This window comes from Schistocerca serialis, chromosome 7, assembly GCF_023864345.2.
Source record: "Schistocerca serialis cubense isolate TAMUIC-IGC-003099 chromosome 7, iqSchSeri2.2, whole genome shotgun sequence".
Lineage (NCBI taxonomy): Eukaryota > Metazoa > Arthropoda > Insecta > Orthoptera > Acrididae > Schistocerca > Schistocerca serialis.
The window spans coordinates 211316262-211604619 of record NC_064644.1 but is presented as its reverse complement, the minus strand read 5'-3'; the positions used below and the strand labels follow the sequence as shown (position 1 = coordinate 211604619).

The following is a 288358-nucleotide window of genomic DNA, read 5'->3' as shown; positions in this document are numbered from 1 at the left end:
CAATGGGATTATGATAGGTTCATATATCTATGGTCTGGGTTCGATTCCAGCTTCGGTCAATAATTTTAGATAGGGAGAGACAGATTCCTTTCTCTTCTGGCTACACCAAGTGAAGAAGATATAATGGCATTGTGGTCTGAAATTCACATTAAAAATGATATTCCTTCTCTACCAAATAGACCTTAGGATGAGCCACAATAAAGTCTTGAGTGGCGACGTGTAGAAACTCTATTTCCCGTAACTTTTCTTATACTAGTTATTTATTTCTAGTGACGAAACAAACACTATGTAGGCTCACAGGACACTTATTCCATCATTTATCTGACCTTCTGTATGCCGATAAAATTGGTTCTGAACTGGGAACGCAACTCAGACCGCCCATATCGCGGAATTTGATCCCTTCATGACAATACAGCTCGGCTACAATTTGTTGTTTGTTCAAAACTGCAGATTCCTCAACGTCTCCACATAATGCGCGTGAATGGGTTCGAATCCTGGCCCGGCACTAAAGATTTTATTATGTATTATCAAGCTCTAGCATGAGAACACCTATCTGCTGGTGGATAATAATTTCGATTTTTAATGTATTTTCATTCGTTGTCAACACTAATGATATTTGACGTTTTTGACTCCCAGTGAGACACAAAACTATTTGCGAGATCACTGTAAGTTCAAGATGTTATTCCGAGCTGCTGGTGTAGAAAAATTCGGTAGCTGACGTCTCTTTGTGTGTAGTCAACAACGATATATGTGGAGCTCTATTCCCAGCCAGCTCTGAACTCTTCGTCATATTATTTCTAGTTCAAACATGCTCACATGTCGCTGCTGGGCCAACAAACCCATATTTAACGTTCGTTTTCTCTCGAATATAACAGCAATCGGTTTTTTTCGAAATAACTTACATGTTTCTGTATAATGGTTGCTGTACTACATCACTTCGTAATTGAAATAATTTGGTATGTGGTATCATTGAAAAAAAATATAAATCGGCAACTGTAACATTGATATTCCTTTTCAGTGTTTCACCGAAAGTTCTGATTTTATTGTTGCTACACAATTATTTAATATATTTCAAATCATCAAGACAGAATATAATGATGTAACAATGGCATTACCTGTTATTAGAAAGGTTCTTTGAAGTAACTGTTACACTTAAACATGTAAACCAGAACCATCTTCTTAACAATCACAAGCGATTTCCTATACCTCTGTGTTGAACCACATGGGTGTATCGTCAGTGACGGATGTATATCAACTAAAGTCCTTTTGATTTATTCCCCGAAAATAGGTTGCAATAAACCATCAACACTCTTCTTCTTGTGTTCTGAGTCTGAGAACTATTTCAGCTCGTGATTCAGAAAAAGTTTCTTAATAGCCCATCGACGTTTCAGAAGAGAAGAACAGGAGCACAAAATGATGCTAAAAGATGCTATACGTGGGTGCGTCTGGCTGCTACTGGAATGGAAATCACGTGACTGGAGAAGCTTCTCCTATTGGCCGTACTGGACTAGCTATTCTTTGCAGGAAATATATATATTGCCAGCGTCGTGTTTGCAAAAAATGGTTCAAATGGCTCTGAGCACTATGGGACTCAACTGCTGTGGTCATAAGTCCCCTAGAACTTAGAACTACTTAAACCTAACTAACCTAAGGACATCACACACATCCATGCCCGAGGCAGGATTCGAACCTGCGACCGTAGCGGTCGTGCGGTTCCAGACTGTAGCGCCTTTAACCGCTCGGCCACTTCGGCCGGCGTCGTGTTTGCACTGAACCACAAATTTTCGCAGGTTTCTATCATGGAAAATGTTCGAATTCTTTTAAAGTGGGCGATGTATTTAGTTTCTGCTTACCCTATGTGTACCGTTCCATTTCTTACCTCATTTGTTTCAAATTGTGGACATGTTCGCCTTTGATTGTCACCTCCTCAATTAAATTCAGGAGTACTGCCTCACTGTCACATCTTCCGTGAGAAACCTTCAGAAAGTTTCTCTGAGATGACATTGTCAACTGTGCGGATAATTCAGCGCCATGCACGGATATAAATTTACGATAAGAAAAACTGCCATATATTTTCAAAGTTTGAACTACGCTAAAAGCAGCAAAAATACTTTTCCATAACCGATTGCTTCTAAAGGAGATACAAACGATCAGCTCTGATAAGTACAGATCACATTGTCCGGGTTTCAGACGTTACTGTGAGCTGAAGGAGCACCTAAAGAAATATTCCACAGCGTTAATTGAAATTTTTGTAATTAGTGTTAGAATTTAAAACATAGCTTACAATAATGTTTAATTACAATGATGTCAGCTTACTCCATAAATAGGACTTTGTTTATCTAGCCGAATAGTCGCAGGGATTCTATACATAGCCCCGCAGTTTATTCGCAATTTTGTACCTCTTAATTTAATGACGCCTTTTAGGATATATAGCATTTATACGATAATATTGTTCAGGCAGAATTAGGCTCTGATGGCACGTGATCTGCATGCACGTATGGTCTGTTGATCCCAGAGTCCGAAATTCAGAAGTATTCACATCTTGTTTCATACTGCTCTGATCGTAGTTCTGTCGAGTTTTAGCGCTTTTCGTTTGTATCGTCAGTTGATGGTGATATCCTGACATGATAGTCTACCATTAGTAGGGTTGGTGAAGGTTCTTTTCTTCGACGTCGGTATTCAGGCGTGGATGTAAGAGCGTTTGGATTCGTGAACTCAGACGATCTCGTTCCGATCTAACGGACTAGAAACCCAATTACTTGGAAAAGGTTATAGTAGACACAATGTCCTCAAATTTCTGTCCGGAATAGCACTAAACTGTACACGGATCCCTGGCAGAGAAATTATAGAAGTGGTTTCGTATTTACTACTTTAATTTTGTTTATTTGTAGATAAATCCCCAGATAAACAAAATTAGGATTTTGAAACGCGTACTGTATTCGAAAATTATGAATTACCTCGAAGAAAACGAATTATTGACACATGGTCAGCATGGATTGAAGAGACATCGTTCTTGTGAAACAAAATCGGCTTTTCTTTATTCACTACCCGTAATGAGTGCTATCGATTGTTGTTGTTGTGGTCTTCAGTCCTGAGACTGGTTTGATGCAGCTCACCATGCTACTCTATCCTGTGCAAGCTTCTTCATCTCCCAGTACCTACTGCAACCTACGTCCTTCTGAACCTGCTTAATGTATTCATCTCTTGGTCTCCCTCTATGATTTTTACCTTCCACACTGCCCTCCAATGCTAAATTTGTGATTCCTTGATGCCTCAGAACATGTCCCACCAACCGGTCCCTTCTTCTTGTCATGTTGTGCCACAAACTCCTCTTCTCCCCAATTCTATTCAATACCTCCTCATTAGTTATGTGATCTACCCATCTGATCTTCAGCGTTCTTCTGTAGCATCACATTTCCAAAGCTTCTATTCTCTTCTTGTCCAAACGATTTATCGTCCATGTTTCACTTCCATACATGGTTACACTCCATACAAATACTTACAGAAACGACTTCCTGACACTTAAATCTATACTCGATGTTAACAAATTTCTCTTCTTCAGAAACGCTTTTCTTGCCATTGCCAGTCTACATTTTATATCCTCTCTACTTCGATCATCATCAGTTATTTTGCTCCCCAAATAGCAAAACTCCTTTACTACTTTAAGTGTCTCATTTCCTAATCTAATTCCCTCAGCATCACCCGACTTAATTCGACTACATTCCATTATCCTCGTTTTGCTTTTGTTGATGTTCATCTTATATCCTCCTTTCAAGATACTGTCCATTCCATTCAACTGCTCTTCCAAGTATTTTGCTGTCTCTTGACAGAATTAAAATGTCATCGGCGAACCTCCAAGTTTTTATTTCTTCTCCATGGATTTTAATACCTACTCCGAATTTTTCCTTTGTTTCCTTTACTGCTTGCTCAATATACAGATTGAATAACATCGGGGAGAGGCTACAACCCTGTCTCACTCCCTTCACAACCGCTGCTTCCCTTTCATGTCCCCCGACTCTTATAACTGCCATCTGCTTTCTGTACAAATTGTTAATACCCTTTCGCTCCCTGTATTTTACCCCTGCCACCTTTAGAATTTGAAAGAGAGTATTCCGGTCAACATTGTCAAAAGCTTTCTCTAAGTCTACAAATGCTAGAAACGTAGGTAGATAGAAGACTTAAAACGGATTCCACATATCTAGATTTCCAGAAGGCTTTTGGCACCGTTCCTCACAAGCAGCTTCTAATCAAATTGTTTGGCTACGGAGTGTTGTCGTGGTTGTGTGATTTCCTGTTAGAAAGATCACAACCAGTAACTGACGGGAAGCCATCGAGTAAAACAGTACTGATATGTGGCGTTTACCAAAGAGATGTCATAAGTCCTCTGCTGTTCCTGATCAACACAGAAGATTTAGGAGACAATCTGAGTAACCTCCTTAGATTATTTGCAGATGATGGTGTCGTTTACTGTCTTACAAAGTCATCAGAAGATCAAAAGCATTTCCGAAATGATTTAGAGAAGATATCTGCATGGCGCGAAAAATGACAATTGATTCTAAATAATAAAATGTGTAAGATCATCTAAATGAGTTCTAAGAGGGATCTGTTAAACTTCGGATACGCGATAAATCACAGAAATTTGAACGCTGTCGAGTCAGCTAAATACCTAAGGATTAAAAAATGAACAACGTAAATCGGAACGATAACAAAACGAAAGACTGCGGTTTATTGGCGGAACACTTAGAAGATGCAACGGCTCTGCTGAAGAAGCTGCGTTCACAAATTTTGATCGTACTCTTCTGGCGTATTGCTGTGCCGTATAGGATACTTACCAGATAGGATCAGTGGAGGAAATCAGAAACGGTCAAAGAAGAGAATGGGAATAGAAAATAACGCATATGATACTCAATTTGGAGTCCCAATCACTGAGGCGAAGGCTCCCTCGTTGCGGCGAGATCTTTTCACGAAGTATCTATCACTAACTTTCTCCTCCGATCGCCAAAATATTTTGTTGAGTCCCGTGGCTATGTAATGAAATAAGAGAAATAAGAGCTTGCATGGAAAAATTTAAATGTCCGTCTTTCCCATGTGCAATTCCAGAGTGAAACGGTAGAAAATAGCGATGAACCCTCTGCCAAGCACTTAAAGGTGAATTACAGAGTAGTGACGTAGATGTAAGTGAAGATATATCTGTAATATATTGCATCACAATAAACCGAATGAGAAGGTAGTCTCTGAAGGTGGACAGTGAGCTTAGATTCGATTGGAAAATCCTAAAACTGCAACTCAGTCATACAGTTATCCAGCGTATTTTAAAACATAACTGTTAAGATGATTTGTTGCTCTAATTTTAACTGGACGACAAAAGAACCCACGAATAAAGTGAAAGTTACATTCCACTAAAAAAAAAAAAAATTGTTGGCGATATAAATAACCCTGAATACCGACAAGTATGAAGGCCAGGTCAAATTAATAAGCATTATTAATTACTTCATTAATTTATGTTGTAAGAAGGTTAAGTCCGAAAGTAAGATTACAGCAAAAAATTGACAACGCCGTCTCTGCTATGTCCCATTGTACACTACATGAACAGTCCAAATTGTAACATTATTAGACAGCTGAATGATACTCGTACAATCAGTAAAGCATGTAATTAATAAAATAATTTCCCTTGAGGACATCTGTGAGTTCGTCAACAGTGTAAAAGACATCCTGTCTTATCCATCATTCAGAATGACGGAGTGTTTAAATCATTGACAAATATTTCGTGCTAATTGGTTGAACTGCGGTGAATTATAGTCCGCTGCCCTGTTTTCATGTCTGTACGTTTTTGGATAATCTGAGGAATGTTTTTAGGATTTTGATATGCTTTTAAATAGTAGACTGGTTCAGAGGAAACTTTGTTTACATAATTTATTACTGCTGCACCAGACAAGTTATCCAGCCGTAGATAGCGTCACCTACACTATGTGATCAAAGGTATCCGGACACATGGCTGAAAATGATTTACAAGTTCGTGCTGCCCTCCATTGGTAATGCTAGAATTCAATATGGTGTTGGCCCCCCTTTAGCCTTGATGACAGGTTCCACTGTCGCAGGAATACGTTCAATCAGGTGCTGGAAGGTTTCTTGGGGAATAGCAGCTCATTCTTCATGGACTGCTGCACTGATGTCGATGATATCGATGTCGGCAGGTGAGGCCTGGCAAGAAGTCAGCATTCCAAAACATCCCAAAGTTGTTCTATAAGATTCAGGTCAGGACTCTGTGCAGGCCAGTCCAGTACAGGGATGTTATTGTCGTGTAACCAATCCGCCACAGGCCGTGAATTATGAACAGGAGCTCGATCGTGTTGAAAAATGGAATCGCCATCCCCGAATTGCTTTCCAACGGCGGGAAGCAAGAAAATTCTTAAAACATCAATGTAGGCCTGTGCTGTGGTAGTGCCACGCAAAACAACAAGGGGTGCAAGCCCCCTACATAAAAAACACGACCACACCATAACGCCACCGGCTCCGAATTTTACTGTTGGCACTGCACAAGCTGGCACATGACGTCCACCGGGTATTCGCCATATCCACACCCTGCCCTCGGAGTGCTACATTGTGTACCATGATTCGTCACTCCACACAACGTTTTTCAACTGTTCAATCGTCCAATATTTACGTTCCTTACACCAAGAGTGTAGTCGTTTGGCATTTACCGGCGTGATGTGTGGCTTACGAGCAGCCGCTCGACGATGAAATCCAAGTTTTCCCACCTCCCGCCTAACTTTCATAGTACTTGCATTGGGGCCTGATACAGTTTGGAATTCCTGTGTGACGATCTGGATAGATATCTGCCTATTAAATATTACGACCCTCTTCAACTGTCGGCGGTCTCTGTCAGTCAACAGCTGTGGTTGGCCTGTACGCATTTGCACTGTACGTGTCCCTTCTCATTTCTACTTCACTGTCACATCGGAAACAGTGGACCTAGGGATGTTTAGGAGTGTGGAAATCTCGCGTACAGACGTATGACACAAGTGACACCCAATCACCTGACCACGTGCGAAGTCCGTGAATTCCGCGGAGCGCCCAATTCTGCTCTCTCACGATGTCTAATGACTACTGATGTCGCTGATATGAAATAGCTGGCAGTAGGTGGCAGCACAACGCACCTAAATGAATAACGTACGTTCTTGGCGGTGTCCAGATACTTTTGATCACATAGTGTATGTGAAGCTGTATTGGGTCGTTAGTTAACTTATGCACGTAAATACATATCTACATCAGCAGCTACCCTCTTGTTTACATACATACTGCGCTAGCTACTGGACAGAATGTGGCGCAGGGTATTTTGCAATTTAAGTTCCCCGAGCATCTATTTCGCCCTTTCATGTAAACTACAGAGACCTGTTACTATCATAGCACCAGGTCTCTCAATTCGTCCGATGTCTGTCTTCGTGCCGGACTAATAAGGACGCAGAAACGCTTGAACAATAGTTTAGATATGGTCACACTAATGCCCGGCATACGATTTCTTTAGCAGGCGCACTTCACCTTTCTAGAACTGCTTTAAGTCTTCCATCTGTATTCTCTACGACTGACTTCACGTGAGTGCCTCATTTCATATCGCTTGTTAGTATTACCCCTAAATACTAACACTACACTTCTTTCTCAAAATATTTGCTACTAGTCTTGCATCTTCACTGTAGACGATATATTATATTTATCTACTATTCAGTAAAGTAAATGTAAATAACATCAAAGTATTTCTGCATTTTCTGGCGGTCATTCAATGACGACATTTCTCTGTACGCAACATAATCGTCAGAGAACAGTCTCATAATGCTACTTATCCCATTAGACAAATTACGTATATTGAGAACACGAGAAGTTCGATTGCCTTTCCTCGATGGACACCTTAAGTTCTTTCGTTTCAGTAGAACAATTACTGTGCAGTGTAACGTATTAGGCTCTATCAGTGAAATAATCGTAAAGCTATACCCTCAGCTGCTTCTGTGTGAAGATACTCAGAATGATCGTATCTTGCAGAACGAAACGCCGTTCTGAAATCGAGGAAGACAGAATCTATTACAAAATATAGCAGTTCTGCAGAAAGTAAAACAGTTGAACAAAAACCTATTCAAACACAACTTGCAAAATCATGAACAGAATGTTTCTGAGAGCAGGGGAACTTCCCAGCGATACCATTATACTAGTTATACTTACAAGGAAACGGGACGGACAAAGCACATAACGAACTTTTTGACTCCTGGCCGCAACGAACAAGTTACTAACTAAAATTATCACTAACAATATAGAACAACTTTTCATTTTAGGAAAAGGAACATTACTTACTTAGAAGGGGATGTAGCACAATAACCTAACTGCACGTCATGAAAAAACTATTCTGCCTTCCTCGATTCCAGAAAACCGTTCTACGCTGTAGCACATCGTCCACTGTTAACTAAGACACAGTCATACGGAGTGTCTTCACAGACAACCAGTTGACTCCTTGAATATTTGAGGAATATAACCTAGTAAAGCTACTGTTCTACTGAAACAAAACAACGTAGAGTACCCACAACGAAGCACAGCAGAAGCTCGGCTCTGTTGGACTCACTGTACGTAACTCGTCGTATAGGATCAGCAGCACTGTGAGACTGCCCGCTGACGGTTATGTTGTCTACAGAAAAGTGTCGTTATTTGATAACCAGAAGGAAATGCAGGAAGCTATGAACCAAATTTCCACAGGTTGTGGTCTTCAATCCGAAGACCGGTTGATGGAGCTCTCCATGCCACACCATTCATCTCTGATAACTACTGCAGCCGACATTCTTCTGAATCTGCTTACTGTATTCATCTCTTGGTCTCCCTCTAAGATTTTTATCCCACTTTCTTCCCTCCAGTACTAAATTAGTGATCCCTAGACGTTTCAGAATGTGACCTATCAACCGTCCTCTTCTTCTACATCTACATCTACATCTACATTTATACTCCGCAAGCCACCCAACGGTGTGTGGCGGAGGGCACTTTACGTGCCACTGTCATTACCTCCCTTCCCTGTTCCAGTCGCGTATGGTTCGCGGGAAGAACGACTGTCTGAAAGCCTCCGTGCGCGTTCTAATCCCTCTAATTTTACATTCGTCATCTTCTCGGGAGGTATAAGTAGGGGGAAGCAATATATTCGATACCTTATCCAGAAACGCACATGTTCGAAACCTGGCGAGCAAGCTACACCGCGATGCAGAGCGCCTCTCTTGCAGAGTCTGCCACTTGAGTTTGTTAAACATCTCCGTAACGCTATGACGGTTACCAAATAACCCTGTGACGAAACGCGCCGCTCTTCTTTGGATCTTCTCTATCTCCTCCGTCAACCCGATCTGGTATGGATCCCACACTGATGAGCAATACGCAAGTATAGGTCGAACGAGTGTTTTGTAAGCCACCTCCTTTCTTGATGGACTACATTTTCTAAGGACTCTCCCAATTAATCTCAACCTGGTACCCGACTTACCAACAATTAATTTGATATGATCATTCCACTTCAAAACGTTCCGCACGCATACTCCCAGATATTTTGCAGAAGTAACTGCTACCAGTGTTTGTTCCGCTATCATATAATCATACAATAAAGGATCCTTCTTTCAATGTATTCGCAATACATTACATTTGTCTATGTTAAGGGTCAGTTGCCACTCCCTGCACCAAGTGCCTACCCGCTGCAGATCTTCCTGCATTTCGCTACAATATTCTAATGCTGCAACTTCTCTGTATACTACAGCATCATCCGCGAAAAGCCGCATGGAACTTCCGACACTATCTACTAGGTCATTTATATATATTGTGAAAAGCAATGGTCCCATAACACTCCCCTGTGGCACGCCAGAGGTTACTTTAACGTCTGTAGACGTCTCTCCATTGATAACAACATGCTGTGTTCTGTATGCTAAAAACTCTTCAATCCAGTCACACAGCTGGTCTGATATTCCGTAGGCTCTTACTTTGTTTATCAGGCGACAGTGCGGAACTGTATCGAACGCCTTCCGGAAGTCAAGAAAAATAGCATCTACCTGGGAGCCTGTATCTAATATTTTCTGGGTCTCATGAACAAATAAAGCGAGTTGGGTCCCAGACGATCGCTGTTTCCGGAATCCATGTTGATTCCTACATAGTAGATTCTGGGTTTCCAAAAACGACATGATACTCGAGCAAAAAACATGTTCTAAAATTCTACAATAGATCGACGTCAGAGATATAGGTCTATAGTTTTACGCATCTGCTCGACGACCCTTCTTGAAGACTGGGACTACCTGTGCTCTTTTACAATCATTTGGAACCTTCCTTTCCTCTAGAGACTTGCGGTACACGGCTGTTAGAAGGGGGGCAAGTTCTTTCGCGTACTCTGTGTAGAATCGAATTGGTATCCCGTCAGGTCCAGTGGACTTTTCTCTGTTGAGTGATTCCAGTTGCTTTTCTATTCCTTGGACACTTATTTCGATGTCAGCCATTTTTTCGTTTGTGCGAGGATTTAGAGAAGGAACTGCAGTGCGGTCTTCCTCTGTGAAACAGCTTTGGAAAAAGGTGTTTAGTATTTCAGCTTTACGCGCGTCATCCCCTGTTTCAATGCCATCATCATCCCGGAGTGTCTGGATATGCTGTTTCGAGCCACTTACTGATTTAACGTAAGACCAGAACTTCCTAGGATTTTCTGTCAAGTCGGTACATAGAATTTTACTTTCGAATTCACTGAACGCTTCACGCATAGCCCTCCTTACGCTAACTTTGACATCGTTTAACTTCTGTTTGTCTGAGAGGTTTTGGCTGCATTTAAACTTGGAGTGAAGCTCTCTTTGCTTTCGCAGTAGTTTCCTAACTTTGTTGTTGAACCACGGTGGGCTTTTCCCGTCCCTCACAGTTTTACTCGGCACGTACCTGTCTAAAACGCATTTTACGATTGCCTTAAACTTTTTCCATAAACACTCAACATTGTCAGTGTCGGAACAGAAATTTTCGTTTTGATCTTCTAGGTAGTCTGAAATCTGCCTTCTATTACTCTTGCTAAACAGATAAACCTTCCTCCCTTTTTTTATATTCCTATTAACTTCCATATTCAGGGATGCTGCAACGGCCTTCTGAGTCCCTGTTCTGCACATACAGAGTCGAAAAGTTCGGGTCCAAGATGTTATCTCCACGAGTCGGTTCTCTGTTTAATTGCTCGAGGTAATTTTCGGATAGTGCACTCAGTATCTGATCTCTCACCTGTGGTAGAGTGGGAGGTCGTCACGAGGTGTGGCAGGGGGCGAAAGACATTCCGGAGGGCTGAACGGAAGGCCTCTCCAGTTCGTCTGACGAACTGGTTTCAGGCTCTGTCTCAGGCTGATACTGATCTTCAGCCGGACATGGCTGCTTGTCCTGTTCCAGAGGTTGCCCCTCAATCTGCAAGATCCGGGCAGTCGCAGAGGTTGGGCTTACTGGTAGTTGGGAGCTCCAACGTCAGGTGCGTAATGGGGCCCCTTAGGGATATGGCAGCAAGAGAGGGGAAAAAAACCAATGTGCACTCCGTGTGCATACCGGGGGGAGTCATTCCAGATGTGGAAAGGGTCCTTCCGGATGTCATGAAGGGTAGACGGTGCACCCATCTGCAGGTGGTCGCTCATGTCGGCACCAATGATGTGTGTCGCTATGGATTGGAGGAAATCCTCTCTGGCTTCCGGCGGCTATCTGATTTGGTGAAGACTGCCAGTATCGCTAGCGGGATGAAAGCAGAGCTCACCATCTGCAGCATCGTCGACAGGACTGACTGCGGACCTTTGGTACAGAGCCGAGTGGAGGGTCTGAATCAGAGGCTGAGACGGTTCTGCGACCGTGTGGGCTGCAGATTCCTCGACTTGCGCCATAGGGTGGTGGGGTTTCGGGTTCCGCTGGATAGGTCAGGAGTCCACTACACGCAGCAAGCGGCTACACGGGTAGCAGGGGTTGTGTGGCGTGGACTGGGCGGTTTTTTAGGTTAGATGGCCTCGGTCAAGTACAGAAAGGGCAACAGCCTCAAAGGGTGCGGGGCAAAGTCAGGACATGCGGGGACCAAGCAGCGATCGGTATTGTAATTGTAAACTGTCGAAGCTGCATTGGTAAAGTACCGGAACTTCAAGCGCTGATAGAAAGCACCGAAGCTGAAATCGTTATAGATACGGAAAGCTGGCTGAAGCAAGAGATACATTCTGCCGACATTTTTACAAAGGCACATACGGTGTTTAGAAAGGATAGACTGCATGCAATCGGTGGTGGCGTGTTTGTCGCTGATAGTAGTAGTTTATCCTGTAGTGAAGTAGAAGTGGATAGTTCCTGTGAATTATTATGGGTGGAGGTTACACTCAGCAACCGAGCTAGGTTAATAATTGGCTCCTTTTACCGACCTCCCGACTCAGCAGCATTAGTGGCAGAACAACTGAGAGAATATTTGGAATACATTTCACATAAATTTTCTCGGCATGTTATAGTCTTAGGTGGAGATTTCAATTTACCAGATATAGACTGGGACACTCAGATTGGTTCAAATGGCTCTGAGCACTATGGGACTCAACTGCTGAGGTAATTAGTCCCCTAGAACTTAGAACTAGTTAAACCTAACTAACCTAAGGACATCACGAACATCCATGCCCGAGGCAGGATTCGAACCTGCGACCGTAGCGGTCTTACGGTTCCAGACTGCAGCGCCTTTAACCGCACGGCCACTTAGGCCGGCGGACACTCAGATGTTTAGGACGGGTGGTATGGACAGAGCATCGAGTGACATTATACTGAGTGCACTACCCGAAAATTACCTCGAGCAATTAAACAGAGAACCGACTCGTGGAGATAACATCTTGGACCTATTGATAACAAACAGACCCGAACTTTTGGACTCTGTAAGTGCAGAACAGGGAATCAGTGATCATAAGGCCGTTGCAGCATCCCTGAATATGGAAGTTAATAGGAATATAAAAAAAGGGAGGAAGGTTTATATGTTTAGCAAGAGTAATGGAAGGCAGATTTCAGACTACCTAGAAGATCAATGTTGAGTGTTTATGGAAAAAGTTTAAGGCAATCGTAAAATGCGTTTTAGACAGGTACGTGCCGAGTAAAACTGTGAGGGACGGGAAAAGCCCACCGTGGTTCAACAACAAAGTTAGGAAACTACTGCGAAAGCAAAGAGAGCTTCACTCCAAGTTTAAATGCAGCCAAAACCTCTCAGACAAACAGAAGTTAAACGATGTCAAAGTTAGCGTAAGGAGGGCTATGCGTGAAGCGTTCAGTGAATTCGAAAGTAAAATTCTATGTACCGACTTGACAGAAAATCCTAGGAAGTTCTGGTCTTACGTTAAATCAGTAAGTCGCTCGAAACAGCATATCCAGACACTCCGGGATGATGATGGCATTGAAACAGAGGATGACACGCGTAAAGCTGAAATACTAAGCACCTTTTTCCAAAGCTGTTTCACAGAGGAAGACCGCACTGCAGTTGCCTCTCTAAATCCTCGCACAAACGAAAAAATGGCTGACATCGAAATAAGTGTCCAAGGAATAGAAAAGCAACTGGAATCACTCAACAGAGGAAAGTCCACTGGACCTGACGGGATACCAATTCGATTCTACACAGAGTACGCGAAAGAACTTGCCCCCCTTCTAACAGCCGTGTTCCGCAAGTCTCTAGAGGAACGGAAGGTTCCAAATGATTGGAAAAGAGCACAGGTAGTCCCCGTCTTCAAGAAGGGTCGTCGAGCAGATGCGCAAAACTATAGACCTATATCTCTGACGTCGATCTATTGTAGAATTTTAGAACATGTTTTTTGCTCGAGTATCATGTCGTTTTTGGAAACCCAGAATCCACTATGTAGGAATCAACATGGATTCCGGAAACAGCGATCGTGTGAGACCCAACTCGCTTTATTTGTTCATGAGACCCAGAAAATATTAGATACAGGCTCCCAGGTAGATGCTATTTTTCTTGACTTCCGGAAGGCGTTCGATACAGTTCCGCACTGTCGCCTGATAAACAAAGTAAGAGCCTACGGAATATCAGACCAGCTGTGTGGCTGGATTGAAGAGTTTTTAGCAAACAGAACACAGCATGTTGTTATCAATGGAGAGTCGTTCTTCCCTCGAGCCATACGCGACTGGAACAGAAAAGGGAGCTAATGACAGTGGCACGTAAAGTGCCCTCTGCCACACACCGTTGGGTGGCTTGCGGAGTATAAATATAGATGTAGATTGTCAAAAGCTCTCTCCAAGTCTACATGTGCTATAAACGTAGGTTTGCCTATCCTTAAACTACCTTGTGATATAAATCGTAGGGTCACTATTACCTCTCATTTCTCCGGAATCCAATTTGATCTCCGAGGTCGGCTTCTACCAGATTTTTTATTCTTGTGTAATGAACTCGTGTTAGTATTTTGCTACCATGGTTTATTACACTTATAGTTCGGTAATTTTCGCACCTGTCAGCAACTGCTTTCTTTGAAATTTCTACATTCTTCTTGAATTCACCTGTCTTATTATCTTGCTCACCAGATGGAAGAGTTTTTTTATGGCTTGCTCTTCCGAGGCCATCAGTAGTTCTGACGGAATGTTGTCTACTCCTGGGGCCTTGTCTTTCAGTGCACTGTTAAATCCTTCTCGCAGTATCGTATCTCCCATCTCATCTTCGTTGTCTTCCATTATCATAATACTATCCTAAAGTACATCTTCTTTGTATAGATCTCTCTATTTACTCTTTCCACCTTTCCCTTCTTTGCTTGTGACTTGTTTTCCATCTCAGCTTTTGCTATTCATACAACTGCTTCTTTTTTCTCACTTTAATTTTCGTGTAGGTGGTATCTATGTTTCCCTTATTGCCATGTGCTTCTAAATCCCTACGTTTGTCCTTTAGCCATTCCTGCTTAGCCATTTTGCACTTCCTGTCAATCTCATTTTTAGACGTTCGTATTCCCTTTCGCCTGCTTCATTTACAGTATTTTTACATTTTCTCCCTTCATCAATTAAATTCAATGTCTCCTATTATCAAAGGATTTCTACTACGCCTTGTCTTTCCACCTATTCGATACTCTGCTGCCTTCACTATTTCATTTCTCAAAGCTACCCATTCGTCTTCTGTTGTATTCCTTCCCCCTTGTTCTTGTCAACCTTTGCGTAATGCTTCCTTTGAAACTGTCAACAACTTAAAGTTCTTTCAACTTATACAGGTCCCATCTCCTTAATTCCCTACCGTTTTGCAATTTCTTCAGTTTTAATCTACAGTTTATATCTACTTAGTGTAATGAATAGCAGCTGTCTTTAAATCTTGAGAAATGTAAGATAACCCTTACAGTGAAGATACAAGATTAGCAACGAATGTTTTGAGCACGATACGTTGAATACGTATTTAGGGGCAATACTAACAGAGTGCAATGGGCATTCCAGCCTTCAACACAGAGGAGAGAGCGGATGGGTTAAAGACAACACTGAAAGAGTCTGGGAGGAGGAAGAATTATCTGATGATGTGACAGAAGGAGAAACTGTAGATATGGAAGAGACAGAGTCGAAATTTAAAAGAGCTTTGGGAGACTTGAGCAGAAGGGATACAGATAAGTGCGAGTCTAGTGCATAATCACTTTAACATCTCATGCATCCAAGCCGCTGACAAGAATAATATAAAGAAGAATGGAAAAGAAAATCGAGGAACTCTTAGATGAGAATCAGTTTGGATTTTGGAAAGATAGACACCAGAGAGGGGGTTCTGACTCTGTGCTTGATAACGAAAGCAACAATGAAGAAGAATCAAGGTACGCTCATAGAATTTGTCGATCTAGGAAAAATGTTCGCCAATGTGAAATGGTGCAAGTTGTTCGAAATTCTGAGAAAAATAGGGGTAAGGTATAAGGAAAGACGGTTAAGGTGAAAAAGAATTACAAGATCCTGTAATTGCATCTTGTATAAATGGACGAATGAAACTACAGGTGGTCGATGACTTGCAGGAAAGAAATATTCAATAGCCATAAATTTTATTACTCTAGCAGTTTCGGTGTCTCATTGGCACAATCTTCAGGTCCATATGCAACATACGAGATAAGCCATCAGGTCGTTTGGGCTTGCTAAAGGAACCACTACATCAAACTGGGTTCAGTAGACATCTTCACAACGGAAGTGGACGCTTTGCACATCTAATGGCAACGCATAGGGGCATGAATATTGTCCCAATGGCTCACCGGAACTGATGGCGTAATATAATTGTTCCATAAATTTACGGCTTTTGTTGTCTTGGCCTGCTCGATCACCAGATCTGTCTACAGGCCAGCAGATGTCGGACGTCGTCGGACAACAACTTCAGTCTCAACCACAAATAGCATTAACAATCCCTACATTGTCCGACCAACAGGCATGAACTCCATCCCGCAAACTGACATCCGGCACTTGTGCAACGCAATGAATGCACATTTGCATGCCTAGATTAAACTTTCTGGTTGTTACAGCGATTATTAATATACCAGCATTTCAAATTTGCAATGACTTATCTCACGCTTACATTAACCTGTGATCTTCCAATGTCAGTTCTTAAATATGTATTCCCGAAATTTTGAATTATTTTTTGGTATTGCGATTTTTTTCCTTCAGTGTATGTGCTGTTTACTGAAAACATTGTTCCCCATTCGTGGTAGACGAATCTGCAATCGGCAGATATGAAGTGTGCCTGTTTTTGCAAGTAAGAACCGAAGCATTTGATTCTATATTTCATTTACGACATAAATGTAAACATTTGTGTTCTAGCGTTTCATATGTTCAAATGCGATTATACTGTACAGATAATGTGGCCAGATCTTGATATTTCTGACAGATGTGCTACTTGTATGGTAGCGCAGTTTTTTGTTTCCTACGGGAATCATTGTGGTGGGTCCCCAAATGCTTGATTCCGGTGGCCACAATCGAAGACCACAATCTTGTTACTTTTTTGGTAATTTGTTTATGCTAGTAGAAGTTTTAAGAAATCTTATGTGTTAGGGTTAGAGCTTGTAAGCAACACTGTGATACCCTTCATGATCAGGGTACGAAATAGCTTTTTCTATGAGGGATATACAAGTCAACACACTGTAGTTAACACAGCAAACGTCTTGAAGAGTATATGAATCCCGACTGGACTACTCAGTTGCCTGATTAGTCATCCATAAAGCATGTCTGAGACACGATGAGTAGGTGTATACTTTCACAACAGCTGAAGCTAGCAACCTTCATGAATTTATACAACATGTATTTCACGTGTGGCGAGAAATTTCTCAACTGGGCATTTGGTGACTGCTTCCATGCCACAGAGAATACAAGAATATATTTGTGTTTGTGGGGATAGAACCTCATACTGATGTCGATACTGGACATAATTTTCGAATGGAATGAAAGTTTCATAATTTAATACTGGTTATATGAGGAATATCAATGCAAAGTTAGGTAAATGACGAACTGTTGCTTCGTGGGGTTCCACTTTCCATTTCGTCAATGTATTTTCGAGTGGCTGAATGTCAGAGCCCGAAACGTTACGCGACCTCGCTCAGAACAAAGGCGTCACTCCTCTTTATGAGGCCACGTGCCCCTTTGTCGGATGTCGTCTGCCGCTCGGCCCTGCGAGATCTTCTTAGCGGAAGATCCTCTTCCCCCGTTCTTTAGTGCAGGCTTAGCTCTCTAGGCTGTCCCATCAGACGATCGACTGGTTGTCATAACTGCTGTCCTACGTTACTGTGTTGTAAGGAACAAGTCATTTCTTCAGCTGTTGTGGCCAGGGGCTGCATCCTGGAGCACAGGTTGCAGAAATGCGTGGCACTCTGAAAGCTAGAGTATAGATGGACGAACTCTTTCACCTTTGGGAACTAGTTCATTGGAGATCGTCCCATTTTGAAAAACGTTCATTTTTACTCATTCACCTTCCTTTTTTTGTAACTGTGCATGCTGTATGGACTGCCGGTTGTAGACTGTTAACGAATGAACTAGCTTATTGCATATGTTCCCAGATATGTGAGTGGCTCGGAAAGTTCTTAAATAACAGAACCAGTATGTTGTCCTCGACTGCGAGTGTCGCAGGGATGTATGATACCGCTGTTGTTGTTCTCTAGACACATAAATGATTTCGCGATCAGTGTGGGCAGTAATTTGCGGTGGTTTCTGCTGATGATACCTTGGTGTACGGTAAGGTGTCTAAGTAGGGTGGCTTTAGGAAGATACAAGACAGACAACATTTCTAGTTGATGTGATGAATGGCAACTAGCTTTAAACGTGGAAAAATGTAAGTTAACGAGGATAAGTAAGATGAATAAACCTGTAATTTTCGGATACAGTATTACTAGTGTCCTGCTTGATACAGTCAAGTCGTTTGAATATCTGGGTCGTACATACATACATACATACATTAATACTTGTTCCATAGATCATGAATACGACATTTCGTAACGATGTGGAATGTGTCACTTTAACATAAGTTTTCTTTAGACAAAATATTTCATTAATTTTTTTTCAGTTACCACTTCATATCTAAAAATTCATCTAAAGAGTAGAAGGAGTCGTCATTCAGAAATTTTTTAAATTTGTTTTAAATGCTAGTTAGCTGTCTGTCAGACTTTTAATGCTATTTGGCAAATGACCAAAGATTTTTGTGGCTACATAATTCACCCCTTTCTGTGCCAAAGTGAGATTTGATGCAGAATAGTGAAGATCATCCTTTCTTCTAGTGCTATAGCTATGCACTTCGCTCTTATTTTTAACTGGGATGGGTTATTAATAACAAATTTCATAAGTGAATGTATGTATCGCGAATTTACTGTGAATATCCCGACTTCCTTAAATAAATGTCTGCAAGGTCATATTGCGTGGGATCCAGCTGTTATTTAGTTACACGCTTTTGTGCAATGAATACTTTCTCCCTTAATGACGAATTACCCCAAAATATGATGCCACATGAAAGCAGTAAACGAAAATAGGCATAGAAGGCTAATTCACTGATACGTTTATCATCAAAATTTCCAATAACACTACTAGCATAAGTAGCTGGACCTAACCGTTTCAGCAGATCATCGATATGTTTCTTCCAGTTCAATTTCTCATCTATGCACACCGCCGCGAGGGATTATCTGAGCGGTCTAAGGCACTGCTGTCACGGACTGTGCGGCTAGTCCCGGCGGAGCTTCGAGTCCTCCCTCGGACATGGGTGTGTGTGTTCGTCCTTAGGATAATTTAGGCTAAGTAGTGTTTAAGTTAGGGACTGGCGACCTTAGCAGCTAAGTCCCATAGGATTTCACTCACATTTGACATTTTGACAATGCACACCCCCAGAAATTTTGAGTATTCTGCCTTAGTGGCAGACTTCCGTTCATAGTTTATGTTTAACAATGGTGTTACGCCATTTACTGTACAGAATTGTATAAACAGTGTTTTCTCAAAATTTAGTGAGAGTCCATTTGCACGGAACCACTTAATAATTTTCTGAAATACATTATTTGCAATATCCTCAGCTGATTCTTGCTTCTTGGCTGTAATTACTATACTTCTATCATTAGCAAAAAGAACTAGCTTTGCATCTTCATGAATACAGAGTGGAAAGTCGTTATATTAAAACAGTAAGCGACCCAAGACTGAACCCTGTGGTATACCATTCTTGATACCTCCCCAGTTAGAGGACTCTTCTGGTATTTTGCTGACTATATGTACTGCCAATTTCAACCTTATACATTCTTCCAGTTAAATATGAATTAAACCATTTGTGCACTGTCCCGCTCATATCACAATACATAAGCTTATCTAGAAGAATTTCATAATTCACACCATCAAAAGCTTTTCAGAGATCACAAAATGTGGCAATGGGTGATGTTAGATTATTCAGTGCATTTTATATTTGATCAGTGACAGCATATACAGCATTTTCTGTTGAAAAAATTTCTGAAAACCAAACTGACATTTTGTTAGTACTTCGTTTTAACAAATATGTGATGCTACTCTTGAATACATTACTTTTTCAAGAATTTTGGATAAAGCTGTTAGAAGTGATACTGAGCGGTAGTTGTTAGCATCAGACCTATCTAGTTTTGGATGCAATGTTAACAATAATATATTTCGGTCTATCTGGGAAAAATGCCCTCTTTCAGTGAGCTACTACATCTGTGGCTGAGAATCCTACTCATTCGTTGGGAACAAGCTATTAGTACTCTGTTGGAAATGCCATCAATTCCTACTTTCAGTAGGAGAGGTGTGTTGAATTTCAATTTTATCAAATTGCATGTGTATTGTCTCTTCCATATACTGTCTTGCATTTTCTAATGAAAAGCTGGATCCTGTTTTCTCAAAACACTTAAAAAGATTATTAAAATGTTTTCTGGTTCTGACTTCTTGTTAACAAACTTCTCATTGAGTTTGATAGAAATACACTCTTCCTGTGGTTTCGGTTTCCCTGTTTCCCTTTTAACAATATTCCAAATTGTTTAAATTTTAGTATCAGATGTGCTAATCTCAGACTTAATGCACATACTTCTGGAATTTTTAATAACTTTTCTTAATACATAGCTGTAGTTTTTATAAAGTTTCGCTGTTTCGGGATCATTACTCCTCCTAGCTATAAGATACATTTCCCATTTCTGTTTACAAGATATTTTTATTCCTTTAATAAATCATGGCTTTTTACATGTTTTCGTACAATTATTACCATCAGGTTCATTGTACACCTCAACCTAGTCTAACTGTTGCAAGCTTTCCCAAAAATTTTCAGTTCTTAAATCGTTAATTGATCGCATTATTTTGGAGGACTGTTTAGCAAAGCAAAATAAAATGGAACAAACATATGAGAACTGTGGTAGGGAAGGCGAATTGCCAACTTCGGTTTATTGGGAGAATTTTAGGAGAGAGGAGACTGCATATAGGACGCTGGTGAGATCTGTTCTTGAGTACTGCTCGAGTGTTTGGAATTCGCACCAGGCCGGATTAAAGGAAGACATCAAAGTAATTCAGAACCGGGCTGTTAGATTTGTTACCGGTAGGTTCGAACAACAGGTAAGCGTTACGGAGATGCTTCGGGAACTCAAATGGGAATCCCTGGTGGGATGATGAATCACCATTGAGAAAATTCAGAAAGGTGGCATTTGAAGCTGTCTGTCGAACGGTTCTACTGCCAAAGGACAAAGAAGTTACAAGAAATTAGGGCTCATACGGAGGCATATAGATAGCCGTTTTTCTCTTGCTCTACTTGCGAGTGGAACAGAAAATGAAATGACTAGCACGGTGGCTTGCGGAGTATCTTTGTAGATGCAGATGTAGACTTTGCACAACTCGTTTCTACTGGTACGTGATATGGAACCCAATTGGGGGGGGGGGTGCAGTGGGGGGGGATGTGGTAGCCGGGCGGGGGGGGGGGGGGTTGTGTGACAGGACTTCTCAGAAAGCATCACTTTCGGCGGTTGATATGAGTGGATGAGTGGTACAGTGACTGCAAGCCAGGCACAGAGAGGCCAGATCTATGTTGTATGGAAGCATGGATCACTAAACCTGTTTTCTACCCAGTCGACATTCATTTTTCAGGGAAGCTTGTAGTCGCAGCAAGAACAATGCCTTCGTTTTCAGTTCGTTTACAGAAAAAGGTACATATTTGCGCGGGCCCTAGTAGAGTGAAGTAACGGGAAGTAGACCATCATCCACCAAACCAACATTAATAATTTTATTTTGTAACTCGCTGGCGTGTAATTAATTAGACCTCTAAGTGCCTACTAGCTGCGTGGGAAGTGAAGATCTATTTGGAAAAATCACGACTTGCGATAAAATGGCTGAAAAACCTCATCCTAAAATTAGAATTTTGTGTCAGTAGCCAACTGCACAAATATGCTGTAAAAGAAAGTCTTTTTTTCAAAATCTTGATGACATAGAGCATGACATTGGTTTAAATACCTTTACAGTCGTAAAAGACAATCAATTATTGATCACTCATTAGCTGCAAAGGGGACCAAGGGTCATACATGAAATCAACCATTAGTTATCTGAGCAACAGAAAGTCTGAACGAGCAAAGGCAGCCATTTACGATAGTGAAACTAATATGGAATTCAATGAATTAGCTATTAGTGTACTTAAAATATAAATTTCACGTAAATCTTCTTGAAAACAAGATTGTTACTTCAGTGCTGATAATTTTACGCATATTTAGGTAGTTTAACTCATCACGGAAAAAGGCAGGAAAAAGGTGTCCATGAAACTCACACTGAATGAATTTTTAGTTAAATCATCAGCTTCTGTTACAACAGCATAAAATACGACGACTTTTAGAAGTACATGTATTTTGATTGAAAAATTTTTGGAAAGAGAGCTCTTGTATTTCCTTTGCAGGAATAGGGTATGTGAGAGGACAGTTTTTTTAAATCAACAATTAACTCTTTTCTCGAAGAACCATCTCATGGAGTATCTGATTGGATCGGTCATGCAAAGTGGAAGGCGAAAGTCATTCGTGTATTCAAAAAGTTTATGTTCCATGATGAAATTGAATTACAACCACAAGAACACACATCAGATTGTTACACTTGTGCTTTCGTTACCATTATATGTGCGAAGTACGGTCCTCTGGGTCTTCAGAAGCCAAAGCACCGTATTTTGATTTCAGAATTCTTTCAAATCCAGTCGTCTGTAGTGATATCCCGAATATGGCTTTACAAAAACTGAAATATCATTCTTATGGTCTCTGTTCTATCGCCTTAATCCTCTGAATAAAAAATGAAAACTGCACTGAATCGTGAAGCAGAACTAAGAGACGGACTTATGTGAGAACTCAAACAGAAATCGAGCGAAGTCTCAAACACTATGAGTAATGAACTTGAACAGTTCATTTCTAAAAAATGAGAGTACAGATTTGATTTGAATGACAGGTTACGCAAGACAGATTCTACACAGTGACATGAAAATGAAGATGTCAGCACTCTACGCACCAACACTCTACACCTAGTTACTAAACTAACAGTTGTAAATTACCCAGTTCAATTGTCAGGTTAACCGAACACTAGCATAAATAATTTAAAAAATGAGGAACAGAAGCTGTATATACATCAGGTTGTGCCTGAGTATCATCGTAAGATTCCAATGCAGAAAAAGAGACTACAAACAAAAATATTTTTAAAAGAAAATTTGGTTTTCTCGTCATATTTACCTCACACTTTTAGTGAATATTAGTCTTATAGGTGGTTTCATTAAAGTTAATGCAACAATACACTATTAAAAAGAAGCTGAAAGTGACAAATGTTTTTTTTAACAAACTACTTCTGAGCAGTATTTTTGAGGTAAAGTGAATATGATTTTTGAAAAAGAGAGGCATCTCTTCCTCTTTTCCTGCTGAACCGATATCACTGAAAAAATACCTTTTTTGTGGAACCAAACCAAACTAGAGTGTATCACAAAGAAATAGCCAAACTTATAAAAATAAGAGCCTTCCCTTGTGTGATGCTGTATTTTCGGAAGAAATGCAAGAATAGCAAGTTTGATCCGAAATTTATTCCACTATAATTTTTAAAAAATGACCAAAAGTTATCTTAAAAATTAGTCATTCAATCAAGAAGACGAAAACTAAAAAGAATAAAAATGAAAAAAACTTGTTTGTGTTAGATATGTGTTCTACAATTAATCAAAATGACGAAAATAGTGGCTATTTCTCTGTTTGTTCCTAAAAAAATTAATGTATGATATTAAACATAATGTTTATGTAAGTTATATAGTTGCGAAAAGTTGTAATTACCAGTCATGGAACCTGAATAAAATACTCAAAGAACAAGAAGTCGAGATTTCGAGAACAGTTTTAAACAGAACCCGAACAGCTAAACGCAACGAAAAAACTGATGACAACTGAATGCTGAACTAGGAGAGTTGGAACCGAATAGAGGAGAAAGAATGAGACCAGCCGAAAGAGACCGGTGCGATAACGACGAACGGTGGAACTATAATAAGGAACGGGACCAGCAGGGTGAACTACTATTCCGGGAACGAGACCGATCACAATAGAAATGAATGATGTTCGATCGTTCCTTAAAAGTCGTTCCTTGGTTCTTCGGTTCACTTTTGTGAACCGTTCCTTTGGACCCGTACCTTTTGCAACGACTCACCTCTAATCTAGGCTAGGTATGTGGCTCTGCAACATTTAAGTGTCGACCAAGTACATATCATTTCGTAGCGTACTGAGTCGCACAGGGAAAAGCTCGATAAATCGTGCGGAAGAAAAAAGAAGCCTTTATGTGTGTTCCTGGACTAAATCAACTGTTACTCAACTTCTGCACCACTGCTACGCACGTATGGCAAGCAGTCATGAGGATTTCCCGAATATGTAGTCTACAGGTAGTCGACTACTTGTTGCAACTCTATGGAAAACTGGACATCTCAACACAATTATTGGTAAAACGCCCGCATAAAGACAGAGAAATGGGCTTAGACTTCCGTTACTGGCAGCTTGAATCCGGTACACCACCGCCTCCAAGCGACAATGGTGAGGAACTGACTGGATTTAATCTACTACAGCATAGCACTAACCTGCAACTGTGTCTCCGCCAGACCAGAGAAGGATTCAACATTGCTTGAGATTCATTATACTGCGAAAGGTCATGAACATGGCCACGACAGTATCTTATGACTATTCAGAAGTGAAGGAAAAAAGGATATCCTCCAAAACATCTTTAGGAAAATATGACACACAGGAGACTTATCTATCTTGTAGAAAGAAGAGAGTTGGTGTCCCTTTCTAAAACTTCCATGCCGCAGGAGATACACAAATTTCGCCTATTTTTCTACAATCCGCTGACGTTTAACGTTTGAGCTATCACTATGACCGAGCTTTACAGCCTTGCTAACAGGTCATGGAAATCCTGTTGTAAACGGTTCAGAATTATCTAATGGAGAAAACAGAACTACTGACTACATGTTTTTAGTCTGCAACAATTCAACGAAAGAGAAGAACATTCACAGGAGGATAATAACTGCAAAAAAGAATGACAGCCCATCGAGAAACCAGACTTGGTTCACAAACTCGCAGCTTTTAACAACTTCTGCAATTCAATAAGATTGAAAATTCTGCAACATTTCTGTGGTTTCAGTTTTAATTTCATACACTCCTCGAATGAACTGGATGTTTGCTGCTAAGGTTAACAGAATTGTAGTCATAACTCAGTTTCTGAAACAGTTCTTAGACTGCATCACACGTCCACGGTGACGATGTGCAAAATTGTGGAGAAATATGATGCTAATGTGAAATAATTAACCCACTTTACACCTCACACGACCTTCTGAGCTGTGGCCTTTTTTTCGTCTGTCCTGACATGTTGCTGTTTGAAGCGTCGCAGGCCGCCACGCTTTATCATCATTACGGAGGAATTTTGTAGGCAAATGAGAGGTAAATTTCATACTTATATGTCACAATGGGTAATAATTACGGGGTTTCAAAATAGTGAGCCTTTAATTCTGTTGCACGGAATAGTTCCACCTAAAAGACAGTTATAAAGATGAAAAGTTAGTTGAGAACGTTGGAAAATTTGCCGCCTTGTTCGTTACAACTTAAAGAAAGTAATACCTCGATATTAAACGCTCTAGATCTATTTGGGGTGACGTGTCTTAGTTCGACTCATCCGTTATAGAACGCAATGCCTGTGCATCTGAACAGGGTCCTAATATGAGCAAGCATCATGTTAGACATAGCTTTCACGAATAGTAGCAAGAATAATATTAACGTCGAGACATACACAGGTACACGTTCTACCCGTGCCAGTTTTCTTTGATGTAGCTGGTCCATTATTAATCGTTATAATATCCATTCACCTACTCGGGTGGTTTAATACCTCGCAGATGGTTACAATAGTGACATCGCCTGGTGAGCAAGGTATCAGAATATAACTCCTACTACATGGAATACATCAGTGGCGCTATTTCCAGGCCATCTCTGAGGTCTCCACCATTTGTCGCCCCAGGAAAGAGAACAGTAATTCCGGCAAAACTTGGTTACATGTAACACACATGTCACATCATTATGAGGCAGTATAGTATTCTGCAACAATTCATGCAGTGTAAATGTTTATACTGTGCATTGTCTACATTTGGCACACAGCAGAGCGGTACAGTAAACAGTGGGAGTGGAAAGTGGCAGGCAATTGTATGGGCTTAAGCCTTTAACAATTTTTAAATACATTTATCAATGAAATTCAATAATTCTGAGTGCACGCACAAGGTGAACGTATGTAAATCATTCAGTACTCCACTTAACAAAATGCAAAACTTAATAGGTAAAACAGAAGGGTGCACAGTAAACTCTACATTACTTTAGAATTTTTTCAACTTTGCAATAAGGGGACACAAACTAAAATACTACAGATAATAATTCAACAGTAGAAGGATGACAAGAAAGACACTCAATGATCAAATCTTATATAAGCTGCGACATAATCACAAATGGAACATTGATCCAGGGGGTGTAAAATACTCGTATGTTATCACTGTAACAACTTATACAATTGATAGGCTCATTATAGACTTTACCTATTGTATTTGTTATTGTATTGCGCTTTATACAATCATGTAATTGACGAATATTTGTAGGTTTTCAGTATCGGCTTCTAACAACCTTATCACACAAACATATTTTGTGTTTACTGTTCTATAATTTGATATGAACAGTAGCGCTGTTAAGGTGAGGCGGAAGGCAAGTGGGCTTCAAAAATTCGGTTTTTAGGTTTAAGCATAGTTGAAATGCTTGGTCTTTCCTGCGTGAAACAGTTTTGTTTTATATAAATACGACAATTTTTTCGTGAGATATGATGGTTTTCCTGAGACTCTGTGCAAGGCTTATGATTGGGTATGTACAGAACAACCCTATAGTCCTAATGTCACAATTTCTAAATTAGAGTGCGTTGGGCATGTCCAGAAGGGAATGGGGCCAGGTTGAGTTCAAAATAGTATTGGAAGATGGTAAGAAGATAGGTGGTAAAGGTCGCCTGACAATTATTGAGGTAGACAGAGTACAGAATTATTATGACTTGGCCATAAGAAGAAATGTAGGGAATTTAGAAAACATAAAAAAAGCTGTATGGGCTATCTCTTTCCATAAGCTTTCCACAAGTGAAAATCCAGTGCATGGTCTTTGCCTGAATAATCCTGACACTTGGTGCATGTACCGGAGAAGTACCAGATATGACCACAAACATTCTTTACCTGCATCAGTAATGAATGAAATTAAACCCATATTTAGAGACCTTCGTAAAGGTATCTTGTTGAAGAAATGTCTTAATGGAAAAACCCAAAATTTAAATGAATGTGTGAATTCTATCATTTGGAACCGATTACCGAAAACTGTATTTGTTCAGCTTAAAACCCTCAAATTTGGTGTTTATGATGCTATTTTATGCTTCAGTGATGGTGTAATTAGAAAACTGGATGTTTTGGAATTATTGGGCATAAAATATATGGGAAACATTGCAGAATCCTTGGTGCAAATAGATAAAGAGAGAATCTGCAAAGCAGATATTGCTAATTTAAAATGCACAAAAGAAGCCAGACAGAAAAGAAGAGGGACCAAGAGAAGAAAAGAAGATCAGTACGATTCAGATTATGCTCAGTATGGTGCAGCAAAATATTAGTGGTAAGTAATTCTCATCAATAACTATACTAGAATTCAATATTAAACTTAAATGGATTTTTCTCAAAACTACATTTTTTCACTATCAGGTACCATTATTTGATGAACTAATGGGGTTAGAAACATGAAAATTTGTACTGCAGATGGTAATAAGTAATTAAATAAAAAACAACCAAACAATCAGAAACTGTTTCATAATAATTAATCTACAAAAAGAGTTAAATTTTACTAGCGATGAATAAATTTTTTTCTTCAAAAACATAAGAGGTATTATGTTCATTTTACTTGTAACTCGAGACATATATATATGTATATATATATGCATTTATGCATAATTTTTACTGCATATATATATATATATATATATATATATATATATATATATATGCAGTAAAAATTTCATTGTTTTATCCAGTCCCGATACATTGGGTACGCCTGTACCACCTCGTACAATTGCGACGGTTAGCCAACCATTACCATGGGAGAATGTATCGTTCAGATCAATACTGAAGTTAAGTCTACATCCACAAAAGACAGCAGGTCATCTAGTAGAGAGTGTGCAGCGACAGATTTTATGGTATTTTTCTTCTTGTCAGCGGCAGATGTTGTCATTTCGACGTCTTCAATAGTTTTATATATTGTCTGTCTTGCACGGCGACGATATCTTCTGTATGGCATCTAGTTCTTTTGAAAAGCGTACCTATTCAAAGGATAAAATAGCATTCGCAGAATAGGGATAAAAATTGCCTTCCATCTCCCCTTAATAGTCTGACTGTCTCAGCACTGTGGCCTAGTGTGCACCATATCTATACTACTATACACATCTTTGTTATGAAACTTTCTTGACTGATTTACATCAAAATTTTACATATTACTCTGATAAACATTCAGATGGATGTGACATACAAACACACACACACACACACACACACACACACACATATATGGTAAATTATTAACTATTGCCACCTAGAATAACTCCGAAAGTTTGACAGGAGCTGAAAAGTTTGTGGGACAGAAGTTGATTGGTACAATGGGGGACATAATATGACGTTGGCATTTTGTTGCTAGGTGGGGTTGCTTTAGAGATATGAAGGTCAACTTTGTTTTTTTTTTTAAAGGGGATGCGATAGTTTGGGAAATGATGACCACTGGTATCAGTGCAGTGCTTCAATCTTCTTAACATGGACCGAGTGACATTCCTTATCACATCGACACTTATATAAGCACATGCTCTGACAATTCTCTCTCGCATATCTTCAAGTGTAATTGGAACGTCTTTATAAACTCTGTCTTTTACGAATCTCCAAAAGAAAACACCCAGAGGCGACAAGTCTGGCGAACGAGCCGGCCACGATACATCTCCTCCGCGTCCAATCCAAAGATTTCGGAATTGTCTCTGCAACTCATTTCTTCTTCAACCCTTCGTGTTGATACCACATTTTGTTCCTTGTTCCTAAAGATATTTCTTTCACTAACAGACCTAGAGTTTCTTGCAGGAATGTGGTTTACTTCCTACCATTAAGATTTCCTTCGATGAAATAGGAACCTATAATTCTGTCCTCCAGAATCCCACATCATACAACCACCGATCACGGTTTTTGGTGTGCAACTTGCTGCAGCCAACATGGACTTTCAGTTGCCCAAAAATGCATGTTATGCAAATTAACATTTCCATGGTTTGTGAATGTAGCCTTGTCTGTAAATAAAAACAAATTAATGAATATGTCATCCTTCTGAATCTGAAGTTGAGCTCATCTGCAGAATTCAATGCGACGCGTACAATCCGCACCAGTTAATTCTTACTGGAGACTGGTGTGGTAAGGATTATATTTATGGCGATGCAGAACACAAACAACACTACTCTGGCTCATGACAGATTCCCTTGCGATTTGACACGAACTAAAACAAGGATCTCGAACTATAGTGGACCACAGTGGCCAATTTCCGTTTCCTCGTTAGTAACTTTCCTTTATTGGATATGTTTCCGATGCCTTAAAGATCCAGTTGTTCTCAATTTATCATACACATATTTAAATGTACGATGTGCAGGGTGAATACGTTGAGGATATCTTTCAGCGTATAAGTCTCTAGCTCTCACTAAATTTCGTTGGCATTCTCCGTAAATGAGAAGCATATCGATTTGTTCTTCGAAGGAATACATAATTCACATTCGCTTGATTTGACGATACTAATCTCACTGTTCCTATTGGTGTTGTATTGCGAAACCGTCGAATGGTGTCCATATGTCAATGGCATGTTAGATGGATACGCCGTGTTCGGCGAATATTTACTATTTGCGATATACGAGAGAGAATTGTCATAGCATGTGCTTCGATAAGTGCCGAAGTGATAAGGAGTACCACTCAATCCGTTAGAAGAAGATTGCAGCACTGCATTGATACCAGTGGCCATCACCTTCTGTAAATGGACGTTCATGCCACCTTTTTGACCTTCGTTGACCTTCAAGTTGCAGTTTAACGTTACATACCAAAAATCTCGAAAAGTTCGAAACCGATTTAGTTCACATTTTTCACGGCACTGTAATAAACGTTCAGACAGACATAGGCTACACGTATTTTCAATACACACTGTATATAAGTACGGTATTTATACAGGATACAGAGGGGAAGAGCTGTAAACAAAAGTCTCGAAAAGTTCTTGACGGAAGTACGTCAAATTTTTACACCATATGTAAAAGGAAAAGAATTTTAGCAAAAATCTCGGGAAGTTCTTGACCAGTTTATTTCAAACTTTTACATGATACTCCAATAAACGTTTGAACAGACGTAGACTACATATTTTTAATGTCTATTACACATAAATATGCATGTACTACAGGAAGAGGAAACGTGAGTAAATACCTCGAAAAGTTCTTGAGCGATTTTTTCCCTAATTTTACACTGTACTCCAATAAACTTTCGGACGGACATAGGCTACATATTTTTCAATTATGTGGTATGCAAATACAAATGTAACGCATAAAGGGGAAACGTTGTTGGCAAAATCTTCGATAAGTTCTTGATCATTTTAACTCGGTTTGTTTCACGATTCCAGACGATCATAGACTAAATATTTTGTTACGCAACAACTAACAGTTTTTTTTGTTAAAACGAACTGTGAGAAAGAAAACGCTGAGTTGTGAATATGTGCAGTTTCGTTTTCATTCTCGTTGACAGTTTTAACTACAATAGCAGGGCTTGAAGACATTACACAAAGTCTTTTTACCTGTATATTCTTTCTCCTTAAGTATAATTTTAAGCAGAAAATGTGAACACGATAAGGTGTTTTTCATTTTCTTCTTCATAGTAAGTTTTAATAGAGAACTGGAAAGTTTTACTTATGGCTTACCTCCGTCTGAGTAGAATACTACCACAGAAATAACAAAACTTTGTAAACCTGGCCATTTTCAGATTAAAACTATGAGAAATAATGTCTTTGAAACTACGAGGGTAATCCCAAAAGTAAGATCTCCTATTTTTTATGAGTACATGGACCTGTTTATTTCTACAATGGTTTACATCAGTTTACAGCTTCAACATATAGCTATTTTTCGACATAATTACCATTTCTGTCGATGCATTTTGTAGACGCTGTGGATATTTTTGTATGTCCATGTCATAGCAGTTCGCTGCCATGCTGATCAGAAAGTTATGAACTTCTTCTTTCACCTCATCGTCGGAGCTGAATCGATGAACCACAATTAACTCTGACAGGTACTGTGAGATTCTGAAAAAAATCCAACTGTCAGCTCAGAACCGGAGACGAGGAATGTTGAGCAAGGGTGTACGCATTCTCCACGGCAACGCTCGCGCACACATCGATCGGCAAATCGTTGCTCTCCTGCAACAGTTTCAGTGGAACATAATCACCCAGCCACCCTATAGTCCAGATTTGACGCCCAATGACTATCACCTGTGATTTTAATTTTAACTGTCACATGTTCCCTAGGTTAAAAGAACATTTGGCCGGAAAGCGCTTCAGCTCCGACGACGAGGTGAAAGAAGAGGTTCATAACTTTCTGAACAGCATGGCGGCGAGCTGGTATGACATGGGCATACAAAAACTGCCACAGCGTCTACAAAAATGCATCGACAGAAATGGTGATGATGTCGAAAAATAGCCAAATGCTCAAGCTGTAAACTGATGTAAACCACAGTAGAAATAGACAGGCCTATGTACTTATACAAAAATTGGAGACCTTACTTTTGGGATTACCCTCACACTATCCTCACAGACCCAGCAGCTGGATAGGGCTCTCGTGTAACCCTTATATTAATGTTGCCCATTCATTTTCACGGACTTCGTTTCCCAATCGAGGTTTGTTTACAATACCAATAAACAAGGCACCATATCAGAGAGAGAGGAGGGAGGAGGAGAAGGAGGAGGCGGTGGACAAAGAGAGGGGGAGGAAGAGAGGGACAGAGAGAGGGGGGAGGACGAAAAGGAGGAGGAGGAGGTGGACAAAGAGAGGGGGAGGAAGAGATGGACAGAGAGAGGGGTAAAAGGATATTAGTGCATGTTTTCCACATATTTTCATTATGAGACATTATACTGTTTTAAGATGTAGAATGTTCACCAGTTGTATATGGTTTTCACATATTTTGCTGCAGATCTGAAGACGATCATCACTGACGAAAACTTGTAGTCTAAGGACCAAACAATTTTGTGACCATGGACGGAAATAAAAGAGATTAACTCATAGTCCAGAATACAATATCCTCAAATTCCCCCCCCCCCCCCCCCAAAAAAAAATAACCTTTTCCATAAATTAATACTATACAATAAATTAAGAAACGAAGAGAATATAATTAATAGAACACATGAACCCAGGCTACCAGCAGCTGACCACAGCAACAAGAAACGGGAAAAGCAAATCAGTGGTCACCAGTAATAAGGACATACCAAAGACGCATTGAAAAAAGTAAACATTACGTTACAGAGTCTCACTAGGCACCGCATCAGGGGCAGCACAGTTTCATTGTCACTTTTTGCACGTTTAAAATTGACCAAACAAGACATTGCAGTCTGCACTACACAGATTTGCACTGATCACAATCTCCTTTAACCATTGCAGCGGAACACACATCGCAGCTAATAACAATGCTGTGTTTCCTGTATACGCGAATCCAAGCAACATCCGTTCCTCAAAAACGGCACCAATGCCAGTGTTGACAATAAGCCACCGCAAGCCGGAACCGCAGAGTCTGTAAGTAGGCTGTTTAGGTTTTTATGTTGGTAACGCCACGTAGCACTCTATATGAAAATCACTGCCTGTGCTGTGTGAAGGCTGTGGTTGATTTACATTGTTGGAAATTGCTATTGTAGTGTTGGGCAATTGGCTGTTAACAGCGTGTAGCGTTGCGCAGTTGGAGGTGAGCCGCCAGTAGTGGTGGATGTGGGGAGAGAGATGCCGGAATTTTGAGAACGGACGATCCACCAGAAAGAGTAAATTTGTAATATTGGATATCATGGACTTTTGAACACTATTAAGGTAAATACATTGTTTGTTCTCTATCAAAATCTTTCATTTGCTAACTATGCCTGTCAGTAGTTAGTGCCTTCAGTAGTTAGAATCTTTTATTTAGCTAGCAATATTGGCGCTAACTGTATTGCAGCAGTTCGAATACGAAGATTTTTGTGAGGTAAGTGATTTGTGAAAGGTATAGGTTAATGTTAGTCAGTGCCATTCTTTTGTAGGGATTATTAAAAGTCAGTTTGCGTTGCGTAAAAAATATTGTGTCTCAGTTTAGTGATGATCAGAATAAGTAAAGAGAGAAATGTCTGAGTACGTTCAGTTTTGCTCAGCTGTTGGAAAATCAAATAATGTAAGAGGTTTATCAGCACAGTAATTTATTAATTTTTCTAAGGGGACGTTTCAAGTCCACCAGGCTACATCAGTACTTCACTGCCCTACTTCCTGCTTTGCCTCGACCAGCCAGCTGCCCACTTCGAAAGTTGTTAATTGTGTTGTCTTCTTGCTGATCGTTTTGATAATGCCACGTCTCCACAGAAACATTCCCTGATGGATGATATCGACCAACCATTCTCCAACTACACGGTGCTGCTATTACCAGTCACCTACCTGGTTCAGCTGTGCCTAGACATAAACCACAGCAGTCAGTGCACCATGCATTGTCTTGGTGCCGTACATAAGGTCTTGTCCACCGGCGTTGTGGTTCCCGTTTGATGGCACTTACTTCACTGAGGCGCCAATCGCCCTCTGCTGCCATACATGGCCACCCCTAGCATCGGCATGGTGCTGTGTTCGCAAACTAGCTGACACGCGTGCCGCCGGCCATGGCAGGACATCTTGACCAATACTGGTGCTGACTGCAAGGCGTGGCGGGAATTCAGCTGTGCAGGCAATTATTAGTTTACATCACAAATTCTCGTCAGCAAAACTGCTAGCCACCCCCAACATCCAAGAGAATGAAATAATTACTGCAATACAACTACATTTAGAATAGTAGAATTTACAACACGACTAACACAACAAGAAGATAGTGAATGCATGAAGTACATATGTAGACTGATGCGACGAATGAAAATGAATATAGACCGTGAAACACTTATGTTGTGTGGCGGCAATGGCGAGGCATTGCAGAGTCTCTGACCAGAGAGCCATTTATCGTGGCTAGTCTGCGCTTGACCGCGCGAGAGTTGCGAGCGGTACTCTGTCAGTAGTAGTCTGTCAGTAGCAGTAGGGCAGTGCAGTCTGTCGGTAGTAGCAGCCCAGTGCAGTTGTGTGATGTAGTCGGTCCGCAGTAGTAGTCGAGTACAGTTGTGTGTGAGGAGTCGGCGGGCGTCGACATGGCACTCTGGTCAAGATTCAGGATGAGGTATGTTATTTTCAAATGCGCTCAGCTAATAATGTAAATTAACTGTAACTAATTTGTGCAACAATCGCCCCAATAATAATTTTGGTTTTCAAAGCAATTTTTTAACAAAGAATTCTTTAATGAAAGAAATATTCCCTTGATATTCCTTAAAGAAAAGCTTCCCTTAAATTCAAAATTTTTGCAATCAATTTCCTCCAAGCTATGGCAAAAATAATAAGAGCAGATGCAGCTTTGCTAAGGTAAGAATTTCAGTTTAATTAATGAACAGGGCCTAAGATCGACATTTCGATGTGTTTTGTCACTGAGATTTTATTATCACTGAATTGACTTTCATTTTTTTTGTGAGGAACTTATACTTGGGTCAGGTTGCTAATATTTGTTTAATTGTCATTGTCAGTAGATTTCATTGTGGGAGGTTACACTTGGCTCCCATATATCATTTTTTTTGTTTAAATATTTCTGTGGGGACGATATTGCTTCGTGGCTCCATTATTATTTAACTTTGTCATACATAATTTTCGGTGGGGAGGTTACACTTGGCGACACCCAGTCCAGGATCGTATTTCGTTGAGAGTCTTTTGAAAAACAGTCAGATATCTGCTCTTATTTGCTTAGATATAATTAGGATTTGGCGCAACGCTTTTACTAATCTTGTGACTTTCTTTCTACAGGTCAACGGCAATTCGTTGCTCTGTTGTATTTGTATGTTGTTTTTGTATTGTGCTTATTTCTTTTGTGAATAATTGTGACTATTGCAAAAATGCCGCGAAAGACTGTGAATAGTGTATCGCGAGGTATTATGAATGAAATTACCGACTCAAACAACTTTACCGATAGGACATGTGACACGCAGTGTAATGATGTCAATCCTGCGTTCACTAACAATCAGTGCATTCCAACCACTAATGATGACTTTTATCTTAATGATGAACAAACGAACTCAATTGTCTCCTCTGTTAATTTGACGACAATTGATGACACGGGACGCTCTATTGTAATGAGCGCTGCCCAGCTTAACACAACCGGTTTACTTAATTCATGTGACGAACAGACAAATTTGTCTAATGAAAATGGACAGTGTTCTGAAAGTACGACGGATCCATTTAATTCAGAAATAATGACCGACAGTGTACATTCGACTGACAAACCTTTTTGTAAATCTCAAAATAACCAAATGGTTACAGAAAGCGAAACAATTCCAGATCCACCATTAAACAGCACAGAGAATAGAAATGCTGACTTTGAGTCGAATCCGATTATGGCATTGTTGCTACAAATGACTAAGCAGTTTAATGAAAGATTTGATAACAATTCCAAACAACAGAGTGAACAGGCCAAACATCTAAATGAAAAACTTGACAATAATAACGAAAAACTCAAACAACACTTAAATGAAAAATTAGACGACAATTCCAGACAGCTTAGTGAACAAATTAGAGCCGTTGCCGCGCAGTGCCATGACACTAAGGAACAGTTGCGCGTGGAAATTCAGGCTTGTTCAAAAAAAGTAGCGAAGAAATTAGGTCTGTTGCTCAGGAATTAAGGGAAATGCAAACAGCCGCAACAGAAACACTTAGAGACGAAATTAACGGAGTCGCTAAACAATGCTCTGAAAAAGCTACACAATTACGCGACGAGTTTAAAGCAATGACGGCAGAACTTTCGCGCACAATGGATGAAAAGATTGACGCGAAATTCGACCAACAGAACTCTCAAATTGACGAACGCTTTAATCTTCACATACAAAACAGTGATACGCGTTTCCGCAAATTTATTCAGGATCAAAATAAAGTCAAACGTCAAGTCATGGAAACAATCACTGCTCAGAGACAAGAAGACAAACGTAAAATGTTTGCGAAGGCAAAAACGTATGTAGACAATAATATTGCTACAGTGTCCGACGAAATTAATTCCATCAAACAGTCGAACACAGAATTACGTGACGAAATTTCTGACCTTAAATCGAAAACAGACACATACACAACCGATTTTCAAACAGTGACCGACAGACTCGAACAATTAGAACTAACACAGGATTCCGATGTAATTCAAGCTGACGTTAAAAAACTGAACAAAACTACACGTAAGTTGCAAAAACAGATTAATGCCTCTGATTCTAAAACCGATGATCAGGTAAAAATACTGACTGAAAAATGTGATGAATTGGCCAGTCGTATTGATGTTATTGAAAGTAGTAATGACAACAAATCAGACGATACTTCACCGGTTTCATTTAATCAAACACCTGAATTTCAAAATTTACAGCAGACAATTAATGAGATCGATTCGTCTAATAACACGTTGCGTAGAAAGTTCTCGAGTTTACAACAAGAAGTAACAGAGATGAAAAGTATTTCAGTTAATAACACATCACAGCAGACGCCACTTTGCGAACATCTGTCAGACTCGCGCAACGCATATAATTTCGGTAATCTACAGAGAGTACGGGACTTAGATTCCGAACAACCACAGTTCAATAGATTCTCTTACAATCCTGAAACTGTTCCATCATACAGAGACGATAATTTCGATTACAAACATTTTCTGTCAGTGAGAAAGTTTAAAGTATTTAAAAACGATAGAACGCAGATTCACCCACTGGATTGGATTCAACAATTTAGCTTTGCTCTTCCACCGACTTGGCCCGTTACGCATAAACTTGAATTTATTTGCAGCTTTTTGGAAGGCGAACCGGCAACTCGTATGAGACCGATCGCGAGGCAATGCTACTCAGTAGAGGAATTTCAGAATGCCTTTCTGTCTGCGTATTGGTCGAAAACGGCACAGCGCGGAATTAAAGATCAGTTAATTAGTTTGCCGAGTTACGAGAACTCAAATTTTCCCAGTGTGACGCAATTTTTTGAGCACATGGTGCAACAAAACCAATACCTGAGTGAACCGTACAGTGAATCTGCACTTATACAATTATGCATTTCCAAATTACCACGGTCATTACGAGTGTCACTTTTAACGGGCCAGCAAAAAGAAAACATTTCAGCATTTAGAGATCTTTTACAGCTCTTGGAAGTACAGCAATCTGATTATTCTTTTGTAAACAAAAACTTTTCGTATAATAACCAAGGTCAACAAACTTACAGTAGTTATGATCAGGGACGTAATTTCAATAGGAAAAGTAACAGACGGTTTAGGAACGACAACTACCAGAACTTAAATCACAGACAAAATTCTGATTATCAATATCGTCAAAATTTTCAGCAACAGGAAGCACATTTTGGTAACAATAGACGTTTTCCACCACAACAGCATGAAAGTCAGCCGGTTAGCATACCTAACCAACAATGTAGTGCACAAGGTCAACCTAACTTCAATGTTTCGCCGCGTGGACGTATAGTCTCTGGTCCAACAAATAGTAACGCACGGCAGCAAGGAAACAACTACGTACAAAGAAGACAGTATTTCAATTCCTATCGCAATGCACCGTATAGGAATGACTTTCACGACAGACGTAAAAACAATGAGCATAATTACCAACATACGTTTAATAACAGTCGGTCCTACCAGCAGCAAAACGATCAGCAACAACATATTCTGGTGAATGAACCAGACAGTAGGTATCATCCAGAGCGTAACACGTCTGGAAGAAGTAATAGGACAGTTCAAATAGTCGCAATGCCACAACATCCTCCTAATAATAATAACACGTCAGATAGAATCTGATTAGATACTGTACAGGACGCATCTTCCAATAACACAAGCACTACTTTAGACACGCAAAATGTTGTTCACGAAAATGTCATTACTTTTGACGATATCAGAGACACTCTCTTGCAGGAAAGACCATTTGTTCAGAAAACTATTTCACATCCTGTTATCGAAATTAAAATTGGTTCATCGAAATTTTCAGCAGTAATCGATTCCGGATCACCTATATCAGTAATATATGAAGAAACTTTTAACGAGTGTAACAAAGAGAATACCTATCCGACATTACCTTTAGGCAAAACAAAAGTAAAAGGAGCAGTACCGAGTAAAGGAGTAGACGTTAAATTACAGACGCATTTATCATTTTGTATTGGAGGTCATACTTTCCACTCAAATTCTTGGATTGTTCCTTTATTGACAACAGACGTTATTTTAGGTACGAATTTTCTGGTACAACACGACGCAGTCATTGATTTTCAGAATTCTTATTTAATGTTAAAGGATGAAAATATACAATTTGCTTTAGAATTTCAGCACTCACTATCTGCGGAAGAACAAACAATTAACCGCACAGAGGTCATTTCCGTATCACGTGACATAGACTGTAATCCCACATTGTTCACGGATACGTATGTACGTAACTATAATACTCCAGACGAAGCTGACTACGACGTAAAGTTAAACAAAGCAGTGCAACTGCAGACGACGAACGAACGCAATTACACGAAATTCTTTTACAGCAAGCTCCAGTTTTCGACAACATTCCTGGTACTATGACCGGCTTTATGTATGAATTTCAAGTGAAACAGCACGACACATTTAAAGCAAAGCATTATCCCATTCCATATATCCACAGAGAACAAGTTAAAAAAGAATTGCAGGATATGCTTGGCCAAGGAATTATAGAACCGGCAGTTAGTCCGTACATAAACCCGCTACATATTGTTAAGAAAAGAGATGGCTCACTTCGCCTTGTACTTGATTCACGTCACATTAATGACATTATTATTAATGAAACTGATCGACCACAGACATTAGAGGAACTTCTACAGAAATTTCACGGTACAGCTAGTTATTCCACATTAGATTTGAAATCGGGATTTTGGCAAATTCAACTTCATCCGAATTGCAGAAAATACACAGCATTTCTTTGTTTTGGCGACTGTTATCAATTTTGCAAATTACCATTCGGGTTAACTATTCCTTCTGCTGCTTTTATTCGCGGTTTGAACACAATACTTCCGACAGAACTTAAGGACAGAATTACGACGTACGTAGACGACATTCTTATTGCAGAAGCTAACTGGTCTGAACACAATATGATTCTTGAACGACTGTTAAAAACTTTTAATGCACAAGGACTCACAGTTAACCTTAGTAAATCGCACTTTGGCAAAACTTCTATAAAATTTCTTGGACACGTAATTTCAGCAGAAGGCATTGCACCTGATCCGGAAAAACTTCAAGCTCTACGTGACATTACTATTCCTACGACAAAAAAACTATTACGCAGTTTTTTGGGCTTAATTAACTTTTTTCGTAAATTTGATCATCACTCCGCTTTAGACACGCCTAGATTATGCCAATTAACAGGTAAAAACAGTATTTGGTCTTGGGATAAGCAAGCACATTCTGAATTCATGAACCTGAAACATGCTTTGTTGAATGCACCACTTTTATCGTACCCAGACCTTACCAGAAATGTTTCCATTGCCACCGACAGTTCTGATACCGCCTTAGGCGTACATATTTTTCAGGAAATAGAAGAAGATGGGTCTACAGTAATTAAAAACATCGCATTTGCAAGCCGCATTCTGTCACCTGCTGAACGAAATTATTCCGTTACAGAATTGGAAACATTATGTGTTGTATGGGCTTTCACGAGATTTAGGCACTTTCTTTATGGCAGACATACCACCGTCTACACAGACCACAGAGCGATACAATTTTTACTTTCGGCTAAATTCACTCACGACAGATTAAGCAGATGGAAACTTTATTTACAGGAATTTAATTGTACAATAGTTCACATTCCCGGCACACAAAATGTTATAGCAGACGCACTATCGCGTTCTCTGAGCAACAATCAGCAAGACGTAGCAACCAACTTCCGCAAAGCAAATTTCAGTGTCATGTACATTCAACAAGTTGCATTTGAAAATTTTATTTCGTCGTCATTACAGGACATAGCACTAGAACAAAATAAAGACAACGTGTGGAAAGAAATTAAACACCTTTGGCAAGATAGGAATAATGTTACGATTAGAAACCATTACACTGTACGCAATGACATTCTGTTTCGCCGCTCTCATCCTGACAGCAACAGTTGGTTATTATGCATTCCTGACGAACTGGTTAACAAATTAATCTGGTACACTCATTTAAGTTACGCACATTACGGACCCAGAAAGTGTTTTCTTATACTGAGACAGAACTGTTATTTTACCAACATGGAGAAACGTATACGACGAGTTTTAGCGTCTTGTAAAATTTGCCAGAAAGCTAAATCAGACACCACTACACATATTCCTCCATTATATCCCATTATACCTGTTAAATTAAGACACATGGCCACTGTAGACATTTTTGGTCCAATTCCGAGAACTAACAGAGGTTTTTGCTACATATTTGTCGCTGTTGAGCTCACTTCAAAATTTGTTACTTTCACTCCGTTACGCAAAGCTACTGTTAAAACTGTTTCGAAAGCATTTGTAAAACATTTTCTATTTCATGTAGGGCGTGTGATGAAAGTATTTTCTGACAATGGATCACAATTTCGTTCTGCTACATGGACACGTATGTTACGAGCTAGGAACATTTCTCCGATTTGTATATCCAAGTACCATGCTTCTTCGAACCCCTGTGAAAGATTAATGAAAGAAATTGGTAAACTGTGTAGAATATACTGCCACAAAAGACATATTGATTGGGATACACACATACTCTCATTCCAAGATGTAATTAATTCCATTCCAAATGAATCCACTATGCTATCTCCGTCTGTTATACTGAAAAACGTTGAACCACCAAACAAAATTAAAGAGTTAGTAAACTTCCCTACTTGTCGTCGACTAAGACACTATGAAATAATTAACATTGCGCTGAACAACATCAAACGTGCCGCAGAGCGCCGAAGAAGACAACAAAAACAGGTTTGTAGACGTCGAGACTTTCACATTGGACAGAAAATATTAGTACGTACACACTATTTATCCAGCAGAATAAAAGGTAAGTGCAGTAAATTTGAACTTCTATACGCAGGACCATATCGGATTCGCAGCATCCCTCATCCCAATGTGGTACACGTCGAAACTTTGAGAACCAGAAAATCGAAAGGCAACCACCATTTGTCAAATATTAAACCGTTTATTGAATGAAACCACTTTATGATGTCATATGCTATGATGCCATTTACTAATCTTTATGACCACTTATGCAATTATATTCACATGACTAATTACTGATGATTATCGTATTTTTTCTTGGCAAGTGCCCGGCAAGGTAAGGTTAGCAGGTCGCTTTTCTTGTCGTTACACATCAGACCGTGCACATTTTCCATTTTTTGGTGTGTGTATGATTGTATTCCAGTTTTGTTTATATGCACTGTGAAATAGTTAAGGTATAACACACCAGTTGATTTTGACATTCTTTTTGCCATATGATATCTCAACATCGTGACTGTTTTACATTTTTCTTTTTGCTGCTGCATTGTGATATTCTCTGTACATTTTGCCTTTGAACACTGTCTATGCTTTTGACATATTACGTTTTCTGTCATGTTATGCTGTATACTTAATTATGTTACCATAAACCAGTCATTATGTAATGGGTATATGATTTAAATGTAAGACATTAATCTCTGTTCATCAATTTCAGAAAAAAAATGATGCGTGTAAGAAATAAATTCAACAGAAATGGGAATTTCACCTACGGAATAAACGAAAGAAGATGCAATAACTTTATGAGGAAGAGTAAATGGATCAGGATTAACAAGCATTAACAAGCATATACTATACTCATCATAGAATAGCAGTCTTAACTAATTTTTCTTTCAGAATACAAGGTGATTGATGCAGGCTGTCAGATAGAACTACACATCATAGTTTTTGTGATGAAATATGCTAGAGATAAGGAATAGTTGTGTAATGAGTAATGAAGTGATTTTTTGCAGATGATAATGAATGCTGATGAATAATGATGAAGAATATGCTACTATGAATAATGAAGTTTTTCTTTATAGGTGATGATGATAATGGAGTTTTTTGATGATGAGATGTATAATGAAGTTTTTTCTTTGCAGATGAGGATAATGTTGAAGTTATATTTAGGCTATGTAGTTATTTAAGTATTTGTTGCAGTTCGTTTTGACAGCAAGTGTTATATTGCACAGTATAATGACTGAAGGTTTTGGAAAGGACAGCTATGGAACACATTTTTTATACACATTTCACTACCTGTTAATTCGAAGTTCACTACTTTTCAGCATAAAATGCATTTCTCTTTTCAGCTTAATAATCCATTTTTATATATTTTTTGCAGGAGAAATTATTTATGAGATTAATGTGCTATAAGCAGTTGTTCATTAAATCTATGAATGTGGTTACATATACTCTACTTGTTTCATAATCTTGCCACAGCTGACTTATGACGAATGACGTTACACATTTTTCATTTATACCAATAACCCAGAAGCAAATTCTTCTCTCTTGCTTTCCCCTATAATTACCCTAAGCAATGCATTGCTAACAAAAAATGTATTACCAGTCCCAAATAATGTTACTAGTTTAAGAGAATTCTGAATAATACTGATCAGCTCTGAATAGTATGTCACTTCAGTAATGACTTCTTAATGATACAAAAAAAAAAATATAAAAAACAATAATAATGCTTTGTAACGGGCTAATAACTGCCACTGTTTATTGTAATGAGACTACTTATAATGCCCATGATTGTTAATGCTGTGACTGTAATTAACTTATTTTTAATAATGACTTCTTAATGATCTGAATAATACTGAATGATGAACAATGTTTTATACTATTCAGTACTAACTGGCCACTGAGTGCCAATAATTAATGTCACTAAAAGAATTATGTTATTAATTATGCCATTAATTAGCTCCTGTTTTCAATGATGTTTTTTTTATGTTTTGGTACCTGGCCAATGAGTGCCAATGATTTGTATAACTCAATGTATTATGTTAATGCTAGGCCAATAATTGACATTTTTTTTCTTTCAATGAAGACTTCTGATGAACATTATTCTGTCATACTAAATATGCTTTGTAACTGGCCAAGGACTGCCACTGTTTATTGTAATACGATTACCCATGATGCTAATAATTTTATGAACATTATTCTGTAATACTACATACTTGGTACAGAAATGTTCAATAACTGGGCTATGAATGCCGCAAACTACTACTGTAATTCTCAATGAAGCCTATTATGTGACTTAATGTCCTTCACCTTATGAGCTAACTACCCTGAATTACTGCAATGTCCATTTGTCCTGTCCATCCTCATGATCATGGAGCACTATATTTGGTTTTTGCACTAATTCTACGTTGGTGTGCCTTGTAAGAGCGTGGTGTTGACACGACATGCTGTCCACCACCGTGAGCGATGAAGACGTTATTATGGTCCCACTGTTTCGTGTACCTAATGTACTGCCAAAATGAAAACATGGAATATTACTACGACAGTTCAGTGTCTTGGCTACGCTGATTAATACTTCTGGGAAAAGAACTTCGAATTGTGTCACTTGGTGTTGTACTTCTGTGGAAAGATATGGACTTTCAGAACAGCTGTGTGCAATCTAAAGTGCTACAACCATGATGCAATCCTTCCCTTTCCTATCCTAATAGTGAAAATCTTTTTTTTTTGCTAACATCATTTATGTTCATGGGCTATACATTTTTTTTCGATTTGCTGAACTCCAGTGCGAGTAGACTTATGTCACTTGTCGACATGATTTTTTTGCCATTATGTTTATTTGTTGTGAAAATGCTAAAGACATTTTTTCGATTTGTTCTGAAGTACAGTATATGTGCACTCTTGTCTTTTATATTGTATATACATTTTTATTTTGATGATATGTTCTGAACTACAGTGCATGTGCGCTTATGTTATGTGTTAATATGTTTTCTACTGAACTTCAGTGCCTGTGCACTTTTCTCATTTTTCAATATGATTTGTACTCATTCTGTATGTTCAATACTTAAGTGTGTTTGCACTTATGTCACTTGTTACTCATTGTATATACATTTCGTCATTTGCTGATATGTTCTGAACTGCAGTGCATGTGCACTCATGTCACTTGTCAACATGATTTTCTGCCATTCTGTTTATTTGTTCTGAAAATGCTACAGAATTTTTTCAGTGCATGTGCACTTTGTTATCTGTCAAATAATTTGTATATACAGTTTTCTGATTTGCTACTATGTTTTGTACTCACATTTTGTCTTTGTTTGAAATGTTTTGTACTCGGTGCATGTGCACAACATTTAATTCATGTACTACATCTAAATATTCTGTAAATTGTAGAAGTTTATTAATTAAAGAAAAAATTTTGCCGCGCTTGGCAAGTCCAAATGACTCACCATCGCTGCCAAATTTTTGCCCCCCCAGTGGAGGGTTATGAAACACTTATGTTGTGTGGCGGCAATGGCGAGGCATTGCAGAGTCTCTGACCAGAGAGTCATTTATCGTGGCTAGTCCGCGTTTGACCGCGCGAGAGTTGCGAGCGGTACTCTGTCGGTAGTAGTCTGTCAGTAGCAGTAGGGCAGTGCAGTCTGTCGGTAGTTGCAGCCCAGTGCAGTTGTGTGATGTAGTCGGTCCGCAGTAGTAGTCGAGTACAGTTGTGTGTGTGAGTCGGCGGGCGTCGACATGGCACTCTGGTCAAGATTCAGGATGAGGTATATTATTTTCAAATGCGCTCAGCTAATAATGTAAATTAACTGTAACTAATTTGTGCAACAATCGCCCCAATAATAATTTTGGTTTTCAAAGCAATTTTTTAACAAAGAATTCTTTAATGAAAGAAATATTCCCTTGATATTCCTTAAAGAAAAGCTTCCTTTAAATTCAAAATTTTTGCAATCAATTTCCTCCATGCTATGGCAAAAATAATAAGAGCAGATGCAGCTTTACTAAGGTAAGAATTTCAGTTTAATTAATGAACAGGGCCTAAGATCGACATTTCGATGTGTTTTGTCACTGAGATTTTATTATCACTGAATTGACTTTCATTTTTTTTGTGAGGAACTTATACTTGGGTCAGATTGCTAATATTTGTTTAATTGTCATTGTCAGTAGATTTCATTGCGGTAGGTTACACTTGGCTCCCATTTATTATTTTTTTTATTTAAATATTTCTGTGGGGACGATATTGCTTCGTGGCTCCATTATTATTTAACTTTGTCATACATAATTTTCGGTGGGGAGGTTACAACCGAAGAAATGAAGTAAAATTTGTATCAACGCTGGGATTCGAATGTAGGTCTCCTAGCCGGCCGGAGTGGCCGTGCGGTTCTAGGCGCTACAGTCTGGAGTCGAGCGACCGCTACGGTCGCAGGCTCGAATCCTGCCTCGGGCATGGATGTGTGTGATGTCCTTAGGTTAGTTAGGTTTAATTAGTTCTAAGTTCTAGGCGACTGATGACCTCAGAAGTTAAGTCGCATTGTGCTCAGGGCCATTTGAACCATTTTGTAGGTCTCCTGCTGGCTATGCAGGTACGCTAACCACTGCGTCATCATGGCACTGAAGCTAACACACCCGCACAGACTATCCTAGTACATCTCCCTTCATAATACAAATTCCAATTCATACCTCAGCCTATCTTAATGTTCCCCTTTTTAAATCATACTGCCTAGGCTCTCCAATGTTGGAAAAGCACCTTAGTATTGAAGTAAATGGGGATAGTCATGCTTGTACCCCACGTGTAGCTGATATACACTGAAGAGGCAAAGAAAGTGGTACACCTGCCTAATATTGTGTGGAGCCCCCGCGAGCACGCAGAAGTGCCGAACACAACGTGGCATGGACTCGACTAATGTCTTAACCCTAGGACGCCTGGGGGGGGGGGGGGGGGTTCGTTGAACCCAGAATTTTTTATGTCCCCTGCTTTTGCCCAAGTAACTTTCATACTACATATTCCCTTTGAGTTATTGTTTGTTGGCCATTTTATGAAACGTTAGTGTCAGTATATTTTGTAGAAAATTCCTGCTTTGAAAGAAAAAATAAACTTATTACGGATCCAACAACCCCCCCCCCCCCCCCCTTAGGCTTCCATGCTATAGAAAATTTTACTTAGTACGATTTCGTATTTCTCATCTCTACAACAATGCAAGTTAGTTTCTTGTTGGTTGGTATTCTTGATATTCCAAACAATCCGTTTAGTTTCAGAGGAAGTGATTGTTGATGTCAGTCAGCTGTTATTTATCTTTTAAACTTGCAGTGAGTTAGTGCAGTTCCCTACTGTTCACACCCAGGCTTAGAAATGACTAAAAGAATATGTGACTCGTCTTTAGAAAGAGTTACGAATGAAATTTTAGATGAAGATTCTGACTCGGGGAATGAAAGTGAATATGAGGATGGTGTTATGGAGTATGATTCAGATCGGGAAAGTGAAGTGGATGTTTGAGAAGATGAAGATAGCGCAGATTGAGGCAGTGACCATCAGGATGTTATTGTGGCCAAATCTGGAAGAAGGTACGTAACCACACAGCCTAGAATTTCTCGGAGGTCTGTTGCTAACATAGTAAGAGAGCAGACAGGAGAAACTCCAGCTGGTGCTTGCCATTCATCTGGAGAAGCCTTGAAGTAACTTCCTACGACTGACATCATGGATGCTACAGAAAAATATTCAAATGAAGAGGCAGATAGGCGAAATGTTACTTTGACTAATGAGAAAGAATTGTATGCCTTTATAGGAATCCTGATACTTTTTTTTTTTTATTTTTATTTTGGTCATCAGTCTACTGACTGGTTTGATGCGGCCCGCCACAAATTCCTTTCCTGTGCTAACCTCTTCATCTCAGAGTAGCACTTGCAACCTACGTCCTGAATAATTTGCTTGACGTATTCCAATCTCTGTCTTCCTCTACAGTTTTTGCCCTCTACAGCTCCCTCTAGTACCATGGAAGTCATTCCCTCATGTATTAGCAGATGTCCTATCATCCTGTCCCTTCTCCTTATCAGTGTTTTCCACATATTCCTTTCCTCTCCGATTCTGCGTAGAACCTCCTCATTCCTTACGTTATCAGTCCACCTAATTTTCAACATTCGTCTATAGCACCACATCTCATATGCTTCGATTCTCTTCTCTTCCGGTTTTCCCACAGTCCATGTTTCACTACCATACAATGCTGTACTCCAGACGTACATCCTCAGAAATTTCTTCCTAAAATTAAGACCGATATTTGATATTAGTAGACTTCTCTTGGCCAGAAATGCCTTTTTTGCCATAGGGAGTCTGCTTTTGATGTCCTCCTTGCTCCGTCCGTCATTGGTTATTTTACTGCCTAGGTAGCAGAATTCCTTAACTTCATTGACTTCGTGACCATCAATCCTGATGTTAAGTTTCTCGCTGTTCTCATTTCTACTACTTCTCATTACCTTCGTCTTTCTCCAATTTACTCTCAAACCATGCTGTGTACTCATTAGACTGTTCATTCCGTTCAGCAGATCATTTAATTCTTCTTCACTTCCACTCAGGATAGTAATGTCATCAGCGAATCGTATCATTGATATCCCTTCACCTTGTATTTTAATTCCACTCCTGAACCTTTCTTTTATTTCCGTCATTGCTTCCTCGATGTGCAGATTGAAGAGTAGAGGCGAAAGGCTACAGCCTTGTCTTACACCCTTCTTAATACGAGCACTTCGTTCTTGATCGTTCACTCTTATTATTCCCTCTTGGTTGTTGTACATATTGTATATGACCCGTCTCTCCCTATAGCTTACCCCTACTTTTTTCAGAATCTCGAACAGCTTGCACCATTTTATATTGTCGAACGCTTTTTCCAGGTCGACAAATCCTATGAAAGCGTCTTGATTTTTCTTTAGCCTTGCTTTCATTATTAGCCGTAGCGTCAGAATTGCCTCTCTCGTCCCTTTACTTTTCCTAAAGCCAAACTGATCGTCACCTAGCACATTCTCAATTTTCTTTTCCATTCTTCTGTATATTATTCTTGTAAGCAGCTTGGATGCATGAGCTGTTAAGCTGATTGTGCGATAATTCTCGCACTTGTCAGCTCTTGCCGTCTTCGGAATTGTGTGGATGATGCTTTTCCGAAAGTCAGATGATATGTCGCCAGACTCATATATTCTACACACCAACGTGAATAGTCGTTTTGTTGCCACTTCCCCCAATGATTTTAGAAATTCTGATGGAATGTTATGTATCCCTTCTGCCTTATTTGACCGTAAGTCCTCCAAAGCTCTTTTAAATTCCGATTCTAATACTGGATCCCCTATCTCTTCTAAATCCACTCCTGTTTCTTCGTCTATCACATCAGACAAATCTTCACGCTCATAGAGGCTTTCAATGTATTCTTTCCACCTACCTGCTCTCTCCTCTGCATTTAACAGTGGAATTCCCGTTGCACCCTTAATGTTACCACCGTTGCTTTTAATGTCACCAAAGGTTGTTTTGACTTTCCTGTATGCTGAGTCTGTCCTTCCGACAATCATATCTTTTTCGATGTCTTCACATTTTTCCTGCAGCAATTTCGTCTTAGCTTCCCTGCACTTCCTATTTATTTCATTCCTCAGCGACTTGTGTTTCTGTATTCCTGATTTTCCCGGAACATGTTTGTACTTCCTCCTTTCATCAATCAGCTGAAGTATTTCTTCTGTTACCCATGGTTTCTTCACAGCTACCTTCTTTGTACCTATGTTTTCCTTCCGAACTTCTGTGATGGCCCTTTTTAGAGATGTCCATTCCTCTTCAACTGCACTGCCTACTGCGCTATTCCTTATTGCTGTATCTATAGCGTTAGAGAACTTCAAACGTATCTCGTCATTCCTTAGTACTTCTGTATCCTACTTCTTTGCGTATTGATTCTTCCTGACTAATGTCTTGAACTTCAGCCTACTCTTCATCACTACTATATTGTGATCTGAGTCTATATCTGCTCCTGGGTACGCCTTACAATCCAATATCTGATTTCGGAATCTCTGTCTGACCATGATGTAATCTAATTGAAATCTTCCCGTATCTCCCGGCCTTTTCCAAGTATACCTCCTCCTCTTGTGATTCTTGAACAGGGTATTCGCTATTACTAGCTGAAACTTGTTACAGAACTCAATTAGTCTTTCTCCTCTTTCATTCCTAGTCCCAAGCCCATAGTCTCCTGTAACCTTTTCTTCTATTCCTTCCCCTACAACTGCATTCCAGTCGCCCATGACTATTAGATTTTCGTCCCCCTTTACATACTGCATTACCCTTTCAATATCCTCATACACTTTCTCTATCTGTTCATCTTCAGCTTGCGACGTTGGCATGTATACCTGAACTATCGTTGTCGGTGTTGGTCTGCTGTCGATTCTAATTAGAACAACCCAGTCACCGAACGGTTCACAGTAACACACCTTCTGCCCTACCATCCTATTCATAACGAACCCTACACCTGGTATACCATTTTCTGCTGGTGTTGATATTACCCGATACTCATGTGACCAGAAATCCTTGTCTTCCTTCCACTTCACTTCACTGACCCCTACTATATCTAGATTGAGCCTTTGCATTTCCCTTTTCAGATTTTCTAGTTTCCCTACCACGTTCAAGCTTCTGACATTCCACGCCCCGACTCGTAGAACGTTATCCTTTCGTTGATTAATCAATCTTTTTCTCATGGTAACCTCCCCCTTGGCAGTCCCCTCCCGGAGATCCGAATGGGGGACTATTCCGGAATCTTTTGCCAATGGAGAGATCATCATGACACTTCTACAATTACAGGCCACATTTCCTGTGGATACACATTACGTGTCTTTAATGCAGTGGTTTCCATTGCCTTCTGCATCCTCATGTCGTTGATCATTGCTGATTCTTCCTCCTTTAGGGGCAATTTCCCACCCTTAGGACAAGAGAGTGCCCTGAATCTATATCCGCTCCTCCACCCTCTTTGACAAGGCCGTTGGCAGAATGAGGCTGACTTCTTATGCCGGAAGTCTTCGGCCGCCAATGCTGATTATTTATCAAAATTTAGGCAGTGGCGGGTATCGAACCCGGGACCGCAGACGTTTTGATTATGAATCAAAGACACTACCCCTAGACCACTGGTACTTACGGGGGCAAATAAGGACAATTCTGTCAGTGTACACGATCTTTGGTCAGACCTAATGGGTCGGCCAGTTTACAAGGGTATTATGGCAAGAGAACGTTCTAAAGAACTTATTGCAATCATAAGGTTTGATGATAAAAGTACCTGCCAGCTAAGAAGGGAAGCAGACAAGTTCACAGCAATCCGTGATGCTTTCAACAAAGTGAATGATAGGTTTCCACTACTGTATAAACCAGGGGTCAACCTCACCATTGATGAGATGCTCAGCTTGTTTAGAGGGCGCTGCCCCTTCAAAGTATTTATGACGGATAAACCGGGCAAATATGGCATCCTTACACGCATGATGTCCGATGCAGTTGACAGTCTTGAACATGGAACCCTATGCAGGTAATGTTCAGAATTTGCCGAAAGAGGAATGAGATTCAGCAGCTGTCGTCAAACGTCTGGTAGTACCTGTGAAAAATACTGGTCGAAATATTACTACAGACCGATACTACACATCGGTGGATTTGGCGGAAGAGTTATACCAAGACTACAAAGTTACTACAGTAGGAACTCTCCAGTCAAACAGGAAGCATATTCCAGACATAATGAAGAACACGTCAAATTGAGAGCTATATTCGTCAATGTTCTTGTTCACAGACCCACCAACAGGTAGGCCTCCAGTAACTTTGGTGTCCTACATAGCAAAAACGAAACTAAGTAAAAACTTACTGATATTGTCAACAATACACAAAGATAAAGGCACTGTTGGAGAAGAGAAGAATAAAACCGAGATAAATGCATATTATAATTCTACTAAAGGTGGAATTGATACCATTGATCAAATGGCGCATATGTTCACCTGCAAGAGGGGGACAAAGAGATGGCCTCTGTCTGTATTTTACTCTCTCATCGACATTTGTGCTATCAATGCAACCACCATATTCATCCAGCAACATCCAAGATGGGATGAAAAGAAACACAACAAACGGAAACTTTATCTTCTGCAAGCTGGGAGGGAACTAGTGAAATTGCAGGTAGAAGAAAGAAGTGCCAGTGCAAGAGGGTTATCGAACCAAATTGTTCAATCAATGGAGACTATTCTACAAAAGAAAATCAAAGAAGAGACAACAAAAGTACGTCAGCCTCCAGCAGGGAAAGGTCGGTGCCATATTTGTGTAAGAGAAGCTAAAAGAAAGAAGCAGAAGTACAACAATCTAAGCAAATCAAAACAGTATTGTGGACAGCGTCATAAACATGTATGTAACACACATTCAGAAAAAAATGTGAAGTGTGTCTCTTGCCTTGAAGTTGAGGACTCAGAGTAGTTTATTGTACATGAATACATCTGTATTTTGTATTGTAATGCCTTAGTTAAAATACATCAACCATTTTGAAAGTTGTAATTTTTCGTCAGTAAACTTATTTAATACCTGTGGGCTCCCCGAACCCCCCCCCCCCCCCCCCACCTTAGGTATCCAAGTTAGAAAAAAAGGCTTGGGCGTCCTAGGGTTAAGTAGTGCTGGAAGGAATTGACACCATGAAGCCTGCAGGCTGTCTATAGATCCGAAAGAGCACGAGGGAGTGGATCTCTTCTGAACAGCACCTTGCAAGGCATCCCAGATACGCTCAATAATGTTCATATCTGGGGATATTGGTGGCCAGCGGAAGTGTTTAAACTCAGAAGAGTGTTGCTGGTGCCACTCTGTAAAGATTCTCGACGTGTGCGGCGTCTCATTGTCCTCCTGGAATTTCACAAATCCGTCGGAAAGTACAACGGACATGAATGAATGCAGGTGATCAGACAGGATGCTTACGTACGTGTCAGAGTCGTATCCAAACCTACGCTACGGTCACTTCCAGTACAGCACTCATGGCTGCTGCATCGCGGAAGCGAAGTGGGGCAGAGGCAGTTCCAGATAAGCTTTATAGTCTGACGATAATCTGTGGATTTGTAGTTTCAGCTTGACAATGTCCACTATGGACAAACGGTAGTCACTGTTATTCTGAAGAAGGTTGGGTTATCCCGACTGAAACCTAGGTAAATTCTAGGCAAATGGTGCAACTGAGGCTGTCAATTATTAAAATTAAAATTAACTCCCTGTGGTTCCCTGAAGTAAGTTAGTGACGTTGATAAATCTTAATTTTCTATATGTCAGTGGCTTAGGTGGTCGTTATTTTTTGTTCCTTAACGTGCGATAGTTGTCCGGCCACCGGAAACTAAACTATGCTGCACGCTGCATGCGCCAGAACTATCAGAATTTTCCTCTATCGCTGTCTCAATTGGAGTTCACACATTTTTCGACGCAGTTCTAAAGAGAAATAAATTCTCTAGCTTGGTGCGGAAAATCTCGCGTGCCGTAATACCACTGCAATTAGTAATATTTGTTTTGTTTTATGTCGACGGTTGTTGACGGTGTTTTGCTGTATGTTCTTAAAGTCCATTCTGTTCTATAATCGCTTTAAAACATTTCAGCATGTACGAAATGAAATTTCGATTTCAGTGTTTATCCAGACGTTCACAAGTCGATTAACACTCTCTGTGATTAGCTAATGTGGTTTAAAAGCTGTCCTGAATGCGGTGAGGTAATCAGGCTTTCTCCTCCATGGAGTTGCTTCTAAAAGAAGAGCCTAGTCCCTGTCTTTTAATGACATGTCTTTCTTGCAGGATCTTGGCAATCACTTGATTGATCGCTTATCCCATTAGCGCGTGAGAGTATTTCACTTGAAACAACCCAGGTTGCACGTCAAATAAAAATTGCTACACATCACAAACCATTAACTGAGCATTCTTGAACTTTGTATAATTGGATCGGCAATTCCTAAAAGGTCCCATATTCACACAGGTTAATTTTCGACAATAACATCCAAATGGGTTCAGAACCACTATTTTTTGTTACGAATATCACAGCATATAATCAACGGAATTAGTGTTCCACATCTACAAGGTTACTCTGCAATTCACACTTAAGTGGTTGGCAGAGGATTCATCGAACCAATTTCATACTACTTCTCTGCCATTCCACTCTCGCATGGCGTGTGGGAAAAAGGAACACCTAAATCTTTCCGTTCGAGCTCTGATTTCGATCATTTCATTATGATGATCATTTCTCCCTGTCTAGGTGGGTGCCAACAAAATATTTTCGCATTCGGAGGAGAAAGTTGGTGATTGAAATTTCGTAAATACGAGGGCCATTCAGAAAGTAACCTCCGGTTGATTTAAAAAAATACACCAAGTTAAATAAAATTATTTTAATATATACATCTTACAACTACATCTTTGCACTATTTTTCTACATAGTTTCCATAGCGATTGAGGCACTTATCGTATCTCTTCACAAGCTTTGAAATTCCTTCTGCATAAAAATCACCCGCCTGTGCCTGGAGCCAGCCTGTGACCGCATCTTTGAGCTCTTCGTCGTCATGAAACCGCTGTGACCCGAGCCATTTCTTCAAATGCATGAAAATGTGATAATCACTTGGCGCCAGATCTGGGCTGTAAGGTGGATGGTTGACAAACGTCCCACTTGAAGGACTCAAGAAGGGCCGTTGTTCTGCGAGCAGAGTGAGGACGGGCGTTATCGTGCAAAAAAAACGATACCAGAAGTCAGCATACCACGGCGTTTGTTCTGTATAGCCCGTCGTAACTTTTTTATTGTTTCACAGTACACGTCTTGATTAATGGTCGTACCACGTTCCATGAATTCAACCAATAACACCCCTTTGGCATCCCAAAACACCGTTGCCATCAGTTTTCTGGCAGAAAAATCTTGCGAGGCTTTTCTTGGTTTGGTAGGCGAATTTGAATGTGCCCACATCTTTGATTGTTCTTTTGTCTCAGGGTTCACGTACTTAATCCAGATTTCGTCACCGGTCACGATTCTGTTTAACAATGGTTCTCCTTCGTCCTCATAACGTGACAGAAAGTCTAATGCAGAGGCCATTCTTTGAGTTTTGTGGTGGTCGGTAAGAATTTTGGGCACCCATCGTGCACAGAACTTACGGTAACCCAATCTTGCTGTCACTATCTCGTACAAGAGAGGCTTAGAAGTATGTGTAAAACCAGTAGACAACTCCGACATTGAGAAACGTCGATTTTCATGAACATTTGCATCAACTGTCTGAACGAGTTCGTCAGTCACCAATGATGGTCTACCACTCCTCTCTTCATCATGAACGTTTTCTCGTCCACTTTTAAATAAACGTACCCATTCACGGACAACTCCTTCACTCATAACTCTTGGTCCATACACGGCACAAAGCTCACGATGAATAGCTGCTGCAGAATATCCTTTGGCTGTAAAAAACCTTATGACCGCACGCACTTCACATTTGGCGGGGTTTTCTATTGCAGCACACATTTCAAACTGCCACAAAAACTAAACTAGCGCAGGTACGACGTTCACTCGACCACGGCTTGATGCCGACTGACCTGTTGAGTGCGTGAACGCACAGATGGCGTCGCTACTCCCCCCACAACCCGCACTGTGACCCATCGGAGGTTACTTTCTGAACCGCCCTCGTAGATCTCACCGCAGAGAAAACCGCCTTTGTTTCAGTGACTTCCACTCCAACTCGCATATCATGTCAGTGGCACTCTCACCCCTATTGCTCGATAACACGAAACGAGGCGTCCTTCCTTGCACTTTTTCGATGTTCTCCGTCAATCTTACCTGGTAAGGATACCACTACGCGCAGCAATATTCTAGCAGAGGACGGACAAGTGTAATTAGTCTGTCTCTTTAGTGGGTTTGTCGTATCTTCTAAGTGTTCTGCAAACAAAGCGCAGTCTTTGTTCCCCTTCCCCGCAATATTATCTATGTGGTCTTTCCAGTTTAAGTTGCTCGTAATTGTAATTCCTAGGTATTTAGTCGAATTGACAGCCCTTAGATTTGTGCGATTTATCGTATACCCAAAATTTATCGGATTACTTTTAGTAGCCATGTGGATGATCTCCCACTTTTCTTTGTTTAGTGCCAATTGCCACTTTTCGCACCATACAGAAAGTCTCTCTAGATCATTTTGGTATTGGAATTGATTGTCTTATGATTTTACTAAACGGTAAATTACAGCTTCATCTGCAAACAGTCTAAGGGGGTTGCTCAGATTATCACCTAGATTATTTATGTAAATCAGGAACAGCAGAGGGCCTATGACACTATCTTGCGGATCGCCAGATATCACTTCTGTTCTCCACTATGGTTTACCGTCTATAGCTACGAACTGGGACCTCTCTGAGAGGAAATCGCGAATCCAGTCACACAACTGAGACGATACTCCATATGCATGCAATTTGATTAATAGTCGCTTGTGAGAAAACGTATCAAAAGCCTTCTGGAAATCTAGGTATATGGAAACGATCTGAGATCTCTTGTCGACAGCACTTATTACTTCATGGGAATAAAGAGTTAGCTGTGTTGCACAGGAATGATATTTTCTGAATCCGAGTTGGTTATGTATCAATATGCCATTTTCTTCAAGGTGATTCATAATGTTCGAGTACAGTGTATGCTCCAAAATCCTCCTGCAAATTAAGGTCAGTGATATGGGTTTTAAATTCAATGGGTTACTCCTATTTCCTTTCTTGAATATTGGTGTGACCTGTGCTACTTTCCAGTCTTCAGGAACACACCTTTCGTCAAGTGAGCGGTTGTATATAATTGCTAAGAAAGGCGCTATTGTGTCTGCATACTCTGAAAGGAACCTGATTGGCATACCATCTGGACCGAAAGACTTGCCTTTCTTAAGTGATTTGAGTCGTTTCGCAACACTTAAGATATCTACTTTTATGCGATATGAAGAAAGCTTTAGGATTCGAAAATCGGTGAAATATGGTCATTTTAGCAGTGACTTCAGATATCTGCTTTCTTGAGTATCAAATATATAAATCTCTGTTTAATAAGAGATATAGGCACTAAGGTGTTACAAGCGCATTGCATTGGTTATACAAGCAACAAATGTATCTTCAGCTGTGACGTACAACGCATCTGTTAATGTTTTAGTCTCTGACACTAGTCCTCTTCTACAGAGACTGTCAGTATACAATATCTTGAGGGGGACGTATTCCATAATCTTCTTACTGTCTTCTATTTCCTGATGTTTGTCTGAAACATATCCGCTGTACAGCTGCACACTGAAACTGTCACTGGGGAAATGTGCTGTAGAGTTCATCAAGTACAATAAATGATGGTCACCACGTGTGGATTGTTCAATCTGAATTCTTGGTGACAGCTAGACTGAATACTACCTTCGATTAACGATCCATATCTCTTCCTCGACGTTCCGTAGAGTATGTATGCCCGTTGCAGAAACTCGACCATTATTTGTGTAACAGGGCCATTGAGGTTTAGTTACTTGCATTTCTGGAATTTGTACATACTTTGGATGTCTTAAACGCTAAGCGACTGTTTTGAATCGCTTATTATTCACGCGCAGTCTTTGGTCAGATTAGTCGAGCCGCTGGAAGATGTGTTCGTTTTGTCATCGCTGCTTGGCAGCGAGCAACGCGAAATTTCTGTCGTTAGAAATAGTAGAAGAAAGACGCCGAGCAGACGACTCGTGGCAATGTAGACGTAAAGTTAAATGCACCTATGTTTTACTAAAATGATTTGTGTTTGAATATTGTGAAACAGACGAGAAAGATTTGCCTAGTGATTTAGAATGAAAAGAGAATGAAGAGGAATGAAGGTAATACTTTTATTGTCAAAGCAGTCGCGAGTAGTTAGACTCATTGTTGAATGAGACATCCATATCAGGAAACTTAAGATTTTTCATTAAAGATCGTGTAATTTTCAGTGTAAGCTGTTTTTTATGTCTGTCAATTATTTGCTACCTTTCGTGAGAGTGATCTTTTTATCAGTGTTGCCCTTTGTCAGTGTTATTGTGTGTTGTAACATGAATTTAGTTCTAGTAATAATATAGCAGATAATTGAAAAACAGTTTTTAATGAAATTTCACCTAAGAGCGTTGTCCACATCCTCGATCCAAGTCATTTTTATTTAAAAGAGTGTTTCACTCAGTGATGTGTATAAAATAGTTTACTTGTTGTCTGGAGCATTGCACTAAGGTCTCAGCAACTGTAGTTAGGAATTTACAGCTGGCGCACAGAGGGCAGGAAGCACCGTGTTTACAGGCGATTACATTACGAGATAAGATATTTTCATTTTAGGATCACTTAGCTACGAAAGGGTCCGTTTCATAAACAGCATTATTAGGCAGATCGTTAACGCATAGGGACCACTTTGTTTAATTAAAGCGATTGATAGTAAAATTTGAGATTTAATTCTTCTGCGCATATCTTTTAAGAAATGTTATAAAGCAGGGCCAAATTCACGTCGTATTTCGCAGACAGATATATTCGGTTTCTCTCGCAGTTGAAAATGCACACAGTCACCCAAAGCTAAACAATAGCAAAGCTACATCCAAGCCAGATGCATAAATCAAATCAAACGAAAATAATCAGTAAAGGAAACATTCACTTGTTAAAACGTGAAATTCCCTCTGTATTGACTATAAAGACGGGAAATGTCTTCTCTTTTCAGCCACGGCTTACGATGACGTGTACCCTTCAGGAATGAAGTGTCATTTGATCATAAATCAAATCAAACGAAAATAATCAGTAAAGGAAACATTCACTTGTTAAACGTAAAATTCCCTCTGTATTGACTATAAAGACGGGAAATGTCTTCTCTTTTTAGCCACGGCTTACGATGACGTGTACCCTTCAGGAATGAAGTGTTATTTGGTTCTAATGACATCATCAAGTGCCAGTGAGATGCCTCTTTATTATAATATGTCGTGTCTACCCATAGAGAATCACAAACTGCAATAAAACACTTATCAAAAAATGATGGGAGAAATGGTAGTTTAGGAAGTTTCCAAAGTCATTTGGAAACATTATAAAATTCACTTGTCCATAGTGTGGGGAGGCATCGGTATGACTTCAAGTCACTGCTGGTAGTAATTGATGGAACTCTGAATGCACGACGGTACATTATGAACACCCTGCGTCCTCATGTGTCACCTGCCATGTGACAGTACTCAGGTACCATTTTTCAGTAGGATACTGCTCATCCTCATATGGCACGTCTCTTTATGAACGTGATGCTGAGATTCTTCTGTGGCTACCAAAATGACAGATCTGTCTTTATAGTACAAGTGCGACACCAGCTCGAGGCAGTATCCGATATGTTAGGGACCAGTTACAACAGTTGTGCGCCAACTTACCTCAGAACGGATACAATAGCCTTATAACGATTCTACCAACTGAATCAGTATCCGGGCGAGAGGGGTGCGACGCCATATTGATAAGTGGTCTCATACTTTCAAGTTCTTTGTCAATTTCACAAGCTATTGTAATCACTGAAATAACATCACATATCTTCTCAATCCGTGAATTTTCATTTCGTTTCCTCAATCCTTTGTGAGTGCTCGTCTTTCTTTGTCAGACAGTTTACATTCCGATTTAAAAAAGGGATACTGATGTTTGAATTTACATTATTATTAATTCGTAAGAGCTATTTATGCTAAAGAAGTTTCATCGACTCGTTAACTCATTTAGAAGATGCTACAGTGTGCATACAGTCCTGAAATAGAAATGGTAGCATATGTTACGTAGAAATAAGGGTTATCAGGCAATGAAATGGGAAAAATCATCAACTGAATGACTGAGAAAAACAAATACTAACTTACTGTTCACAGAGTAAAATTCCCCACGAGCGTTCTGCCCGGGTAACGCAGAAACACTTGTTATACGGTATTACAAGTTCTTGACCACAGTGGGACGATGCTTAACAAAATGCTGTGGATTACCAACTTAAGGAAAAAGCCGACAGCACCCTCCAGGTAGTGGCCAGAGTGGAATATCGGCGCTACTCTTATATTTCGTGTCGTAGACTGGATGAGGTGAATCTCGTGTTATCATGATGCCACCCAGTCAGCAGCAGAGTTTAGAATAGGTACAGTGGCGCATATTGTCAAAACTTCTATCTCAAAGCAGCAGCAGCTTTTGAGGCTTCTCGACTCTTCCAAGACACTGTGCCAAATATTCTTTTGCAAGGTCCGAAGCGAACAGGATCGTGTGACCAAAGTGTTCTCCTACCTTGTTCTTCGGCCCGAACTTTATACTCATTGGTTCATCTGTGACACCGTCTGCAGCTAATGGGATGTGGTAATACAAACTTGTTCCTTGCACTGCTAGGTCGCCTTGATGCTACTTTGTCCCTTCGCCATACATTTTCCCAATAAATACACTGGGGTGACAAAAGACGTGGGATACCTCTTAATATCGTGCCGGACCTCCTTTTTCCCGGCCTAGTGCAGCAACTAGACGTGACGTGAACTTAACAGGTTGTTGGAAGTCGCTGCAGAAACATTGAGCCATGCTGCCGATTAGATGTCCATAATTGCGAAAGTGTTGCCGATGTAGGATTTTTTGCACGAACTAACCTCTCGATTACGTCCCATAAACATTCCATGGGATGCATATCGGACAATGTGGCGGGCTAAGTCATTCGCTCGAGCTGTCGTGAATGTTCTTCAAACCAATCGCGAACAACTGTGGCCCGGTGACATGGCGTATTGTCATCAACAAAAATTCCATTATTGTTTGGGAACATAAAGTTCACGAATAGCTGCAAATGGTCTCCAAGTATCCGAACACAACCGTTTCTAATCAATGGTCGATTCAGTTGGACCAGAGGACCTAGTCCAATTGAATGTAAATAGAGCCCAGACCATTATGGAGCCACAACCAGCTCGCACAGTGCCTTATTGACAACTGGGGTCTACGGTTTTGTGAGACCTGCGCCACATTTTAAACCTACCACCAGCTCTTAGCAACTGAAATCGAGGCTTATCTGATCAGGCTACGGTTTTCCATTGGCCTAGTGTCCAACCGATATGGTCACACTCACAGGAGGGGCACTGCAGGCGATGTCGTTCTCGTAACAAAGATTCTCGCGCCGTTCGTCTGCTGCCATAGTCCACTAACGCCGAGTTTCGCTGCACTGTCCTAAAGGATTCGTTCGTCGTACTTCCCACATTGATTTCTCCGGTTATTTCACGCAGTGTTGCTTGTCTGTTAGCACTGTTAACTCTACGCAAACGCCGCTGCTCTCGGTCGTTAACTGAAGTCAGTCGACCGCTGCGTTATCTATGGAGAGAAGTATTGCCTGAAATTTGGTATTCTCGGCACACTTTTGATACTGTGGACCTCAGAATATTGAATTCCTTAATGATTTGCGAAATGGAATGTCCCATGGGTCTAGTTCCAACTACCATTCGGCTTTCAGAGTCTATTAATTCCCTTCGTGCGACCATAATAACATCGGAAAGCTTTTCACATGAATCGCTTGAGTACAAATGACAGCTCCGTCAATGTACTACCCTTTTATGCTTTATGTATGCGATACTGTCGCCATCAATATGTGTGCATATCTATCCCGTGACTTTTGTCACCTCATTGAATTCCTAATAGTGATTGACATCCTAACTAGTCTCACACACGTTCTATCAGGGACGTAAATGGGAATCTTGCTAGCCACGGGAGTAGCTTAACATCACGCTTACAGTTCATAGAGACACGTACCATTTGTAGACGTGCGTTGTCCTGTTGAAAAATGGCACTACGATACTGTCACCTGAGATGTAACACACGAGGAAGCGGGATGTCCATGACTTACCACTGTACCGTTTGCTCAGTAGCTACCGGACATGACCCGAAGCTACATCCGATGGCTCCCCACATCATGACACCTCGACTAACACAGTAGTGCCTCTCCAAAACACTGGAAGAATGGGGCCCCTCTCTAGGTCAGGAAGTCGTTTCTGAAAGTATTTGTATGGAGTTTAGCCATGTATGGAAGTGAAACATGGACGATAAATAGTTTGGACAAGAAGAGAATAGAATCTTTTGAAATGTAGTGCTACAGAAGAATGCTGAAGATTAGGTGGGTAGATCACGTAACTATTGAGGAGGTATTGAATAGAATTGGGGAGAAGAGGAGTTTGTGGCACAACTTGACAAGAAGAAGGGATCGGTTGGTAGGACATGTTCTGAGGCATCAAGGGATCACAAATTTAGCATTGGAGGGCAACGTGGAGGGTAAAAATCGTAGAGGGAGACCAAGAGATGAATACACTAAGCTGATTCAGAAGGATGTAGGTTGCAGTAGCTACTGGGATATGAAGAAGCTTGCACAGGATAGGGTAGCATGGAGAGCTGCATCAAGCCAGTCTCAGGACTGAAGACAACAACAACAACAACACTCTAGGTCACCGAAAGTCTCCGACGAAGGAGTTCTGTGTTAGCGCAGAACGGCGGTTCAACGATGTACACAATGCGACGCCATTCACCATCATTCCTGATATTAAGAAAATTATACATTCATTCAAAAATAAAATCTCAGCTGGTTTTGATGGTGTTTGCAATACACTACTAAAAATTTATTCTCACATAATAAGCTCGATATTAACCAAAATATGTTATGGATCATTAATTCAAGGCATTTTTACAGAGAGAATGAAATATGCCCGTGTTAAACCCCTCTATAAGAAAGGTTATAAGAGAGATGTCATCAACTGACGACCTGTTTCACTGCTGAGATCATTCTCCAAAATTTTTGAGAAAATTATGGATTCTACATAGAATCTCACCTTAGCAAAAACAGTGTCCTCAGCAAATGACAGTTTGGCTTTCATAAGGGTTGTTCTACTGAGAATGCCATTTACATGTTCACTCAACTGATGTTACAAATATTAAATAATAAAATAGCTCTGGTTGGTATTTTCTATGACGTATCTAAGCAATTTTACGGTATGAATCACAGTATTCTCCCAGATAAATTGATGTTTTATGGGATTGATGGGATAGTCAACAATTGGATAATTTCATATCTAACCAAAGGAATACAGAATGTTGTAGTTAATAATTCAACCAATATTGCAACACAAGATGAACTTCGAAAACCCCTTTACCGCTATCCGAAGGATGAGTTGAAATGGAATGGAAATGAAGTCCCATGATTCTTGACAGAGCGTAGGTGAACGATGCGGGAGACCCGCACAGCCGTACTAGGCAAGGTCCTAACGGAGGTGGTTTGCCATTGCTTTCCTCCGACCGTAATTGGGATGAATGATGATGAAGAAGACGACACAACAACACTCAGTCGTCTCGGGGCAGGTGAAAATCCCTGACCCCACCGGGAATCGAACTCGGGACCCCGAGTTCGGGAAGCGAGAACGCTACCGTGAGACAACGTGCTGCGGACATGAGTAGAAATACTTTAATAATTATTATAATAACGTAAAGCTAAACAAACGCACCTGCGATAGGTAAAGCAACATTAGTATGCCTCTCTTTGACCCGTTTCTATGCAGCAAGTGCAATGTCGCTGTCTGAAACGTCACTCATTTCATAGATCGGAGGGATGTATTCCTCATTACCAACAGCGTTTGTAATGTTATCTTCTTGCAATTATTATTTCACGAATGTTACTGCGATCTTCAGCTTCGGATTCTTCATCCGACATTGAAATCAAGTATTTTAAAATTTCTGCATTATTCAAACGACGTCTTGGAAGAGCCATTGTGAAGCAACTGAAATGTGGTCAACACAAACTGCGCTACTTGAGCAATAAAACTTCCATACTGACAAAGGATCTGCAGAATGCTATAAACCAGTCAGGAAGGAAAACAACAATAGCTTTGGACATGGCACAACGCTATTGTTCAAGTATCCGTACCCGTAAAAATAACAGTTGGTGGTCCTTGTGATAGGAATTCATTGTTCCACTTTTCAGAATTGTCCAACACGATTTATTCTTTGCAGAGGTGTACTTGAAAATGCTTGTTAAAAGTCATAGGAAATCTGAGCTGTAGAATAACCTTTTACAAGAAATAAGTCCGCTAAAGCAGAGCACCCGCCAAAATGACGGATGCGGTTCACCTAGTGTTAACGCACAGTGCATCCAGCACAGCACGGTCGTTTTGTAAATAACATATTGCATTCAGCCTTACACACACACACGCTACGTGGTCAATGTTCACACATAATGGATGTTGTATGACTTAAAAATGTGGATGATTTGAATATGGACTGAAAAGATCCGAAACTAGTCATCAGTTAATAAAGACAAACTTCTGTACAACTTTAAACTTTTTTACAGTTTTATTACATAATTTCAAGTTGCTATCCTTATGCTGGAATTAAGTGAACCATTTCTTGTCGTAGCTGCATGGCCTCTTTCCCATGATCTGATGTTGCGGCCTCAACCGTAGAAGGTGACTACACTAGCGACCGGAATCGAATAAAATGCAAACAGAATCACCCATACATCACAGGAGTATCGAACTGCTACGCACTGTAACACAGAAAGTAGGGAAATTTCAGAGAATGAAAAAGAAACTCTTCATTCCTGAAATAGAAAAGATCTTTTCATATTTTCCAGCAAACTAATAAACAAGCATTACATAAATGCAAATGAAATATTTTTTGATGAATTACTCAGTCACAAACGGAAGTCCGCATATGTGGACCCCAAGTCTCACTTATCGTGAAAACGCGCTAATCTTTTCTTCGTATTTTCCCTTTCTGCAATAAAATATTCTACTTAGCAATACACCAATACACTACTGGCCATTAAAATTGCTACACCAAGAAGAAATGCAGATTATAAACGGGTATTCACTGGACAAATATATTATACTAGAACTGACATGTGATTACATTTTCACGCGATTTGGGAGCATACATCCTGAGAAATCAGTACCCAGAACAACCTCCTCTGGCCGTAATAACGGCTTTGATACGCCTGAGCATTGAGTCAAACACAGTTTGGATGGCGTGTACAGGTACAGCTGCTCAAGCAGCTTCAACACGATACCACAGTTCATTAAGAGTAGTGACTGGCGTATTGTGACGAGCCAGTTGCTCTGCCACCATTGGCGAGACGTTTTCAATTGGTGAGAGATCTGGAGAATGTGCTGGTCAGGGCAGCAGTCGAACACTTTCTGTATCGAGAAAGGCCCGTACAGGCCCTGCAACATGCGGTCGTGCATTATCCTGCTGAAATGTGGGGTTTCGCAGGGGTCGAATGAAGGCTAGAGCCACGGGTCGTAACACATCTGAAATGTAACGTCCACTGTTCAAAGTGCCGTCAGTGCGAACTAGAGGTGACCGAAACGCGTAACCAATGGCACCCCATACCATCACGCAGGGTGATACGCCAGTATGGCGATGACGAATACACGCTTCCAATGTGGGTTCACCTCGATGTCGCCAAACACGGATACGACCATCATGATGCTGTAAACAGAACCTGGATTCATCCGAAAAAATGACGTTTTGCCATTCGTGCACTCAGGTTCGTCGTTGAGTACACCATGGCCGGTGCTCCTGTCTGTGATGCAGCGTCAAGGGTAACCGCAGCCATGGTCTCCGAGTTGATAGTCCATACTGCTGCAAACGTCGTCGAACTGTCCGTGCAGATGGTTGTTGTCTTGCAAACGGCCCCGTCTGTTGACTCAGGGATCGAGACGTGGCAGCACGATCCGTTACAGCCATGCGGATAAGATGCCAATCATCTCGACTGCTAGTGATACGAGGCCGTTGGGATCCAGCACGGCGTTCCGTATTAACCTCCTGAACCCACCCATTCCATATTCTGCTAACAGTCATTGGATCTCGACCAACGCGAGCAGCAATGTCGCGATACGATAAACCGCAATCGCGATAGGTTACAATCCGACCTTTAACAAAGTCGGAAACGTGATGGTACGCATTTCTCCTCGTTACACGAGGCATCACAACTACGCTCCACCAGGCTACGCCGGTTAACTGCTGTTTGTGTATGAGAAATCGGTTGGAAACTTTCAAAAAATGGTTCAAATGGCTCTGAGCACCATGGGACTCAACATCTGTGGTCATCAGTCCCCTAGAACTTAGAACTAATTAAACCTAACTAACCTAAGGACATCACACACATCCATGCCCGAGGCAGGATTCGAACCTGCGACCGTAGCAGTCGCGCGGGTTGGAAACTTTCCTTATGTCAGCACGTTGTAGGTGTCGCCACCGGCGCCAACCTTGTGTGAATACTCTGGAAAGCTAATCATTCGCATGTCACAGTATCTTCTTCCTTTCGGTTAAATTTCACGTCTGTAGCACGCCATCTTCGTGGTTTAGCAATTTTAATGGCCAGTAGTGTATTTTATTTGAAGTAGTGAACTACATATGCTAATTCCCCCAGAAAATAGATTTCTTAATGTTAATTTCTTTGAAATATATGATCTTCAATACACGTTTTGGTTGATGCCATAAAACAACTTCATAAAAATAAGAAGATGATAATCATACAATAATTTCTCGCAAGGATTTGTTTGCTACGCCAGTAAATAAATCTTTACGGCATGTTTTACGACAAGCTTCAAAACAATTATTTTTCACAATTCAGAAATACATTCCACATTTGACGCACTTGTCGGTTATCTTTGATTTGCAGTCAGGTTTCCGTATTTTCAGGCATTCCTTGTCTCAACAAATTTTGGTAGATGGCCGACGTTTTGAAATGTAGCTTCGGAAACCTGTTGCAACACAGCTTTTCTTGGCTTTTTATTCACATTTTCTACATCAAACATATCTTCACTGTCAGAGCAATTCACTGTACAAGGATGTCCTCTTCTCCCAGCTACTGGCACTACATGTTAACGTTCTTATTGTTTAGCAGTGAGTTTCATCAAGCTCAGAAGGATAATCTTCAGGTAAAAACAAGAGTTCATCTGTCCAACCAGATAATTCCGCATTGCTGTCGTTAACAAGAGCTTCTCATTGCTCACCGTTTAATGTTTCATGTGTTGCTGTAGAACGGAGAAATAACTGATATTTCCGTATTTCATTATCGAAGACAAAATTGAAATTAGCAAATATGTGTTGTGACCTGAGGTCCACGTAAACTTAGGAAGAAAAATTACGTATTCTCTGTCAAAAATTTAAGCACAATAACTATTCGTATATCTTTTAGATCTGTAGAAGTAACCATTTTCGATCTACGACCAGCTGTAAACTAACACACGAATCATACGTTTTAAGATGTTGAGACCTAGTTTGAAGCTAAGAACTATAGGGTCCTCACTCGCGGACCACAGATCTATAGGTGGAAATATACACCTATTTTTCTTAGAAGAAAAAATGTGTCTGAACCGAGGGAACGAAGAGGGTAAGAGGGGTAACGCATGCACTGAGGTTAGCGGTCGTCACTGTGAACAACTGCTGTGAGCTTAAGTTGTTAGTACAAAGCGTAAATTGTTTGTATGAGCAAAACATTAAATATTCGTTTCATCTCAAAGTACCCAGTGTAGGTTCTTTCTGCCACCTGTATAATTTTGATTCTAAATGTTTGGGACGTTATTAGGCTAGTGTGCCTCGTTACAAATAGAATACACGGGTGAGAGGCAGATTCTGCCACTTGCGCCGAGACTAGCTTTCAGCGTGTTGGCACCGTGACGTTGCTGGCCAGCCAGAGGCTGGCTTTGTCCGGCGCAGGGAGTGTTCCCATTCTGCACAGAGCGGCACGCCACACGACTCGTACCGTGCCTAATGAGGAACGGGCCTCATGTGTGTATGTGTGTGTCCGCCCTACCCCCTTTCCGGTAAGCACACAGCGGATGAAAAACGCAGCTGCGCGGCGGCAGAGTGGCTGCAGCATCCAACATCAGCTGGGGCCGAGATCCGTGAAGCAGGCGAGCGACTCAACTAATTGCCCGGCCTGAATGAAACAGCACTGTGGGCAAGAGGTCTGTGTTTGCGGCTGCATAGCCGCGAATTATGCTTCGCTATACAGTACACTTCTGCCTAATTGATGTAGGCTGGAACATCTAAACTTTTCTGATCTTCATAAGTGCTAAGGCAGACAAGCAACCAAACAGTTAAATGCAGTTTCACATATACTGAAGAGCCAAGGAAACTGGTATGCCTGCCTGATATCGTGTAGGGCCTCCGCGAGGACACAGAAGCACCGCAACACGACGTGGTATGGACTCCAGTAATGTCTGAAGTAGTACTGGACGGAACTGAGACCATGAATCCTACAGGGTTGTCCACAAATCCGTAAGATGGACATCTCTTATGTACATCACTTTGCAAGGTATCCCAGATATACTTAATAATGTTCTTGTCTGGAGAATTTAGTGGGCAGCAGAAGTGTTTGAACTCAAAATAGTGTTCCTGGAGTCGCTCTGTAACAATTCCGGACGTGTGGGGTGTCGCACTGTCCTGCTGGAATTGCCCACGTCCGTCGGAATGCACAGTGGACATGAATGGATGCAGGTGATCAGACAGGATGCTTACGTACGTGTCACCTGTCAGAGTCGTATCTAGACGTATCAGGGGTTCCATATCACTCCAACTGCACACGGCCAAAACCCTTACAGAGCCTCCCCATCTTGAACAGCCCCCCAGTGACATGCAGGGTCCATAGATTTGTGAGGTTGTCTCCATATCCGTAAACGTTCATCCGCTCGATACAATTTGAAGCGAGACTCGGCCGACCAGCCAACATGTTTTCCAGTCATCAACAATCCAATGTCGGTGTTGACGGGCCCAGGCTTCGTGTCTTGCAGTCAGTACAGGAGTGGGCCTTCGGCTCCGAAAGCCCATATCGATGATGTTTCGTTGACACTTGTTGATGGCCCAGAACTGAAATCTGCAGCAATTTGCAGAAGGGTTTCACTTGTCTCCCGTTGAAAGGTTCTGTTCAGTCGTTGTTGATCCCTTTCTTGCAGAATGTTTTTCCGGCCCTAGCGATGTCGAAGATTTAATGTTTTGTCAGTTCCTGATAACCACGGCACACTCGTGAAATGGTCGTACGGGAAAATCTCCACTTCATCACTACCTCGGAGATCTTGTGTGCCATCGCTCGTCCTCCAGCTATAACACCACGTTGAACCTCACTTAAACCTTGATAACGTGCCATTGTAGCCGCAGTAACCGTTCTAACAACTGCGCCCTATTCTACCCGTTTACAAATCTCTGTGTGAATACATACCTACACCAGTTTCTTAGGCGTTTCAGTGTAGCATACGTATTAGATCGCAAACATAGATTAAGATATTTAGAACTATTGTAAAATTGTAGCTGCGAATGGAGCAGGAACATCGGAAATAACTGAACAGATTAAGAGGAACTTAACTGTAAATGGGAATCGGACTTTATAGGTGTTGCTGTAGATTGACAGTAGCGGATAAAACTAAGAAAAAATTGGCCAGGTGTGTTTAAGACTCGCCCACGTATGGTTCCATAGAAGCTTAATTATGTGTATAGATAGCTCATCTATCCAGAGAATCGTGGACTTCGACCTTTTTTTGCCTGTTATTGACACTGGTACTGGCAAGATATCAGGGATTCCACGACTTTAGATAATGTTTTAATTTCAAGTTCGAAGTCGGATAGCAGATGACATAAGAACATTTTTTTCGTGACCCAGAATTACAAATTAACAACTTTCGGATATTTTTCTTTGGTCGTACTGTGAAACCTTACTTCTAGCGAAGTTTCATGATTATGGGTCAACGGAAAGTATCCTACAGGTTTTGATGACTGAGTTTGCGAGTGTCAAAATATCTGACGTAGATGGTCGCTCTTTTAACTGCGCTGACTTAGAAGCTAACGTTTATTATACCGCCAAGGGGCTATGGACCTCAGTACGCAACATAAATTTCAACTTCGTAAGTCTACCCGTTTTAAAGAAAATATGCTCGTTACAGACTGACGGACATACAGACCGATTGATGACAAATGACAAAAAAATTATTTTTCTCGTGTGATATAATTACAAATTAACAGTTTTCGCTTTTTTCCTTTGGTTTTAGTGTGAAAGCTTGTTTCTTGTCAAATTCCGTAATTCTAGGTCAACAGGAAGCATCCCGTAGTTTTTGATGAGTGAGTTTGTTTCAAAATATGTGACATAAATGGCAGTATATTTTGATTGTATTGAGTTAGAAGGTTCAGTTCTTTACATCGCCAAGAGACTGTAGACGTTAGTACGTGACACAAATTTCAACTTGATACGTCTACGATTTCCTGTGAAAAAGGGTTTTGAACTGTCGGACAGACAGACTGACAACATAGTGATATTACAAGCGTTCCGTTCTTACTGACTGAGATAAGGAACCATAAAAACACATACCTAGAGAATGGGCACTGCCATAATGGATACAACTGAAGCAAAACGATTGAGACAGTACGGACATCTATGTCTTTTGAGAGAGGACAGATGGTCTAAGAAGGTGATGGAATGGCTTACAACTAACAGAAGAAGAAAAGGACGCAACTCTGGAGGAGGGAGTCAGAAGAACTGTGTCTGCTGGCGGAGGATTGGAAAGGCAGGAGACACCAAAGCTAAGGTGTGAGAAACAGCTATAATGTCGTAAATAAATCGCAATAAAAAATCAGCGCTATGAAATATTCTCTTTACTACAAGAAGCGCTTGGTTCATCAATACTGAAAGAATTCCTGGAGCATTATTGAAATCTCTCGGAGAAACAGCTAAACGTGTTAGTTAAAGGGCATATAGATGAAGGATGCGGACATGTTTGACATACATTCTGACGACTAACCAAGCAAAGAAATAGAAACCGTACGAAACACTCAGCCTCTTATCACATTCCTCCAAAATTATTATCAAAATTATCTACTATAGAATGGAGCAGAGAGTAGAAGACTTCTTACAAGATGGCTACTCTGCATTTCTAATAAACACGAGAGGCTATACTAATATCATGATTAATCATAGAGAAATCCTCCAGGCTCAACACACTACTGTTATTCCGTTTGATAGATGTAGAGAAACTGTTCGATAACACGAAATTGAACTAATTCTTCAAAGAGGTGAAGGAAATAGGGACAGCTCTGTAAGAATCAGAACTCTCTGTTAGAGGAGGATGAATCACAGGCTCAGATATGAAAGGGAGTAAGATAGGGGTTTCGCTTGTCTCCACAATTATTTAATTTGTACATAGAAAACGCAAAAAGGGGTTCTCAGAAACCAGTAGCTGTGGAATAACAAGCTTCAAATCGATCCATTTCTCAGACAAAATTGTCGTATTTGGCAGAGAAATGATGACGGGCTACAGGAGGCATTTCACCAGGCAAATCACATCTTAACAGACAAATGTAACATGGAGATCAGAAGATCAGCAGAGGCCCAAGATTTCTTACGGTTGTTGGCTGTGCCAAGTGGAAGTTGTCTGTTACAGTCACAACTTTCATAACCGATTTTTCTTCAGCGTAATCTACAGTGGCATCACAAAGTACTGGCAAACCTACCATTATACAAGATGAGTCAGGAGGAAAGGTACATGCTTTGAGGGATGATAGTATTACTGATTCTGAACTGATGTTTGTTCAGCGTAATCTACAGTGGCATCACAAAGTACTGGCAAACCTACCACTATACAAGATGAGTCAGGAGGAAAGGTACATGCTTTGAGGGATGATAGTATGTGATTCTGAACAAAAAACTTCATATGGACGTATGCCCTATTCCGAATGGTTTCGGTGATAGAACACATCTAATATCACTTTTGTACGATTTCGGAAACCATTCGGATAGGGAATACGTCCATATGAAGTTTATTATTCAGAATCATTATCACCCCTAAAAGCATGTTCCTTTCCTCCTGACTCACCCTGTATACGTGTTACAAACAAATAAAGGTGATACCAAGACACTGTCATGTTTATTTAAAGGTACAGTAGTAAAAAATCATCTGGTATAATTGATTTCTCACAACAAAAATATTAGTTTGTAAAAAGAAATCAGTTGCTCTGCTTATCAACAAAGGGTTGTGGCTCACCTATACAGAAATGAAGTTAAAGTCACTGTAATTCACCTAACTCTGTTCTAGTAGCCTTTCTGCTTTTCGTTGGCATTGATGACAGCTTGTAGACGTCTTGGCATGGAGTGAACCGACTTGTGAGATCTTCGACCATTCCTCTCACAACACCGTCTAAAACTCCCAGTTCTCTGTAGAACGACGTTTTCGAACTTCTGTATCCAAGTGTGCCCAAAAATGCTATATCAAGTTAAGACCAGGGCTCTGTGGTAGAGTAAAACCCTTCTTGGAGCACTATGTAATAGCCACTCGCAAGTTCTCAGAGCCATATATTTAGGGTCATTGTGTTGTTGAAAATACCGGTCCCCGTCAGATCACTGAAATTAAGGGCTATCGGGCTTGGCTAGAACTTGGATGGGTCACCGTCCTGGGCTTCCGACTGCTGTTGGCAAAGCGGGGTACACTCAGCCCTTGTGAGACTAATTGTGGAGCTACTTGATTCAGAAGTTGCGGCACCGACCCCAGCAACTGAAAACGTCCGGGAGAGCGGTGTGCTGACCACATGCCTCTCCGTATCCGCACCCGGTGACGCCTAAGGGGTGAGGATGGCACGATGTCCGGTCGGTACCGTTGGGCCGTCATGATCTGTTCGGATGGTTTTTTTTCTTGTTGAAACTAATAAACGTCGTCGAGACCCAGTTTCTGTGTGCTGCTACGTAAGTGGCCTCGCAATACATCGATATGTTTACAGTGATCCATGACACCATCAATAACTGCCAAGTCACCAACGCCAGAACGTACCATTCATCCTTCCTTTCCCAGTTTTACTGTAGGTGAAACATGTGATTGGAGCTCTATATTTGGTTCGCGCCAGACTTTTCCCTTTTTTTGTTTGAATCATCAGTCTTCTGACTGGTTTGATGTGGCCCGCCACGAATTCCTCTCATGTGCCAACCTCTTCATCTCAGAGTAGCAGTTTCAACTAGCGTCCTACATTATTTGTTGGACTTATTCCAATCTCTGTCTTCGTCTATAGTTTTCACCTTCTACAGACAGTTTCCATGATGTCTTAACAGATGTGCTACCATCCCGTCCCTTCTTCTTTTTAGTTTTTCCATATGTTCCTTTCCTCGCCCATTTTCCGGAGAACCTCCTCATTCCTTACCTTATCAGTCCACATAATTTTCAACATTCTTCTGTAGCACCACATCTTAAACGCTTCGAGTCTCTTCTTTCGGGTTATCTCTGAGTCCATGTTTCACTGCCATACAATGCTGTGCTCCGAACGTACAGGGATAGGCAAAATAATGTAAACAGTGGTAGTAAAGGGATGGTTGTGTTTGACGGTCAACAATGCATGTAGGGCAGTGCCGATCTGGACTGTGTGTGTTCAGTACGGACCAGGCATTAGTGCAGGTTGTTAACGTGTAGTATACACTTCGTATTTTCATTCAGAGGCTGATGTCGACATGCAATGAAAACCCTAACAGAGTTCCAAAGAGAGCAGATTATGGGAGCCCGATTAGCTGGAGCATCGGTAACCAAGATAACCAACTTACTGAATGTTTCAAGAGCAACTGTTTCAACAGTCACGACAGCCTACATCAAACATGGAAAGACATTATTGTGTAAACGTAATAGTGGGCGCAAATCAAAAGTAAATGACAGAGATCGTTGTACGCTACAACGAATTGTGTCAAAATAAAAGAAAACTACAGCGGCTAAAGTGACTACAAAGCTCAATAGTCATCTTCGGGAGCCCGTATCTATCTACATTGTTCGTCGAGAACTCCATAAAGCGAATATTCATGGACGAGCTGCTATACCAAAACCATTAGTGACTACAATTAACGAAGCGTAAAAAATGGTGACAGGAGCATAAATACTGGACGGCTGATTAGTGGAAAGACGTCTTTTGGTCCGACGAGTCAACGTTTCTTTATTTCCATCATCTGGCCGGGATTACATCTGGAGAACGCCAAAAGAAGCCTGCAATGCTGATTCCTTGATTCCAACGGTTAAGCGTGGAGGCGGAAGTGTGATGGTGTGGGCAGCCATATCACAGTATTCTGCTGGTCCAAACATTACTCTCAAAGGCCGTGTTACAGCCAACGATTATATAAACATTTTAGCTGATCAGATGCACCCCATGATTCAAATGTTGTTGATGCCATATTTCAGGACGATAACGCACCCTTGCACACAGCCAAGACAGTATAATCGTGGTAAGAGGAGCATGCAACTGAACTGCAGCGTCTTCGCAGGCCATCACAGTCCCTGGACTTGAACATTATCGAACACTTATGGGCGCTATTGGAGCACAGATTCCAGAGCAGATTTCCGTCTCCCTCGTCACTACAGGTGTTCTGATCGAAGAGTGGCATAACATTCTGTTATGACTTGGCAAGACAGCCAAGCCACTGTGGGGTAGCCGAAAGGCACGCGTTTAAGCTCACGCAGGCTGGCGTGAGGTCTGGAACAGTTAAAGGAGTTGACTCTAGCAAAAAAGGTACGTAGCTTCTGGAATACTTAACTTTAATCCTAATTGGTAAACATCGGTCTGACGGTACATGCATCACAAGATAAATAGCAATTGATAATGGCGCCTTGCTAGGTCGTAGCAAATGACGTAGCTGAAGGCTATGCTAACTATCGTCTCGGCAAATGAGAGCGTAATTTGTCAGTGAACCATCGCTAGCAAAGTCGGCTGTACAACTGGGGCGAGTGCTAGGAAGTCTCTCTAGACCTGCCGCGTGGCGGCGCTCGGTCTGCAATCACTGATAGTGGCGACACGCGGGTCCGACGTATACTACCGGACCGCGGCCGATTTAAAGGCTACCACCTAGCAAGTGTGGTGTCTGGCGGTGACACCACACATTCCACTATGCGATTGTTATACGCCAGTATACCAAGAAGAACTGCAACTGTATTACGTGCTAATGTGGGTCCAGCCCCTTATTAATAAACCATTCCCAAGTAACCAATTGAATCTCAATGTAGACAAGTGTAATGTGCTGCGAATATATAGAAAGAAAGATCCTTTATCATTTAGCTACAATATAGCAGGGCAGCAACTGGAAGCAGTTAATTCTATAAATTATCTGGGAGTAGGCATTAGGAGTGAATTGAAATGTAATGACCACATAAAATTAATCGTCGGTAAAGCAGATGCCCGACCGAGATTCATTGGAAGAATCCTAAGGAAATGCAATCCGAAAACAAAGGAAGTAAGTTACAGTACACTTGTTCGCCCACTGCTTGAATACTGCTCACCGGTGTGGGATCCGTACCAGATAGGGTTGATAGAAGAGATAGAGAAGATCCAACGGAGAGCAGCGCGCTTCGTTACAGGATCATTTAGTAATCGCGAAAGCGTTACGGAGATGATAGATAAACTCCAGTGGAAGACTCTGCAAGAGAGACGCCAGTAGCTCGGTACAGGCTTTTGTTGAAGTTTTGAGAACATACCTTCACCGAGGAGTCAAGCAGTATATTGCTCCCTCCTACGTATATCTCGCGAAGAGACCATGAGGATAAAATCAGAGCGATTAGAGCCCACACAGAGGCATACCGACAATCTTTCCTTGCATGAACAATACGAGACTAGAATAGAAGGGAGGACTGATAGAGGTACTCAAAGTACCCTCCGCCACACACCGTCAGGTGGCTTGCGGAGTATGGATGTAGATGTAGATGTAAGTACAGGTATTCACATTATATTGCCTATCCCCAGTATATTCTTTGAAATTTCTTCCGAAAATTAAAGATGCTGGATACTAGTAGATTTCTCTTGGTCAGGAATGCCTCTATTGGCAGTGCTGATATGCTTTTGATGTCCTTCTTGCTCCGACCGTCGTGGGTTATTTTGCTGCCTAGGTAGCAGAATTCCTTAACTTCATCTACTTTGTGATCACAAATACTGATGCTAAGTTTCTCGCTGTTCTCGTTTTTGGTACTTCTCATTACCTTCATCTTTCTTTGATTTACTCTCAGCCCGCATTCTGTACTCCATAGGCTGTTCATTCCACTCAACAGATCCTGTAATTCTTCATCACTTTCACTGAGGACTGCAATGTCATTAGTGAATCTTATCTTTGATATCCTTTCATCTTGAATTTTAATTTCACTCTTGAACTCTTCTTTTATTTCCAAATTGCTTCTTCGATGTATGGATTAAACAGCAGCGCTGAAAGTCTACATCTCTGTCTTACACCCTTTTTAATCCGAGCCGCTCTTATTACTTCCACTTGGTTCTTGTACATATTGTATATTACCGTTCTTTCGCTACAGCTTACCCCAACATTTCTGAGAATTTCCAACGTCTTGCACCATTTTACATTGTCGAACGCTTTTTCCAGGTCGACAAATCCTATAAACGTTCTTGATTTTTCTCTAGTCTTGCCTCCATTATCAACCACAATTTCAGAACTGCCTCTCTGGAGTCTTTACCTTTCCTAAGGCCAAACTCATCGTCATCTAACACATCCTGAATTTTCTTTTCCATTCTTCTATATATTATTCTGGTCAGCAACTTGTATGGATGAACTGTTAAGCTGATTGTGTGATAATTCTCGCACTTTTCAGTTCTTCCTGTTTACGGAATTGTGTAAATGCTGTTTCGTCGAAAGTCAGATGGTATATCGCCAGATTCATCCATTCTACACACCAGCGTGAATAGTCATTTTGTTGCCATTTCCCCCAATGATTTTAGAAATTCTGTTGGAATGTGGTATATCCCTTCTGCCTTATTCGATCGTAGATCTTACAAAGCTCTATTAGATGCTGATTCTAATAAATGATCCCCTACCTTTTCTATATCGGCTCTTGATTCTTCTTCTATCACGTCATCAGACAAATCTTCCCCCTCACAGAAGCCTTCAACGTATTCCTTCCAGCTACCTGCTCTCTCCTCTGCATTTAACAGTGGAATTTCCATTGCACTCTCAATGTTATCAACGTTGCTTTTAATTTCACCGAAGGTTTTTTTTTAATTTGCTGCATGCTGAGTCAGTCCTTCTGTCAATCATTTCATTTTCGATTTCTTCACATTTTTCCTGCAGTCATTTCCCCTTGGCTTCCTTCCGTTTCCACTTTCTTACATTTCTAAGTGACTTGTATTTCTGTACTCCAGAAGTTCCCTTAACGTTTGTTTACTTCCTTCTTTCATTGATCAACTGAAATATTTCTTGTAATACACATGCTCCATTTGCAGTGCCCCTTCGATAGACCGGTCACAAATTATTCCATTGGGACATTCATTTAGTCGATATACAGGGAGTAAATTTTAATTGAGTCAGAGGAATTAGAGTTTTACAAAAGTTGACCCAAATCTGCGGAAAAAAAATAATATTTGGGTCAACGTTTGTAAACTCTATTTCCTCTCTCTGAAACCCTGCCCTATGAGGAGAGAGGGAGAGTTTTAGTTTTAGCGAATCAAAATTTACGAAGTAAATGAGTGTGGTGTCACCGCCAGACACCACACTTGCTAGGTGGTAGCTTTAAATCGGCCGCGGTCCATTAGTATTCGCCGGATCCGCGTGTCGCCACTGTCAGTGATAGCAGACCGAGCGCCACCACACGGCAGGTCTAGAGAGACTTACTAGCACTCGGCCCGCTTGTACAGCCGACGTTCATAGCAATGGTTCACTGACAAATACGCTCTCATTTGCCGAGACGATAGTTAGCATAGCCTTCAGCTACATTTGCTACGACCTAGCAAGGCGCCGTATTCAATTGATAATTAATATTATGAAGCATGTACCTTAACGAGAGATGTTCTACAATTGTGGATTAAAGTTTAGTATTATATCAACTACGTACTTTATTTGCAATTCTCAAGACATTGTCCTGTTCCAGACCTCACGCCAGTCTGCGTGTATGTAAACGCGTGCATTTCGGCCTCCTCTAGAAATACAGCAATAAGTATTTTTTATTTATTCGTAACCATTTTCCACGTAAAAATGAGAACATGTATTTTCTCGAATTACAGCGCCAACTACCAAGAATCAAAACAAATGTTTAAGACAAAATGTACATAGTTTTTTTATGTAGAATCTGATTCTGCAATAAAAAATGGGGGCTCCCATTTGAAATTTTAACGTTGCCTCCCGCCCCACCCCCAGGGGACTCGGGTGGCGGGCTAATTTTTGCACCAGCAGACGTCCCCCTCGAAAATAATCAACTTTGGATTGTACACATTTTTTTGTGTGAAGCTTATTTTTCGAGTTATTCTGGTTCGTCAACTTAAAATGTACACCCTGTTTATTAAAAGCGACAATAACACGACGAATAGCCAATGCTCCAGCAGTCACTAATTTGCTTCCTTCTTAGCTGCTTGTAGTGTGTAGTGCGATCTGCATTATACATGCACTATCTGAGCAGAAAGTAACTAGACAGCTACTAATAGACATTAATACGTGTTGTATGTAACGGTCGAAATGTCTGTTGTATTTGGGTCCCCTAGCACTTCTTCTTGTAGGTGATATCAATTGTTTAGGTCTCTTGTGGAAAAGAAGTTACACTGGAATAAATTATCCAAAGATTCTGCAATGTTAGGAATATACATATATCACTGTACTACTAGTTTTATAACGATAATTATTTCCTTTCACAGACGATGCTACTGTAATACCCGTTTCAGCTGTTCCCAATCGAAACGTAAGGTATTCTGCTTCTTAGAGCGCTATACTAGATGCTCCTTTACTTGCTCAGATGTGTGTTCCTTAACCGGCTCGTGATGCTTAACAAGTGCTATTGCTTACCCCCCTCTCTTGTGACGATGATTTTCAATACATTTTTGTTTTTTGTATATAGTTATATCACTTTAGCTCACTTTGGATGATTACTTCCAGCTATTTTATGAGTGTTACTGTTTCTAGTGATTTGTCGTCAATAGTGTAATCCCGAGGACATGCAGCTTTACTGTATGATTAAATGATGATGGCGTCCTCTTGGGTAAAATATTCCGGCGGTAAAATAGTCCCCCATTCGGATCTCCGGGCGGGGACTACTCAAGAGGACGTCGTTATCAGGAGAAAGAAAACTGGCGTTCTACGGATCGGAGCGTGGAATGTCAGATCACTTAATCGGGCAGGTAGGTTAGAAAATTTAAAAAGGGAAATGTATAGGTTAAAGTTAGATATAGTGGGAATTAGTGAAGTTCGGTGGCAGGAGGAACAAGACTTTTGGTCAGGCGATTACAGGGTTATAAATACAAAATCAAATAGGGGTAATGCAGGAGTAGGTTTAATAATGAATAAAAAAATAGCAGTGCGGGTTAGCTACTACAAACAGCACAGTGAACGCATTATTGTGGCCAAGATAGACACAAAGCCCATGCCTACTACAGTAGTACAAGTTTATATGCCAACTAGCTCTGCAGATGATGAAGAAATAGATGAAATGTATGACGAGATAAAAGAAATTATTCAGGTAGTGAAGGGAGACGAAAATTTAATAGTCATGGGTGACTGGAATTCGTCAGTAGTAAAAGGGAGAGAAGGAAACATAGTAGGTGAACATGGATTGGGGGAAAGAAATGAAAGAGGAAGCCGTCTGGTAGAATTTTGTACAGAGCATAACTTAATCATAGCTAACACTTGGTTCAAGAATCATAAAAGAAGGTTGTATACATGGAAGAATCCTGGAGATACTAAAAGGTATCAGATAGATTATACAATGGTAAGACAGAGATTTAGGAACCAGGTTTTAAATTGTAGGACATTTCCAGGGGCAGATGTGGATTCTGACCACAATGTATTGGTTATGAACTGTAGATTGAAACTGAAGAAGCTGCAAAAAGGTGGGAATTTAAGGAGATGGGACCTGGATAAACTGAAAGAACCAGAAGTTGTACAGAGTTTCAGGGAGAGCATAAGGGAACAATTGACAGGAATGGGGGAAAGAAATACAGTAGAAGAAGAATGGGTAGCTCTGAGGGATGAAGTAGTGAAGGCAGCAGAGGATCAAGTAGGTAAAAAGACGAGGGCTAGTAGAAATCCTTGGGTAACAGAAGAAATATTGAATTTAATTGATGAAAGGAGAAAATATAAAAATGCAGTAAATGAAGCAGGCAAAAAGGAATACAAACGTCTCAAAAACGAGATCGACAGGAAGTGCAAAATGGCTAAGCAGGGATGGCTAGAGGACGAATGTAAGGATGTAGAGGCTTGTCTCTCTAGGGGTAAGATAGATACTGCCTACAGGAAAATTAAAGAGACCTTTGGAGAGAAGAGAACCACTTGTATGAATATCAAGAGTTCAGATGGCAACCCAGTTCTAAGCAAAGAAGGGAAGGCAGAAAGGTGGAAGTAGTATTTAGAGGGTTTATACAAGGGCGATGTACTTGAGGACAATATTCTGGAAATGGAAGAGCATGTAGATGAAGACGAAATGGGAGATAAGATACTGCGTGAAGAGTTTGACAGAGCACTGAAAGACCTGAGTCGAAACAAGGCCCCGGGAATAGACAACAAAGTCACAGCTGCAAAATACTAACGCGAATTCTTTACAGACGAATGGAAAAACTGGTAGAAGAGGACCTCGGGGAAGATCAGTTTGGATTCCGTAGAAATGTTGGAACACGTGAGGCAATACTAACCTTACGACTTATCTTAGAAGAAAGATTAAGAAAGGGCAAACCTACGTTCCTAGCATTTGTAGACTTAGAGAAAGCTTTTGACGGTGTTAACTGGAATACTCTCTTTCAAATTCTGAAGGTGGCAAGGGTAAAATACAGGGAGCGAAAGGCTATTTACAATTTTTACAGAAACCAGATGGCAGTTATAAGAGTCGAGGGGCATGAAAGGGAAGCAGTGGTTGGGAAAGGAGTGAGACAGGGTTGTAGCCTCTCCCAGATGTTATTCAATCTGTATATTGAGCAAGCAGTAAAGGAAACAAAAGAAAAATTCGGAGTAGGTATTAAAATTCATGGAGAAGAAGTAAAAACTTTGAGGTTCGCCGATGACATTGTAATTCTGTCAGAGACAGCAAAGGACTTGAAAGAGCAGTTGAACGGCATGGACAGTGTCTTGAAAGGAGGATATAAGATGAACATCAACAAAAGCAAAACGAGGATAATGGAATGTAGTCAAATTAAATCGGGTGATGCTGAAGGAATTAGATTAGGAAATGAGACACTTAAAGTAGTAAGGGAGTTTTGCTATTTATGGAGTAAAATAACTGATGATGGACGAAGTAGAGAGGATATAAAATGTAGACTGGCAATGGCAAGGGAATCGTTTCTGAAGAAGAGAAATTTGTTAACATCGAGTATAGATTTGAGTGTCAGGAAGTCGTTTCTGAAAGTATTTGTATGGAGTGTAGCCATGTATGGAAGTGAAACATGGACGGTAACTAGTTTGGACAAGAAGAGAATAGAAGCCTTCGAAATGTGGTGCTACAGAAGAATGCTGAAGATAAGGTGGGTAGATCACGTAACTAATGAGGAGGTATTGAATAGGATTGGGGAGAAGAGAAGTTTGTGGCACAGCTTGACTAGAAGAAGGGATCGGTTGGTAGGACACGTTTTGAGGCATCAAGGGATCACAAATTTAGCATTGGAGGGCAGCGTGGAGGGTAAAAATCGTAGAGGGAGACCAAGAGATGAATACAGTAAGCAGATTCGAAGGATGTAGGTTGCAGTAGGTACTGGGAGATGAAGAAGCTTGCACAGGATAGAGTAGCATGGAGAGCTGCATCAAACCAGTCTCAGGACTGAAGACGACAACAACAGTGTAATCGAACGGTACTGCATCTCTCCTCCTATTTATTTGCAACATGTTAGATTTACCTGCATCCAGGTCCAACTCTCAGTCTCTTGTCCATTCATCAAGCCTGTGCAAGTCTTCCTGAAATTCGTTGCAGTCTTCTGTTAATCTTTGTTCCTGCTCCATTCATGAATGACGCCTGGAAAGAATGACTGTCAGTAAACAACGATAGATTTATAGACCTACCTCCGCCACGCCAAGTGGTTCACGTCAGTAGCTTGACTGCTATATTGCAGTGTGGCACAGTAATTCCATTTGAGACGTAATTCCATTTGAGACGTTTTTGATTATTATGATCCCTGAACAGAAATCTGTAATCATAGTTGTGTATTACGACAAGCAACATGCTAATGTATAAATTACATCTGAGGAGAGAGTGTCATGGGATAACAAACAGGAAAACAATGTGAAAATACTATTTTGGGTCACTCCTATGTAGGGCGGAATGGCTGTCGTTGTAGAATAAGATATATCAGGCCTCTCAACGAGAAATAAAGATATTTAGTAAGTGCTTCGCTTGTTTTTTACCACATGCTATTCGAGAAACACTCCGAGAATCAGATGTCAATCACATGGAACTGAAGAGTGGTTTGCTACAATTGTATTCCTGGAACGTAGCGATGTATGGAGTAAATTCTCACAGTTTTGTTTGCTTATCTGTTACTGGTAATACTATCAGCAATCCTAAAACGATTTTGACCCAAATATCAGTGCTTTCGGTAAAAAGTCAGAGATTTCAACACAGAATTTACTGATTTTTTCCTTGGAATTTCACACCTATGGCTTTAGAAACGCTTTTGTGTTCTCAAAGGACTTAGACCTAAACTGAGCGAATCAGAAACAGCGCCGCTTTGTAATAGCTATGCGTTCCACCCGATGTGCAGAAGTAGGAGTGTTTGGTGTCGTGCGGCGTCCGCTCCTGAGGCCTTGTGTAGGAGCATTTACATGATGCCTCCAGTTCATGGAGAATACCCCACATCACGGCTCTGCGTGGCGTCTCTGCTGGCGTGGCCCTTGATATACAAGATACTGCAAGCGTTTGCGTAATTGAAATGAAAAATAAGAATAAATCAATCAATACCTCAGTCCTAAAAAAAACGTTGGATTACATCCTTATCGTCCTACTCACACAGTAATGAGATAATGTGGTAGCTAAATATTTACCTAGAAACGAGGTGATATCGACATTTACGTTAGGTAACCATCTTAATGTTCTTGCAAAGAAATGCTCTGATATGTGTTTTATAATTCCGTGGTGGTGCTAGGTATTGTTCCTAATAACAATCAGCATTTCTTGCTGTATTCTGTAATGTGTACAAGTATAGTACAGTACGCATCTAAAAGCTGGAAAACAGTATGTCAAGTTTTAAATACGGTGGAATTACTGTGTTTAACGACCATTAGTTTTTGCTATAGTTGTTAACTTGCATGTAAACTAAGTGGAAAACCAATTACAAAGACTCCGTACTAGTGACCATTAATCATCTTACCGACCTAGAACGATGAATCACGCTAAACAAAAGCAAGTCTAACAACGAATTATTGCAAAACATGTCTCCCCTACATAAATCGTTGACTGGTGGATGTAGCATCCTCAGATAGAGCAGTCATTACAAGAAACATGTAGCGACTAGATTTGGTTCAGAGACCAGTGTTATGGACTATGTAATGAATTGAAACGCGTTTTGCAGAATTTCTTTCGCGTGGTAATTAAATGAATCGAAGTAAAATGTTGTTGTTGTTGTGGTCTTCACTCCTGAGACTGGTTTGATGCAGCTCTCCATGCTACTCTATCCTGTGCAAGCTTCTTCATCTCCCAGTAGCTACTGCAACCTACGTCCTTCTGAATCCGCTTGGTGTATTCATCTCTTGGTCCCCCTCTACGATTCTTACACTCCACGCTGCCCTCCAATACTAAATTGGTGATCCCTCGATGTCTCAGAACATAACCTACCATCCGATCCCTTCTTCTAGTCAAGTTGTGCCACAAGCTCCTCTTCTCCCCAATTCTATTCAATACCTCCTCATTAGTTATGTGATCTACCCATCTAATCTTCAGCATTCTTCTGTAGCACCACATTTCGAAAGCTTCTATTCCCTTCTTGTCTTAACTATTTATCGTCCACGTTTCACTTCCATACATGGCTACACTCCATACAAATACTTCTAGAAACGACTTCCTGACACTTAAATTTATACTCGATGTTAACAAATTTCTCTTCTTCAGAAACGCTTTCCTCCCCATTGCCAGTCTACATTTTATATCCTCTCTACTTTGACCATCATCAGTTATTTTGCTCCCCAAATAGCAAACTCCTTTACTACTTTAAGTGTCTCATTTCCTAACCTAATTCCCTCAGCATCACCCGACTTAATTCGACTACATTGCATTATCCTCGTTTTGCTTTTGTTGATGTTCATCTTATACCCTCCTTTCAAGACACTGTCCATTCCGTTCAACTGCACTTCCAAGTCCTTTGCTGTCTCTGACAGAATTACAATGTCATCGGCGAACCTCAAAGTTTTTATTTCTTCTCCATAGATTTTAATACCTACTCCGAACTTTTCTTTTGTTTCCTTTACTGCTTGCTCAATATACAGATCGAATAACATCGGGGATAGGCTACAACCCTGTCTCACTCCCTTCCCAACCACTGCTTCCCTTTCATACCCATCGACTCTTATAACTGCCATCTGGTTTCTGTAAAAATTGTAAATAGCCTTTCGCTCCCTGTATTTTACCCCTTCCACCTTCAGAATTTGAAAGAAAGTATTCCAGTCAACATTGTCAAAAGCTTTCTCTAAGTCTACAAATGCCAGAAACGTAGGTTTACCTTTCCTTAATCTATTTTCTAAGGTAAGGCGTAGGGTCAGTATTGCCTCACGTGTTCCAACATTTCTACGGAATCCAAACTGATCTTCCCTGAGGTCGGCTTCTATCAGTTTTTCCATTCGTCTGTAAAGAATTCGCTTTAGTATTTTGCAACTGTGACTTATTAAACTGATAGTTCGGTAATTTTCACATCTGTCAACACCTGCTTTCTTTGGGATTGGAATTATTATATTCTTCTTGAAGTCTGAGGGTATTTCGCCTGTCTCATACATCTTCCTAACCACATGGTAGAGTTTTGTCAGGACTGGCTCTCCTAAGGTTGTCAGTGGTTGTAATGGAATGTTGTCTAATCCCGGGCTCCTTGTTTCGACTCAGGTCTTTCAGTGCTCTGTCAAACTCTTCACACAGTATCATATCTCCCTTTTCATCTTCATCTACATCCTCTTCCATTTCCATAATTTTGTCCTTAAGTACATCGCCCTGGTATAGACCCTGAAGTAAATGGCTCCCATTTAAATATTTAGGGAGCATTGTCACCATGTCATCGACACCATTGCTTCTAACAGCGGGAATGACTACATTTTTTAAACATACAGTGATGCAATTGAAACTGCGAATCACCATCACAAAAACGTATTAAAATATTTCTACGTTAGTGATCATTAGCTGCTCTGTTTTTAATACATAATCTGATAGCTTAATGGGTTGTCACTATCACTTTCTATCGTGCTCTTTTACAGAATACGGAGGAACTTTTTTGTATATATATTTATCGAAGTATAAATACGCGATTCCATCTTCCTCTTATAATCCTGCGTAATCTTATTTGACCGCATGTGATTACATTTTTTATTCGATCTATGCATTATGTAATTTAATGTCTAACTTAGAATGTTTCATCTTTCCTCTTTCCACAATCAAGTGTCTTCTCCCTCTCATACGTAGAGAATATGTTATGGCAGAAATTTGTAGTAAAAAGCAGGAACGCATTCAGATGATCGATGCTTGGTGCAGGATTGGCGGTCGACAATCTTCATAAAAAATTTGCAACGTGGTACAGGGAGCGAACATTTAGGAGTTGCAGCTGTAACGGATATGGTTTACGCTTCTGATAATATGCAGGTAATTAATGCTTATATAGATATTTTGCCATTTGATGTAGTGAATTTGGAGGACATGCATATGTTGTCACAGTGTACTAGCCTCATACCCACATCCTCAGATGTATTAGGTTAACATGTATTAGTTCATTTACAAAAGGAATTCATGTTTTGAGGTGACTGAATGTTCACAATAACTGAATGTTCACAATCACATACGGGGTGACTGGGTGAACGAATTATTCGGAGCTGAATCAAAGACCACTACAGCGCAGTAAGATTTAGATTTCTAATCACTTAACAAATAATATATCAATACTAGCGGACTCGACAGACGTTATCCTGCACGATATTTCAAGCGATTAAAATATTAAACAAAGTGTGAAATGAAAGACAAATAATATAATAATTTCATTATTCTTTATTTTGAAATAACATCAAGTATTCTAAAAACAATTCGTTATAATCTATAATGTTTATTTAATTTTATCTTAATGCGAGTTGATGAACAATATTTTTAGTCAATTCTTGAGGAGTATAAATGAATAAACTTGACTGTTTTCCAACGCGAGAAGACGCGCATATAATTGGCCATGTGAAAAGACCTGATTTTCTAGATCCAACCCACAAATCGACATTGTTTGAACTTGTGACTTATTAATAGTCATTGCAATTGCCAAGCGAATTGGAAATTGCAGACGTATGAATGGAATGGGTGAGCCTGAAGGGATCATTGGGATTCGTGGCAGGAGAACAACTTCACCTTCAAATTTGCCGTTCAAAATTCTAGCTTCAAGAACATTGCCCACAATTTTTTTATGACTAATCTTGTACCGTTGCATAGCTTAGGTGCATTTAAATTCCGAAGCACAATGATAGGTGAGCCAATTTTTAATCGCAAGTTATGTGGTGACATTCCTGGTAAATCCAGCGAATCCAAAAATTCAACAAGATAATTGACTGCTTCGTCAGGATCGGTAACAGTGTCGATCGATCTGAACAATATCTCATCGCCGGGCAACAACTGTTGTATTTTGAAATTAATAGCGTCAACATCGATATTTTTTGCTCCTAAAATAGCTCGTTCACAAGCCACGCGTGATTAATATAATTAACTTGTAAATCTGGAAATATGCTTTCAATCAAAGCGTCTTTCGAATTGTATGTCTCCATGCAATGGTATGTTCCATTTCCAATGTTGAGCAATTTCTCGGAGAATGACAGTGGCCGGCCGGAGTGGCCGAGCGGTTCTAGGCGCTATAGTCTGGAACCGCGTGACCGCTACGGTCGTAGGTTCGAATCCTGCCTCGGGCATGGATGTGTGTGATGTCCTTAGGTTGGTTAGGTTTAAGTAGTTCTAAGTTCTAGGCGACTGATGACCACAGCAGTTAAGTCTCATACTGCTCAGAGCCATTTTTTGAATGATAGTGCCAATGGATCGTTTTGCAGTTGAACACGTATATTTGTGTTAAGACGTAATGTACTGACATTTCGCCAAAGATAAGATTGTTTTATGCATGCGTTAATTTCATCCGCATATGTAGCGCGTGGAATGACTGGCAGTGTCTGTATAAAATCACCGTATAGCAGCAGTAAGGCACCACCGAAAAGCCTGGTGTTATTATTTAGATCTTTCATCATTCTATCGAGAGCTTCAAGTGAATGCTTGTGGGCCATACTGCATTCATCCCAGATAATAATTTTGCATTTTTGCAAAACTTTAGTCATACCGGAATGCTTTTTTATGTTGCACACTGCATCTGGATATGTGTGAATGTTCAACGGCAACTTGAGTGCTGAATTTGCAATCCGTCTGCCATCAAGCAAAGTGACTGCAATACCTGATGAAGCAATTGCTAGCGCAATATGATTTTGTGACCGAATGCGCACTAGTATTAGTGAGATGAGAGACGTTTTTCCAGTGCGACCTGGTGCGTCCAAAAAAAGAAACCACCTTGTTCTGCTTCAATTGACAAATTAATTCGATCGTATACATTCTTTTGTTCATCAGTGAGTAGTTGCTCATTATTTTCAACGAAAGTAGTTAAATAGATAGTACTGAACTGTTGTTCGCGCTGAATCTCGCTGTTAATGATGTCTGTTGCTGAGCGGTTAGGTGAGGGCATACCAAAATGAATGAATGGCATATTCGAAATCAGAATGCAAATATCTTCAATCTTTATTAGCGCCTCGTTATATATTTCCGTCGAAAAATCGATATTGGGATCGTGATCAGCTATCCGAATGCGATGTAGAATTTCGTCGCTCATGGAATCTTTATATTTGTCCCAGAGGACAGAAGCTTGAGATGGAAAACATGTTGTCAATAATATGGCGAATAATTGGCGAATTTGATGAGAGGAACTCAATGCTGCATCTGCAAGTGTAATATCCCAATGGTTGTCATCTTCCAGCAAATGTAATTCGCGACACGCATCGTGATATGTGACGTACAAAATGCCATTGACTGTTCGCTAGTATTGGAAGGACGTCGGTCCAGGAACATTAACCAAGAATAAACGCAAGAAGAAACATTCGCTTTGCTTTGGATGGACTGCGTATAATCGGCCTAATGTATTTCCCATAAATATGCCGCTGTATCCTTCAACCGGAACACCTCCTTTTCGTGTTTCCCACTTTCTTGACTGTTTCTTCCATGTGAAATATCGTGGCACATCGTATACATTAATGTCTTTCCGAATTGACCGGGAATACTTGGTCGGTTGCATAGTTCGAAAACCTCAGTTAATGTGGTTTTTGGGGCAATTGATGCACGTTGTAGACCAGTCTCTTCCGTGAAATAAACACGCAGTCCACTTTCAAGGTGCACGACCAAATGTATAACAGCAGGATCTCTTTCGTGTATCGGAAAACTCAAAATACGCCAAACTGCTTCATTGCTGCTGATGTATCGGCCCATTTGATACCGTGTTCTTTCATCGTTTTCGTTAACATTGTGAACAGCAAATACAGCCATATCACTGCCCTTATGGACATATTTGCATATATATTTTGTGGACTTCACCGAACTGCAGAGCTCAATGTTTATGTGTGCTTTGTAGATTTTACACAGCAATGGTGAATACGGAACCACCCAGTGATTGTCAGTGTCTATTGTTGTACCGTTTGAGATGCGTAATTGATGTGATTGACCACCATGGTCAGTGTCTCTACGACGATACAATGGATAACCATCGATATTAGTGAATGTATCATTTATACAATTTTTTGGGAAACGTTTTGTACCTTTTCCATAGTCCATGCACGACGCCGTCATGTTTATAGGACCGCATGAACTATGGATCATGTTAGCGGTAACAATATCATACAATTCTTGATCGATATTCCGATCCGGAATTTTTGCTGAGATAATTTTGTTAATTTCTTCAGACTGTATTTTGTCGACCAACCAAATCAAAATTTGCGCGTGTGGCAAACCTCGTTTTTGTCATTCAACATAATACAGCCAGCAACGTGTTTTTCCAAATACAGAGGAATGTATAATCAAGTTCATCAACGATTATAACTGTGGTCTGAAGATACGTGCAGTGATATCGTACCGATATATTGCAGTTTGACCTGGCAATAACGCAATTTTAATTTTATCCCATTTTGAATTACACGTAAATGTAATGAACAAATCTGGTACGCGCGCACAAAAGTCATGGCGTCTCGAATGTATTCTTGCATATGACGTGGGCTACCAATAATATATGATGAGGGAAGAATATATGAAGTACCGATGTCGTTGATATTAGTTATTCCGTCTACGTTACCAGCAATAGCATCACGCAAATGAATGAATTCCTCAGCTCGAAGTTTCGCTTGGTTATACCTGATGTATCATAATCGCTTGCTTTCACTTTCCGCATACATATCAACGATATATTGATGACACAGCTGGCGGCATCGAAGAATATTATTGTCTTCATTGGCACGAATCATCAACCGATATGCGTAGAAGTTCATCGCGCTAACTTTCTTGCTGGTTTCTGCACCTGCAGAGTAAAAATATAATTAAGATAAAAAGAAATTAATCGTGCGTAAAAATAAAGTATTAGGTAACGACATGTGACCTGTTGCTGGATTTCTTTGTTTGATATTTAAACGCTATCCATCTTCTCCTTCCCAAAATATCAATGGATATTGCAAAGCGTCGTTAGAGCGATGACTCATTAATGGTCGGTGCATTATATCGACCCGCGTGCTGCTCAGATGGTACTTTGTCTGCTTTTATGACGATCGTATAGTTGTTGTTCTGCAGTCTGTTTGAAACGGTATTGAACGACTGGATCAACTGGATGTGGTTCTGTAAAAACGGTTCTAAAATACCCACAACTTCTCGCTCCCGTTGTACTGGCAGCGTGCGTTTATTTGCTGCTCCTCGTCACCCATGAAGTAGATTTGCAGAAATTTTGAATTGGTATCAGGCATCGGCATTAAATAACCAATTTTATGATACACTTGGCCCAGAATCTTAAACGTTGATTGAAAATTGCGACCATCCTCATTCAGAACGATTTTGATTGCTCCAAGTGATGTCATTTGAAAGCACGAATTGAATTTGCGAATTTTACGCAAAAACAAATTAGATTGAGATGAAGCTCCAGCCAATAGTGTTTTCAACGGTTCTGGCGGCGAATTCAGTGGTGACAATACATCTTTTCCAGACGCGCAGCTGAAACCGGCCGATTCATCTTTGTATTTGAGTGCATGACAGTGTTGGCATTGTTTGTTCATAGCACCGATTACAATTTGTGAATGTGACGAATAGTCGATGTCCGACTCATATTCAAACGCAAGGCGAAGAAGTGATGCACGTGTCAGTGCGCGATACACTTGCAAACGCTGTTGTTCACGTGTTCTGAATGTGGCGGTGACTAGTTGACGGGCCAGTCTTTGTCTCAATGCATTAGCTCGAAGGCGTTCGTTGCGTTGCTCTTGACTTTCATTAGCACGTCTGATTGCAGCCTGTCTTCTGCCAGTCTATTTAACGGACGGTTCTGGACTGATTGTGAATTCCGAGTCCGTCGACCAATATTTCCTCCTCGTCCTCGAAGACGTGGCATTGTTTTATGTACGTAACTTATATATGAATGTAATACACTTAGTATTCACTGATATGCAACACCTGAAACATCAAAAGACACCGTACAAAAAAAAAGTCAAAATAACGAAACATACTTAATATAATACACTCAAATTAAAATGTCGAAAAATAAACGAAATCCTATGCACGTAACTTATATCTGAATATAATACACTCAATATTGCACACAAAAATGCAACACCACCTACCGTGCTGATAAAAGAATGTAAATTTTCCAGGCCCCCACTTGAATGCATACACAAAAATTCATTCAAGTCGATCCAGCCGTTTGCTTGCAGTATAGATAAATAACCTAGATACCGACTGCAGCGCCATCTGCCGGACTGATTTGTGAATCTAAACCATCCAGGGCGCCACCCAAACGCATACAAAAAAATTCATTCAAATCGGTCCAGCCGTTTCGGAGTTCAGTGACATACACACGTACAGTGGAATTATATATATAGAGATTAATATGTATCAATAACAGAAGGAACATCAAGTAGAGTAGCAAGGCTTGTTATTAAAATATCAGAAAGATACAAACTACAAATGGTCCAAGTATACGCTCCTACAGCAGGCTATTCGGATGATGAAGTAGAAGCATTTTACGAAGAAGTAAAAAATGCACATAACGAAGGACGAGACTGCCACTTTAAACTGCTTATTGGGGACTTAAATGCCAAGGCTGGTATAAAAAAACAAGGTGATGTCTCATTAGGCTGCCATGGAATCGATGAGAGGAACGAAAGGGGTGAAAGGCTAGTTCAATTTTCGGAAGAACATAAATTATTCATCACGAACACCTTTTTTAAGAAACACCATAATAGGAAATGGACATGGAGAAGTCCAAATCATGAGACCCACAATGAAATAGATTTTCTCATCCCAAATCACATCAAAATAATCAAAGATGTTTCAGTTTTAAATAAATTTAATACTGATAGCGGCCATAGACTGGTACGAGCAAACATAACCATTAATACTCAACAAGAACGAAGAAAACTAATATAACAGAAAAAAGGAATTATAGGTACGGATAAATTAAACGAAAGGAAAGAGGATTTTCAGTATGCCTTTAGAGTGAGATTAGAAGAATCAACAGAAGAAAGTCTGGCTGAAAGGGTTAAAAAAAAGTTCAAATGTGAGTGAAATCTTATGGGACGTAACTACTGAGGTCATCAGTCCCTAAGCTTACACATTAATTAACATAAATTATCCTAAGGACAAACACACACACCCATGCCCGAGGGAGGACTCGAACCTCCGCCGGGACCAGCCGCGCAGTCCGTGAGTGCAGCGCCTTAGACCGCTAGGCTAACCCCGCGCGGCGGCTGATAGGATAATGAAAACTGCAAAACAAATAGGTGGACTGACAACAATTATTAAACAACCAGGAAAGTTAAGGGCGGAAACCAAAGCTTTACTTCTAAAAATACGAGAGATGAAAATTAAAACTTCTTGTGACAAGATAGAATATTCAGAACTGTGTAAGTATATAAAGAGGAATATGAAAGCCGACTTACCAAAATACAATGAAAACGCCATAAAATTAACATTAGAGAATAAAAGAAGCTGCAAGAAAAGTAAACAAAAGCTTATGATTGGTAATAACAAAATTATAGCAATTGACTGTGATAATGGGTGCATAACGGAAAAGGAAGAAATTCTAAAGAATATAAAGAATTTCTATAGTAAATTGTATGAAAGAACACGTGAACCACTAGGAAAACATTATGCAGATGATGATGAAGTCCCCAAAATCCTACCCGAAGAAATAAGAAAAGCTATAAACGAGATGCAGAATGGCAAAGTAGGGGGTCATGGTGGTCTGACAGTTGACATACTCAAGCTTACGGGGGCAGACAGAGAAACGTCTGACTAAAGTCTTTTCTTCGTGTATATAGAATGGCAGCATCTCAACCTGCTGGAACAAAGCAAACATAATCTTACTACATACGCAGGCAAGTATTCACGATCTGGAGAAACACAATTAACTTACTTTCTGTTATATACAAAGTGTTCACTAAAGTCCTGATAAATCGCATTAAAATGGTAGTGGAGACTGCACAGCCCATAGAACAAGCTGGATTACGCAGTGGTTACAGTAAAATTGACCATATAAACACACTGCGTGAAGTAATTAGTCGAGGAAGTGAGTATGAAATGCCACTATGCATAGCCTTCATTGACTTCGAAAAACCCTTTGATACTGTCAGCCACAGTGAAGTCATACAAGCACTGGTCGAGCAAGGAGTGGAAACAAAATACATGAACATATTGTGCAACATTCATGACACGTATGTAGCATATATCAACATAAGAAAAAACAAGTGCGAATTTCCCATTGGAAATGGAGTAAAGCAGGGCGATCCTATATCCCTGAAGTTATTTGTAGCAGTTCTCGAGATAGCTATGTCCAAAATTATTTGGAACAACAGAGGAATAAGGATTAAAGGTAAAAGGCTCACCAACCTGAGATCTGCTGACAATATAGTGGTCCTAGCTAACAGTAAGATGGAAATGCTGTCCTCTATATAAGACTTGACAGATTGTTGTCAGGAAGTTGGACTTAAAATAAATCACTTTAAAACTAAGGTTATGCAAAATAAGTGGATAGCTGCAGGACAAGTAACACTGAACGGCAACATCCTAAACAATGTTACAGAATACGTTTATCTGGGGCAGTTAATTGATACAAAACGGGATTTGAAACCTGAAATTTTTCGTCGAATTATACTGGGTTGGAGGTCTTAGGGAAGGAATGCAACAGTTTTCAAATCTAATATGCCAGTCTACGTAAATAAGACAGTTTCTGTCAGTGTGTCCTACCGGTTTTAACGTACAGTTGTGAATCATGGACTTCAAATAAATTTTTCAAAAAGAAACTTAGAACTGCTCAGAGAGCTATAGAAAGGTCAATGATAGGTCTCACTAAGAAAGGTCGACAGAAAAGTGAAGACATACGAGCAATGACAGGAGTAAAAGACATTATAGAACGGGTTAAGACTCGAAAATGGCAGTGGGCTGCACATATTGCACGAAAGAAGGATGAAAGATGGACAAAATCAGTTCTATAGTGGAGTCCCAGAGAAAAACGAAGGGTACCAGGGAGACCACCTGGTCTCTGGGATAAGGAACTCAGGAAAGTTGCGGGCTTCAACTGGCAGAAGACAGCAGCGGGCAGAGATGCGTGGAAACACCTCTTAAAATGTATTTAATAGCTTAAAGGGGATACATCTTGTATAGATTGAATTACCTGAACAATAAATAAATAAATAAATAAAACAAATAACCAGATGGCCGTGTATTGCGCTAGTATCGTCACCATCGACTGTGATCGCACCCAGAATCTTTGTCCGACTGGAAGCTACTCTGTGACAAGGTCTTTCAGCTTCTGCACAAGGAAGTGGGACACACGCAAACTCGGGGAATGTTTTCTGTGTCCGGGTGGAAGGTCCATAACGTCAAATATCAGATATGTGTTCTGCCCAATTACCTACACTCCTGGAAATGGAAAAAAGAACACATTGACACCGGTGTGTCAGACCCACCATACTTGCTCCGGACACTGCGAGAGGGCTGTACAAGCAATGATCACACGCACGGCACAGCGGACATACCAGGAACCGCGGTGTTGGCCGTCGAATGGCGCTAGCTGCGCAGCATTTGTGCACCGCCGCCGTCAGTGTCAGCCAGTTTGCCGTGGCATACGGAGCTCCATCGCAGTCTTTAACACTGGTAGCATGCCGCGACAGCGTGGACGTGAACCGTATGTGCAGTTGACGGACTTTGAGCGAGGGCGTATAGTGGGCATGCGGGAGGCCGGGTGGACGTACCGCCGAATTGCTCAACACGTGGGGCGTGAGGTCTCCACAGTACATCGATGTTGTCGCCAGTGGTCGGCGGAAGGTGCACGTGCCCGTCGACCTGGGACCGGACCGTAGCGACGCACGGATGCACGCCAAGACCGTAGGATCCTACGCAGTGCCGTAGGGGACCGCACCGTCACTTCCCAGCAAATTAGGGACACTGTTGCTCCTGGGGTATCGGCGAGGACCATTCGCAACCGTCTCCATGAAGCTGGGCTACGGTCCCGCACACCGTTAGGCCGTCTTCCGCTCACGCCCCAACATCGTGCAGCCCGCCTCCAGTGGTGTCGCGACAGGCGTGAATGGAGGGACGAATGGAGACGTGTCGTCTTCAGCGATGAGAGTCGCTTCTGCCTTGGTGCCAATGATGGTCGTATGCGTGTTTGGCGCCGTGCAGGTGAGCGCCACAATCAGGACTGCATACGACCGAGGCACACAGGGCCAACACCCGGCATCATGGTGTGGAGAGCGATCTCCTACACTGGCCGTACACCACTGGTGATCGTCGAGGGGACACTGAATAGTGCACGGTACATCCAAACCGTCATCGAACCCATCGTTCTACCATTCCTAGACCGGCAAGAGAACTTGCTGTTCCAACAGGACAATGCACGTCCGCATGTATCCCGTGCCACCCAACGTGCTCTAGAAGGTGTACGTCAACTACCCTGGCCAGCAAGATCTCCGGATCTGTCCCCCATTGAGCATGTTTGGGACTGGATGAAGCGTCGTCTCACGCGGTCTGCACGTCCAGCACGAACGCTGGTCCAACTGAGGCGCCAGGTGGAAATGGCATGGCAAGCCGTTCCACAGGACTACATCCAGCATATCTACGATCGTCTCCATGGGAGAATAGCAGCCTGCGTTGCTGCAAAAGGTGGATATACACTGTACTAGTGCCGACATTGTGCATGCTCTGTTGCCTGTGTCTATGTGCCTGTGGTTCTGTCAGTGTGATCATGTGATGTATCTGACCCCAGGAATGTGTCAATAAAGTTTCCCCTTCCTGGGACAATGAATTCACGGTGTTCTTATTTCAATTTCCAGGAGTGTATTTCATCTGGTCTTTTTGTTACAGTTGCTAGTCGATAGAATTTCAGTAGTATATGCTGCGATGGTAGTTTTGTGAGTAGCGTTGTGAGGAGTGAAAAGTTGCTACCAAATGTGCTAATGCGTTCTGATTTGCTAATCAGATTTGCTTTGTAGTGCTCCAGTATAACTGTTTTCACCATATACTTAACCCTCGAGTTCTGTTGCTCAGTAGTTACATCGAAAATTCCGTACATAGCAGCCGCAACAACGTTAGTACGAATTAATAAAATACCAAGGGCGCTACAAGGTCCCAGCCCGGAGAAACAAACCTAAGTCAAGACAGACTGCATTTTATTACGATAATCATGCCCCCTATATCACCGTACACTGAACTGATTTGCTTTCAGTTTCCACAAGTTAAATACTATGCTAATTAATTACGATAAAACGATTATGTTACGAACTGATTCTGGAGAGGAAGCTCCAACGCAGATTGAGCAAGGTAACTACTACATAGCATGTCTCCAATGTTGTGCATCACTACTCAAACATATCGAGGACATCCATCGCATCTACCGCTGACAGGGGCCTAGGACATGAGTCGCTTTTTAGAAGTTTCGCGTCCAGAGTAGTGGCTCGTTGAGCGATTGTTTATATCCGCCTGTCGGGATCTGGTACCTGCTTCCGCTCCACTTCAGCCTTAAAATGTAATTTTGTAGCATTTTCAGCTTTGAAAAGTAATTAATCTACTCAGTTGGCCTGATGGGAGACAAATGTTATTTGCCTACATGTCTTGACTATTTTGTTATTTGTAGTAACTAGGACACACACACTAGTCAAATGCGGGACCATGTTTCGTTGATTTCTGTTTCAGAAGGATAACAGCTTTTCAGGTGGCAAGGCAGCCTGAACCATTGTCCACGGCACCATTTGGGTCTGAGCGCCAGCTCGTCAGAGGGAGTTCACCACTGCGCATCCCTCTACCATTTTGCAAAAGGCTATTAGGATTGTTCATCTCCCTCGCCATGCCTGGCAAATCACTTGCTCCCGGTCTTCACCTGCATGCCGGTTTCTAGTGGCATTAAATTGCTTCTCTACTTATTTATTTGCTCCGTTCCATTACAATGTAAAACATTGATCAATGATGTGTTTAGGGATTACACATGATACGCTTGAAAATGAATCTTAGCACAATCAACCAATGTTTGTTTCCTCTTTTGACATGTACATGGGAATTTGAGATGTTTCCCTCTGGCATCTTAATTCTGTTTTTATTTGTGGTCCAAAATGGCTCTGAGCACTATGCGACTTAACTTCCGAGGTGATCAGTCGCCTAGAACTTAGAACTAATTAAATCTAACTAACCTAAGGACATCACACACGTCCATGCCCGAGGCAGGATTCGAACCTGCGACCGTAGCGATCACGCGGTTCCAGACTGAAGCGCCTAGAACCGCACGGCCACACCGGCCAGCTTTTATTTGTGGGACTTTCCTTTGTTACTGATGATCGAACAACTATTTGGTTCACTCTGTAACTGAGACAAATATAATTTTTCCGAGATCATTGTCATGACTCGACCTACAAGCTTACCTATCTCTAGGTATATGTCAGGTTGAAATATTTCGTTTACTTTTGGTGCAAGTTTGTATTGCTGTAAACTGATTAGTGATTTAGATGATCAAGCACAAGGTCAACGGATAAGGACTGAGAATAAATCTAAATCGACAACTGTACTCCACTAAAGGTATTATGATGTGTTCTCGTAGTCCATCAATCATACCTGACTAACAGACTCGTCCGTTTCCATTTCATTTTCATTGCGGTCATAATTACGTTTTTCATTAGAGTTTGTTATATGGTCTATTATTTGTTTCCTGTCTCTGTTAATTTCTCTATATTATTGCTGGCCAATACTCACAGTACTGTAAATAAAAATTTTATATTAAACATCCATTATTTTCTGTTTCAGACATACGGAAATCTTAGTTTTGAAAACTATTTAATTTACCAAAGGCACACAGTTTCATTTTAGTATTCTTCTTTATTTCTTTTAACATAATCCATTGATTGTCCCCAACTATACCAAATGCAAATACACAATCACTGGTTGTACATATCCATTCCAAATTTGAACATTTTTTACATGTAGTAGCAATAGCAGTTTCATTCATTCGTGGACCATTTTGACAAGGTTATTGCACATCTCATAGTATTATAGATTAAGAATAAAAAGAAATAATTAGTTCACTGCACAACACTATTAAAGGATAACTTTTTCGAAAACGTCGAAATTGTCTCCCAAAACTATGCGTGAGTCTGAATTTTGGCTTCGAGGTTCTCATGATCTTCCTCTGTAATTGTGCAAAGGTATGACCGTCAGCGACGTTCCCCTCGGGCTCGGTGACGATTAAAACTGCAATGTGTCGACACACTCGAAAAAAAGGACACAACTCCGAAGTTCACGTGAGGTGTAAATTCTGCCCAGAGCCAGGATGGAAAGGGCATCACATGCCCCTCTTAACCACATTTCACCTCATCTGTTGACGCCTCTGTGAAGAAAGTCAGAACCGGGACGCCAGGCGTTTAAATCACGCGATTTTCTTATGGGTTGCCGACGAAAACTTTTCACACACCGCCGTTCAGAATCGACACGAAGAAACCTCAACAGGTGGCATAAAAGGGCGTCAATGAAACCATACCTTTCCTTGGGTCGTCGATTACAACATTTCGCAGTCCAGAACAATAGTTCACAGCGAGATGAGCCACAGGTCGACGTTGTTTACATCCTTTGACACTGTTGACACCCCGAGACGTTTCAAGCCGTTTCTATTGACGTGATCGCACGCTTCGGAGTGCAGCGCGACCGCAATGTTTTCTCTCGGGTATTAGTTGGAACCACTAGGGACCGTTTAAAACCATTTCATGAAATTTGAACGTGATCCGAAGCAGCAAAGGGTGGTTGTGCATTTCCAGCCCTCCTCTTTCGCAACCTCCTATGGGGTGATCATTAGAGGGCGGTGAGTTTGACACATGATTGAATAAACTTCAAAGGCTCCCTTTGGGGTCCCCCTCCTCCACGTTGGCAATATCCACACTGGCAACCACTGACGTTTCTCTGTATCTGTACAGAGAAAACCCGTGATGCAGTCCTAGACATCTGCTGGCAGGCAACCCCTTGACACCCCTCCGCCTGCAGGCGACTAAGACTACTTCGCAAGTTGTCCTTTTTTTAAAATCCTTAATTCAGATGGTGCCGTTTTATTCACCCATTTTTCAATGTTACCGCTTCCGTCCCTCCCCTCCCCCCTTCCCCGCACCTCCTCGCCATGTTCACGCCACAGGAAACACAAGGACGCGCAACAAGAGGGCCTAAAACGCACAAGCATCATTTTCTGTATCGGACCACGTTCATATTTCGTCGAAGGTTTTCGAACGACCCCTAGAGGTCCCAGCCTGTGCATGAGAACAAAAATTGCAGTCTCTAATGTGAGTCCTGTCTGTTTAAGGCAACGCAATCGCCGGCCGTGGTGGCCGTGCGGTTCTAGGCGCTTCAGTCCGGAACCGCATGACTGCTACGGTCGCAGGTTGGAATCCTGACTTCAGATGTTGAGTCCCATAGTGCTCAGAGCCATTTGAACCTTTTGAGCAACGCAATATTACTCGGTCTACTACCAGTGTATACACTGTCATGCAGTGTAGTTATTTAATGATATAAAAAGATAGTGCTTCGCTGCTAATACATTTCGCAGTACCGATCACTGCATATAATACACACGGTATACACTCATTGCCACATGATATAACTCTGTATACACTATCAGCTGACATCAGGACTACGGCGACGACGTTCGGATTATGTTTTGTGTAACTTAACGTTCCATTTATGAAGAGTATTCAAATGAAAACGAGATAGATGAAAACAGGTAAACTGTTTATTGTTTCTAAAGTATCGCCATAACTGTTAATACACTTACCGTGAGACAGGACGGTCAGTACCTATTTGGAAAAATGTTTGCGGTTCCATATTGAAACATATTTGTATCTAGGCGTGTACCTTGTCATCCGAAGCAAACTGACCATCACGAAAGTCTTTCTTCGGGTCTCCAAAAATATCGAAATTGCAATGGGACAGATCGGGACTGTATGGAGAATGTGTAAGTACGTCGCATCGACGCTTCTGTAGTGTAGTCCGAACAACATTGCCAACATGCGACTGGGAATTTTCCTGTAAGAGAATGATGTCATCCGTCGACATTCCTCGGCGTTGAGATATAGTGGCGCGTATCAATTTTTGCGAAGTGTTCACGTACCGCTTTGCGTTAATTGTAACTCCGTGTTCCAGAAAGTCAAAGAAAAAGGCCATCGTGACTTTCCCGGGCTACAGTGTACGTTGTTTCGTTTACACTGGGATACCCTCCACACACTCCCGATTTTCCCCCAAGTGATTTCCACGTTTTTGGAGACCTGAAGAAGATATTCGTAGCTGTCGGTTTGCTTCGGATCGGATGATGAAGTGTACTATTGGGTACAATCACGGTTCCGCAGGCAACGGCAAACATTTTTCCATGAAGGCCTTCACCGTCCTGTCTCGCAGTATGTTGAAGGTACTGACATACGGCGATTTCTTCTGATGTAATAAACAGTTTACTTACTTTTTTTCCATCTACCTCATTTTTATTTGAGTGCCTCTTATACTTGCGTGACTAACTGTGTCAGCATCAGTTTTGTACACTTTAGAGCTTTGGAGTAAAGTTTGCCATAAACAATAGCATTAAAGTGCAAAAGTGTGGCGTGAAATGTCAGTAATATTTTATTTCTATTCTTATTATTTACGTATGTTATACTTTTACCGTACTCTTAGTCTGCACGTGGTGCGGCAGTAAAGAAACCGGACTCATGCCGTAACTCCTTACTGAAAAAACTTACACAACCGAAATGTGTCCCCTCCCCGACCCTGCATTTTCCGCTATTGCATGGAGTGGTGCAAGTCTTTTTCTGACGTGCTGTTGAGGATGCTCGTCGCTTTTTCCTTCACTGCATGCACGTACTCGAACCTCGTTCCTTTGAGCGCAGGTGCAGCATTGTGCTAGGACAGGCGAATACGGTGGATGTTCTATCACTGAAATGTTGTTTTCGCCAAAAACCTTATCACATGCATCGCGTTATGGCCGGCGCGTTGTCTTGACGAAGAATCCATGAGCGATTCTTCCACAGATCTGATCTCCTTCGTCGCACACGTTCACGAAGGGTCTTCAGAACAGTTGCATAATGAGCTTGATTGAGAGTGTGACTTTCAGGCATCCGATCAATGTACATAACCCATTCGGATATCGACGAAAACAAGCATCCGTGCTTTGAATTTTCATCTACTCACACGCGCGTTCTTCTTCCCAGGAGATAGAGGGCTCTTCCAATATAGTGATTGTCACTTGGTGTCTTAATCGTATTGGAATATCTATGTTTCATCACACGTGGTTACTTTGCTGAGGTAATAGGGGTCATTTCCAATGTTTTCAAGAGTGTCAGCGCAGCAGTCTACGCGATGTTGCTTTTGCTCGTTTGTGAAGATTCTTGGCGCTACTTCAGCACAAACCTTTGTCATGCCAAGGTTATCGTGCAGAATCTGTCTAACGGTTTCCTTATTGATAAAGGCAAGTTCTGAAAATGCTCGAATGCTCACGTTGCGGCCTTTTCGAACAATTCTACTGACCTTCTCGACATTATCTTCAATTTTTGAAGCGGAAGGACGGCCAAATTTCGGATCGTCTTCGACGTCTTCCCTACCGTCTTCTTCACCCACACGAAAACTTGCGTACGAGATAGACACTGATCACCATAAACTTGTTTCAACAAATCGTAAGCTTCTGTGTCGAATTTTCCAAATTTTGTGAGGAATTTGTAGTTAACACGTTTCACTTAAGACCGCAGTTAATTCCTACGGAGCTCAGACAAGCGACCAGTTTCTAGGATGGTTCACAGCCAGACTAACCACCACAGCGGCTTGAAATGTTGTACGCGTGTCAGGGAGAGTCCCAAGGCTATTCCCCCACACTTCTCTTTGTCATCGACTTAGCCGGAAATTCGCACAAAAACCAGTCCAGTTTCTTTATTGGCACATCTCGTATTTATTATACACAGTTTTAGGCTTACTATAACTGAATTTCAGGGCTAATATGAATCTTACTGTATTAAACTGTTCCATACGTCATTGAAGTTTAACTGCACTGGAGGCAAATAGTACGATGTCATGAGCAAAACCAAAGTGGTTCACGTGTCTCCCGTCACTCAGTTGAGGGGTCTGAATACTTCCTCAAGGGAGCTGATAATGATTCTAATGACACGGACTTTACTTGTCTGACTGTTGTTTCAATTCTGAATTTTCTAATACTTTGGTGCCTAATGGAAATCATAAAGCTGATGTAGGCTATACATTTTTCACCGCAATAACATAGCTTAACCCATGCCTTTTTTTCTAAAAGGCACGTGGGATATCGTCTGATTCTGCTGGTTGACTTGACCCAAGGCCTTCATACACCGTAACGAGATGTGCTACCCAGCGCTAATGAGCTGTTAGTTTTGTAATGTTTAGCTCTAACAACAGGCTCACACCACTGTACAGCTCCGAAGATAAAATTAAGTCGCAGATTCTACTTTGGTGGCCGATCGTTGGGGGCTTAAACTTTTTGTCATTAATAGTAGTTGCAATGTTCAAGAGCTGTATTGGCTAACCACTTGATTATTCGTTGTTATAGGAACTCAGAGACATTCACTTCATGCGAGCTGGACACAGCTTACTATCACAGGTCTGTCAATATTCAGCTTTGAAATTGTCTTCAACCAACTCAAGACATGTAGACCCAATAAAACCTGTGCAATAAATCATACAAAATTATTTTAGCGGGAATATATTATGTTATCACGGTTATTTCCTATGGAGGATGTTACTTAGCAGTAATGTCACATATGTAGTAATCTATAGCGTCCAATGATGTTAGTATTGTTGTTTGTTTAATTTTCGCTTTGCTCGAAAAAATAATCTCTGATTTGTTAATTCGAACCTGTCATTTGAATGATTATTTACAGTTAAATTTACATTTCCTCAGGTCAGTAGTGAAATGAAGTCAATCTACTCTTGGAAAAGTATACTTCCTAACACTATCACTCAAATGTCGTGAAATAGAACCACCTCAAACTCAGCAGCGTAATTTCAATAATTCAAAGATGTTGAAAGGTGGCTACACTGAGTCACAGCGCCAGAGATTGCGCCAAAGATTATTATTCCGCCGCCGCCACTGGAGCTGTAGTAGTTCAGAGGTTGCCGTGAGCAGTGCTTGTTGAGAGGATGTCGAGAGCAGTATTAGTTGAGAGCATGTCTTGTGCAGTTGTTGTTCTCTTGGGCGAGACAGTAGATGCTGTTTGGTTGGTGTAATGTATAGATGGATGATGTTGCAATGATCACAGTGTATTTTTTGTCAATATATATTGAGGTAAAAAAACTTTATTTCACACTTTCTTAATGACAATGCCTCTTGGTCACAGGTTCAGTCAACAAAGCATCTGGCTCGTGTTCATGTATTAGGGTTGTAATTCTGGTTTCTATGTGCAATTATAGTATTTCTGGTTTTTCAATTAGTTCATTGTAAATGGTGTTTAAAATATCTTGTCGTATTGAGGAAGAACCGTGCCAGATACATGTACGTTGAATCACACTACCACACACAGAACAGTTACACTTGTGCTTTGTTGTTTCGTAGCTCTTATAGTTGCAGGGGAATTAATTAATCAATTGTGTTAACGGAAAATTCCTTTCATTCTTTATTGTTATATTATGCAGTCAGATCGCGTACTAATACTAGTCAGGGCCAAACGGTTACGAGACTTCGTAACCGGACACACAGCTACTAAAATTAATGCATTTTAATTAAGCCCCCATGAACGAGGCGACCGCTGCTTCGGATCGTCCCTTGAAATTCTTTTTACAGTAAAAATAGCAGACAGTAGTATTGTTGTAGTAATTTGTAGTTTAGTAATTGTAGTCTATATTGCATGTGTAGATTTGGTAATTGAACATTTGTAGTTGTCTTGTCATTCTTCTAATGGTATTTTTGCAGAATTTAATTTTTGATGTCTCTTATACGGGTTTGACAATTTTGTGCAGTTATGAAGGTTTTAATTGTTCGTTAATCGTGTTTGTCGATAAGAATTTCGTGTGAATGGTATTTTTGGTGATAAAGTGTTATATTGTGTGTAATTTTCGTATAGTAACGAGTTTTGTATGTTTTGTAAATGATTACGCGATCGATGAAAAAGGCAAAAATGATGGATAGTCAAAATGACGAAATTGTTAACATGGCTAACTCGCCAACACAGGAGAACAGTATGATGAATAATGAAGTGGGAAACAATTTAATAAGCCGGGAAAATAGTCCGGAACCAGTTCAAAATTTTTCAATGTCAAAAATTTCACAGAATACGAGATTAACGACAGAAGATTCTGGAATAGTATCGGATACAGATAGCTTTACAGCTATGACGAAGGAAGTTAGTTTTACGGGAAATTTTAGGGGCGAGAAGAATTTTGTACCAGTTAATATGGAGCAGTTGATGGGTGCTATGTTAAATTTGGGATCACAGATGGGAACATTGGCAACACGGTTAGACTCAGAAATAGGAACAATTAAAACTGATGTGGGAACAGTGGAAACACGGTTAGACTCACGAATAGGGACATGTTTTAAAAACATGAAAGATGAATTAAAGAAAGAAATTAGAGAAGAAGTACAACCGTTTTTGAATGCTCACAATAATAGATTAATTTCAATAGAAATTAGACAAAAGGAACAGGATAGAGAACAGGAAGAAAGAGATCGCGTGATAGTACAAAAATTTTCAAATTTAAATTTACAACGTGCCGACGATAAGGAAGAAATATTTGAAAGAATCGAGCCATCCGTACCAAATGACAGAATAAATAACCTAGCACAACAATATGAATAGTTAACTACTAAATGTGTCAATACTGAAACCCGAGTTGCGACACTTACGGAAGACGTAAATAAACAGAAAGAACAAATAGGTGACTTATCGGAAAGAGTTGAGGAGATTTCAGATAAATTGACAAATCTTAGTTTAAATGGGGACAGAGATTCAGATGATACAGCTCCATTGCCATTTGCAGAAACAGAAGAGTACCAGAATATAAATAAACATGTTGAAAATCAGGGAAAATTTAATGAATACGTTAAAAGGGAATATGAGGCGTTGCGAAAGCAAGTTAAACAAATTGAAAGCGAAATCGCAGGAAAAGACAGTAGAAGAAATTTAGAATCACCGATAGCAGCGGGTTTTGAAGGAAATAATTTATATCATTTACGAGATGCAACAAGAGAGCGCCAGGCGCGCGAACTTGACAATAATCGACATTCGGACTGGGACAGATGCGGTAGGTCTTTGTCACTATGAGGCGAAAACATTGACTATAAACGCTTTTTAACTGTTCGGAAATTTAAGATCTTTCGCAATTCTAATAGTGACATACATCCATGTTCATGGTTAGATCAATTTATGTACGCACGTCCGCCAAATTGGCCACTAAGTCACAAACTGGAATTTATGTGTGGCTATTTATGTCCTCAGGGGATTCACTACACTAAGTGAACATGTGCCGTAGCGTGCACAGGGCCCCGAGCTGTAGTAGTGCTATTTCCCTTTTAGTTTTCTGCACTGCTGCCTACTCTTTTACTATTCTTTGTATCTATCAAAACAACTCTTCAGCTATCAGTCTATCTAGAAAAGGAGTCAGTAAAGAATAACCGGATATGACTATTTTACCCAAAAGTGATTTCGGAAATTACCGTTTGGACTTACTGTATCTTCAGCAGCATTCATTCGTAGTTTTAACGAAATTTTACCTGTCTATATTCGTAACAATATTACTTCATATGTTGACAATATTCTTATTGCTAAGCATTCTTGGAGTGAGCATAACAAAATTTTGGATTCATTATTACGTATTTTTGCAAGAGTTGGCATTACAGTGAACTTGGAAAAATCTGAATTTGGTCGTTCTCAGGTGAAATTTCTTGGTCATATTATTTCTACAGAAGGTATTCTTCCTGATCCAGAGAAACTAGACGCTATTCGTAATTATGCTGTTCCTACCACAAAACGTGATGTTCGTAGTTTCCTTGGTGTCTGTAATTTTCTTAGACGCTTTGTTAGATTGGACAATTTGGCCACACCTCGTTTATGTGAACTTTCTGGAAAGAATTTTAATTGGTGTTGGGATGAGGAAACTCAATCAGAATTTGAACAACTTCGTGATGCTTCAGTTGCTGCTCCACTTCTTTCACATCCGGATTTATCTAAAGATTTTTGTTTGGCGACGGACTCATCATACAAAGGCCTAGGTGCACACTTATTTCAAGAGATAGAAGTAAACGGCGTTGTTGTACAGAAAACTATTGCATTTGGAAGTCGAGTTTTCTCAAAATCAGAAAAGAATTATTCGATTACGGAACTTGAAGCCTTGGCTGTTGTTTGGGCTTTCACAAAATTTCGCAAATTTTTGTACGGCAGACATACTAGGGTTTACACCGATCATCGAGCTCTGGAATTTCTTATGTCAACAAAATTAACACATGGAAGATTGTCACGATGGGCGCTGTATCTACAGGAATTTGATTTTAGTCTTGTTTACATACAGGGTTCTTCAAATATTATTGCTGAAGCTTTATCACGTGCACCTATGGGTTTGAAACAAAGTGCTGAGGAGGACTGCAAAGAAAACAGTTATTTTTGATGTATATTAAAGGTGTTGCGTTTGAAAATTTTATTTCGTCTTCGCTCCAGGACATGGCTAAGGAGCAAAACAAGGATCCAATCTGGAAGGACATTAAGGAGAAGTGGAGGAGAAAGGAAAGGATATCGATTAGCCAGTATTATTTAGTTCGCAATGATATTCTTTTTAAACGAAAATCGGTTGACAACTCTGTTTGGTTAGCTTGCATTCCTTATGAGTGGGTTAATAAATTGATTTGGTATACACATTTCAGTTATGCACACTTTGGTCCCAGAAAATGCTTTCATAAATTACGAGAAAATTGTACTTCAGTAATATGGGAAAACGTATTCGATTTGTTCTTGCCAAGTGCAAATTATGTCAAAAGGCTAAGCCTTGTTTCCTATCATTCCAGCGAAATTAAAGGAGATGGCTGCAGTCGATTTGTTCGGTCCAGTGGTTTGTTCTACTAATGGTTTTGCGTACATTTTGGTAGCAGTGGAATTGACATCAGAATATGTGTGTTTTACAGCTTTACGCAAAGCAACAGCTCGTTCAGTATCTAATGCTTTCATCAAACATTTTCTTAAAGAAGTGGGTCATGTTGATAAAGTTATATCAGATAATGGATCACAGTTTCTCTCTAAAATTTGGCTTCGTACTCTACGGCGTCGTAAGATTAAACCAATTTCCATTTCACTTTTTCACTCTCAATCTAACGCTTCAGAGAGATGGATGAAGGAAATCAATAAATTGTGTCGTCTTTATTGTCATCAGAATCACAGAACGTGGGATCAGTATTTCCGTATTTTCAAAACATTCAGAATGAACTCCCTAATGATTCAACTTCTTTACCGCCTATATTGATATTAAAAAATGAAGCACCGACATATCGCATTTCTGAAATCTTTCCTTTTCCGCCTACACGGAAACTGGGGCATTCTGAAGTTGTGAACCTGGCTCTACAAAATATTGCATCTGCGGCTGCTAGAAGAGAGAATCACCTAAACGTCCTGGTCGTTTAAAAACCTTGTCAGTTGGTCAAAAGGTGTCAATTAAGTCTCATCGTTTGTCTCACAAAGGAAAAGGCTTGTGTCGCAAATTTTTTCTGCTTTATAACGGTCCATATAGAGTTCGCAAAATTATTCATGATAACACTGTCGAAGTAAAAACTCTTAAATCACGGCCCTCTAAGGGAATACATCACATATCGGACGTTAAAATTTTTATGGAATGACATACTTTTGAGAAATTAACAGTTACACGTAAACACGCAGAGAATACAAGGATACCACACCGTGTTCTGGCAGCGGCACATACTCAAAGCAACAGTCAAGTCTGCGCGCCGCACAAGGCAGTCGTTGACCGCAAACAATTACTTCCTACGTCACGCGTACCTACAGCTGATCGAGCGCTCAGTGCGAATGCACTGACAGCCGTAAACAAATACACAGTCTAATATCTCCGATTAAATTCAGTATAAAGCTATAGTGACTTGATAAATTATGTTATTAACGTTCAGTTTTTTCAAGATACAGTTGTATAAAATATTTAAGAACTTCAGGTAAATTCTGTGTGTGTCCGACGTTAAGAGGACTTGCTATCGAGAAAATTTCATGAAGGATGTAATTTCGAAGAAGAAAGTAATAAACTAAAAAGGGAACTATTAATTGAGTTTATTTTTCAGGTAGCAGATTTATACTTAGGTGTGTACTTTATATGTAATTTGCTGCTCGCGATTACGTGATTCATACTTCGTGTTAACTGATTTTGACAATGACTGATTAATGAACAGGGTTGTTACTTATGTATATTATGCATCACTTGGCTGCTCTGCTTTATCACTGATGTCATATTGTTTTATTGTGTGCTTGCTGTGCTTATTTATTTAAACTGTAATTGTCACCTGATTAGTTGTGCTGATATGGTTATGCATGGAAGTCATACTTTGTTTTTTATCTGTTTGCGCCTTCATGTTTACTTATTAAGATTACGTATGAACATTTATTTGCTTATGCTGATATGATGCTAATGACCTGTTTATTATGTAAGATATATACTTGCTGCTTTGCTTATGGATTGCATATTTACACATTTCTGTTTTGTTGTCATAACTACTCTTTAATTTGGTATATAGAAATGCTGATATACTGTGTACGAACATGGAGTTTAGGTCACACCATGGTATTAATTATAGATTGTTCACTTGGCAGAGCATCGTTGTAGGGATTGTGCTACATCCACTTGTTGACATTTTGTACTCTACTGGTATATTCACTCGCTATTGCATGTTTTGCTTACGCTCAGTGCTTTATATTTTAAGTTAAGGAAATGAACTAATATAATTCTACGAACGACATTTGTACAAGAAACTTCATTGAAGTCACATGAGCTGGAGGTTTTATGGAAGCTGTATAAATTTATGCTAATGGGAAGGAAGTTAACGACATTTAATACCAACACTAGGTTTAGACCATTGACAATTATTACACTGCATTCTTCGTGAGCAATTGAAATAGCAAGTGACACTTGACACAAAAAGAAAAATACTCCACATATCTGCTTCTGTTTTGCAATGATTCTTGAAGTGGTGTACATACTGTGATATATTACGATTTATTCATTCAAAGTCTTATGCGACCATTCATACTCCGTACTCGTACATACTTACTGAAAGTTATTCAAACTAAAGGCTGTTAGACGTCATGTATGCATTTCTTTTATTTAATGGTGGTCAAGGTAACCAAAATGTATTTTATAATTCAGAATGAGTAGAAGATTTGGGTCAGGTGGATTACACAGAGGTTGTGTGTGGACAGTGTGTCTTCGGATTGTATGGGATGATGAATTGAAGTTTGCACTAGGATTTTATCTGTACGTGTTCGAGGAGACTGACTAGAGTTGTTATGGAAGTGAAATGATATTGATGATAAGGTTTATATGAATCGATGTAAGAGGTATTATTGAAGTATCAAGATTATGTGATGCTGATGATTATTGGCATCACATAATCTTAATACTTCCATAACACTTCTGATGATTATTGGAGTTTTGGTGGATAAGAGGTAAAGTAAGTGAGGAGCATAATTTTTTGTTGGTTTATATGGAACAAGGAGGATGAAGATGGCAGACTATAACACTCAAGTGGAAGGAAGATTGTCTACACACGCACTTTATTAAATCAATAAGCAGTATACACTCTTTTTTGGAGAGGGGAAGTATTTGCATATCTTGGCACACTGACAGTTGTTCAGCAACCGTACATTTTGATTTGGCTTGGCAAACATTGGTCTTGACATGATGACTATGGTGGTGACTAACTATTATTAACTGTTATACACTGTTGCCACTACTACTTGGTACACACGTTGAACATTAAATTTTGACAGAATTGCATTTACACAGTTAACACTATACAATTACAAAGATGAGTTAGTGTGTTTTGTGTGTTTTCCTTTCCTAATCCCAAATAATTGGTACCGACCTACCTCCTAAATATTATTTTACTTGTTTGTTGTGACTTGCACTGACACCCATAAATATTAAAGGTTTACTGATATTTGTGTATTTGTAATAGTTAATATGACAATTATCTGATATCATTTGCGTGTTTGTTATAATTTGTATGTTTAGTGTAAGAGCATTGATAATAATTTTGTAAAAGCAATTGTGTGTGCATTCAAACTGTTGTTCGTGCTTGCACCTATTATCATTGATGGGTGCCACTTGGGAATGTTTAATTTCTGCTGATGAGCTCTGTTAAACTGTTGAATTATTGATAGTGAATATTATCGACTGTTACCTGCACTTGTTCAGTATTGATGGGTGCCACTTGGAAATGTTTAATTTGTGCTCATTAATTCTGATGAACTGTTTAATTGTTGATAGTGAATATTATGGACTGTTACCTCCACTTGTTCAACATTGATGGGTGCCACTTGGAAATGTTTAATTTGTGCTGATGAACTCTGATGAACTGTTTAATTATTGATAGTGAGTATTATGGACTGTTATCTGCACCTGTTCAACATTGCTGGGTGCCACTGATGGAACTGCTTCTACTGAGATAATGTCACTTGTTGGTGTCTGCACCTGTCAACATTGCTGGGTGCCACTGATGGAACCGCAGCTACTGAGATAATGTCACTTGTTGCTGTCTGCACCTGTTCAACATTACTGGGTACCACTGATGGAACTGCTTCTACTGAAATGATGTCACTTGTTGGTGTCTGCACCTGTTCAACACTGCTGGGTGCCACTGTTGGAACTGCTTCTACTGAAATGACGTCACTTGTTGGTGTCTGCACCGGTTCAACATTACTGGGTGCCACTGATGGAACTGCTGCTACTGAGATAATGTCACTTATTGGTGTCTGCGCCTGCTCGCCATTGCTGGGTGCCACTGTTGGAGCTCTTTAAATACTTCTTATGAAATGTTATGGGACTGCTATTTGCACCTGTTGGCCATTGCTGGGTGCTTCTGTTGGAACTGTCAACTACTCTGAGGAGTGCTACTTGTTTATTGAACTACTGAAAAGATTTTATGTGAATATTTGTATAAACTGGTTTTTTGTGTATTTAATGTTTATGAAATGTTATGAGACTCCTACCTGCACCTATTCGTCATTGCTGGTGCTATTGATTGAATTGTTTAACCACTGTGGCAAATGATAGTTGTGTAAACTATTATGTAAAATCACATGTATGCAAGCATTTGTATTCCTTACTGTATTTTATATATTAGGTTATTGAAGGGTCAGTGCAAAGCCAAAATTTATTTAGTTATGTGGTATTTACTTATTAATATCATCTTTTATTTTGTCTGTATTTTTTTGGACGAATTTGGTAGTATTTTCACCACCAATGCTGGCGAGAATGCCATCAAATTCTAGCCCGTGGAGGAGGGGCATATGAAAGGTGGCTACACTGAGACACAGCGCCAGAGATTGCGCCAAAGATTATTATTCCGCCGCCTCCACTGGAGCTGTAGTAGTTCAGAGGTTGCCGTGAGCAGTGCTTGTTGAGAGGATGTCGAGAGCAGTATTAGTTGAGAGCATGTCGTGCGCAGTTGTTGTTCTGTTGGGCGAGACAGTAGATGCTGTTTGGTTGGCGTAATGTATAGATGGAAGATGTTGCAATGATCACAGTGTATTTTTGTCAATATATATTGAGGTAAAAAAAAAGTATTTCACATTTCCTTAATGACAATGCCTCTTGGTCACAGGTTCAGTCAACAAAGCATCTGGCTCGTGTTCACGTATTAGGGTTGTAATTCTGGTTTCTATGTGCAATTATAGTATTTCTGGTTTTTCAATTAGTTCATTGTAAATGTTGTTTAAAATATCTTGTCGTATTGAGGAAGAACCGTGCCAGATACATGTACGTTGAATCACACTACCACACACAGAACAGTTACACTTGTGCTTTGTTGTTTCATAGCTCTTATAGTTGCAGGGGACTTAATTAATCAATTGTGTTAACGGAAATTTCCTTTCATTCTTCATTGTTATATTATGCAGTCAGATTGCGTACTAATACTCGTCAGGGCCAACCGGTTACGAGACTTCGTAACTGGACACACAGCTACTAAAATTATTGCATTTTAATTAAGCCCCCATACAATGTTACTATTGAATATCAGTTTTGCGAGAAATATCTGAGGTGGTACTTTAGCTTAGATCATTTCACTTGATCTGAAAAAAATTACAGTTAGGCCAATAATTCACGAAAATGTTCTTCGAGCAGAATTAAAATCTTCAAAATATTTTTGAGCATTTTTTGAATCTTTATTATATGACTTTTACGCATACAGATAATATCGCTACGTCCCAATCATTAATGAAGTGCATCAATAGCTTCCAATGAAAAGTGGTGAAAGGTGAACACGAACTGGAAAGATTTAACTGATTACAGTTCAAAGCACAGTTTTTTCTTTTGTCGTCATTATTACTGCAGGATAGGGGAAAATGGGCGTCGATTCGACGCCAATGTAGCCCGACGACGATGACTGAAAGACTGTTCCTTTCGCCTCATTCACTCCCCACGCCTGTAACATGAAACATAAGAAATAATACACATTTTTACAGCATTATATATTCATACAAAGACAGTCATAACATGACAGTATGGAACGAAGTATTACGGAACAACAGCAACAGTCTCATGTTAATTTTGGGTTTAAAGAATACCTGGTGTCAAAAGTGAATTAAGATGTTTGGGATTTGTTGTCACGGTAGTCTGTCCTTTCTTTCCCTGGCAGGTCCCGGACTGCAAGCGCACGTTGGCTCGTGTCACGTGGACCATAGTTAGCAGGCAGGGGTCCCTTTGAGACTGCCTCGTAGTCCCTGCTTTGTTCCAAAGAAACGGATAGCGCTCATTTTTCGTCTGCCGCAGAGGGCACAGGTCAAGAGGCGAGGCCGCCTAATGGAAGCAGACCCGCAGCTCACCTCCGTTTCCACAGCGTCGGACGCCACGGCTCGGTGCGAGAAAAGGGACGCGAAGTAGCGCGTAGGCACCAACCGCTGAAGTACACACCAGCAAGCGGTGGCGCTATGGAGCCGCTATTTTCTTAAGACGGGTTTTTTGGCAACCACTTAACGATACTACAGTAGGTGGTTCTGTTCACCATGTTCCGCAGGAGCAATTCCTACTACACGGAAGGCTGAAAAGTGGAAGGAATATGTAGGAGACCTATACGAAGGCAACAGAAAGGGAAGAAGAAGTAGATGAAGATGAAATGAGAGATATGATACAGCGAGAAGAATTCGGCAAAGAATTGAAAGACCTAATGAAAAACAAGAAAACAGGAGGTGTCCACAGAATTATTGAGGTTATTGGGAGGAATACAATGACAAAAATATTCCAGCTGCTTTTAAAGATACATGAGGCAGAAAAAATACCTTCAGACTTCAAGAACAAGGTAATAATTTTTGTTCCAAAGAAGGCAGGTGCTGACAAGTGTGAATACTTCTGAACTATCTTTAATAAGTCATGTCGCAAAGTACTGAAACGAATTATTTAGAGAAGAATGGAAATACTAATAGAAGCCGAGCTTGGGAACTCTGTTATGACTCCGCAACAAAGTAGGAACTCATCAGATAACCCTGACCATACAACTTATCGTGGAAACAAGAGAAGAAAGATAAAAACATTTGCTGATTTAGTAAAGGTTTTTCAAAATGATGAGTGAAATAAACTCTTTGAGATTCAGAAGATAGTAAGGGAAAAATACAGGAAGTGAAAGATTATTTACAACTAATACAAAAAAAACAGCAGTTAAAACTGTCGAATGACACACTAAAAGTATTAGATGAGTTTTCGTATTTGAGTAGAAATTGACAATGGCCGAACTAGGTGGATATAAAAATCAGACTAGCAATAACAAGAAAAGAGTTTGTAAAAAATAGAAATTTGTTAACACTGATTATAAGTTAAGATCTCTTTTCTGATAATATGTGTATGAAATCTAACCTTGTACAGGAGTGAAGTGAAAAGAAGAAATAAGAAGAGAATAAAAACTTGAGAAATACGGTTCTGCAGGAGGGTGCTAAAGATTAGCCAGACAGATTGGATAACCGATGATCTAATGAACCGCTTGGGGAGAAAAGAAGTTCATGACATAATTGGCTATAAGAAGGGATCGATTGAGAGGGCACGTACTGATTCATAAAGGGTTCGTCAGTTTGCTAATTGAGGGAAATCTGGGGGTAAACATTGTAGAAGAGGTAAATATTGTAGAGAGAGACCAGGCCTTGAGTAAGGTAAGAAAGATCAAATGGAAATACGAGTATGAATATAGATATGAACAGACATGAACATGTTCAAGGGAAGCTTATTTTTCCACCATCTTTCATAATTTTACGTTTCCCTAACTTCTTCCTTGAGCCATTGCGGTGCTGTGGTTTTCGGTTTTTCACTGAAGCGCACGGTTTGTCCAAGAGGGTACGGTAGGCGGTGTTGGCACGCTCTCAGCGATTGAGGGCGAAGCTAAAAGTTAGGCCTTTAAGACAAGTGACTGTTGACAACTGGCATGGAGGAGAAGCGGTCCATTGAGTGGTTGAGAGAGAGAGAGAGAGAGAGAGAGAGAGAGAGGGGGGGGCAGCTGCTTCGTTGCCTTGAGTCCAGCAAGGTAGCCTGTGCGGTGGGCACCTTACGTTACTGAAGGACTGCTGTTGATTTCAATAAAACTGCCACATGCGGAGCCTAAGTCACACGTTTAGGTGATGGTGATTGCTTCTGTTTCTAATGACGTATGTTCTCACCTTCGTACTACAACCGCAGTAGACTTGTCTCCATCATAGCCGCAACATTTTGAAAAGACGGTTATGTAGTTGCATGTCGCGACGGGTAAAGGAAGTGACTGGTGCGTCAGCCTATTCCCGAGCAGTGACTTAATGATTTGTCACACTGCCAAATTTCTGCTTGTTGTATGATGCCATTTGTTATATTTTACGAATTTGTTTGTTAAAATGTTTTTTCTGAAGTCTTGATTTAGTCTGTTGCAGGCTACTTTGTGTACAGGGAAGCAGGTAATACGCCGGATGGTTATAATTAAATTTTCCCTGTTTAAGACGTCATAACACGGAAACTAATAACCATATGAGTACCAATCTTGGTAGCATTAATGTCCAGAGTATGGCGTGCATGATTTTCAGGCGTCACAGCGCCACCCTTCAGTTCCAACTATGGCCACTAGGTGCCGTGATCAGTCACCATGGTTCTTAGTCTCACACACCTGACCAGTCACAGTGCACTTGTTGACGTGACAACATGAGCTTGGACAAAAGGAGCAGCACATTATTGACGAAGCTCTATTATAAACACAACAGTAATGCTGTAGCTGCACTTTGAGAATATCGCTGGCTGAAAGGAAGGGTCCACTTTCTCCACCTGCTGCGGGAGCGTGATGAAGTAGTTCGAATCAACTGGAGAACTGTAGGTCGCTAAGAGGCCGACGACAGGTTGCACCACAGATGGCTAGTGAAATCGCTGCAGCTATGGCAAACAACGCTGCGTGCAATTCCCGATTATCAGGCAGTGCGCGTGCTGTGTCACGACAATTGAACATCCCACGGTCCACTGTACAGAGGGTGTTTCGAACAATTCTCAAACGATATCCGTATAAGATGCATATCGTACAGTAGCTTGCACCACAGGACGCACAATAACGTGTTGACTTCGCTCTCCACTTTCTCGAAAAATGGTTCAAATGGCTCTAAACACAATGGGACTTTAACATCTAAGGTCATCAGTCCCCTAGAATTAGAACTACTTAAACCTAACTAACCAAAGGACATCACACACATCCATGCCCGAGGCAGGATTCGAACCTGCGACCGTAGCGGTCCCGCGGTCCAAGACTGTAGCGCCCAGAACCGATCGGTCACAGCGGCCGGCCCACTTTCTCGCAAGGAAGTTCATTTTTCTCTGACGGTTGAGGTGAATGCACGGAACTGGCGCAAATGGGGATCTTCACCTCCACTCACTTTGCATGAAGTTCCTCTCTATGGTGAACGTGTCAGCTTATGGTGTGGCTCACGCTACCTTCATCACTGGCCCATTCTTTTTTGAACACGTTGATGCTCAAGGACCAAAGGCGTGCAGTCCGACTGGCCAACGTTACTGCGATGTGCTTCGCCAGCATGTCACACCCGTCGTACAGGAGAGAGGCGCTTTGAACTCAACAGTATTCATGCAAGATGGGGCTCCACCGCACATCTCTTGTGAAGTCCAACTGCTTCTCCGAAACACGTTTGGTAACGATCGAATTATCAGCCGATCGTTTCCAAATGCTTGGCCGACACGATCACCTGATTTCACTCCCTGTGATTTCTGGTTGTGGAGCTACCTGAAGGACAAGGTTTGCAGGGGGAACATTCACACAGGTGCTGATCTCAAGCGCAGCATATCAAGAGAGGTGGCCAGCATACCTACGGACATACTTCGTTCTGCTGTGCAGAATGCAATCCTACGCATTCAGATTCTTATGGACACTGATGGGCGTCATATTGAGTCCTTTTTGTAGTAGTAATAGTACGGGTATTTAGTGGTACGATGTACCGAAGCAGTACATTAAAAGTGTTTCAATTGAACTGATTTTGCATTTCTCTTCCCCACGTCCTTGACGTTAGTGTTGCCAAGTTTGGTACTAGTACGGTAATTAGCTTCCATGTTATAACGTGTTAAATAGGGAAAGTTTAATTATAACCACCCGGTATTTATTTCTCCTGCTCAGAAGCGTAAAATATATGACTATTGTCTTCCTCTTATAGACTATTACCGTATGTAAAATTTAATATAACAGATTAAGTGTTATATGGATTCAATTACTCCAAGTCCATAATCCTTGACTTTCGTGAGGCTGTGCAGTGAGCCAGGGTATTTATCACATCTGACCATTTAAGTGTTTCTAAAGTTTGGTTTTGAATTTAAATGATTGCTAATTTGTACTATACTAAATGTGGTCTTACCTGTAGTTATATTTAATGTTTTATTCCGTTCGTCTTAGTGTGGAAGTAGGCCTTGTTTTTGATTATAATGCGGTTCTTGCTCTTTCATGTGTAAGCACATATTACTTCTCAGGTTTCGGTTTGAATTTGTGATCGGTTATAAGTCAGCGGGTCAGGATGGTCAAAAGTGCTGAATCCTGTGACCAATAGTTGTGGGTTCTTCGGTGTTATAATTATCTATGTATGCTATCTTTAACCATGTTATTTTAATGTACTGATCTGTGGTTTGTATGCCAGGTGGCCGCCTCACGATTACATTAGTCCTATTCCAGACTGGTGGTTGCGTACCGTGCGACCAGCTTTCTCTATGGATTTCCTTTCCTGTTTGGTCTTACGTCATCGGCCGAAAAGGACGCGTTGTGCCCGCGTTGCAGGATCCGTGGTCCTGTGTTCGGTCGCGGAACTTGGGACTAAGCAATGCCATGTCGTCCAGCAGTTCGGGGATAGAACTTCAGACACTTACTGGACCTTTTGCAAATATTTTGGCATCAGTCACTAGAGTCCAGGCACCCCAGGAGTCCGCTAGTCCCAACGTACGTATCAAGAGATCTATTAATAACTTGGCCATTAGTTTGTATATCATTATTGGGGCTACTGTTAACCTTGTTCTTCCTGTAGGTTAAAATTTCCTTTGAGGAAGCTGTATTGGCGATCTTATTATCCCGTTCATTAACGACACGCAAAATTCATGTACTATTGAGTGTTTGTATTTCGGTAATTGTTTCACCTTGCTGCTTATGCTATCGTTAAGTTTAGACCTTGCTTTTTTATATAATGGGGTTGAAGCCTTAAGGTCTGTTTTGATGATAAAATTCTATTCCTGGTTCTTATGGAGGGTTAAATGTATATTATAGTTATTGTTAACTAATTCGATTTGTTTTCATTGGGATTTAAGTGGCTTCCATGTTACTTTTTTCTTAACTTACTCCACACAAACTGTCTGTTTATGTTTATTAATATTGTAAAATTGTTTGGTGACCATTTTGCCAAAGGTATTTAATCACTGAGTAAATGGTTAAATTTAGTTCAAAATGGTTCAAATGGCTCTGAGCGCTATGGGACTTAACATCTATGGTCATCAGTTCCCTAGAACTTAGAACTACTTAAACCTAACTAACCTAAGGGCATCACACAACACCCAGTCATCACGAGGCAGAGAAAATCCCTGACCCCGCCGGGAATCGAAGGTGGGAACCCGGGCGCAGGAAGCGAGAACGCTACCGCACTTAAATTTAGTGGTCAATAAAACTGTTTGATAAAGAAGTGAAAGAAGGTTTCTAAACCCCCGGTCCAGTGATACTAGAAATTGCCGATAGTCACCGTTCGTTACTGCTTTTTGATATTTCTGGCAGGTATTTTTCTAATTATTATTATTATTATTATTTCCTAGTTTATGCAGCAGTTGCATTTAAAAATTTCTGTGTGTGGAGACTAGTTTCTGACTACATTGACCATTCCCAAACGATAACCTGCAGACAGTATACAGTTAACACAACGGAAGAACAGCCAAAGCTGCAAATTTTGTTGGCTAGTTTCGGCTCAGGACCGATTTTCAGATAGTTTAGATAGTCAAACTGATAATTCCGAAAATATAAGGACCATGTCAAGATAACAAAAATATACTACAACAAAGTGCAAATGATAGTTACACAGCATACAGATAATTCCAGCATGCTGGAAGTTCGCAGTACATGGTTGTTAACACAATTAAAAAAAAATATTTTTTTAAACTTTTACATTCCAGAAAGTTAAGCAACTCTCATTAGTGTAATTAACATCACATAAGTTCTTCGTGAACATTAACATACACGCCACCAGAGCACATATATGCACTAGTTATAATCACTACTTTTATATGTTCATTAAATAGAAATTATCATACAAGATCCATTATTTTTGTTCCTCATGTCCCGCAGTGAAAAATATGGACTTTAATCTCAAATACCAACATGGGATATTTTCTGAAAGTGTGATTGTGATTTACAGGCTAAAACTTGTTATATGAGAGCAGCGTAACTGGTACATCACTATCGTAAGATCGAATGACTTCACAAAGACAAGAAATGACAGCCCACTCCAATCATATTGGTACGTGACGGCTCATGTTACGACCGTGTCGAAGAGAAGTCAACAGATTTTGCTAGCGTCTATATGCGATGGTATTAGGCGCTGCGAAGCCTTACATGCTTCATGTTTCTACTGTAATAATCAGACGCTCACACGCCAGGGTAACCGAGAGCCCTAATGCATTGCTTTCTGGACTCGGGTAGGCGCGCCGGCCCCAGATTGAATCCGCCCGGCGGATTAACGACGAGGGCCAGTATGCCGGCCAGTCTGAATGTGGTTTTTAGGCGGTTTTCCACACCCCGCTAGGTGAATAGCTGTCTGGTCCCCACGTTCTGCATCAGTTACACGACTCGCAGACATCTGAAAAGGTTCGCACTATTCCATGGTTTACACTAGATGCAGACGGCTGGGGTACACTAATTCCGTCCCAGGGGGTTCGGGGGGCGGGAGGAAGGGCATCCGGCCACCCTCCGCAACTGTCACTGCCAAATCAATAGTAAAACGGCCGACTCCACTTGGCGCGGGACATAGGCCTCTAGTAAGAAAGGAAGAAATCACCCACCAAATAAAATAGTACGAATACAAGTACTTATCCAGAATGAGATGAGGTAGGAGACGAGATACTGGCAGAAGTGAAGCTGTGAGACCGGGCGTGAGTCGTGCTTCGGTAGCTCAGATGGTAGAGCACTTGCCCGCGAAAGGCAAAGGTCCCGAGTTCGAGTCTCGGTCGGGAACACAGTTTTAATCTGCCAGGAAGTTTCGTACAAGTACTTATTTTTGAATGCATCTGTGGCAGAAACTGGAAAAAAAAATTAGTAATCAAAGCTGCTCGATCCAGCGTTATGTCTAAACTTCATAGGTACATTTGTGTCTGTCATTTACCGTGCTTTGGAGGAGGATTTTCTATTTTCCATTTGATTTTTTTTTTTTTTCTACTTTGTTTTGGGGATCAGCAGCCTCAGACCTTTTTCGTACACCAAGTCCCGGTGTTGTTACCTGTATGAGATGATTGATCAGTTGCTGCCCCTCCATAAAGAACAGGTTCTGGACACAGCGTCCAGGGGAGGTTGAGAACATCTACATCTACATCTACCTGATTACTCTGCTATTCACAATAAAGTGCCTGGCAGAGGGTTCAATCAAGCTGTCTCTCTACCGTTCCACTCTCGAACGGCGAGCGGGAAAAACGAGCACTTAAATTTTTCTGTGCGATCCCTGATTTATTTCATCGTGATGATCATTTCTCCCTATGTAGGTTGGTGCCAACAGAATGTTTTCCCAATCGGAGGAGAAAACTGGTGATTGAAATTTCATAAGAAGATCCCGCCGAAACGAAAAACGCCTCCACGTATCGTGTCTGTGGCACTCTCTCTCTTGTTTCGCGATAATGCAAAACGAGCTGCCCTTCTTTAAACTTTTTCGATATGATCCATCAGTCCCACCTGATGCGGATCTCACTCCGCACAGCAGTACTCCAGAATAGGGTGGACATGCGAGGTGTAAGCAGTCTCTTTAGTAGACCTGTTGCAACTTTTCAGTTTTCTGCCAATGAATCGCAGTCTTAGGTTTGCTCTACCCACAACATTATCTATGTGATCGTCCCAATTTAGGTTATTTTTAATTGTAATCCCTATGTATTTTGTTGAATTTACTACTTTCAGGTCTGCGTGAATTATCGCGCAATCGAAATTTAGCGGATTTCTTTTAGTACTCATGTAATATCTTCACACTTTTCTTTATTCTGAGTCAAACGCTACTTTTCAAACCATATAGATATCTTATTTAAATCATTTTTAATTTGTTTTGGTCATCTGATGACTTTTCAAGACGATAAATGACAACATCATCTGCAAACAATTTTATAGCGCTACTCAGACTGTCTCCTATGTCGTTAATATAATCAGGAACAATAGGGGACCTATAACACTTCCTTGGGGAACGCTGGGTATTACTTCTGTTTTACTCAATGACTTTCCTTCTATTACTAAGCACTGTGACCTTTCTGACAGGAAATCACAATCCAGTCGCACAACTGAGGCGATATTCCATAGGCACGTAGTTTGGTTAGAAGACGCTTGTGAGGAACGGTGTCGAAAGCCTTCTGGAAATCTAAAAATATGGAATCAGTTTGACATCCCCTGTCGATAGCACTCGTTCTTCATGAGTATAAAGAGCTAATCGTGTTTCATAAGAACGATATTTTATGAATCCGTGCTATGTGTCAATAAATCGTTTTCTTTCAAATAATTCATAATCTACATCTACATCATACTCCGCAAGCCACCTAATGGTGTGTGGCGGAGGGTACTTTCGGTACCACTATCTGATCCCTCCAACCCTGTTCCACTCGCGAATAGTGCGTTGGAAGGATGATCTGCATTGGCCCTAATTTCTCGGATTTTCTCTTCGTGGTCAATACGCGAAATATATGTGGGGGAGGTGGGGGGGGGGGGGGGGGGGGGTAGTAATATATTGTCTGACTCCTCCTGAAAAGTGCTGTCCCGAAATTTCAATAGTAAATCTCTTCGTGATGCACAACGTCTCTCTTGTCTGCCAGTGGAGTTTGTTTAGCATCTCCGTAACGCTCTCTCACCAGCTAAACGAATCCGTGACGAAACGCGCCGCTCTTCGTTCGATCTTCCTTATCTCCTCTGTCAGTCCTACCTGATAGGGATCCCAGATAGATGAACAATACTCAAGAATCGGGCGAAAAAGCGCCTTATAAGCCACTTCTTTCGTGGATGAGTTACATTTCCTTAAGATTCTTCCGGTGAATCTGAGTTTTGTGTCTGCTTTTCCACTATCTGTTTTATATGGTCATTCCACTTAAGGTCGCTCTGGATAGTTACGCCTGGATATTTTACGTCAGATGCTGTCTACAGCTGTTTGTCATCAATAGTGTAGTTGTATAGTAGTGGACTTCTTTTCCTATGTATGCGCAATATGTTACATTTATTTACGTTCAGGGTCAACTGCCAGATACTGCACCATTCATCAATTCTCTGCAGGTCGTTATGCAAAATTCTTACTATTTTCTGGCGTTGCTGCTTTGGTATAAACAACTGCATTATCTACGAATAGCCTTAAAGAGCATCTGACGCTCTCTACTAGATCATTTATATATATTGTGAACAGCAACGGACATATCACACTTCCGTGTGGTACTCCGGATATTACCTTTACATCTGTCGATTTAGTTCCGTTAAGAGCGACGTGTTGAGTTCTATCTGCAAAAAAGTCTTGAATCTAATCGCAGGTCTTCTCCGATGCTCTGTAAGCATTTTCTTCATTAAACGGCATCAACCTGAGCGCTGTTGTCCACTGCGCTGTCGATCTCATGGAGGAACAGAGCGAGCTGAGTTTCACAGGATCTCTGTTTGCGGAATCCATGTTGCCTTTTGTAGAGGAGCTGATCATTTTCCAAGAACGTCGTAATTCTTGAGCATAAAACATGTTCTATAATTCTACAACAGATTGGCTTCAACGATATAGGTATAATTGTGTGGATCTGTCTTTCTTAAAAACGGGAATGACCCGCCCTTTTTTCCAATCGTTAGGTACTTCGTTGCTCAAGCGATCTACGATAAATCACTGCTAGAAGGGGAGCAAGTTCTTTCGCATAATCTTTATAGAATATTATAGATATCTCATCTGGTCCTGAAGTCTTTCCACTACTAAGCGATTGTAGCTGCTTTTCAGTTCCGCGATCGGTTATCTCAATATCTGCCATTTCTACGTTCGCACGACGATTGAAAGGAGGGACAGTGCTACGATCTGCCATATTGAAACAGATTCGGAAGACCGAATTCAGTATTTCGGCCTTCTCTCTGTTATCTTCCGTTTCGGTGCGGTGTGGTCGCTGAGAGAATTTATAGATGATTTTGACCCACTTACTGATTTTACATACGACCAAAATCTCTTATGGTTTTTATTCAGGTCGGTTCACAACGTCTTACTTTTGAAATCATTGACCGCTTCCCTCATTGCTCTTCTTACTTTCATTTTCACTTCGTTCGGCTTTTGTTTCTCCTGAATCTGAGATAAAGTGCTCTTTGTTTACGTAACGCTTTTCTAACATGGCAATGAAACCATGGTGGATCTTTCCCATCCTTTAAAACCTTACTCGGAACATACTTGTCTAGGGCATATTGAACTACGCCTTTGAATTTTTTCAACTTGTTCTCCACATCTTCGTCCTCATCACCGAATATTTGATGCTGACTGCTGAGATATTCTGAAATTTGTATCCTGTCACCTTTTCTTAACATTCCTTGTAGGACCCATCGTCTTAATGCTGTCAGAGCCTTATGATCACTCTTACCTTCTTCTACTTTAACTAGTTCGATAAGTTCAGGTCTGTTAGATGCCATGAGGTCTAAGACGTCGCCCTCACGAGTTGGTTCTCTAACTATCTGCTCAAGGTAATTTTCGGACAAGACATCCAGAACAATGCCACACGATTCCCTGTCTCTGGCACTAGTTTTGATGGCGTAACACTCCCAATCTATACCTGGGAAGTTGAAGTCACCCCCTATTACAACGGCATGATCAGGAAAATTACTAATGATATTCTGCAAACTCTGTCTGAAGCACTCTACAACTACAGATTGTGACTCAGGTGGTCTATGAAAGCATCCTATCACCATTTTTGACCGATCTTTGATACTCAATTTCACCCAGATTATTTCACCTTCGGAATCCGTGATAACCTCGCTAGAGTTTATTAAATTTTTTATTGCAATAAAGACTCCACCACCATTGGCGACTAACCTATCCTTACGATAAACTTTTCAGTCTCGACTTAGGATTTTGTTGTCATTGACGTCTGGCTTCAGCCAGCTTTCTCTTCCCAATACTATTTGTACATTATAATCTTCAATAAGCGATACTAATTCTGGGACCTTTCCTTGGATGCTCCTGCAGTTTACTAAAATCATATTAATCTTTTCTATTTCTGAACCGCGAGGACCTATATTCTCAGAGGTCGCTGTGGCTGAATTAACAGGTAAATCGTGTTTGCTCCCAAGTGAGGGGTCCTGTAACCTAGAAAAGCTCCATGTGCACGCCACACGTAATCCGCAACCCTAGCAGACGCTTCCGACGTGTAGTGCACGCCTGACCTATTACGGGGAACCCTACAATTCTGCACCCGATAGAGGAGGTCGAGAAATTCGCATCCGTTACCGACGCAGAGCAGTCTGAGCCTCTGGTTTAGACCTTCCACTTTGCTCCAAACCAGAGGACCGCGATCAACTCTTGGTACGATGATACAAATAGACATCTTAATCTGCATCCCGCGTGCGTTGCTAGTTGCCTTCACCAAATCGGCCAGCCCGAAAGGAGTCGAGGATGGCCTCAGAACCCAAGCGGCAGGCGTCATGTGCCGACATGTGCCACTACATGCAGCCGGTTGCTCCCAGTGTGCTCGATAGCTGCCGGCAGGGCCTCCTCCACATCACGGATGAGACCTCCCGGCAGACATACCGAATGCACACTGGATTCTTTCTCGCCTTGCCTGCTATCTCCCTGAGGGGCTGCATCACCCGCCTAACATTGGAGCTCTCAATGACTGGCATACCCACCCCTCTGTACTTGTCCGGAGAGGGCAGGAAAATCGACAGCTGGTCCAACAAGAGAGGCAACCCGTGCTGGCTCAGAATTATCAACAACACTGGGAAGATCCTCGTACCCGGTGGTAAGACGTAGGGAGCCAGCCGCACGGCCTGCTCCCTCTTTCGCCTTCCGCCCAGTGACAAGCGAACTCACAACTGTCTGCCACCCCCCCTCCCACACCCCCCTGGAATGTGGACTGACCGGTCAGATCTTGCATATCGGAAGCCGCAGTGACGTCCGGGCCAGCAGGGTATTCCAGTACCACCAACGGTGTAGTAGGTCTCGTCACTGGCGCCCCGACGTCACAGCAACTTCGAGCATTAGCTAGAAGCTTGTCGACGGTAACCAACGCAGCTTCCAGCTGTTTAAGGACGGCACCCAACTCTCTTTGTGTCCGCTCACAACATGCACAGTCCCTAGCCATATCGTACTGTGTATAAAATAGATATAAGGAGTGTAGCGGAAAATTTGTACTGGAAAGCCGCTCTACACAAGGATATTCAAAAGACTTACACAAAAACAAAAACTAAGATCAATTTTCTAACCACTAGTCTACACAATACACCTCACTTCTTTGCAGAAGCACGTGAACAAAAAACAAAGACTAAATTGATTTACAGTTTATCACACTAGTGCTGCTGCTGCTATGCTGCGCGCCCTCAGCTCGGCGGCTGCTGCTACACTGAGTATTCAACGTTCACTTACTCAACTCTTCGAACGCATTATGAGTTCCAAAACCCTACTGCAAATCGACGTTAGTGATATGGGCTTTTAATTCAGAGGATTAATCCTATATCTCTTTCTGGGTATTGGTGTGACTTGAGCAATTTTCTAGTCTTTAGGTACGGATCTTTCTGTGAGCGAGCGGTTGTATATAATTGCTAAATATGAAGCTATTGTATCAGCATACTCTGAAAGGAACCTGACTGGTATACAATCTGGACCGGAGGTATTGCCTTTATTAAGTGATTTTAGCTGCTTTGCTACACCGAGGATAGCTATTTTTATGTTTCTCATCTTCGCTATTGTTCTTGATTGGTATTCAGGAATATTTACTTCGTCTTCTTTGATGAAGAGTTTCAAAAACCGTTTTAAATAACTCTGCTTTGGTGGAACGGTCATCAGTGACTTCATCGTTGTTATCGCGCAGTGTAGGTATTGATTGTGTCTTGCCACTGGTGTGCTTTATACAGTATATGAACAAAATCTCTTTGGATTTTCGGCCAGATTCCGAGACAGAGTTTCGTTGTGGAAATTATCTCCCATTGAAATATGCACTATCTTTCGAACTTCTGCAAAACTTTGCCAATCTTGGGGATTTTGCGCTCTTTTAAATTTGGCATGCTTTTTCGTTGCTTCTGCAACAACGATCTGACCCGTTTTGTGTACCATGGGGGATCAGTACCATCACTTATTAATGTATGTGATATATCTCTCAATTGCCGTCGATACTGTCTTTTCTAGGCTTACATGATCAGATCGGGAGGAGTGGAGACTGTCTCTTTAAAAGGCGTCACGAGCATTTTTATCAACTTTTTTAAATTGATGTATTTTGCGTTTCTCTTTGATACTTGAGGGTGTTACGGTATTCAGTCTAGCAGCTGCCTTGTGGTCACTAATCTCTGTAACTGTCATGATACTCTCTATTTGTCCAGGATTATTTGTTGCTAAGAGGTCAAGTATGCTTTTGCAACCATTTACGCTTCGAGTGGGCTCATGTACTAATTGTTCAAAATAATTTTCTGAGAAAACATTCAGTACAATTTCGGATGACTTTTATGCCTGCGCCGCCTTTAAACGTGCAATTTTTCCAGCATATCGAGGGTAGATTGAAGTCACAAACGACTATAATTGTATGATTGGGGTTCCAATTTGAAATGAGACTCAAGTTTTCTTTGAGCTGTTCGGTAACTATATCTTCTGAGTCGGGGGTCGGTAAAACGATCCAGTTAATAGTTTATTCCAATTGTAAAGTACAACCTCTACCCATACTATTTCGCAGGAACTGTCTACTTCAATTTCGCTATAAGGTAAACTACTTCTGACAGCAATAAATACTCCGCCACCAACTGTATTTAATCTATCCTTTCTGAACACTGTTTCGTCGTTTGAAAAAATTTCGGCTAAACTTGTTTCCGGCTTCAGCCAGCTTTCCGTACCTGTAAGTATTTGAACTTCATCGTTTTCTATTAGGGATTGGAGATCTGGTTCTTTCCCAACACAGCTACGACAATTTACAGCTACAATAACGATCGTTTCTACGACTACCTTACTGTGTTTTACCTGCCCCCTTTTAGATGGACGTCCTTTCTGTGGTTCCCTGAGACCCTCTAATCTAAAAAACTGACCAGTCCGTTCCACATAGCCCCGCTACCCGTGTAGCCGCTTCCCGTGTGTAGTGGACTCCTGACCTATTAAGCGGAGCCCGGAAACCCACCACTCAATGGCACAAGTCATGGAATCTGCTGGTTACATGATCACAGAACCTCCTGAGCCTCTGATTCAGACCCTCTGCACCAAAGGACCACAGTCGGTTCTATTGACGATGCTGCAGGTGGTGAGCTCCTTCTTAATCTCGGAAGCAAGACTGGCAGTCTTTACCATTTCTGCTAGCCGTCCGAAACCAGAGAGAATCTCCTCTGATCCAAAGCGACACGCGTCATTGGTACCTACATGACCCAAATTGATTCCGTATTTCTAGCTTTCAGAAGACAAGCGGCTTGTAATGAAATAGCACGCTCATGGAATAACGTCTCAGTTATTCTACTGGATTCGTGAGTTACTGCAGTGAGGTCACAGTGTTCACAGTGTCTGTGGGCTGTATGTAGGCATCTAAGAGCTCTTATTATATTAATGGGTGCAGTATTGTATTACTTATTGTTCCTGCATTAGGGTCATGGCATTGCGCTGTATGCACTTTATTATTGACACTCGCAAATAATACCATAGGCGTAAGCTTCTGTAGAAGGGCACTAAGTGCCCGAAACTGATAAATAAGTTAAATTTCTTTTGTGTAACCGGTTGCTTCATTATATACGACTACAGTTGCTACTATTTTTTATGTTATTTCACTTATGTCATTATGTATATAGAGACTGATTTTTTATTATCACTGTAACTTGAGCAGCATGCACCGAAAGTAAGCACAAACTAAAGAGCTGCACAATCCTGGTGTTACATCTCGTGTGTGACGAAGAGTGGTTAAACCACTGATGATTCGATGCACATAGAAACAGAACAAAGCAAAATCGTAACTTCATCACTGTCATTCGCTACGTGTAAAATACTCAGCTACATAACTGTCATTTTCATTAAAAGTGGCAGTCATGAACTTTTGCACCAGAGAAGTGAGACTCCACTTGTAAGAAGCGTAACTATAAGTCCTTGCAGTAAAATTTTGTTGTTGTACATGCATTCGTCAAAATCTGAAGATGTGACACCATTTCTGACACACACGCCACTATTATTAAGAATTATAATTATGGTGGAACTGCTGAGAACCCAAGGAAAATGGAAAGAAGTAGCTACTACATTTACCCTTCTTCGTCATGCATCTTTAATTTCTTCGCATTGCTGCCTTCATTACTGCCAAATTAAGTGGTCCTGGATATCTTAGCACGAGTATTACTTATGTGTCTCTTTATATGACAAGAGATTTCCACAGATTTCTATTGTTTACTTTCCTGTTTAATGTTTCTTAATTGCATATTTCATTACATAATTTGTATCACTATTTTGTTGCAGTGAATATTAAGTCTACTGTTTCTACCTTCTCTCTTACTGACTTCGTGGACGCTTGGAAAGACACACTGTGATCTCTCGAAAGACGGCAATAAGTTTGAGCTATCCACTCGCTCATGTCGATTCCAGCCACTGGTTGATCGGCTCTGATGTCGTTCTCTAGCTACGGCCTTGCTGTCTTCTCACTAGCGGTCAGCCTTGCAGCTTGAAAGGATTTTAATATCTCACGAAGCTATCTGACTAGTCTAGTTTGCGCCCGAAGAGGGCTCGTTTGCCAAGAATGGAGGCGTGGTTGCTGTGTTGTGGTTAGCGGTCGTTTTCCGTAGAGAATGCACCGACGCCATTAGAAGAATCATTGCTTTCCTCTCTTTCGCGGGCACGGGTCGCGTCTTCTGAGTCAGTCAGTTTCCTTTCCTAGCAGCTTGGTTGATGGATGTGGTTCTGCCACCATTCCTTGGTCCTCCGGATACTGGCGTAGAAATAATGGTGAGTAACTTGTCTGCGTTTGATTAAGTGTTGGATACGATTTGGGGAAGCCCCTGTTCTTTGATGAGCGGTTCTGCATTCTGCATTCATTAATCATAGCAAACAGAACACACCAGCGTACCACACTGGGTCTTGTGGTGGGTTCATCCCTATAGGATGTGTAGCTCTCGCTAGTGACCGGTGTTTAGCCTGGGTTTTAAAAGCGGATCCTCATCCTTGATAGCTGGAACATGCCTAAGTTAGTTGTGAGTTGTGAAGGGAGTCTCATATTTGCAAGCTCTAGATAAATCATACTTGATTAAGTACAGAGAATGTTCTTATGAAATGTGTACTTATGTCTTATTTTGAAGGCTCAAATGTTCAAACCTTCTGTAATGTATTTAAAGCTCTCGTCTGCTGTTACCTTGGAATTATATCTGCATTTCATTCTGCATTCATTCTACAGGACGTAACAAAAATGTACGCCACAAATTGCAGGACACATTCCTCAGTCGTAGACGAAGAAATCATGTTATATGAACATGGGTCTGGAAACGCTTTGTTTTCGCCAACTCATTAATCATAGCAAACAGCACACACCAGCGTACCACACGCAACTCTTTCTTACTGGAAGTGTTCAGTATGCCATCCTTGGGTACTAATACATGCATCAAGCCTCCGTCAAAGTGAATCTCGGGTGCGCTTATGTGTCCCTGTAATATTGCGCATGGTTTCGCAGCCTTTCATAACACAGGCATGGAGAGATTGAACATCATGTACTGTAGTTCCGTACACAACAGCTTTCAAATGCCACAACAAACGTCCAGTTTGTTTAGGTCCGAAGAGAGTGCATGCCAGGCTATTGGTCCATCTCTACCGATCCATCTGTCAATGAATCTGTTATTTAGAAGCCGACGCACATTAACGCTAAAATGAGGAGGTGCTCCATGGTGCATGAAGTACATGTTTCGTCGCACAGCTCAAGGTACATCTGTTCACAGATCACTTAGAACATTCCCTACAAATTTATGATAACTTGGTCTGTTGACCCTGGGTGGAAGAAAGTGAGGCCCTACCAAACAGTCACCAACAATGCTGGCTCAGACACTGACAGAAGATCCTCATTGAAGACTTGTTTCAATAGTTGCTTGAGGATTGACGTCTGCCCATACATGCCGATTGTGTTTCCCACGATTAATGACTTGGAGTAAATGAGTTGTACAAAACAATTGAAAACAAAGCGATTCCATATCCATGTTATTATAATATAATTTCTTCGTCTACGTTTGAGGAACGTATCTTGCAATTTGTGCCGTACATTCTTGTTACACTCTGTATAGGATCAGATGTTTAATTACGTTAAAATATTTCTACGTTCAACTTTCTGTATGTTCTGTTGGATAAAAGGCGTCGGTTTCTCTTGTTATGAGGGCAAGTACCCACATGCGATCTGTGTCTTTTGTATATGTTTTAGAGTTTGAGCTGAACCAAGCAATTGTTTGATGCGGGGCCTGAGCTTAGGTCAGCGACCTTATCTTGTGTGATGCATTATTTTCAGCTTCCTGTTAACTATGTTATGAATCTGTTAATCAAAACTTTTCCTTCCCTGATAGTTTCAGTTTTCTTAGTGAATCTAAAAGGTTGACTGAGTTAAGTATCTTTGAAATCTGAAATACATTTCTTTAAATGTCAACGGCGGTCAACCTAATGCCTGCATTTATAGCTCTGTAACATCATTATCGACGTTCTCTACACTTATATAACTTTTTTGTCTGTTTTTACTTAACTATGGTCTTTGATGTAACATCTATGTAAATGTTTTATTAATTATTTCTGTTCATTTATGTCACTGTAATTAATATGTTGATGTAGTTTTAAAAGTAACGTTCTGTAAAAGAAATAAAATGTTAACACTTTACTTGTAGTACTGGTTTATGCGTTGGGGAAGAAGGTCTCTAATCACGTACAACCTGGACGAAAGTCATCCCCAACGAAACTGGTTTGGCGGAAATGTGGATTTGGCGGTCGAACTTCCTCTGTGGAAGGAGTTAGTCGGTGGCTAGCAGGCAAAGTGTCCGCGTCTTGGGTGCTGAACGAGGCAACAAGAGCAGTAATATTATATAATATAGTTTCGGATGTGGAAGCAATTTGGCTTTTTATTCATGGTTAGCTCTATACTACGAAAACACGGAGCTCCCAGAAGAGAATTTTGAGAGCCTGTTAGACAGCAAGAGGCGCGTGCATTTTTGCCGCCTTTTTGAGTATCCACAGGAAATTGCCACAGCCACCATCTTCGTCTTAAATTATTGGTTGAGTACCGTAAAACTGCATGAACCACTTATTTGGTTACTTATTAAAATAATAATGCTATTTCCTTTAAAATTTGTGTCGAAGTGCCATACCTAACCCCTAGTCATTTACCGAGGCAAGGTCTTTTTCAAAAAGCAGCAATGTTACCGAGTATCTTCAACTACATTTAATAAATTTTGTGGAGTAGTAAATTTCATAAAGTGTTCACTGAGCCCTGTTGCTGAAGTACTCAAAGTGCTTTTCATAAAGGGGTAGTTAAAGTTCCACCAAAGTACAACTGCAAGTTTTGCTTAAACGTCACTCTTATTGAAATGTCAGTGCAGCATTTAAATTATTAGCATAAAACTGGTATTATTCTGAATAATTACTGGCTAGTAAAACTGAAGGGCCAACATTTGGAATACTTACTGTACAGACTTGCAATAGTGTTTACAATTTAATGTGTTTGTAGTTAAAAGGTGTATGGACTAACTTTATCAGTATATTGCTAATTTAGTTGTAACAGGTAGTTTTATAGCTCCTTGTAATTGTCTTTCAAAACTAAAACAAAACGCCTCTGATATTGGCTCTTTGATAGACAGTCTTTTAAATGTATATTTTCTTACATGTTTTTGGTGTTAAAGCATCATTCGAAAGAAGATATTTTCTATGTGTTTTTAATAGTCTTGAGTTCTATGTATTTTTAATAGTCTTGAGTGCTTCCGGGGCAAGTTCTTAAATGTTTGCTAGACTTGGGAAATTACTTTTGTTAAAACCTGAAAATAAATAAACAGTAAAAGTATGAAATGTCTGAGTCTTGTATGTCCAGCACATTACCACTACCCCGGATCCAGGATTCCTACCATTCCAAAGCTGTAAGCTATTCTGGTAGCCGCAACGCACTACATTTATCAGATACGAAGCTGTTATGTGTCAAGTGTAAATAAATGATGTTGTGTAGGATACCGAGATTCGAGCTGACGTTTGAGTCGTTGTGTTGATCACTGACAGTAACTATCGTTTCTCCTTTTTGTTGTTATTCAGCAACGGCTAAACGAGGCTATATAGCACGAACTTGAACTCCACTGACAAAATTTCGATAGCTGGTTGGGGATATTTTCTGGGTATTTTGATATAAGAGACAAGTGGTCTCTGATGGATTGTTACATAGTAACTTAATTTTGTTTGATTTCTTACCCCGCTTTATGTCTCTACCAGTATTCCTCTGACAATATTTGCACAACGTCGCATGTGCTGTCTGTCTTATACGGAAACAATCTTGATCGATTAACGCGCGCCAGCCGCTGTGGCCGAGCGGTTCTAGGTGCTTCAGTCTGGAACCGCGGGCCCGCTACAATCGCAGGTTCGAATCCTGCCTCGGGCATGGATGTGTGTGATGTCCTTAGGTTAGTTAGGTTTAAGTAGTTCTAAGTTCTAGGGGACTGATGATCTCAGATGTTAAGTCCCATAGAGCTCAGAGCTATTAGAACCATTTGATTCAGTACTTGCATTCGACAACAGTAATGCCTACTTACCTCTTCACTCCTTAGCTTGCATTCAGTACAGCTCTGTCTGGCAGCATTAGTCGTTCGTGAACAGCGACAGGCAGTATTACGGATGAGATTACCATTGAACAGTCAGATGATTTGCACCTAGTGTGTGGGTAGGTATAAGCACTTTGTATCTTCTTTTGTTCTTCGGGCGGTGATGTTCATTTGAGTCTCCCTGGGTCCTCTGCCAGATGATCGTGTCTGGCTCGAAAACTTTTTCGTCGATGTGTCTCGCCGACACTGTCAAGCGCCACTGCTGAACTCTAACTCCCCGTAATTCCTACTCTCCCTTCATCCTTGGATATAGTGGGCTTAGGTGTTGGCGCCCTGGTTGGAGCACTGCACGTCTTCTGACGAACTTCGTCTGCAACAGGCGTCGGTGCTGCAGCTTGTTCTGTTGTCCTCATGAAACTCGATAAAGGCAGCACTTTGGGAGTAACAGCGACAGTGAAGACTTTCATAGCAATTTCATCGTAGTGTCATCAGTCCGTCGGATTGACTGCTGTCCGAATTACTTTCACTGCTGTTGTCGTTTACTGTATAAACGCTCAAACTTATTTCTGGGGGATTGATTCCGTAAAAGACCATGATGTACCGTCCACCCAGTTCCATATTTTAGTATCTAGCTTATCTGCAAGACGTAGTTGTAGGTGCAGTACTTCTCTGGACGCAACGTTCATCTGCCAGCGAGTATATCCTGTCCTCTTCCTCACCAACCCCAGGCTGGCTCGGCGTTTGACATTGATAGCGGCTGAAGAGTTGATGTAGTGCTCCACATGTGGAAGGACTAGTATGACATCGGTGTCTCAGGAGGAGGGTCAGGGCAATGAGCTGGCGCCCTGTCGCTGGTCGAAGCTTGTCTGACTACCTAGTGATTCTATACACCTCCTCCACGTAGATGTAATTCAATACAGTTCATTCTCCACTCCTAGAGGTGGAGTGAGCTGTTCGAGATGCGGCCCATTAATAATCGCTGTTCCATTCAGATAAGTATCAGACAAGCTAATAGTGGAGGAAATGGGGGTGCTAATTGGGAATAAAGGGAAGGGGTTTACCAGTTCCAGTGTACGCCTTTCAACCAAGGGAAACCTCCCAAAAACCTTGGTCGGAACTGGAGAATTTATTTCATAGACATTATTCTTCACTGAGGATATTGTCTCAGCCAGCAATTGAAATGTGTACATATATGGTGTGTAAATGTTGTTTGTATATGTGTACGTGTACTGAACAGAGTATAGTGTTATTGCGATTTTGCATCTTGTGGTAAATAAGGTGGACACTTAGATTAATGCAACCACGGGCATCACCTCTGGTTGAGTAAAAGTTAGACTACTGTGTTGGATTCCAGTACTGAGCCACATAGTCTCTCCTCTCTTAAGAAGACAAGAAGCTCTGTTGAAATAATGAATAACCCTCATCTAACCATCCGTGAAGATATTCCCAGGTTGATGACAAAGTGACTTCGTTCCAAAAATCCATCCATGCAACTGGCCCAACAGCTCGCTTGTAGCAACTTCAATGTTGAAAGAAAATGATGTTAAACGTAGTCTACGAATGCTCTAGCTCAAGTGAGAAATCTTATTGAGAACCCATGGTAGGAATGGAAGGATATAGACCATCCCGAACATTGTCGAGGGATGTAAATTGATAGCCTACCTGGGTGATCCAAAAGACGTGTTTATGGCTACATCATGAATCCCCTGACATCAACATAAGAATTATTTGGTAGTTTAATGAGTCATTTGTATTTTTATTGTATTTTTGAATGTATTTCATGTGCAATGCTATATGCTAAATAGGTAGATAAAAGTGCCAGTATAAGCACTTTATCTTTTAGAACTACAATTGTGTGAGCATTCTTTTTGGTAACCTTTGAGCCAGTAACTGATATTCACATCTCTCTGTGATGTTGACCGTTAGAGTATCATACTTGAAAGACCATGTAAGCAAATTTCGTTGACTTTCATAATATAAAGTTTAATCCCATAAGTTAGTATTTGTATTAAAGCGATGTTTGAAGAGATTATGTAACTATGGTCTCATATGAATATATGCACCTGACTTAATAGCATTGGCATGCAGATAGAGATGTTTTTATTAATTAATTGAGGGTGACACAAGTTGAGCTGATACGCGATGGGTCTGTCATTACTGATGCTTGAGTGAATGCAACACTGGCGAATGATCTTTATGTTTCGAGAACATTCATTCTCACTGTTCAAAGAGTGCAGCAGTCTACACAATACATTTTCGATATACTTGATGGGTGTTGCGAGAAACTTCATGTTTTTAAACTTCAGTTTAAAGCTTTACTTCGGTGGGGAGGGGGAACTCATTTGTGTACTTGATTGCTATGTGGCAGTGAAATTCAGCTAAATGAATGGAAAAGTAGAAAATACTGATGGTATGTACAAACTTAGAAGTTCATGACGTTGATACGGGAGTTGTAACTCACTGACATTATTTGAAAAAAAAGGGAAAAAAGCTGTTAGATTATAGGCGACTAAGGATTTTTATTTAAGCCTTCTTCATTTATGTTTTCCATGCTTTTTTCTGTCTCTTCCTGGTGGATGCAAAGATTTTTTGTACTGAAAAGACATCAGGGCGTTAAACGTCTTGATACTGAACGTCCAAAAATCATACCAACTTACCATCGGCTGTCGGCACGTCTTCTACTAAGATGGTCTATTTAAATTATGTAAATTATTATGCTGTGTGTGATAGTTGTGTTCATGGTTTTATTTTGATATGTCATAATTTTGAGTTTTATTTTCCTGATTTCTTACCTAATAAACTAACCATGTGTAATGAAACTCTTGCAACTGACTTAGGTACTCACAAGGAGCAGACATAAATTAACAGAAATAACAATAAAAGGACAAGAAGAGAATAGAAGCTTTCGAAATGTGGTGCTACAGAAGAATGCTGAAGATTAGATGGGTAGATCACATAACTAATGAGGAAGTATTGAATAGGATTGGGGAGAAGAGAAGTTTGTGGCACAACTTGACCAGAAGAAGGGATCGGTTGGTAGGACATGTTCTGAGGCATCAAGGGATCACCAATTTAGTATTGGAGGGCAGCGTGGAGGGTAAAAATCGTAGAGGGAGACCAAGAGATGAATACACTAAGCAGATTCAGAAGGATGTAGGATGCAGTAGGTACTGGGAGATGAAAAAGCTTGCACAGGATAGAGTAGCATGGAGAGCTGCATCAAACCAGTCTCAGGACTGAAGACCACAACAACAACAACAACAATAAAAGGCCAGAAAGTGTAGAATACGATGATTTCAAACATATATAGGGCGTTCAAAAAGGAGTCACATATTCCTACAGGAGGTAGCGTTGTTAAAACTAGAAGAAAAGTTCCGATAATATACCTGGAAACCAATGCCCGTAGAGATACGGTCCGTTGAAGATCTTCAGTTGACATCCTGCATTTTATTTACAGAGAGGAAGGACTCACAAGAGAGGGCATAGCAGATTATCATAATACGCGCGTGTGGGCAGATGCAGATACTTGAACAATTAGGGTTGCGGTAGCGTTCTCGCTTCCCACGCCCGGGTTCCCGGGTTCGATTCCCGGCGGGGTCAGGCATTTTCTCTGCCTCGTGATGGCTGGGTGTTGTGTGATGTCTTAGGTTAGTTAGGTTTAAGTAGTTCTATGTTCTAGGGGACTGATGACCATAGATGTTAAGTCCCATAGTGCTCAGAGCCATTTGAACCAATTAGGGTCGCTTCAGTGTGGGCAGGAATTCTCGGTGACAACCTCATAGGGACAGACACTTTACTTAAACAGATCAACATTGCTGTGTATCACTGATTTCTGTGCGATGAACTACCAGCGCTATTGGAGAACGTTTATCCAAGCAGAAAGACAACCACTGTGATTTGCGCATGACGGGGCACAATCACGTCATCTACTGATGGTACAGCAGTACTTTACCGAAACGTTTCACGGGTGATGGGTTGTTCGAGGAGGTGCAGAAGCATTGCCTCCCAATTCACCTGTACTGAATCCGATGGATTTCTGGCTGTGAAATCATGTACAGGCACTGATGTACGCCGGTCCGTTGAGAATGTGCAGACATTACAAGTGTGTGTGACCAATGCGTGAATCGCTATCCGAAGCCAGGTGTATTTGAAAGAATGCTTGATTCGCTACGAAGAATGGCTGAAGGATGTATGTATCAGGACGTGTGGTAAACACATACCGTGCTGACTGTACTGTCTACTTGAATGTAACAGACAGATGCGAATGAGAGGACAGATTTGTCCGTATCCCAACAGGTATTTGTTTTCAGGCGTACCGTTACAGAAAACTTTCTTCTAGTGTTGACGAATGTTACTTGTTGTAGGAATATGTGATACTTTTTTTAAAAGTTGTAATGATTATACCGCAGATGATTAATGTATGCGAAGTGAGTGTGTGTGTGTGTGTGTGTGTGTGTGTGTGTGTGTGTGTGTGTGTGTGTATGAGCGCGTGTGCGCTCGTAAGCGTCTTTCCGTGAGTTTAGCAACGGTAAGTAACTAAGTTATATCCATTTGCAACTTCCAAATGTTGGTAGCCACGTCATACATTGGTGGAGGGGCGATCAATTTAAAGGCACGTTTTCAAAGATGCCCTAAAGGTCGTCGATACACAGAGCAGTTAACACGTCTGTGAGCAGACGGAACAGCAGCAAAAGGACGGTATTCGCCTTAAAGGTTCTTGCTGAATCTCTTAGTAACAAGTGAATAGAGGAAATAAATGAGTGGTAAAGTAGTCGTTTGAGATGCAGTCACTAAGTTAAAGTGATTTATTTGTCGTTACTACAGTTGCGGGAAGACTACAGGTAGATTAGACAACATGTGGCACTGGCGGCCGTTCCCTAGCGCTCCTCTTCGTCGATGTCGGCGTCAGCGAGGGCGTCGAAGCCCTCAGCGGCGTTGCCGTCTCCGACGAGCAGCACTGTTGCCTCGTCTTCTCCCGACTCCCTGCCCAGCCTCGGAGTGAAGTCACCTGCGCATAACGGAAACGGCGAGACTCACACACACGAAAGCATTTCTGGACCTACAGCTACGAGACACAGCCATAAAATTTCTATTATCAGCTTGAAAACGTAATGTTGCGTAATTAATTTTTGTGTATTTGCAGGTAGATGTCTGTACCCTACACAAAAACACTGAAGTGCCTGCATCACAGTAGCATAGCATAGCTCTAGAAGAGACAAATAAAAATGGCGCATTCCATTAAAAAAGTGGAAAATCGTGTGGTAAATCATTTTCTGCATCTGGATACGATCAACTCTCTAACAATCCTTACTGATTTGGTGGGGGTATAAAGCCAGAGTATACCACCAGATGACATAGTGGGCAGGTGGAGCAGGCACATTTTAATCAAATAAGACTGAAGAACGAACAGTGTGACAACCCATCTCTCTGTGAATAACCAGATATCATAAGAGAAGTTAATTATCTGAAGCACTGTGAACTTTGATGTTCTACCTGCTAAATTCACAAGTCAAAATATTTCTTCACATGCAGTACGATAGTTCTACTCACACATTACATATCGCCAACAGTGTGCCGGCCTAGGTGGCCGAGTGGTTCTAGGCGCTACAGTCTGGCACCGCGCGACCGCTACGGTCGCAGGTTCGAATCCTGCCTCGGGCATGGGTGTGTGTGTTGTCCTTAGGATAGTTAGGTTTAAGTAGTTCTAAGTTCTAGGGGACTGATGACCTCAGAAGTTGAGTCCCATAGTACTCAGAGCCATTTGAACCATTTTTGAGCCAACAGTGTATAATGATTGCAACTAATAAGTGGCAATGAAGGAATTTAGATTTAGTATCAGGGTTTTCCACAAGGATCAGTATTGGGCCTATTACTTTTCTCATTATATATTAATGATGTGTCAACTATAATCTACAATGAAAATATCACCTGCACACTGATGACCTTCACTTATAACTGAGTCCAAGTCTATCAAACTTGGGCACAGCCACCCGATTTACCTGTCATATCTGAGTGGGTGCAGTACATTGGTTGGAAACTTAACCCATCTAAAACACAAATAATCTTCATCGCTCACAAGTCTTATTACCACGCTGTTCAGAGAATCTCTTCCACCCTTAGTCCTTAACAGCACAGAAGTAACCTTTACCTATTCTGCAAATAAGTTGAGGTTATTCTGGACCGTCATTTAGACTGGATTGAGAACACAACTGTAGTCTGTACAAAAGTGTCAGTATCACTTCATTCACTACAGAAATATAAAAGAGTATTTCCTTTCGAGCTTAAAAAGAAGATCGCAGAGTCACAAGTACAGCCCATACTTGACTAGGGGGATGCTATTCTCCAATGACTTTTCCAAAACTGGTTATCAATACTGATGAGCGATACATTTGTGACATACGCTATTTCGACCATTTCACTCCTGCCTATGAACTATTATCATGCTTTCGTGACGATAAATGTAGAGACTATCACACTCTGTATTTTCTCTGTCGTGTTCTCAATCAATGTAGTCCATCTTGTGTCTCTTCAACTCTTACACTACTATCTGAACAGCACAGTAGAAATACTTGTTCTCAACTAAGTAAAATCCTTTCGGTACCTTCACATAACACTGCCATATTTTCTAAATTACTTTCTCTGTCAAGAATCCAACTTTGGAACAATCTCCCTCAAAAATCAGTCAAATTAAATTCCTTCTGAACTTCAAAAGACAGAGACAGTTAATGGTCCGCCTCTTATCACAGTAGCCATCTCTCCCGTACACTTGTCTACAGCTCACTCTCTTCAATCCCCCTCCTCTACAACGTTTCCCTCTCTCATGTTGTCAGAGTTCTTTAACTTCTGTTCGTTCCTAAGAGCTATTGTCACTGTCATTTCAGTCTTCTCCTCATTCTTAATCCATTCGCTTCTGGCCGCGAGAGGTGGCCGCTCGGTCTAAGGCACCTTGTCACGGTCCGTGCACCTTCCCCCGTCGGAGGTTCGAGTCCTCCCTCGGGCGTGGGTGTGTGTGTTGTCCATAGCGTAAGTTAGATTACATCGTGTCTAGGCTTAGGGACCGATGACCTCTGCAGTTTGGTCCCATAAGACCTTAACACAAATTTCGAATTTTTCTTTCGCTTCTATAATACTGAACATTTATACAAATGTGCTAATGTAATGTGCGAGTATATCATTCTTAATACCCTGTATTATTGTTATTATTATTATTATTAGTGTCAACTTATTTTCACATTTATTATTATTGTCAATTATTATTACCATTGTCATTGTCAATTATTATTATTTTATTCTTCTTCTTATTAAACCTGTGAATGTTGTTGTAGTATCTTTTGTATGTGTCGTTCCTGGTCAGATGTAAGAAAGGACCTTAAGAACCTAATATAGTCAGACTAAATATGCAATAACAAATAAAACCTACGTATCACAATCTAGGAGACACATAATGCAAAATTTTGAACACAAAAAGGCCGTCTTACGTTGGGTCCTGAGGCTGCTCATACCTACTCAAAATGCCAGGTGGAATGATGCATCAGCGGAAATGGTGCAGGTGTGTCAGGCCAATCCTGGTGACTGACTTAAGCCACCAAATCACTACAGAAAAGTGCCGGTTGTGTCACTACAACCTCAAGGCAGAGGAGCAAAGCAGGCAGTGGAAAAACATGTGGTCTCACCACTGCCATGAAATGTCTTTGTGACTGCGGTGGAGTGATATTAACACGTTATACCTGTAATGGGCAAAAAGTGTCAGAGGAGCATGCTGCCGAAATATGAGCAAATCATGGCAGGCTGTCAAGGCGGAGCATCGTGCGTGCAGTTTTCCCAGATGATGTGTCTGATCCACGACAACCTTTCATCTCATTCTGCACAGGACACAGTCACACATAAAGCTTCTTTCAGTCTATAAAATCTTACCTTAATCCCCAAATTCTCTAACATGAAACCCTGTAACTTCTTTCCTCGGATGAAGAACCCATCGTGCGTAAGGCATTTCCTGAAGGACTACAGGGTTATTTTCGAGGTGAAACGTTTCCTGAACAGCTAAAATGAAACTTCTACAACCAAGGTCTCCTCCAGGTCATCCATTTTAGGGGGAAACGTCAAGAACAAATGTATCATTGAGTTTCATGGTAGTAATTTACTTTTTTGACGCGAGTATTAAAACTTTATCCCTCTGTAAACCCCGGGTGTGTATAATATCTTATATATGGCATGTGAAAGAAAGGCTGCCTAATGTTGTGTCCGTAATGAAATTCTCATACCTACGAATGATCAAACTGACGCTGCCATTGACAACATAGGGATTTCCATAAAATGGAGTATTGGGTTGTGGTTTTATAGCAGTTTAACACCTCAAAAGAATCATTCTCATTTGGACGATACTTGAATAAATCACAATGGGATATTGTAACTTGTGCTTCCTGTGAGAAGTTTTCTCAGAGGTTAGCATTATTTGTGATTCTACGTATTTCTTTGCAGTAAAAGGATGTCATTTTGCATTCTTCTGACCCCAACACTCTTTCTCCACGTAGGCTACTCAGGAAATTTTATTCGTCTCGCCAGAGAGCATCTCCCACCCGCTCTGCCCGCGCTACGGGGTCTCTGCGACCTCTAGCACCATAAACCACCACTGCCACGCTCTGTTCTCTTTCAGGGCAATAAACATCCGCCCCCGCAGAAGTGGCAAGATGCTTCCCATCCCCTCCTCAGCCATAATTAACTGCCAGACATGTAGTACGACAAAAATTGATAGTATGTGGTGCTATCCAATAACAGCCAGTGATATGGTTAATCTGTTTTTGCATGTTAAATATGATATAATATAAGTATAAATCTACAAGAATGTTAATTCTATACCGACAAAATCTTGCCGCCTTAGAAAAGCCACTGCACACGGCATTGATGAAAGACCACCCGTGTCTTGCCCTGTTCCATTTGGGCATGGAGTTTCTTAACGACCTCTAATTTCTCCTCCTAATTTCCGAGATCCATATGCGTGGTAGACAACAGAGACCACAAAGTTGTTGCACTGTCTGCCTGGAATATTGCTTCCCTAAATTTACTCAATAGAGTTTCAAAAGAAAAAATCGGTCTTTCTTCCACAGACTCTCACTGACTTCCCCTTCACATCACTGATACATTTTTATATCGACTAAATTCGCTCGTTATGGTCCTAGCTGAATGCTCCTGAATTTCACGTCTCCCTCCATGATCACTTAATGAAGGCTCCAAACAATGGAGCCATATTCTGTACATCACAGTAGAGCCGTGTATGCCGCTTCCTAAGTGATGCATCGCAGTTCTGCGGAATCTTTACAATAAATCTACGTCTTTCATTTATTTATTCTGTTTCATATCTCTTGAGGGTATCATCCCATGATAATCAAACTATGTGACAGGCTCCATTAGTTTGTTAGTAATATTCTAAATGGTCACTGTAATTAAGAAGTACGGAAAACGAAAATCATCTCTATTAAAATCAACATGGGTTCCACCAACAGAGATCTTGCGAAACTCAGCTCGCTCTGTTGCTCCAAAGGTTCACAGTGTTGTAAACATCGACATCGGCCCTTACGTAGGTGTCGTGTTCCTTCACTTCAGAAAGATGTTTGACACGACCCAGCACTGCAGTTTAATAATAATAATAATAATAATAAAAAGAAGGAATAAAGACGAAGCTTACCATAATTGCGACTTCGTTGCAGATAGAGAACTCAACATATCACTCTTAACGGATATGCTAGGAAGGGCTCTCAACAACGGAAGGATATAAAGGTAGCTTCGGAGTCCTCAAGGAAGTGTGTTAGAGCCGTTCTGATTACAGTGTGTATAAAGGATGCAGTGGAAATTGTCGGATGCTCTTAAAGACTGTTCGCGAGTGATGTGGTTGTCCATAAGTAAGTACCAACGCCAAAAGACAGTATCGATTTTCAAAATGACGTACAGAAGAGTGATGAATGGTGCAGACTCTGGCAGATGACCCCGAAGGAAAATAAATGTAATATATTGCTCATACTTATAAAATGAAATCCACTACTATATAGCTACACTACTGATGAGAAACTGCTGGAAACAGAGTCTACCGTACAATATCTGGGAGTGACTACGCACAGCGACCGCAAGTGAAATGACCACATAAAACAAATAGTAGGGGAATTAGATTTCAGACAGATTCATAAGACGAATCTCGAAGAAATGTAACTCATTCACGAAAGAAGTGGATTTCCAGCGCTTGTTCGACCGATTCTTGAGTATTGTTCATCAAGCTGGGACCTATACCGATTAGGTCTTACAGAAGAGATTGAGAAGATAGAACGAAGAGCGGCGCGTTTCGTCACGGGATCGTTTAATCCACGTGAAAGCGCTACAGAGATGCTCGACAAACTCCAGTGGCAGACACTACAAGACAGGCGTTGTGCATCAGGAGAGGTTTACTATTGATATTTCGAGAGAGCACTTTAAGGGAAGAGTCCGGAAACATAATAATTCCTCCCACATACATCTCACGAAATGACCACGAGGACAAAGTTCGAAAAATTATAGCTTATGCAGAGGCTAATCGACAATGACTCTTCCCAAGCTTCATTCGCGATTGGAACAGAGAGGGAGGGATCGGTTAGTAGTACCTCAAGTACCCCCCGCCACACACTTTCAGGTGGCTTGCGGGTGTAGATGTAGATACTGTTAAGTTCTTTCTAGTGTTTATGGAAATTATCTGGTCGTTTTCTACATTTAAAGGAAACAGTAGTTAAACACCATTTGGAAGTACCAATTGCGTCTTATTGCTTTTCCTTGAGATCATCGGGCGACGATATTCTCCAGAAGACAACAGCATCGCCAGCGAACAATGGCAGAGTGTAATGATTAAGGTGATAAGTCATTTATGTTTACAGGCTGTCTGAAATGTTCAGCGTCAAAGTTATACGGACTATAGAGTTTCATAAACTGAGTCCTTTGATATTAAGCACGAATGGTAGCAAACAAATGTATATACTTTTTTACATAAACAATTTCTAACTGATAGCCCAAACTGATTATCACAATTTCACGTGTGGGAAGCGGATCTCACCTGGGAACTGTATTACGAAATTAAGAAAATGGGACCTGGATAAACTAAACGTGCTAGAGGTTGCTGAGAGTTTTTCAAAACGAGCATTAGGCAAAGATTGTCTGAAACAGGGGTAAGGAACGTGACAGAAGACGAAAATTTAGCCTTCAGAAATAGTGAAGGCAGCAGAGGATCAAAGTCCAGTACGAAACCTTGGATACAGCACGTATATCGGATCTAACTGACGGAAAGAGAAAATGTAAATAAGCAAGCAGCCAAAAGCAAATACAGACGTCTGCAAATGATATTCACGGGGACTGCAGTAATGGCTGGACGAGAAATGCAAGAATGTAGAAGCATGCATGACTACGGGAAAGATAGAAGCAGCATATAGGAAAATTTATGAAAACTATGGAGAAAAGACAAGCACCTGTATGAATATTAAGAGCTCAAATGACAAGTCCGTACTAAGAAAAGAAGAGAAGGATAAGAGGTGGAAGGAGTACATGCAGAGAAGTAAACTTGAAGACCATATTATATAAAGGCAAGAAAAAGTAGATGAAGATGGGAGTTATGATACTACGAGATGAATGAATGAATACAGAGTTTTGAAAGACCTGAGTCGAAGTAACGCCTCCTTCAGAATTATTGACATCCGTGGGACAACCAGTTCTGAGAAAACTATTGCGCCTTGTGGGCGTGATATACCGGACGAGCGAAATAACCTCAGAGTTCAAGAAGAATGTAACAAGTCTTATCAAAAAACGCAAGTGCAGACAGGTGTGGATAATCCCAAATCATCAGAGTAATTAGTTATGGTGGCAAGATAATGACGAAAATTACGGAAGAATGGAACAAAAGGTAGAGTTCGACTTCAGGGAACATCAATTTGGGCGCAGGAGAAATGTAGGAACACGCAATACTGACTCTTTTATTTATGCGAGAAAACAAGTTGAAGAAAGGCAAACCTAAGTTTATAGCGTTTGTGGCTATATAGAAAACTTTTGAAAATATCGACTGGAATACACTCTTCGAAATTCTGGACGTATCAGGAGTAAAGTACAGAGAGCGAAAAATTATCTTCAATTTTGGACAGAAGACAGACTGCAGTTATAAGAGTCTAAGTTCTTGAAAGGGAAGCAGCGGTTCAGATGGGGAGAGACGCAGTTGTAGCTTCTCCCCTGTGTTAGTTAGCCAGTGCAACGAGCAAGCAGTAAAGGAAACCAAGAAGAAATTTGAAAAGGGTACTACAGTTCGCCCGTTCAGATTTTTTCTTTGGTTTTCTGAGTTGCTTTTTCCCCGTAAGAGGAAGGGAAACACACAACAGTAAAACAGTAGAACAATTAAATTCGTTTAAGTATCTCAGGACAGAAATACCAATATATAAAACAAGTTCAGGTGAGATTCAAAATAGAAGGAAATATAACGCTATAAATAGTTGTAGAAGTGATAAAACCATGACGAAGGAAATAACACTGACTTCACAATGTGGTAACTTAGACTGTTCTTATGTATGACAGTGAAAACTGGATCCTAAGAAAAGGAGATGAACGAAGAATTGAAGCAGCTGAGGTTCCTGGGATCACTTTTTAGATTAATGCTAAGAGACAGTGTGTTGAGTGAAGATATAAGACAATATGGTTCAAATGGTAGAAATGGCTCTGAGCACTATGGGACTCAACATCTTAGGTCATAAGTCCCCTAGAACTTAGAACTACTTAAACCTAACTAACCTAAGGACATCACACACACCCATGCCCGAGGCAGGATTCGAACCTGCGACCGTAGCAGTCGCGCGGTTCTGGACTGCGCGCCTAGAACTGGGAGACCACGGCGGCCGGCAATATGACAGTAACTAGATGTAAAAACAACAATGACAGATGAGATTAGGCACGAACACCCAAAAAACATATGACCACGTCAAAAGCATTCCTCCTGAGCGTTTGCCATGGCAAGCGTTACATTTCAACCAAATTTGAAAATGGCCATCGGAGAAAACGTTTTGTTAAATTAATTTTCTTTCTTAACAGGCTAACAGCCACCCCTTGAGGTGGAAGAAGAAGAAGAATATATTGAAGTTCAGTATGTGAAGATAACATTACAAAATAATGTAATACCTTTTTCTTTTTCCTGCACTTTCTTTTTCCCTGCGTTCTGTTTTATTTGCGTGATTCATTGGAAGGCTAATTTTAAGGTGAATTTTGTAAATATAATTCTGTGTGCAACTATGTTTCTGCATACGTTATGCCTTTGTCATGAATGTAATTGCTAGTTTTCATTTGTTCTGATGATGCATGTTCCAACATTTACTAAGATAATGTTAAAATTCATTTTCCAGGAACAGAATAATACTAAGTTGCAGTTTTGTATGAAACTGTAACTCAATGTACTCAGAAGTTTTGAAAGTGTGATGTGAAGCGAGATGTGTAGAATGGTGTAGAAATACAGGGTGATTCAAAAAGAATACCACAACTTTAAAAATGTGTATTTAATGAAAGAAACATAATATAACCTTCTGTTATACATCATTACAAAGAGTATTTAAAAAGGTTTTTTTTTCACTCAAAAACAAGTTCAGAGATGTTCAATATGGCCCCCTCCAGACACATGAGCAATATCAACCCGATACTCCAACTCGTTCCACACTCTCTGTAGCATATCAGGCGTAACAGTTTGGATAGCTGCTGTTATTTCTCGTTTCAAATCATCAATGGTGGCTGGGAGAGTGGCCGAAACACCATATCCTTAACATACCCCCATAAGAAAAAATCGCAGGGGGTAAGATCAGGGCTTCTTGGAGGCCAGTGATGAAGTGCTCTGTCACGGGCTGCCTGGCGGCCGATCCATCGCCTCGAGTAGTTGACGTTAAGGTACTAACCTTTTTCGTAGGACTCTCCATACAGTTGATTGTGGAATTTGCAGCTCTCTGCTAGCTCTGCAATTCGATTTTCCTGGGCTGCGAACAAATGCTTGCTGGATGCGTGCTACATTTTCATCACTCGTTCTCGGCTGTCCAGAACTTTTCCCTTTGCACAAACACCCATTCTCTGTAAACTGTTTATACCAACGTTTAATACACCACCTATCAGGAGGTTTAACACCATACTTCGTTCGAAATGCACGCTGAACAACTGTCGTCGATTCACTTCTGCCGTACTCAATAACACAAAAAGCTTTCTGTTGAGCGGTCGCCATCTTAGCATCAACTGACGCTGACGCCTAGTCAACAGCGCCTCAAGCGAACAAATGTACAACTAAATGAAACTTTATAGCTCCCTTAATTCGCCGACAGATAGCGCTTAGCTCTGCCTTTTGTCGTTGCAGAGTTTTAAATTCCTAAAGTTGTGGTATTCTTTTTGAATCACCCTGTACAATCGATCGGTCGAAGGAGAAAGCAACAACAAAGAGTCAGGAGTGAAAAAAGAAGGTGATGTCGCGGCGCCTGAGCGCTAGTGGCTGATGTAAGATAAATCTTTGAACAGCGATACGCTCTGTGGTTTCGGTGTGTAATGCAGAAAAGGAATTAACTACACGTATCATGCTGCATTTTAGTCGGAACTGCTACTCGGCTCATTAAGCTTAAAAAGTATGATCTGCAGATCACAATGCTGCGTGACAGCTGTTAAGCGGACGGTTTTGATTGTAGACAGCTAGGACTGTTTAGTCCATACCGCAGACGGTAAAACTAAACAGAAACACTGTAAAGCACTTCCTTGTCTTGAACTGATATTAAGAACTTAATCTTGAAAGTACGGTGTTCCGATGGCCGTGCGACTAATGTGAGCTTGTGGTGACTACTCTTCAAAGTGCAGAATGTTTGATGCTTATCGCGGACTGTTAACTCAAAATGCAAATGATTATAAAAATGTCCATTCCTATTTCTGATGGTTATACTGTGAAATGTGCCGAGCCACGGTCTTAAATCTGAAACTGTGACTAGTAACGGCTACCAAATGTTATGACGTCGGAATACGTATTAACTGAATGAAGCGTGTCTTACTTTGGTCGCTGCATATAGACGCGCTAAATGAGATAACTGCACAACCATCGCGCATTCCTGCTACTTTCACAACGGCGGCTACGGGCAAGAGAACAAGTAGACGGCGATAATTACTGGACTGCACGCTCAAGGATTATGGACCAACGACGCGGACGTCGTCGGCTTGTCGACAGCACTAGCTAATCCGCGACTGACTTTGAAAAGCACTGACAAAAGGCTCAATTCTCACGAACTGTGCCTCTAAATAACGTTGCAAGGACTTTTTTTTAAAAAAAAAAACATTTGTAGTCACTGCTTTTACATAAGAGCAAATTACAATACTGAACTGCATTTTATTTCTTTTCAGTACCATTCAGAATTATAATTAAAAGTTGATTCGTTCACTAAACCATTTTTTACTATAGGCGCTATAATTCTGGAAACTCATTGATATTCGACACTGTCTATATTATTGCTAATTACTGCTATTATTACTAACGAGGCCAAAGTTATCCGTCCTTTCTTTTTTGATTCACTTTCAATCGCTCGTTTGTGTAATTTGTGTTTATCTCCATTTGCATATTTTAATGTTTTTGCTTATTCTCTTGTGGACTACTGTCCTGTGTCGATCAAATACGCGTTCTGAACGATACCATCGTTACGTCAGCAGACAGTGGCCCACCACTTGTCCAGTGTGTTTGCTGGAACATTTTAATTTTTGCAGATGCGTGAATACATATTTTGATAAGGTATTGAAAGTCATACCTGCATATGTGAGCGTAATATTCAGCTAATCCCATTGCGCTAATCCCATTGCGCACAGTTTGAGTCGTAACACGAAATCCTGTAGCTGCACGAAAAGCATTATTCAACATGGTGGGGTTGCCGTCAGGGTTCCTCTGAGCCATAATCCGTAGGTAGCGGTCATCCACTGCAATAGTAGCCCTTGGACGACCTGAGCGAGGGAATCATCGACAAGTTCTGTCTCTCTGTATGTCCTCCATCTCCGAATAACATCGCTTTGGCTCACTCCGACACGCCTGGACCCTTCCGTTGTTGAGAGCCCTTCCTGGCACAAAGTAACAATGCGGACGCGATCGAACCGCGGTGTTGACTGTCTAGGCATGGTTGAACTACAGACAACACGAGCCGTGTACCTCCTTCCTGGTAGAACGACTGGAACTGATTGGCTGTAGGACCCCTCCGTCTGATAGGCGCTGCTAATGCATAACTGTTTACAACTCTGTGCAGGTTTAATAACATCTATGAACAGTCAAGCGGACTGTGTCTGTGATACAATATCCACAGTCAACGTCTATCTTCAGGAGTTCTGGGAAGAACCGAAGTCATGCAAAATGTTTTTGATGTATGTAGATTAGGAAATGAGATATCAAAAGTAGTCGATGGATTTTGATGTTTGTGCAGTAAAATAACTGATGATAGCGAAGTTATAAAATGTAGACTGACAATAGTAAGAAAATCGTTCTGAAAAAGAGAAATTTGTTAACTTCTAATATAAGTTTGAATTTTAGGAATTTGTTTTGAAAGTAGTCTTGTATGGGCGTAAAACGTGGTTGATAAGCAGTTCGAATACTAAGAAAATAGAAGCTTTTGAACGTGATACCAAGCAAGTATCCGCCTACGTGACTAAATGGTCAACAAGTCTGACTGCTATGGAGAGGACACATTTTTCCTGTGTGAGAGGATTATTAAGGGGTGCACTGAGACTCATGATGCTGTTTGAGGAGCAACGTGAGTGATAGGTAGCGGCTCTAAGGCTGGAAAACTGTCAACGGCCGGGAGAGCTGACCCCATAACCACATATACTGCATCGGAATGACTCCGTTAACAGAGGGTGACACGGCGGGTGGTCGGTACTGAATGGCCCGTCAGGGCGTTTACCCAATAATGTTGACATAATGTTTGAATAACTATTGAGATGTTGTTGAAGCGAATTGGGGAAAAAAGAAATTTTTGGTACATCTTGACTTTAGCAAGGTACTGGCTAATAGCAAGTATTCTGCGGTATCAAGGAATCTTAAGTTCGGTAGTGGAACGAAACGTGTAGACGGAAACCACCTCTCGAATCCAGTAAGCAGATCGTGTGAATGTAGGTTGCAGTAGGTTGCAGAAGAGTCTTGTAGAAGATGTACCGCCGGCCGCCGGCCGCTGTGGCCAAGTGGTTCTAGGCGCTTCAGCCCGGAACCGCGCTGCTGCTACGGTCGCAGGTTCGAATCCTGCCTCGGGCATGGATGTGAGTGATGTCCTTAGGTTAGTTTACCTGATTCCCACAACAGGTCGAACGAAGAATGCATCCACACTGAAGGTATCACTATTTGCCGTCAAGGTGCATATATTTATATGTGTGGTGTCTGTTCTTTCGAACATGTCCGAAAGAACAGACACCATTCATGATTCTACAGCCATTTGTTTAAGAGAGGCGTTCAGCAGGTAATACAACACATTTTTCTTCTTTTTATTAAGTATTCCCATGCACCGCATTATTCCCCATTCTTTTCGTTACAAAACCCTGTTTTTCAGCAGAATCTCTGCTCAGTGCGGTGGCCTTGCGCCACTTTACTGGGAGGGCGTGTGTGTCCGCACAGTACAGTCCGCTGGTCGACGTCGGAGCCAGCGTCTTGCTGCATCAATAACCTGCCCTCATCCAAGTACTACTTTCCACAGAGTGCATCCTTCATGGGATCAGAAAGATGGAAGTCGGAAGACGCGAGATCCGAGCTGTAGGGTGTACGAGGAAGAACAGACCAATGAAGTTTTGTGAACTCCTATCGAGTGCACAGAGTTGTGCGGGTCCTGTTGAGCAGCGAGTTGTTTGATTGCGATCCATCGATCATCAGCAATGCAGGAGTCACAGCTGTGCGGCACGCGGAAAATCGGACAAGTTCTAGGGACATTATTGCGATGGGGACGGACGTCTCGGCCAACGACTCACCGTGCTTCTGTTCAGCCAGATCTCCATAGACATTGATATCTGCGATGCTCTTATTTTGTGCCAAAAGAAGCTCAATGACAGCTCTCTGCTTGGAACGTACCTCCATTACAGACGTCATTTTGAAAGCTACATATAGCGCCGCCATCTATCGGAACGTCACGATACTACAGAGGCTGAAGCAGGAATGTTTCACGATGTCCCACAACAAATGAAACATTTTTCTCAATCAAAATTGATCGAGAAAAATATGTTGCATTATTTGTTGAAGGCCCCTCGTACGTAGCGTGCATGATCGGAAACATGTGGACCGCGGGTTTTGCGGAGACGGCAGAGGGAGCGACTGCACGCGCTGGTGCTGGTGACCTCGCAGCACCCATTTGCCGGCAGTGGGCGGCGGGCGAGTTAGCGGCGGCCGGCATCTGCGCCTCATCGGCGGCGGTCAGCTCTCATTCTCTCCCTGCCAGACTCGTCAGCAGCAGCTGACGAGATTAACGGCTGCCGCGCGACGAGTGCAGCTGCGGCCCGGCGCATCACTTGTAAAAGCTGCAACCCGGCTCGCTAGGTAGCACCTCAGTGGGGAATCTGATCCAGACCTCGTGAGCCTTCTTTACTCTCCAGTCAACTCGATCTGCCCTGCGTACTTCCCTGCGAGAGAAACTGTGATTTATGGGATACGCGTTTCAGCAAACGTCTGCTTCCGCTCCTATTTAAGAAATACCAAGCAGAAAATAAAACTAAGCATTTCATGTAATGCACAGAGGGACACCCCAATCATGAAAAGTGTTCCACAGGAATCGTTAAGGAGGCCATTTCTGTTTTTCTCTGGGTTGGTGATATTGATAAGTGCAATCAGTGTACACAGCGCCCGTACCGTTAGTCAGAGGGCTTACCTCATAAGTACACACTGACGTGACAAGTCATGGGATACCTTCTAATATCGCGTCGGACCTCATTTTGCTCGGCGTACAGCAGTATCTAGACGTGACATGGAGTCAACAAGTCGTTGGAAGTCCACTGCAGAAATACTGCCTCTGTAGCTGTCCATGATTCCGAAACTGTGCCAGTGCAGGATTTTGTGCACGAACTGACATCTCGTTTATGTCCAATAAATGTTCAATGTGACTCATGTCGCTCGAATTGTCCAGAATGTTCTTCAAACCAATTGCGAACAATTGTTTCACAGTGACATGGCGCATTGTCATCCATAAAAATTACGTCGATGTTTGGCAGCATGAAGTCCATGAATGGGTGCAAATGGTGTGCAAGTAGCCGAACACAGCCACTTCCAGTCAATGATGGGTTCAGTTGGACCAGAGAACCCAATCCCTTCCCTGTAAACACAGCCCACACAATTATTGAGCCACTAGCAGTTTGCGCAGTGCCTTGTCGTCAACTTGGGTTCATGGCTTCTTAGGGTCTGAGCCACACTTGAACCCTTCCATCAGCTCTTACCGATTGAAGCAGGGATTCATTTGACCAAGCCAAGGTTTTCCCGTCTTGTAGAGTCCAACCAATATGGTCACGGACCCAGGAGAATCGTTCCACTCGGTGTCGAGATGTTAGCAGGGGCACTCGTGTCGATCGTCTGCTGCCACTGCCCATGGACGCCAAATTTCGTCGCATTGTCCTAACGGATACGTTCGAAGAACGTCCCACATTGATTTCTGCGGTTACTTCACGCAGTGTTGCTTCTCTGTAAGCACTGACAACTTTACGCAAACAACGCTCCTCTCAGTCGTTAAGTGAAGGCCGTCGGCCACAGTGTTGTGCGTTATGAGGGGTAATGCCTGACATTTGGTATTCAGGTACCTACTTCACGCTGTCGACCTCGAAACATTGAATTCCCTAACGATTTCCGAAATGTAATGTAAAAGTCTGTTAATTCCCGTCGAATGGCCATAATTACTCCGAACACCCTTTCTCATGAATCATCTGAGTACAAATGACAACTCTGCCAACGCACTGCCCTCTTTTACCTTGTGTACGTGGTTGAAATGGCTCTGAGCACTATGGGACTTAACTGCTGTGGTCATCAGTCCCATAGAACTTAGAACTACTTAAACCTAACTAACCTAAGGACATCGCACACATCAACGCCCTAGGGAGGATTCGAACCTGCGACCGTAGCGGTCACGCGGCTCCAGACTGTAGCGTCTAGAACCGCCCGGCCACTCTTGCCGGCTCCTTGCGTACGTGATACTATCGCCATCTGTATATGTGCATATCGCTACCCATAACTTTTTGTCATCTCAGTGTAATTATTAAAACTGCTTCTTGCTCTTGGCAGAGGTTTGAAGCGGGAGTCATGGGAGGGGAGCCGATGGACAGGCGGTTCGTGAGAGCAACGCTGGCTGCCGGTGTAATGGGCGTGTGAGCGAAGGAGCAGTAAGCCTTGGCAGATCGTGACGAGTAAGGGCGTGCCAAGACGGGAGCAGCTAGTGGTTGCTGCAACGCTTCACATGGGTTGTGTAGCAGAATTGGGTTTCTGCGGGGCAGTGTGTGTCGATTCACGGAATTGTTTGCAGCACTAAGTCCCTGCGAGCTGCTCTGCTGGTCACTACCCTTCCTGGTGAGCCGCTTTGTTTTAATATTACTGTTTGGACGTTGCTCTTCCGTTTTCACCATTATTGGTTAGCGTTAAAGCTCCTATAGCCACTGTCTACTGTTTTCCTACAACACATCGGCATAATTGTGGTCTGGTTTGCTCGCCTTCTCAGTCCTCTCCAGCGCCCCACTTTGTACGGAGCTTCAAGCCGGCTATTTGGTTGTGGGGTGTTCTAACTCTGGAACTTCCGTCCTGGACATGGGGGGGGGGGGGGTCTAGAAAATAAAGTGCTCGCCATTTCAGTGTGGGTTATCGTAACCTTACTATCAATTTTAGCTCTGAAAATTTATTTTCTCTCTTTAAGGACTGCTCTGTACAAGCCCACTATTTTCAGTTCAAAAAATGGTTCAAATGGCTCTGAGCACTACGCGACTTAACTTCGGAGGTCATCAGTCGCCTAGAACTTAGAACTAATTAAACCTAACTAACCTAAGGACATCACACACATCCATGCCCGAGGCAGGATTCGAACCTGCGACCGTAGCGGTCGCTCGGCTCCAGACTGTAGCGCCCAGAACCGCACGGCCACTCCGGCCCGCACTATTTTCAGTTGTATACATTTATTTGAAGGTGTGAGTCTCCCTTGGACATTGCTTAAGCATGAGAAGTTGTTTTTCAATTCGCTTTTATAGGAACCTCAAGATAATTTTTCACCCTTTGAAGGTGGTTCGGAATAATTTTTACTCTGCTTTTGCAAAGGATTTTTATGTCTCTTTTAAAAGGTTAGTCTATCTGAACAGAGCTCTTTGTAATCAATTGTTTCAATCCACCTTTAATGGCTCTCTTTTGCTCTTGTTATTGGTTGTTTTAAGATTAAGTATAAGCCCTGAATGCTGCCACCTTCGGCCATACAGATTTAGACTTTCTGTGGTTTTCCTAAGTCGTTTAAGCTAAATGGGGAGGTGGATCCCGTGAATAGAAGCTGCCCTTTCCAGGACCGGTTTTGTATCGCATGATGCACTTAGCACTGATGAACTGTGATGCCACTATGCAGCAGTACACTGATGAGCCAAAACATTATGGCCACCTGCTTAATAGCAGGTAGTCACTGATTCCGCGTATCAGGGATCCGACACTTTGTCGGTAGGTTTGTGTAGGTATATCGCTTTAGATGTCTACGTACAGGTAATGTAATTCGGGTAAATAACGGGCCGTTGATTTGCGTACGCGGTGATGGCGCCCGTTAGCGACCCAGATGTGTTCCGCATGATTTACATCAGGCGAATTTGGTCGCCGACACATCAACGTGAGTTGACCATAACGCTCCTCAAACCATTGTAGCACAGTTCTGGCTGCGAGACACAGACAGTTATACTGCTGAAAGATGACCTCGCCGTCGCTGAAGACATGAAGCATGAAGAGATGCAGGTGATTCGCACTGTCAGCGTGTCTTAGATTACTACAACAGGTCCCATGCAAGTGGAGGAGGAGGTGTTCCATAGCATAATACTGTTCCCACCAGCCTACGTCCGTGGCGCTCTGCACCTTTCGAGCCGCCGTTCATCTTGATGACGGCGTTCGTGGAGACGACCATCGACATAGTGTAGCAAAAAATGTGATTCACCCGAAAAGCCGACACTTTTTCATTGATTGACTGCCGAATCCCGATGGTTCCGTGCCCACTCCAATCGTAATTGACGATACCGTTGGGTCAACATGTGAACACGTAGGAGTGGTCTGCTGCGGAGCTCTATATTCAACAATGTACGCCGCGCGGGATTAGCCGAGCGGTCTAGGGCGCTGCAGTCATGGACTGTGCGGCTGGTCCCGGTGGAGGTTCGAGTCCTACCTCGGGCATGGGTGTGTGTGTTCGTCCTTAGGATAATTTAGATTAAATAGTGTGTAAGCTTAGGGACTAATGACCTTAGCAGTTAAGTCCCATAAGATTTCACACATATTTGAACATTTGAACATTGTACGATGAACGGTGTCCTCCTAAACACTTTTGCGTGTATCAGTATTTTGCTCTTTCGGCAGAGATTCCACAGATCATCATCTATCCTACTTGAGCAGACAAGCCTCCGAACATTGCGTTCTATGAAGAATCGTGGACATCCAACCATTCAGAGCCTAGTGGTAGTTTCACTGTCATTCTCTCTCTTTCCGTAGACGCTCACGACAGCAGCACCTGAAAATTCGACCAGAGTCGCCGTTTTCGAGATACTCATTCATAGGCTCTGTGTAATAATAATCTACCCTTTGTCAAAGTCGTTTGTCTCAATGGATTTCCCCAATTGCAGCCAATATCCTCGCTAGGGTGATCCCCAGCCCGTGTCTGCTCCGCTTACATAATTTTGTTACTGCGCAACGCTACCGGGCGGCATCCAACGTTGCGGTGGGCAGTGGTCATAACATTCTGGGTAATCAGTGTATGTACTCCTAACTTTTTTAAACATGTTACGTTTCGGTAATATTCATTGTACATTCGGTTTTTTATTCCCCTCTAAAGTATTAGTTTAAAATGAAAAGCTAAGATAATGAGTTATATGTGTTTCCTGAGAGATGTGACAAAGGCTTTTAAGTGGGAGAAAATCCTGTAATTAATTGTTTTTGGAAAATCTTTTCGATGTTGAGTTTACGAGCCACGACACAGCAACACAACTCCGTGATTGAGTACTTGGAAATAGGATTCAGGAGTGTTTGAGGCGAGAAAACAATTAGCTGGACCGCGCATAGTCTACAGACGATGATGGCGTGCCAAAAGAAATCTTTATTAAAACTTTGTACATATCAATCATTGTTTTGGGACCGTTCCTGACTGACGTGTTTTCCTTATTGCGCCAGGCTGGAATAATTTAACTTAATCTTGATTGATTTTGAACTGAAGTGCACAATAGTTCTTTTCAAGAAGTTTCAGTCACCACCTTTCTCCTCAATACGAACATGTTTTTTGATGCCAGCCTACGCGGGAAGAAATCATAGTAAAATAAGGGGAATCAGAGCTCGTACGGAAAGATTGAAGTGTTCATTTTTCTTGCGCGCTGTTGGAGCGTCGGACGTTAGTTAAATAATTTCAAGGTGGTGAGCTGCGTGTACTTCCATCTTTCCACGGCTCGTTTCCTGAGCGTCGTGTGGAGCAAATATTTTTGGTAATTGTCAGTGTTTGGGAGCGATCGGGCTCTAGCATTTCGTTGCTGTCTTTTATTGCTTCGCTTCTATTTCGTTTTTCCGCGGTTGTTGAGGGTTGGTCCTTTATGAAGCTCTTTCGTTTGAATTCCCGCCCGTAGTGTACCCACTATCGATTGCGAGTTCTGTCTTTGGTGTACCGTAGGTTGGTAAAACGACCGACTCACGTGTATACTGCAGCAGACTCTTTGACCTGTACTATTTATAGGCGAGAGCGGTCACGCTGGGGGAGGTTGTCGCGCAGTGGCCTTCGTGTCTGCTCTGGTGACGTCGACATCCTGCCTCCCGCGTACGGGTGTTGTTATCGAACCCGCACTTCTACACGTGGAGGAACGCCGGCCTGGTTCAGGTCCCTCTGTCCGCTCTTCACTGGTTGTCCGCGGGAGGCGGATGGCAGCCTAATCATCGCCTGCGTCGACAAAGGCAAACAAACAGTAACCATCATGGGGCGGTGGAGCCGCCGTTCGGCGAGTGTTTGAGTCCGGGAGCAGTTCGGCTGGGTCGGTGTCTGCCGGGACGACTGGGGACGGCTCAGAGTTGTGCACATCAGTCCCGGACAAACGACGAAGTGCGCCGAGGGAAAGGAGAAATGAAGTTAAGTGTGAATGTTTCAAGTTGATCGTCCTTTGGGATTGAGTTCATGAAGTCGTCTTTCCCGCCTTGTGACTACCGTTGTGGCAATCCTCTGTCCTGTTCACTGGTGCAATTCTGACAGTGCAGATTCCTCCACGCATCGTTGCTAACCGGTGTAGTGGTGTATTTTGGTAGTTATTTGTGTACGTTTGCACTTCTATGTTTTGGTAGTTCATCCTCCCGCCCTGTGGTTGCAGAATTTCGGGTGGGGAGTTAGTTCCTTGTCTCCCAAGATCTAGTGCTGTATTATTAAGGTTAATTCTAGTTCAGTCTAGTATTCTGTTAATCCCTGGCTATATGTGTCCGCCATACTATTTGCGCTGTATTTATTCCAAGTGAGTTGTACTGACAGTAGTTGGGGGTTCGAGTCCTGTCACGGAGCTGATAAGGGGGTCACATTGGTTTCGGATTGTCCGTTGGGTGTTGCCTTAGAGGTTTGTTAACATTGGCATGTCAGCATTCAAATGGTTCAAATGGCTCTGAGCACTATGGGACTCAACTACTGAGGTCATTAGTCCCCTCGAACTTAGAACTAGTTAAACCTAACTAACCTAAGGACATCACAAACATCCATGCCCGAGGCAGGATTCGAACCTGCGACCGTAGCGGTCTTGCGGTTCCAGACTGCAGCGCCTTTAACCGCACGGCCACTTCGGCCGGTCATGTCAGCATTGTCTAGCGCTACCGGGCCTTAAAGAACATTGTGCTGATTAGGGAATGTTGTTACACGTTCTTGTTTTCATTTCGATATCTATATTTGTGAAGGCAACCGCATGAAGTAAGATCTGTTCTGAAGCTATGCTGGATCTTGCGCTCTTGGGATTTTTGGTTTTGTTATGATCGCGACTATTTGGGTGTCAGGAATATGGAACTGTGTTGTTAATGTTTGGCTCGAACAGCGGACACGTGGCTAGTTTGGTACGTGTGTAGTGGCATGGCGTCCTCGTGAAGGCGTGCCCGCTAGATTGCTATAGCGTCTCCTCAAAGTGTAATTTACACCTTACTAAAACCCCCTTGTTAAAAGGAAAAAAAAACTTTAGAAATACCTTCCATTTCCATTAACTATCTTCCCTGTCGCTTAAGTAAATATCTGCTCAGTGGTTAAGCTAATGGGAGCACCTATCCTAAAAGCAACTAGCGCACTTCTGTTATGGTGGCCCTCGTGCCTGTTTTGGTCCGAAAGATTGTATAAACAGGCTTACATGCTCCGTATCGAACTTTTGATGTTGTTTTTTGAGTGACTGTGGATTATTAAAATTATAGTGCAAACTTTTGTATTTTACCAACCGTGTTTATGGGTTATTAATGTGATTGGCTGGAATGTAATACGAAAGTTCTAGGACCATAGGTTGTCCAGATAGAAATTTTGAAGCCATGCTGTTGTGAATTCATGTATTTGTTTTATATTGCAATGAGAATTTAAATGTGGTAAATCCACGCTTTGTGATTAATAACTAAAGATTTAAGAATGCGTTCACTAAGCGCTTACTTACGTGTTATTAAAAAAAATATATTAGGCGTTTTAGTTTCTTAAATTAAAGCCTTTCCAATTCGAAAGTGGTGGCCCTCCCATTTTGGGCAATTGTAAGCATCGAAGCAGGATTTACGTAGTTGGTGATATGTATTGTATGTTATGAATAAATTATTTATGTGTTAAATCACGTCTGATATGTCAATTCCAAGGCCCCGTCCACACATTAGTCGTAGTCTTTTAATATTAAATGATCAGACCACCGTTCCAGGTGGTTCGTTGAACCCTCTGCCAGGCACTTACGTGTGAACTGAAGCGTAGTCGCGTAGATATAGATGTAGATTCAGGTATTGGAAGGCGCAATCAATGTATGGAGGAATACATGTGACTACATTTGTGTTGTGCACCTATACGTTTTCTTCTACATGTACTGCCGCAATAAAACAATGCAACACCCTGAAGGACTGTGTGTACGGAGGGGTTACAGTGTTAAGAATTTATTTATTAGTCGTCAGCTGCCAAATGGCGCTCAGGAGGTTTGTCTGTGCATCCTTGGTTTTGACTCTAAATACAGTGCCGGCCGTGGTGGCCGAGCGGTTCTAGGCGCTTCAGTCTGGAACCGCACGACCGCTACAGTCGCGGGTTCGAATCCTGTCTCGGGCATGGATGAGTGTGATGTCCTTAGGTTAGTTAGGTTTAAGTAGTTCTAAGTTCTATGGGACTGATGACGTCAGATGTTAAGTCCCGCCGGCCGAAGTGGTCGTGCGGTTGGAGGCGCTGCAGTCTGGAACCGCAAGACCGCTACGGTCGCAGGTTCGAATCCTGCCTCGGGCATGGATATTTGTGATGTCCTTAGGTTAGTTAGGTTTAACTAGTTCTAAGTTCTAGGGGACTAATGACCTCAGCAGTTGAGTCCCATAGTGCTCAGAGCCATTTGAACCATTTCTAAATGCAGTAATTGTGCTGAGTTTAGAGGTGAACAACGTTTTGCAACATTCTTTCCAGGGTGCAAGAAAGCCCCGCTGATGATTACGCACTCATGTTGTTCAGCTTCAGCCACTTCAGTGGAGGTCGCACTGAGGACCTACAGGAAGCTGGGTGAGCGTGTCGACTGAACGATGCACATGTTGGACACAATGTATCGGTGGTTTGTCGCTACTTTCAACAGTGGTCTGTGGATCATTTCCCCATCTGCAGAACAGGTTGTTGGCATCAGTGTAGGACAGACGAATGTCAAGGTCGACGCGTTGTGTGGATAGCGGTAGCCATCTGGGCGTCATCCACGGACGAAGTCCGAGCATGTGCTGCACCTGCTATGGCATCAGGAACCATTGGCAACCGTCTACTTGCAACAGGATTGAGAACATGAGTGTCTTTGTCCAACAAAACAAATTACCAACAAGTTTTCGTTGAAAAGTAAAATGGCTCGTACAATAAATTACAAAGTTTAGACATATGGACACAAAAAAATACAAAATACATCCACATTTGCAGGTCATATACTAGAAAGTAGAAACACATCGACTGCCAACACTAATCTCTCTTATTCGTGGCATGGACGCCAGAAACCTAATATTGCAACATTTGGCGGGAGAACACTGCCGTATCTTAATCAGTTAAAGACTAAAGCAAGTGAAGCTTGCATGAAAACTGTACCGAAGTGTGCTGATACATAGTAGACAAACATATTGTCAAGACGCATTGTGCATTGTCTCAAACTTAGTGATAGTAACGTGTAACAGGATCGCAAAAACAGCACTAAGTGAGCTACATTATCATTAACCTTAATTCAGACGAATAGTTGTCAGACTTCAGAAGTATTCTAATTATTCAACTATTTCACTCTATGACGACTGGTGGCACTATGTAGCAACAAGCGACTTTTAGGATAGCTTTGTTAAGCTATATAGTGGCGCAAGTTGTTAGAGTGCACAGCAGACCATGGTTGAAAAGAAAATGTAAATAAAACTCGTAAGCCAGATTGTAATAAATAAATGTGGTTTATGAAATCCATTAATTTAGAATGTATTCTTCAAACTTGAAATGACAACGTTTCCACCATCGACTGTAATTGTCGGAAGCCTCCTTGGGTTTGCTGCCTGATCCTAAAGTCAACGTTATTCAATATTTCGGTGATCCACGTGTCCCCATTTTTAGGAGAGATGCCAAAGCTGGAAACTGCCGTCCTATTTAGATCTCCGTACCGTCCACGGCGCATGCGCCAGCCAGCACAGGTGCTACCCTCTAGACCGTGCTTGTGGCGCCGCTGCAAGTAGACACCATCGCCAACGACGTATCGCACTCAAAGACCTCCTCAAACACTCGGGACTACCACACTAAAGAACGTCATATTTTGATGCGAGATAGCACCGGGTTCCACACTAGTCTCTGTTTACCAAATTATTAGCCAACTAATTAGTTCCCTCAGCCTTGGGTGGAAAACTTAAGATGCAAGTGCACGTGCGGTGTCTGATATGGAGGCCTGTATAGGACGGTAGGTTTCCCGCTTTAACGGCGGTTTTCAGTGGGGCTCAACTACTGCAGCAGTAGCAGCTGCTTCTCTCCTGAACATAATGGACAGGTACAGCACCGAAATATTGAGCCACGTTGATTTTAGGATCTGACGGCAAACCCGAGGAGACTACCAAGAATTATGAGGTCGGGAAAGCCTGCTTAGTCAGGACAGTAATGGTTTTTATGTTCCGAAATTGGTCAGTAACGAAAAATAATTACAGTCGATGGCAGAAATGGCGTCATTTCTGAATGTTCTTACAGCTGTGGTAGAGGGGTTGAACAAAAATACGGTAACACCGCGAGAAATGCACGCTTAAATGCAAATACAGATGCTAGCCAAGCCTGCTCCGCTGTTGTATTTGACAGCGAACGGTACCTCTACAGCGTTCCGAATACGTTGGAAGCATCAGCCTGGTCAGAACAATGTTTTGTGTAGATGTGAGGGCATTAGGTCGGAGTTAAGTGAATTAGAAAGTGGGGAAATTGATGGTGCTCGTACTGTGTGTGTTTTGGTAACCACGATAGCCGAAATGTTTGCCCTTTCAAGAGGTACCGTGTCGAATATTTATGACATACAGCGAAAACGGAAAAATGTCATCCGCTAAGTCACAATGCGGACGAAAGTGTGTATTTACTGATCGTGAAAGACGGTGATTGAAGAGGCCTGTGACGAAAAATAACAGATCGACAGCTGCAAAAGTCACTGCAGAACTTAACGTCGCAATCTGTCAGCACCAAAACAACAGAAAGGGAGCTCCTTAGGCAGGGAATTGCAGAGCGAGCTGTAATTCCGAAGTACTCATCGGTGATGCAAATACCAGTAACAGGAAAACGTGGTGCCGAAGCCATAAAAACCTGGACTATGGTGCAATGGAAGAATGTCATTTGGTCGGATGACCCTCATTTCAAACTGTTTAGAACGTCTGGACGAGTTTACATCCCAAGAGTAAACCATGGTGCGGATTCGATGAATATTTGACCAGCCACATCGTGGCCACATCCATGGGCCCCGAGGCTACTCTGCAAGCTCACTTTACTGCCAGGGACTATGTGACCATTTTGGCTGGTAGGGTCCTTCCCACGGTACAATGTTTGGCCCCCAATGGTGATGCTGTGTTCCAAGACGCCAGAGCCCCTGTTCACAAAGGACTGTTTCTGCGAGTACGAGGATGAAGTGTCGCATCTCTGCAGGCTATCACAGTCATCACATCTCTATATTATTTGTTGTCTGCTTTTGGGAGAAGGGTGCGTGATCGCTATCCGCCTCATAGTTTCCTGAAATTACGACTATTTAGCAGGAAGAATAGAGTAAGATGTGGGACGTGTATTTATCCATTCGATGTTATTCTTTGCCATTGTCAATGGGTATATACACGATATGTTGATTTAAATAGGGTGGTTAAAAATCCTTACGTCAAGGTCGCAAATTTTCTTTATTGATTACCAGTTCGAGCCATCTTCAGATCAATCTAAAATGTTGTTCAGTGTGTGACAATCATTGCACATTGTCGTATTCTTAGATCTAAGTTGCCCTAAAATGAAAAATCAGAGTTGGTTGTGTAAATTGACAATGTCAATCACTAGTCAGATTTATATAATCTATTACCATTTTTCATTTTAGGGCTGTTTAGTTCTAAGAATACGACGCTGTGTAATGATTGTCACACGATGAACGACATTTTAGATTGATCTGAAGATGGCTCGCCAGGGAGCCGAAACCAGTGATCAATGAAGAAAATTTGCGATCTTGAAGTAGGATTTTTATTCACACACGCTTTTACCAATTCGAGACAGATGGAAACTGTTTTAGATCCCAGGGGTTTGCTGTCCCATAATAGGCATGGTAATGTGTTGCGTTTGTCCTATTGCCATATTGTTCTCTACTCCGGCTATCTGCTCGAAAGGAAGTAAAATTCTTAGAATATTCGTAAATTTTATTCGCACTACTTTAAAAAATTGCTCAATCATACGCTCTTATTATTTTCAATTCAAAGCTGAGTACTATTTTCCTTCGTGGGCTCCGACAGTGCGATGTCCGTATCGTGTGCTATATGGACAAATCACAAACGACTATTGCACCAATTCCAACATGAGCTCCGTCTCTACCAAAATTGTCATCGAATGGACGCTAAACGTAAGTTTCCCGTTTACATTAGGCGTTCCACAGGGTTCAATAATAGGTCCCCTTCTACAGTTGATATATGTGAATGACCTCCCTTCTCATCTGAAACAAGAAGATAAACTTACACTGTTTGCTGATGATACAAGCTTCATTATTAATCCAATGAAAGAAACTCCAATAGAGAATGATATAAATAATGTCTTTTGGAAAGCTATTAATTGGTTTTCTGCGAATGAGCTAGCTCTGAACTTTGAAGAATCGAATTTTGAGCTGCAAGGAGTACAGTTCCTTCAATAAATATAACACATCAACAGAAGTCAGTAGCCAGGGTAGAGCATACTAAGTTTTTGAATGTACATATACACTCCTGGAAATGGAAAAAAGAACACATTGACACCGGTGTGTCAGACCCACCATACTTGCTCCGGACACTGCGAGAGGGCTGTACAAGCAATGATCACACGCACGGCACAGCGGACACACCAGGAACCGCGGTGTTGGCCGTCGAATGGCGCTAGCTGCGCAGCATTTGTGCACCGCCGCCGTCAGTGTCAGCCAGTTTGCCGTGGCATACGGAGCTCCATCGCAGTCTTTAACACTGGTAGCATGCCGCGACAGCGTGGACGTGAACCGTATGTGCAGTTGACGGACTTTGAGCGAGGGCGTATAGTGGGCATGCGGGAGGCCGGGTAGACGTACCGCCGAATTGCTCAACACGTGGGGTGTGAGGTCTCCACAGTACATCGATGTTGCCGCCAGTGGTCGGCGGAAGGTGCACGTGCCCGTCGACCTGGGACCGGACCGCAGCGACGCACGGATGCACGCCAAGACCGTAGGATCCTACGCAGTGCCGTAGGGGACCGCACCGCCACTTCCCAGCAAATTAGGGACACTGTTACTCCTGGGGTATCGGCGAGGACCATTCGCAACCGTCTCCATGTAGCTGGGCTACGGTCCCGCACACCGTTAGGCCGTCTTCCGCTCACGCACCAACATCGTGCAGCCCGCCTCCAGTGGTGTCGCGACAGGCGTGATTGGAGGGACGAATGGAGACGTGTCGTCTTCAGCGATGAGAGTCGCTTCTGCCTTGGTGCCAATGATGGTCGTATGCGTGTTTGGCGCCGTGCAGGTGAGCGTCACAATCAGGACTGCATACGACCGAGGCACACAGGGCCAACACCCGGCATCATGGTATGGGGAGCGATCTTCTACACTGGCCGTACACCACTGGTGATCGTCGAGGGGACACTGAATAGTGCACGGTACATCCAAACCGTCATCGAACCCATCGTTCTACCATTCCTAGACCGGCAAGGGAACTTGCTGTTCCAACAGGACAATGCACGTCCGCATGTATCCCGTGCCACCCAACGTGCTCTAGAAGGTGTAAGTCAACTACCCTGGCCAGCAAGATCTCCGGATCTGTCCCCCATTGAGCATGTTTGGGACTGGATGAAGCGTCGTCTCACGCGGTCTGCACGTCCAGCACGAACGCTGGTCCAACTGAGGCGCCAGGTGGAAATGGCATGGCAAGCCGTTCCACAGGACTACATCCAGCATCTCTACGATCGTCTCCATGGGAGAATAGAAGCCTGCATTGCTGCGAAAGGTGGATATACACTGTACTAGTGCCGACATTGTGCATGCTCTGTTGCCTGTGTCTATGTGCCTGTGGTTCTGTCAGTGTGATCATGTGATGTGTCTGACCCCAGGAATGTGTCAATAAAGTTTCCCCTTCCTGGGACAATGAATTCACGGTGTTCTTATTTCAGTTTCCAGGAGTGTAGATGAGAATCTTAGTTGGAAAATTCGTATTTTGTATCTCCTAAAGCGGGTAGGTTCAGCAACTTCTACAGTCAGAATAATTGCCAATTTTGAGGATATGAGTAAGCTAAGATGCTTTGCATGCTTTCACTCCCTGATGTCATACAGAATAATATTTTGGGGTAACTCAACATTTAGGCAAAAGGTATTCACTGCTCAGAATAAAGTGGTTAGAATAATGTGTGGGGCTCAAAGTTGTACATCTTGCAGGCATCTATTTAAGAGATTAGGAATTCTTACAACAGCCTCACACTACATTTACTCACTAATGAAATTTGTTGGGCCAGTTTAAAAACAACAGTGACATTCCTAATTATAACACCAGAAGAAAGAATGACTTACACTATCCTCAACCTATCTTTTGCACAGAAAGGGGTAAAATATGCTGCTGTAAAACTTTTCGATAAACCGCCAGATGAAATAAAATGTCTGAGAGACAGCAGTAATAGTTTCAAAAAGTAAACTAGAATAATATCTCCTTCTGTGCGACAGATAAATTCTTGAATAAGAACAAATAAATCTGTAGGTATAAAATATGCATTTTGTGGCATTTTAAGGGAATGGGGTAGGTATTAAAAATTTTAAGCTTTTTTTTTTTTTTAAAGGGAAAGAAAACTTGATTCGTGTGTACATTTCTTATGCACTTGACACGTTACGCATCATAACGGTTGCATTGTATTGTATTATATTGTACGTTAACTGGGGGCCGAGAAACGACGGAGAGGCTCCGTCGCCGCCGCAGCCGCAGTGGTGCACAACCCCACGACGACTATCGCAGTCCACCCCTCCGCCGCCACATACAGAACCACTCTTTTAGGGTTATTATGCGGTTCGGCCCCCGGTGGACCCCCCAGGGAATGTATCACACCAGATGTGTGTAACTCCTATGTTTGCGTGGTAGAGTAATGCTGGTGTATGCGTACGTGGAGAAATTGTTTGCGCAGCAATCGCCGCTGAGGTGGCATAGGGGGAACCAGCCAGCATTCGCCGAGGCAGATGGAAAACCGCCTAAAAACCGTCCGGCTCACCGGACCTCGACACAAGTCCGCCGGGTGGAATCGTGTCGGGGACTAGGCGGTCCTCCCCAATCCGGAAAGCCGTGCGTTAGACCAAAAACGGCTAACCGGGCGGGCATCATAACGGTTACCGTGAGGTGGAACACGTAACTAACAAACTAACTAACTATAAGGCTTATCGAAGCGTCCATACCCCAGGCTCCTGAAACTGATACCGCTTTGCCTCTAACGAACTCAGACTGGCTATAGGTCAACCTGACGACTGTCCTGGCCGCGCACCTACCTTTTCCGTTTCCGACGTCGCCTGCCGCGAGCCAGGCAGCTGCAGGAAGGCGGAGGCGCAGAGAGCGGCGCTCCCGGCGGCCGACGCGGGGGCCGAACCAGAGGCTGTCGCGGGCGCCGTCGCCGTCGCCGGAGCTGGAGCTGGAGCCGGCATGCCCACGGCCCACCCTGGGGAAGGCGAGCAGGCCGCGCCGCTTGGTGCCGGCGCGCGTCTCGTCCTGGCCGAGGCCGGCGCGGCCGACGCGCGGCCCGAACCACAGCGAGGCCGCCGCCCCCGGCGTTTCGGCGCCGTCGCGCCGGCCGACGCGCGCGTTCGCCACCAGGCCCTTGCGCTTGTGGCCCTCAAACGGCGACGGCTGCTCTGCAACTGACCGACACACCGTACTGTCAGTGGCTTAGACACGCTGCGTAAACGAACGGTTAAGCTCGCTGGAGAACCGTGTGTTGGACGATAAGCATAACAAGTAAAACACACACACACACACGCACAAACTTGGAGAAGACTGAGCATAGTGAGAATTCTAATGAGGTACTATGCTGCAGCAACAACGTTAATGTCGTGGGGGAAGCTACACTACTGACCATTAAAATTGCTACGCCACGAAGATGACGTGCTACAGACGCGAAATTTAACCGACAGGAAGAAGATGCTCTGATATGCAAATGATTAGCTTTTCAGAGCATTCACACAAGGTTGGCCCCAGTGGCGACACCTACAACGTGCTGACGTGAGGAAAGTTTCCAACCGATTTCTCATACACAAACAGCAATTGACCAACGTTGCCTGCTGAAACGTTGTTGTGGTGCCTCATGTAAGGAGGAGAAATGCGTACCATCACGTTTCCGACTTTGATAAAGGTCGGTTTGTAGCCTATCGCGATTGCGGTTTATCGTATCGCGATATTGCTGCTCGCGTTGGTCGAGATCCAATGACTGTTAGCAGAATATGGAATCGGTGGGTTCAGGAGGGTAATACGGAAAGCCGTGCTGGATCCCAACGGCCTCGTATCACTAGCAGTCGAGACGACAGGCATCCTATCCGCATGGCTGTAACGGATCGTGCAGCCACGTCTTGGTACCTGTGTCAACAGATGGGGACGTTTGCAAGACAGCAAACATCTGCACGAACAGTTCGACGACGTTTGCAGCAGACAGGAGCGCCTGCGATGGTGTTCGCAACGACGAACCTAGGTGCACGAATGGCGAAACATAATTTTTTCAGATGAATCCAGGTTCTGTTTACAGCATCATGATGGTCGCATCCGTGTTTGGCGACCTCACGGTGAACGCACATTGGAAGCGTGTATTCGTCATCGCCATACTGGCGTATCATCCGGCGTGACGGTATGGGGTGCCATTGGTTACACGTCTCTGTCACCCCTTGTTCGCATTGACGGTACTTTGAACAATGGACGTTACATTTCAGATGTGTTACGACCCGTGGCTCTACCCTTCATTCAATCCCTGCAAAACGCTACATTTCAGCAGGATAATGCACGGCCGCATGTTGCAGGTCCCTTACGGGTCTTTCTGGATACAGAAATGTTCGATTGCTGCCTAAGGCAGCACATTCTCCAGATCTTTCACCAATTGAAAACGTGTGGTCAATGGTGGCCGAGCAACTGTCTCGTCACAAAACGGCAGTCACTATTCTTGATGAACTGTGCTGTCGTGTCGAAGCTGCATGGGCAGCTGTACCTGTACACGCCATCCAAGCTCTGTTTGACTCAATGCCCAGGCTTATCAAGGCCGTTATTACGGCCAGAGGTAGTTGTTCTGGGTACTGATTTCTCAGGATCTATGCACCCAAATTGCTTGAAAATGTAATCACATGTCAATTCTAGTATAATTTATTTGTCCAATGAATACCCGTTTATCATCTGCATTTCTTCTTAGTGTAGCAATTTTAATGGCCAGTAGTGTACATTATCAAAATGTATCTTTGACTCTTATCTAGCAATATTGTAATCAGCTGGAGAAGAGATTTGTCTTGTACCAGGGGTAGTAGGTGATTTGTTGTTAGGGGTTGATGAAAGTGTTGATTTAAATGCTGGCGCTCGGTATGAGGAGGCTGAAACTACTGAGATGGATTTATTGGAAGAAGGAATCCGTGCATTTATCTCCACTGAGAGGGGAGAGCAGACGACTCTTGACGAAAACGGGAATTGTGACTGAATGTTGGACATGGATTATACTGTGACTGGTCACATGCCGGAATGCACCAAATATGTTTTCCTGTTATGTGGGTCGAAAAATATGAGACCACAAGGGAGCTTGAGAACTGAATGGATGAAACAGATGTCAGAGAATTGTTCAGTGATCTATTTATAGGGGACAATGGCACTGTCAGTTCGTCAGTGATCAAAATGTGCGCAATGGAAGCTGAAGAGTGAGGAATGTATATCGAAAATGAGCTGTTAAGGGAGAAATGTTTGCAGGGGAACATAACTGAAAATGCACAGCTCACTATAGAAATTCACGTATGTAACGAAAATGTGTGCGTATTTATCGGTTCTGTCATCAATGTTTTGGCAATGTAAGAAAATTTCGTGAGTAGTGGTAAGGACAAAAAAAAAAAAAAAAAAAAAGATAGCTTTTGCAGTCGTGGGGTGGAAATTAAAACTGCTATGAAATGATAAACAAATCTAGAAGAGATGTTACTAGACTTTTTTTAAGTGGTGAAATTGAATTTTGCATGAGATGTTTCACTGTAAAATGGTTCGTGAAAGATATTATACTGGTCAGACTTTATGAAAAATATAAAACTTCGCTAAATTGTGAGGAGAAAGTGTTTGGATGTCGAGAACGAGGGCGGACAGGAAAAATTAAAATTCAAAAAGTTTGTGTTGGGCACAGACTTCCTGAAAATATAAAACTTCGACAAATTGTGAGAAAAAGTGTTCATAAGTCGAGCACAAGGACAAACAAGGACAATTTGTGTTAAAAAAAAAGTGTTCAGTGGCGAACAGAAAAAGGTGCATTTGTAGGCCACAATTATGCCAGAGCTATCTGACGAGATACTACTTAATTGATTGTAACTGAGCGTTATACGTGTGTAAGATTTCTTTGACCAAATTATATGTTTCATGAGACCTTGAGTACTGATAACATCGTGGTCTATGAAAGAATAAAGAGCTATATATTTGGTGCATGGAGGAAGACCTGAAAGCATGAAGGTAGGGAGTAAAGCCGGTATAATTTTGGTGCGTGTGGGTCGATAATATTGTTTTATGGTTTCATAATCTGAAGTGTAATATAACCCAATTTAAAAGTAAATTTTTGTGGGACAATTTCACTGGAAAATTTTAGTTTCAGTATATACATTATTTAAGATGGGTATGTATGCAAGTTGTCTGCTCGAGCGAAAAATTTATACTGGAGGATTAAAACTAATTGCAAGAGTGGGGGGACATATTATAAGGTTTGTTATTCAAAATCATCGGTGAGAAAATTTAGCGCCTATTAGAATCGTATAGAGATTTTTATTAAAATCCTGTGTTTATTCTGATTCCATAATGAATGACAAATATTAGTTGTCTGCTGAGTTTAATGAATTCTGCTAGTATTAAAGCCATGTTTTCTTGAGGGAAGGACCACGAGTTAAATTGGTTTTGAAGCAATTGGTTTTCTCAGATGGATAATTATTTTGTGATGCTTGGTAAAGCACACACCAGTAAAGTTGAACACAGTAATATATTTTCTGCCATCCTACTCTCATGTGTATTCGAAAATGTTTTATGGTCAAAGAGCTCATTATTTACGAAACAGCTACCGACATGAACTCTCTTCCACCTTTGCTGAAAGCGTATCACATTGGAACAAATGGTTGAAATGGCTCTGAGCACTATGGGACTCAACTGCTGAGGTCATTAGTTCCCTAGAACTTAGAACTAGTTAAACCTAACTTAACCTAAGGACATTACAAACATCCATGCCCGAGGCAGGATTCGAACCTGCGACCGTAGCGGTCTTGCGGTTCCAGACTGCAGCGCCTTTAACCGCACGGCCACTTCGGCCGGCACATTGGAAGAACGGAACTGTTGTCATCACAGCCTATGCAGCACTATGTACTATTGAAATTGGAGATAAACTACAACGCTATGTGGAAGCTAACTGATACACAGCAGGAAAAGGATTACGAAATATTTGCAGTAACAAAATTCGTTTACTACAGTGCTTCTTTGAATCATGTAGTGAACCGAAATCCGAAGCAATCACTGGCATAAAAGACCAGAATTTTTCACGATATCACAAAATGTACAGTTGCTCATTAGAGCTGGGTAGTCTCCTTCATTGGATGGGAGGATTTAGGAGTGTCTGGCCAAAACGTCAGAGAAGAAACTTTCTGAAATCATTCCCGTAAACAGTCACACTGAAAGGGCAACGTCATAGTGAGATGATTATTAATCCAAACGGAATGAGCTTTTAACCGATTTAGTTACGAATCCAATATTGCAGATCATTGACAATTGTCATATGGTTCTTTTAGTTGAGAACAGTGAGATCTCTGTGCTAGATATTTAGGTTTGCAAATACTGCAAAAGGATATTCTGACATCTAAAATGCTGGGTTTTATACCTAATAAAAATCATGGATACCGCCTCTATCATTATATATGATGTCCGATCACAACGGAAAGTTTATGGGACTGATAGTGAAACACTTAGGGTTTTAGATCTAAAATTAGTTGAATTTTTACATTATACCCTTTTTGGGTACATATACTTTAGCTGTTGAGTCTACAGCGAATAGATCCTGACAACGGGAAGTTTATGGGACTGGTAGTGAAAGACTGAGTTTTTTAGATCTAAAAATCTAAAATTAGTTGAATTCTTACATAATACCCTTTTCGGGTATATGTACTTTGGAGTGAGTGAACAGTAAATGGATCCACACCTCAGATGCTGTTCTCATAAATATCAATCTGTAGCTACCATAATCTTTTTTACTACCAACCAAAAATTTCTTTACGTAAGGAATCGACGTACAAGAGTATTAACTATATTGTATACAGGTGTATCACATACATCTGCATCTGTAGTCGTGAATCACTATGTCTAAGTCTAAATGGATATTACTAAAAATTCAAGCAGGTAGAATTTCACCGTAATATATAACAGCCGCATCTGCGAAAAGTTTGAGACTGACGTTAAAACTACCGACTAAGTCATTAATAAATATAATTATATTGTGTGTATATGTACTAAGTACCATATGTGCAGATATACTGATGACATTGTGTGCAGGTATACAAAATATGCTCTGAGCAGCTATGCAGTGTTATGGTATACAGGCATAGTAACTAAGTTGTATTCTGGACTGTTCAATTAATTGTGTGCTGCTGTTTTAAGTATACTAAAGCGTGTTAATCTTTGGCCTGAAGCCGCACTCAGATGCGCCAAGTGCTTGTTGGAAATTTGTGGTAAGCTCCTATGGGTCCAAACTGCTGTCATCATCCTTCCCTAGGCTTAACATTTCTTAATTTATCTCAAACTAGTTTACGCTAGGACAACACATACACCCATGCCCGAGGGAGGACTCGAACCTCCGACGGGGAGAGCCGCGTGAACCCTGGCAACGCGCCTAAGACCGTGCGGCTACACCGCGCGGTAAGTGTTTGTTAATCATGCAATATCGGCAGATGCTGACACACCACGTAAATCAGCTGCTTGTATATTGAAGTTACACTCGCGTCACGTTTTGAATTTTAGCGAAGGACCTGCGAAGTGTCCACTTAGTCAGAATCACGACGTTTATGACGGAACCAACACTTGGAATCGGCAAACGTATGAAGTATATTTTCGGTACATAATGTAAAAAATTTGAGCATAGATGAATAACTCGATATTCTCCTGCAGTTGCAAAACCTTCTTTTATTCAGGAAGCGACACTTTGTATGCGTTCACCTACGTGATATCCATACTGCAGGTGCGCGTTCAATTTTTTTTCAGGAAAAGTCTCAAAATTTTGATCATATAACTGAAAAATCAATCGTCCGTTTACAGCGTTTGTGATCCTTGTCACTTGAATTTTATCGTGTAGAATATTTTGTGCTCTCTATATAATTGACCGGTATTCGAGCTCTGCAAATATGTTTACCAGCTGCTGTTCAACGGCTAAATGGATTGCGCTTGTAATTAGTGCGTAATAACAAAGTATTAACGAGATTTTAATGGACACATGAGTGCTGTGATGTTCCACAAGGAAAAAAGAATCATGGTGCGGAAGATTAGGTGACCACGATGGGTAAACGAGTTGACTTTGCTACTTAAAACATCTCATGTGTCGGCGGCACGCTACTGATATAAAGTAAGTTGTTGGTTTAAATTTCGAGATGCGTCACAGTGAATCAAAGCATAGGCAATGATCATACAGAAGCTACGACAATACAAAATCTGCTTTTTAAAAGAATTTGGCGTGTTCTAAATGATTAGACAATTACGTAATGGTGTACATTCACTAACACCAATTGGACATAATGCTCTTTCTAGCATTTCGGAGACAAAGCTTATAGTGTGTATGCGATCCTCGTATGCTCATCTGTAACAGGACGTATAGGGGATGGACAAAGTATGGCAACACAGCTAGAAATGCACGCTTGTATATAACAGGAGATGCCAGCCAAGTATGTTGCGCTGTGGTATTTGCCCACGAACGGAACCTCTGCAGTGTCCTCTGTACGTTGCAGGTATCACTCGTGGGCACACCAGTGTTCTCTGTTTTTGTGACTGCATTATGTCGGAGCTAAGTGAACTCGAACGTGGGCAAATTGTTGGTGATCTTATGGTGGTGCTTCCGTAACCAAGGAAACCGAAGCGTGTGGTGTTTTAAGAGGCACCGCATAGAAGATTTATACTGCATACAGGAATTGCGAAAAATATCATCCGCTGTGTAAACCCGGAAGATCGTGACAGATGGCCATTGACGAGCACTGTGACAAAAATTAAGAGGATAACAGCTGCAAAAGTCACAGCAGAACTGGATGTCGCACTCGTGAACCGAGCCAGCACCTAAACAACAAGAGGGGAGCTGCTTAGACAGGGAATTGCAGCGCAAGTTGAAATTCGAAAACTGCTCATCGAAGATGAATATTCTCATAATAAGGTTGGTTGGTTGGTTGGTTGGTTTGGGGAAGGAGACCAGACAGCGTGGTCATCGGTCTCATCGGATTAGGGAAGGATTGGGTCATTTCAGAGGATCCAACCCGGCATTTGCCTGGAGTGATTTAGGGAAATCACGGAAAACCTAAATCAGGATGGGCGGACGCGGGATTGAACCGTCGTCCTCCCGAATGCGAGTCCAGTGTCTAACCACTGCGCCACTCCGCTCGGTCTCATAATAAGGAAACGTGGTGCCGAAGCGATGAAACATGGGCTACTGAGCAATGGCAGAACGTCATTTTGTCGGATGAGACTTGTTTTACACTGTTTAGAACTCCTTGTCGAGTTTATGAACAAAGAGTGAAACAAGGGGTGCGTGGGAGGAGGGTTCGTTGTTAATTTGGGTGGACATACAATGGTATTCCATGGACCCCATTGTTATTCTGCAAGGTCGCATTACTGCCAACGATTATGTAATCATTTCTACATCAACATCTACATACATTCTCCGCAAGCCGCCGTAAGGTAGTATCCTTCGATGAAAAGAAAAAGGTTCAAATGGCTCTGAGCACTATGGGACTTAACTTCTGAGGTCATCAGTCGCCTAGAACTTAGAACTACCTAAACCTCACTAACCTAAGGACATCACAAACAATGAAGGGCGAAATATTACGATTTAAATTCCCATCGACTACGAGGTCATTAGACTGCGCTTTGTTGGCGGAACACTTAGAAGATGCGACAAACCCACTAAAGAGACAGCCTACATTACACATGTCCGCCCTCTGCTGGAATATGGCTGCTCGGTATGGGATCCTTACCAGCTATGATTAACGGAGGACATCGAAAAAGTGCAAAGAAGAGCAGCTCGTTTCGTGTTATCGCGCAATAGGGGTGAGAGTGTCACTGAAATGATACGCGAGTTGGGGTGGCAGTCACTGAAACACAGACGGTTTTCTTTACGGTGAGATCTACTTACGAAATTTCAATCACCAACTTTCTCTTCCGAATGCGAAAATATCTTGTTGACACCCACCTACGTGGGGAGAAATGATCATCATAACAAAATAAGAGAAATTAGAGCTCGAACGGAAAGATTTCTTTTTCCCACGCGCCATTCGAGAGTGGAATGGTAGTGAAGTAGTATGAAAAGGGTTCAATGAACCCTCTGCCAAGCACTTAAGTGTGAATTTCAGAGTAACAATGTAGATGTAGATGTCGAAACAAGGCCTAAGGACGAATTAGGGATGCGTGGCGAAGCAAAATGGCCCAGCCCTTTATCAAATGGAGTACTCCAGCAACTACCGTAAGTGATTAAAAAAAAACAAAATATATATGGCCGGACGGGGATCTGAATCATAGTCCTATGACACACGGGTCCTGTGTCTTGCCACTGTGCCACTTCACTCCGCAACGGCGAGAATAACGCCATCACCGCGAGGAACAAGGAGTGGGCAAAAATATTGAACAACTACAAACATCACACATTGCCTTCACTAATAGGGTGTAGGGAAACCGTTTGCATTCAAAACAGCTTTCAGTCGTTTTGGAATGGGTAAATAAGGTCCTGTATAGTTTTCAAGGGAGAAGGAGCGCGATTAAATCAAGATAAACAGATATCAGTGTCAAGATTCACTGATGACTCAGTGATAGTGAGGAGTGACTGCAGGACCTGTTAAATGGACTTAACAGTCTAATGAGTATAGAATACGGATTGCGAGTAAACGAAAGCAAGTCGAAAGTAATGAGGAGTAGTAGAAACGATTGTTTTAGTCGCCGAGCGTCTCAGTATATGCTTAAACAACAGGAATTTCCGTGTATATTCTTTTTCTCCTGATTAATTGGTATGAGCATTTACCGTCCAGTACCTCACTGTCGACTTCAAAATACGTAATAAGTTAAACACTATTCATTGTTATTGCCAAGAGCGCGTATTCTGGCATGCATTTCATCGTCACGCTGAAAAAAACTTTTGTCACTTAAAGGGTTAACTCGGGTGAAGGCGCTCGAGCCATCATGCGGCAGCTGCCTAATCAACTAGCTGGTGTGAACTCCGTGCGATCAACGGACATTCGCTTGCGCCATACGTGAAACACCATGTATTGACCTTTTCCACAGCTTCCCTTACTTCTACTTATTTCAGTTTGAAGCTTCCTTTGAATAGGACTCTGGCAGTATTCTTCTCCACTGGAGCCAGTGCTACGCCGGTAATGGCATCGCTGATGATGACACGAATTGTCAAATGTGTCCAGTGTTGTGCTGCCGAGTGACACTCAGTGTGATTAAGTATTAAATTCGCGTTATTATATTACGTTTACAAAAGGGCGCTTATAAAACCAGCGGCCGATATTAAACTTTATTAGGCAGTTCCACAGGTGGGTGTGGACAACTCGTCCAGGAATATGCGGCTTTGTACTGATAAAACACCGGGCATCAGCCGTTCATCTATCACTGTCATCCCCTACCCTGAGTGACAACTGCTGCGTTACGCAGCAGCGAGGAGCAACAGTATCAAGATAACGATGTGTGGCAGAACCGTAGCTACAGGCATCCCGTGTTATTATACTATTCCAGTATAGATTAGTTTCGTTAGTTCCGCATTAGATCAAATTCACGATAAACGTTATGACGTGAACAGTGACAAATGAAGATACGATGGAGAACAGTTTACAAAAGAAATTTATGAGCCTATAATTATATTTTCTTCACGTGGAGATGCAGAACTGTGTTTATCGAAGGACATTGTGATGGTTCCACCTCGGCTGTTACTTACACGAATTTAGTTTATTTAGTCTCTGCATGTCCATCCTTTCAGAGATGGTTGCAGTATCTCGGCTGTTCGTATCGAATATCAAATCAAACACCTTTCAGCCGTTTAATTTCCAAACTGTTATTTCATTGGTCAACCCCTTTTGGCAATATACTACGACATCTTCAGGCCCTCTGAACGACATGTAGGAAGATTCCAACCTCGGTTCCCGTCAAAATAGAGGCCAGCGTTCAAAGACTGGTATCCGCATTTTTCTGCTTGATGCAGCGATCACTGTCGGCAGATCATGTTTGAAGTGTGATCGCTGTTTCAAGCAGAAATCTACAGATATCTTTGAATGCTGGCTTCTATTTTGACTGGAACCGAGGTTGGAATCTTCGTACACGTCGGTAAGGGGGCCTGAAGATGTCGTCGAAATTTTCTTTTTTGGTCATCAGTCTACTGACTGGTTTGATGCGGCCCGCCACGAATTCCTTTCCTGTGCTAACCTCTTCATCTCAGAGTAGCACTTGCAACCTACGTCCTCAATTATTTGCTTGACGTATTCCAATCTCTGTCTTCCTCTACAGTTTTTGCCTTCTATAGCTCCCTCTAGTACCATGGAAGTCATTCCCTCATGTCTTAGCAGATGTCCTATCATCCTGTCCCTTCTCCTTATCAGTGTTTTCCACATATTCCTTTCCTCTCCGATTCTGCGTAGAACCTCCTCATTCCTTACCTTATCAGTCCACCTAATTTTCAACATTCCTCTATAGCACCACATCTCAAATGCTTCGATTCTCTTCTATTCCGGTTTTCCCACAGTCCATGTTTCACTACCATGCAATGCTGCACTCCAGATGTACATCCTCAGAAATTTCTTCCTCAAATTAAGGCCGGTATTTGATATTAGTAGACTTCTCTTGGCCAGAAATGCCTTTTTTGCCATAGCGAGTCTGCTTTTGATGTCCTCCTTGCTCCGTCCGTCATTGGTTATTTTACTACCTAGGGAGCAGAATTCCTTAACTTCAATGACTTCGTCACCAACAATCCTGATGTTAAGTTTCTCACTGTTCTCATTTCTACTACTTCTCATTACCTTCGTCTTTCTCCGATTTACTCTCAAACCATACTGTGTACTCGTTAGACTGTTCATTCCGTTCAGCAGATCATTTAATTCTTCTTCACTTTCACTCAGGATAGTAATGTCATCAGCGAATCGTATCATTGATATCCTTTCACCTTGTATTTTAATTCCACTCCTGAACCTTTCTTTTATTTCCGTCATTGCTTCCTCGATGTACAGATTGAAGAGTAGGGGCGAAAGGCTACAGCCTTGTCTTACACCCTTCTTAATACGAGCACTTTGTTCTTGATCGACCACTCTTATTATTCCCTCTTGGTTGTTGTACATATTGTATATGACCCGTCTCTCCCTATAGCTTATCACTACTTTTTTCAGAATCTCGAACAGCTTGCACCATTTTATATTGTCGAACGCTTTTTCCGGGTCGACAAATCCTATGAAAGTGTCTTGATTTTTCTTTAGCCTTGCTTCCAGTATTAGCCGTAACGTCAGAATTGCCTCTCTCGTCCCTTTACTTTTCCTAAAGCCAAACTGATCGTCACCTAGCGCATTCTCAATTTTCTTTTCCATTCTTCTGTATATTATTCTTGTAAGCAGCTTCGATGCATGAGCTGTTAAGCTGATTGTGCGATAATTCTCACACTTGTCAGCTCTTGCCGTCTTCGGAATTGTGTGGGTGATGCTTTTCCGAAAGTCAGATGGTATATCGCCAGACTCATATATTCTACACACCAACTTGAATAGTCGTTTTGTTGACACTTCCCCCAATGACTTCAGAAATTCTGATGGAATGTTATCTATCCCTTCTGCCTTATTTGACCGTAAGTCCTCCAAAGCTCTTTTAAATTCCGATTCTAATACTGGATCCCCTATCTCTTCTAAATCGACTCCTGTTTCTTCTTCTATCACATCAGACAAATCTTCACCCTCATAGAGGCTTTCAATGTATTCTTTCCACCTATTTGCTCTCTCCTCTGCATTTAACAGTGGAATTCCCGTTGCACTCTTAATGTTGCTTTTAATGTCACCAAAGGTTGTTTTGACTTTCCTGTATGCTGAGTCTGTCCTTCCGACAATCATATCTTTTTCGATGTCTTCACATTTTTCCTGCAGCCATTTCGTCTTAGCTTCCCTGCACTTCCTATTTATTTCATTCCTCAGCGACTTGTATTTCTGTATTCCTGATTTTCCCGGAACATGTTTGTACTTCCTCCTTTCATCAATCAACTGAAGTATTTCTTATGTTACCCATGGTTTCTTCGCAGCTATCTTCTTTGTACCTATGTTTTCCTTCCCAACATCTGTGATGGCCCTTTTTAGAGATGTCCATTCCTCTTCAACTGCACTGCCTACTGCGCTATTCCTTATTGCTGTATCTATAGCGTTAGAGAACTTCAAACATATCTCGTCATTCCTTAGTACTTCCGTATCCCACTTCTTTGCGTATTGATTCCTCCTGACTTCAGCCTACTCTTCATCACTACTATATTGTTATCTGAGTCTATATCTGCTCCTGGGTACGCCTTATAACCCAGTATCTGATTTCGGAATCTCTGTCTGACCATGATGTAATCTAATTGAAATCTTCCCGTATCTCCCGGCCTTTTCCAAGTATACCTCCTCCTCTTGTGATTCTTGAACAGGGTATTCGCTATTACTAGCTGAAACTTGTTACAGAACCCAATTAGTCTTTCTCCTCTTTCATTCCTTGTCCCAAGCCCATATTCTCCTGTAACCTTTTCTTCTACTCCTTCCCCTACAACTGCATTCCAGTCGCCCATGACTATTAGATTTTCGTCCCCCTTTACATACTGCATTACCCTTCCAATATCGTCATACACTTTCTCTATCTGTTCATCTTCAGCTTGCGACGTCGGCATGTATAGCTGAACTATCGTTGTCGGTGTTGGTCTGCTGTCGATTCTGATTAGAACAACCCGGTCACTGAACTGTTCACAGTAACACACCCTCTGCCCTACCTTCCTATTCATAACGAATCCTACACCTGTTATACCATTTTCTGCTGCTGCTGATATTACCCGATACTCATCTGACCAGATATCCTTGTCTTCCTTCCACTTCACTTCACTGACCCCTACTATATCTAGATTGAGCCCTTGCATTTCCCTTTTCAGATTTTCTAGTCTCCCTACCACGTTCAAGCTTCTGACAGTCCACGCCCCGACTCGTAGAACGTTATCCTTTCGTTGATTATTCAATCTTTTTCTCATGGCAACCTCCCCCTTGGCAGTCCCCTCCCGGAGATCCGAATGGGGGACTATTCCGGAATCTTTTGCCAATGGAGAGATCATCATGACACTTCTTCAATTACAGGCCACATTTCCTGTGGATACACGTTACGTGTCTTTAATGCAGTGGTTTCTATTGCCTTCTGCATCCTCATGTCGTTGATCATTGCTGATTCTTCCGCCTTTAGGGGCAATTTCCCACCCCTAGGACAAGAGAGTGCCCTGAACCTGTATCCGCTCCTCCACCCTCTTTGACAAGGCCGTTGGCAGAATGAGGCTGACTTCTCATGCCGGAAGTCTTCGGCCGCCAATGCTGATTATTTAACAGAATTTAGGCAGTGGCGGGGATCGAACCCGGGACCGAAGGCGTTTTGATTATGAATCACAGACGCTACCCCTAGACCACGGCTACAAACTAATTGGTTTGCCAATAAAATAACGGTTTAGAAATTAGAGGGCTGAAAGGTGTTTAATTTGACATTAGTTCATTTAATTCCATATGAGTGGCAAATTTCGGCCTCACATGCCATCCTCAGGTACTACGAGTGCCTACATGTAATACGTGATTAGCAGTGGAGAATGGTAGTTCTAAAAACGCGTATATGTACGCACCAGCGTTAAATTGAAACTAAAATGATTACTCAATAGAGTAATGGTAATCGTAAAAACTACTTTCACGTTCTTAGACACTGCATGTACACAGTTTCATTGTGCACACAATGTGTTAGGAAACTATTTATGCATTTTAAAATGTTGTGCGTTTCGGGTTTTTAATATTGTACCTTCTGTAATAGGAAATGGTTCGAAAATAAACACAAACGTTCGAATCGAAACAGAATTAAAATTCACGTTCAACTATGACAGAATCCTCAAACCATAATTTTGCTGATCTTGTATGCCAACGCAATGTTTAAGTATCCACTTTTCTGCGACATATGAAGAAACTTAAAATCTGCATCTACAAGACTACTCTGCAACTGTGACTTAAGTGCCTGACATAGAATTCTTCGAACCAACTTCAGACTATTTCTCTTCCGTACCTCTCTCTAACAGAGCATGGGAAAATTAACAATAAAATCTTTCTGTACTAGCACTGATTCTCTTACATTATTATGATAATCATTTCTCCCTATGTAGGTTGGCGACAATGAAGTATTTTTACATTCAGAGGAAAAAGTTGATGACTGAAATTTCGTGAAAAGACCTCGTCGCAACGAAAAACGCCTTTGTTTTAATGACTGCCATCCAAACGCGCTTATTATATCCGTGACACTCTCTCCCCTATTTCGTTATAATACAAAACGGGCTGCCATTCTTGCAACTTTTTCGATATTCTCCGTGAATCCTGTCTGGTAAGAATCATATGTAGCACAGCAGTTCTCTAACAGAGGACGAACAACCATACTGTCGGCAGTTAGTAGACCTATTGCATGTTCTATGTCTTCTGCAAATAAAACGTAGGCTTTTGTTTGCCCTCCCCACTACATAATATATAAGGTCGTCCAAATTTAAGTTGCTCGTGATTGTAATTCCCGGGTATTTAGTTGAATCGAAAGGGGTTCAATTTGTGAGATTTATAGTGTATTCGAATTTAACAGATTTCTTTCCGCATTCGTGTGGATTAACTCACGCGTTTCCTTAATGAGAGACAAATTCACATGGCTTAAAGCGCTATGGGGCTTAACATCTGAGGTCATCAGTCCCCTAGACTTAGAACTACTGAAACTTAACTAACCTAAGGACATCACACACATCCATGCCCGAGGTAGGATTCGAACCTGCGACCGTAGCAACAGCACGATTCCGGACTGAAGCTCCTAGAACCGCTCGACCATAGCAGCGGCTTATTGAGAGACAATTATCACTTTTCTCACCATACAGATATCGTGTATAAGTCATTTGGTAACTAATTTTGATTTGCTGATGATTTTACTAGACGATAAATGACAGCGTCATCCCCAAACACTCTAAGAGGGCTGCTCAGATTGTCATCTGAATCGTTTAGAAGGATTAGGAATACCAGAGGAGCAATAACACTTCCTTGGAGAACGCCGGATATCACTTCTGTCTGACTCGATTTTTCCGTGATTATTGCGTACTGTGACCCTTATGACAGAAAATCGCGAATCTAATCGCACACAAGAACTATATTTTTTGAATCCGTGCTGGCTATATGTCAATGGTTCGTTAGTGTTGTGGTAATTCACAGTGTTCGAGCACAGTATAGTTCCAAAATCCTACATCAAATCGACGTCAGTTACATGTGTTTGTAATCAATCGGATTACTTCCATTTCCTTTCTTGAGTACTTATGTGATCTGTGTAAGTTTCTTCTGTTTTGGTATGGATCTTTCGTCGAGCGAGCGGTTGTATAATGATTGCTAAGTTCGACGCTATAGCCTCTGCACACTCTGTCTATACCGGAAGACTTGCCTTTATTAGCTGCCTTAAGCTACTTCGCTACACCGAGTATATCTACTTCTAAGTTACTCATTTTGACAGCTGTTCTCAATTCGAATCCTGGAATATTTGCTTTTTTATAATGCCGCTTTAGTCGTGCTGTTGTCGGTAGTATTATCATTGGTATCGCGCAGTGGCGGAATTAATATATGATTTTGAGGGTCAGTTTCGAGACTTACAGAATGTATTATTCCGTAAGTCTTCTCCGTTGGAAAACAGTAGGAAAAGGATGCAAAGCTGTAAGCTGATTGCACTTGCCTATCTGCAATACTTCGTATGAAACATGTGTATGGTCGTTAAGCAGCACGAGTGGTGTTCACAAAGACTCGTTTCGTGATTATGTGTTGGTGTCTGGTGCGTAGTATCCCAGCAGTGAGTCCTATTTTCTTCGCTAAAACCGAAACCATACTATCAAGAAACGGCTTGTGCACTCATAAATGAGACTGACGCTAGTGACTTTAGAGAGATTTATGCCGAAGATGATTACTTTCATCTTCTTCCATAGCATTCAAGGTCGCTAATAGAACGCTGTGTGTGACCTTTCGAGTGAACACTAAGACTTGTTATCGGCTGATAGTGTCAATATGTCGTGTTGCAGGGAAGGAGGAAGTAAGGGAGGTAGGAAGATTAGGCTTTAGTGCCTATTGACGCATGCCTCGTTAGGGTAATGCCGGAACTATCGACGACAAAACGCAATAAAGAAGCTAGATCCCTTTGTTACCCTCGCCGCCCCCTCCCAACCCCCAGCCGCACCGCCGTCTCTTATGCCACTCCCAGTCTCCTTCCCATGTCCCGAGCCTCAACAAGGTCACCGTCGTTGTGTGGTGAGGAGTGGGGGCTTCCTCCTCCGCCACTGCCTTCCATTAAACTTGGATTTTAGACCGCTCAGCGTTCAGCACGCATTTCCGGTCTCCGCTCGACGGTACCTTTATTAAAATTACATCCACCAGCACCTCTCACTACCACCCCTCTTATAAACGTATCTCTAGTATGTAGGTGGTGTGCTCGGGCTAAGTCTGTGATATTTGCACATCTAATCTTGTTTCCTTTCATAAGACTATATTCTATAGAGGTACACAGAGTGTTTAAGATTTTTTTCTGTAGGCTACAAAATAATTGGTGAAAAGAATATTTATTTAGGTGGGTAAAGCGTTACTCTTTTCTGTAGGTTTATGATCTTCTTAAGATAAAGAATCCTGTACGTTGTTCTCGACGGCGAACGTTCGTGAGAAACAAGGATATCGTGACGAAATAAATCTCGGGTGAACAGCTGGTATGGGTGTTCATAGGACACAATATTTCGGCAATCGACCACGTTGGTTCAAATGGCTCTGAGCACTATGGGACTTAACTGCTGGGGTCATTAGTCTCCTAGAACTTAGAACTACTTAAACCTAACTAACCTAAGGACATCACACACATCCATGCCCGAGGCAGGATTCGAACCTGCGACCGTAGCGGTAGCGTGGTTCCAGACTGTAGCACCTAGAACCGCTCGGCCACTCCGGCCGGTGACCACGTTGCCATCATCAGATGCGCTGATGTACATCAGCGTTGATGATAGCAACGTGGTCGATTGTCGAAATATTATGTCCTATGCACACTCATACCAGGCTGTTCACCCGAGATTTATTTCGTCATAAAATACGCCTGGAGAAATTGAAGAATCACATCAAGGATATCATCATTAGTGGCGCAGATAAGAGTGATAGGACCACTTTTATTCTCTGTACACATAAAAGGTCTGACGGACACAACGAGCAGCAATTTGCGGCTGTTTGTTAGTGACGCTGTGGTATAGGAAAGATGTAGTCGTTGAGTGATTGTAGGAGGATACAGGATGACTTACAATTTCCAGTTGGTGTGATGAATGATAGCTTACTCTAACAATGTAAGCTAATGAAGGTGATTAGGAAAACAATCCCGCAAAGTTCGAATACAGAATTAGTAATGTTCTACTTGACTCAGTAACATGAATTAAGTATCTAGGCGTAACGTTGCAAAGCTATATGAAATGGAATGGGCACGTGATGTTGATAGTGGGGAAGGAGAAAGGTCGACTTCGTAATATTGGGTGAATTTTGAGAAAGTGCAGCTCGTCTGTTAAGGAGTCTGCGCACACAAGTAGAACGCCTTGTGCGGCCCATTCTTGAGTGCTTCTGGAGTGTTTGTGATTTCCACCAGGTCGGATTAAAGGAAAACAGTGGAGCAATTCAGAGGCGTGTCGTCAGATTTGTTAACGCAAGCACTACAGAGATACTTTGTGAAGTCCTGTGGGAATCCCACGCGGGAAGACGTTCTTTTCACGAAGTGCAGTTGAAGTAATTTAGAGAACCGACATTTGAGGCCGACTGCAGAACAATTCTACGAGCGTCAGTAAACATTTCGCATGACCACGAAGATAAATTGAGAGAGATGAGGGCTGCTTACAGTGGCTTATAGACAGTCGTTATTCTCTAGCTCTGTTTGCGAGTGCAACAGGAAAGCTAATAAGTATTAGTGGGACGTGGTACGCACCGTCATGCACCGTACAGTGCCTTGCAAAATGTGTGTGTAGATGAAGAAAGGTTACTTAGTTATATTCCATAGAATTACAGAAACGAGTTACAGCTCTGTAAGTGCATCATGTAGATGATAGATATAAACCATGTACAAAGCAATTAAAATAAAATTTCTATTAGTGCGTTAGAAACGTTTAAAGCCTTACAGGTGGATGCAACATACTGTACATAATTGGCTGTATTCAGATGGTTGTTCTGGAGGTGGAATGTTCATTTAAGAAAGGTGTTCAAACGAGTGCCCCTTTTCCTGAATGCTCAACTCAGTTCGTCCTAAACGTCTCGTGGACGTGATGTATAGTTGCTGGAGTCACGGAGTGATGAACTTCCACAGTCACAAATTATGGTGCAGTGAAACGTCAAAATGTGCATAAATCGGAGCTACCTATATCGCTTAGGAGCGGACCACTGAGAGGGGGATAAGATACCCGCAGCACCGCTCATTGGAGGGAGATGTAGCATAGCTCTGGAACACGTAGAGGAATTGCAAAACTAGCACTGTGCATATAGCGTGTCTGAGAAGTACTCGTAACCCTCTCGATTTTGTGCAGTTGGGTAAACAAAAATATGTCTTATTTGTATCCGTGCTTTACAATTGCTGAAAGTCATTCTTGCCAATATTGTTTTCTTTCAGTTGTGAAGGCACTGCCGATCTGACTGGACACAGCGATTACCGGCGTATATGTGTGGTGCATGAACGTTCAGAATCAGTGGCCGCGCGGTCTAAGGCGCTGCAGTGATGGACTGAGCGGCTGGTCCCGGCGGAGGTTCGGCATGGGTGTGTGTGTTTGTCCTTAGGATAATTTAGGTTAAGTAGTGTGTAAGCTTAAGGACTGATGGCCTTAGCAGTTAAGGCCCGTAAGATTTCACACACACACAGAATCAGTGAAAACAATGACAGAGATAACGAGTGCGTTTAGAGATTGCTTTGGCAAAATTCCACCTCTTAAGGTAATCCTACTTGATTGTGAGAAACGTACTGTTGTCTCACGCAGTGTCGGAGACAGGCTACGTTAGAAAACGTAAAAGGAAACGCTTGCTGCCGTCACTTCATCAGCTAAGCAGTCTCCACTGAAATCCATTCTCAAACGTGCAGCGGAACTTAAAGTACCGCGTTCAGCAATACGTGAACTCACTAGAAAAGATCTGAATACAAAAGAATTTAGACTAATGTTAGTGAATAAATTGCCCGGCAACGAAATGGTGCAGCGAGTCGCAGCCTTTTGTGCTTTGTCGGCACAATTTCTGGATTCCGTGTCTCGCACAAGAGTGTTATTTTCTAATGAATGTCTGCTATATTACATATAAACATTGGTTTTATGGTCTAATGAAAAATCCCAGTTACGTGCAAGTGTTGGAAAGGAATCCAACTCATGTTATATTGTGGGCCAGGATTGTGGTGTCACCGCCAGACACCACACTTGCTAGGTGGTAGCCTTTAAATCGGGTGCGGTCCGTTAGTATACGTCGGACCCGCGTGTCGCCACTATCGGTGATTGTAGACCGAGCGCCGCCACACGGCAGGTCTAGTCTAGAGAGACTCCCTAGCACTCGCCCCAGTTGTACAACCGACTTTGCTAGCGATGGTCCACTGCCTACATACGCTCTCATTTGCAGAGACGACAGTTTAGCATAGCCTTCAGCTATGTCATTTGCTACGACCTAGCAAGGCGCCATATTCTCCAAGAATGTATTCTGAACGGACAATATTGTGAATCATGTACCGTCAAGAGCGACGTTCATCATTAATGGATTAAAGTTAAGTATCAAACTAATTACGTCCACTTTCTGAATTGTAATTCCTTGTCATGTTCCAGACCTCACGTCAGTATAGTTCTTCTCTCCTCACGCCAGCCTGCGTGAGCTAAAACGCGTGCATTTCGGCCTCCACTAGTAACACGGTGTTGGCTCTTCTGCCAACACAACAAGGATACCTTCATAATACCAAAGTGCAAACGTGGTTAATACCATAGCTCAGAGAAAGGGAATCGTGGATCATGTGTTGTTACACCAGGATGTAGGCCCAGCAGTCATTGTTACTTAGGTGCATGTGTTCCACGATGCATAATCTCGACGCCACTGGATCGGGCGTGGTCCAGCAACGCCACCAGCACCACTGAAATAGCCACCACCAAGCCCAGATTTTGCCATGCCTGTCAACTTACTAACGGGAATAACAGATTCTCTAGATGTATATTTTACAACAGATTGTTTTAACCTAGAGTTACCAGGACTTATCACATATTCTCTATGTCTTACAATTACAAGGTTTTGTAATTTAAGCAGCAGCCAACCACGGGTATGGTTTAAAAATGTCTGTTTAACTAAAACCATTGTCGGTTTCGTATTTTTACATTTACATGATTAGATGGCTTCTTACATACTTCCTTCCTTTCCTAGTGGGCTTCGTTTTGTGTTTGTTACTGGTGTGGTATATGTGCTTTGGGCACGCGACGTCCTTGTCGCTCAGTTATCATTGACATCTGCGCTATGTGTGTGTCTCTGCCCACTTTCTGGGAAACTGGATCACACCAGCCCACTAGAGAGTGCAGGAGTAGCGGCGGGTTGAGGTTATTGTGGTGTGTGCGGCAAACAGAAGTGCCCATTTCTTTAATTCTTTTGGATTGTCTTTACGTTAACATATTTATTTATAACTATTTTTTGATCCCTCTTTGTTTGTTAAATAATTGTTGACATGACAGCAATGTAGAGAGTTGGAGTTCCGGTTGTACCTAGAATGTGTGACCTCTCCGTTTGACCAAACAGCTGGGAGGTGGAGGTCTAGCCTGTGAAATGACACTGGCGCCATCGTGTCGGCTGCTGTTTTAACTGCCACCTCCTCGACTGTTGGAGGAAACGACCTGCTCGGGGAATTGTTTGATTGTGTATGCAAGCCCACACTCATTAAAATCTTTTTGTACGCTACTTGTTTGTCGTTTAACCTATTCAGTGACTACCAGACTTGATATTTTCTATTTTACTAGAATATATTTAATACGTGTGTGTTACAGGACAGATCATCCATTGTTTAATACCTTGTTTATCGAATTCAAGAGAGAACTCAGACAAGTGGTTTCGCTGCGTGCTATGGTTGGACGTGTGGCTTTCACCATATTACCTTTGTTGATGTAAGTTCCTTGTACATCTGTGGAAAAGATATCTCTTTTCCCTAATTTGTGTAATACTCTTCAAACCAATATCTTGTGCCACATACTTTCTCGTGTCCTGCTCACTCGTCTAACATAGGGAACCTAGAAAACCTATTTTCTCGTATCGCTAGACAACAATTCAGGCAAATCGTATTAATGAATTTTTATTGCAGAAAGCTAAATGACAGTACTTATCTTTGAGAAATGAGATGTCGTAAGCAAATGGCGACCGACAAATAAGAAGTCTCTTCAGTATATACAATTGCTAATACATGCGAAGCCATGGAGTTCCTAAGTCACTGCTGTAGCATTCGTAGAACGGCTCATCTTCAACTGGAATGCTGGAGGCGGAGCGGCGTTTACGTTCCCTTCGCCTAGATGCCTCTTCAGTCTCGTTACGGTCCTAGAGACGGTTCGGTCAGCGTACTATTGGCTGACGCCGTCTCACAGTCCTCTCTGCTCTAAAGTTCTTGACCGTCGTGCCGGCGCTTGACGTTAGGCCGGAACATTTTCTAAAGCAGCCTATGTTTTTCCTCGGCGTTCATGCTATCTCCGCACCAAATTTCATCGAAATCAGTTCAGTGGGTTAGTCGCGAAAACGTAACAATGTTACTTTCGCAATTATAATATTAGTATGGATAAAACTTTCAACTAAGATATCTTTTTATACCATAATCCGATTACACGGTGCCCCAAACTATGTTCAAGTTACGTGCGAAAAACTCCAAGAAAATTCTCCTAGTAGTTTTGGAGAAGCTTGTTCAAACAGACAAATACGCAAGGCTGTCTTACAGATTTTTTATTAGTATAGATAGATAAGTTTCCCTTATGATTTATTACTGCTGATTTGTTCCTTCTAAACCGCACCCAAGTAACTGTGTTTGTACGTATGTGGAGGCTTCAGCTTAAACTCCCTTAAAATAGTTACTAATGGGCATCTTGTAGTCTTAGCCAAACTTCGCGGAAATCCTAAAGCACCATTGCCTTTTGTAAAATTTGTTTGCATGGCCGCCAGCCGTTGATGCCATTGTCCTTTATCTGTGTTAAATGATATTAATGTTTTAGAGTAGTGAAATTTCGTTTATATATGATTGTTCAACGTTGCCGTAAGCTGGTCTTTTTGGGGCGAATCATCTTGATCCTTATTGAAATTTGTATGTAAAATTTAATTAGTTGCAAGGCTTAGCTGTGGTAGTATTTAATTGTGTATTTCACTAATTGTACATTGTTGGACTGTATTTAATAATGAACTACTGTTTAAGTATGTAAAGTTGTGTTAACCGAGCACCTTACCAATCCCCAGTAGCTCCCTACCTCTTCAGTATATTTTGTGTGACTTACTACCAACAAGAATACACTTTTAGCACAAAATTTCCATGGAGTCGTAGTGATAGGACTGGGTGTGGTGATGTTAACGTGTGACATGTGACAATGCTTACAATACTATAGTACGTATTTCTGTTGCATCCATAGATATCGACGTCATTGGATTGACTGGAGTTGGGACGACATGTAAGGCATAACTTTGAAACTTGAACCAGTTGCAGCAGACTTAGTAGACCTTTTCACTCACTGTCTATGGGGAATAAAATTTATAGGGTATAAGCGAGGCTTAGTCCTGTGGGGGATAAAATTTGTAGGGTGTAAGACAGCCCCAATTCCCAAGGAATGCGCCAGGGTCTGGGAAGGAGATGACATTTAAAAATAATCGAAAATCAACGACATCAGCATCTGATCTATATCCTTCTTCTGAACCCTATCCCATCAATAGTGGTGAAATTTCATCAGGACTGTCATCTATTGACTACTGCAGCAAAGAGAACTGCGTGTAATGTGTGATTCTGATCCATTCGTCTCACGCAGAGGAGTACCTTGCAGCTGATGATCTTTGCTCTACTCGAATCTTCGATAACTTTGGAGACGCCATATTGAGTTGCGTGTTATGCCGGTTGCTGTTCCAGAGGTTCCAGTGTCTGCTAGTATGCTGCTTCAAGGCAATGGCGCAACTGAAGATTTATCACAGACACGCCATCGTTATAATTAAATGTTAGACAATGACGCAAAAACATTCAAAGGATACTTTGACAGCTTATACAAAAGATGAAATCATGTCTTTGTCATAGCGTATTACAGAAAAAGACATGGATTATGGGACAGAAGAAAATAAGTTCGAGAGGACTGCTTAAATTCCTGTTAGTGAAACGAGCAGCAATAAAAGTCATTTTCTTCCTTGTCATGGCGTCTCTAAAACTGTCGGGGATACGAGTACAGCAAAGGCCATCAGCCTCTTTCTGAAAGGAATGTATGAAGCCCCAACGTCCCGCCACAGCAGTGTCGAGCACTGGAAGCCCATCGATTCTTTTAACTTACCGTACAGTTAGTGCGAGAGATGGTTCTGTGATGTTTTAAGATTTTTTTTTTCGAATCATGAGGATGGTACAGAGGATGAGTTGGCAATAACTGCAGCATAATTCATTATTTATATCAGATTTTTGAATTGCCTTCCGCAGCAGCTAACTCCCATGATTCAAACAGTGGAATGTTGATGTGAATGTAGATTACTTTCGAGAGGTAGTAGCACAGTTTCAACTATCGAACCAAAAAATTCTTTTTTTAATGTATATGACTGCAGGTCTGGTATACACTGAAATTCCCGCGCCACAATTTTTTTCGAGGTGAGAGTTAATGTGTTTTGAGTACCCACTGTACAGTGTGTCGAACGTAAACGCTTAGGGGAGGTGAATCCGAAGCCCACTACCACCAACCAGAAACGAAGATTGCGATTCAGGATTGGTACCATTCTTTGTCACCAAGACCAAAGAAGGGGTGCAAACTCATACGGGAGCACTATCACCAAAGTATCTTCATTTGCAGAGCTCCATCTTCAGCCTGTAGTCAAAATGATAGGGTATGCGCAGCAAGCTACATCGCGAGTTTATTGGATAACGGTCCCATATGACCGCTGCGAAAGTTGCAAGAATTGTAGCCCTATACTGTGGATGTTTTTCACATAACTGTACTAATTGCCGTGGCTTGCAGCTATTTCCGTATCTGAACCACTTACTGAAGCAACGGGCAACAAGAGGCTCTAACTGATGAAGAGGTACGAGATTTGTTGCTTGTGTTGTCGCTCAAAATCATGCAGGAATTAGTTTCTTCAGGTATTCAGCCCTCTTTTACGGTGACCATCTTACACTGAGCGTCACCGATAATACGCAGAAACTGACTCAGCTTTGTGCCACGTGTGTGCAATAAAGTGCATTTTAAAAACCTTTGCTATCTTCATGTGGAAACTGACTCAGCTGTCTGCCACGTTTGCGGAATAAACAGTATCTTTAAAATGTTTATGGCTTTTATTACATTAATCTCCATTTCATTGTTACAAGGTATATTCTATTAAGCAGAGACTACCTCCTTAGGAGAAGCCACTTCTTTTGCTACTTAAAAATGAACTAAAGCAGGTAAGACTGAATAAATGATTAAAATAAATAAGAAACCACCACAGCTGCATTGATACGCGTTGGTTATGTAATGAGCATTTTCCTTCAAAGAACATCGAGTTAGATTGCCAATAGCATTCATAACAAATACTTCCAAAAGTCTAGCTCTCTTATATAACGTTAAAGGCAAATTGCCTTTAATGTTACGTAAGATAAGTAGACTTCTTAAGTGATGATATTGGCATAGCCCTGGGGATTTCTTACGAGGACCATTGGCGGTGTAACCTGATGTTGTTTGGGCGAAGCCGATCGTGACATAATATATGTGTATCATTATAGCTGTGACGGTTCCTCATTATATCAAGAACTACGGAGGTCAACATTGACAGGACTAAACAAACGAAATTCTGGAAGTCATGTAGCATGCAGAAGTGCTTCTTTCGGTGGACAGCTACGGCACTTGTCTCCTATTGATATCATAACTGCGCTCCTGTGGCAGCACGAAAAAGCTGGGACGTGGTGTAGACGGTCTGGAGAACTGTGTAAATCCACCATCTGGCCTGTGAACTTTTACGACGTTGGATATAATCCTGAGAACGCCCGGGCCGCAGTAAATGTGAATTTACCAGAAGAACTGTTGGGATTCTATGACCTGCAGTTGGAAGATTTTATGATAAAACTTCTTGCTATCAGGAACAGCAGTGTGCGGGTACACTGCGGATTACCGCGCCTCTCGTGGTAACACTCTGAACCAGGTGCCTCCAAGAAACACTGCGTGATCGCTGCCCGTCGCCTGAAGTTCGTCCGCCGCCGAAACAGTTAACGGTATTTCAGTTATTTAGTGGCAAAGCATGCTGTAAATATATCAGTGATAACATCGCAATGTATTTGAAGCGGATAATAAATTTTTGCTTTCGTTACCCAAGTTTTTTTAAAATATCTAACGTGTGCAGAAGTATCTGAGGGGAAAAATTTATCCTTTGGTGTATATTGTGCACCTGATGACGAGCATGTGTTTGCAATTGAAGGCAGGACAATAAACAACGCAATTTTTTGTAGTTTTCACTTTGTTCAAATTCCAAACATCTCTAAGGGTCGTCAGCATCTATAAGTGTCATATAGGCTAAAACAAGCGTTTCTAACATTTTCAAAATCCGTGTAGACTTATTCACATGATTTACGGACCTGGTGTTGATATCAGTTTTCAGCGAAGTACATAAAGTTTTTTTACTTTATAACTAAAGGAGTTGAATGTGACTTCCATTAGTTTTGTGATGTGCGTCCCATCCATTTATTGTCAAACTAATTATGTCATAAGTAACTTGTTCAATTACAGCTCTGAGCTCTGCTAGAGAAGCCAATAAGGGTAGTACAAACACAGAACCCCTGATGAATCCACACAATACAAAATCATCACATTTCAGGTTCTGTGATGCTGGGAGAGATGTAATCGAAGATGCACCCGACCAATCCATTTATCTGGAAAGCAGTTGCCAAGGAAGTCCCTGACGTCGGTGAGATAGTGCATAAAGTGTACGTTTCCGCGGTCAGTCTTGCCAATCAACGAGATTAAAGAGTTTTCCACCATATCTAAGTACATTACTCCATTTTTTTTAAAAAAAGAAAGGGCTGTACGCCTTTGCTCTTGGTCAGTGAATCACAACGATTTTCACTGCCCCAAATCCTACAGTTGGTCTCGGTAACTTTAGCACTTAAGTGAAAATTCGTGTTTCCACTGAAATCTGCAACATTCAATCGACGTGTAATCTCCCTAAAAAAGTCCTATTAGTGTCCTTAAGGTGTTACACCATTATTAATTTGTACGGTTTGGAGGCAAATGTCTTCTTAACAAACGACAAACTGTCGGATGTGGGACGCCCAGTTAGCGAGAATCACGCCAGGTTGATTTTTCATGACCGTTATCGATGCTTTGGCTCACGCTCTCTACGATATCGTCAGACACGAATGGGCGACCTAAGGATTTTTTTACAACTCACCAAGCACACAATTTCAACAAAGCATTTACAGTATGCCACTAAGTATAGGTATGCTTACTGGTAGGATCTTTACCCTAATTGGCACGAAAATTACGTTCCACATTTTTTGCAGACTTTTATTCTTCAAACCAAAACACACAGCGACCATTCTTGGGGCGGGAAGTGAAAGGCGCCATCTTTTCTACAGCTATTGCTAGCACTTGCGCTCGTGTGATTCCGTAGCAGCGTACCACGTAAGTAAATACTTGATCTACTTTTTTATGAAATTACGGCAAGATTAGGCCTGTAAGTCTTATCACTAAATCTGACTGAATTTTTGAAGTTTTAAAGGCCTTTTAGAAGCAACCTTTATTAAATTACCTGATGAAGACTGTGATTCCAAACACCTCTTATATTCAGTAGCTAGGTTAGCAAATTGCTGGTACGGATTTGAATGAAACCTACACCTTGCTGATAAATAAAAGTTAAACAAAGCCAAATTTAGAGTGACAAAAGCAATACGGGATGTGTTTAGTGAATTTGAAACTAAAATACTCTGTACCAGGTTGAAGAAAAATTACCACAGTATTGGTCTTAGGCAATGTCAGAAAAGCGAAGAAAGGTTATACTCATACAATAATACAGGGATCATGCTGGCATCGAAACGGAGGAAGTCATAGAGAAAGCCTAAATACTACTGTTCCGTTTTCCAATTGTAGCATCAATGCCGAAATAATAGACACTGGATAGCTGAATAGGGTAACAACAATAATCACTCACCCGACTAAAGGCGACTGGTCCTGATGGAAATCTGCAGCATTCTAAGCTCACAGATCAGTAACCACTAGAGAAATCATTACAAGCACCACTTAAGACCGTGTAATTCCATCCCTGGACTCGGTAACCACCTCGACTCGGTTAAGAAATGAGTCTCAAAAAGGTGCAGGTACGTCGCATCCAGGTTAAGCCAGTCTCTGAAGATTTGATGGCGCAATTTCATCAGCTTACGGGGATGCTGATGTCGGCGTATTACCCGCTGTTCCAACATGTCCCGCAGATTTTCTGTGAAGTTCAAGGCAGGTGATTTTGCAGGCCAATCGAGATGTAAGAGGGGGAGTGTTCAAGAAACCAGTCACATACTTCCAGCCAAATGAATTTTGCTCTTGTCGTCTTTATGTGCCAGTGTGAGCAATGGCCTCTTGCGAGGCGACAGACACCAAATGTTTATTACATGCGATTTCCTTCGCAATGTTCTATTGCTAAATGACTGGGATGGACCTTCATTCCTGTCGGAATTAGAAGCGATTTTGTTTTAGAAGCCTCGAAATGCGTCTCCGGTTCCACTCAGGCAGAATCATTTGCCGGCCTCAATTCTGACGTCGCGTTTCATGTCTAAGAGTGTTTCACCACTGCTTGTAGTCAGGGTGAATAGTCCGCCGCGAAACACGAACAAATCCAGGAACTTAACACGCCTTATGGGCATGGGCGCGGCCAAATACTATTGCCCCTTTTCGCCACTCTGATACGTCCTTACATTTACCCGTGTACGTAACAATGTCCGCTTGACAAATAACTGTCTACCTTACGGTAATGTGGGGGCAGTGCGCGAGCCGTTGACCAGGTGACTCGATCGTTGTGCCGTCTGTAAAGGCTTAACGATTCATCTGCATGTGCGCACTTGGACGACTAATTTTTTGTCTGGTGAGCTTGTATAGGGGATACGAAACAGCTAATCCCTCTTCTGTCAACAGTTTATCGTATATCATCACTGGAGCAACGATGAAGGTGCAGTACATTCCTGTTTTAAAGAAAAATCGCCGAAGATGTGCACTAATTATTGATTTACATCGCTGATGTCAGTCGCTCGCCTGCTACGTTCTTTCTGGAGACCGAAATGAATATTTCAACAGGTAGGAGATTTTGAATATGCAGCTCTTGGTGAAGAACGTTTCTGTACAATGTTTATCTGTTATAGCTCCGTTTGAATGGTGTCTGTTACCTGGTGTTCATTGGAGACGTGCCGCCTCGGTACCTAGAGATTGTACAGCCAGTTGTGCGCGAGAAGTTGATGTTCCAACTCGCAGAGGCACCTGAACAGCAGATGGTCATTCGTTGAACTGAAGCGGAAGAAGACCTCTGCCCATCACAATCGCTAAATTTCATTTTATGGTTTTCTTGTTTTCAAGTTGTCCTAGTGTCCATGATCCGCTTTCACACAATGCTACGCTCCAAAAGTACCATCTCCGAAATGTATTCTTCAAAACAAAGCAGATACTTCATACTAGTAAATAATATTTAGCCAGGAATGCCGTCTTTGTCTGTGGTGGTCTACTTTTTAGATACTGCTAGCTTCGTGCGTCACGTAGTATTTTGCTTCCAGTGCTGCAGAATGCCTTCACTTCGTCTACTTCATGGTCCACAACTTCGATGCTAAGTTTATCGCTCATGTCTTATCTGCTACTTTTCATTACTGTCGTCTTCCTTCATTTTACTCTCAATCCACATCCTGTTCTAATTTGACTATTCACCTCATTCAATAGTTCGTGCAATTTTTCCTCGTTTTCACCGAGGATGGCAATATCAACAACGAATAGTATCATTTTCCACTCATAAAACTTTCATCTCCATCTCGCTTCTTCGATGTACAAATTAAACAGTCGGAGCGGAAGACTAGATTCCTCTCATTCTAATTCGAACAGTTCGTTCTTGGTCCTTTTCATTTCTATTTATTCCTTTTTATAGAGTTCATAAATCGGTTATTATCAAGCACCAGTTGAAATTGGTCCGTTGGGTGCGCTAAATGTTTCACTCTATACGGATATTTGACAGAGAACTGAAAATGTTAATGCATTTAACATAATGTACTGCGACGGGTGTTAGTCACTTTGAACTGCCGGCATGAGCTTAAGTTACTATTGTAAAACGTAAAATTGTTTGTCAATGAAAAATTACAATCCGACCATCAATTTCTTACGTCGAAGTAATCCGTTTAGAACTACTCGTATTTACCATATGTAGAACTACCATATGTATAACTATCTACCGTATGTATTGCTTTGACAGCAAAGGTGTGGGACGCAGTGCGGAGACAGCATGATTTGAGATATATAAAATAAATTATGAACCTATTTTCTAAAATTCAGAAACAGAGATTAATGGACTCGTGGAAGATATCGTCCAAGATGAAAAAGAAGCCATTTCCATACGCACTGTAAGAATACTTAGTAAGAGTAACCCAACTATCAGGGAGATAGCACGCGAAATGGTCGCCCTTGAGTCTATGAACCTTACCAGGCAGAACTAATAAAAAAACTAGACGATCCACACAAGAAATGGGGTGTTTACCACATTCACCTTTATGGGGCTTTTGCTGGGGTACTTTATGAGATCTCTGACTGTCTGTGAAGGACTGGCAAGCCACTTTCTTGAAGAGCTGAAACCAGAATAGGTAGTATTGTTAGACGCTCTGGTCTGGAGCGAAGTGAATGTGTTAACTCATCCGCAACGTGTTATGTTCCGTTCAGTACGAAACTCTTTGCAGGCCAGTCATTTCAGAAATTTATTGTCTACAGACGGTTGCCTCACAAATGCTTCTTTTGTCAGGTTCACAGTCAAGCTGAGAAATCAGTCATCGTCTCCGAACATTTCCACTACTGTCCGCAGAATAAAATACTGAAAAACGTGTTCGTATCCATCTACATTTGACGTCTTCCAAAGATCAATAACGGGGACCACACTCTAACGACAAAACTCGCACCCATTCCCTAACACGACCTGCTCCGTACTTCAGCGTTGGCGCTACACATGGTGGCAGGTAACGTTCCCCAGGTATTCGCTGAACCCAAACCCATCCATCATATTGCCGCAGGGTATAGCGTTATTCGTCACTCCAAATCACGCGTTTCGAGTCGTCCATTGTCCAGTGCCGTCGTTCTTCACAGCACCTCAAGCGTCGCTTAGCATTTTCTACAGAGACGTGTGTCTTATGAGGAACTTCTCGACCGTTGTAACTCATTCCTTCTAACTCCTTATGCACAGACATTGTGCTAGCTGCCTTGGAAGTCACGAGTGATTTATTTAGTTGATTTCATGCGATTTTTTTACACCTACTCTCCGTAGTGTTCGATGGTCCTTGTCCGTCAGTACATGGGGTATGTATGCCTGGCCCTGGTTTAGCTGCGATCCTTCTTTCATGTTTTCACTTCCAATCACATCAACGACATTCGATCGTGGCATCTTTAGAAGGGCTGAAATGTCCCTGATGAATCTGTTAGTCAGGTGACATTCTGTAAACAGTCTACATTCGAAACCACTACGCGCTCCTGACCGATTCATTGTGCTGTTAGTGCTTCTCTACTAACAACACAATACGCTCCACTTCCTTTTATACTAGCGGGCATGTCTCTCGTAATATTTCACATTCAATAGAGATCGTTTTGATTAGGTATTCTATCAACTTTTCCTACACACAAATGGAAATGAGCGTATGGCATCGTTGGCCCTGAGGCCCCATTCGGGGAAGTTCGGCCGCCAAATGCAAGTCATACTTCATTCGACGCCACATTTGGCGACTTGCGCGCCGGTGATGAGGCTGAAATGATGATGTGGACAACACAACACTCAGTCCACGAGCGGAGAAAAATCTCTAACCCGGCCGGGAATCGAACCCGGGTCCGCTGGCACGGAAGGCAGGCACTTTATCGCCCAGGTAAGCAGGCAGACTTTTCCTACATATATTTCGTGGAATGATGACATTAAATTTGAGCTCATGCGGAGGCTTAGCAATAACGCTGGTTTGAATCGTGCTCAACAAACACAGTACAAAAGAATGTGCTGACGAATTCAGACAATGTTGGAAGGGTATAAAATTTTAGTGACGGGAGAAATAACAAAGGGAGTCCCACAGGGTTCAATTTTGGATCCACTCCTACTCTTTATATGTGTGCATGACCTTCCACTTAACACTCAACAAGCAGAATTGGTACTTTTTGCAGGCGATTCTAGTGTTACAATGAATCCGATTAGAGAGAAAGCAATAGAAGAGATGGTAACTGATATTTTTCGAGGAGCTATAAAGTGAGTCTAAGAAAATATGCTCTCCTTAAATTTTGGAAAACATTCTGGCAGATTAAAACTGTTAGCTGGACCGAGACTCGAACTCGGGACCTTTGCCTATCGCGTGCAAGTGCTCTACCAACTAAGCTACCCAAGCACGACTCACAATCCGTCCTCACAGCTTTACTTCCGCCAGTACCTCGTCTCCTACCTTCCGAACTTTACAGACGCTCTCCTGCGAAAGGCATAGACCCGAGTTCGAGTCTCGTTTCGACACACAGTTTTAATCTGCCAGGAAGTTTCATATCAGCGCACACTTCGCTGCAGAGTGAAAATTTCATTCTGGATTCTTTATTCAGTTCTGTACATCAAATAGTGTCATACTAACATTTGAGTAGCGCACGGGCAGGAGTCAGTAAGTAGGGTAGAAAGTTCCTTTTTCAGGTGTAAAACAGTTGAGTACATCTACTTTTGCTTTTCGTATATTTGCTAGTCTTGGAACCAAACGAATCAGATTACTGGCATATTTTGTAAATTTCGACTTAATAATGTCATATGGAATTTTTTTCTTGGATAACTCATTACACAGATATAAAGTATTGATGGCACAAAAGCGAGCATTAAGAGTAATATGTGGTGGTCACCTACGGACGCCATGTATATACCTCTTCAGGAAGCTAGGCATGTTAACTGCGCAGTCCCAGTACATATATTCGCTAGTGAAATTCGTCATAAATAATCCATTACCATTTTAGAAGAACAGTGATATCCATACCTAGAACACTGGAGGGAAAAGTAATCTTTGTTACCCCTTATTAAAGGTGTCAGTGGGGCAAAAAGTAGTTAACTATGCAACAACAAAAATATTTGATCAGTTTTCCAATAGCTTAAAATGTTTGACAGATACTGAAGAACGTTCTGAATCTAACTTTAAATCATTTCTCTTGGGCAGATGCTCATATTCCACTGACGAATTTCTACTTAAAACCTGTATACATGAAAAAGGTATGAGTAGGACTAAAATAATAATGTTTTAATTAATGTTAACAGTAATCATGTATACAGAACATGTAAACTGACTCGTTTCACTGCATTTTGATAAAAAATAATCTGTGGAAATGTAACTAACAAACATACTTTCCACGAAACTTTCATGACTGGAAGAGGAAAATGCCGGGGAGCATGATGGTAGTACACCATGTACACTTCGCCACACACTCGAGGTGGCTTCTGGAATATAGAGTAGACGTAAGTATAAAATTCATAATTCTAATTTGCAACAACTTACTAAAGTATTTGCTAAATAGCCCACATGCCGTATCCAAGACCTTCGCCTGCAACTGCTGCTGCCCGCACCACAGATATGGTCGACATGTTGCCTGTGCTCCGTCTCCGCAGGGGACACTCCTTTGGAACACCTCGACGTCAACAGTACTGCAGGCACAGCGCATCCATCACAAGAAGCTAGATTTTATCCAAAACATGCCAGTCTGTTTTGAAGCAGAACTCCAGCCGCCACCATGGAAGCATGCGGTGCTAGCTTCGCCACCAGGGACGCCAGCCTCGAGGCAGCGGTATGCGCATCCTGGGCAACAGCACCACAATCGGGGACACTACTTTGCCTCTGCCAACCACGTTGTTTCCAGACATCCAGCAGATATCACTCGGACATGCGTGTATTTAGAGCGACGCCTGGCCGCTCACATCGAGTTCAGTTCGCTGAACCACTGGAAGCAGTTCTGCCGCAGAGCGATCTCAAGGATCTACACCATACGGTTCCAGCAGTATCCTGACTTAGAGGATACGCACCGAAGCCACTACGAGCAGCCAGGTGTTAGGCAAGGAAATGATAGTATGAGCATTTTAACATAACTTATAACAGTTGTTAAATAGTACGATTTTCACATTCCTTTAATGTTCGGACATTTGGCGGTGTAGTACCTGTTTTGATCGTTCACGCCAAATAATATACTCTGAGTTAGAAGTTAGTGTTCGTTTACAAGCGCAGTCCACATGCAACAATGTCACATGAAACTAATATCAGTTTTTATATACCCCAGCCTGTCATTTTTCATGACGCGAAAGATAAATCAAATACGCTGACTGCTGCCATGTTCAACATCAGAATGAATAGTGCGGCAGATATTGTGAGACGATTCAAAAACGCAGACCGTATAGACTCTATAACTCACCAATCAAAGAAGTTGAATGCACGTGACAAGGGAAATCTAATACGAAAAATAAAGAAGCAATCTGCACTCAATACACCAAAATTAGCAGTTGAGCTCCTGAACGAGACTTTAAAGAAGATACATCCTCAAACGAATGACAGAGCATTGGAAAATGGTGACTACAATACAAGAGTAGCTAGGAGTAAACTGTATGCGAATGAACAGAATCGAAGTGGATACTGGACTTTGCTAAAGAGTTTATTACGAAGAAAGTAACATGTCGGAACGACGTCATTTTTACCGAGGAAAGTAAATTTAACATTTTTGGGTCTTATGGACAGATGATGTGGGCGAAGAATAATGAAGAATTGAAAGTCACAAATATTAAGCCCATTGTAAAGCTTGGACGTGTCTGTGTTCTCGTCTGGGGCTGCATATTCGCATTTGAACCGGGAGTTCAAATGTGTGTGAAATCTTATGGGACTTAGCTGCTAAGGTTATCAGTCCCAAAGCTTACACACTACTTAACCTAAATTATCCTAAGGGCAAACACACACATCCATGCCCGAGGGAGGACTCGAACCTCCGCCGGGACCAGCCGCACAGTCCATGACTGCAGCCCCCAAGACCACTCGGCTAATCCCGCGCGGCGTTGAACCGGGCGAATTAGTGTTCATCGACAGTATTATGGAAAAATATGTCTATCGCATCCCATCAGAAAACAATTTACCCAAAAGTGCAGAAAAACGGTGTTATCATACGCATTTAAGTTTAAACAGGACAGTGACCCGAAACATAAGGCTCACATTGTGCAGTGTTATTTGTCGTACGATTTCCAAAAGTCTTCCAACCACCACCTCAATCACCAGACCTCAACACTTTTGAGAATGTTTGGGGAGAAGTAGAGCTACGCGTTAGAAAAAAAAAAATCTAAGTCTTACAAAGAAACTTCGAAGCGTCGAATAGAAGAAGAATGGGACGGTCTATGCACTGGCTGTTTAAAAAAAAGGCCGATAGCTCTTCGCCGCAGCGTTGGAAAGAAGTGATACAACAGAATGGCTACCCAACAAAATGCTGAAACATATAGTTTTGCCGGCAGCGGTGGCCGAGCGATTCTACGCACTTCAGTCCGGTACCACGCGACTGCTACGGTCGCAGGTTCGAATCCTGCCTCGGGCATGGATGTGTGTGATGTCCTTAGGTTAGTTGGGTTTAAGTAGTTCTAAGTTCTAGGATACTTATGACCTCAGATGTTAAGTCCCATAGTGCTGAGTCATTTGAACCATACATTTTTCAGAGAAATTTTTCTAAAAATAATTTGTTTTGGAAAGTGTCCAAATATTAGACAAATGTGAAAATGAGACATAGACATGGCTTCTCCATCCCCAGGTTCCCTACCTTATATTATTCAGTGGAGCGTTATCTATGTCCCGTTACATTTTTTCACTCTCTTACGAGAGCTATTGTGATATGACAGAATTTGGTGACACTTATGTAACATTTTATTTTGTGATGACTGTAAACTTTTTCTTTCACAATGATTATTATTTTCTGATGTTTATCGGTTTTATGTTTACATTGTACCACATGACTTATGGTTACAAACATGTGTTCTGTTTTGTTTACTAACGACTATCTCTGTTACGTCGTTTACGGTGCTACCTAACGACACACATTTCATGCTATGTAAATTTTACCTCCTGTCAGTATATGAGGTTCTCCTCCATAAAAGTAGCATAAACGTACCTTGATCAAGTTGTTCACGATGTTATGACTTATTGATTGCTCTTTGTAAAGTTATCTTTGACTTCACATCTGTTGTCGATGCTTGGGCCACCTATTGGTCTTTGTTTACTTCTTAGATAGTTTAACCGCCAAAGACAGATTGGCAATGGTTCTCTTCGAACAGACAACGGCGCTGCCAAATATAACTGTATGAGATCTGTATTATATTCAATCTATGTGCTTACTTTCGTGAGCATTTTGCTAAAGTTTAATTTAAGTATAAGTACGATATTAATTGAAAATTGTGTATATGGTTTCGTATATGGATTACTGAGATGTATTCTTATGTTATTATACACGAATTTGACGTCGTTAATTTCCTTGTACACTCTGTTCTACAGCTTCAGTCTGATGATGAAATATATAACGCTTAATAAAGTATTGTGTAATCAATACCTTTGTATATTTAAAAATTTGTGCCAAATAAATGTTAATCACACGTGAACTGGGCACTACCTAACAGAATAAAGGAGAAGATGAGGAACATCAGAAGGAGTACTGGCTTCAGATGAGGGTGTTGCTGGGAAGAAAGGTGATGAGGGGGGCGGTGGGGGGGCGGGGAGGAGGGAGGCTGTGAGACAAGTTGAGCCTGCATTATCCTCACCGGTGGCGGCTTCGGGGTCAGCGTCCTTGTCGCTCGACGGAGCCAGCCGCAGCGGGCCGACCACGCTCAGAGAGAAGGGCAGCGGCCCGTCGATGAAGGCGCGGCCGACGCGGGGGAACTGGAAGAGGCCCGCGGCCCGCTTCTGTCCGCCGTTCCCTGCAACAGCAGAGTCCACCCACCTGCAGTCGACTCGTAGTATCGCTCTTCACTCTAGACTAAGTGCACGTCAGACGCAGGTAGAGTTGTAAAGCTACCGTAGACTATCGTAAGGGAGCGTAGATTACTGTAATTTTCCTAGTAGCTTTTGTCAGTTACGATCGTACCCGCTTTACTTGTACGTTCCGTGTATTGCGTACCAATCAGGCGTTCCACGTATTTGTTGCTTCTTCTGCGTATGCGATCAGCGCGTTACTAGATTCCCCTAGGAACTAAGTGCAGATTCACAAAGGGCCCCGTAACCTACAATTGTTCTGCATTGTTACCCTCCTGCCTGTTACTGAAATATAAACAGTATTTATAGCAAAAATGAAATTTTCAGTGTTTAATTCAGGTTTTGTTTGAAAGTTGTTAGCTTGTAACGCGGAGCAGAGGAGTTTTGTAGTAAAAATGAAAAAGAAACAATACCGATTCATCATATAGTGCTAGAAAATGCAATTTTCTCCAAAAAAGTAAAATTTGAAAAAATACTCAATACAAAAACATATCGAATATCGCTTCAAATCTTCTGTTCCTCAACTTTCTTACTTCTCAGCAATAACAACAACGTATTGCCTTTGATCATGATGGAAAACATTCTTTTGAGTACAAAATACCAACAAAAAGTATATAATTTTTAATCTTTTTTAATGTAAACTGTACTTGCATCAGCAGTAATTGCATTGATTCTATAACAGCTTAGAAGTCACGAGATGACTAATTTTTATTAGTTATAAGATGACTTTTGTATTATGTAAGAATGCAAAATACATCATGGACTAACAATGAATAAAGTGTGGTGTTAATTATGTGCAAATCAAAAAACAAAGAGAAATCGTCAGCTCACAGTTTCCTCCTTAAATATTCATTTATGCTACTTTCGCTTCCGATTCTATCAATACTACCGATAATACTACCATTTCTTACATCATTTATGTAATTTTGGTAGAGCGCAACTCTAAGCGTAGGTAATAGTGGCTGTAGAGTTGCCTAGTTGGCAACTGTTACGGGGAAGGCGGGCATAATGGCCATTGCGCACATAACGGCCACTTGAATTCGTGAGTCCGTACAGTGATGCAACCGTACAGAAATTGTGTAAAGGTGTCACTCGAAACCCCCTGAGTTAGGTATAGTCATTTAAAGGAGCCCGGATATCATATTGTCTGGTACTCAAGTTTTGTACGGTTTTGAGACATTCACATCTGACAAAATAAACATCACCAACTCGACTTCATACTGTAAAGAGAAAAGGACGCTAGCAAGTTGTCAGTCCCAGCTATGAATTCTGTGGGAAAATCTGCACAGTAATTCCGATAGATCGCAATGATGAACTTCTGAATGTGCAGCTGTTACACTTCCGCGCGCAAAAGTTTTTTGCCTCTCGCTTCGGCTCACTGCAGACGTCTAAAGACCGAGTGCGAAGTACTGTAAAGAGGAGTGACAACCAGGGGTCACGTAATCGCCAGATGTTGAAGGCGTGCGAAGAGGACGCGGGAGTAGGCCATATCTGTCTGGCGTGTTTTAGAATTTTGTTCGAGAACACGTAATATGGCAACCTCACGCACATATCTGCACAATTTCAACAACGTATATACCTAAAAATCGAAATGAATAAGCCTAATCAAATGAGGAATTGTTAAGTTTTAATCATGCAATGATACTGAAGAATAACGCAACTCCTGCAGATGTACTTCGCTTTAACAGTTCTTCAGTCCAAAGAAAATAACGCACAATAGTGATGTTAATAACTAAACGGCATTATGCTACTACTTTAACGGATAATGATTTATTTCATTAATGTACAATGCATTTGTGAATCACAACGTAAAAGTGTTCAAAGCAAAGAGATCTCTGAACCTGTTACAGGCTGGAAAAGAAACAAAGAACTACCGCTTGTTGGTTTACTGACATGATGAACATGACCCTCTTACTCACGGCACTGAGCAGTAAAGCGTTCAGACGTGAGGCGGCTGCAACTGGGCGGAGTGAGCGACAACCTGTTCTCGCGGAAGTTTAAAAGATAGACATTCAGAAGTTCATCAGCGCGTACTCTTAGAATTACGGTCCAAATTTTCGAGCGGTTTCGTTTCCTGATGCTGGTATCTTGCGGCTGTACTGTTTTCTCCTTAAAATATGGGGTCACATTGTTGATGTTTTCTTGTATGATAAATTCCCACTTCATGTAATTGTTTTAAATTTACACAAGAAGTTAGGTTTTTCTAACATTGTTGTAAGAGTGGTTAATTAATGACAAATTCTCTTCTCTGTTATTGATTCGTTGGTGGTCGTGCCCAACTAACAATATCATTCGTGGAATGGCGTCTAGGCAGTGGCCAATATATCCATTTTTCTTCCTTTTTCAGTCTTAATTATGTTAACAAATATTGAGTGTAACTAAAATACACAATAAATCATTATAAGCAGTGATAATACTAATAATTAATCACTAATATAACATTAGTAATTACTACTGAACGTTATAAATTATTTTTTCCTTTCAACGAAGCACAAAGAAAGCAGTCAATGACGGGATCAGTTGGACACAGAGAGCGCAAGACAGGCAGTGAGAAGGGCGTGGCTGTCAAAACTGCTGCATCCACTGACAGAGCTCTAAAGGATACGTTAAAAAGGAGAATTTTGAAGAAAATCTGTGTCGTTAATCTGTTCTAACTTACAATCGTCTTTCTTCGTAATTTACCAATGTTCAATTTTAACTTACAGATTAATAGGTACAGTTCTTATTCAGTTCTCTACTAGCTACACTGATTTTATTATGTTTTAAAAATGCCAACAGTACACAAGATTAACTCATCAGAGGTACCTGTTAATTTTAAGCTGATATTGCATGCAGACTTGTGACAGACGTCTACCAGCCTGGTCTAGGCATTTCGCATCCTCTGTAAGGCAGCTGGGTATTCAAGCGTCTCAGTTTCCTAACCCCGCCAGCCCTGTAAATACATTCCGTCGTGGGATTGTTGCCGTCTCGTCTAAAACTACACTCCTGGAAATGGAAAAAAGAACACATTGACACCGGTGTGTCAGACCCACCATACTTGCTCCGGACACTGCGAGAGGGCTGTTCAAGCAATGATCACACGCACGGCACAGCGGACACACCAGGAACCGCGGTGTTGGCCGTCGAATGGCGCTAGCTGCGCAGCATTTGTGCACCGCCGCCGTCAGTGTCAGCCAGTTTGCCGTGGCATACGGAGCTCCATCGCAGTCTTTAACACTGGTAGCATGCCGCGACAGCGTGGACGTGAACCGTATGTGCAGTTGACGGACTTTGAGCGAGGGCGTATAGTGGGCATGCGGGAGGCCGGGTGGACGTACCGCCGAATTGCTCAACACGTGGGGCGTGAGGTCTCCACAGTACATCGATGTTGTCGCCAGTGGTCGGCGGAAGGTGCACGTGCCCGTCGACCTGGGACCGGACCGCAGCGACGCACGGATGCACGCCAAGACCGTAGGATCCTACGCAGTGCCGTAGGGGACCGCACCGCCACTTCCCAGCAAATTAGGGACACTGTTGCTCCTGGGGTATCGGCGAGGACCATTCGCAACCGTCTCCATGAAGCTGGGCTACGGTCCCGCACACCGTTAGGCCGTCTTCCGCTCACGCTCCAACATCGTGCAGCCCGCCTCCAGTGGTGTCGCGACAGGCGTGAATGGAGGGACGAATGGAGACGTGTCGTCTTCAGCGATGAGAGTCGCTTCTGCCTTGGTGCCAATGATGGTCGTATGCGTGTTTGGCGCCGTGCAGGTGAGCGCCACAATCAGGACTGCATACGACCGAGGCACACAGGGCCAACACCCGGCATCATGGTGTGGGGAGCGATCTCCTACACTGGCCGTACACCACTGGTGATCATCGAGGGGACACTGAATAGTGCACGGTACATCCAAACCGTCATCGAACCCATCGTTCTACCATTCCTAGACCGGCAAGGGAACTTGCTGTTCCAACAGGACAATGCACGTCCGCATGTATCCCGTGCCACCCAACGTGCTCTAGAAGGTGTAAGTCAACTACCCTGGCCAGCAAGATCTCCGGATCTGTCCCCCATTGAGCATGTTTGGGACTGGATGAAGCGTCGTCTCACGCGGTCTGCACGTCCAGCACGAACGCTGGTCCAACTGAGGCGCCAGGTGGAAATGGCATGGCAAGCCGTTCCACAGGACTACATCCAGCATCTCTACGATCGTCTCCATGGGAGAATAGCAGCCTGCATTGCTGCGAAAGGTGGATATACACTGTACTAGTGCCGACATTGTGCATGCTCTGTTGCCTGTGTCTATGTTCCTGTGGTTCTGTCAGAGTGATCATGTGATGTATCTGACCCCAGGAATGTGTCAATAAAGTTTCCCCTTACTGGGACAATGAATTCACGGTGTTCTTATTTCAATTTCCAGGAGTGTATATGCGGTATTCACTGCCTAGATACTAGGCAGAAAGCTATTGTACAAATTATTTAACAATCACACAGGGAACTGTCTTCTATTATGCAGGTTACACCTTCTATAAGCTCCCAAAACAGTCTAAGAACAGTTTCGCCGCACATTCCTTTATTATGTATAAAGTTTCTTCGCTACATTGCGTGTACTTACATTATAGTGCAGTATTCATTCACATATGATGGACAATCTCTGACTTCTCTTGTTTCTTTTTTCAGTCAACATTTTTGTGGGCTACTTAAGTGATAAATTGTTCCATGTTCGAGTAAGTTTGTAAGAAACAAAAGCAACAAAATTTCAAAAGGTACAAAAAATAAATGCATAATGTAAAATTTGTGGAATGTTCGTCATCAAGGACAAACTAAATTTCCATTGCTTTTTAAGAATGGATAAATAACCAGAATTTTGCGCAAAAAGGTCGTTAAGAGCAGGGGAAGCATTGATTGTTATGAAATCTGTACATTTAAATTTTAGATAGATCTGTTGATTTCATCTGCTGGCTGCCTGAACGAATCATCTAAACTACGTGAAAGAAAGCAAGAGAGGTTTGTAGGAAGTCACCATTATTGTTTATGGGCTTAATGACCATTTTTCCGACGAGACAATAAACCGTAAATTTCTATCCTTCACTATTGTTTAACTTCAGTACCGAGGAGACAATTTAAGAATAGAAATAAAAAATTCTGAAATAATTAAAAATTTTATGGTGAAAGTGATCAAATCTGCGAATCTCAGATTTCGTCATCATTCCGTCCGAAGCAAAGCAAAGACATCGAAAACATTGAACTCAATACACTTGTTGCTGAGCACAGAACTAGGTTTAATCACGAACAATTATTCACGGCGGAGTGCCCATGAAAGCGGACTTGATGCGTATGCAGGAAGACATTCAAAGACAGAGTACGCATTTCCACCAAAACAGTTTTAGGAAACCACCGACGTCACTTAGCATCGGCATGTAGTACTAACATAAGAAGTTACAGTTCCTGCGATATACTATGTGATCAAAGGTATCCGGACACCTGGCTCAAAATGACAAGTTCGAGGCGTCCTCCTTCGGTAATGCTGCAATTCAATATGGAGTTGGCACTACACACGCTGGCAGATGATGTTCACAGAGCATTCGCCATGCCCACACCCTGCCATCGGATCACTACATTGTGTACCGTGATTCGTCACTCCATACAATGTTTTTCCATTGTTCAATCTTCAATGTTTACGCTCCTTACACCAATCGATGCGTCGTTTGACATTTACCGGTGTGATGTGTGGCTTATGAGCAGCCGCTCGACCATGAAATCCAAGTTTTCTTACCTCCCGCCTTCTGTCATAGTACTTGCAGTGGATCCTGATGTAGTTTGGAATTCTTGTGTGATGGTGTGGATAAATGTCTGCCTATTCGACAGTACGACCCTCTTCAACTGTCGGCGGTCTCTGTCAGTCAACATACGAGGTCGGCCTGTACGCTTTTTGCTGTACGTGTCCCTTAACGTTTCCACTATCACATCGGAAACAATGGACCTAGAGATGTTTAGGAGTGTGGAAATCTCGCGTACAGACGTAAGACACATGTGACACCCAATCACTTGACCAGGTTCGAAGTCCGTGAGTTCCGTGAAGCTACCCATCCTGCTCTCTCACGATGTCTACTGACTACTGAGGTCGTTGATATGGTGTACGTGGCAGTAGGTGGCTGCACAATGCACCTAATATGAAAAAAGTATGTTTTTGGAGGTGTCCGGATACTTTTGATCACATAGTATATCAAAATTAAGCAAGGACTAGCGCTAATAGTGATTCAGAAATTATTTCACCAACGTTGAACAAAAAGTATTACCTTACTACCTTATGAAAGTAACATGACGCAAATTTCGACGTTTGTGTTACATTGGAGGAAAAGTTAGATACGAATCGTGTGCATTGTTGTTTGTGACTTTAGCAACCGACTGCAGCAAGTGTGGATGGAGTGTAAAGGTTCTACTATTGTTTATAGGACATCTGGATCCTTCTCACGACGTCAGGTACGAACAATGTATCGATGTAAAATGCGTTATGTCATGAAGGAGGCGGAGGTACTGAGAGGTCAAGAGTAGATGAAGATATACTGGACAGAGCATGTTAAACTTCCTTAAGCAGTCGCCAAAAAACAGTGCGTCGAGGAAGCAGAAAGTTACGTTAGATATAGGCAGTGTGCAAATTCGCAAAAGTGGAAGTGTTGAGTCCCACGGAAAAGGCCACTGATACATACCATGTTGAAAAGCAATGCTTCCCAATTATCTATGTGAACTTTATAAACAAAATAAACGTTATTAACATTCTAAACCTTATTCTTCACGTCTACGTAATTGGAGCCCTTTTCCGCTAGAGGATTCCGAAATGTTGCATGCAACATGGTGGTATGTAAAATAACTATATTATGTCCATTATGATTATCCGGGCTGTTATGCCGTGGTCGGCTGATGAATTTTGTCTCAATTCCCAACGTTTCGTCCCCGTCTGCGGGAGACATCTTCACGGGGGTCTGTCACTCGATGGAAGGTCCAACACACCCGCTGGCTCGCGTGAGAAACAGCATGTTTCAATCGAGTTTCGAATTCGAAGTATCTGCCCACGCGTGAATCACCGTCTCCTTCAGCATGACAATGCGCTACCACACACGAGCGTTGTGACATCTGCAACAATCCTACGGTTTGGGTTCAATGTCATCGATCATACACCACACGGTCCGTGACCCCATTCAATTTCACCTGTTTTCAAGACTTGACGAGCAACTTCGCGGACTTCACTTTAATAGTGAAGGGGAGGTGAAAGTAGAGTTGAGGTTATGACTCCGTCAACAAAGTCAAACATTCTACAGTGACGGTACCAACAAACTGGTGTCTCGTTGGGAGAAATGTTTTCGTTGCCAGGGTGACTATGTTGAGAAATAAATATGCAGACACGCAGAATAAAGACCTGGAAAGTTTCGAAGTCTGGTTTACTTTAAAATCTTTAAGAATTATCAAATAAAAAATTCGGAGGCACCTACCATTCTACAAAAGGCAGAATATTCATTTTGAACCAATCTGGGTCGTTTTGAAGCCCGTACTGTCTCCGTTATTAAATAAGAAAGCCGGATAGTTAAAATATTGTGTGACGTTTCTAACCAATAAATGTTCCACCTATTTTCCTTCGCCGGAAGACTTACCAGGGGACGCACTGGAAAAAAACGTGCACAATATATTGCTTGTGAAAACACAGCTGTGTGGAATCGTCCTCTTTGAGTTAATTGAATGCCTCATGTAGGAAAAAAAGCCACCAGCAGGACGATGCGGATTTTCCTCCTCCTTGGCGTTCACTTTTCGGCACAGGAAAGTGAAGAATAATTGTGATGCTGTAAATCTATAAGCCAGGGAAATATGAGGGCGTACTGAAAAGTAGTGGCTCCCAATTTTTTATGTTATAACTCTTAAAGCACTTTAAATAAAACAAATTTTATTAACATTCTACGTCTTTATTCTTCACGTCCTCATATTTATTCATCAACATAGTCACCCCGGCGTCGAACACATTTCTCTCAACTAGAGACCAGTTTATTGATACCGTCGCTGCAGAATGTTCGTCATTGTTGACGGAGTCACCACCTCACCTCTGCTTGCACCCCTACATCGCTATCAGGGTGTAGTCCGCGAAAGTGATGTTCAAGTATTGGAAACAGATGAAAATCAGATGGAGCGAAATCCGGTCTGTATCGAGGATGGTTGTTGACAGTGTGCGCAAGGCATCGGATTGTTATTGATGTCGCAGCGCACGTCTGGGGTCTCGCATTCTCACGCTGAAAGAGAGGGCGATCGAACTACCCACTCGGTTACAGTAAGCTGTTTCACACGCACAACATAGTTAAGTTACACACCGCTACGTTACAGGCTACGATTCGGAGTCCTCTAGCGGCAGAGAACTGAAAATATGTAGACATCAAGAATAAACATGTTTATAACGTTAATTTTATTTAAAAAGGTCTAAGAGTTCTCTCAAAAGAAATTCCGAGGGACTATCCTTCAGCATACCCTAGTAAAAAAATAAATATTTATGTTGTTTAAGAATACGTTAGTCGAAACTTACGAGGGTCATTCAATAACTAAAGAGACAAATTGGTCAGAGGAAAAAAGCTGTTTGTAGGGCAAGTTTGGTACTTTTGTGGCTTTAAGTTGGCATTACTTGGATGAGCCCTGATCAGCTGATGTATCAACATCGTTTTGTTTATAATCTCAAAGATACATTTCAAGATGGCGAGACCGCTTGAAACGTTCACATTAGTTGAACGACGTTCTGTCATTCGTTTTTTACTCGCTGAAGGCGAGAAACCAGTGAATATATACTGTAGAATTTCTAAAGTTTATAGTGAAGGTTATATAAATCGTGCAAGCTTTTACAAGCAGTTCAAAAATGGTCGCGACTCAGTGACTGACAAACACTGTTCTGGCCGACCAGTTGCAGTTTCAACGCCGTCATTTGAAAGTCCAATAGATTACATTATTCGTGCCGACCGCCGTGTGACTATGGAAATGATAGTTGATAAGGTTCAAGTTAGTACTGGTACAGTTCATAGGATTATCTGTACGGTACAACAAAACACGTGCGAGATGGGTCCCAAAGGAGCTGACTCGGCTACACAAGGAAACGAGGTTGAGAATGTGCACTGAACTGAAGGAACATTATGAAAGAGAAGGTGAGCAATTCCTCAACAAAATTTTAACTTGTGATGAAACTTGGGTTCATTACTATGAGCCAGAATCAGAAAGGCAAAGCATGGAGTGGAAGCACACCAACTCATCTGTGAAGAAAAAATTCAAAACCCAGGCATCATGTTGACGGTGTTTTGGGATGCTGAATGTCCAGTTTTTTTGTGATTATCTAGAAGAGCCGTGTACAATAAACAGCTAATACTACTTGGATTTACTTTTAAACAAGGTGAAGCCAGTGTTGAGAGAGAGACGTAGCGGATCTCAGAGGAGGGATGTGATTCTCCAGCAAGAGAACGCACGTCCTCATATTGCTCAACTAACCTGTGAAACCATCGACAGAATGAGCTGGGAAGTATTGTCTCATCCCCTTTACAGTCCTGACTTAGCATCTAGTGATTTCCTTTTGTTTGGTGCACTGAAGGAGACATGTGGGAAGAGGTTCCAGGACAACGAGGAAGTGAAAAAGTTTATGGGAAAAGAGCAGCCGGGAAAAAAAAAGCTTTTAGCTCGTTGGAACAAGTGCATAAATGTTCAAGGGGATTATGTTGAAAAGTATAAAAAGTATTGTGTTGTAAAAATAAACCCTTTTTTTCTCCAGATCAATTTGTCTCTTTAATTATTGACTGACCCTTGTAAATGATATTTCTTGCCAACGGTTTTAAGCTTTGAGAAGCAAAACATAAAATCCGTCACTGAAGCTTAGAAAACAACCCATACAATATGACCTTCCGAGCCCGGCTTCGTTTATGACCTTTCTCCCACAGCGACTTGATGCTGACATGCGTATAGCTGCATTAATTACTCTCCGGAACGTCAGCAGGTTTCTGCCGTGACAGACTACATATACGTCGGCACAGATTTTTCGGTCCTGCCAGAAACTGTAGGCCTGCCGCGTGTCTGGAAATTAACGAATTGCTGGCTACAAGGCGGCATCCCGGCCGTATCAGAGGGAAAATACCTGCGAACAACAAAAAGCCCTCTGCCGCGAACAGCTGCGCACCTCGCCGGAGTTCAGGAACAGGTGCCTGCACCCCGCTCTGCACGCACTCATTTGTTTCAGCCCCAGAGCTGCTCCGGACGCCGCGGCATTCCATCGGTTTTTCTACCGCCCGACTCCTCCTGAACTCTGGACACCCGATCGACAATCGGTTAATCCGATAATGTTTCGCAGCCGTTATCGAGCGGCCGGGATAATGAGGCGAACACCGTTCTCCTTCTACGCGTGTTGCGGCTTATCACTTGATAGCCAGGTATTAGTGAAACCTAATCGAAAAAAAAATGATTTTAATAAATTGTGATAATCACAATGGAAAATTGTACTGAAATGCAGGAGGATCTGCAACGAATTGACGCATGGTGCATGGAATGGCAATTCAATCTCAATGTAGACAAGTGTAATGTGCTGCTAATACATAGAAAGGAAGATCCTTTATCATTTAGCTACAATATAGCAGGTCAGCAACTGGAAGCAGTTAATTCCATACATTATCTGGGAGTGGAATGATCATATAAAGTTGATCGTCGGTAAAGCAGATGCCAAACTGAGATTCATTGGAAGAATCCTAAAGAAATGCAATCCGAAAACAAAGGAAGTAGGTTACAGTACACTTGTTCGCCCACTGCTTGAATATTGCTCACCAGTGTGGGATCCGTACCAGATAGATGGTTCAAATGGCTCTGAGAACTATGGGACTTAACTGCTGAGGTCATCAGTCCCCTAGAACTTAGAGCTACTTAAACCCAACTAACCTAAGGACGTCACACATCCATGCCCGAGGCAGGATTCGAACCTGCGAACGAATCGGTCGCGCGGTTCCAGACTGTAGCGGCTAGAACCGCTCGGCCACCCCGGCCGGCCCGTACCAGATAGGGTTGATAGAAGAGATAGAGAAGATCCAACGGAGAGCAGCGCGCTTCGTTACGGGATAATTGAGAAATCGCGAAAGCGTTACGGGGATAATAAAACTGCAATGGAAGACTTTGCTGGAGAGACGCTCAGTAGCTCGGTACGGGCTTTTGTTGAAGTTTCGAGAACATACCTTCACCGAGGAGTCAAGCAGTATATTGCTCCCTCCTACGTATATCTCGCGAAGAGACCATGAGGATAAAATCAGAGAGATTAGAGCCCACACAGAGGCATACCGACAATCTTTCTTTCCACGAACAATACGGGACTGGAATAGAAGGGAGAACCGATAGATGTGCTGAAAGTACCCTCCGCCACACACCGTCAGGTGGCTTGCGGAGTATGGATGTAGATGCAGATATATCTCCATCTATTATTCAAGCCACTGGTTCTTGGGGACTGGGGGCGTTCACTTTGATGAAAGGCTGATAAAGGCTCGTAAGGCGTTTGCGTGGGTTCTAGGGCAGCACATACACAATGAATGTAACACAGAATAGTGAATAATAAAATATATTACCTGGATTTAATAACGCTGGTTACAACAATTGTAGAATGCATATTTAGTTTACCTGTCCATCGTTGAACACAAACTAAATAATATTATCTGAACTAGAGTCAGAAGTAAACTAATGTTGTGTCTTGATGTACTATTAGAAGAACAGTTCCACACTGACAGTACTCAGTGAAATCTTAGGCAGGCAGTCACTGTCCGTAGACAATAATTACTATTTACTATTGTGTTTTTACTGTAGACTAACCACTATCTTGCTATCGGTCATGTTTGTATGTTACTCCATGACTTGAAGAAAAGAAGACTAACGTTCCTCTGAAACTCACTAGCAAGACTGACTTGGAGCTTACACCTCCCAACTTGTGCTCGTGCACGGTTACTTAAGCGCGCGTTCCTGGTAGCGGTGGCGCTGCCTCCAGAGGGCGTGATTCTCGCGGGCAGCGTGATTGGTTTGCATGCAGCAATGTTCCTGGTGCGGACGGAAGTCCTGTGTTTCTTCTTGTACCAACTGTTGCAAACTCTTCTTGTGTAGTATCTCAGTACGCCAACGTACTCTTTTTAACGCCGGGCATCTTTCAGCATTATTGTGCTATTTTCAGTTCTATGAAATGCAAACATATTGTAAGTGATAGTTATTGGAACAAAAATAATGTCTAAAACGTTTTATATCTATCGTGATTGTTATCTCATATTCTACAGTGTTAGGTTCTGTACGACCTGCTTTGCATTATGATACAGGATGACTTAGGAGGAATGGTCAATATTCAGGGATATGACAGGAACGGTCATTCGAAGCAAGTAAGTCCAGTAAATCAATATCTTAATAGCTGAGAGCACTTCCTCAGGGTCGATACTGTAAAAAAATCTCTTCTACTGCAAGCTCTTTGCTTTCTGTATTTTGGAATGAGACAGTATGGACCAAATCAAGATAAAATTATAAACATCAGGATTGGCGATCAAGAGGTAGATGCAGTTAAGGAATTCTGCTACCTAGGCAGCATAATCGCTCATGACGGTCGGAGCAAGGAGGACATAGAAAGCAGACTAGTACTGACAAACAGGGCATTCCTGGCCAATAGAAGTCTACTAGTAGGCATTAATATGAGCAAGAACTTTCTGAGAATGTGCTTTTGGAGCACTGCATTGTATGGTATCGAAACATGGAATGTGGGAAAACCGGAACAGAACAGAATCCAAGTATTTGTAATGTCGTGCTACAGAAGAATGTTGAAAATTAGGTGGACGGATAACGTAAGGAATGAAGCGGTTCTCCGGAGAAACGGCGAGGAAAAGAATGTATGGAAAACACTGACAAGAAGGAGGGACAGGATGATAGGACATCTGTTAAGACATCGGCGAGACGAATAACTCCCATTGTATTAGAGGGAGCTGTAGAGAGTGAAAGGGACTGAAATACGTCCAGCTAATAACTGAGGACGTTGGCTGCAAGTGCTTCTCTGAGATGAAGAGGTTTGCACACGAGAGGAATTTGTGGCGGGCCGCAACAAATCAGTCAGAAGAGTAATCATAGTATCGAAGATGAAGGAGTACCTACAGCTCTTAAGATATGCGTTTTAGAACTCATGTTTATTATTTTTTCTTCGAATGGTCGTTCCTGTCGTAACCTTCAATACCGACTATTGCTTCTGGGACACCCCTGTGTAGCTTGCTACCTGCAACGAAATATTAATGTCTCTTCTATGGTTTGCGACTTAAATCACTTTATCCATCTTGAAGGAAGACAACTTCTCAGCCAAGATCGCATTTTGTAAAATATTTATTTACAATGACCGATTTCACAATAACGGAGTTACCATCTTATGATCTTTGAACAGTGTACGTAAAGCGTAAAGTATAAAATTACGAACAACAGCGCACAATGTCATACAAAAAGAGAATTATTATTAAACATACACTATCTGATCAAAAGTATTTTGACACCTCCAAAAACATATGTTTTTCATATTAGGTGCATTGTGCTGCCATCGACTGCCAGCTGCTCCGTATCAGCGACCTCAGTAGTCATTAGACATCGTGAGACAGCAGGATGGGGCGCTCCGTGGAACTCACGGACTTCGAATGTGGTTGGTGATTGGGTGTCACTTGTGTCATACATCTGTACGCAAGATTTCCACACTGTTTCCGATGTGATAGTGAAGTGAAAACGTCAAGGGACACGTACAGCACAAAACCGTGCAGGCCGACCTCATCCGTTGACTGACAGAGACCGCCGACAGTTGAAGAGGGTCGTAATGTCGAACAGGCAGACATCTATCCAGACTGTCACACAGGAATTCCAAACTGCATCAGGATCCACTGCAAGTACTATGACAGTTAGGCAGGAGGTAAGAAAACTTGGATTTCATGGTCGAGCGGCTGCTCATAAGCCACACATCACGCCGGTAAATGTCAAACAACGCCTTGCTTGGTGTAAGGAGCGTAAACACTGGACGATTGAACAGTGGAAAAACGGTACACAATGTGGCGATCCAATGGCAGGGTGTGGGTATGGCGAATGCCCGGTGAACGTCATCTGCCAGCTTGTGTAGTGCCAACAGCAAAGTTCGGAGGCGATGGTGTTATGATGTGGTCATGTTTTTCATGGAGGGGGTTTGTACCCCTTATTGTTTTGCGCCGCACTATCACAGCACAGGCCTACATTGATGTTTTAAGCCCTTTTTGCTTCCCACTGTTCAAGAGAAATTGGAGGATGGCGACTGCATCTTTCAACACGATCGAACACCTGTTCATAAATCATGGCCTGTGGCGGAGTGGTTGGACGGCGGTAACATCCGTGTAATGGTCTGGCCTGCACAGAGTCCTGACCTGAATCCTGTAGAACACCTTTGGAATGTTTTGGAACGCCAACTTCGTGCCAGGCCTCACCAACCGACATCGATACCCCTCCTCAGTGCAGCACTCCATGGAGAATAGGCTGCCATTCCCTAAGAAACCTTCCATCACCTGATTGAATGTATGCCTGCGAGAGTGGAAGCAGTCATCAAGGCCAACACCACATGGAACCCCAGCATTACTGAAGAGGGGGGGGGGGCGGGGGGCACCATGAACTTGTGAGTCATATTCAGCCAGGTGTCCGGATACTTTTGATCACATAATGTACCTGCAGGTGCCCAATTAGAGCTCTAAATGCTCTCCATCTCTTAATTAGCTTGATAGCTGAAATAAGATGCATTGGTACGTCAAAGTTGAAACTAGTATTTACAATATGTTTCCCAAAGCGTATACGTTGCATATTGTTGTTGTTGTTGTGGTCTTCAGTCCTGAGACTGGTTTGATGCAGCTCTCCATGCTACTCTATCCTGTGCAAGCTTCTTCATCTCCCAGTACTTACTGCAACCTACATCCATCTGAATCTGCTTAGTGTATTGATCTCTTGGTCTCCCTCTACGATTTTTACCCTCCACGCTGCCCTCCAATGCTAAATTTGTGATCCCTTGATGCCTCAAAACATGTCCTACCAACCGATCCCTTCTTCTAGTCAAGTTGTGCCACAAACTTCTCTTCTCCCCAATCCTATTCAATACCTCCTCATTAGTTACGTGATCTACCCACCTTATCTTCAGCATTCTTCTGTAGCACCACATTTCGAAAGCTTCTATTCACTTCTTGTCCAAACTGGTTATCGTCCATGTTTCACTTCCATACATGGCTACACTCCATACAAATACTTGAAGAAACGACTTCCTGACACTTAAATCTATACTCGATGTTAACAAATTTCTCTTCTTCAGAAACGATTTCCTTGCCATTGCCAGTCTACATTATATCCTCTCTACTTCGACCATCATCATTTATTTTACTCCCTAAATAGCAAAACTCCTTTACTACTTTAAGTGTCTCATTTCCTAATCTAATCCCCTCAGCATCACCCGATTTAATTTGACTACATTCCATTATCCTCGTTTTGCTTTTGTTGATGTTCATCTTATATCCTCCTTTCAAGACACTGTCCATTCCGTTCAACTGCTCTTCCAAGTCCTTTGCTGTCTCTGACAGAATTACAATGTCATCGGCAAACCTCAAAGTTTTTACTTCTTCTCCATGAATTTTATTACCTACTCCGAATTTTTCATTTGTTTCCTTTACTGCTTGCTCAATATACAGATTGAATAACATCGGGGAGAGGCTACAACCCTGTCTCACTCCTTTCCCAACCACTGCTTCCCTTTCATGCCCCTCGACTCTTATAACTGCCATCTGGTTTCTGTACAAATTGTAAATAGCCTTTCGCTCCCTGTATTTTACCCCTGCCACCTACAGAATTTGAAAGAGAGTATTCCAGTTAACGTTGTCAAAAGCTTTCTCTAAGTCTACAAATGCTAGAAACGTAGGTTTGCCTTTTCTTACTCTTTCTTCTAAGATAAGTCGTAAGGTTAGTATTGCCTCACGTGTTCCAACATTTCTACGGAATCCAAACTGATCCTCCCCGAGGTCCGCTTCTACCAGTTTTTCCATTCGTCTGTAAAGAATTCGCGTTAGTATTTTGCAGCTGTGACTTATTAAACTGATAGTTCGGTAATTTTCACATCTGTCAACACCTGCTTTCTTTGGGATTGGAATTATTATATTCTTCTTGAAGTCTGTGGGTATTTCGCCTGTGTCATACATCTTGCTCACCAGATAGTATAGTTTTGTCATGACGGGCTCTCCAAAGGCCGTCAGTAGTTCTAATGGAATGTTGTCTACACCCGGGGCCTTGTTTCGACTCAGGTCTTTCAGTGCTCTGTCAAACTCTTCACGCAGTATCGTATCTCCCATTTCGTCTTCATCTACATCCTCTTCCATTTCCATAATACTGTCCTCAAGTACATCGCCCTTGTATAAACCCTCTATATACTCCATCCACCTTTCTGCCTTCCTTTCTTTGCTTAGAACTGGGTTGCCATCTGAGCTCTAGATATTCATACAAGTGGTTCTCTTCTCTCCAAAGGCCTCTTTAATTTTCCTGTAGGCAGTATCTATCTTACCCCTAGTGAGACAAGCCTCTACATCCTTACATTTGTCCTCTAGCCATCCCTGCTTAGCCATTTTGCACTTCCTGTCAGTCTCATTTTTGAGACGATTGTATTCCTTTTTGCCTGCTTCATTTACTGCATTTTTATATTTTCTCCTTTCATCAATTAAATTCAATATTTCTTCTGTTACCCAAGGATTTCTATTAGCCCTCGTCTTTTTACCTACTTGATCGTCTGCTGCCTTCACTACTTCATCCCTCAGAGCTACCCATTCTTCTTCTACTGTATTTCTTTCCCCCATTCCTGTCAATTGTTCCCTTATGCTCTCCCTGAAACTCTCTACAACCTCTGATTCTTTCAGTTTATCCAAGTCCCATCTCCTTAAATTGCCACCTTTTTGCAGTTTCTTCAGTTTCAATCTGCAGTTCATAACCAATAGATTGTGGTCAGAATCCACATCTGCCCCTGGAAATGTCTTACAATTTAAATCCTGGTTCCTAAATCTCTGTCTTACCATTATGTAATCTATCTGATACCTTTTAGTATCTCCAGGATTCTTCCAGGTATACAACCTTCTTTCGTGATTCTTGAACCAAGTGTTAGCTATGATTAAGTTATGCTCTGTGCAAAATTCTACAAGGCGGCTTCCTCTTTCATTTCTTCCCCCCAATCCATATTCACCTACTATGTTTCCTTCTCTCCCTTTTCCTACTGACGAATTCCAGTCACCCATGACTATTAAATTTTCGTCTCCTTTCACTACTGAATAATTTCTTTTATCTCGTCATACATTTCATCAATTTCTTCATCATCTGCAGAGCTAGTTGGCATATAAACTTGTACTACTGTAGTAGGCATGGGCTTTGTGTCTATCTTGGCCACAATAATGCGTTCACTATGCTGTTTGTAGTAGCTAACCCGCACTCCTATTTTTTTATTCATTATTAAACCTACTCCTGCATTACCCTTATTTGATTTTGTATTTATAACCCTGTAATCACCTGACCAAAAGTCTTGTTCCTCCTGCCACCGAACTTCACTAATTCCCACTATATCTAACTTTAACCTATCCATTTCCCTTTTTAAATTTTCTAACCTACCTGCCCGATTAAGGGATCTGACATTCCACGCTCCGATCCGTAGAATGCCAGTTTTCTTCCTCCTGATAACGACGTCCTCTTGAGTAGTCCCCGCCCGGAGATCCGAATGGGGGACTATTTTACCTCCGGAATATTTTACCCAAGAGGACGCCATCATCATTTAATCATACAGTTAAGCAGCATGTCCTCGGGAAAAATTACGGCTGTAGTTTCCCCTTGCTTTCAGCCGTTCGCAGTACCAGCACAGCAAGGCCGTTTTGGTTAATGTTACAAGGCCAGATCAGTCAATCATCCAGACTGTTGCCCCTGCAACTACTGAAAAGGCTGCTGCCCCTCTTCAGGAACCACATGTTTGTCTGGCCTCTCAACAGATACCCCTCCGTTGCGGTTGCACCTACGGTACGGCGATCTGTATCGCTGAGGCACGCAAGCCTCCCCACCAACGGCAAGGTCCATGGTTCATGGGGGGAGGACGTTGCATATTATGTATTATATTTATGCTGTTATTCATAATTTTATATTTTGTACATTATGTACACTATTAACGAATCAGATGATGCTAACTCTGTTTTAAAGAAACCGGTAAATCGTAAATAGGGTTTTATAGAAGCGATCTTGTCTTAGAAGTTGTCTTCCTTCAGGCTAATTATCTGCAGATCGCCCCTTTCTACCCAGTATGAGCAAACTAACTAATCACTTCATTTATATGTTTGCATTGCACGAAAACTGAATAAAAGTACCACTGAGAAAGGCACAAAGATGCTGACCATTTTTAGCCATGAGAAGAAGGACTATTGTTTGCGTAATAGGCGGACATGAATTCCCATAATTTAGTTTGCGAGCACCGCTGCTGTCAGAGCTTCATAAATGTAATAACAGCACTGCTAATACTGTGTGTCACAGTTAGACAGAGACCCAAATAAAAACTTTGAAACAATAATAAACTTTCGAAATGTATCGTTACTTCGAAATCTCTCACTGTTGTTAAAAATTACGCGTAGAACGTTATACAGAGGCCGAACGCAGACGCATAAACGACCTCATGTCTTTTTCGACGATGCTACTCATTTGACGATGGTTTGAGAGTGAGATCAGTATAGGGTTTTCTTATCCAGTACCTCCTAATTGTATGGAAGTCACCAAGCGCTGTCTGGCAGTATTTAAAACACAGCTCCGACATTCGGGAGGACGGCGAATCAAGTGTTTCAGTGATTATTTTTAAATAATATTTCTTCTGCTTAAAGGTTAATTCATTCTTTACATTTTCATTGACCTCTGTTATTGTTAACAAGACGATTACTTTATTGGAAGTGCTTGATTTTTCGCCGAATTTTGTTCTTGAAATCACCCAAGCCGTGGCGTCGTATTATCGCAACGTTTAGACTAGTCCCCTGCTCATTATCTTCAGACGTCTTTGACGAGGAGGAAACATTCCGATAACATGGTTGCACGACTAGGCTGATAACCAGAAAAGATTTCATCAGTAATAATTGTTCTAAACCTGCTTCCCTCTTGAAATGAAAGTAAGGACCATGAATTTTATTGTTTCGTAAATGCACTTCAAAGTTATAAAGTTAGTGTAAAATTTCTATGAGTTATTTCTATAGAAAGGGTTCTCATGATTAAATTGCAATTTAATAATACTGGTTTTGCTGTAAGGTAATAACAACGATCTGAACCATACTACACATCAATTCGGAATAGCACTGGTAGTTTAAGAGTGTAAAAAATGTTTTTTATTTTCTTGCGATTATGTCGTTGCAGTTCTGTGTGTCTTGCAAGATTATTATAGTGCAGTACAGTATCAGCAATGTTCCGTGTTTTTCATATCATAATTCAAACAAGGAACAGAAGTTCTGTAACAGAACGTTTGTTTTAGGCAGAAAGTTTCCTTTGTTACGGCGCAAATATATAAATCCAGCCACTTACGCATTACAGTTGCACACTTTAAGCATTAGTAACGTCGTAATACTTTGGGAATAGAAGCAAACATTTTATAAAGTTTACGTAAATTCTGACCTCCGTAAAAAAGTGTGTGTAACATCCGCACAGCAAGATTCCTTTAAAGTCATCACCTGAGTAACCAGTTGACCGTTGATGCTACTGGACTGGCGGTTCTAGTTTTATAAATAAAGTACCGTGTCGTTCCTCAGGCTTTAAAATATTTCGTGTGTTCTCTCCTCTTCTCAGATGTATGGGATTACACTGTTTTATGTTTATTCAAATGTTTTTTCATTCATGTGTTTCTCATTTGGAAATTTTTGCAAGGGTATGTTCGGTTCTCCCATTCGCCTGACAACCGAGGTACGTCGCTGGAACACCTTGGGCAGAACCCAGTGATTGGAACCCTTTTCAAATTGTTTCCAGAATATTGTTATCAATTCTCCCAAGAGAAAAATTGAAAATGTGCTTATTTGTGACATAGGATAGCTACAACGATGAACAGACCGTTAAATAGATTTTACAATGAAAGCGGCGACCTATCAATAATATTGAAATCCTTTGGTTGGTTAGGGCATACACATGGTTTTCGTCCTCACGTTCGTCAAATCAGTAAGTTATTCACTGCTGGCCAGTCGAGAATTTGTAAGATGTCTCATTGGACAATTTTATGCGCTTTTCTGGTCGGTAGTCTACATCTTGGGGTCTATGTACCACTGCAACCTTTTCTTTGCGTGCTCCTTGTTTTCTGGAGATTATGAAGGAACTACTCTGCACGAATACTTCTTTAATAGCTCCCTTTGGGCTCTTTTCGCTGAGACTGATTTACAGGGATGTATATGCATTCATCGCAGTGGCCTTTTAGTAAAGGTACCAGTTCTCATTAAATGATCTATTATCTATGGAAAGAGATTAATTTTTTCTTCCAATTTAGTGTTATCAGAACCACGTAAGCCATCAGAACACTAGGTACGTAGCTCTACATAGAAAGCCTGCAATATTTTCGCCTTATGAATAAAGCAGAGAGCTACAGATTGAGGTTTGGGATGACGAGAGATTAGAAAAACGCAGCAACGATCGCTGGCGGCTCATGAGATATGCAAAGATTTTACTTTCTTAGTTGTATTTGGCCTTCGGTCATTACCCGTACAGACACAAAATTTTGTGTACTGTATATTCCATAACTGATTAGAGTACAACGTAATGATACTTTAATGCATAATTTCTGTAAATGCTTCTTAGTACTTAATATTGTAAAATCACGTCACATTCGTGAGGAAGACGATAGAGGCTGTGACAAGCGTTGATTCTTGCTACTTTAGAGGGAAACCAAGAGAAAGATGGTCATCTTCTTCCACTTGTCGGAGCGGGGAGAGAGCCATATGGATTCACTAGAGGTATTTCGTCAATGTTTAAAAATGAGGAGAGTCTTGGTGCACATGAAATTTGTGTTGTTGCTTTTAGTACCAGATGATCTAAATTATTTCAAGTTTAAATGTTCAGTCCTGTCCCTCAGTACAAATGGTTTGCCCGCTTTAGGTTTAGCTGTGATGGCTCCTTTGCGTTTCCACTTCACAATTACTTCACCAACAGTCAACTTGGGAAGCTTTACTGAGCTGAAATATCCCTGACGGATTTATTACTCATGTGACACCAATGACTTATCCATATTCGAAGACACTGGGCTCTCTTGACTGACCCAGTCTGTCTTCTCCACTTACAGTACTACTCGCTTCCTTTTCACTCGTGGTATCTGCTTCTCGTTACATCTAGAGGGCAATTCCGTGTTAGGTAATGTCGATTATGTACACACCGCATCACTTCCAAGACTTTCGTCTGCGTTGGAGTATCATGGCAGAGGTAATACCTAAAGTACCCCAAATGGACCGATGTTCTTATGCGTGACTAATATGTCGTGCAGTGAACTTCTTATACTGCTGAACTTCTGTGGAGCACTCTCGTGCTACCTTTCACGTTCTGAAAAAACTTTGTTTTGTTATAAGTTTCAGAAGAAGGGCTCCAGCCTTGAAGTTAATATAGCGGGGTCTTAATCGCACGTATAGGAGGGTAAGGGATGGAGTGGGTGCCCCTGGCGGCTATGCCGGCCTGTTAACTAGGCGGGCTGCTGGCTGCCGACTACGGGGGCGGCGCGACGCGTCCAATCTGCTAAAGCACCCGCAGCTACGCCCGCCGGACAACTTCCCGCCGGTATTTAGAGCCGGTTCAGCTCGCTCTTTCACTCGGAGGCACAATTTGCCCCCAGGAAGGGGGCGGAGGTTCGATCGATTGCCGCCCCACTCGGCGCGACACTCCGAGGTACCTGTGGCCACGCCGCCCACAGGTACCTCCACATCTGCATCGCTCACACTGCAAATCGCTTTTCGGTCTACCTTGTGTTGATGAGAAGCGCGAACACGCTACGCCATCTGGCGGCCTCAGCAACAGTGGAAGAAATGACCAGCACGCAGTCCTGTCGCGCTTTTTTTTTTCCAAACAGATGCCTCTTGATGACAGTGAGGGTCAGGAAAAGTAGTATTCCAGTAGAGTGCACTCGAACTCGAAACATTGTTCGATAAAACTTACAACTCCGTCCACAGGTCACGGAGGGTCCAGCGCTACGACCGACCGCTATGTCATCCTCTATCACTGGATGCAATATGGAGGGAATGGGGTCAGCACGCCGCTCTCCCAGTCATTGTAGTGTTTAGTGACCTGGAGCCGCTACTGCCAGCTCAAGTACAGAGTGGAGCAAGTAAAAGTGGTACGGATAACAGCGTTCCAGGGTAAAAAAAAATAAAAAAACAACACAAAAGAGGAAAGGAAGTAAATACTAACCTGACTAAAGCAGATGTTGAAAGTGACCACCAATTATCTCTGAGCGCTTTTGGGTCCTATTGCTGAAGGTGGATCGAACTGCCGGAATTGCTGCAGTCTCATCAGAAATGTTCTGCCGCAGATCTGCAGACTATGAGGGTTGTTGTGATAACCCTTGACTTGAGTGCTTCCCATACAAAGATCAGTTGACTGTGTGGCCAGCTAGGGCATCGACCAGACCAGCTAGGGCATCGACCAGTCTGACCTCTGATAACAACTCTGTGAGGCGTGAGAATGGTGTAAATGTGTCCAAGGAACCGACGTGGATCACGTAGCGGGCTTATGCGTGGTGTGCGCTTCACGGAGCCTGGTTATACCCATACTTCACGTCCAGTCGTATTCACTCGTACGGGACACTTTTTCTGCCCTACCCTGTAGTTCCTCAGTTGGCTTCACGAGGCTGAATGCAACCCGTTGCAGTTCTCCAACCAAGGAAAAATCTTTGGAAGTACCACGACTAGAGCCTTAGTTCTCCGCATGGCACTCAGCCGCGCTAACCACTCAGTTACCGACGCGGACGAATACTCCTAACTTCATTAAAAATCACACTGCTTGGTATTAAAATAGCAGCACCATGAAAGCTGCAAGCAACAAGCGATAAATTGCCAAGAATTGTATTACATTTCTGGATATGAAAATAATTGGCACTTGAGTGCAACGTCACAAAGTGCGAACCAGTAACTTCATTTGCGTTCTTTGCGCAATCAGGGAAAAAATTCGCAACACCAAAAAATAATTAACGTGGAGAATCGAAATTTCGGGAATACATTTGTCCATGTAACAATTTTAAGTGATTAATATTGCACTATCATAGCGTAATGAAAGAGCGAGATAAACCATTGGAAATGTAAAATGGTTGTACATTAATAATCGGTGTACCAACCAGAATGTTTAATGGAAGCATGCAACCCTGCAAACGTGTATGCAATATGTTGTGCAGGTGCCGGATGTCAGCTTGTGAGATGGAGTTTCATGTCTGTTGCGCTTGGTCGGCCAGCACATGGACGATTAATGCTGTTTGTCTATGGCACTGGACTTGTCGTCCAATGATATCCCATACATGCTCGATCGGAGACAGACCTGTTGATCGAGCAGGCCAAGGCAACATCTCGACTCTCTGTAGAAAGTAGATCATGTATGATATGGCTACAACAGTGATAAGCGACCCACCGGAATGCTGTTCATCTATGGCAGCACAACAGGTCGAATCACTAGACTGACGTACAAATTTGCAGCCAGAATGCGTGGGATAACCAGGAGAGTGCTCCTGCTGTCATAAAAAATTGCATCCCCGACCATAACGCCAGATTGGATGCAGGCTCACAACTGGCCTCCATCTAACCAACAGATGGCCATCACTGGCACCAAGGTACAAGCAGATTTCATCAGAAAACACAACAGACCTTCAACCTGCCCTCCAACGAGATCCCGCTTGTCACTACCAATGTCGCAGATGGCGGTGGTTTGGGGTCAGAGGGAGGCACGCCACAGGGGTCTGCCTGGGAGATGTCCTCGAAGTTACCGAGTTGTAACAGTTGTGTTACTACGCTACCAACCGCTCCTCAGATTGCTGTTGCAGATGCACTTATGATGCCACGGAGCCATACGCCGAACAAGATGGTCTTCCTTTCGATAGTGCCACGCGGCCGTCAGAAGCGCTGTCTTCTTGCGACCGTACATTCCCGTGACCACCGATGACAGCAATCATGGACAATGGATACATTCCCACCAAGTATTTCTGCAGTATCGCAGTTTCTTGTAGCCCTATTACACGACCTCGTTCACACTCAGTGATGGGTTGATAATGGCGTCTTTGTCACATTAAAGTTTAAAAGTATTCTTGATTAACATCAACTGGCCACCTCCAATCTCAGAGCTACCCGACTATCTCCACCGTCATAGAGTGTATTTAAAGCTAATCTGATTTGCATCCTTGTAGTGGTGCTATTAGTGGCCGACCGCTGTGACCGAGCGGTTCTAGGCTCTTCAGTCCGGGACCGCGCTGATTCGAATCCTGCTTCTGGCATGGAAGTGTGTGATGTCCTTAGTTACGTTTAAGTAGTTCTAAGTCTAGGGGACTGATGACCTCAGATGTTAAGTCCCATAGTGCCTAGAGCCACATGAACCATTTTTGCTATTAGCGCCAGTCTTACGCAACTGAACCCAAAATCTGGCCTGTCAAGAAAGCAGCTTGTCGTTTATTTGTGTTGGCCTACGACAGTCATGAGAATATGGCATTGATGGTTTCAACGGCGTACGCACAGCGCCATACAGGATATCAACGCCCCCACACGCCTAGCGCCAAAGAGGATGGAGCAACTGTTCACCTGCAAGGTGTACTTTTTTTGAGCCAGGAAATGTGCTTGATCCAATCAACACCAGTATCCACGACGACGTCTGGAGCACTATCGAGTGTCATCAAGGCAACCATTCTTTAGGCTTCCCCTTGGAATACTTTTCAGATTTTCGGTCTAGCCATCCCTATTATGAAAGTAGAATATATTTTCGTATTCCTTTCTAGAACGGTAGTATTTCTTTACTGTGTGCTGCAGTCTTCTTCTAAAATTTCAGAAATTACTCTGAAAGAAAAAGGCTTTTCAAAATGTGACGAACTGTTCCAAGGTACAATATCGATGTATTTAGGAATAAATATTCTGCTCAAACTCAAAAGTTTTGCAATAGAAAAAAACCTGTCACTATTGTATTTAAACAGTGAACGCGTACGTGTTACTCGCAATATTTGAAACCGCTGCACAAAGTACAAACTCAATCTCACAACAACAAAAAATGTAGAAAATGCCGGAAACTCCTTACGGAGTTTTCTAGTGCGCATTGGTTCATGTAATTCTAAAATGAGGCACTTTATGGAAGCACCGACCATGGAACAACATGTGCTCCTAGGTACACTACCCTGCAGGTGCAACACTCTCCCCTACCAGCAAGAGGGGCGCCCCTACAGTGGTGCACACAACAAAACTGGACACGCGAGTGGCACCACGTCGATTTTCCAGATTAATCCAGCTTCTGCATACAGCATCACGGATTAATCACCTAGCGTGATGCCACGTCATCTTCCCAGACGAATCCAGCTTCTGTATACAGCGTTACGGGACCATCACCTGGTGTGATGACATGGGGTGCCACTGGATACACAACGCAGTCACTTCCGGCTCGCATAGCCGTTAGGTTGGATAGCAACCGTGTTATATGGATATGGCGATGGATATGCCCTATCTTCGAGGTCTCCATGTCGTTATCCTTTAACAAGATAATGGAAGCACGCCTCTTGGTAAGACGCAAGGGCACGGGAATTATGCTGTCTCTGACAATATTCTCACAAAGGCCACATAAACGACAAAGCACTGAAACATCAACCGTTCAAAAAACACCACTGTGGAACACCTCATTCCTTTGTCGTCACCCAGTATTACCTGAAATGTCTCAACCAAACTGCTTTTCGAAATAAAATGTACTCCCTAACCTGCATAAGTCACAACTCATACCTCATGAAGATTGTGTGAAAATAAAATTCGACTCCGTCGTGCTATGTAAACTCTCTGATGAAATTTTTGCTCTCCAGCATCCTTGATCCCACACAGTCCTCATCGTCCCAAACCACAACGTATTCGGCGCCTGTTGACTCTCATTGTTAAGAACAGGAATGTTGCTGCTGAGACCACAGTAGAATAGATGAACTCAATCTCAGCCCAACCATCCAGCAGATCCATACAGCCTTCCACGTACGAAACGATTCCAGTCCGCATATCCTCAGAATACCCTCCAACTATCGATTACTCACTTACGAAAGACACATTTATTTACCACCATACACGTAATATTCATTCCCTCATATCCCACACCCGACCACACTCTTGGCTTAGTTGCCAAACACACAATCAAAGTTACACCATGAATTGTACAAATTCACCAATTCGTTCCTATTACAAAGCTAAATACATCTTGAATAACTGTTGTTCTTATGCCACACTTCAAATCTGTCCAGTGAAAGCCACCTCTACAAATGTAGTACAAAGCTTCCTCTCACCAAATGCGCATTGAATCTTTCCATCTGTTCTATCGACTCACAAACCCATCCAAACCACTTCTTACGTTCTGTTTTTACCACAGAAGATATAGTCTATTTTGTCACAATTGTCCTCCAAAACATCCACACCTCTGGGTGGTCGCTTGTTGTTGCTACCCACTAATTATCGCCACATACTTTCAGATCCACAGATATTTCACATCTTATCGCCTACAAACTCTAATTTAAGACGACACGAACATTAATTTACGGAGCATCTTCGATCTTTCTGCATCCATTTCTCATCACAATATTCCTCATGTCATATTCTCTCACTATTATCTCCGTATTCACGTGATATTTCCTTCTGGAACCCACAACCCTGCATCAGCACCCAACTTGCATTTTCTTTCAGTCGATCCCGTTTGATCCAGCTGTTTACTCGGCCTTGGTTCTCAAGCTGCAAGTTAACGATCTTGAGTAGAAACAAAGAGTTGCTAATGTCAACTTTCTCTGCAGGTCAATGGCCGTGTCCGGGCATGCTGTCTTCCAGGCCAATGGTAGGAGACCAGTGAAGGGCCGTATTGTGCTAAGGGAGACATTCATCATGACATCCAAGGGATCTACGACAGTAGTGGAAGTCACAATGACGATTATAGACTTCGTGAACATTATTGTGCACGCTAAGAGTGTTAAATGTATGGGAGAGAGTACATTGAGGGCCTCTATGAAGGGGAAGACTTATCTGAAGACGTGACAGAACTAGAAACAGGAGTCGGTAGGAAGAAATGGGGGATCCAGTATTAGAATCAGAATGTAAAAGAGCTTTGGAAGACTTAAGATCTAATAAGTCAGAAGGGATAGATAACATTTCTAAAATCATTGGGGGAAGTGGCAACAATACGATTATTCACGTTGGTATGTTGAATGTATGAATCTGGCGTTATACCGTCAGACTGCCGGAAAACATCATCCGTACAATTCCTAAGACTGCAAGAGTCGACAAGTGTGAGAATTATCGCACAATCAGCTTAAGAGCTGATGCATCCAAGCTGCTGACAAGAATAATATACAGAAGAATGGAAATGAAATTGAGGATGTGGTAGATTCCGATCACTTTGGCTTAAGCAAAGGTAAACGCATCACAAAAAAATGACTCTGAGCACTATGGGACTTAACTTCTGAGGTCATCAGTCCCCTATAACTTAGAACTACTTAAACCTAACTAACCTAAGGACATCACACACACCCTTGCCCGAGGTAGGATTCGAACCTGCAACCGTAGCGGTCACGCGGTTCCAGACTGTAGCGCCTAGAACCGCACGGCCACCCCGGCCGGCTAAACGCATCACAGTTCTGATGTTCCGGTTGATAGTGGAATCGAGACCGAGGAAAAATTAAGGCACATTCATAGGATTTGATGACCTGCTTCCATCTGACTTTCGGAAAAGCATCATCCACACAATTCCGAATTGCGAGAATTATCGCACAATCAGCTTAACAGCTCATGCATCGAAGAATAATATACAGAAGAATGGAAAAGAAAATTGAGAATGCGCTAGGTGACGATCAGTTTGGCTTTAGAAAAAGTAAAGGGACGAGAGAGGCAATTCTGACGTTACGGCTAATAATGGAAGCAAGGCTAAAGAAAACTCAAGACACTTTCATAGGATTTGTCAACCTGGAAAAAGCGTTCGACAATATAAAATGGTGCAAGCTGTTCGAGATTCTGAAAAAAGTAGGGGTAAGCTATAGGGAGAGACGGGTCATATACAATATGTACAACAACCAAGAGGGAATAATAAGAGTGGACGATCAAGAACGAAGTGCTCGTATTAAGAAGGGTGTAAGACAAGGCTGTAGCCTTTCGCCCCTACTCTTCAATCTGTACATCGAGGAAGCAATGACGGGAATAAAAGAAAGGTTCAGGAGTGGAATTAAAATACAAGGTGAAAGGATGTCAATGATACGATTCGCTGATGACATTGCTATCCTGAGTGAAAGTGAAGAAGTATTAAATGATCTGCTGAACGGAATGAACAGTCTAATGGGTACACAGTATGGTTTGAAAGTAAATCGGAGAAAGACGAAGGTAATGAGAAGTAGTAGAAATGAGAACAGCGAGAAACTTAACATCAGGATTGATGGTCACGAAGTCAATGAAGTTAAGGAATTCTGCTACCTAGGCAGTAAAATAACCAATGACGGACGGAGCAAGGAGGACATCAAAAGCAGACTCGCTATGGCAAAAAAGGCATTTCTGGCCAAGAGAAGTCTACTAATATCAAATACCGGCCTTAATTTGAGGAAGAAATTTCTGAGGATGTACGTCTGGAGTACAGCATTGTATAGTAGTGAAACATGGACTGTGGGAAAACCGGAACAGAAGAGAATCGAAGCGTTTGAGATGTGGTGCTATAGACGAATGTTGAAAATTAGGTGGACTGATAAGGTAAGGAATGAGGAGGTTCTACGCAGAATCGGAGAGGAAAGGAATATGTGGAAAACACTGTTAAGGAGAAAGGACAGATGATAGGACATCTGCTAGGACATGAGGGAATGACTTCCATGATACTAGAGGGAGCTGTAGAGGGCAAAAACTGTAGAGGAAGACAGAGATTGGAATACGTCAAGCAAATAATTGAGGACGTAGGTTGCAAATGCTACTCTGAGATGAAGAGGTTAGCACAGGAAAGGAATTCGTGGCGGGCCGCATCAAACCAGTCAGTAGACTGATGACCAAAAAAAAAAAAGACCTGCTAAAAGCGTTCGCAATGTAAAACGTTGCAGGATGTTCGAAATTCTGAGAAAAATAGGGAAAAGTTGTAGGGAAAGACCGGTAATGCACAAAGTCTACAAGAATCAGCAGAAATCAATAAAAATGGAAGATGAAGAACGAAGTTAACGGATTAAAAACTCTGTAAGACAGGGATTTAGTCTTTCGCCCCTACTGTTCAGTCTGTACAACGAAGGAGCAATGACAGAAATAAAATAAAGGCTTCAGAGTGGAATTAAAATTCAAGGTGAAAGAATATAGATATTATGATTCGCTGATGACATTGGCATCCTCAGTGAAAGTGGAGAAGAATTACAGGATGTGTCGAATGGAATGAACAGACTACTGAGTATAGAATATGGACTGAGAATAAATCGAAGAAAGGCGAAAGTAATGAGAAGGAGCAGGAAAGGGAACATCGAAAACTTATCATCAAAACTGGTGGTCACGAAGTATAATGAAGTTAAGGAATTCTGCTACCTAAGCAGCAAAATATCACATGATGGACCGAGTGAGGAAGATATAAAAAGTAGACTGTTTTGAGACATCGTGGAATATTCATTCTTCAGCCTCTATTGTTTCATTAGTTGTGATGGGTGTTGGCGCTATACGTAGCCTTCAAAATGGGGTCTGTAACGGCGGTGCGTTGCAAATGGAGAGTTATCATTGAGTCTCTTTTAACGGAAAACTAGAGCAACGAAGATCTTTATAGGCGCTTGCAGAAAGTCTACGTAGACCTGGCACAAAGCATGGTGAATGGTTGGGCGGGGCGTGTGTCGTCATCTCAAAAGGTCGTGCAAACCTGTCCGATCTCCCGCGTGCCGGCCGGTCACATACACTCACACGAAATGACTCCAACATATTCGTCGCCATGAAAAAGCAAATGAACTTCTTCTCCATGACGACGCTAGGCCTTACTGCATAAATAATCTTCCCATCATCTACGTACTGCTCCCTGCGGAGTGCATTATTCGTTGAGACAAGCAGACGGAAGTCGGAAGGTGCGAGATCCGGGCTGTCGAATGGACGAGAAAAACAGTTCAATGAAGTTTTTGTGATCTCCTCTCGGGTGCGCAGATTCGTGTGACGTCGATCAGCAGAGTGCAACCATGCTGGCATGCAGGCCCTCCGAGTAAGGTGGCGTGAGACTGCCGAATTGAACGGAGATTATGTTGAAAAATAGGGTTTTGTAGCAAGAAGAGCGGGAAATAATATGATGTATTGGAATCCTGAATTATATCAACCTACTGCCAGAAAAAAGTTAATTGCATTGCTTATTGAACATCCCGTATCAGTCCGCAAATTTGAAGTTGACATCGGCCGTGAAAGCGTCCACTGCATGACGTGGTCTTGACTAGTGCATGTACGCGTGATCTCCGGGATCTATAATGTGTATGTGTGTGACTGTATCCTTGCGAGACTCCCGAGTTCGTGTTTACCTTCCTTGGTAATAGCCATATGCCGAAGTGAAGCACAACGGTCGGGCTCGCTAGGTCATCCGTTTGCTGGAGGAAGTGCGGAGAGATTCTCCGCTCTTGGGGTAGATGTGCTACTTCGTTATGCCACACCCTGTGGTGGACGCCCGACAATCTTCTACTCTGGGCCTTTATTGCTGTTCCCGCAGTCCAGAACTGGCTGGTAACTACGAGAAGCGCCTAAGCAAGGAAGTAGGTTCAAGTGCATCAACATTGGCACACGACGGCGATGGCTATGAAATCGTTATCCTACGTCGGTCACAGAGGAAAATTATTTTGGTGAGAACTTCATGCTAAACATCCTCCTGTAGAATCTCACCGCAGATTGGGATTGAAATTGTTGCTGTTAGCTATGTCGGACATTTTGTGTTTATATTCACCAGTGCCATTTATTCTGAGTGGTAACAAGTATGATGTTCCTCTGAGCCGCAAGACAACTCTGAGTATTGTTTCCCTCCATTATTTTCTCAACTGTAGAGTGCTATTTTAGTATAACTATTGTTTGTTGTTTTTGGAAGATATGTTGATTTCGGGCGTGTCAAAGCAAAATATACTTTACAGCATTTAACTGTAAGACTTTTCTTTTACAAGCTGCTGTAATTTTAAATGATTCAAAGTTTTAGCCAAACACTCATTTGTGCCAGTAGTCGCATGACAAAATCAGATGTCGGAGATTGTTGTTAAATCGAACAAACGCGCAACAAAAAAACACTGTATTCATTTGATCTGTGGACTATAAAGACGCCAATGACGTTAAAAATGACCTTAACGGATGTAATATATCCCAGAAGGGGCAAAATCAAATGGTCAGGACTGCTAACAGTTGCGTCATTGTTGCAGAAGACGAAGAGGACGGCAAGAAGTTACAATGGGTTAAACAGATAAGAGATGAGGTGCGTGACTCCGGAAAAGCACAAATCTTTAGTCATTGCACATAAGGCTCCAACAGACATCGATAATGAAGGCCTTTTAGGTGAGATTTATGAACTGAATCTTGCAAAATATCTCATAAAAAGTTAATTCAGTGGTGGGATTAGGGTCAAAAAGCCAAGAACTCAGTACATCATGTGTTAGAGGTTTCGCCCAGAATCTGGAGCATAGTGCTTGCCAGAGCCAACGTCTCTTTTACCTTCAGGGCATTGAATGTCTAGAAATGTCACGCAGTGTCCAAATGTCTTAAACATTGTGACCCAGGGCACTCAACTAAATAATGTACAAGGGACCAGGTCTGGGCCCACTGTGGCGTAGCAGGGCACCTAAAGAACGACTGTCCAAAGAGAAAAGGAAAACGTGGGAGCATTCCTAGCTCATACAGCCGCATGGCTTGTTATGGAGTAGGAAAGGAATGTGCAACGTATGTGTTACTGCTTGACCGAGAAATTCACAGAACCGACTACGGCCATAGCTAATAAATGAAATTTCGTGGGCAGCACCGTGTGATATGCAACTCTTATTTACAAGTGAAAGTAAGTCTCTCGGTGTTTGTAGTATCTGTGAGTGTGCTGCCCGTGTGCAGAATGGGGAAGGCGCGTGATGTGTCTGGGTTTGACCGAGGGTAGATTGTGACAGCCCGCAGGCTGCAGGACTTTTCGACGTATGTCGAGTGGTCGAGGAGTGCTGTGATGGGTGTCTTCAACACGTGGAGAAACCAAGGTGAAACCACGTCCAAACGTAGTGGAGTTACAGATGTCGGTCATCATAGGCTGGGGAGAGTAGTAAGACAGGACAGGCGGTAAACTGTGGCGGAATTAACTGACCTAAAGTCAGAGTATAATTGTGTCTGAATACACAATGCACCAAACACTCCGAACGATGGGCCTCCGCAGTCGATGAACCACGTTCGTGCCCATTTAAACACCACGACGTCGGCAACTACGACTGATACGGGCACGCACCATCGGCGCTGGACGCTGGCATAGCGGCAGAGGGCTGCTTGGTCTGACGAATCCTGATACCTTCTCCACCGTGGGCGCGAATCCGTCACCTTCCACGGGAACAGTTACCTTCTTCGTCAGGCCCATGGGACGTCGCGAATCCGTCGTCTTGCAGGAGAACGGTTCCTTTACAGTACTGAGCGACGGAGACAAGCTGGCGGCGGCTCCGTTATGCTCTAGGTGACATTCATGTGGGCATCCATGTTTCCAATTGAGCTCTTGCAAGGCAAGGAGTATAGTACTCGTACATTGGTTGTAGACCAGGCACTCCCCTTCATGACCATCATGTTTCCCGATGGCAGTGACATTTTTCGACAAGATAACGCACAATGTCACAAGGCCAGGAGTGTGATGGAGTGGTTCGAAGAACACAGTGGCGAGTTCCACTTGATGTGCTGCCCCAAAATTGCAAAATCTGAACCCGATCGAACACATTTGGGATGTAGTTGAACGTAGCGTCACAGCTCATTGCCCCCATTCCCTGAGTTTGAGGGAAATGAGTAGTAACTTGTGTGTGCAGACGTGGTGCCAACTCCCTTCAGCGACCTACCAAAGCCTCATGGCTTCCATACCACGAATCGTAGTCGCTGTTATCCGTGCCAAAGGTGGACATACCAGCTTTTAGGTAGGTGGTCGTGATGTCAGGGTTAATCTGTGTATATCATCCACAGATGGACGCAAGTTGTCTAGAAATAGCGCAGCTAAACTGAATAAGAAGTCAGGACGTCATGCATGAGATTCGCAACTTAGCTGAGGAAATGAAATTCGATATTCTGTGATTACTGGAACCATACAGGACAAGTAGAAAAATCCCTCGATTCTTGGTCGCAGCTCGCAGCTCAGGTCATCACACACGGTCAAAAGCCGATGACTGCCATTGTATTACTCAACAAAAAAATCTCAGCTGTAAAAATAGGACAATAAAATTTGGAAGAAACGAACAGAAATGGAAATCCACCCACATATTAAGGGAGGGCTAATGTAAAGTCCAATATAGACAACACGTTAACTAGCGACATGTTGTTAGGAAAATCAGCACCTGGAAAGCTGAAAAAGGCCTCACCACGAATTAGCACAATGTTATAATTTTCACAGTTGGTTCCTGCAAAAACGGACTCAATAATGATGACGCATTAAATACGTTAGAAACACGTTACAACATGAGGAAAGCCGACTGGAACCATCTGAGGAGCATTTTCCGCTGTCAGGACTCGGTGGAAGTAGACGACAACGCAGATACAAAAGCCCAACAACTCGTCATTGCAGTCCGAGACACCATGAAAGGTGCAATATCAGTCGTAAGACAAACGGGATAGAGTCGACAAGTACATGGACTGAGGGTCTCCAAACACTCAGGAGACAGAAGGGCAAGAAGACTCTACCAGAAGGGCCACACTGTGGGAGAGAGAGCTCGCACTCTGGGCAGATACAGACACCTTAAGCAGAAATTTAAAGAAAGTCTGCGGCACGCAAGCAAAAACAGAGAACTGGAACCGATTCGTGGCACAGAACCTACATCTTGATCCGTGGGGTACACCATAAAACATCGTCTGTTGAAAGATAAAATCCCTAACAATGTTATCAACTTTGAAACGAGCAGACGGCAGCAAGTTAGAAAACTGGCGGCATTTCGCACAGTTACTAATGAACACTCTCTTTCCAGGCTATACTGCAGAGGACGAATTTGATGAACGCAGAGAAATGCGGAACAAAACTGAGGAAGCATACTGTGGAGATGGGACAGTTTATCCATTTTCGGAAGAGGAAGTCATAAAAAAATACTGAAAGTGAAAAGGAACAAATAACCTGGCCCTGACGGCATCCTTGCTGAAGTTCCACAAGCCCTTAATTTTCTCATAACCTTATATTTATGCCAACTCTACTACGGGTGTTTATTGCAGGGAAGAATATCAGATACACGGAAGAAATAAAATGTGATAATCTTGGAAAAGTGTGAAGACAAGGATCCCGTACCTCCAAAGTCCTACAGACCGAGTTGCCTTCTCTATATCATAGTGATGGTTCTCGAGAAGCTGCTATGCGTTATACTACAGGAGGAAAGATTTCTTCAGGGAACGAATTCGCAATAGTATGGTTTCAGAAGCTGGACGTCAACAGCAGACGCTGTAAATGAGACGATAAGAATTGTGCAAAACGGTTCACATAAATACGCTGTAGACATAACGACGGACATTGCTTATGGTGACCATCAGATTTTGACCGCCTAAGGAACGTGGACTACACACGAACGTTAAAAAACTGCTTTAAGGACTATTGTGAAAACAGAGAAGCAAAACTGTAGTGCTCAGGAGAGGCCCTAATAAAAGAAATTTCAAAAGGTTGCTCACAGGAATCCTTAAACGGCCATCTTTTCTGGAATCTAGTACTCGAACCGGTATTATTGAAAGCTGCAGGATAATGAAGAGGTCTTAGGAGTGGTAGTATATGCCGATCACCTGATGAAGCAAGCTGGAAGATGAATGTAACACAGACCTTCAACAAATACATAGGTGGTGTCACACAGTCAAAGCGTCTGTTGTTGATAAAAGGGAATCTTTTGAAAGACCTTGTCATGAAATTAAGCTACAGGCCCATAAAGAGGAAGTCCCTCGCCAGATACTTAGGCGTCTTCTTGGACGAACGACAAAACTATGGTGCACATGTCGAAGAAATGAGCAAGAGAACAATCATCAAGATGAATAAAATTATTAATCTAGCCATTTACGGTTATAAGCTGCCAATTGAGATAGTAAGAACGTGTCATAATGCCATCTTAATTGCGATCATGGGATACCGTGCGAGTGCTTGAGGCCACAGATGATTAACAGGATCCCCGTGGAATACATCTCCGGTTGACGGAAGCTTTTGGCACTGTGCAGTTGAGGCGCTGCAAGTAATACTTGGAATGTGTACTCTCTATCTCTAGATAAGGAAAAAAGCGGCGATGTGCTGGCTGAAGAAAGAACAATATCATGAAGTGCTGAATTAAATAAGAATAAGGACCAAAAGCAAGCAGCAGGTTCAAAATCTGATCCTCCGCCTATGGCAGAACCAATGGGAGGAGATCTAAACAGCGAGGCGCACCTACGGATTTCTGCCGAATATAAAACACAGACTGGGAATGAAGCACCTGAATTCCGCAAAACGCCTGACACACTTCTTGACAAGTCGTGGGCCCTACGCTGTCTACTGGTATCGAATTGATAGAAGACAAGCGTCGGAGTGTGTCTATGGTGAAGAAGTTACACCAAAACTGGGGATGTCCGCTGTACGCCTCTGTTACTGGTAGTGATAGGCAGTAACTCGATTGTAACGGAAAACTCGATGTCTTGGAGATACTGTATTGCGAAACTGAATTCAAGAAAGGCTTGTGTACCGCTTTGTCTTATCAACCAACTCCCGTCTACTGCACTACGAGAGATTGTGACAAAAGATAGAGAAGCAACGCAATCCAGGAACCTGAGATCAAGAACTACAAAAACTTTATACGCGGCCACCGTAACAACGGCAGAGAGCAACACAACCGTGGGCCTTGTCTCGGCACCCAAGGACCCAGAACAACGGTCACGTGGGCTGGTGTGTGACTGCGCCCGTTACCGACGACAACGACGGTCTCTTGCAACAGAGAAATCCTTCCCTGCAACTAGGGAGCCAACAAATAACGGAAGAAGCAGCTGCAACCACAACGTCTTTCATGTGCCCAAGGTACCGGCAGCGCATGTATATGGACTAGGGAGCGATGGAGTGCATTGTGACATTGTGGAATGTGAAAGACAAAAACTGATTATAACAGTAGTAGACATAGATGTGATAGTAGGTGTAGCTTTTATTCATAGTAGAAATAGTTATATATACTATGAATAGTAGCAGTAGTAATGATGATGCAAGGTAATATTGTGTAAGACAAAATTAAGTATTAATGTATAATGCATGATTTGTGTAAGAATCAGTACAGCCTGTATTAAAATTGTAGGCAACAATGAAATGGAATAAGTAAATAAATAAAAATAAATAAATATAGCCAAGTTTGTTTGTGTATCTCCTGTGATTTTGGTGGCCGGATCTGATATATGTTTAAATTGGTGTCTTAATTATCTAAATATTGTTTTTAATTCTCTTGCTTTCTGTCTGTTATAGTAGTCCGTCAGTAGTCATCTTGTCCATTTGATATTATCATTCCAAGGTTCCAGTCGGCTGGTTATGCCGACGCCAGTGAACCGGAAGTATACTTAATTTATTGTTTTGAAAAAATACTGATTATTTATACATCTGGTTGGTTACTTTATTGTTTTTCATGTTTAATAATCTCATTGCTATTTGAGGTAAAGGCAGTTGATTTAGCTATTTGTACTTGTTATTAATTAATTTAGGAATATTTCTTTTTTAATACCGAATTGAGAATTATATATATATATATATATATATATATATATATATATATATATATATATATGTATATATATATATACGTGTGTGTGTGTGTGTGTGTGTGTGTGTGTGTGTGTGTGTGTGAGAGAGAGAGAGATTTAGTAGAAGAATAAGTTAGTAAAAATTTTCTGCTAATATCTTAAAATTATCCCTTGTACCTTACCTCTTCCTAACACTCACCCACTACCCTTTATCAGTGACAGTAGAGTTCAAATAAGCGGCCCACCAGGAAAGGCCCAAAGTTATCAAGCCTGTTTTCTTTTCTTTTATTTCCGTAACAGCCGCAGCACCACTTAAACGTGGGGGACCACTATTAGTCCCTGGAATGTTTTTAACTCCCTGGATGACGTAAGCAGCACGACAGTGCCCCCCGCCCTCGACCGCAGCCGAACAGGGTGTCTACTGAGTTGCAGCAACTACTCACGACCAGGACCAGCCACACCACCTTTGATTCCCCAAGGACTTCAAGTCTGCTTCCAGCCCCACACAAGATCCACTGCTAATCTATTTCGACTACAACTGAAGCTGAGGTTCATGCCTAAACGTATTTTTCGATAAGAACATTGCTCGCTAAACTCAAGGCTAAAAGTTGCAGTCGCTTCCTGGCGAACAATTTTAATCTGTGAGGTATTTCAAGAAATCAGCGCAAACTCCGCTGCACAATGGCATATTCTTTATGAATATACCTGTGTCAGTTACAATTCTTCAAGGCCTATTGTGTAGTGGGCGGTGTTTCTTAAGAAATTTCCTGAACTTGTCTATAAAACTGTAGGATGACTCTACCATCTCTAATCGGTCAGTTAGGTACCCAATTCTCTAGAGGCTCGTTGACTCTTCGTATCAGCTTACATCAATTTCTTGATTTCTTCACTGCCTGAATCAAATAATTCTATTTCTTGTCTGGTAAAGTAGATAACCTCATATACATCTGTTTTACTGAACCTGTGAATTTTTCTGCTTGCTTTTCCAGCCCTTCATAAAGTGGTGCCCATTATTGCTACAACTCTACCGCGATCACTGATTCGAGACTCTGTGTGAACACCCTCAAACTGCTCTGGTCTCTTTGTTGTCAATAAGTCCAATATATTTCCGTCATGGATAGCGGGTCGACCTATCTGCTCTAGGCACTTTTCAGAGAACGTTTTTATGCGACTTTCAATGAAGTTTTCTCTCGTCTCCTACTTAGGAACTAGTAATTCTCTCAATCAATTATGGGATTCGAATGAATCTTTCTCGTCTGTGCGCTGACCCGAAGCTGAACCTCGCATGTCCTTCCTTTCAAACTTCATAGAAGTTCTGCATACTTCGCAGGACTAGGCCTCCTGGAGGAAAGAAACTGTGGACATTTGGCATACAGTTTTAATCTGCAAGTAGGTTTCAAAGCAGTGCAAAAAATACGACTGCAGAGTTCTTTCTGGTAACAATCCACTAGGTTGTGGCTAAGCTGATTTTCAGCAGTATAACTGTCCGTGTCTCGGAGCCAGAACCGTGCTACGGTGGTTTGAGAAGCATTGTAGTGAGTTCTTGGCGACCAAATTCGCCTGCTGTGCATCCAATGGAACCCAGTGGGTAATCAGTTTATTTATTTACTTCCCCTCTTGCTATAATGTTTTTGATAATCACGTACCTTGCCTTACTTGTATGAACTGTTTTTTTTTTCTCTTTCTAAATTAACTGACATGCCGTTTACCATGAATCAGTCACTAATACTTCTGAATATTTCATTTATTGCCGATACTGTTGTTGCAGCTGTCTTAGTCATGACCATGATGCTTGCTTCAACAGGAAAGAGCACTATTTTTGCTTTATCAGTCTTAGATGGAAGAGCATTCATATAGACAAGAACAGGAGTGATCTTAGAATTCTACCCTGTGGAAAGGCAGTAGTTATTTATCCCCACTCAGAAAAACATTTATCATGAGAGCTGCATAAGCTAAGTAACATGATCTTTTGCTTGATATTATTTAAATTTGAAGTGATTCATTTTCTAGTAGTCTCCTTAGGTTTGCTGCCGGATCCTAAAATCAACCATAAACATTCATTTATAGAAAATCATTTCTGTTTGCCATCTGCTGTGTGTGTTTTATTTATTCTTGAACGATTTCGGTTATTTCAACAGCAAGAGAAATACATCATCTATTGGTTTAAAAATACATGTTTCTCATAAAAAAAAAACAATTTTGTATAGCCAATGCAGCAATGAATAGACATGGAATGCGACGTAACCAATTTTGACAATATCTTGCAAAACATAGGTAAATCGCACATGCACTTCTGACGGATAAAAGGCGACTTACTTAAGTTTTCAACACAATGTCAAAATCAAGTTAGGTTGCATTCCACTTTTCGTCATTGTTACATTGGGTATACTAAAGTCTCTTCTATGAGGAATAAGCATTTGTAAATCAACAACATACAAATTTCCTTGCAGTTGATGATGGTTGAAATAACCAAAAACGGTCAAGAATAAATATAATAAATACAGGTGATAGAAAATGAAACCGTTTTCCTATAAATATCTCACAGTTGTGGTTAGTTAACGACACAAATTTCTAATTATGTTAACTTCAAGTTTCTTTAAAATAATGTTGTCATTTCCACAATAAAATGTCTCAGAGGCACCACCAAAAATTCCGGTAGGTGAAATCTTCCTGTTCCAGAAATGCGGACCGTGCACATTAAGTTATGTGTCATAGAGGACACTCACCTGCTTCATGATTGATGAACTCGGATCGACCAATACGTGGGTGCGGGAAGAGGCTCGAGGTCTTTTTCAACTTGGATATTCCCTTATCGCCTGGAACACAAGAAAGCACTTGATCACTGGTACATACTGTCGTGCTCACACCCCAACTAATCTGATTCGTCACAATGCACATGGTACGTTAAAATGGTTTCATTTGGCATGTCATCCCCAGGAAATAAGAGGAGTAGCCAAAAGACCAAGAAGTCAGTGATTCAACAGATGAAAGGTTACGCTGATATTTCAGTGAACACTTTGAGCTACTTAGTTAAAAATCATGTTGAAGCAGGCTGGAAAGCACATACAAAAATACACACGTGATATTAAGCGCGTGCTCGCACATACACACACAGACACACACACACAGACACACACACACACACACACACACACACACACACACACACACACACACACTTTCGAATGCACAGTTTGGTAATCATCTGTATCAGCATAAATAATTTTTTTCAACGTAAATATGTACCAAAATGAGATTACACATTGAAAAAACCAAATTGCAGAAATATATGCAGGTCTTACTATTTCGCACAGAAAAAAATTGCGCGCGTACGCTCAGAGGCGTTGAAAATCTCTCACCTCCTTCCAGTAACACTAACATTCTGATACAAAGTGAACCAGTACTCCACCGACAAACGTTCAGAGATTGTTCAAGGATATCTTCTTGAGTTAATGATCCTTTTCCTTCGAGGGGGACCACAGTCACATAGAAATTTTTGAAAGAAATTTCCACCATTTGACTGTTAACTGTTCATTTATTTTACACAGTCACGATTTCGGATTTCTCAAGTGCATGCTGATATGATTTTCGAAGATGACTTGTAACAGACAGGTAAGACATATTTCAACGTTTCAACATGCACTTGAGAATGGCTACAAAGCCGCCATCTTGACTCTGTAAAATAAATTAACGATTAATAGTCAAACAGCGGCAATTTCTTTCAGAAAAAAACACCGTAAGTATTTTGGTATCAGGGACCCACTCTCTCCGGAGGCTTGCTACAGTGTAATAATGTAATTATGATTTATTTCAGGACCTACGTTACGGAATGAAGAACTGTAGGACGCCGCTTGACAGGTTAGCAGTACACAGCACAAAGGAAGCAGCTACTCGTACAGCAGAGTACTTGTGGAGTGCAGAAGGGGGTTTTGCTGGATAGGCAGAGAGTGAAGTCAAGCCACGTTCTGAATAAAGGCGCTTGGACTGTCAAAATGTTATCAGTAAACTGTCGAAACATTCGTTATAAATTTGCTGAATTTGCTGCTCTCCAGGAAAGTTGTCACGCTCAAATTACTCTCGGAATTGAGAACTCGATAAAACCCGAAGTAGAAAGCTCTGAAATATTTAGCTAGGCTTGGAACAAGCATCGAACAGTTGGATTAGATGCCATAAGAAGAGAGAGTGTTGACTGCAGTCGGCAAAAGAATTGTGTGTATCGAGGTCGAAATTGAATCTGACTGTGAAGTTATCTGGAAGCGTTTAACAGAACTGGTGAAATCAAGTTAATTGTTGTATGTTTTCACCTAGCACCTGATTCCACTGCGACAGTTTTATAACTAATGGAAGAAAGCAGAACGGAAATACCAAAATCATGCAATATTAGCTTGAGGGGACTTTAGTACAGCGAATATACAGGGTGTTACAAAAAGGTACGGCCAAACTTTCAGGAAACATTACTCGCACGCAAAGAAAGAAAATATGTTATGTGGACATGTGTCCGGAAACGCTTACTTTCCATGTAAGAGCTCATTTTATTACTTCTCTTCAAATCACATTAATCATGGAATGGAAACACACAGCAACAGAACGTACCAGCGTGACTTCAAACACTTTGTTACAGGAAATGTTCAAAATGTCCTCCGTTAGCGAGGATACATGTATCCATCCTCCGTCGCATGGAATCCCTGATGCGCTGATGCAGCCCTGGAGAATGGCGTATTGTATCACAGCCGTCCACAATGAGAGCACGAAGAGTCTCTACATTTGGTATCGGGGTTGCATAGACAAGAGCTTTCAAATGCCCCCATAAATGAAATTCAAGAGGGTTGAGGTCAGGACAGCGTGGAGGCCATGGAATTGGTCCGCCTCTACCAATCCATCGGTCACCGGATCTGTTGTTGAGAAGCGTACGAACACTTCGACTGAAATGTGCAGGAGCTCCATCGCGCATGAACCACATGTTGTGTCGTACTTATAAAGGCACATGTTCTATCAGCACAGGTAGAGTATCCTGTATGAAATCATGATAACGTGCTCCATTGAGCGTAGGTGGACGAAACTAAAATGAGCTCTAACATGGAAATTAAGCGTTTCCGGACACATGTCCACATAACATCTTTTCTTTATTTGTGTTTGAGGAATGTTTCCCGAAAGTTTGGCCTCATCTTTTTGTAACACCCTGTAGACTAGGAGGTCAGTAGATTCAGTGCAGTTGGTACAGACGGACAATCTTGTGATGTACATTTGATCACTGTCTTCTGAAAACTGTCTTGAGCAGCTGGTAGAACAGTCCACACTCACAATAGAAATATTTTAGACCTTGTACCTACAAACAAGCCTGACTCATCAACGGTGTGAGTATCGATACAGGGATTAGTGATCACGATATCGTCACGGCGATTTGGCTACTAAAGTTAGTAAACCCATCATTAAGGCTAGGAGATTATTTACGCAAGAAAGAGCGGATAAGTAGCTGTTAGCATCCAAATGTGTGGACATAATTTAGTTCAATTACAGTGAATGTAGAGGAATTATGGGTAAAGTTGAAACACATCGTAAATCCTGCTGTGGAGAGTTTGATCCGAGTAGTGGATTAAGGGTAGAAAAGACCCACAGTTGTTTAATAACAAAATTCGGAAAAATGCCGAGCAAACAGAGACTGTTGTACTCTCGGTTTAGAAAAGAACGCGCAAATGACGACAGGCAGAAGCTATTAGAGATTCGTTCATCTGTAAAAGGAACGATGTGCGAGGCATATGACTACTACCAGTACTACCAGTACTACTACCAATGTCACTCCCTAACAGAGTGACTTCTGGTTCTCATGAAATTGCTAAGGAGATCAAGTCTTCTATCCAGTCTGACATCGCAATAGAAGATAATAGAAGGAACATTGAAGTTTTAAATTTCTCGTTTACGAAATCATAAAACATACCGTCGTCTCACCGTCGTGCAAACGCCCGTATGAAGGACATAGTAGTTGGGATTCGTGGTGTGGAGAAGCAACAGAAACAACTGAAAACAAATACGTCGCCAGGTCCGGATGGAACTCCAAGTCGGTTTTACAGAGAATACTGTTCGGCTTCTTACTTAGCTTGCATTTATGGCGGATCTATTGTCCAATGCAAAGTCTCAAGCGACTGGAAAAAAGGGCAGGTGACTCATGTATAGTTTACGTGAAGCGTAAAAGAACGGACCCGCAAAATTACAGACCAATATCCTTAACATAGGTTTGCTGCAGAATTGTTAAACATATTCTCAGTTCGAAAGTAATAAATTTCCTTGAGACAGAAAAGCTGCTGCTCTGTTTTAGAAAGCATCTCTCTTGAGGAACCCAGTTGCTCTTTTCCGACGTGATATCCTACATACCATGGATGGAGAGCAACCGGCAGATTCCTTAGTCCTAATTGCCGAAAAGTGTTGGACACGGTGCCCCACCGCAGACTGTTAACGAAGATACGAGCATACGGAATAGGTACCCAGATATGTGACTGACTCGAATACTTCCCAAGTAAGAGACACAGTGCATTGTTTTCGGCGGCGAGTGTTCGCCAGAGACAGGGGTGTCATCGGGAGTGCCCCAAGGAAATGTGATAGACCTACTCTTGCTCCATTTACATGACGAATCACCTAAAATTTGTACTGCAAATATTGTGGAAATGGAAAGTGTTACTAATGTGCTGTTTTCACAGAATGGATTAGTCAGGGGATCGTATTGTTAGCCAATCAACAATATAAAGTGTAATTTTTGTGCAAAAACACTGTTTTTTTAAATGGAACAATGCCTATTGGCGTTAATAAACTGAAAGTAGGGTCAATTAGAATGTCTGTTGTCTTTGTTCCAGGATTCTAGAACGAGTCGCTTACGAGTTATCGTATTTTGGAGAAGTTCCGACAATGCCACTTATTCAATACCTGTGGTAGCACCCACTAAAGAACAACACAAGCCCGTACACTAGCTGTGTGGTTCCTGACCAGTAACGAGACAACTGACCATCACAGGTTGTGTTCAAAATGACCACCGGCAGCGGTAGTACACGCTTCCAGTCTGGTATGGAACGACTGCTGCACAAGTGCTAGCGTTTCCGCACTAGAATTCTGCAAAAACACCACTGACGTTGTAATTTACCCTACTTTTAGTTTGTTAATGTAAACAGACATTGTCCTATTTAAAAAGTGTGTCTCAGTACAAAAGTACACATTCTAAGTATTATTAGAACATACTTATTGGCTAATGATATCATCTCCTGACTACTAATCCGTACCGTGAAAACCGAACAACAACAGCACTCTCCATTTCGGCAATATTTGCGCTGAAGTTTCAGGTGAGCCACTCAGTATACATAAATGTGACGGACGGGTGAGCAGCAGTCTGCGGATGTTTGCTGAAGATGCCATGTTGTACGGGAAGATGGCGTCGTTGAGTGACCGTAGCAAGATACAAGATGATTAGACAAAATTTCTAGTTGCTTTGATTAATGGCAGCTTGCTCTAAATGTAGAAAAAAGTAAATTAATGCAGATGAGTAGGATACGTACTGTTCGTGTACTACTTCGCATAGTAACGTCGATGAAATACCTGGGCGAAACTTTGCAAAGCCATATGGAATGGAACGAGCACACAAGGACTGTAGTAGGGAAGGCGTACGGTCGACCTCGGTTTTACAGGGAGGATTTTAGTAAAGTGTGGTTCATCTGTAAAGGAAATCGAGTATAGAACATTAATGCAATCCATTCTTGAGTACTGCTCGAGTGTTTGGGATCCGCATCAAGTCGAGCTAAAGGAAGACATCGAAGCAACTCAGAGGCGGGCAGCTAGATTTTTTACCGCTAGGTTCGACCAATACGTGAGTGTTAGGTAGTATCTTCGTAAAAAATTGCGAATTCGTGGAAGGAAGATGGCGTTCTTCTCCCAGGACACTAATGAGAAAATTCATAGAAGCAGTCTTCGAAACTGACTACAGAACGAATCTACTGTACCCAACGTACATTTCGGGTAAGGACCCACGAAAACAAAGTTAGAGAAACTAGAGCTCGTGCTTAGGCACACAGGTAGTCGTTTCTCCCTTGCTCTATTCGCTAATGGAACAGGAAATGGCTATTAGTTGTACAAGGAACCCTCCGCCACGCTCCGGGCGGTGGCTTCTGCAGTGCGCATGCGGATGTAGATGTATTTAGTTTGTTATCCGACTTACCCGTTTTTCTCCGAGAAAATACTTTCAGAACAGGGGAAAAGCCGGTATGTAAATACCGTCGCAGTGAAAAACAGATACGTAACTATTTGGGGCAAGAAACCAAACGGAATGAAATAACTCTAACGAGCGGCTGGGTCCGTTATACCAAAATATTCAGAATGTGTTCCTCAACAACCTCTGAAAGTTTGTCGGTGAAGTTCTGGTTCACCCTGTATACAGGGTGTCTCTCCTAACAGTTGTCAGGTCTATTTTCATTGGTGTTCCAGCACATACTTGCAACTTCCTATTCGCAGTGTGCAGGTTGAATGAGCCCAGGCAAATACTGCTCATCGCGTCTTTCGTAGGGCCTCCAGTGTCGACGGAAAACATCGGTTGGTTCCCCGTTACCAAGAAAATGGCTTTTTAAAGCGGAATGTTACTTGCTTATTCAATAGAGCGTTCCCAGATTAGTACAGTGCGACATTTGTTTCAACGATATGTATTAACGGGGAGAGTAAAACACGAAGCATAAAAGGCAAGGAAAAAGCGCTGCATGCTTGGCGGCAGCAGTCAGCGTGAGCCAGGGCAGTGCTGTCGCTGCTGCAGTACTGGTTTTTCTGTCCATGTCAACGTGTATCGATAAAATAAATATCGCATTGGACTAAGCTGGGACCGCTCTATCGAACGGGCACGTAAATTTCCGCTTTAAAAATCATTTTGCTTGCAACGGGGAAGAAACCGACGTTTTCCGTCGGCACTGGGCGTCGCATGAAAGACGTGACGAGCAGTATTTATGTGGGCTGGGTCCAGCTACGCAATGTAAAAACGAAATTGCAAATGTCTGCTGAAACACCGGGCAAAATGCACCTGACGCCACTTAGGAGAGACATCCCGTATACAGGGTGGTCCATTGATAGTGACCGGGCCAAATATCTCACGAAATAAGCGTCAAACGAAAAAACTACAAAGAACGAAACTTGTCTAGCTTGAAGGGAGAAACCAGATGACGCTATGGTTGGCCCGCTAGATGGCGCTGCCATAGGCCAAAAAGATATCAACTGCGTTTCTTAAAATAGTAACCCCCATTTTTTATTATATATGAATTGGACTACTTTTTTCGCTTTCTGATGGATAGCGCTGTAATAGTCACAAACATATGGCTCACAATTTTAGACGTACGGTTGGTAACAGGTAGGTGTTTTAAATTAAAATACGGAACGTAGGTACGTTTAAACATTTTATTTCGGTTGTTCCAATGTGATACATGTACCATTGTGAACTTATCATTTCTGAGAACGCATGCTGTTACACCGTGATTACCTGTAAATAACACATTAATGCAATAAATGCTCAAAATAATGTCCGTCAATCTCAGTACATTTGGCAATACGTGTAACGACATTCCTCTCAACAGCGAGTAGTTCGTCTTCCGTAATAAAAAAAAATGGTTCAAATGGCTCTGAGCACTATGGGACTCAACTGCTGTGGTCATAAGTCCCCTAGAACTTAGAACTAATTAAACCTAACTAACCTAAGGACATCACACACATCCATGCCCGAGGCAGGATTCGAACCTGCGACCGTAGCAGCCCCGCGGTTCCGGACTGCACGCCTAGAACCACTAGACCACCGCGGCCGGCCCTTCCGTAATCTTCGCACATGCGTTCACAATGCGCTGACGCATGTTGTCAGCCTTTGTCGGTGGATCACGATGGCAAATAACCTTCTTTCCCCACAGAAAGAAATCCGGGGACATCAGATCCGGTGAACGTGCGGGCCATGGTATGGTGCTTCGCCGACCAATCTACCTGTCATGAAATATGCTATTCAATACCGCTTCAACCGCACGCGAGTTATGAGCCGGACATCCATCATATTGGAAGTACATCGCCATTCTGTCACGCAGTGAAACATCTTGTAGTAACATCGGTAGAACATTACGTAGGAAATCAACATACATTGCACCATTTAGATTTCCATCTCTAAAATGGGGGCAATTATCCTTCCTCCCATAATGCCACACCATACATTAACCAGCCAAGGTCGCTGATGTTCCACTTGTCGCAGCCATCGTGGATTTTCCGTTGCCCAATAGTGCATATTATGCTGGTTTACGTTACCGCTGCTGGTGAATGACGCTTCTTCGCTAAATAGAACGCGTGCAAAAAATCTGACATGCCGTAATTTCCCTTGTGGCCAGTGGCAGAACTGTACACGACGTTCAAAGTCGTCGCCATGCAATTCCTGGTGCATACAAATATGGTATGGGTGCAATCGATGTTGATGTAGCATTCTCAACTCCGACGTTTTTGAGATTCCCGATTCTCGCGCAATTTGTCTGCTACTGATGTACGGATTAGCCGCGACAGCAGCTAATACACCTACGTGGGCATCATTATTTGTTGCAGGTTGTGGTTGACGTTTCATATATGGCTGAACACTTCCTGTTTCCTTAAATAACGTAACTTTCCGGCGAACGGTCCGGTAACTTGTATAATGTCGCCCAGGATACCGAGGAGCACACATAGCACACGCCCATTGGGCATTTTGATCACAATAGCCATACATCAACACGATATCGACCTTTTCCGCAATTGGTAAACGGTCCATTTTAACACGGGTGTATCACGAAGCAAATACCGTTCGCACTGGCGGAATGTTACGTAATACCACGCAGTTTTGCGTCTGTGACTGTTACAGCGCCATCTATCACAAAACGAAAAAAGTGGTCCAACTACAACATTCATATTTCCTTACGTACTACACGAATATGTAATAAAAATGGAGGTTCCTATTTTAAAAAACGCAGTTGATATCAGTTTGACCCACGGCAGCGCCATCTAGCGGGCCAACCATGGCGCCTTCTGGTTTGCCCCTTCAAGCTAGAGGAGTTTGGTTTTTTGTAGTTTTTTCGTTTGATGCTTATTTCATGAGGTAATTGGCCCGGTCACTATCAGTGGACCGCCCTGTATACAGAGTCATCGGAAATAGTTTTCAAAGCTTGAATGGGTATTGCAGGGTAAGCTGCCCTCAGAAATAATTGTGAATAAAAAGATTCGATGCGTTGCACCGCTTTTCAGTTAATTAGCACTGAAGTTAGCGAATCGGACAGTTGCACGCACAAATTCAAGAGGCTCGCCAAATGTGTTCTGGCATATAGCTTCCTAAAACCGAACAAGAGAGCGATACACAAATTGGGTGAAAGAGAAAACTGGATTTAGCAGTCAGTCGCAAACCTAATCGCTATTTTTCCTTTTTTTACTGCATAACTATATTACAGCTATTGAATAGCTATCTTCAGTGCGTTTAAATCTAGCCATATAGATTCCTCAGGTTTTTGAAAATGTGATATTATGCGACTTTAGGACGTACATGGCCAGTTCAGAATCTGGAAATAAGATGCTGTAAAGTTGAGCCCTCCTCTATTCTCGGGAACAGAGCGTTCGACCTCTCTCGGGTTAAACGCACATTTTATCAGACACACCTAAGCAATAATTTTCGAGAAAAAGGATCGCAGTAGAACATCTTGAACACTTTCACTAATCGAGCTGGCTCTTGTTGCTGTATTTTTTGAGAACTAATCGTGATAAAACGTATAATACTAAATGGATATCGTTACATTTTAAAATTAAATTGGCTCTTGTTCCTAGGTTTTTTGCAATTGGATCACGGTGAAATATATCATACCCAATATGATGATGTTCATTTGTTAATGGAGTATTAAAATAGTTTTACTTACATAAGTAAATGTCAAAATGAATCTCTTATTGTTTTGCTAATGTTCTATAGAAGTGTCCCCCCCCCCCCCCATTTAAGAGGTTGTCAGTGTATGCTGTAAGAACTGATATACTCATTCTGCATCTAACGGGGGTCCTCAAAATCTTATTTGTCTATTTCTACATTGATGTAGAAAAAGCTTATTTTCGGTGTTACAAAGGAGTTGCTTTTATTTTAAAAGTGCCATTTTTGCACCGAATCGTTATCTGTACCTATAATATATCAGTAACGGATGTAGAATTCGTCAAAAGTGATGGTGAACCAATAGGAGCCTTGCACTCCTACACAGAAAGACTAAATCTGCCTCGCGTTACAGTCGGGAAAGGAGTTTTAAGCCTCTAGCGGAACACCGAAATATTATGGATCAGTGGGTTGTGCCTTTTGGAACGCAAAGCGAGGCCGACCTCGTTCCATTAAGGTCAGCATTTGTTGCGAAACTTGAACACGCCAGAGCTTCGCAACGTTCTTTGTTTCTGGCAACGAGATGTGGCTGGAACACAAAGGGCGCTGCAGTCGAAAGATTGCTGGTGCGCTTTCAGCGTTACTTTAGCCCTGCAGTTTACATCGCCGTGGGGACTATTGCTATGAATTCGCTACTTGTAACGTTTCTGCTGTGCACGCCTTCAACCAGCATCAGTAGCACTCTTGAGAGAAATATCGGCATTCGCCGTTGAAAACTGATGATGACCATTAGGAAGCATGTTGCAGATTTATCAACACGATCATACACTGATTGTTCTGTGCGTCACCGTGGGAAATTTATCTGCTCGAAACGCTCTCCGTTTGCCTGCGAATTTCCTGAATTCGTCAGGAGTTTTGCGCGTAACGTATATTTGAAACTATTGCATCGCCGTTTATCAGCTTTCTAAGTTATCCATGTGACTGCAGGATTGTCTTCCAGAACATTAACATGTACAGGACTGCTTGGTCGCAACACTGCCTCCCTCATAACGCAAGAACAGACGTCCAACGATATGCGGAACTATTTGTATTCCCCAGATCTCGAACTTGACCATTTGTGTTTAACGATTTTTGTTACGCCTGAGACGTGTCTGGTAGACGGTAAGTGCCCCTTGAAGAAGCAGATATTTTCCTATCTGTCAGTGTGATGGACTTATGAGACTCAGAATACTGGGGGAATCATTTATGTCTACAAGTGTATGGTGACGACAATCCCGCATATTGGGGGTGGAAAAAAATATGGGAACACCAGAAACGTAACACATTACTATGCCTACTATGGTGTAGGAAAACCGTTGGCATTCAAAACAGCTACCAGTGGTCTCGGGGTAGATAAATACAGGCCCTCTATGCTTTTCAAAGTAATCTTATATCATTCTTCCTGCATAATTTCAGGTAATGAAAATGGAAGTGGATAGCGATCACGAACACTTCTCTCCAAAATTAATCACAAAGGCTGAATGAAACTGAGAAATGGTGAATGTGGTGGCCGCACAAAATCAGTCTTGGACGATGTGAGCTGTGCGAACCGGGGTACTGTGGTTTTGGAACACTACGTCACCTCTGGAAAACAAATTGTGTACCATGCAATGAACCTCATAAGTCAAAATGATCACGAAAGGCTTGGCATTAATGTGACCTTGCAGAGAACCCATGGGGCCCATGGAATACCACAATATGGCTGCCCAAATCATCAGGAAACCACCGCCATTTTTCACTCTTGGGACGTAAACTCGGGCAGAACTTGGAAATGGGGTGAAACGAGTCTTATCCGACCAAATAACTTTCTTCCATTACTCTATAGTCCAGGTTTTACGGGTTCGGCACCACCATTTTCAGTTACGGGAATTTGTACCACTGACATGTAGTTGTGAAATTCCAGTTCGCCCTGCGATTATCTGCTTTTGGACCTCCCTTTGCGTTGTTTTCGTGCTGACAGGGTTCGCAAGTGTGACATTCGGTTCTGCAGCGACTTTTGTAACTCTGTTCTTCTTAATTTTCGTCACAGTCCGGTTCAATGACCGTCCGTCACGGTCACTCTGCACGCAATTTCATCCGCGATGTAACGTAGCGGTTGATGTTTGCCCACTTTTCTTACGTGCTGTAAGTCTTTGATACGGTGTCTTTTTAAAACACCGAACACTTCGACTACCTTTCTTCCGGAAGCACCAAGAGTTTGCCCCCTTCCGACTTGGGTTCGCCATGATGCACTCAATACACAGAACACTATTCTGACCACGGCTGACACATGCAATGTACTGAGGAGATTGCACCGGAGCCGCCCGTAGTCGAGTACAACGGCGCCACGTGTATGCCTGGCTAGCATCTGAATTTATGTTCAAGGATTTCTCGCGTTGCTTCCGTATTTTTGTCCAACCATTGCATTTCCACCACTGGTGCATCGAACAGGCAAGAATTATTTTATTTTTAATATAATGGTAAGTGTAATTTATTGTGGTTTGTACAGTAAGCTGCAGAAAATACGTAATGGTGTGTGTGTGCAGATAAATGCTAAAAATAAGTTTATCTAAACATTAGTGCGAACATTATTTAATAAGCAGCAGACAAATCGAATTACATAATGATTTTGTATTTTCATTCGAATTGATACAAATCTTGTAGAATGATGTGTTGTAACTTGCATTTATCTTCTCTCTTCCTTAGTGATACTGTAACGTGCAAGAACTAAAACGATGGAATATGTTCCTTACGTAGACCGTAGTGCGTTGTGACTACGTAGGGAATTGTAGTGTTCTCTAAGTAATAGATACTTCACGTTTTCATGTAAGAGCCACATTCTTCTTTTTGTATGACAGCTTAATGCATTTTTGGGATTTTATGAGTTCACAAAGTGAGAAATTCTTTTGCGTTTCTGAAAACTACGCACTATGCCATTCTACGTCGGAATTTCTTGCCAATAAAACTATCGGGGTGTAGCTACTATACAGCTAATCATAAGAGCAATTGATATTTTAAAAGCCTACCACTCTCAGCGACGAGATTTTGCTAGCTCTACTATTACCTGCACGCGTACATTTTTTTTATCTCAATTGCCACGCTTCGAACTACGTAAATGTTACATTGGAAAACAAGTCTGTACCTTTAGTAGTGTTTTGCGTCTGGTTCGTTAGTTAACATCGGCGCGTCGAATGCCGAGGGGTACTGAGAGATATGAGAGTTAATGTTATACCAGATTGCCTTACAGGAAGGTTACTTGCTGCTAGTCTAAGGTACTAGATTAGCGCACTGTCCTCCCAGCAGTTAATGTTGGTCTGTGCTAACTAGGTTGCTGTTCTTCTCCTTTACGTGGCTTCTGAATTGTATACATGTTGTTTTTTTCTGGATTTTCTGTGAAAGTAGGTTCTTTGATGAGATAGGAAATCGAACTGGGACCTTCCATTTGACAACCACGCTAATTGCTCCGCTATAAAGGATAACAAAGGATTTTGATGAACGTCGTTTAGGGAATGATAGCACGAATTAGACAGGTCTTGCAGAGCTCGGCAAATTCTTTTCGAAGATAATCGAAATGATACTGTGCGATTTGTAGCATTTCTGAATTGTAAATGTAAAGCGTGTCAGTGTCATCGTTGGGAAACACCTCATGCAAGTGAGGGATGAGATAGCCCCATCCATCCTAAAGGATGATACGGGAAGACTAGCTATGTAGCGTCGTCTTGACGTGGCAATAGTTTTTCTACGTCCAGGCAGCTCTAAATGTTGCAGCAGAAGTTGGTTTTCGACAATACATGTTATATATCTGAATTTTTATCTAGTTTTCTACACGGAACAGAATATTTTGATAACTTCATCTCATTTTTTTCTGAGAATACTTCTTTGTTCATACCCAAGTACATCACTATACAGTAGAAGGGAGCCAGGAGTTGAGATTAGAGTGGTACAGGGTAGTAGCCTATTCCCCATGTCATTTAGTCTTTTATACAGAACAGTAAAGGTAGGAAAGTAAGAATTTGAAAAAAAATGGTTTTGTGGATAATAAAGCAAAAGAACTGATGACAGTGGAAGTATTAGAGATAGTAAAATGTAGGACGAGAAAGAAAATGTTTTCTGAACAAAAATGTCTAAACATTCAACAGAAAGTTAAGTACTGCGAAGTTTTCCTGAAAATATTTTCGGCAGTGAAACCTTATATAAAAGTGAATCGGGGGAAATCAGCAGAGACAACAGGGAATAAACTTTTGAAGCGTGATATTGCAGAAGAACGCTGAACATTAAATGTCCAGACCGAGTTACTATTGAAAACTTACTGAATCATGTCGGTGCGGAAGGTGTTACGCACGATTTGACTAAGAGAAGCAACAGGTTGATAGGACACGATCTGAGGCGTCAAGGAATTGTTAATTTGATAACGAAAGAAAGTCTTTGGGAGGAGGGGGGAGGGAAGGCAGATAAAAATTACAGAAGTAGACTAAGACTTGAGCACTGTAAGTAGGTGTAATTGTGTATGTTATGGATGTAGTAATGAAAAGATGAAGAGACTGATCTAGGATACATTGGTGTGTATAAATGTATCAAACCACTCTTCGGACAGAAAGAAACAATGTAGACATCATCGGCATTCACGTAAATGACTAAAGTTGCAGTTCTTTGTGACAGGTAGAATGGCTACCACACTCTAGTAGTGTTGTTCGTGTTTAGTGCTTTTGTCAACCCTGGTATAGTATATGAGCGGCATAACCAGCGTTAGATTTTGAGGGCTCGCTGAGAAGCATATAGAGATGCTGAAAACTCATGTGTGACAGCTGTCCAGTCTCTTAACATCAGAAGCGACTTGCTGATACAATTAGTGCCACTATGTTTACTGTTACCACATAACTTGGGCAGCAGAAGGACCAGAATCTTTACGTCGTCGACGCAACAGAAAGGCAACGCATTGTGTTGTGAGTGACTTGATTGTACACATGTTAAGCCGTGGCTCTGTTGCAGCTTAATAGACAGGAATTAATGCCTTGGCAAAACAAGAATGAGCCAAGCACATGTAGATACTAATCGTTCCAAAGGGATGTGTGTAGTATGACAGCCACCAGGTTCAAGGAGGGGGGGGGGGGGAGGGGGCTATGCCAGTTTATATGCTCATGTTCATAAAAAACATAACACCTTGAACGACTAGAGATAGGACGTTCATACTCACAGAGAATGTACATTAATATGTTCCGCAGAAATGAGTAGCATTTGAGACGTGTCGGTTCGCGGGTTCGAGGTCAACATCGATATCACGGTAAAACAGTGAGTTTGAAAGAGGGCGCAACATTGACTCCATAGAATATGACGCATCCATTTGGGAAACTGCTGCTCGTGTGGGATGAAACGTTTCGGCAGCGCAACGGGTGTGAGAAGAATGGTTCATGGAAGGCCGTAGAACACGACAAGATGCATGGGATCGCATCACCCAGAGGATCCCCGAAAAGACCGACACTCCAAACAGCACTGGATGACAGATCTGCGTCCTCTGGTGCAACAGTGGGACAGTGTAACACATTATACACTATCAGAGGCAACAGTCCGCAACCGTTTATTACGGCATGGGTTACCTGCAAATCGTCCACTTCTCCGTCTACCTTTGATGAACGTGCAGAAACATGCTTGATGGGAATGTTGTATCGACCAACGTCACTGCGGACAGGAATGGCACCAGATAGTGTCTTCAGACGAATCCACCTTCTGTTTGTTTGAAAACAATGGCCACATTTTGCTTCGCCGCAGACGTGAGGACCGGCATCACAGTGACTGCATTTGCACAAGACATACGCCGCCAGCTCATGGCCTTACGGTGTGGGGTGCTATTAGGTACAACCAGAAATTGCAGCTATTGCGTGTTCACGGCCCTGTGACCAGTGTGACATACGTGAGTGACATACTGTAACATGCACGACACCTCAGAAGCCATTCTTGGTGTGACAGAATGTCAGCCTTCTGTCCTGGCCCGTCATATCACCAGACTTGTCTCCAATCGAAAAAGTGTGGGACATAGTGAAACGGTGGGTGAAGCACTGTGACGCATTGCCAACCACCACACATGAAGTTTGGAACAAGGTGAATGCAGCATGGATGGCTATACCAGAGGACGCCATTCGCGCTTTATACGCGTCGATACCATCACGCTTGCAACACGTTACTGAAGCCGATGGCGGACCCTGTGCCTACTATACAACAGGATACATGCTGAACAGAGGTGACTGACACGCTAATCATTTCTGCAGAACTTAGTAATGTACATGTCCTGTTAATATTAACATCCTATCTCTAGCCGCTCAAGGTATTCTGTTTTTTTCTGAACGTGAGTGTAAGTCTAAATGGAACAATCAGCCACCACCCCTGGACTGGCTTACAAAACACTCGTTCGACCTATACTTGAGTATTGCTCATCAGTGTGGGATCCGTACCAGATCGGGTTGACGGAGGAGATAGAGAAGATCCAAAGAAGAGCGGCGCGTTTCGTCACAGGGTTATTTGGTAACCGTGATAGCGTTACGGAGAAGTTTAACAAACTCAAGTGGCAGACTCTGCAAGAGAGGCGCTCTGCATCGCGGTGTAGCTTGCTCGCCAGGTTTCGAGAGGGTGCGTTTCTGGATGAGGTATCGAATATATTGCTTCCCCCTACTTATACCTCCCGAGGAGATCACGAATGTAAAATCAGAGAGATTAGAGTGCGCACGGAGGCTTTCAGACAGTCGTTCTTCCCGCGAACCATACGCGACTGGAACAGGAAAGGGAGGTAATGACAGTGGCACGTAAAGTGCCCTCCGCCACACACCGTTGGGTGGCTTGCGGATTATAAATGTAGATGTAGATGTAGATGTACCCTTACCACCTGCGACTCCTGCTCGCATTGAGTCCGATCCTGCTCTATCAGCGCTCACAAAACCGTGGAGCATCTGCAGATCTTCTTCAGCCACTACTGACTTCCTACTCTGGTGGTCTACAGTCGGATATAGGGACCGTGCAGTCGCTCAGCCACCATCGCCTGTGTAGGTGAACTCCTCGATATCCGACTCCGCTTGTGTGCGATTGCTGTCTTGGGCTGCCGCCTGCTAGGTAGAGTCAGCGACCTTGCTGAGTCGCTGCCATTGTCAGTGCACTGGCCGAGCGACGCCGTGCATGGCCGGAGAAAGCAAGCCCCTCACTGAACGCAACACCTTCCCGCCAACTGTGTACAATTTGCGCATTCGAGGCACTGGCTTCTCCGAGGATCGTCATGACTGTTGTAATTTTCTGTGGCAGTAAATGAATGTTTTAAGAATGCTGTTCTCGTGATAAGACGTGGGATGACAAGCACTCACTGCTCTACAGTTGCCCTGCCCGAGTGCTGAACTGCTGGCTTCCTGACTTCCGACAGCCACAGTGATGTCCAGCCATACCTAGTTCACCAGGGACCTCATTCTGTGCCTCCATATAGCCTGCTCGTCGAATCATGCAATATTTATATTTCTCGGGAAGTCGGATGTGACAGAGGCCCGATGTTGGACTGCATGCGAACGTGAGCGTAGGCATACTCGCTTCTAATATCGGGTCGGCATCGTCTTGCCATCCCGAGGGAGGATAGCCGTATTGTGTACCAAGGACATCTTGACTCCTTCACATCTCCGCCTGCGATCTGAGAACAAGTAAAGATTCCCAGCAGCATTGTGCGTCATTCCTCGGAATTGGTTGGAGAATAGCAGTTGCCGCATTAGGGGGAACTACCGTCTCATGTGTATGCTGCCACACAACAACACAAACGAATGCGTTTGGAATAAAGCCGTTGCTCGAAAGTACTGTGGACGAATGACTTCGCATTGTGTTCAGCGATGAATCGCACTTCTACACTACACCAGATGACTATCGTCAGCGAGAGTGGTGGCGACGGGGGAAGAGGTTCCGTTCTTCCAATTATTTTGGAGAGGCACAGAGTGGTTCCTCCTGGCGTCGTGGTGTGGGGAGCCAGCAGTTATGACTTCAGATCATAAGTGTAGTGATTAAGGGAACTCACATCACAATCATCCTACACCCTCATATGTTACCTTTCATACAACAGAATCATGGAGCCGTTTTCCAACAGAACAATGCTGTTCCACGCACGGCATGTGACTATGAACTGATGCTGGCATCATTTTGGTCAGTAAGATCCTCAGGTCTCTCCCATATAGAACATGTATGGGACCAGCTCTGATGCAAACTCTATCCCATTGCCAGTGTCCAGATACTAACAACAGTTGAGGATACAACGGTTTTAAGACACTCTTCCCAATCATATCAGTGCATGCGTTCAGGAGGGATGGATTAAAGTGTAATACTGGTACGTGGGTTCATAATAGCAAGTTGTTCGTAAATTTCACTCTATTTTGTAATCACATACCCTATTAAACTTGCCTCCTCCCCATCAGGTTGCTTAACTTTTGTTGTCAGACAGTGTAGGTGAGAAATATTTCCTACTTGGAACATATATGTGTTTCAAATATAACAAAGAACACTGGATTTGATCCATAATATCTGTCTGGTTTTCGCTTTTATTGTAAGCAGACTATAGTTCATTGATGAATCCGCCTACACGAAATTTAGATCGCTGTTTTGCTTGTGGAACTCTCTGACGTATTAGAGGAAGTCAAGTTGCAGATATTAGTTTTAGCAACGTTGAACGTGCCAAAACCACTGGAGGCACATGATTACTCTCACCGAAAGAGGCGATTATGGCTGTGGTGTGGCCTTGGTGTGGAGAAGAACCATAATGAGTGAGTGCGCGGTGCTTCACATTTTCCGTACTGATTGGAGGAATGCTGTCATCAGTGATACGAACTGTTCTGCAGTTACACACGCGACCTTCCAGAGCTGCAGATTATCCAAACATCTTTTCGAGCTGCTGTGATGGATTTTTATCTCGGAAATGAAGTTACTCACCCATCGACTACCCAGCAGTGTCTTCGGGTCTGAATGAGTCGCTGGGGTCGAGAACCACTACATTGAATTTTTCTGATTCATATACTAGCAGATACACGCAATATAGGTAGTCATAATATTTTAAATATCACCTCGAAATAAAATAAAGTTACGTAATTAATTTTTGTTTATTTTCAGGTAAACATCTGCAACTCTGGGACACACACAGTAGCATAGCACACTGCAGGAGGAGTCAGCCAACAGATAAACTACTGTATCATGAGATAATTCATTTTCCGCATATGGAGAGGAAGGACGCCTCAACAATCAGTGCTGAGTGAGTAGAGTGTACGGCAGCAATAAACCACAGACGCATACAGTATGGCCATCAAGTTTGAATGACAGAATCGGAATTGAAATGGGTAGTATGGCAAGCCTGCTGGAAGTCTAGTGTATGACAGTCGAGGCGGTAGTGGAAAAAGGGGAAACCAATTACGGGTTAGTTTTAAACATTTTGACATCAAGACATTCTGAACATGACGACGTCGCTGCCAACTGGGTACCGAGACCTCCCACCGGGCCGAGGCAACAATGAAAATTTTGCAGCTGTGTCAGGCAAATCTCCTAGAAACATGGGGATTCAGCACCTTAGGAAAAGCCAAAGACCTAACCATCATCGTGCAATATTGAGTGCTTTTTGGGGCTGCATTGGTGGATGCTAACAGAGAGTAAGGGGTAGCTGTCACAGGACCATCCTGCCGAAATGTCTACGAAGTTACATTGGGCTGTCACTACGAAGCCTCGCACACAGCCGTCCAGTGGTGGTGTTTTAGCTCCTTCACAATATATCAGCTCATGCTGCTGCTTTGGACTATAAATGCTGCCCCCGCCCACCCCGCATATTCTCCTGACATGGCAACCAATGACTTAGTGGCTTCTTCCACTGTCCTCGGATGAGCAAACCATTCCGTGCAGCAGACGTCTCCAGACCAACGAAGAGATGGTGATTTTCCTGAGCAGTCATCATTTAGAGCTCTTCAACAAAGGTCTAGGCAAGACATACAACTTTGAGAAATTGTGTCACATATGCTTATCTAGAGAAAGACTAGCGGTTCTGTCAGCAGTTTCATACTAGCAGCATGATTTTTCGAGTTCATAATCAAAACTTTGAAAGTACCCCTCATAGACACTCTAGGCGTTGGTATGAAGTGCCTGGTAGAGGGTTCACCGAACTACGTTTAAGTTGCTCTACCGCTCCTCTCACGAACAGCGCGGGGGAAAACTAACAGCTAAATGTTTCCGTGCGAGCTCTGATTTCTCTTCTTTTATTATGATGATCATTTCTCCCTACGTAAATGAGCTTCAACAAACTAGTTTCTCACTCTGAGGAGAAAGTTACTGATTGAAATTTCATAAGAAGGTTCTACCGCAGCGAAAAAGCCTTTGATTTAATGACTGCCACCCCAGTTCGTGTAACACACCCGTGACGCACTCTCCCCTATTTCGCGATAGTAAAACAAGCTGCCCTCCTTTGAACTTTTTCGATGTTCTCCGTCAGTGCTATCTGATGAGCGTTCCACACCTCACAGCAATACTCCTGAAGAGGATGGACAACCGTAGTGTAAGCAGTCTCTTTAGTAAATCTGCCACATTTTTCGTGTTCTGCCAGTAAACCGCAGTCTTTAGTTTGCTTTCCCCATAACATTATCTATGTAGTCGTTCCAAATTAACTTATTCTGAGACATATTATTCCGAGACGTACTGTTGCAGGAACAAACGAAAAGTAGCTGCGATCCCCAGGATACGACCAAGATCTGGAGAAGGTTTCCCTCCCTGAAATCCTCTCCCCGTTTCCCAGTTGAGGACCCTGTGTCCTAACCCAAGTTCGGATCTGCCTAAAAAGATCCGGGATCTACGATGTGCCGTGATCTCATAAGCCCCCTCTACATTCTAACATCGGAAAAAAAAAATAATAATAATCTGCGTGCTGCAGGACATGGCTTGGATGCGAACAGCAGCCAGCCAGCCGCCATTGAACACACTTCTAGCCCTTCACAGTGGTTTCTTACAAATGGGAGTTGTTGTATTAAATAACGAATAGTGGTAGCAACAATTACTATCAGTTTTTAATATGAATCTTCGGCTTCACAAGTTTTCTACTTACTTTTTTTCTGGACAGTGTTGTATACCGAGTGGTATTTTCTTGAGATTTCTCTTGTATTTTTTTCCCTTATCTCTTCGTGTTGGAAAACATTCTTTCGGAGGAGGTGGTAGAGTGTTTAAGGTGGTAGTTCTCTTTAAAAATTAAAAAATCGATTTTTAACGTAAAAATGTTCCCTGGAATGTCTACTTTACTTCAGCGTTCATTCCAAGTTCGCCAGAAACTTCATTATCGAGTTACAAGTCGATTTGTGAAGAAGAGTCTCCGAAAACTAAGCTCAACGGGGATAAAAATAGTCGACACGCAATGTCAACGATAACCTAACAGGCATTATGGAAATTTGAATGTGCTCGAACTTGAGATCAGACCAGCCTTTACAAAATTTGCACGAAAGCGGACGAAAACAGTATCGAGCGAGCAGAGCAGCGGATGACAGAAGCTGCCAAAGAGACCCCCATGATTACCATAGCCACAAAAAACATGGAGGACTGCCTCCTTTGGATCTGCAAGGATTATATATACTCCAGGGATCGCTGACAGGTGGTATCTTTAACTCAACTACAAACGATGCAACCTCGAAGTTTAAACGCTTTATTCTCGGAACCATATTTTTGAAATTGGCTTGGAACTTAACTTTAGAGCGGTACTTACGATTTTGATTGGACGTTGATGTTGGCATTGCAAATTGAATTCACTGTCAGCGTACATAGGCAGTTTGCGATGTCTTTAAAAGCCTATTTTCGATTTTTGGTGCATACTTTTGTCTCGATTTTGCAGTCGAAGAAAATGACATTTGTTTCAACACGTCAGCAGTTTGTTAGAAAGTAATATGTTTCAACTACCTCGTGTACGCTGATAGAAAGTATATTGAAAATGAGCTATACAGAATTATTTTTCTGTAGGTCCAGGAGGAGAACACCGAGAATTCTGGTTGATAACCAATGTTTCGGTTCCAAGACTTCTTTCCACCTGATGCAGCGGTTACAGGGAGTGTCCGATGTGGACACAAAAATGATTTCTTAAAGCCAAAAATGTAAGGAATAATATATCATCAAATTAGCCTTACTATTTATTTTACATACAAAAATCACGTAAGTCACCTACTTTTAATGTGTTCAAAGAGAACTGCATTCGGGTGAAAAAGTGTTCGGATCATAATATGGTCAGCGAAGTTTTATTTTATCATCGTTTCTCTGTATCCATTAACGAGAATGGTAGAGCCGTTCTTTTCAGAAGGATTGCCTTCCACAACCTCGTTCGGGGCGAGTTTGTAATTCTGTATTTGACAACATAGTCTACGACAGAACTTTTAATCCTGTTTTTCCTTTCCTTTTCGGCTTTTTATTAGTCATTAGTCTTCTGGCAGGTTTGATGAAAGCCGCTACGAATTCTTGCCCAGCGCCAACCCTTTTGTTTCAGAGCGACACTCGCACCATGTGTCCTCAGTTAGTTGCTGGATGTATTCCAGCCTCTGTCTTCGCCTACAGTTATTACCCCCTACAGTTCTCTCTAGTACCACGGAGGTTAGTCGCTGATGCCGTAGCACACGTTCTCTCATCCTGTCCCTTCTTCTTGTCACTGTTTTTCATATGTTCCTTTCATCACCGACTCTTCGGAGAACCTCCTTATTCCTTATTTTATCAGACCATCTCATTCTCAACTTCCTTCTGTAGCATAACATCTCAAACGTTCTGGTTTTCCCACCGTCCATGATTCAATATCTCAGGGAATATGCTTTCTATATTATGCATACAATTTGACACTGCCAAATGATAAGCGCGCTAAACGCGTAAATTAGCGTTACACTTTCTTAACCTACTATATATACTGTAGAATCTGAAATGCTTTTCAACTTTATATTCTTTCGAAAACAGCCGTGTGAAGGATGTTTCAGGAGTGATTATTTCCAGCACCTTGTCAAAGTGAAAGTTGTCTGTTGCTTATATTTTCCAAACTAAACCTTGATAAAAACAATCTTGGGTTCATCTGAACTCCTGTGCACAATGGGGCACACAGGTGGGATCATAGTTTTCTACAGAACTACGTTGTCGATACAATTACTCGCTTCCGTAAGAATTGATTCATGGATTCCCCAGTGACTGCCCCTTCTATGATTGTTTCTCGTTTATGAACACGGTTTTTAAATGATATTGCACTATTCGGTTGGAAATAATCAAATACTTTGCCGGTTGAAGTTTGTTACATTCTTCATTGTTGTTCCGAAATTACTGGTATGTAGAGGGTGAACCACATATTTGCGGGTCTCGTTACCACAGCACCCTTACTTAGGCGTGCATTAATGTGGAAACTGACGACACCTAACTTCTGAAACTATTTGGTCCATGAGCTCCAGACACCCATTTAAAGTCAACACAAGTCACAAACGTGGCCGAATTGTGAAATAGTAGTTTCCTTCATCGATCAGCGAAATTACTTTCTGTACTATGATAGAAAGTGAATCTTTTCAGTCTCTATTTTATTAGTTAATATTTTTGAACTTGGCTATAACACGCTAAAAACATATCCACAAGAAAGTTCTGTCTACCGTCAATTTTGCACACATTTCGAATGAGATTTCCGTGATATCCTTATCGTTATTCATGAACAGTGCCTAAATTTGTATACAAAAGCAACTATGTTTTACTAACAATAGTAAAAGCAGAAGTTGTGCATACAAACATCTGTTGTACATATAATTCCAGTCGTCGTTTATTTCTGAATAAAGAGGGCGATCGATAAGTTGTAATTAGAGAACAGATGTCGTCCATAGCTTTCAAGTTGGATGAGCAAGGGCAGAATGAGAAACGCAAGCTACGGACTACATGAACATCTTGATCCACCTAACTGATTGGTGAAGCATCGATCTCCGAAGGGGAAGATCGGAGTTCGATTCCATGTTTGAGTAATTTTCCTCTTACACTTACACCCCAAAATCACGCCATAATGTAACCGTAGGAAAATAACTTGCGTCTGTCAACTAATTCGTTCTAAAGAGGACATTACGTTACGTACCAGACCGAACCGACAAAGCAGTAAAATGGATGGGCGTTATTCCACATGATAGAGTTCTTGTAACGGTATTGTGCAAAAGCTTACCTCGTTCACCTCGCACCAACGTCGAACAGTTCTATCAGACAGGAATTGATAAAGTTATTGTGAGTTTCCTGTCGAATAGATCAGCACTCTCATCCAAACGAAGACTGGGACAGTAAAAAGAATTTACAGGTCCGGTTCCGCGTCACAGAATTTTAATGTAAAATGTCATTCCGCTGCCAGCATCAACATGCTGGCGACAATAAAGAAACGCACGCGTCAAACTATCATCACGTGAAATGCTCTGTAAAATCACCTGGGATATCTCACACACGGCTGCGAATGCAGCCATGTATGCATGCATCAACGGCATTCTCTCCGTATACCGTGAAAGCGAAATGAGAGAATTTGTTTGTTCAGGACACTGCATGGAAATTTATTGAGGGCTCTTGCCAGTGTGACTACTATGCCGTGGATTATTTGAGCAAGTACCACACACAATGCGAGGGAAATAGAAAGAATAAGGTCCACGGCACACAGTTAAATGAAATAAAGGATTTTTTTTCTGTTTGATACAATGTTTTAGCGTTCCCTTTCACTTGTACAATATATCGTGAAGAAAATTACAAGCAGAGTTTAATAAAAGTTTAATTTTTCTTGTTTGTCAGAAAACGCTCTCTTTATTCTGCTCTGGATCTCTGGAACCCGAATTGTAGTGATCTCGAGTGTTCCCAGGACCCTTTCACAGATTAATACAAGCCCTTAATAGTTTTATGTCTCAGTCGACCAACAACAGCTATTGTTTTCACAGGCACAAGTGAAGCGACAGTCAGAAAGAATAGTCACGAAAATCCAAAGTACATTGAAGCATGGCGAACATAAGTAGCAAAGAAAATACATAAATTAAATACTGTAAGTCTTCAGAGATATCCTCTTCGCCGATCAGCTCTTCAGCATTCTTGCTAGGATGTTATTCAATACGTCTGTAGATTCCTTACCGATAACGCTGTCGACAGCGTAGAGATATGTAAAGAGAGCGCACCTTACATCAAAGGAAAAAAGTATTTTTGAATCCTGATACTGTCTTGGACGTTACAAAGCCGCGACGTTAGAAAAATATTTGGAGGAAAACATAAAAAATGAAACTTAACCTTTGATAACTAAGGAAAGAAACGCTTAGTGTTTGTTGAACTATATTGTTAAAAAACGACAAGAGATTTAGGAAGTTTATGAAAATGAGCTGAAGAGCTTTTAGAAGGGAGTAAGTCTAGGAGAAAACATTACTGAAAGCAAGTACGATGAAGCAATTCGTACATTATTATGAGTTAATCAGTTCCATAACAAATTGCAACAAAAGTTTCTATACTAGTAAATTACATCTTTACTGCACATCGAAATTCACATCTCTTGCATTTGAAAAATTATCCATTTTAGTCAAGATGTATGACTCAAAGGAAAATCGAAACATAAAATGTAAATCACAACTTCATATGCAAGTAAACTTTTTCTTTGTGACATTGTTTTTATTGATAATCACTATAATGTCTTTCAAGACAAAGCAATTTTTCATCTGCGTGAATTTCAGGTTTCGTAATGGAACAAATTTTTTATTGATTCTAAGAATAAAAAATACTACACATACAACATATTTCAAATAGTTGGCAGACAGAGAGTAACAACTGCATATTGCAAGTAAATGATAAAAAGTAATGCCTCCAAACTTTTTAAGTGAAAACTCTTAAGCCTTTTTGAATAAAACAAACGCTATTAACGTACTAGATCTTTATTCCTCATGGCCACGTATTTGCAGCCCTATGGCACTAGAGGACTCCGAATTGTAGCGTGTAACGGGGCGGTGGGTAACATGTCGGTACGTCAGAAACAGGGTGCTGTAATCGAGCTTGGAATTAGAAGTCTTCGTCCACACACGGGATATCCTATCTTCAGCATGATACCGCCACACCACACACGAACGCTGCGACATGTGCAGTAGTCCGACGCCTTGGGTTCACTGGCATCGATTATCCTCCATACAGTCCTAAACTGCCCCATACGATTTTCATCTGTTTATAAAAAAGAACTTTACTTTGATAGTGATGAAGCGATGCAAGTAGAGGTGAGTTTGTGGCTCCATCAACATTGTCAAATAATCTACAGCGACTGAATCAACGAACTGATCTCTCCTTGGGAGAAATGTGTTGGTCGTCAGCGTGACTAGGTAGACGAATAAATATGTACACATGACGAATAAAGATGTAGAACGTTAGTAACGTTGTCTTATTGGAAAATCTGTTAGAGTTTTCAAATAAAAAGTTCAGAGGTATTACTTTTCAGTACGCCCTCGCACGTTTCGTACATAGGACTAGCCAGACTGTCAAGATTGTCCAGGTTTATGTAAGACATGTCCGCATTAAACATTTGTATTTAAAAGTACCAGTATTTAACATAGAGGGGTCTGTCTACAAACTGCTTCCCATGTGTTCTATCTAAGTGTGATGTATCTTTCGAAATAATGTTGTTTTAATCATCCAGGCGGATTCTACCTTGTTAGTGCTGGGATTCAGAATCCTTATGTATACTGAGGAAAGAATAGGCTTGGTAGATAGTTCGACTTTGCAAGTAAACCCGAATGCCAACGTTTCTTTTAAAAGTTAGATTTGTCACTTCTGTTGGTAAAACTACTTGCCCGCGAAAGGCAAAGGTCCCGAGTTCGAGTCTCGGTCGGGCACACAGTTTTAGTCTGCCAGGAAGTTTTATATTTCTTACGTGTCTGTCTACGAGCAGGAGGGTGTTGTCTATCCCGTCCTTACATGATGAGTATATTGGGGCTAGCTAATTTACAGAATGTTCGGAAATTCCCGTTACAAACTTCTAGGACTTATAGAGGGGAATAAATAGGTAATATTTTGAACTGGAACCTATGTCCGGAAACGTACGGTTCCGAGCAACAACCATTTGAAAACGTTGTGATAATGCGGCCGCTTTTACAAGTAAATGATTAGGGGTGACCCTGTACCTCACTTGTTTTACAGTTCCACTCATTAATAAACAAAGACTTCCCTCGTTCTCTTTTTGACGGGTTCTCTCGAACGTGATGGACTACGGCCTCTTCCAGTTCGGGTGTGCAATACAGTCAAGCCTGCTGACCCTTTCTCGAAGCCGTTGCGTAATCGTGGCGAGTAGGGTATGCGATGGAGTCGGATGTTGTGGAGAACGATCTCGATAAAGGGGAGTAGCAGCTCTTCCATTACAATGATCTTCGCAACTGAGAAGGATCATGTCAGTGTATTCTGCAAACTTGTGCTCAACCATGTTCGTCTAGTACTCACAGATACTTCAATAAGCCTTCAGCCAGGTCGTAGAAGTAGGGTAGGCGTTTAATGACATCATCCGATCCGATTCAGCCACTCCCACTATGACTGCCCTGTTGTACATCCCCTAGCAAACATGGTTTCAAACGACTGTAGCACGGAAACGGTACGTTTCCGGACATGTGTTACAGTTCAAAGTATAATGTAGTCACTTCCCTCTACAAGTCGTAGAAGTTTGTAACGGTAGCCGTACACCCTGTAGATTCTACCGAGTACAACGGTTCTTAAGAATATAAGTAACTTTTTCGTATGTATTAGATACATTCGTGTGAAAGATCAAACGCGTTTGAATACGTTGGTATAGTGGAAACAGTGAAACAGCATTCAAGCTTTAGGGGGAATACAATTAGCCGGAATGCGAGCTGAACGGTACCGGTCAACGGAGATAAGAAAATCCGCATGCAAAACTCCCAAAAGTTAGAGACTTGTAGAAATCACGAGACGGCACAGAGGAATTAAACATTAAATTCCCTTGTAAAGAACATTTAAAAGAAGAACAGAGAGAGCACTAGAAAAGTCCAGGTCTATGGAATCATTGTAGGTGGTACAGACAGACAGTCTTGAATTAGTTTTGAGCACGTTTTAAAAAACTGAGTTGAGCAGTCACTTTGGCAGCCCACACGCAATGTAAATACCTTAGACTTTTTAGCTACAAACAGGCCAGACCATATCTACGGTGTCAGTACAGAGACGGAAATTAGTGATCATGATGACATCATAGATACGAAAGTTCATAAACCAATCAAGAACACTAGGAGAGTATTTCTTTTAGACATATCAGATAAGCAGATGTTAACATCTCACTCAGACAATGAATTTCTATCATTTAGTTCTAGCGTGATGAACATAAAAGAATTATGGGGAAAGTTTAAACAGGTTGTAAATCCTACTCTGGCTGAGTGCGTGCTTAGTAAGTGTATTAAGGACGGGGAAGTTCAATAGCGGATAAGCAATGAAATTCGGAAAATGCTGAGGAAGCAAAGGCTGTTGCAGTCTTGGTTCAGGTGAACGCGCAAGTGACGACAGGCAAACATTAGCAGAGATTCGTGCATCTGCGAAAAGATCTATGCGCGAAGCATACAATAACTACCACCGTCATACCTTAGCAAAATTTGTGGCAGCAAACCCAACACTCGTAGAAAAAACATACGTAGAAACATATCGTCGATTGACCATCGTACCGAGTCCCGTACGGACGATACAGTAATCTTCATCCCTGGAGTGGAGAAACAACCGAAAGACTTGAAAATAAATAAGTTGCCAGGTCCGTATGGAATTCCAGTTCGGTTTTACTAAGAGCATTCTACAACACTGACCCCTTACCTAGCTTCCATTTATTGCGAATCGCTCTTCCAACGCAAAGCCCCAAGCGACTGGAAAAAGCACATATGACTCCTGTGCAAAAGAGGTGGAAATAAACTGACCCGCACAATTAAAACAAAAAAGCTTATCGTCACTTTACTGCAGAATTCTAGAACATATAATAAATTTCTTAGGGACCGAAAAACTTATGTCCACGAATCAGCGCGGTTTTAGTAAGCACCGCGCTTGTGAAACTCAGCTTGCCCATTTCATCACGATATACTGCGAACTATGTATGAAGGGCAACAGACGATTCATATTTCTGGATTTACGAAAAGTATTTGACACGGTACCCCACGGCAGAGTGTTAACTAAGATATGAGCATACGGAATAGCTTCCAAAATAATTGAGTGGCTTGAAGACTCCTTAAGTAACAGAACCCAGAATGTTGTCCTCGATGCACGACTGTTCATCAGGACAAGTATACCGTTAAGAGTGCCCCAAAGAAGTGTGATAGGACCGCTATTATTCTCTTTATACACAAATTATCTGATGGACAGAGTGGACAGCGTTGTGATGTTGTTTGCCGATGATGCTATGGTACATTGGAAGGTGTCGAAGATGTGTGTCTGTAGGCTGATAGACTTACACAAAATATCTAGTTCGTGCGATGACTGTAGAAAAATGTAAGTTTATGCGAATTAATAAGAAAATCAAACCCGTAATGGTCGAATACAGCATCGACTGCTTGACAGAGTCATGTCGTTGAAGTAACTGGGCTTAACGTTGCAAAGCGATGTGGAATGGAACGAGCACGTAAAGGCTGTTGTAGGGAAGGCGGATGGTTGGCTTCGGTTTATTGGGAGAATTTTCGGAAAGAGGCGTACATCTGTAAAGGAGAACGCATATAGGACGCTAATGCGACCTATTCTTGAGCACTGCTATAGTATTTTGGATCTGCAGCAAAGGTTAAAGGAGGATGTGGAAGGAATTCAGAGACGGGCTACGTTTGTCACTGGTTAAGTTCGAACAAAACGCGAATGTCACGGAGATGCTTCGGGAACTTAAAATGGAATCTGTGAAGGGAAGACGTAATTCGTTTCCAAGAACACTATTAAGAAAATTTAGAGAACCATTAGCCACGAACACCTTTCCTGTGTCAACCTCTTCATCGCAGAGTAGCATTTGCAACCTACATCCTCTATTATTTGCTGGATGTATCACAATATTTGTCCTTCTCTACAGCTTTTTCCTTCTGCAGCACACTCTAGTGTGTGTGTGTGTGTGAGAGAGAATTCCTATGGGACCATATTGCTTAGGTCATCGGTCCCTAGACTTACACACTACTTAAACTAACTTTTGCTACGAACAACACACACACCCATGTCCAAGGGAGAACTCGAACCTCCGGCGGGAGGGGCCGCGCAGTCCGTGACATGACCCGTCAAACCGCGCGGCCACTCCGCGCGGCCACACTCTACTAACATGAACATTATTCCTTGATATCTTGACTGATGTCCTATCACTCTGACCCTTCTTCTTGTCAGTGTTTTCCGTATATAACTTCCCTCTCTGATTCCGAACAGAATCTTCTCATTCCTTACCTTATCAGTCCACCTAATTTTCAACATCCGTCTGTAACACCAATCTCGTATGCTTCGATTCTCTTCCGTTCCGGTTTTTCCATAGTCCACGTTTCACCATCATGAAATGCTGTGCCCTAGACGTGCGTTCTCAGAAATTTCTTCCTCAAATTAAGGCTTATGTTTGATACTAATAGGCTTCTTTTTGCCAGTGCTAATCTGCTTTTGTTGTTCCCCTTGCTCCGTCCGCCATGGGGTAGTTTACTGCCTAGGTAGCAAAGTTCCTTAACTTCAGCTACTTCGTGACCATCCTAATGTTAAGTGGAGGTACTGCTGAAATTTCAACCCGGTCACAAGAAAATCGCAGCAGGCTGAAAATTTGATTCATAACATATCTTGGCATGCTGGATTAAGTGGGTGAACCCAGTTTGATAAACAAATTTTTTTATCATTTTGAACTTTTTAGTTTTGAAAATATCGTTATTCTTTTAACCTATACGTTGGTTATTCAATAAAAAGTGTTTGAGCTAAAAATGTTTAAAATTGACGGAGAGGTAGTATACTTTATTGTGGCAGTTTTGATTTTTTCAAAAAAGTTAAAGTATAGTTACTTTTTTATCACTGGATAGATATGTATACTACAGAAATGTAATTGAAATATTAATTGTATATGAATATGTCTGCATACTTGCATAAACTGCACGTACATCCTTAACCGTGTTTGTATATTTGTCCATCTAAATGTACAACCGAAACCAACGGAAATAAATAAGTGTAAGGATAATTCACTTTTTTTGGGGGGGGGGGGGGGGGAGTCATGGAGATTTACGTTCGAGGGCGGATTCAATTGTGAACTGGAAAGTAAATACTTATAGACCTTTCTGATCCTGGATGGGTGGCGGCGGGTTGTGAGATTCTTAGGGCGAGGTGGTGGTCGACATTCGTTCACAGTCCAGTTACTTTACGTTGTTTTACTCATATCGCGACATATACACACACTGTTGCGGTAAAGCCACTGCAGTCTACCAGCCCTAACGCGGTCAGAAAGACCGCCGATTGATAACTGCATGACGCCTGACGGCCAGAGAAGACCCACTTTCAACCAGCCATACCCGCAGCTGACAAATCCCCCGTACAGACTCAGCGGAGATGGGAATGTGTGATGTAATACGTAAATTGAAAATAAAGAGTCTAATTTTCAAACGTGTCAAGACGTCTTTTATTTTTTTATTTATTTATCTTTCATACTTGGCCAAACGTTGTATAATAACGTAGTATTCTACACTCCTGGAAATGGAAAAAAGAACACATTGACACCGGTGTGTCAGACCCACCATACTTGCTCCGGACACTGCGAGAGGGCTGTACAAGCAATGATCACACGCACGGCACAGTGGACACACCAGGAACCGCGGTGTTGGCCGTCGAATGGCGCTAGCTGCGCAGCATTTGTGCACCGCCGCCGTCAGTGTCAGCCAGTTTGCCGTGGCATACGGAGCTCCATCGCAGTCTTTAACACTGGTAGCATGCCGCAACAGTGTGGACGTGAACTGTATGTGCAGCTGACGGACTTTGAGCGAGGGCGTATAGTGGGCATACGGGAGGCCGGGTGGACGTACCGCCGAATTGCTCAACATGTGGGGCGTGAGGTCTCCACAGTACATCGATGTTGTCGCCAGTGGTCGGCGGAAGGTGCACGTGCCCGTCGACCTGGGACCGGACCGCAGCGACGCACGGATGCACGCCAAGACCGTAGGATCCTACGCAGTGCCGTAGGGGACCGCACCGCCACTTCCCAGCAAATTAGGGACACTGTTGCTCCTGGGGTATCGGCGAGGACCATCCGCAACCGTCTCCATGAAGCTGGGCTACGGTCCCGCACACCGTTAGGCCGTCTTCCGCTCACGCCCCAACATCGTGCAGCCCGCCTCCAGTGGTGTCGCGACAGGCGTGAATGGAGGGACGAATGGAGACGTGTCGTCTTCAGCGATGAGAGTCGCTTCTGCCTTGGTGCCAATGATGGTCGTATGCGTGTTTGGCGCCGTGCAGATGAGCACCACAATCAGGACTGCATACGACCGAGGCACACAGGGCCAACACCCGGCATCATGGTGTGGGGAGCGATCTCCTACACTGGCCGTACACCACTGGTGATCGTCGAGGGGACACTGAATAGTGCACGGTACATCCAAACCGTCATCGAACCCATCGTTCTAACATTCCTAGACCGGCAAGGGAACTTGCTGTTCCAAAGGACAATGCACGTCCGCATGTATCCCGTGCCACCCAACATGCTCTAGAAGGTGTAAGTCAACTACCCTGGCCAGCAAAATCTCCGGATCTGTCCCCCATTGAGCATGTTTGGGACTGGATGAAGCGTCGTCTCACGCGGTCTGCACGTCCAGCACGAACGCTGGTCCAACTGGGGCACCAGGTGGAACTGGCATGGCAAGCCGTTCCACAGGACTACATCCAGCATCTCTACGATCGTCTCCATGGGAGAATAGCAGCCTGCATTGCTGCGAAAGGTGGATATACACTGTACTAGTGCCGACATTGTGCATGCTCTGTTGCCTGTGTCTATGTGCCTGTGGTTCTGTCAGTGTGATCATGTGATGTATCTGACCCCAGGAATGTGTCAATAAAGTTTCCCCTTCCTGGGACAATGAATTCACGGTGTTCTTATTTCAATTTCCAGGAGTGTATTTCACGCTAAATTCTTGTCAATTGTTAAAAATATAGAATTTTTATAATTGATTTACACTTTTCGTATGAATAGAATGTTTGAAGGTTACTGATGATGATGATGAAGGTCGCTATATTTCAATTTATTTGAAAAAATAAAAATGGTACAAACAAAAAATGCTACTTCTCTCCCGGGTTCCCGAGTTCGATTCCCGGCGGGGTCAGGGATTTTCTCTGCCTCGTGATGGCTGGGTGTTGTGTGCTGTCCTTAGGTTAGTTAGGTTTAAGTAGTTCTAAGTTCTAGGGGACTGATGACCGTAGCAGTTAAGTCCCATAGTGCTCAGAGCCATTTGAACCATTTGAGCTACTTCTCTGTCTACTTAAAAATTTTTGGTTCAAAACATTTTTATGAGTACATTCCGTGATAATCAACAACTGCACGTAAAGATTTGAAAAAAATATTGATTTTTTTCAACAATCTAAAATTCGAAAGTGATGAAAAAATTTTGTTTAGCAAGTTGGGTTTACCCAGGCTAAGATATGTTATAAAACAATTTTGTAGCCCTTTACAACTTTTTTGCGACCGGGTTGAAATTTCACCGGTACCTCCGCTTAAGTTTCTCTCTGTCCATTTCTGCTACTTTTCATTACTTTCATCTCTCTTCGATTTACTATCAATCAGTACTCTGTAGTCAGTAGACTGTTCATTCCGTTCAGCAGATCATGTAATTCTTCGCTTTCACTGAGGTTACCAATGTTATCAGGTCACTCTGAAATTTAATTCCTCTCTTGAACCTCTCTTTTCTTTCCATCACTGCTTCTTCGATGTATAGACTGAACAGTAGGGGCGAAAGCCTGCATTCCCTCCTCACAACCTTTTTAATTCGAGCACTTTGTTCTTGGTGTTCCACTCTTATTATTACCTCTTGGCATATACATGTTGTATATTACACGTCTCTACCTATAGTTTATCCCTATCTTCTTCAGAATTTCGAACATCTTGCACAATCTGAAATTGTCAGACGCTTTTGCCTGGTCGACAAATCCTATGAACGTATTTTGATATTTCTTTAGTCTTACTTCCATTATCGACCGTAACGTCAGAACTGCCTCTCTGATGCGTTTATATTTCCCAAAGCCAAACTGATCGCCATCTAACAAATCTTCAATTTTAATTTCCATTCTCCTGTACATTATTCTTGTCAGCAACTTGGCTGCAATAGTTGTTAAGCTGACTGTGCGATAGTTCTACCACTTGCCGCTGTTGCAGTCTTAGGAATTGTGTAGATGATATATTTCCCAAAGTCGGATAGTATATCATCAGACTCATATATCCCGCACACCCGCGTGAATAGTTGTTTTGTCACCACCTCCCCCAACGATTTTAGAAATTCTGATGGAATGTTATCTATCCCTTCTGCCTTATTTGATCTTAAGTCTTCCAAAGCTCTTTTAAATTCTGATTCTAATACTGGATCCCCTATCTCTCCCTATCGACTTCTGTTTCTTCCTCAATCGCATCAGACAAGTGTTCCCCCTCACAGAGGAACTCGATGTACTTTTCCGCCTATCCGCTCTCTCCTCTGCATTTAACAGTGGAAATTCCCTTTGCACTCTTCATGTTACGATCATTGCTTTTAATGTCACCGAAGATGGTTTTGACTTTTCTATATGCTGATCAGTCCTTCAGACTACAATTTCCTTTTTCGTTTTCTTCACATCTTTCATGCAGCTATTTTGCCCTAGCTTCCCTGCACTTCCTATTTATTTCACTCCTAAGGAACTAATATTTCTGTATTCCTTAATTTCCCGGCATATTTTTGTACTTCCTTTTTTCATCGATTAGCTGAAGTATTTTTCCTGTTACCCGTAGTTTCTTCGCAGCTACATTCTTTTTACCTATGTTTTTCTTCTCAAGCTCATCTTCAACTGCACTGCCTACTGAAACATACCTTATTGCTGTATCTATAGTTTTAGAGAACTTCAAGCGTATCTCGTCATTTCTTAGTCCTTCTGTACCCTACTTCTTTGCGTATCGATTCTTCCTGATTGATCTCTCAAACTTCAGCCTACTCTTCATTGCTGCTACATTGTGATCTGAGTCCTTATCTGCTCTACGTCTTACAATTCAATGTCTGATTTCGGAAACTCTGCCTGATCGCTATGTAACCTAACTGAAAGCTTCCCGAACATGCTGGCCTTTTCCAAGTATACCTGCTTCTCCTGTGATTCTTGAACGGAGTATTCGCTATTACTTGCCGATATTTAAGGCAGAACTCTTCTTTCTCTTCTCTTCTTCCTAACACCAACCCCTATTCTCCAGTAGACCTGTCTTCTACTCTTCCCCTCCAATCACATTCATAGTTTTCCTTTAGGCACTCGTCATATACTTTCTCTATCTTTTCATCTTCAGCTCGTGACGTCAGCATGAATACCTCAACTATTGTTGTCGGTGTAGATTTGCCTCTCGATTCTGATTAGAACAACCCTATCACTGATATATTCAGAGTAACACACTCTCTGTCCCACCTTCCTACTCATAACGAATCCTATTCCCGTTATACCATTCTCTGCTGCTGTTGATATTACCCTATACTCATCTGACCAGAAATCCCTGTCTTCTTTCCATTTCGCTTCACTAACTCCTCTCTCTCCCCCTATATCTAGATTGATCCTTGCATTTTCTAGCTTCCCTACCACGTTCAAAATTGTAGCATTTCACGCCCCGACTCGTAGAACCTTACACTTTCGTTGATTATTCAATTTTTTACTCATAGTCAGCTCTTCCTTGGTAGTCCCATCCCGAAGATCCGAATGATGGGCCATTTCAGAATGTTTTGCTAATGGGGAGATCATGGTGACACATTTTCAATTAAAGGCCACATGCTCTGTGGGTACACATTATGCATCTTTAATGCAGTGGTTTCCATTGCCTTCTGCATCCTCAAATCGTTGGTCATTGCTGATTCTTCCGCTTTTAGTGGCAGTTTCGCACTCCAAGCGAAAGAGTGCCCTGAACCTCTGTTCGTTCCTCCGCCCTGTTTGACAAGACTGTTAGCAGAATGAGAGTGACTTCTTTTGTCGGGAGTCTTCTGGCGCCGAAGCTGACGATTTTTAACCAAAATCTGAGAGGTGGAGGGGGGGGGGGGGGGGAGGTGCGAACCCGGGACCGAGGACGTTTTTTTTATTAATGAAAGACGCTACCACTAGACAGTCGTTTTTCTCTGTATCTATTTGCGAATGGAACAAAAAAGTACCATCCGTCACACACCGTAAGGTGGCTTACGGAGTATGTATGTAGATGTAGATAGAAGCTGTTCGCTCTTGCGAACTTGTCTAAACGGTAATGCATGAAAGATTTCAGTTTGCTGCAGGTGACATCAAGTGTTACTTTAAGGTGCCTGGCCGATTTCATCACGTTCATATAAGACCTCTTTCGAAACTGAATAAGTTTATTAAATAGTTTAATAACGACATTCACACATTTCCGCCTCTAGGAATTTCTCCATTATGGGAGGACTGGAAGCCAGAATATTATTTTTTAAGTTCTGCGAGAACAGCTGAGAAGATGTTAGGACTAGTAGAAGCGATTCCGGTTTACAGAATGATCGCAGTAACTGTGTGTCAACTAGCTGTTCCTCCATCCTGCCGTCCCATGTTCCTAGGCCGAAGGATGGCCGTGGTCAGAGGGTATCGCACAATGTCCTTGATTGGATCACGCACTTCAGTTAAGTTTCCCCGTTGTAACAAAGGTGGAATGAATGTTGGTGAGTCAACACCAGCGAGATATCATGATGTGATGTTGGCCAGCAACGAGAGAGAGCGCGTGTTGTTACACAGTTGTAGCGGCTCGTGCCTAATGAAGTCAACGTCAACCCAGTGTTCTGACTGTGCTATTCGCTATCTCCGAAGCCTAAGATGGAGGTCATCGCCGTATGTGGGGGTGACTTTCGGCGGAATAACAACGAAGTGGAGCACCGTAAAGGAAGGATGTGTGGATGGAGGTTACTAATTCTGTGCCAGACGTACAGTCTCCGATAATATTGGCTCACAATCCAGTGCAACAGTGTAGCAGCATGCGCTGGTTGCAACGGTTAGAGACAACGTCTGTGTCACGGGGCTAGAGACTACAGCTGGATGCCAGCTGAAGAAACACCTGCATACTTTGTGACGCCCGCCACGTTTGAGGAGCACGGTCGCATGAAGACAGTAATTAGATTTAATAATACTAGCTAGTAGGTGTTAACATAAACGTAACAGAGCATATTTCATTTAATTGCATTAACACAGATTTATGAAAAGGTTTTACAAAACCACTACCAGTCACAAAGTTTATTGAGTAAATTACCTCATCATGTGGATGACCGCACATACCAAGAATATACAAACATCCACGGTCGATTAACAGTAAATATGACTTTAACCACAGCTGAAGCCTGCATCGCAATTCTGACTTCGTTATAATATGCTAACACTTTGCCTTATTACCAGAAGGCATGGTTGTAGTTTACTGACATATTAACATAACATAGCTCTGTAGTATCCACACCTTGGGGATCAGAATACGTTTACAACCAATTAATAGATGCAACACTAACTTCTATAGTACCTAAGAAAGAGATCGAAATTTAATATCAGTAGATAAATAAGTAGTAGGCGCCATGAGACAGAAAAGGTAGTACAGAAGATCGCATTGTTCCAGTTCTTCTTCGTTAGTCCTGTTAAGAGGAACTGCACATCGAGTACTATTACGAACTGACGACATTATTTATTGTAAAGGATGAACCAGACAGTAGTGGATTTTACTTTATTATATGAGCTTTCAAACAGTAACTTCATTTTTCCATTGCGGTCAAGCCACGGCCGGCAGTGTTATCTGCCTGTAAATTCTTTCGTCCCACAGCGTAGCAACAGGAAGTCAGCACCGAGGAAGGGCACCTTGGCCACGCACCTCCGTCACGTGCTGACGAGGTAACGCCGCCCCAGGCGTCGCTTAGCAGGTCGACGCTTTTAAAATTCCATGCTGCCCGCACGATTTTCTCGATCCCGACCAATCAGGGCGGAGGAAGCCGCGTGGTGCGTCGAATATACCCGGCCGCCCGTCGCCGGGCCCGCTCTCTTGTACTCTTGTCTTCCAGCTCTCTTGGACGCGCTCTCTGTAGCAGCCAACATCTCCCGCTTCTCCCGGTGCTGCGGCACTGTGGACTTATGTTTGGCAGACAACAACTTTCGTTAGCTTTGGGAACTATATTTCGCCAAACTCTACGCTCTGGCTCACCCTCACATCCCTCGGCCTATGTGACCCCTTTTTAACATGCTTTCGCCAATAAATGGCCTTTGTCTAAATATTATCCTGATGCTTTAATGTCGACCACCGCCTTCCCATACGCCCATCCTGTACGGTATTTATATATAATGGATCCATGATTCAAATGGCTCCAAGCACTATCGGACTTAACATCTGAGGTCATTAGTCCCCTCGACTTAGAACTGCTTAAACCTAATTAACCTAAGGACATTACACACATCCATGTCCGAGGCAGGATTCGAACCTGCGACCGTAGTAGCAGCGCGCTTCCGGACTGAAAAGCCTAGAACCGCTCGGAATGGATCCATCACATGCGAACAATAATGGCCCAAAAATACGAGACCCTTGGCTAGAGGGACTCAGGTGTTGGCGGATTTAAAATGTTGATGTAGCAAAATTCCTTCGGTAGTTGGATGCTGTGTAAGCTGGCCCTGCTACATCCGAAAAGTCAAACGCCTCTGACAACATACAAACAGAGAGAATGAAGTAAGGGACGGTGGTGGGAGGCATTTCGTCAAATAGTACAGAGATGCGTCCACTAATGGACTATTGAATACGGTTACTGCTTGACAAACGGGTGTCGATTGGGCGGCTCGTCCATTCTAGCCAGTTAAGACACGGTATACAGCGATCGTGAAGTATGTTTCGTGGAACTCAGTTCACTCTGTCCGTATACGAGATCAGGAAGGCTGGAGAGCTCAGCAGTCTGGTTGGAGATAAAACTGATAACTAACAGAGAGCCCTGTATGAACTACATAAATTAGTAGAGCAAAATAATTTAAGCCCATCGACAAATAAAGCCGACTCCGACTCCATGGCATTCCAAGTCTCACAACCCTTAAGTGTAAATTGATATCGGGAAAGAAAAGTATTGAACAATTAACACCTTCAGATTCTTGGTCTGTGACACATCGTATCTCAGTTAATCAGGTACTGAAGGAAGTTTCCTGTGGGCTATACTGAAGTGAAAGCTAGACTATGATCTCTAGAGCACGTAATGGGCTCCAGACAGCCGAGATGGGAGTTTTGGGAATCGTCGAGGGGGTAATAAGAAGAGACAGATTAAAAAACGAGAATGTAGGAATTTATAACTTAAATGATAAGGTTACAGAATACAGAATAAAACGGAAAGACCATACAGAAAGAATGATCAGTAAAAGTATTCCAAAACAACTGGTATACTACACCCCCAGAGGGAGAAGGAACACTGGTAGACCCAGAAATAGCAACAGACCAACTGATACAAAGGTTGAGGGGAAGAAATAAAGAAAGGATGGCAGAAGCCTTCATTGGCGCTCAACATGTCAATAAGCAAAACACATGTTTCCAGACGATTCGTTTCGAAATGTAATTTTTTTGTTGATTCGTGGCCACCCTCAATGGTGATACATCGTCTGAAACGAACTCATGGGACTGTAAAATGATCGTCTCTATTTACAATGTACACAAATAAATTAATACGTAAGGTCAGAAACTGTCTGTGAAAGTTTATGCTACATGGGATGTGTCAGGCGGAATCAGGCTAGAAGTAGACTGTGATAGGTTTGACCGTTGCGAAAGAAAACCTTCATTTATATCTAGGGTGTTCTAAAGTCTTTGCATCGAACATCTAGTGGTGACAGTACACATCACGGAGAACCACTTTTGGTAGAGACAAAATGTTCGTTGACGGTTCCTTGCGGCTTTAGCCGTCTTTTTATATCGGTTATGCTCCTTAGAGGCGGCAGGGCCTATGCATACTTTGGCGTGTCTATGCCTTGTGTGTTGCCTATAATCCCCTTCTATGCTCCGTATGAAAGGTAGGTCTAGCAAAATTATTGTTCGCAATACGTTTCTAAGATTTCTTTCTCTGCTTGGAAACACTCATTCTCTGGTTTCCTAGTTGAAAATCGCTCTATCAGGTTATTGCGGTAATAATATGCAGCAGACCTTTTTAGTAGACCCTGCTGGTTCAGTGAAATCTCGGTGAATACTAAAGGACGAATGGACGCCAAGTGTTGCCGAGAAGTGGCGGCAAACATTTTGTCCTTACGAAAAGCTGTCCGCCTTAAGGTGATCTATTACCCTTAGTCGCTTAACGCAAAGCCTTCGAAGCACTCCGTATACGCTGGATTTTCAGTGGTTTTCAAGACAGAGCTGGTTGAAGCTGTCGGAAGAGGAAACGATGCAGGTGAAAAGAAATTAATAAATCCTTTCTTGTATTGTTTTACTGAAAATATCCTGCACAGCTTAAGTTCAAAACTGCCACGAGTTATTTCAGTGTGTTTTACAAACTGTTCGGAAAAGTGGGTTTAGTGGTGGTCTTAGTAGCTATTCTTGGCGACAATAAGCCAGTGAAATGAACGGAAAACTAACTACAAACCCTATCTACGGTAGTTACAGTTCATTTTCTGAATAGTGCTACTTTCTGTTGTATATTTCAAAGAATGCATTATAAATCCCGCGGATTGTATTGAAATCGTAATGTAGGTCCTTAGATAACTGCTGAATCCCCGATAGTAAAATTATGCTTCGAAATGTACAATGGCGAAGTTAAAGCGCTAATTGAAAAGACAGCAGTGACACCACATTATAAAGATGCTACGTTGATAACCAAAGTTGAAGTCTGGACACTAATGGCAATTTTCAGAACAGTATTTATTTACGAGGGTGATGCGCTCAAGTTAGCGATGGTTCTGTAAAGGAATATTAACAATAAAGCAATAAAAGTAATGGCCTGTTAACAAAGATGGTGACCATTATTTTGCCATATGAAATAAAATCGTCATAACTTCTGAACGGTTAGCGTTAGAACGTTCAAACTGCACAGCTGGCTGCGGGGAACTATGGAAATTAGTACGGTATTGTTTAGCGACGAAGACCACTTTCATTTACACGGGTTCGTCAATATGCAAAATTTACGCATTTGGGGGACTAAGAATCCGCATTCGTTATCGAGAAGTCTCTTCACCCTGTGTCGTGAGCAGTATCCAGGAACATAATAATCGATGCGATATTTCTTGATCGCATGGTGAATGCCGAACGGTACGTGACTTTTTGGAAGATGGTTTCATCCCCATTATCCAAAGTGGCTCTGATTTCAACAAGATGTGGTTCATGCAAGATGGATGTCGATCCCATCCAAGCAGGAGAGTGTTTGATGTCCTGGAGGAGCATTTTGGGACCACATTCTGGCTCCGAGGTACCCAGAGGCCACTGGCATGGTTCTCGATTGGCCGCCATATTCTCCGGGTCTGAACACACGCGACTCCTTTTTGTGGGGCTGTAATAAAGACAAGTTGTACAGCAATAATCCCAAAACCACTGGTGAGCTGAAAAGACCCATTCAGGAAGTCATCGGCAGCATCGAAGTTCCGACACAGCAGCGGGTCATGCAGAATTTCGCTATTCGCCTGAGCCACCTTATCACCAGTGATGGCAGGAATATCGAACATATCATAAACTAAAGACGAGTATCTGTAGTGACGTTTACGTGTTGAATAAAGTGTGGTTCACGCCGTAGTTTGTAACTAATTTACGTTTTTCTTCACATCGTTCAATAATTGTAACCCTGTACTTTCATTGTCGGCATTACCATTTCACTGTTCCAAACAGCTTTAGCATCTCAGAAATCTTGAGACTGGAATAGATGTTTACGTAAAGTGGTTCGTTCAGAATGGTCTGTACTCTCACTTCTTAGTGTTAAAACATCTTGCGTACAGATTGGTAGTATTTTCAGACAGTCAATGATTGCTGCAAGTACTGACTGGCGAATCTCTGAGTAAACGAATTTAGTATACTAATGAACAGACGAAACATTGTTAGACTAAATAAACAATGATATCAGACATAATACTCATATATCTAAAGATGCTCATAAAGAATTTGTGACAAGAAGTACATATAAAGCTGCTTAAAAGCTAAACAGTAGCCGAAAATTTCATTCGCTGGTAGGTGTGTATCATCGTCAGAAGAAGTCGTTTACAAAATTTAGAGTTTCTTACTCGTCTGGAATTATTATGAAGTAGGACTGAATGAAAATATATCTTCAGTGGCAGAAGCTAAAGTAAAGGTGCCATACGACGAGAATCAGTTTTGTCATTTTTTCAAATTTTCCGCCAGATAAACGAGAATCCTCATTCAAATACTGCGCTGGGAGGCATGAATGTAAGAATGAGTAATGTAAGTTTTGTCATTTGGTACCAGTCAAAATATTTTTGATCTGATAATTGTGACTTATTTAAGCCTTACAACAAAGTCGCGTTCGCTCGCTGAAACGTTTTCAGCATAACTACACGCTGTTGACTTTTTCTTAATAGTCGATTGATTGTGAAGGGGTTGATGAAGTTAGAAACGCTTGTTTGGGCTGGAAGCTGTTACTGTTGCACCACAGCACAATTCACGACATTATTATCAAGAAAAGTGAAACAACGTATACCCACGTTACAATTATTTTGTCTGTATAAATGAAAGGCTATCTATAGAAACATAACTGAATCGGAGGAGAGATGGGATTCACTGTGAATACATCCTGGGAAAAGATTAATTAAAGCTACCCTGAGTCTAAAATACCAGTATCTCTACTAGATAAGAAAACAAAACTGCTTGGTTGTTAGAGAAGGGACGATTTCGGATATGGCTATCAACAGCTGGAGGCAAGTACCTAGGTCCATATTCATCAGAATGAGGAATTTACAGAGTTGTTATTCCTTATATTTCGAGATGTTTCCACATGGTGAAATTTTGGATACAGTTTATTCCATTGTATGGAGTCGAACTATTTGCCTGTGAAGAACTTACTGCAAAATGACTGAAAACTGAGGAGCTATTGTGTCACAAAAGAAATCTGAGATACTGAAGGATAGAACACATTAGGAACAACGTAACTCTTAAGGTCATATTAAAGAAGATAAATTATCTCAGGTTATGTTCATCTTGATAATAAATTGATAGTGAAACTGAATGTCTCGAAATCTCACTGTGAATAAATAAACAAACAACCTGAACACTGGCTGGAGATGGATTTAGTCAGCGTACTTCAAGACTGTATATCCTTAAATACTGAAACGCAACAAATTTATAATGATGGCGATGTTGTCCTCCAGAAGGCTCTTTCAAAGTCACACAGAAGGATAAAATACCACTTTTTGCAGGACATTTTCGTCTCTGACGTTAGTTTTATTCCAATTATCACGATTACAGTTTCTTCCTTATAGTCATTTTCAAGGGGAGGCTTTCACGCCTATGTATGTATCAAATAAATTAAACTTATTAAGACTCATATAAATTTTTGTATGTAGTTTTAAAACAAACATTTCACAAATAACTAAGACATGAAATTTAAGAGTAAGCCCTAATATGTTTACAAATTTGTGTTGTACGTAGACCGGATGACTGGCATAGTGTTACTGACTGAAATTGTCCTTCAAGGAGCTTCACATGCCTGTGATAAACGCATAAATTTGAAGGCCGTCGAGGTATGAACGTCGTACTTTAGGAAAGAAGAACAAGAAGCGACAAATGGTGTAACTTGCTCCCCCAAGTAATAACATAATTACCTGCTGATTGTTATAGGATCATTCCACACCAAGTGGACCAGTTTTAGGAATCGTCTTCACCTGACCAGTTCCAATTGCAATAAAAATTTGAACACGTATTCTATGTAGTATAAAAGTAAGTTGTGCAAGTTTTCAGCTTAAGACACAAAAGTTTCATGATTTGCAGTGGGTAGCTACGAAATGTTATACAAGCTCTACGGCAGTTCTGGACAAACTCAAGACAGCATAAAATTATACAAAATGCTCTTACTGAAATGATGGTGTATTGAACAGTAACATTTTCAGTCTTGTTTATTTAACCTTTTCCAGAAAAACCCCAAAATAAAGAAAACCTTTTCTAGTACAAGACTAGCTATTCGTGTTAATGAAACAAAAATTAAGAAAGTAGGAGCAGATAACATTTAGCAATATATCAAAGTATGTAAAAATTTTGTGCAAAAGTTTTCCTGACATGTATCCATGTTAACAAATTTTCCAATATTCACAAATGACTGTTGCCACATACTTTGTTTGGCCAAAACCTGTAGCACTCTAAAAAATGATTAAAAATTCTCGGAATTGATTTTTTTCCCAGCTTTTATATCATGTGGCACGGAAACTGTGAACGGCAGAGCTTTGAAACTCTAACAGTCTGGAAAGACAAAAAGTTGTGCTACTAGAGTTGCGCACTACCATAGCTACGATTCGGTAGTTTTGGTACAGTACATAAATGACCAAGTGAATGGGAAGATTAACGGTAGTATTGGTAGCGGTGGTGGGGGAAGAAATGAATGCATGACAAAAACTGCGAGCTGACGACTTCCCTTGTTTCTTGTTCATTTGTTTTGCACATAATAAGAACCATACACTATTCAGTGCTAGTCAACTGTGTATTTTATATCCTTCCAGAACAGAAATTGCATTTCATAAATAATAAAAATTAGCTTAACTTCTGCGCTTAATCATAACCAAAGCAATTACTTTTGATCAAGTACAGTTTACATGCACCAGTATAAAAATTTACATAAGTACTGTCGATATTTTGTACTTAACAGAACATTCTTCATCACGATCAAAGGAAAGAGTTTCCTGTTATTATTTATAAATGTGAAAGTTGGCCATGAATAACAGAAACATGTTGGAGCGACGTTTGATATATTTTTGTTTTGTGTTCTTTTTTTAATTTTACTTTTTTGTTGTAGAAATTGCGTTTTCTACTGCTGTATGATAAACCTGCATTGTTCTCTTTATTTTTACTACAATATCCCTACGTTTCGGTTTATAAATCAACATTTTTTTATTAAAACCTGAGTTAAGCACAGATAATTTCAATTTTACTACAAATACTGCTTTCTTTACGTATCAGAAAGGAGGGTAACAACGTAGAACGAAAATTTTCCGTAGTTTACATGGGCCTTTGTATACCCTCACTCGGTTTATAGACGGTTAACTTGGGGGAACCTAGTGAGACATTGATTGCATACACAAACAGAGCGATCGTAATGAGGTAACGCCCAATAGGTATGCATGGCGGTTACGACCTCAACTGAGCACACCTAGTACGTACTGCTGTATACGCTTAGTTATGGTAGTCTACCTTACCGTATGGAAGTTTTACAACTCTGTGTGTTACTGGTCTGCATTGGGTTACTATTGCTAACTCTAAACTGTTCCATTTTGACTAAACTGTCGTAGAGCTCATACAACGTTTTGCTGCTTCTACTGAAAGCCTCGCAAATCACGATCTTTTTGGTACCTTAAACTCAAATTTTTGCAAAGCTTTGTTCTTTTTAATAAGATTTTTGCGGAATTTCATTCAGACTGGGGATGGATAGGTGGGCAACCATCGGTCATCTGCTACGGAAAGGCCCTAAAGCAAAATGTAGCTAGTGGCTACAGGACAGCGTGATTCAGAATACAAGCGGATTTGTTGAGCGCAGCATACTCGGAAGGGGGTGGCTCGCTTGGCCACTCCCCGCGGGGGCCGACACTTACCGTCTTCAGCGGTGGCGGCGGCGGCGAGGGCGAGAGCTGCCAGGAGGGCGGCTGCGGTGTACCTGCGGGCGGGCATGCTGAGCGGCTGTGGCGCGCCGCCGCCTCCGCGCGCCTATATACCCGCCCCCGGGCCGGGGGCGGCGTCGGCGGCGGCACCGACGGCGCGCGCACTCCGCGCCGGGCCCGCCCCCGGCGTCGCCGTCACCGATAATCGAGTCGGATGCGACCAATTACTCCGCGACGGACGACGTCATTTGCATGAAATTGGACTTATTTTGCGCCGCCCGTTACCGTAACGTAGCGGCCGCCGTCACCTGTTGCCGCCACCCCCAGGGGAGGGAGGGGGGAGGGGATGTCCGGCGATACAGCCGCGTGCCACCATGTCAAGAACGTCAGGCTGATTACGTCACCACCGTCTGTGATCCGGAGGCGAACACGTTCCACACTTAACCTGTCGTCCCAGTTAGCCATACAGGCAAGCTGCTGCACATTTCCAGCAGAATTAGCTGAGGAAATTGTCAATAATGTCTTTCAGAAAATTATTAAGTCGTTCTCTGCAAATGGACTCTCATAAAATTTTGAAAAAACACAGCATATATAGTTATGTACAGTAAATGACATAACACCATTGGTAAATATCGACTTTGAATAGAAATCTGCTGCAATGGCAGAATATCCAAGATTTCTGGGTGTGTGCATAGACGAGAAACTGAATTGGGAGAAATACATTGATGATCCACATTGATGATCTGCTGAATTGTATTTAAATTCAGTTACTTATGCTCCTAGGGCTACTGAAAAATTTTGGTGATAAACATATTAGTAAATAGACTGTTATGCTTATTTTCATTCACTGCTTTTATAATGGTATCATATTTTGGGGTAACTCATCATTAAGACAAGAAGTATTCATCGCACAGAACCGAGTACTCAGATTAATAGCTGGAGCCCACCAAGATCACTTTGCAGACCATTTTATACAAGGCACCAGGGTTTTTCACAGTAACTTCACAATCCAAATATTCACTTACGAAATTTTTTGGTAATACTCCTTCCCAATTCAAAAATAACAGCGAAGTGCATAGCTACAACCCTTGGAGAAAGGACGATCTTCACTGTTTTGGATTAAATATGACTTCGGCACAGTATTAATGGATGCATCGCATTACTTCCATGTCATCTAGGTTTAAGTTTGTGTGGCATACTTGAAGTTGATGGAATATATTCTGAAAGCTACATGCACTAAGTAGTACGAGTACTTTCATCTAAATGCATGCTATAAACCTCCTAAACATTCACCTAAATTGTATGGTAGAACAACCAGAGGCTGTCTCCAGAACTAAAAGAAATAAGTGACACATCAGACATTCCATTTGAATGAAGTGTTCACACAACGACTATATCTGGCAAAAACAGATCAGACTCTTCTAGTTAGTAACGAACTATTTCTTGAGCTT

General features: G+C 41.9%; 1 protein-coding gene across 1 annotated transcript; it reads right to left on the bottom strand.

Annotated features, from left to right (window-relative positions):
• Positions 1 to 136697: 136697 nt before the first annotated feature.
• LOC126412982 (uncharacterized) lies at positions 136698 to 286977 on the bottom strand. The gene is made up of 5 exons (XM_050082874.1): positions 286902 to 286977; positions 241888 to 241977; positions 201862 to 202017; positions 165481 to 165846; positions 136698 to 136915 (listed from the first exon to the last, which is right to left on the bottom strand). Exons 1-5 carry the CDS (start codon positions 286975 to 286977, stop codon positions 136785 to 136787), a joined length of 819 nt encoding a protein of 272 aa, XP_049938831.1. The 3' UTR covers positions 136698 to 136784.
• Positions 286978 to 288358: the final 1381 nt, after the last annotated feature.

Coding starts and splice junctions, on each gene's coding strand:
- LOC126412982 (XM_050082874.1), bottom strand. CDS start 286,977: ATGCCCGCCCGCAGGTACACCGCAGCCGCCCTCCTGGCAGCTCTCGCC. Junction 241,978..286,901: donor CGCCGCCACCGCTGAAGACG/GTAAGTGTCGGC, acceptor CTTGTGTTCCAG/GCGATAAGGGAATATCCAAG. Junction 136,916..165,480: donor CGACGTCGGAAACGGAAAAG/GTAGGTGCGCGG, acceptor CGTTATGCGCAG/GTGACTTCACTCCGAGGCTG.